At 37.5% G+C, this 285,015-nt stretch overlaps 21 protein-coding genes, 1 long non-coding RNA gene, 6 other non-coding genes and 11 pseudogenes across 39 annotated transcripts; 23 read left to right on the forward strand and 16 right to left on the reverse strand.

The window, feature by feature from the left end:
• Positions 1 to 7,710: 7,710 nt before the first annotated feature.
• Positions 7,711 to 10,398, reverse strand: LOC104732390 (leucine-rich repeat extensin-like protein 4 pseudogene; annotated as a pseudogene). Its single transcript, XR_015574575.1, has one exon. The product of XR_015574575.1 is annotated as a leucine-rich repeat extensin-like protein 4 pseudogene (transcript).
• A 10,625-nt stretch (positions 10,399 to 21,023) lies between these two features.
• LOC147930848 (small nucleolar RNA R71) lies at positions 21,024 to 21,130 on the reverse strand. Its single transcript, XR_015576827.1, has one exon. It is a non-coding gene; the product is annotated as a small nucleolar RNA R71 (small nucleolar RNA).
• Positions 21,131 to 29,970: 8,840 nt separating this feature from the next.
• LOC147930849 (uncharacterized) lies at positions 29,971 to 30,657 on the forward strand. Its single transcript, XM_087477056.1, has one exon. The coding sequence runs from the start codon at positions 29,971 to 29,973 to the stop codon at positions 30,655 to 30,657; it is 687 nt and encodes a 228-aa protein (XP_087333182.1).
• Positions 30,658 to 33,642: 2,985 nt separating this feature from the next.
• On the forward strand, positions 33,643 to 35,874 carry LOC104733763 (uncharacterized). 4 transcript variants are annotated; one of them, XM_010453314.2, is made up of 4 exons: positions 33,643 to 34,004; positions 34,133 to 34,370; positions 34,773 to 34,925; positions 35,017 to 35,874. In XM_010453314.2, the coding sequence occupies exons 1-4, from the start codon at positions 33,765 to 33,767 to the stop codon at positions 35,679 to 35,681; spliced, it is 1,296 nt and encodes a 431-aa protein (XP_010451616.2). In that variant the 5' UTR covers positions 33,643 to 33,764; the 3' UTR covers positions 35,682 to 35,874. The 4 variants fall into 4 exon arrangements, with proteins under 4 accessions (XP_010451616.2, XP_087333642.1, XP_087333643.1 ...); XM_087477516.1 differs by having other exon boundaries at positions 34,815 to 34,925; XM_087477517.1 differs by having other exon boundaries at positions 34,138 to 34,370.
• On the reverse strand, positions 35,841 to 36,465 carry LOC104733762 (uncharacterized; annotated as a pseudogene).
• A 6-nt stretch (positions 36,466 to 36,471) lies between these two features.
• LOC104732467 (cytochrome P450 71A20-like) lies at positions 36,472 to 38,968 on the reverse strand (annotated as a pseudogene). Its single transcript, XR_015573812.1, has 4 exons — positions 38,446 to 38,968; positions 37,475 to 37,974; positions 37,106 to 37,387; positions 36,472 to 36,860 (listed from the first exon to the last, which is right to left on the reverse strand). The product of XR_015573812.1 is annotated as a cytochrome P450 71A20-like (transcript).
• Positions 38,969 to 52,614: 13,646 nt separating this feature from the next.
• On the forward strand, positions 52,615 to 53,297 carry LOC147930850 (uncharacterized). Its single transcript, XM_087477057.1, has 3 exons — positions 52,615 to 52,714; positions 52,828 to 52,972; positions 53,132 to 53,297. The coding sequence occupies exons 1-3, from the start codon at positions 52,615 to 52,617 to the stop codon at positions 53,295 to 53,297; spliced, it is 411 nt and encodes a 136-aa protein (XP_087333183.1).
• A 1,814-nt stretch (positions 53,298 to 55,111) lies between these two features.
• LOC147930851 (secreted RxLR effector protein 161 pseudogene) lies at positions 55,112 to 55,726 on the forward strand (annotated as a pseudogene).
• Positions 55,727 to 55,798: 72 nt separating this feature from the next.
• On the forward strand, positions 55,799 to 68,554 carry LOC104733760 ((Z)-gamma-bisabolene synthase 1-like). Its single transcript, XM_087477058.1, has 7 exons — positions 55,799 to 55,859; positions 66,819 to 67,197; positions 67,303 to 67,536; positions 67,632 to 67,770; positions 67,931 to 67,987; positions 68,078 to 68,179; positions 68,258 to 68,554. The coding sequence occupies exons 1-7, from the start codon at positions 55,799 to 55,801 to the stop codon at positions 68,552 to 68,554; spliced, it is 1,269 nt and encodes a 422-aa protein (XP_087333184.1).
• Positions 68,555 to 69,025: 471 nt separating this feature from the next.
• LOC104732466 (uncharacterized) lies at positions 69,026 to 70,755 on the reverse strand. Its single transcript, XM_010452016.3, has 3 exons — positions 70,096 to 70,755; positions 69,564 to 69,635; positions 69,026 to 69,309 (listed from the first exon to the last, which is right to left on the reverse strand). The coding sequence occupies exons 1-3, from the start codon at positions 70,666 to 70,668 to the stop codon at positions 69,307 to 69,309; spliced, it is 648 nt and encodes a 215-aa protein (XP_010450318.1). The 5' UTR covers positions 70,669 to 70,755; the 3' UTR covers positions 69,026 to 69,306.
• A 135-nt stretch (positions 70,756 to 70,890) lies between these two features.
• TRNAL-AAG (transfer RNA leucine (anticodon AAG)) lies at positions 70,891 to 70,971 on the reverse strand. The gene has a single exon. It is a non-coding gene; the product is annotated as a tRNA-Leu (tRNA).
• A 6,283-nt stretch (positions 70,972 to 77,254) lies between these two features.
• On the forward strand, positions 77,255 to 101,259 carry LOC147930852 (uncharacterized; annotated as a pseudogene).
• On the forward strand, positions 81,787 to 81,893 carry LOC147930853 (small nucleolar RNA R71). The gene has a single exon (XR_015576922.1). It is a non-coding gene; the product is annotated as a small nucleolar RNA R71 (small nucleolar RNA).
• LOC147930854 (small nucleolar RNA R71) lies at positions 96,487 to 96,593 on the forward strand. Its single transcript, XR_015576865.1, has one exon. It is a non-coding gene; the product is annotated as a small nucleolar RNA R71 (small nucleolar RNA).
• Positions 101,260 to 101,331: 72 nt separating the features above from the next.
• Positions 101,332 to 107,503, forward strand: LOC147930855 (uncharacterized). Its single transcript, XM_087477059.1, has 3 exons — positions 101,332 to 101,648; positions 107,000 to 107,368; positions 107,464 to 107,503. The coding sequence occupies exons 1-3, from the start codon at positions 101,332 to 101,334 to the stop codon at positions 107,501 to 107,503; spliced, it is 726 nt and encodes a 241-aa protein (XP_087333185.1).
• Positions 107,504 to 109,721: 2,218 nt separating this feature from the next.
• Positions 109,722 to 111,281, reverse strand: LOC104732464 (uncharacterized). The gene is made up of 5 exons (XM_087477987.1): positions 110,663 to 111,281; positions 110,405 to 110,508; positions 110,213 to 110,313; positions 110,023 to 110,126; positions 109,722 to 109,940 (listed from the first exon to the last, which is right to left on the reverse strand). The coding sequence occupies exons 1-5, from the start codon at positions 110,713 to 110,715 to the stop codon at positions 109,841 to 109,843; spliced, it is 462 nt and encodes a 153-aa protein (XP_087334113.1). The 5' UTR covers positions 110,716 to 111,281; the 3' UTR covers positions 109,722 to 109,840.
• A 1,041-nt stretch (positions 111,282 to 112,322) lies between these two features.
• Positions 112,323 to 118,812, forward strand: LOC104733759 (uncharacterized). Of its 2 annotated transcripts, XM_087479494.1 has the most exons (10): positions 112,323 to 112,351; positions 112,450 to 114,073; positions 114,169 to 114,794; positions 114,878 to 115,165; positions 115,245 to 115,350; positions 117,333 to 117,604; positions 117,692 to 118,013; positions 118,056 to 118,061; positions 118,108 to 118,413; positions 118,509 to 118,812. In XM_087479494.1, the coding sequence occupies exons 1-10, from the start codon at positions 112,323 to 112,325 to the stop codon at positions 118,794 to 118,796; spliced, it is 3,867 nt and encodes a 1,288-aa protein (XP_087335620.1). In that variant the 3' UTR covers positions 118,797 to 118,812. The 2 variants fall into 2 exon arrangements, with proteins under 2 accessions (XP_087335620.1, XP_087335621.1); XM_087479495.1 differs by lacking the exons at positions 117,333 to 117,604; positions 117,692 to 118,013; positions 118,056 to 118,061; positions 118,108 to 118,413; positions 118,509 to 118,812 and adding an exon at positions 115,440 to 116,048.
• A 1,270-nt stretch (positions 118,813 to 120,082) lies between these two features.
• On the reverse strand, positions 120,083 to 125,328 carry LOC104733757 (uncharacterized; annotated as a pseudogene).
• A 14,348-nt stretch (positions 125,329 to 139,676) lies between these two features.
• Positions 139,677 to 142,320, forward strand: LOC104732463 (indole-3-pyruvate monooxygenase YUCCA2). The gene is made up of 4 exons (XM_010452013.3): positions 139,677 to 140,927; positions 141,207 to 141,455; positions 141,550 to 141,672; positions 141,819 to 142,320. The coding sequence occupies exons 1-4, from the start codon at positions 140,250 to 140,252 to the stop codon at positions 142,014 to 142,016; spliced, it is 1,248 nt and encodes a 415-aa protein (XP_010450315.2). The 5' UTR covers positions 139,677 to 140,249; the 3' UTR covers positions 142,017 to 142,320.
• An 11,943-nt stretch (positions 142,321 to 154,263) lies between these two features.
• Positions 154,264 to 156,333, forward strand: LOC147930856 (uncharacterized; annotated as a pseudogene).
• A 5,050-nt stretch (positions 156,334 to 161,383) lies between these two features.
• Positions 161,384 to 163,149, reverse strand: LOC104732462 (centromere protein C-like). Of its 5 annotated transcripts, none has more exons than XR_015575627.1 (5): positions 162,939 to 163,149; positions 162,505 to 162,665; positions 162,337 to 162,393; positions 162,117 to 162,213; positions 161,384 to 162,016 (listed from the first exon to the last, which is right to left on the reverse strand). XR_015575627.1 is itself a non-coding variant. In XM_010452011.3 (5 exons), exons 1-5 carry the CDS (start codon positions 162,996 to 162,998, stop codon positions 161,941 to 161,943), a joined length of 480 nt encoding a protein of 159 aa, XP_010450313.1. In that variant the 5' UTR covers positions 162,999 to 163,149; the 3' UTR covers positions 161,384 to 161,940. The 5 variants fall into 5 exon arrangements, 2 of the variants coding, with proteins under 2 accessions (XP_010450313.1, XP_010450314.1); XR_015575628.1 differs by having other exon boundaries at positions 162,505 to 162,650; positions 162,939 to 163,111; XM_010452011.3 differs by having other exon boundaries at positions 162,308 to 162,393.
• Positions 163,150 to 163,772: 623 nt separating this feature from the next.
• On the forward strand, positions 163,773 to 167,223 carry LOC147930857 (uncharacterized). Its single transcript, XM_087477060.1, has 9 exons — positions 163,773 to 164,042; positions 164,124 to 164,329; positions 164,387 to 164,630; positions 164,716 to 164,838; positions 164,889 to 165,326; positions 165,583 to 166,229; positions 166,321 to 166,420; positions 166,505 to 166,664; positions 167,084 to 167,223. The coding sequence occupies exons 1-9, from the start codon at positions 163,773 to 163,775 to the stop codon at positions 167,221 to 167,223; spliced, it is 2,328 nt and encodes a 775-aa protein (XP_087333186.1).
• Positions 167,224 to 174,219: 6,996 nt separating this feature from the next.
• On the reverse strand, positions 174,220 to 177,151 carry LOC104733756 (uncharacterized). The gene is made up of 7 exons (XM_087477061.1): positions 177,147 to 177,151; positions 175,968 to 176,085; positions 175,592 to 175,678; positions 175,355 to 175,471; positions 174,806 to 175,306; positions 174,590 to 174,687; positions 174,220 to 174,469 (listed from the first exon to the last, which is right to left on the reverse strand). Exons 1-7 carry the CDS (start codon positions 177,149 to 177,151, stop codon positions 174,220 to 174,222), a joined length of 1,176 nt encoding a protein of 391 aa, XP_087333187.1.
• A 28,852-nt stretch (positions 177,152 to 206,003) lies between these two features.
• On the reverse strand, positions 206,004 to 206,867 carry LOC147930858 (glutathione S-transferase T3 pseudogene; annotated as a pseudogene).
• Positions 206,868 to 209,784: 2,917 nt separating this feature from the next.
• On the forward strand, positions 209,785 to 212,694 carry LOC104732461 (putative chlorophyll(ide) b reductase NYC1, chloroplastic). The gene is made up of 10 exons (XM_010452010.2): positions 209,785 to 210,382; positions 210,490 to 210,568; positions 210,674 to 210,809; positions 210,905 to 210,979; positions 211,075 to 211,270; positions 211,369 to 211,437; positions 211,531 to 211,670; positions 211,766 to 211,888; positions 211,990 to 212,182; positions 212,270 to 212,694. The coding sequence occupies exons 1-10, from the start codon at positions 210,083 to 210,085 to the stop codon at positions 212,456 to 212,458; spliced, it is 1,500 nt and encodes a 499-aa protein (XP_010450312.1). The 5' UTR covers positions 209,785 to 210,082; the 3' UTR covers positions 212,459 to 212,694.
• A 1,339-nt stretch (positions 212,695 to 214,033) lies between these two features.
• On the reverse strand, positions 214,034 to 214,131 carry LOC147930859 (small nucleolar RNA snR60/Z15/Z230/Z193/J17). Its single transcript, XR_015576959.1, has one exon. It is a non-coding gene; the product is annotated as a small nucleolar RNA snR60/Z15/Z230/Z193/J17 (small nucleolar RNA).
• A 165-nt stretch (positions 214,132 to 214,296) lies between these two features.
• LOC147930860 (small nucleolar RNA Z43) lies at positions 214,297 to 214,397 on the reverse strand. The gene has a single exon (XR_015576953.1). It is a non-coding gene; the product is annotated as a small nucleolar RNA Z43 (small nucleolar RNA).
• Positions 214,398 to 217,581: 3,184 nt separating this feature from the next.
• LOC104732460 (rop guanine nucleotide exchange factor 9) lies at positions 217,582 to 220,257 on the reverse strand. The gene is made up of 7 exons (XM_010452008.3): positions 219,729 to 220,257; positions 219,510 to 219,626; positions 219,258 to 219,412; positions 219,095 to 219,169; positions 218,744 to 219,016; positions 218,273 to 218,593; positions 217,582 to 218,170 (listed from the first exon to the last, which is right to left on the reverse strand). Exons 1-7 carry the CDS (start codon positions 219,952 to 219,954, stop codon positions 217,802 to 217,804), a joined length of 1,536 nt encoding a protein of 511 aa, XP_010450310.1. The 5' UTR covers positions 219,955 to 220,257; the 3' UTR covers positions 217,582 to 217,801.
• A 699-nt stretch (positions 220,258 to 220,956) lies between these two features.
• LOC104732459 (defensin-like protein 37) lies at positions 220,957 to 221,608 on the forward strand. Its single transcript, XM_019233894.2, has 2 exons — positions 220,957 to 221,203; positions 221,312 to 221,608. The coding sequence occupies exons 1-2, from the start codon at positions 221,146 to 221,148 to the stop codon at positions 221,524 to 221,526; spliced, it is 273 nt and encodes a 90-aa protein (XP_019089439.1). The 5' UTR covers positions 220,957 to 221,145; the 3' UTR covers positions 221,527 to 221,608.
• A 4,193-nt stretch (positions 221,609 to 225,801) lies between these two features.
• Positions 225,802 to 226,782, forward strand: LOC104732458 (uncharacterized protein At4g13230-like). Its single transcript, XM_010452007.2, has 3 exons — positions 225,802 to 225,951; positions 226,055 to 226,111; positions 226,359 to 226,782. The coding sequence occupies exons 1-3, from the start codon at positions 225,880 to 225,882 to the stop codon at positions 226,578 to 226,580; spliced, it is 351 nt and encodes a 116-aa protein (XP_010450309.1). The 5' UTR covers positions 225,802 to 225,879; the 3' UTR covers positions 226,581 to 226,782.
• Positions 226,783 to 227,685: 903 nt separating this feature from the next.
• On the reverse strand, positions 227,686 to 228,603 carry LOC147930861 (uncharacterized). The gene is made up of 2 exons (XR_015575403.1): positions 228,439 to 228,603; positions 227,686 to 228,336 (listed from the first exon to the last, which is right to left on the reverse strand). It is a non-coding gene; the product is annotated as an uncharacterized LOC147930861 (long non-coding RNA).
• Positions 228,604 to 229,674: 1,071 nt separating this feature from the next.
• On the forward strand, positions 229,675 to 231,640 carry LOC104732456 (uncharacterized). Its single transcript, XM_010452004.3, has 4 exons — positions 229,675 to 230,844; positions 231,052 to 231,113; positions 231,212 to 231,316; positions 231,381 to 231,640. The coding sequence occupies exons 1-4, from the start codon at positions 230,616 to 230,618 to the stop codon at positions 231,525 to 231,527; spliced, it is 543 nt and encodes a 180-aa protein (XP_010450306.1). The 5' UTR covers positions 229,675 to 230,615; the 3' UTR covers positions 231,528 to 231,640.
• A 687-nt stretch (positions 231,641 to 232,327) lies between these two features.
• Positions 232,328 to 236,030, reverse strand: LOC104732455 (putative pectate lyase 14). Its single transcript, XM_010452003.3, has 7 exons — positions 235,795 to 236,030; positions 235,629 to 235,688; positions 235,440 to 235,508; positions 233,455 to 234,097; positions 233,031 to 233,134; positions 232,772 to 232,910; positions 232,328 to 232,646 (listed from the first exon to the last, which is right to left on the reverse strand). Exons 1-7 carry the CDS (start codon positions 235,869 to 235,871, stop codon positions 232,425 to 232,427), a joined length of 1,314 nt encoding a protein of 437 aa, XP_010450305.1. The 5' UTR covers positions 235,872 to 236,030; the 3' UTR covers positions 232,328 to 232,424.
• A 709-nt stretch (positions 236,031 to 236,739) lies between these two features.
• On the forward strand, positions 236,740 to 238,262 carry LOC109127984 (AT-hook motif nuclear-localized protein 8-like; annotated as a pseudogene).
• A 1,487-nt stretch (positions 238,263 to 239,749) lies between these two features.
• LOC104732454 (uncharacterized protein At4g13200, chloroplastic) lies at positions 239,750 to 241,147 on the forward strand. The gene is made up of 3 exons (XM_010452002.3): positions 239,750 to 240,080; positions 240,280 to 240,434; positions 240,761 to 241,147. Exons 1-3 carry the CDS (start codon positions 239,891 to 239,893, stop codon positions 240,980 to 240,982), a joined length of 567 nt encoding a protein of 188 aa, XP_010450304.1. The 5' UTR covers positions 239,750 to 239,890; the 3' UTR covers positions 240,983 to 241,147.
• A 518-nt stretch (positions 241,148 to 241,665) lies between these two features.
• Positions 241,666 to 242,435, forward strand: LOC104733753 (germin-like protein subfamily 1 member 13; annotated as a pseudogene).
• Positions 242,436 to 259,711: 17,276 nt separating this feature from the next.
• On the forward strand, positions 259,712 to 260,254 carry LOC147930862 (uncharacterized). Its single transcript, XM_087477062.1, has one exon. The coding sequence runs from the start codon at positions 259,712 to 259,714 to the stop codon at positions 260,252 to 260,254; it is 543 nt and encodes a 180-aa protein (XP_087333188.1).
• Positions 260,255 to 266,951: 6,697 nt separating this feature from the next.
• Positions 266,952 to 270,231, forward strand: LOC147930863 (uncharacterized). Its single transcript, XM_087477063.1, has 5 exons — positions 266,952 to 267,570; positions 267,767 to 267,987; positions 268,255 to 268,509; positions 268,566 to 268,655; positions 268,756 to 270,231. Exons 1-5 carry the CDS (start codon positions 266,952 to 266,954, stop codon positions 270,229 to 270,231), a joined length of 2,661 nt encoding a protein of 886 aa, XP_087333189.1.
• Positions 270,232 to 273,227: 2,996 nt separating this feature from the next.
• On the forward strand, positions 273,228 to 274,188 carry LOC104732453 (CLAVATA3/ESR (CLE)-related protein 44 pseudogene; annotated as a pseudogene). Its single transcript, XR_015575248.1, has one exon. The product of XR_015575248.1 is annotated as a CLAVATA3/ESR (CLE)-related protein 44 pseudogene (transcript).
• Positions 274,189 to 285,015: the final 10,827 nt, after the last annotated feature.

The following is a 285,015-nucleotide window of genomic DNA, read 5'->3' on the forward strand; positions in this document are numbered from 1 at the left end:
ACGCTCCCTCAAGATGGAGGCAGTTTCTTGATTCCAATCTTGTAGTTTAGATCAACAAAATGAGCAGGAGGGAGAGGTTTCGTAAGAGCATCCGCAAGTTGATCGTCACCGGAGATGTGAGCAACACGTAACGTACCGGATTGAATGTTCTCCCTTACAAAGTGATAATCAATAGCAACATGTTTCATCTTTGAGTGAAAAATAGGATTGGCGCAGAGGTACGTAGCTCCCATATTGTCACAATATATAACGGAGGAGTAGGCAATGTGATTCCCATTTCAGTCAACAACGAGCAAATCAATTGTAACTATGATGCGGTGTTTGCGACAGCCCTATACTCTGCTTCAGTAGAGGATCGTGAGACACTTTGCTGTTTCTTTGAAGACCATGAGATTGGACTGCCACCAAAATAGACGAGATACGCATTGGTGGAGACATAATTGGCCTTGTCGCGACCCCAATCAGCATCGGAGAAGGCATGAACGGTGAGAGGAGCATTATGACGTAAGAAGATGCCAAGGTCTCGTGTCCCAGCAAGATAACGGAGAACTCTCTTTGCGGCTTGCCAATGCTCATTTGTCGGCTTGTGCATGAATTGTGAGAGACAATTAACCGGAAAAGCAATGTCAGGGCGTATGAAGGCTAAATATGGAAGGCTTCCCACAACCATCCTATACTTCGTGACATCCGCAAGAGGTGTACCAGAGAGAACTGTGAGTTGCGAAGAGGCAGTCCTCGGTGTGGGAACAGGATGAGCCTCAAGCATGTTCGTCTTGATTAGGAGATCAGTGATATACTTGCATTGCATTAGGTATAGACCGGTAGGTGTTCTGGTTGCTTCAATACCAAGGAAGTAACTTAGTGGACCGAGATCTTTGAGGGAAAACCGTCGAGCTAGGGATGCATGAAACGCTTGGACTAATAAAGGTGGGCATGCAAGGATAATATCATCCACATATACTAGCACATAGAGATATTGGGTACCATACTTGTATATGAAGAGAGAGTTATCCGCCAACGAGGTCTTAAACCCCGAGTCAACAAGAAACTTTCTGAGTTCCTGGTACCACGCTAATATCATCCACATATACTAGCACATAGAGATATTGGGTACCATACTTGTATATGAAGAGATCAGTGATATACTTGCGTTGCATTAGGTATAGACCGGTAGGTGTTCTGGTTGCTTCAATACCAAGGAAGTAACTTAGTGGACCGAGATCTTTGAGGGAAAACCGTCGAGCTAGGGATGCATGAAACGCTTGGACTAATAAAGGTGGGCATGCAAGGATAATATCATCCACATATACTAGCACATAGAGATATTGGGTACCATACTTGTATATAAAGAGAGAGTTATCCGCCAACGAGGTCTTAAACCCCGAGTCAACAAGAAACTTTCTGAGTTCCTGGTACCACGCTCGTGGAGCCTGCTTCAAGCCGTATAAAGCTTTCCGCAGACAACACACATGATGGGGACGATCACTGTCAACTAAACTTGGAGGCTGAGAGACGTATACCTCGTCGTCTAAAGTATCTTGGAGGAAGGCGTTGTTGATGTCGACCTGTTGAATTGCCCAATTTTTGTGTACAGCGGTCTCGAGAACAAGGCAAATAGTCGTGGTTTTGATGACTGGACTAAACGTTTCGGAGTAATCGATACCGTATTGTTGATGGAACCCGCGAGCAACCAATCTGGCCTTGTACCTGTCAACAGAACCATCATGCTTGGACTTGATGGTGAAAATCCACTTACATGTGATGACATTCTGGGAAGGTTGAGGAGGCTCCAAGTCCCATGTGTGTTCACGTATTTGTGCATTTATTTCCTCCACCATTGCATTACGCCACCGTGGATCCTTCAAAGCTTGTGCCACCGTCGTCGGGATAAGCGGATGAGAGGTAGCAGTGAGACTGAACTTTTGTTTTGGTTTGGTGATGTTATTTTTGGATCTGGTTTTCATAGGGTGGTTGTTTTGTGGTGGTGGGGGTGGTGAAGGATCGATGTGTTGTGAAAAGGTTTCGGTGGTTGATGTAGTTTTTGACGTAGAAGAAGAAGTTGAGGTCGAAGGCGTGGAAGGAGTTTGAGGTGATAATGGGCTTGGTCTTGGGCTTGTGGATATTGGACTGGTGGGAGATGTTGGAGTTGGGCGTCATTGTTGGACATGTCATGACCATGTTTGTTGGGCTTAGTTGGGCGTCATTGTTGGACATGTCATGACCATGTTTGGTGCGTGTCTCATGATCAATATCAACCGACAAAGAAGACTGTGGTACCGATGGTGACGACGGTGGTGACAATGGTGCTGTAGGTGGTGACGGCGAAGCTGTTGTTGACGGTGCTGTTGAAGAAGATGATGATGATAATGATGATGACGGTGGTGTTGTTGACGGTGGTGTTGGAGATGGTGACAGCGGAGCTGTCGTTGGTGTCGGTGAGTGAAGAACATTGCACGGGGGTTGGGGCATAACCAGAGACGAACTAAGGAATTGTATGAGTGGTGTGGAGCTTGGTGCCGGCATGGGAATAGGAGATGACGGTGTGGCAAATGGAAAACTTGCCTCTATGAATTGGACGTGACGAGACGTATAAAGCCGGCCGTTGGTGACATCAAGACACAAGTACGCACTTTGTGTTAGAGAATACCGGAGAAACACACAAGGAGTGGAGTGAGACTCGAGTTTTTTGTGACGGTACGGACGCAGCCACGGGTAACACACACAACCAAACACCCTAAGCTTGAGATAATTTGGATTTGTGTTGAACAACTTTCGATAAGGTGTATCACCTCACAAGACATCCGTGGGCATCCTATTGACCAAGTACACCGCTGTTGCAAAAGCATAAGGCCAATAGGACGTCGGAACTGAGGCATGACTAAGAAGAGCTTGCCCTGTCTCAACAACATGACGGTGCTTTCTCTTGGAGACACCGTTATGTTCGGGTGTATGCGGCGGAGAGGTGAGGTGTGATATGCCATGATGAACTAGGAACGGCCGTAGAGCAAGGAACTCACCACCATTATCCGAATAAAGCGTCTATATCTTAGTTTGAAACCTGTTCTCCACCACGGACTTAAAAGCTGCAAAGACATCTTTGACTTGGGATTTAAGCTTTAAAGGATATAGCCAAGTGTATCTTGTAAAATGGTCAACAAGAACAAGATAATTTTTGAAATTTTCTGATGAGATAACAGGAGAAGACCACACATCTGTGTAAATGTATTCAAGGGGTTGAGATGATGTAATGGTGTTTGTAGAAAATGGAAGCTTATGACTTTTATTAATGAAACAATCTGAGCAAGAAGATTGTTTTTGTGTAGGTGGAGAAAGAGGTAGAGAAAATTGAGAAACAATGGCTTTTAAAACTGAAAAAGAAGGATGCCCAAGTCGAAGATGCCAAGAGCTAAGATCGGTTTTCGGAGATGGTGTAGCCGAGAAGGCAGCAATGGAGTTGCGGTGCATCGGCCACTCATACAATTCGTTTCAAGTTCGACCTTGGAGTAACTTGACCCCCATGCGTAGATCCTTCATCTGAAAACAAGCAGGAAAGAATGCCACCGAGACTTGATTATCATTACGTAAACGATAAACCGAAATTAAACTCTTGCAAACATCCAGAACATATAAGATATCTTTTAAAGCTAAAGAGCGAGGTGAGTAGAGAGTAAGGCGGAACCTGTATGTGTGATTGGGAGACCAGAACCATCAGCAATCTGCACCTCTTCTCCACCCTTATACGGTTGATGGAGTGATAGGTTAGACAGATCAGAAGTTAAGTGATGGGTAGCACCTGAGTCCATCACCCAGTTTGCAGGATTGTACGACAGAATGGTCGCAACGTTCGCACGAGGCTGCCACTGCATGGGCTGAGAGGACGAGGACTGATAATTTCCACCTGAGGGTTGATAGTTGCCGCCGGAGGATAACTGGGAGCATCGTCGCGCACTGTGACCAAACACCCCACAGAGTTGACAACGACCTTGATAGCCCCGACCTTGAGATCCACGTCCTTGAGAGTGATTGGAATGTCCTCGTGGAGTGAAACGGTGTTGGTTGCAAGAAGTGTTGTGGTTGCCAGAGGACTTATGAAAAGCAGCATTTGCAGTCACCGGTATTGAGGATGAAACAGAGATTTGCATTTGGAGCTTCAACTCAAAGTTAATGAGTTTCTCGTGAAGCTCTGTTAAAGAGGGTGGAGTATCGCGACCATTGATATGGTCAATAACAGGCTTATAATCCTCAGGAAGCCCGCCGAGAATGTAGTCGATCTGTTCTTCATGCTCATAAGGTTTCCCAAGCAAGGCAAGTTGATCGAATCTCGTAGTGAAGCCTTGAACGTATGCATCGACAGTTCTGGTGCCTTTCTTCCATTGCTTGATTTGTTCCCGGATTTGTTTGATGTGGCCCCAGCTTGGTTTAGCATACGTAGAGGAGAGAATCTGCCAAATCTGAGCAGAGGTGTCGGCTTTGGATAAGATCGGCTAAACATCAATGGAGATGGCACCCAAGAGACTAGAGTAGAGAAGCTGATCTTGGCGCTGCTAAAGAACATATTTTGGATTCTCTTTAGAGACGTCATTGACTTGAATGGTGGGATCCGGTGGAGCGACGGTGCTATCAAGATAGCTGGTAAGCCCATAACCAGCTAACAGGGCACGAACTTGACGATCCCACATCAAAAAGTTGGAGGCCGTGAGTTTAGTCATGTTCGACATATTGACATTGTGGAGTTGAGAAGAAGCCAAGATGTCAATGATATTATTTTGAGAAGCAGCCATGGTGAGAAACCGTGGTAAGGAAGAAATAGAGGAGAAGAAGAATAGAGGAGAAAGAAGAGAGGAGACGACGGAAAAAAAATTAGGTCTTTGGATATTGCCGCTCTGATACCATATAATAAGTGCTTATCTTATTGATATGAAACATGTACAATATATATAGTGTTAAACAGTAGGTTTAGTAATAACTAATTACACAATAGTCCCTAAGTTATATCCCTCTTCTATAATAAGCACACAAATTTATTAAAAATTTAGTCAAAGAAAACTAAAAAAGACATCATTTTCAAAGACTTTTATTCCTAAAAAAAAAGACAACATTTGTAGTAATCAAAAATCTTTAGCACCATGCCACCAATCAAGGGCTTTTATTCGCATGCTATTTATTAATTAAGTTTTTTTCTCCTTGTTTTGGTCATGTCTCACTCGTTCCCTAACTCTTTATTTTCCGCGCAAGTTCGCAATTGTGACATATACATGTTCGCCTTTATTTTGGTTATGTCATCACGAAATCAAAACGTAGCGTTCCAAGTTGCTTTCTTGTTTTAGGAGTAAATTGTATCATGAAAATTTGTTAAAAATACCCCTTTTATATACCTCTTTTCAAAAATACCCTCTTTTCTGGCAATTTTTATTTTTGCCCTCTATTAATTTTTAATGACCATTTTATCCTTAAATGAAAAATATTTTATTCAATAAAAAGAAAAACAAAATTTTTCCGCCAAAAAATTTCCGACATATTTCCCGCCAAAAAATTTTCGAAAAAATTTTCCCGCCAAAAATTTTTTTGTCCAAAAAATTTTGATAAAAATTTTCGACATAAAAAATTTCCCGCCAAAAATTTTCCCGCCAAAAAAAATTTACAAGGTTTTTAAAAGGTTTTATAAGGTAGAAGAAACCTTATAAAAACCATAAACACCTTTTAAACGCTTTTACAAGATTTTTAAAAGAGTTTTAAAAAGTTTTAATAGGTTTTTAAAAGGTTTTTTAAACATCTCGTAAACGCTTTTACAAGGTTTTTAAAAGGTTTTCAAAATATTTTTAAAAAGGTTTTTAAACACCTTGTAAATGCTTTTAAAATGTTTTTATAAGGTTTTTAAACACCTTGTAAACGCTTTTAAAAGGTTTTTAAACACCTTGTAAACTCTTTTAAAAGGTTTTTAAACACCTTTTAAACGCTTTTAAAAGGTTTTTAAACACCTTGTAAACGAAAGGTGTTTAAAAACCTTCTAAAAGCTTTTAAAAGATTTTTAAACACCTTGTAAACGCTTTTAAAAGGTTTTTAAACACTTTGTAAACGCTTTTAAAAGGTTTTTAAACACCTTGTAAACGCTTTTAAAAGGTTGTTAAACACCTTGTAAATACTTTTACAAGGTTTTACAAGGTGTTTAAAAGGATTTACAATGTTTTTATAAGGTATAAATTTCAATTTTTTTGGCGGGAAAATTTTTCGATTTTGGCGGGAAATTTTTTTTTTGTGGCGGGAAATTTTTTTTTTTGACGAGAAAAATTTTTGATTTTGGCGGAAAAAATTTTTTTGGCGGGAAAATTTTTTATTTTTGGCGGGAAATTTTTTTTTGATTTTGGTGACTATACATTCTTGTTGTCATTTAAAGAAAGTGTAATTTGGTCATTTTGTTCAAAAAGAAGGATAGTTTTAAAAATGGTCAACATGGAAGGGTATTTTTAAAAAAGGAATTGAAAAAAAGGGTATTTTTGAGAATGCCCCTTGTATCTTGCTCTTTTTCTCCAACAGGCTTCGACGAGTCATTGTCATTTGCAACTGTTTCCAACTTTACATTCAGACAAAACTTACTTTGGACAAATCTTAATTCTGTAAACATAATTGTTTGTTTACATCAATCCCATTTTTAATAAAACGGAAGTACACGACTTCAAATTGATAGACTATATAATATTAATATAGGTTATAACTAAGATTAATTATTTGATAGGTTATATGGATTAATTATTTGATAGGTTGTATAGATTTAGGATTACGATCCTCTTAAAAAGTATATTCCAAATAATAAAATAAAATCCCAAAGAATATTTAACTAACCATATATAGACAAAAAAATCTCAGAAATTAATCACTCTTCCGTAGATTATAAGTGATTTCCGATTATACTAAAAATAAAATCTTACCTAACTTTATCAGAAAATATTGATTGAGTAACCTATTAAAATTTGAATATTTAAATTCATTTTAAATATTTTTTTTGTTGAATTGTATAGTTTTATATATAATAATAAACTTTTAAAATAATTTAATTTGGAATCTTTCAAAATAGTTTAATTTGAATATTTTTAAGAATATCATAAATATATGATCAAAAAATTAAAAATTATAAACACTCTAATTTGATTTGTTATAGCACGGGTCAATAATATGTCACTATAATATGAAAAAATTTCAAGAAATATGATTTTTTGCTAGAGCAAGGGTTAAAATTTCAAAAATATGATTTCTCGGATTAAATTTAAGTTTGGAATAATGTTGTTTGGTAGGCTTTCTCGGTCACGATGATTTTGACAAACATATGTTACATATTTGGTCCTAAAATTAATATGCGCTATAATATAGGTTAAGTCATAAAATTAACAATCAAAATACAATATATAATTTTAAACACTAAACAAATCAAATAAAAACAAAAAAAAATTATTTTTTATCACACAACTTAATCCCGTTATACCGCGGGTCAAAATCTAGATATACAAGAATATCTTACAGAATAGATATTATTTACATAAGTCATATTCAGTATATGATTTCATGCCATAGTATTCCATAAAAAAAAAACTTTTACAACAAATAAAATAATCATATATACAATGTTTTAAATAAAAATTACCAAATAAACAAAAAAAAAAAAATTTAACCCGTGCTTTAGCACGGGTCATATTCTAGTTTGGATTGAAATGGAGCTTTTTGCAAGCAAAGAAAGATATTGATAACGAACAAAACAAAAATGTATAGCCTAAGCTCTTCTCATGTATAACAAAATCTACCAAATCCAAATAAAAGAGAAAAAAATAAAATTAGTAGAAAATTCAAAAGAGATCTTACTCTATACAAACAATTTCTTTTATCTTATTATTTTATTTTATTTTCACAAAATAATTTGTTCTAAAAAATCTATTGCCCGTGTGTGCTCGGTGTAAGAATTGACCAACGACGTCGTATTCTGTTTTAATCTGTTTAGGGTTCTTGTGCCACGTCATCGTTTCAGTCTCCGGTTTCTTAAAAGAATCAATAGAAAGGCGGTGGTGGAGGAGAGGCGTATGATACTCCGATGACTGGTGGGAGTGGTCCTTCATATTCAGGAGATGGTGGTGGTGGACTTTGGTGGATCACCGGTGGTGGTGGGCTGTGGTGAACAACCGGAGCTGGTGGAGGAGATTCTTCACATGGAGCTGATGGTGGCGGCGGTGGAGAGCTGTAGTGTACTGGAGGTGGCGGCGGAGAACTGTAGTGGACTTCCGGTGGTGGTGGTGAACCGTAATGAACGGCCGGTGGAGGAGGAGAGCTGTAATAGACCGGTGGTGGTGGAGGGGAGCTGTAATGAGCGACCGGTGGGGGAGGAGAGTTGTAATAGACTGGTGGTGGAGGTGGAGAGCTGTAATGAACGACCGGTGGAGGAGGTGATGAGTACTCTATGCACGGTGGAGGTGGTGGTGGTTCGATACAAGGAGGTGGAGGAGGAGGGGAATAGACTGGAGTGGGAGGTGGAGATAGATATGGATACATTGGTGGCGGAGGTGAATGCGGTGGCGGTGGCGGAGAGTAATGCGGTGGTGGTGGTGAGCTATAGTAGTAAGGTTCAGGGGGTGGAGGAGAAAACTGTGGGGGTGGTGGCGGTGAATGAGGCGGTGGTGGTGGTGGACGGGTGCAGTAAACCGGAGTTGGTGTTGGAGAAGGTGGAGGAGAGTAGACTGGCGGAGGAGGTGGGGGCGGCGGTGGTGGTGGTGGTGGAGAGTAGACTGGCGGAGGTGGGGGCGGTGGAGAATATACTGGCGGAGGAGGCGGTGAGGGCGATGGTGGTGGTAGTGGAGGAGAATAAACTGGCGGTGGAGGAGGAGGTGATGGAGGTGGCGGAGAGTTAACCGGAGGAGGAGGTGGTAACGGCGTCACAACGGGAGGACGAGGGGACACAGAACGTCCACAACCAAACGACCCACAATTCACTGGCGGACGAGACAAGAACGCTTTACATTGCCCTGGAGACCTCTGAGCAGGTCTTCCCGGCAAACAATTTCTCCGATCATCAAACTCCGGCAACGTCAAACACACAGGCGCTTCTCCAGTGAAGAAATTGTAACTGTAAGTAAAGTTCTCAAGCTTCGGAAGCTGACAAATACTCGCCGGAATCTTCCCCGACAACTTATTATGCGCCACATTAAGCTGCTCCACCGAAACCATACCACCAACACTCTCCGGTAACGGCCCAACAAGTTCGTTAAAACTAACATCAAACACCGTCACGTTCTTCAACCGTCCGATATCAGACGGTAAACAAGAATTAAGACCATTGTTCATGAAGATGATCTCGTTCAAGTTCTTCATCTCTACCAAGCTCGAAGGTACACAACCATGGAACCGGTTATTCGCCAATACAATAACCGAAACCGGGGAATCACCAAAATTCTTCGGTAACTCAAACCGGAACCGGTTATGGTTTATAAAAATCGCGTCGAGATCTTTACTAAAAAGCTCCTTCGGTACAGTTCCTTCGAACTCATTAAACCGGAGATCTAAAAACTTCAACGACGGTAACTGCAAGACAATCGTCGGAAACTTCCCAGCGAACCGGTTGTTACTTAAATCAAGCTCGAATAAAAGCTTTAACCGGTTAAACCGATGCGGTACAGTACCACAAAACCGGTTTGAATTAACATGAAACAAAGCGAGATCTGATAACAAACCAAGCTCTTCAGGTAAATAACCGGCGATATCAGCGTGGTTTAGATCGATTCCAGCGACGGTACGAATCTTCCGGTTATCAAGCGACGGAGAACAGAAAACTCCGGTGTAGTTACAGACATTGGATCCGATCCAATTCGAAGTGAAGTTGTTCGGATCAGAGAGAATCGCTTGTTTCCAAGCTTGTAGAGCTATGTAAGCATTTCGTAATCTTGGATTCTCGAAGACGAGAGAAGGATCGACGGTGATGTTGACGCTCCGTTCGGCGAACTCAAGTAATTGACGGCGTTGGATGTGACGGACTTCGTTATCGGAGAGAGCGCCGCCGTGAGAGGTGGTGAGATGGATGAGAAGGAAGAAGGAGAAGAAGAGGAGAGTTTGAATCGTCTTCTTCATTACACTGCACAAGTCATCTGAGTGGAGTGGGCAATGGGGGTGGAGAATTCGAAAGAGAAGCGAGGGTAAAATGGGAAATGTGGATTGAGTAATGATGATAATAATGTTATGGAGGAGTTTATTGAGGATACGAGTATGTGAGGAAGAGAGAAGAGAAGGAGCTTTGTGTTGTTGTGTGGAAGCAGAGAGAGGTTGGAATATAAATGAGAGAGGTACAGCTCATTCACAGCTCAAGCTTATCTTTTTTTTTTTTTTCAAAATTTTGTTCTTTCAAAATTTATTAGTTATTTATCAAATTAGTTAGCTCTCTTACCTATTCCTATAAAATCTCTATGTTACTAAAATAATTATTAGGTGTGGATAATCCGGTTTATGGTTTGATTTCGGTTTAGTTTTTTTTTTCCATTGTTTTGGTTTGGTTAATTCAGTTTTTTTTTTCGTTTGCTTTTTTCGTTAAAATAACACTTTAAATATAATTGAGAAATAAAAATCTATCTAGTATTATAATACATATTTTAATATATAATTAAACTAAATTTGAATTTGGTTTGGTTCGGTTTAAATAAAACTCAAAAACGAAACCAAACAGTTTATACATAAATTCTGTGTTGGATTGATGCGCTTTGGTTTATGCGGTTATGTTTACTTGCCTCTCTAATAACTAATAAGTATAGTTTCTATTACACTTTGCATGAAATCATCAAATGGTGTTTATTTTTTAAAAAATTACCCTAATTTTTTTGTTTGTTTTGAAACATACATAATACCTTTTTTAATAGGTATCTCATCATTTCTAACTGAATTTGATCATATTTGTTCTAAGGAATGGGGCTTTTTATATATTATTATGAAATGCATGTGATTAGTTGTATGAATATATGTATATATATATATATTTATTACAATATATCTATATATGTTACACCTAAATGAGGAATTGTTGATCAAGTTGATTCCAAGCTAAAAGATGTCTTCACCGAAAGGTCTTGTGGCCTCTCTTTTTTTTTTTTTTGTCTACTTTTTATATCTCTCAATCATCTCCAGCACATACAATATTCCATTAATATTGTCATGAAAGCTGTAAGATTAATGTAGTATGTACGATTTATAAAAGGTTGATAGATGCTTTCCTTAAACCATAATTTCTAATAATCTAACTTAACAATATCTCTCTCCGTCTCTCAAAATACGAAGCCTGATATTTTAATATAATAAAGGAATAAATAAGTAGGCATGATGTTGTAAAATATAAAATAATAACAATTTGAAAGAAAGAAAAAAACGCGCAAAGATTAGGAGGTGAAAGAAGAAAAGGATAATGCCAGCTTTTGATGAGAGCTTCTTCTTCTTCTTCTTCTTTTGTTTTCTGCTGTTGAAAATTCCTTTTCAACAGATTCTACAGAAGCAAACAAAAGCAAAAGTCTTCAAATAAAAGACATTATGAGATGACATTATTACATAACTAATCATGTTTATGTTAGCAATGATTGTTGTACTAGTGTCTTAAAGCAATACTAGTATTATAAAGAAAAATAAGAAGAAGCAGTTACGTAATAATGGAAAAATAAAAAAAAATTAAAGAGGGAGAGAGAGGTGGTTAAGTGGTCAAGTCGGTGTTTTCTTGCCGAGTTTCGGCGTATCGGTTGACCGTGATAACCAATTTTAATTTTAATTTAATGCAATTTGACCGTTGCTTATGAAACTTGGTGATATCACGAGTTTAGTTTATTTTTCATTTATTTTATTAACTCTCACGACTTTATTTGTTTATTGACTTTTTTTTTTTTTTTTTTTTGGGTTGAAACTTGAGAACCAAACACTTGAATGAAAACGCGGTTGAGTGTTAGACTTTGCAGAAACAGATGTTTTTTTTTTTTTTTTTTTTTTACAATACAGATGTTTTTCTTTTTTGTAATTGTAGTCGTCACTAAAATGGATAGAGCAATCCGGTGCAGTGGTTGATAGCGAATTTGGTTTGATATTTCCACAGGTATTATAATGTATTTTTTTGGACATGTGTAAGCGTTTGAATATGTTAATTACTAAAGAGACAATGTGGTTTAAAGTAATTTTTTAGAGAAAGTATATTTATTAGGAAAAAAGATGGCTAGCTACATGAAGTATAGGTGAATACATGGTCACACATACCAACTATACTATTGTATATTCAACTACACAAAGTATATGTATTACATGGCCACATGCATGAGCTATATGACGTCATGTGTTCAACACCATAGACATACAATCTGGTACACTGATTGATTAATTCCGGTGAAAACCAGTGTTGACTCCGGCGTTGACCAAAAAAAAATTTCTAAAATAAAAAATAAAAAATAAAAAATAATAAGTTATTTTATTAAATCATTTATGGTTTTTATTAATTAAAAAATATTCTATTCAATATCTAAATATTTTTTATATATTTCCTAAATATATCTTAAATGTAAAATAGAGAACCCAAACCTTAAAAAAATTTCTAAAAATTAATTAACATATTGTAATTGTGTAAAAGAGGGTAAAAATGAAAATGTTCATATGTTAAAAATAGATATTGTGAATTTTTTGTTGTTGTTTATATGTTAATTCAATATCTAAAGATATTTTTAATATATTTCCTAAATATATCCTAAATGTAATATAGAGAACCCAAACTTGAAAAAAAAATTCTAAAAATTAATTTAACATATTGTAATTGTGTAAAAGAGAGTAAAAATAAAAATGTTCATATGTTAAAAGTAAATATTGTTAACTTTTTGTTGTTTATATGTTATTTTGAGTATGTAAATTTTAAAGAAAAGAGTGTCTAAATTTTTTTATAACAATTACCATGCAAAATTTAGAGTAAAGAGTCATATACTCAATCTTTTGCATATTATTTTCTAATGAAAGTAGCTGAATTTGATTTTATTGATTTTGTAGTAATTAAATAATCTGATTATGAGATATATATATATATATATATCTTGAAAATAATTAGAAATTTTTATATCTTGAACATAATTATAAATGATTTTATATCTTGAAGATTATTATAAATGAATTTTTATATCTTGAAAATAATTATAAATGATTTTTATTTAACTATTTACTTTAGCTTGAAAAATAAAAAGTAATTAATTATAAGATGAATATATTAGAGATATATAAAAAATATTTGGATATTGAATAGAAAATGTCTTTTAATCATGAAAACCCATAAATAATTTGCTATAATAATTTTTTTTTAATTTAGAATTTTCTTTTTTAAGTGTTGCTCAACGCTGGAGTCAACGCCGGTCTTTGCCGGAATCAATTGACTGGTGTACTGGATTATATGTCTATGATGTTGACCGCATAACGTCATATAGTTCATGCATGTGGTCATGTAATACATATACTTTGTGTAGTTGAATATACAATAGTATACTTGACATGTGTGACCATGTATTCACCAATACTTCGTGTAGCTAGCCATCTTTTTTCCTATATATTGATCGTTGGTAATGATAATTGACAATGAGAATTTGACATAAATAGTTTTGCTATAAAGCAGATTAGAAGTCATTTTTCTAATTAAATGTAAAATTATATTCAAACTAAAAAAAATTTTGTACATAAAATGCAACAATACTTGGAAATTTTATGCAAATAGATTAATAGAAAAATATTATCCTAAATAGTCATCGTGAAACAAATGAACGCTCCATCCCTTCATCCTATTTCGTATCTCTCAAATTTTATATCTATGATAGTAGTTTTTTGTAGTTTGTCTATGGAAAAGTAGAGAATTTACAATGTATTCTATCATTCATTTCGGGTAATGGAATTTAGAGTAGATAAGTTTATGTTCAGTTGTTTCCATAATGAATTATTTGTCAATGTAACTACTGTATATACGACTATTTTATTTATAATTATAACTTAGACAAAAAAAAAAGTTAAATGTATATGAGTCAATTATATTCAAATTGTTTTAGTTTTAGGTTTCTTAAGTGTATAACAGCTTGGCCAACAAAAAATGACAGAAGACAAAAAAAAAACAAATGATGGAAGAAACTTTTAAATACCTCATAATAAATAGGAAAAAAGATACTCAGCTACACGAAGTATTGTTCAATACATGACCACATATTCCAACTTAAAAAATGTATAGCCAATTACACGAAATATATGTATCGCATGGTTACATATACCAAATATATGATGACATGTGCTCAACATCACAACTATCTTATTCCGGTACACCGCTCATCAGAATCCGGTGTTGACCAGTATTGACCGGCGTTGACCGATGTTGACCAATAAAAATATGCAATTTTTTTTGTTTTTAATATTAGAAACCAAAAAAAAAAAATTGTTTACATCTTTAATGTATTCATTCTTATAATTAGTAATTTAATTTTGAAACTAAACTAATAGTTAAATAAAAATTATTAATAATTATTTTAAATATATATATATATATATTAATTATATATGTATATATTAATATTACTACAGTCAAATATATTGTTTTGAAAACTCAATTTTTTGGATCTTCTATATATTAAAAATAAATATTTTGTGTTTTTGTTGTTTACAATCAAATATATTTCTTTTTTTAAATAAAAACATTGTATTTAAATAAAAAAATAATAAGTTGATGTTTTTAATTGCAATAGAAAAAAAATTAACTATTATAAGACTGGATGAATTAACAGATATATAATATATTTTTATATTGCAAAAATTAATAAAAGTGAAATGAAAAATCATTAATAATTTTTTTCAGATATTAAAATTTTTATTTTTACTATGAGTATATAACATTTTCCAATAATTCTAATGATTTGGATATGTATTGAGTTTGGTTCTAAGTATTTTTGTTGTAGAAATATTTTTTGTGGTTGAGAATATTAAATAATTTTAATTTTATATTTAGATAAATTAAGTAAGTGATGTTTTTAAATTAATAAAGTGAAATAAATAGTTTTCTTATTTGATTTATTATAACAAGATTATCTGGTTTGAATTTAAGTTTTAATATTTTATGAATGATTTTTATTTCAATTTTAATTAAGTTTTGAAATATGAAAAAAATAACTATCATAAGACTAAATTAATGGAATTATATACAATATATATTTATTTTGGACCCATATATGTTTTACATTATAAAACACTATAAATGATTCCTAAATAATTCAGCTAATTTTTTTTTTTGGTTTCTAATATTAAAAACAAAAAAAATTGCATATTTTTATTGGTCAACATCGGTCAAAGCCGGTCAATACTGGTCAACTCCGGATTCTGAAGAACGGTGTACCGGAATAAGATGATTGTGATGTTGAGCACATGTCATCATATAATTGGTATATGTGACCATGCAATACATATACTTTGTGTAGTTGGCAATACATTTTTAAAGTTGGGATGTGTGGGCATGTATTGAACGACACTTCGTGTAGCTGAGTATCTTTTATCCAGTGGTCTCTCCACCAAAATCTCAAAACCCGCTGGATACTTTTTCCCCCCGACCAAACTCTCCTCTCCGACGTCGGAATCCCTAGCTGCGAACTGCCCTCGAGTCACTGCTTCTGCCTTCAGATCACCCTCCGAAGGTAGTTTTTGCTTTCCTTAGCTTCAAAAGTTAATCCTATTTACTTGTGTTTGCTGCCTTATTTAAAAATCTCACTTGCTAAGTGAGTAACCCGTGTCCTTGAAACCATCCCTCCACACCCTGACCTTCCTGCTACTGAAGTGCTCGAACCATGGATAATAGGATACCATACCACCTGAAAGGGAAAAACATTGAGGGTGGTTTCTCTCCCCCTACCTGTAAAAGAATCAAAGCACCGGACCTTGATACTTCAAAGCTGATTGAGGAAAACTCTCTTACCTTAATGGATCGCCTTACAAACCCACCGGCTCAAAGACTATGGTCTCTCTTTCCATTCCTCTCAAATCGCTGGAACCTTCGAGGTAAAGCTTCAGGTTCAGATCTTGGAAAAGGATGCTTCCAATTCAGCTTCGAGTGTGAAGAAGATATGAAAAAGTGCTAGATAATAGACCATACCACTTCGACCAGTGGATGGTTATCATACAAAAATGGGAACCTGTTATATCGGAGACTTTCCCATCAATGATTCCTTTCTGGATTGAGATCCAAGGACTCCCAAAGCACTTCTGGCTTCCTGAAATGGTGAAAACAATTGGTGAGGAGCTCGGAGAACTATTGGACTCAGAGATTACAACCTCGACAGTAAAAATTAAGGTCCTCATTGATGGCTTACAACCTCTGGTAAATGAGACAATAGTCGAGTTTAAAGATGGCAGTGAAGCCCTGATCTCTTTCCGCTACAAGAACCTCAAAAACCACTGCTCCTTTTGTAATAGACTATCCCATGAAAAGAAAGTTTGCCCATGGTTTTTAGCGGCATCTGAGAGACAAGAGGAGCTGATCCCCCAAACGAATGCTCCAGGAAAGCGTGAACCCCAGTGGAACTACTACACCCCTTGGGACAATTTTAGGGCACCACAAGTTAGTCAGAACGGACAGAGGACTCTAGAGACAACTCAGGCAAACCACCATTCCAGCACATATACCTTTCGTCACCAATCAAACTCTCGAGGGTCCTTCCATGCTTTGTCACCTCATAAAAGAAGCCTGCTGGGCACCAACCCTGACAGACACCACCATAGAGCCCTTGGCTCGCGTGAGAGAAGTAGCCCTGCTCTCCCACCACGTCCAACTGGCCGCTCTCTATCCTCCTCTAGAAACGACTACTCAAGGTCACATCATAGTTATGGTGGAGGATATAAAAAGACAAATCTGGAGAGAAAAATCCTCACTCCAAGAGGTAACAGACACTCCCTGGCGGAGCACTCCTTGTCTTCAGCAGAAGTACCCCCTCCTCCACCTATGCCTATTCCTTCTACTAAGGAGGTTATGGGAACCCTCCGAGAGGTAACAGTTCAATATCTGAGCTGTGCTGACTCTACTCAGAGTGCTGCAAGAAAATGTAGAGTAATTCAAGGTGAAACTAAAGGTCTAACAGCAGAAACTGCTAACAGAATTATAGAGGCGGTAATAGCATCAAACCAAAATGATACCTTAGAGCACCTAACTCCTCCTGGAACATCCCCTCTGGAAGCTGTTACGACTGTACCACTTCGGGAGACTAAACAGCTATCCAATGCCCCTGGAAAGAAAAGACGCGGTAGACCACCTCTGCAAAAACTACAAAACAAAAGCCTTCTTAGACTAGCAGGAGCAAAATCAAGCAAGCAAAACAATTGCCTCATTCAATCCTCACCAAAGCGAAGAAGTACCTCTGAAGCTGGACCCTCCCACCGAGGAGAAAATAGTAAGAATGGTAACGGTGCGCCACAAGGAAAGCTAATCCCAGCTATGGGCTCTTCCTTAAAGTTACTAAGCTGGAATTGTTGTGGGCTGGGGAACCCTACAACAGTTCAACATCTCCGAGAGTTTCAGTCCAAAATCTCACCGGAAGTCTTGTTCCTCATGGAGACGAAGAACCCATATGAAAAAGTCTTAAACTCCTTACAATGGTTGAATTACCCTTTCCACCTCTTGATCCCACCCCATAGCCCAGGGGGAGGAGGATTGGCCCTATTTTGGAAGCAAGAAGTGGAGATATCAGTATTGGCAAGCTGCAAAAATTTTATTGACACAAAGATTGTATTTGAAGGGAAAAGTTTCTTTGCTACCTTTGTTTACGGAGAGCCAGATCGCTCAAAACGAAAAGAAATCTGGAAGGAACTAACTAACCTGGGTTTAGAGAGAGAGGAGCCCTGGTTCTTGATAGGTGATTTCAACAATATAATTAACCTAGACCAGACTGCCTTTTGGCTAAAACCCTTCTTGGCAAGTATTGCAAAGCAAACTCTTTCCTGGATTGTACCGTCTCCTCTAATGCCTCGCATGGTTGGCGTGGTATTTGTATTGGGAGAGACCTCCTGAAAACTCATCTAGGTAAAGCAATTGGGTCGGGATCGATAACTTCTGTTTGGAATGATCCCTAGTTATCGTTCTCATCAGCAGTTATCCCTTATGGACCTCCTACAGAACAAAACCAACATATGATGGTGGATGAACTTATATGCTCGACATCTAAAGAATGGGATATTGAAAAGATACAAACAGTCATACCTCAATACGAAAATGAGATCCGTATCCTTCGTCCAAGCAAGCTAGGAGCCCCTGATCAATACTCTTGGCTACTTACCAGATCGGGTGTATACTTGGCCAAAACAGGATACCACGTGACTACAGAGAGGGAAAGACCAAACCTCCTGGCTTCCAATCCAACTTTCAACTGGAATAAAAACATCTAGAACTGATGTTCATATATTTTACCCTTTTTCCCTTAGTTTATTCACATCTTTTGCATCTTTTGCTATCCATTTTGACCATTATTGCATAGGTTTGGACTGTTCTTGCATTAGAGTATAGTTGCATTGCATTTGCATCTTTTCATGCATAATCAGGTGATTTTGGAGCTTAAGGAGCATGGGAACAATGCTGAGGAGAAGTTAAGCAATCAAGAGGAGAAAGCAAGAGAGTTAAGGCTGAAAAAACAAGGCCCAGAGTCCCACTCGACCGCCCACTCGACCAAACACTCGACCGTGTGCAGAGAGGGACTCGACCGAGTGGGAGATGCACAAGAGAAGCCAACTCGACCGGTCACTCGACCGAGCACCGGGTGGAGTTGGCCGAGCCGCCTAGCTATTTTTTCTTTTAGCATTTTTAGGGCTTCCACTACTTTTTCTATATAAGGGCTTGTACCAGCAGCCACCCAAAGAGTCCAGCTTTTTAGATAGTCAGAAACCTAGTTTTTACCCTTTTGGGAATTATTCCTTTTGCACTTTTATTTTTATTAGATCTTGTACTTCTTTTAAGAGAGAAAAACTCTAGATTCTTCAATATTGTTGGTTCCATAACTTTCAGAATATTGAGAATTCGAGTTTGATTCTTTCTCCAATATTATAGATCTTTGCTTTATCTTTCATTTGATGCAAGTTTCAGTATTTTTTGGGTTTATGACTTTGATGTTCATCATGTGTTCTTGTGAGTAGTTTCTTAGGATCTTGAGGATGGGTTAGGCTGGGCTGTGTTTGAGGTTTGTTTGATTTGGTCAAGCTTGATTGTGGTAGAATCTCTTCTAGGCTAGATGTTCTTAATGCTGATCCTATAACTGAGAGGGTAGGGTTTGATTTCAAGCATCTTAGCATCACATCAATGTTTAAGGAGCATAGATAAGGCTAGATCTAGAGCTTACCATTAGGCTTGCTAAGGGATTAGAGGTCTTGTTTGGTATGAGATATATTGTTTAATGCCTGCTTGTGTAGATTCTTTACTTTGTGTAACAAGTCTAGAGATGCATGAGTTTGATTGTTTCTTGCCATGAGAGTGGATTAAAATGTCTTAGAATTATATGTCTAGAGATTAGCTCAAGTTGTTTGAGATTTGTTGACCAAGTTAGATGACCTCAATCATTAGTCCAGCCCATGAGTCCCTCCTCAAGGCCTTCCTTGTTTATTGATTTCTAAGTCTTAATCCTGCTGTTTGATCGTTGTTTGATTCGCTTGTGTATTGCTCTGTTTTTCTTGCATTGCTCTGTTTTACATATTTGTCTAGCTCGACCCTGCACTCGATCTACACTCGATCGAGTGCTTGCTCGAGTTCATCCCCAGAACTTTGGTTTATGATTTGTAGTTGTCCTGTCTTATCTCTTGTCTCATTCTAGTTGCATTTCTGTTGCATTTACTTAGTGTCATGTTCATTACTTACCTTGCATTAGTTCATTAGCATAGTTTCTATTTCTGTTCTAGCTTCATATTAGTCATAATCATTCTGTTCCATTTACATTCAGCATCTAGTTTAAGTAGCTTTTACTTTCTGCACTTTACATTTCATAATAGGATTGTTAGTGACAAACATCTTTTACATACTTGGCTTAACTTAGGCTCATATACACATCTTGATTGTTCACAAACTCTCAGATTGGATTGACACCTCTTGTACTACAATTGCATAAGGGGAATTGAAACACCCTGCCATCCATTCATCTCATCTTTCATCATTCCATACATTCATCACTTCACCCATACCAAAAACATTGTGTTTCAATTTGGCGCCGTTGCCCATTTGAGAGTGTTTTTGTGACATTTAGGATCAATAGAAGTCTAATATTAAGTTCGTTTATACACTTGTGAAGTTGCTAAAATCGAATCTTCTTTTGCTTGGCTGTCTTAAGTTTCAGGTACCAGCTCGACCACCCACTCGACCGAGTAGTGATCGAGCACTTGATCAAGTCAGACGCCAGACACATATAGACACCACTTCCCAGTCGACTCGACCACCCACTTGAGCCTGCGCTCGACCGTGCGCCTGTTTGAGTCAGTACTCCAGTTTGTTGATGCACACAAGGTCAAAGGGGAAAGACAATCTTCAAAGGCCTATTGACAACATCCACAGGCTGCAAAAGGGTTTGAGACATAAGCAAAGAAGAGTAGTTCAAGAACAGCAAGAGGATCAAGTAGTAATGGAGCAACAATATCAAGTTCCAAGATCAAGGAACATTGGTGCTGGAGATGCACCCAACACACACAACCAGAGAGCTGGTATTGTGCCTCCCACAATAGCAAACAACAATTATGAGATCAAAAGTGGACTGATCTCCATGATTCAAGCCAACAAATTCCATGGATTGCCAATGGAGGATCCTCTAGACCACCTTGATGAATTTGATAGAATATGTGGTCTCACAAAGATTAATGGAGTGAGTGAGGATGGATTCAAGTTGAGGCTCTTCCCATTTTCACTTGGAGACAAGGCTCACCTTTGGGAGAAGACTCTTCCTACTGGAGCAATAACCACATGGGATGCTTGCAAGAAGGCTTTCTTGGCAAAATTCTTCTCCAATGCAAGGACTGCTAGATTGAGGAATGAAATTTCTGGGTTTGCTCAAAGAAACAATGAGAGCTTTTGTGAAGCTTGGGAGAGGTTTAAAGGATTTCAAACTCAGTGTCCTCACCATGGCTTCAGCAATGAGTCCCTCCTAAGTACATTGTATAGAGAAGTGCTTCCCAAAATCAGAATGCTTCTTGACACAGCTTCAAATGGCAACTTCCTCAACAAGAATGTGGAAGAAGGTTGGGAATTGGTTGAAAATCTTGCTCAGTCAGATAGCAATTATAGTGAGGACTATGAGAGAACCATAAGGACCACCTCCACTGACCAAGAGGACAAATACAAGAAGGATTTGAAGATGGTCAATGAGAAGCTTGATAAAATCCTCCTTAGCCAACAAAAGTCTATTCACTTCATTGGTGAGGAAGAGGTTCAAGTTCAAGGGGGGCGAGAGGGAATTTGCTGAGCTCTGTTATATGCAAAACCAGGGTGGATTCAAAGGCTACAACCAAGGAGGGTTCAAGAACAACAACCTCTCCTATAGAAGCACCAATGTGGCCAATCCACAAGACCAAGTGTATCCACCTCAACAGCCTCAACAACAACAAAACTATGTCCCCACCAGGGTTTCAGACTAACCAAGGCCAGGAACAAGACTTAAGAGCCATGATGCAACAATTGTTGATTGGGCAAACCAATGGAAAGATTGAGGAGGCTAAACAGTTTGCTGAGTTGAATCAAAGGCTCACATCTTAGTATAATGACCTTATCATGAAGTTTGAAGGTCTCAACTCTAGAGTAAAGTTTATGGAGAGCAACCTTGCCTCTACTTCAGCTCCTAAACCCAACCAACTCCCTGGAAAAGCTGTCCAAAATCCAAGGGAGTTCACTGCAAAAGCTATTCACATCTCTGATGAAGAAGTCACTGAGGACAGTGATGTTCAAGATGGGGAGGATTGGTCAGTTATTGAAGCCCTGAGTGAAGTTTGTGCAAAGAAATCTGAATCCGACATTGCACTCGACCATGAGCTCGAGCCAGCACTCGACCGAGTGCCTGATCGAGTGGTCGATCGAGCTGTTAAGCCTGCTAAGTACATTCCTCCTGCTTACAAACCGCCTCTACCATTCCTAGGACGTTTCAAAGCACAGAAGCTTAAGGAATTAAGGGAAATCATTGAGAAAAAAGAAATGTTGGCTAAGCAACAAGAGGAAGTGAAAGCTTTGAAGGAAGAAGTTGTGGTTGAGAAACAAGAGGAAGTGATGGCCATACAAGAGATCATCATTACTTATCAAGAAGAAGAGAGATGACCTGCCTTGGAACAATATGAACCATATCCTCTCTATAGGGATTTTTTGCTTGATTTTTCAAAGAAGAAGGTTCAAGCTCAAGATGAGAAGGATCTTGAGGACCTTGGAGGAGTTATCATCCCAATTAAGCTTAAGGATCCAGGTCCATTCTATCTGCCTTGCACACTTAGCTATCTTCACTAGACCCAGTGCCTATGTGACTTGGGAGCATCAATCAGTGTGATGCCTTATTCTATAGCACAAAAGCTTGGGCACACTGACTTCAAGTCCACCAACCTTCATGTATTCCTAGCTGATGGGTCAAATAGAGATGTGGTTGGCAAGTTGGAGAACATTCTAGTGAAGATAGGGAGAGCAAGGGTTCACACTGATTTTGTGGTCCTAGAGATGGATAAGGAGCTTGAAGATCCTATCATTCTTGGGAGACCATTCTTAGCCACTGTTGGAGCAGTTATTGATGTCAAGGAAGGTCTTGTGACCTTGAACATTGCTGAGGGTATAGCTATGAAGTTTGACATCTATAACCCAACCAACCTTCCTACCATTGATGATCAACCATTTACTATCAAGGACAAAGGTGGTCAAGAAGGTTTAAATGATAAGGCAACTCCAACGGCTGAGCTATCTCTTCAAGAAGATTCTGTGGAAAAGCTTAAGAGTTCAGTTCAAGAGTTGACTGGTATGGTTAAGGATCTCCAAGTCAAGCTAAACAAGAGGTCTTTGAGGAAAGCAAGACCAATGTTCAAAATCAAGAAGAAATATGGTTTGTGTGTTAAGGGTGAGGTGATCAAGGATCAACTTCACAGTGATCAAGAGGTTCCAGGGAGGATTTCATCACCTCCTTGGTATCTAGACCAAGCCTAAGAAGGCAACCAAAGTCAAGCTTAGTGACTTTAAACAAGCTCACTAGGGAGGAAGTCCCTAAGGTATCTTTTGTAAATGTGCTTTATTTTCTTAGTAGTTTTGATGTGTTTTCTTTTATGTTTGTGTTAGGCAGGCCTTTTAATGAAAGTGTAGATGGGTATGGAGAAATTTAGATTTGGGGAAGGAGATTCGCAAGCCCACTCGACCAGCCCACGAGAGGTACTCGACCAAGTTGGCAAGAAAGTAAGGCCCATTCGATTCTCATTCCTCTAGAATGATCGAGTGGAGGGAAGAAAAGGAAGAAAATTTGAATTTTCAAACTTTGGTCAAGGGAGCTCGACCACATGCTGGTCGAGTGTGGGATCGAGTGGCAGCAAAAAGTAAGTCAAAGATTCCCATTTCAAATTTGAATGGTATGGACGCTCCACCCTTGTCTCCTTGTCCCCTTAGCTTCTTTATATAGAGCTTACACGATCCTATACCTCTCACACTCTCTCATTTGCTCAAAACAACTAAATTCAAGTTTAAAATCTCTCTCAAAGTTCATCTTTTTGCTCAAAGCTTAGCTCTTTTGTTTTTGGGTCACTAACCTATTAACCTTAAGCTTTGAGTCTATTCCCTTCAGTTCTGTTCAAAAATATCTTCAAGGATTACCAGGAAGTCTCAACAAGCGGCTGCAAACTCCATGGAACGTCGTAATGCTAGCCTTGAATCAAGAGGAGAATCTGGAAGAACCACTCGACGCCCCACTCGATCAAGCACTCGACCGAGTGGTGGTCCGAGTGGTCGGTCGAGCCAGATGCCGTGTCCAAGGAATCAGTCAGTTTGAGGAAGATCCTGAGAGAACTGAGAGTGAAGAAGAAAGGGAGCCAACCCTTATGGAGTTCATGAGGAGAAACAAGGCCAAAGAGAAGAGGCCAGCTGTTGAGATTGAACAAGAGGAGGTTGTGAGTGAGAGTGAGGAAGAAGATGAAGAAGAAGAGCTAGAGGATGATGGGGAAGCAGAATCTTGTGGCTTGACAAAGAGGCAACTTTATGAAGCCTTCATGAGAATGGAGTTCCTGGGGACTAGATATCCACACAAGGAAACCATGGACAAGCTAGCCATTGATGAAGATGTGGAGTATCTCTTTGAGAAGAGCAACTTAACCAAGTTCATGGGGCTTTGCATGGAGGGCTACAAGGAGGAAAGTTGTGAGTTTTTGGCCACAGTCAAGCTGCACACATATGCAAGGAAGGATGCTGAGGCTGGAGCTGGTCACATTGCCTTCACAATCAAGGGGAAGAATTATGAGCTTTCAATGAAGAAGATAGCCAATGTGTTTGGTTTTGAAGTTGGGAGTAATAGAAGCTTGATGATACCAAGAGAGGAGCTCTATTCCATTTGGGAGACCATTGGAGACAACATCACCTATTCATCCTCCAAAACAAAGAGCTCAAAGATAAGGAGCCCAGTCCTAAGGTACTTCCACAAGGCCTTAGCAAACACCTTCTTTGCTAGGAAGGAAACTGGAAATCTCAATGAGGGTGAGTTGAAGATGATTGATATGGCTCTCAATGGAATCATCCTAAAGGCAAGAGATGGAACTATCATTCTTGGGAGCACTGTGGAGACTGATCTTGCAATGGTGCTCATAGACCACATGATATATTTGAGAAGTTGGGTAGGCAAGTTGAAGAACAGAGGTTCAAGAGGAGCACTAACCATTGGAGGCATCATCACTCCAATTCTACAAGCTGCCAAGGTCCCACTTAGAGGAGAAAGGGTCTCACCAAGATGGATTGACTCAAGCTACCTCACCTCTACTCTCATCCTAGTCAAGGAGATGCATCAAGGAAATCACATTTTCAACTTTGAGCTACCAACACTTGGGAAGAAACAATTGATCTTGCCTAACCAAGAGCTCACCACCATTCAAAAAGGAGCCAACATTGATTTTTGGCCAGCTGATGAGCACTTGTTTGATGGGATAGTTCAACTTAGAGTTGATAGAGCTGGAGATGTGCAAATGGCTGATGGGGAGGAGCAGTTCTACTTTGAAGATTATGAGCCCAACCCAAGGGATAGTAGAGGGGTGAGGGAGAATAGCAAGAGGTTGACACTTTTGCAAAAGTGGAGCAAGTGGCATGGGAAGAGGTTTGATAAGCTTAAGAAGAAGGTGACCAACATGGCTAAGTCCATCAAGGGCCTAAAGAAGGAGATTGCTGAGCTCAAGAGTGGAAACTCATCTCCAAGCCATTCAAGCCCTTTGAGGAGGAGTAGCTCAACTAGAGCACTTTCAAGAGTTGCAAACCCTGTGGAACCAGCTAGAGCTTCAATGTATGAGCCAAATCAGAGGATGAGGAGTTCAAGTAGCCGAGAACAACAATTTTCGAGGCACTCGACCGGGTCACTCGAGCACCCACTCGACCGAGCACCCCAGACGTACTCGACCGAGTTCCAGCCCAGATCACCATATGGCTTCCCACCTCCAGCTGCTTATCAAGGATATCCAGGTTACCCTCCCATCCCACCCCAATACTTCATGGATTCAGCGCTCTTGCACCAGTTCTACCAGCAGCAAGGTCAGAATTTTGGCATCCGCAGTCCAGCTCGACCCCCCCCCCCCCACTCGAGCATGCACTCGACCGAGTCACGGTCGATCGCCATCGTCGAGCTGCCCCAATCTCCATCTCCAAGTCACCAGCGAGCCCCCACTTACACTTTTGACAGCATGCAAGAGGATGTGGACAGTTTCTTCCATAATCCTTGAGGTACCACTATCACCTTCACTTGTAAATACCATTGCATTTGACATTGTGTTTTGTTTTTGATCTTGAATCCTCAATCAAATTTCTTTCACACTGAGGACTGTGTGATTTAAGTTTGAGGGAGGGTTTGAGATAGCATTTGAAATTGTGTTTTATGTTCTTATTTCAAATTTTTAGCATAGTCATGTTAGTATTTGCATAGCATCTAAGGCATAGAAAAACCCTAAAAATTTGAAATTTTTTTGCAAAAATCTTTATAAAAAAAGAGTATTCATGTCGTTTGCATTGCATATTAGGATCTTGTTTAGCATGTTTCATGTAGGATTGTATAATATTTGCATTAGGGATCTATGATGAGTTTGCCTTGTTAGCTTGTTTAATTCACTAGACTAGGATCAATGCCCAAGTTAATAATACTTTGATGCTAGTTGAGTAGTTAGAAGCATAAGATTGAACCAAGGCTTGAATTCCTACATTGCATTTGGTCTAAATTGAAGCATGTTGTGATTTGACATCATTTCCTACTTATAAGAACCTAATATTGACTTTCAATTATCAATGTGTGCATTGCTTTAAACTCATGGATACCATATACATATTTGGATCATCTTTCTCCTTTTTACCACTCTTGTTGATCCAAGTAGCTGATTAACCATTAAAATCAGTTTCCCTACCCCTTAATCAACCCTTCTTTCAAGCCATGTTATTTCTTGTGTGTGTGAGGCCTATTTTTGGGATTGAGCTTGGTAGAAAGTGTTATGTTTGAACTGACCAGAGTAAAGCCTTGTGTAGTTCTAGTTTACATTTTTCAAACTAGATAGGACTAGGTGGTTCACTTGTTGGGTTTGAGATTTGGCTGTTTTGAAAAGAAAAGAGGAAAAAGAGAAAGAAAAAGGGTAGAGTCTTTAAGAGGAGAATGTGTTTAAGCAAAGTCTAGTGAAAGGATGGGAAGTAAAATTTTGTTGAAGATGGTTCTAGTTAAAAACAAAAGAAAAGAAAGAAAAGAAGAGTCTAGCAAAATGCTTTTATGTCTTAAGAATAAGAAGAAAAGAGAACCATAGCAAATAAGTAAGAATCTCCCATCCCACTAGAAGAATCAAATAAGAAATCTCTCCTAAGACTTGAAAACCAAAAGAGAAAAGGGTGAAAGAGAAGAGAAGAAGTTAAAGGGTAGCACTAGGATCATTTGGGTTTAGATTGATAGGATAAACACTTTGGGTGCCTTTGGGTAGATAAGGTTTTGTTCTTGTATGTGTCTAAGTGTTCTTACCTTTAGCATTCTTCTAAAGCTCAATCCATTTTTTATGAGAGAACCTTGATATTGATAAACCCTAGTCTAAAGAGAGACCACCATTGTCTCAAAACCTTTATCTCCAAGCCAAATGAGTTTAAGCATTGCATAGTAGCCCTGGGCATATTACCTGGACCCGAAACCCGAACCCGAACCCGATCCGAAGTGGATGGTTCGGTTCGGGTTCGGGTATTGTATAAAACCCGATCGGGTTCAATACCTCTAAGGTTCGGATACCCGATCGGGTTCGGGTAACCCGAATGCCCACCCGAACTAACCCGAATTAAATGTAAAAATATGTATTTTAGGGGATTTGAACCCACAACCTTGAACATTTACAGGTACATCATTAACCATTTTGCCACTTCAGTTTCTCTGTCTCAAAAAGAAATGTTAAATATTTATATATATACAAGTTTTCTAAAATTTATAAAAAAATAAAATTTAGTTTTTTTTTTTTTTTTTTTTTTTGTTCATGGTTCGATTGAGTTCGGGTATACCCGAATAACCCGAACCCGAACAGGTATTACCCGAACCCGAAAGTATAGAAAACCCGAACGGGTTCTATATGTCTAAACCCGAAAACCCGAAAACCTGAACCCGATCGGGTTCGGGAACCCGAATGCCCAGGGCTATTGCATAGAATTGATTCATGTTCTTGATTAATGAATGTTAAAGGAAATGATTGATTTGAATGCATGTGGACATCTAAGGCTCAAATCAGTAAAGGTTGTGATATGCTTGTCTAAAATCTTTAAGTACAGCTCATTCAACTTGCATCATAGTACTAGTAACTTGGACATTGATTCTAGATGGTCTATTTGCTAGCTTTAGGAGCTGAGATCCCACTTTCAAACCTCACCTACCTTTTTATGTCTTGTTTATTTGCTTGAGGGCAAGCAAAGACTAACTTTGGGGGTGTTGGTGTTCATATATTTTACCCTGTTTTCCCTTAGTTTATTCACATCTTTTGCATCTTTTGCTATCCATTTTGACCATTATTGCACAGGACTGTTCTTGCATTAGAGTATAGTTGCATTGCATTTGCATCTTTTCATGCATAATCAGATGATTTTGAAGCTTAAGGAGCATGGGAACAATTCTGAGGAAAAGTGAAGCAATCAAGAGGAGAAAGCAAGAGAGTTAAGGCTGAAGAAACAAGGCCCAGAGTCCCACTCGACCGCACACTCGACCAGACACTCGACCGTGTGCAGAGAGGGACTCGACCGAGTGGAAGATGCACGAGAGAAGCCAACTCGACCGGTCACTCGACCGAGCACCAAGTCGAGTTGGCCGAGCCGCCTAGCTATTTTGTCTTTTAGCATTTTTAGGGCTTCCACTACTTTTTCTATATAAGGGCTTGTACCAGCAGCCACCCAAAGAGTCCAGCTTTTTAGATAGTCAGAAACCTAGTTTTTACTCTTTTGGGAATTATTCCTTTTGCACTTTTATTTTTATTAGATCTTGTACTTCTTTTAAGAGAGAAAAACTCTAGATTCTTCAATATTGTTGGTTCCATAACTTTCAGAATATTGAGAATTCGAGTTTGATTTTTTCTCCAATATTATAGATCTTTGCTTTATCTTTCATTTGATGCAAGTTTCAGTATTTTCTGGGTTTATGACTTTGATGTTCATCATGTATTCTTGTGAGTAGTTGCTTAGGATCTTGAGGATGGGTTAGGCTGGGCTGTGTTTGAGGTTTGTTTGATTTGGTCAAGCTTGATTGTGGTAGAATCTCTTCTAAGCTAGATGTTCTTAATGCTCATCCTATAACTGAGAGGGTAGGGTTTGATTTCAAGCATCTTAGCATCACATCAATGTTTAAGGAGCATAGATAAGGCTAGATCTAGAGCTTACCATTAGGCTTGCTAAGGGATTAGAGGTCTTGTTTGGTATGAGATATATTGCTTAATGCCTGCTTGTGTAGATTCTTTACTTTGTGAGAACCAGTCTAGAGATGCATGAGTTTGATTGTTTCTTGCCATGAGAGTGGATTAAACATGTCTTAGAATTATATGTCTAGAGATTAGCTCAAGTTGTTTGAGATTTGTTGACCAAGTTAGATGACTTCAATCATTAGTCCAGCCCATGAATCCCTCCTCAAGGCCTTCCTTGTTTATTGATTTCTAAGTCTTAATCCTGTTGTTTGATCGGTGTTTGATTCGCTTGTGTATTGCTCTGTTTTTCTTGCATTGCTCTGTTTTACTTATTTGTCTAGCTCGACCCTGCACTTGATCTACACTCGATCGAGTGCTTGCTCGAGTTCATCCCCAGAAATTTGGTTTATGATTTGTAGTTGTCCTGTCTTATCTCTTGTCTCATTTTAGTTGCATTTCTGTTGCATTTACTTAGTGTCCTGTCCATTACTTACCTTGCATTAGTTCATTAGCATAGTTTCTATTTCTGTTCTAGCTTCATATTAGTCATAATCATTCTGTTCCATTTACATTCAGCATCTAGTTTAAGTAGCTTTTACTTTCTGCACTTTACATTTCATAATAGGATTGTTAGTGACAAACATCCTTTACATACTTGGCTTAACTTAGGCTCATATACACATCTTGATTGTTCACAAACTCTCAAATTGGATTGACACCTCTTGTACTACAAGTGCATAAGGGGAATTGAAACACCCTGCCATCCATTCATCTCATCTTTCATCGTTCCATACATTCATCACTTCACCCATACCAAAAACATTGTGTTTCAGGAAACTTCATTGCCCACCAAAAGTCCGGTTTCTAATCTGGAAAGCTATGAGGAACGCCCTTCGTACTGGCCAAAACCTGCGAATCAGAGGAATAAATCCGGATGCTACCTGTCCACACTGCAATGCTGACGAATCCGTCATTCATTTACTGTTCCACTGCCCCTATGCAGCAGAAGTCTGGAGATCAGCACCTTTCAAAACCCCACCACGCACAAAACTCTTCACGACCACTCAACAAGGAATTGAGGTAATCAACAAGTTAATCTGTTTACCTCCTTGTGGAGTAGGAACTGGGAACCTAGCCCCTTGGATCTTGTGGTTTCTTTGGTACTCGAGAAATAAGAAGATTTTTGAAAACCGCTTCTTCACCTGCTCGGAAATCATAACACTCGCCATTGTTTCAGCTCGAGAATGGTCTGCAGCCCAAGACCAAACACCATCTCTGAAACCATCAAACCAGATCCGAGCAACTCCAGCTCTCCGTTTGGATCCCATCCAATGCTTCTCTGACGCTTCATGGCGAGAGGAGACGAGGGAAGTTGGATTTGGCTGGTTCTTTTTTGACAGGTCTCAATCATCGGAAATCAAAGCCGGATCCGTGGCCTCAAACATTGCTTCTCCTTTAATAGCCGAAGCATCTGTTTTACTCCTCGCCATCCACCAAGCTCTTGAGCTGGATTTCAAACGAGTTTCTTTCGCTTCAGATTCACTACAGTTTGATCAAAGCGCTTAATTTGGAGGTTTCTTTCAAGGAGCTCCATGGGATTCACCACGACATCCTCAATCTATCTCTTCGTTTCGATTATGTTTCTTTTGTGTTTGTACCAAGAGACAGAAATAAGAAAGCTGATGTGTTAGCTAAATCAGCTTTACTTTCCTTACCTACTGCACCAAACTTGAGTTAATGTAAACCAATTCCGGTTCGTGACAAAAAAAAAGTACATTTGCTAATATAACATTATATTTGTAAGATTTACATAATAAATCCTTACCTTTTTAATAAATACCACAAATTAAAGTTATTATTTGTAATATTAAATATGTATACACCATTTCTTTATAAACGGCTGCACATCTTAACAAATTTCTAACCAAATCATTTTTATACTTAATCATCTAAACAAATCTCTTGTGCTTTCCACAGTTTAAAAAAAAAAGTAAAAAAAAGATATAGATAACAAGATAACAAAATCTGGATATATCAATTGAATTAACAAGGTAATAATCAGTTATACCAAATTGATATATATATATATATATATATATATATTTTTTTTTTTTTCAACCAAACATTAATAATTAAAAAAGAACTCCACGATTGGTTGCCCAAACCGGAGGAAAAGAGTTTACAAAAGTAGATTCAGAAATTAAACATCTTGAAGATCGAGCCAGACAATTCGCCCTAACGTTGACGTCTCGAGGGACCCTGATTAGAGTGAAGGAGGGGAAGGAAGATCGGAGTAATGCAAAATCCTCCAGCAAATTCGAGAAAGCAGGCCAATCGTCTGGCGTCTGCACCATCGCAACTAACTCAACACAGTCCGTCTCAAAAGCCTGACAAACAACTCCAGCCGCCAGTAAAGCATCCATAACCCAGATCAGTGCTTGTAATTCCGCATGTAAGGGAGTAAGTCCTCGTCGTTGACTTCGTGCTCCCAAAAGGAGCGTTGAATCTTCTCCACTGCTCAACCCAAACCCTGTAAAAGATCCGTACTTTTCCAAGAACCATCAATCTAACAACGTGGAAAGAAATTGATATATATATATATATATATATATATATATATAAACATATTATGGCGTATAATAAAAATAAAAATAAAAATTCAGAACTAATAACAATATATATGCTATATTTATTTTATTTATTTTTAAAAAATATAATAAAAATATCAATTTGTGCTCTAGGGCTGGTTCTATTCTAGTGGTATTAGAACAGGGAGGTCACTTGACCCCATAACTTAATTATTTTGAGACTTATTGATTATTTTCGTTTAACTGTTAATATTGACAGTTATATTAACGGTTAATTTTGAGACTTATTTGCCTTTGTTTTTTTTTTTTGGGTCAAAATATTTCCCTATGCTTATATTCTATCTTTTGCTAGCTTTGGCAACTTTTTTGCTTCTATTATTGTTTAATATCTTTGATCTAAAATAATATGATTTTAGATATACACAACAGTAACTATTGTGCATCACAATCTATATAATAAATAGAAAAAAATCCCCAAAACAAAACATCTATTAGTATTTGGACGTTTAATATATAAACTTTTTCTGTTGGAATAAAAATACTTCATTTATGTGTTTGAAAAATTTGTTAGCGTTGAACATATGTCATAATCGGTAGCCAGTGTTACTTTAACACCATATTTTTAATTAAACTAACTAGAAAGAAACATTGTTTGATTAATGTTTGGTTGAAAAAAAAAAGAATTATTGTCTTTTGTCATTCCAAATTTTTGTTTTCTTTGTTGGGAGAAATCGAGAGATTGGTGAAATTGGTGAGTATCTTGATTCATCGATTCTCTCGATTTCTAAGAAAATTCGACTAAGAAAATTCGACGAAGAAGAGAAGAAAATTTATATATTGGGTTTTTGATTCCATATCATTTTGGGAAGAATGACAAAGAACAACACTGACGTTTTACTTAGTATAATTAAAGATTTTGGGAGAATTGCAAATAACAACAATGACTTTTGCTTAGTATAATTAAGGATTTGGGGTGAATGGCATATAACACCAACTTATATTATATAATATTAATGGATGATTAATTTCTTGTAAGGACATAGAATCCAATCTGAGGCGTTAATTTATTGTATGAAAAAAGTATTCAATGTTTTTGTAAAAAAATGGAAAATATTTTTAGTTACTAAGTACAGTTATTTCTATTTTTTTGGTCAAATATTCAGCAATTATCAATAATATTGCCATTTTAAAAAAAAAAAAAAAACCTTAATTCAGCAATTATCCACTAAAACATTTAGCCAAGTTGCATGTGCTCCATATAAATAATTTAAAATAATGATATATTTGTATTAATATTCATCTATGTAAAAAGTATTTCAAGTAAGGATTACCAAAGTCAAAGTGTTTTCTTCCACCATAATCTCAATCCAAAATTGTTTGGTACTAAACCAATTAAAATCCAACGTGACCCATAAACCACCCAAACGATTTTGATGAAATTGATTTCAAAATGAAAAATGTGCATTAGGTAAATTCATTCTAAATTTCTAATTAACGAATAATCAAAGTACTTTCACCTTTACAAAATCATACCATATTCTCGAGAGATAAAAGACTGTTCCCCGATCGTCAAAAAAAAAAAAGACTCTTCCTCGTAAGAAGGAAAGAGGAACAAGGCTAACCGTATCACTTGATGTTATGAAATTACCGGTGAGTCTCTCGACGACTCCACCGGTGTTACGTACGACCGAGTTAGTATCCATTATTTGGCTCCGTAATGTTGTGAGTTAGTATAATTTGGTTTTCAAAAGGTTCGGTATAAGTATTTCACTGTGCAATCTTGATTTTTTTTTTTTTTTTTTTTTTTTTTACTTTGGGGTCTCGTAAAAAGCGATTTCCATTTTTTTAACTGGGTAAATAGAATAATCACAACAACTCACCTAAACCCCCTAGTAAAATAAAAAATGTTACTGTTGTAAAAAAAAAAAGGTATTATTCTCCGGCGACACTCTCTACTGTAATTGGACCGTTTAGAAAAACCTAGTTAACCAAAATTTATAAGGGTTTTGCTACAGTAACCAGAGACGCCTCCTAAAGTCCCAAACCTTTACCGACGATCTCTCGAGGCTTTGGGTCTCTTCACAAATGAATTCAATTCAACGTATCTCGTTGACAACGCGGCGTGGAAAAAGGCTTAGCACCACCATCGAGTCATGTGTACGCCATTTCTCCGGAGGACAACACGGCGTAATAAAGGACGAAGGAGACTGGTTTCACTCCCCGGAATGGTGGGATCCTCACGACGGCGGCCACACGGTTTCACGAGCTGTCTCTGTTAATGGAAACGGCGTCGTTTCAGTCGTCGCTCATCCTTCTTCTCTCCCTGTGAGTAAAAAACTCTACAATCAAATTCTTGAAACCTTTGTTTTTGTTTTCTTGATTCGTTGATTCATTGGTTTGCGAGAGTTTTTTTTTTTTTTTTTTTTTTTTTTCTAATGATTTATATTATGTAGAGTAGAGATTCATGGGGAGAAACTGAGAGATGGTTAGAGAAAAGGTATATGGAGATAATGCCTAGAGATGGTGAAGAGGAGAAGAATGGGATGTTTAAGGTACTTGGCTATCAATGGCGTTCGCTTCGGTTTAACGATGATACTCGACAAAGCACTGTGAAAGTTATGGCTGCTTGTAGAGCATTGCAACCGAGTTCTGTTTTCTATATGCAACAACCACATTGTCTTGCTGTTCCATGTGAGATTTGTTAACCCTTTTGTTATGCTGTTTTGTGTTGCTTTTAGAGCTCTAATAGTTTAAGCTGTAAGGAATTCATGGACTTGGATAAACAGAACATGCCTTGTTCTAGTGCTATGATGTAGGAATGGTTCTCTGTTTCCAATTAAAAAAGGGTCCAGACTCTGTCTTTGGTCGCTGCACACAGTTCAAATGAAAACCCAAATGGTGAAAGAGAGGACCTCATTTAAGGAATGAGTATTAAGGGATTACTTATTTTGTATACCGCTTGTTAGTAAGTATGTCTGGTAGTCCTGTGTTTCCAAGTACAAGGGTTTAGGTTGATGGTGACTCTGCTGTTGTTTTTAGTTGGCATTTGCGTTATCGTTAAGCCGAACTCTTTTTTCTTATTATTGGTGATAGATCTGAAGAGCATGGTTTCAGTTGGATTGACTTCCCTTGCAGCTTCTAAATTTGATATGAGGAGTGTAGCTATTGGGACGAAACAAATGCGCATATTATGCATCGGTCACGGTGGAGGCAGTTTGCCCTTGTTTTTAGCTAAACACATTCTTGGTAAAAAAAAAACAATATCCTTATCTACACCTTCCATCTCTCTAGTTACTATACTAACTGATGTGAATGGTGTTATTACTCTGTCTTCTAGGTGCTGTTGTTGACATAGTTGAGCTCGACCAACTAGTTATCTCAGAGTCGGTTCGAGCAATGGGGTTCCCTGCATTCTCTGTCATGACAGCAACCGGGAAACGTTCAATACCAACTCCTGAAATTATTGACCAAGTGATGTGGCGAGGCATCCATGAGAGACTCTTCCTCTACGAATCAAAAGCTGAGGAGTTCATTCTCAGGAACCAAAGTAATACTTATGACATGATCTTCATGGATGCTTATGACGGAGCAGACATCTTTCCTCATAGTCTGTGGGATTCCAGTTCCGTGTTCATGAAAGCTCTGAGCAAAGTACTTCACCATGAGCATGGAACTATGGTGGTGAATCTTCACTCTGATGCAGATATCTCTGACATAGACAGATCGAATGAAGGTGTAACAACGGGGAAGTATGTGAGAAAAGTCGGTAGAGCTTATAGAAAGGGTTTAATGGAGAATGAGAAGAACGGGATGGTGTTTGCTTGTGAAGTGCCATGGCTATGTAACGTATCTTTGGTGGTGAGCAGAGGGATGGGCTTAGAGGGAAGACATAATGGCAAAATCATGAGCAGTCTAATGAAGACTTCACTAGAAGTGGACCAAATCTTGCGTCTGCCTTTCTCTTGCTTGGATTATCTGAAAACTGGTCTTGCCATCATATAACTTGATCTCAGGATTTAAGGTATGTTTTGTGAGTAGAAAAGAGAGATATAGCAAATGAAAATCACAATAGTAGGCTGTAAAACGCAATGAAACTTGTGACTTGTGGCTCCAATATGGTTTAGGTTGTCGTGCACTTACGATTGAAATAGAATTGTGTTGTCATATAATAATACAAGAGTTGTCTCGTGCATCATGTGTTGCTCGAACACGATAAAGCCTTGGTCCTCCAAAGAGAAGTTGATCTTCCTCTTGTTTCATGTTGACCACATAGCATGTAACTTTATCCTTGTAGTACTCTCCAATTGAGACAGGGACTCTACATGTCTCCTCTGTGGCTTTATCCTTCGCCGCCCTAACCTTTACGGTAATTTTTCAGCGTCTTAGAGTTTCAATTTCTCCACCAAACCTTTTGAAACAATGTTATTTCTGCCATAGAGGACCAATCTTCAAGCTTTGTCTTTGATTATTCAATGGGTGCGGAAAGCAAAACCAGGTTTCCAATGAAAGAAGCTTGTAGTTTGTATGACTACTAGAAGTGATAGCTTGTTGGGTTTGTTGATCATGATGGTGCTCGTCTTCTTCACGCAGTAAAAAGGCGGAAACCTCAATAGGAGTTGTGTTTCTTGCATTCCAATTTGTTGAGTGTTTTATACATGACAGTTTTTTCTTATATCATGGAGTGCATTGCAAGTCTTTCATATTTCGATTACATCCCAAAAGCCGAAGAATGTACCTTTAGAACAGGCTGAGAATATCAAACATGTATATATGCAACACAAGACATCACTAATCAAACCATACAAAGTTGCAACGTTTTATTCATTAATCAGTCTAAAATAGAGAGGTTGGGAATCAAGCAGAAAATGGAATAGCCATAAGAGGGAATTTGCGGAAAATCACGAGACCGGTTGCTTCAGTTAGATCATGTTGAACCCTTTGTGGTTCGACATGCATTCTGAAGTTGAACCTTTTCACAACGTTGGCCAATGTCACCCCGATCAATGCCGATGTGAATTCTATTCCAGGACATATCCTTTTCCCCGATCCAAATGGAATGAACTTGAAATCTAGTCCCTGAAAATCCAAATCCGAGTGTAAATGCCTTCCTGGCCTAAACTCTTCTGCATCCATCCCCCATGTTGTAGTGTCTCGTTGGATTGCCCAGGCATTGACTATAACCTGCATTTCCCATAATATTTTTGTTATTATTCTTCATCCCAAATAAAAATTACCAAATAATTGATCCTATATAAATAAATATATTTACACACACACACACACACAAAATAAATATTTATGTAGTTCTCCATTGTACATGGTAAGCAAAATGTGATGAAATAGAAAGTTCATTTCTAATCGAACAACTGGTTATCAAATTTAACTATAAAATATATCAGGATAAATTATGTTATCAACAATTTCACCTGTGTGCCTGCAGGAATATTATATCCCTTTAACTTGACATCTTCACTAAATACTCGTGGAACCAACAGTGGAGCGGGTGGACGCAACCGTAAAGCCTCCTTAATAACAGCTTGCAAATAATTCATCTTCTCAGCTTCTTTCTCCGTTACAAATAAATCTTGTGGTGAACTTGAACGAACCTCTTCTTGAAGTTTATTCATGGCCTTTGGATGTCTCATAAGCTCTGTCATTGTCCATTCAAGAAATGACAAAGTTGTTGCCGTTCCTGCTAAAAACATATCCTGATAAAAAAAAGAATGTAAAATTCAACATATCAAACAAAATAGAAGACATATGTTTTATGTTTGTAAAGTCATGTCTAGTCTTACCCATATGATAAGTTTTAAGGCATCTTTTTCAAGCTTGAATTGTCCTGTCTTATCTCTTTGGATCGTTAGTAACTTATCAACCAAGTCGGATTTGGTCTCTTTATCTGCATTTCATGTTCTTTTACAACTCTTTCCAAAAATTCATCAAATCTTTTATCTACTTCCTCCATTTTATGATCAATACCGCGGAATCTGTCGATCCATGACAAACTAGGAATGTATTCCCCTATAGGAAATTCACCTGTGAGTGCGGAAAATGCCCTCACTATGTTCTCAACATCAATTCCATCTTCCTTGCTGCTGTACTTTCTTCCCAAGGCAGCTCTACATATTATGTCGTTTGTCAAAGTCATTAAGAGTTGGCTTAGATTTACCGGTGATGGAGAAGAAGAAGAACTAGCTTTTTCCAGCTTTTTAATCATCAGTTTTATCTCGTCTTCTCTTATCTTCTCGTAGGACTGGACCATTTTGTTGCTGAGTAGATTTTGGATGCAAATACTCTGCATCCAACAAATATATTTCAGATCATAAAAAATACATCTTATAAAGTACCCCATCACATATAAAGATCAAAATAATACTAAAAACACAATAAGTTTTATTTAATTAATCATTTATGATAGAGACAATAAGGGAGAACAATATTACTTTCTGAACTAAAAATTTTATACACAGTTATTTTATTTACTTACTATTACTTACTTAAAATGACACAGTTATTTTTTTTTTCTTGTATAAAACAATACAGAAGAAGTACAACTATATCTTATAGTGAACTGGAGTTGAAATGAGCAAACGTCCAATTTTGGAGGCTATGTTTGAAGATATTTTTATTTTTGTGTCAACATTTGAAGAGAAATTAGTTATGCGCATGTCTTGTAGAAGTAACAATAGTTATGGTCTTATGGATTCTTCTAGGTAAAGTTTTACGTTAAGAAAGAAGATAAAACCAGTTGTTCTTTAAAGTATACCTTCATTTGTCTCCAATATTCTCCGTATGGGGCAAAAGCCACATCTTTGCCACCTCTCAGAATTTGATCTATCACTTTAGTTTTTGGCCGACTAGCACAAATAAGATCGTGCGTCTTTAGAACGTCATGAGCAGCGTCGGCAGAGGAGACTATGAGGACTGGTGTCCGGCCGAAATGAAGAAGCATGAGTGGTCCATATCGGAGACTCAGAGAACGGAGAGAGCGGTGAGTATTGAGGCTGAGCTGGTGGAGGTTCCCGATCACCGGAAGTCGCCGTGGAGACGGTGGTAGGTTAACTTTGTTTGTGGCGTTTCGTTTGAGAATGGAATTTAGGAGAAGTACCAAGAGAGTGGCTAAGCAAAAAGTTAGTAATATCATTTCCATTTCTAGTTGATTCTCTCATGCAAGTGTACTTTTTTTTATTTAAGTATTTCAACTTCCTCTCTACTTTGTACTTTATAGAGGCTATGATCTCAGCGTTTTAGTTTTACTATCTGTATGAACGGCCCTCAAAGGTGCTCCATCCCCTAGGTCGTCCTAACGTGTGTTATTAACTATTAATGCGTTGGAGCCTTGGAGGTGCTATTTAATTATAAAATACTAAGAGAAATTTAAGATAACTTTCGTGTATACTCGTGACAATCACCAAGCCATATTAATTTGATGACTAAATTAGACCCGTGTTAGAGCACGGATTGAAATTTCTTTTATTTATATTATAATTTTAGAATAAAATATAATTTATATGATTGTTTTTAAAAGTTTTTTTGGATAAAACACTATGCAATAAAATAGCTTGAAAAATAGCCATTTTGTAAGTTTTATATTGTTAATTTTGTAATTTTATGTATGAGCTATAGTTATGTTTGTTGTTTGTTTTAATATTATTTTTTGAACAAATTTGGTGAAAGTATTTTAATATGCCCCATGCTTAAGTAAAATTTTATTTTTAACTGGATTCCGGAAATCACGATTAAGTGTGATAAATTACTAAGATTCTATTCTTTTTTATGCTTCGCAGTATATATTTTGTAACAATACATGATATACTAAAGATTTTATTTTGAAAATTATATAAATCATTGGAATATTCTCTTTCATATGATTCTTTGGGATATTCTTAAGTGTATATTAACCAATTAATCTATATCCTTTTTTGGTATAACCAACCTATATTTAATCTATAAACTATTTTGTAACCAACTAATAAAAATTATATAGTCTACAAAAAAAGTTGTGTACTTTCGTTTCATTATATAGGGGATCGCTGTTAATCTCCCTAATAAGAAGCCCTTTTAATTACTTTACTAGATTAGATCCGTGCTAGAGCACGGATTGAAATTATTTTTATTTAAATTATAATTTTAGAAGAAAATATAATCTATATGATAGTTTAAAATTTTTTTTTTTGATAAAATATTATGCAATAAAATCATATGCTAAATATAATGGTTTGAAAAAAATACCTATTTTGTAAGTTTTGTATTGTTAATTTTGTAATTTTATGTATGAGAAATGGTTATGTTTGTTGTTTGTTTTTATTTTAATTTTTGAACATGTTTGGTGAATTTTTCTTAATATGATCCGTACTTAGATAAGATTTTATTTTCAACTGCACAATAAGATCTTGAAAATCATGATAACGTGTGATAAATTGCCAATATTGTATTTCTTTTTACGCCTAACGATATATTTTTATGCCTAATAGTATATATTCTATAACAATACATGAAACACTAAAGATTTTATTTTATAAATAATTAGAATATTCTCTTTAACAGGATTATTTGAGATATTTTTAAGTGTATTTATATAGCTATAGATTGACAAATTAATCTATAATCTTTTTTTGTAACCAACCTATATTTAATGTATAACATATTTTGTAACCAACCTATATTTAATGTATAATCTTTAAAAGAGAAAGCTTTGTTTTTAGTAACATACTATATTACTATGTAAGAACTTGTCTTATGAACGGGTGGATTTTATGTTATTTAATTTTAGTATTTTTATATATTTGAATATATATTTGACTAAGTTATTATGAATTTTTAATACGCTTGCAACTTACAAAGTTGTTATGTTTGGTTTCATCATATAAAATTTCTAATTTTGAAAATTTTGATTGTTATATAAATTACAATATTGTTTCATTTTATCTTTAATTAGAAGAAGATTATTAAAATTAATTTTATCGATTTTATTTTCTATACTTTTTGCAAGAAAATTTAATTTTAGTAAAGTGTTTTATGATAGTAATATAGTATTTTACTTATTTTTGTAACCAACCTATATTTAATGTATAACCTATTTAGTAAAGTGTTTTTTGATTTTTTTTTTGACGCTCCTTTCGATACTGTACGACAAAAAAAAAAAACTCTCTCAGGCAACATTATTGAAAAAACTCCCGCTTTCAACCTGCTTGCCGCCGGTGGAGCTTCTGTTCGCCGGCGTCGAGGTAAAACCACTTTAACCTCTTTTTGGTTTGAGAATCAACTCTTGTTCTCTTTTTATTTATTTTTTTTCCAGTTTTTTATTCCTACATTCAAACTTTTTAAGCTCTTTTGAACCGTTTATATCCCGATGGCTGTTTACCAGTTAAAAGATGGAGATGGTTTCCGACGAACTCCCTCCCTCAAACTTTATTCGCAGCACCAAAACAGAAGCATCTAAAAGTCAGCAAGTTACAAACAAAAATTGGATCTAATATTGGATCTGAAACTTTCTCGATCTGGCAGGAGGTATCCCTCTTGGACGGCATATGCACCATGTTTAGGGGAGACGTCGACTGCGCATGACAATTCTCTTCTAGCGGTAGCTTTACAATCTGAAACTGTTAAGTCTTCTTGCATCCCTGCCTCACCATCGAACCAACCTCATCTTGAGCCATTGTCACATCTATTACTTCCGATAAGCCTGTTTTCACGGAAAACCTGAAACAACCTGACCCGTTTTTTTTTTAGATAATAAATAATAATAATAAAAAAATAAAATAAATAGCCAAGCTTTTGGTCCCATACCCACTAGCCACCTAACCACGAACACATCAAACAGAGGAAATAATCATACCGATAAATAACAAATAAATCAATACCAATACTAACCAATATTAAATGACAGTATCAACTCCAAATCCATAAACTAATACTCCAAACAACATGAATCATAGAACCAGCAACCTAAACAACATTCTAATGACTCAACTCTAGCAACCTAGCAAAGCCAGACAACATCCAATCGAGTCCCTAGAACATCCTCCTCTTCATTTCCTTGATTCCACGATCACACTTTGCCTTTACTTGCACCACAAATACAAATTGAGATGCATGAGTATTTTATAAACACTCAGTGAGGCAATCCTCCCATCTACTGGTCTATACACACAAGCAATTGAAATACTCTAAGCATCAAACAACAATCAACAAACAAACCAGGAATTACGTCGACCGACACCAAACTTGCATCGAACGACACCAACAGAGGATTGCGTCGACCAATGCATGATCTGCATCGACCGATGCAAGGTTCACTTGCATCGACCGATACTCACATTGCATCGACCGACGCATGCTTGACATTTCACGAAAAACCCTAGTTGCATCGACCGACGCCTCCACATGGCATCGACCAATGTTCCTAGGTCAAATCGCGCCATCGTCGCATTGCATCGACCGACGCACAAAGTGCATCGACCGATGCACATGCCGAACATCTTTTTCCCCGAAGCTTCTCGCCGGATCTTCGTTCCTACAAACGTCAAACTCGTTCCCAAGCCAACAGATAGCTTACCAAAGCCTCTAATAATGTTCTAACAAGCCAAAACAACACATAAACAAGCAGATTAGAGAATCTCAAGCTCAGATAAGCCATGGTCATGCACTCACCTTTTCCAAGAAGATTAAGAACCTTAAACAAGCAAAACAACGCTCCTAGGAAGCTCCTACAACAATCCCAGCTACAGATCTCTACAGGAACAGCCTCCAATCTCCCAAAATCCACAAGAACACCTTTTCTCTCTTATTTTTTCTCAAAAGCGGCTAAAAACACTAATGACGACAAACTGCTCAATTAAACACGACTTAAGGGTTTCCTAACCCAAAACGTAGCGTTTAACTTAAAACTCGTCCGAGAAAACCAACCTTGCATCGACCGATGCACATATTGCATCGACTGATGCAACCCCTAAACCGGGATTTTGGTTTGCGGATGTTACAAAAACCTTCAACCCTCCCCGTTCAGCCGCCATGATCTCTATCCATAGATAGTGATGTATGTGGAATTTCACTCCAAATATTTTAGTTGAAAAGACCACACGACGAATGATAGAGCACAATTAATCAATGTAGTATTTTAGGATCGATCCCACAGAGAGTAATAGCTAACACAAATTGAATTAAAAGAGAAAGAACTATGACTAAGACTAAATAAAAGATTGGGGTTTGGTTTTCCTAATATCTATTGCAAATAAAGAAAATGTAAATAAAAGTGGTTTAAAACTATAAGACTAAGGCGTTGGGCGTTTTGGGAGTCATCTCAGGGTTTTCATGGTTCTAAGCAATATTAAGTGTCAAGATCTAACAAGTAAATACTAATTTTCGGTCTATGTTCTCAACTACGAAACACTAACGAAACACTAACAAGCTATTTTCATAGAATGAAAGTCTAAAGTCTTCATACTCCGTTACTCAACTCACGCAGGCAACGACGCATGTCAACCCGCTAGTAAAACAAGTTCGATACATTCACAAAACTCCGCAACTCAACTTACGCAGGTTACGACCGAGGTTTCGGTATAACACTAGTTCGGAGAAGTAGGATAACGCGATTAACGCTCTCGTTCTCTAGATCAGCACTTGGTGATCAATCCAAGCACATGCATTAAGATTAAGATGTCCCAAAAGAACTCTAATATAGAACCGAAAATAAGATCTAACAACCTAATTGAAACTAACCATGAATTCCCCTTGAATCACCCCATAAAACCCAGCAAATAAAACTACTCGCTCATGATGCAAAGAAACGACATTGATATTATAAAGTATAGCATCAAAAACGAATCAAATAACAAAAAGCGGTTCAAAGGAAACTTCTCTAGTTGTCACAAAAGTAAATTGATCCCAAAAGCAATGAAAGTATGAAAGAACTAGAAGGAGTAGAAAGAGAGATGGTGACTTCGGCGATGGCTTCTAAGAGGAGCTGAGAGAGGACGAGCTTTGACGGCTTAAGAGGAGTCTCTGGTCTTCTTTAGGTGTAACGCCCCGACCGCCACCTCTTAGTGGGCCCCATGTCCAATCCCAGTCCAAGGGCCCACCTATATGCGACGGCTGGTTTGCTACGTCCGGAAGGCTTTAAAGACTTGTTACCATCCCTACAAATTACCAGATAATCTTTCCCTGTGTTTTGTCCTCACTCGCACAGTTTCGCAACCACTTACCGGAAGGTCACCCATCCTGAAACTGCTCCAGCTCAAGCATGCTTAACTCTGGAGTTCTCTCAGGAACTTTGACCAAAAAGATAAGTGCACTTTGGTGATATGGGTGGCCAAATCAATTTTTTTTAACCTCTCCGCATGTTCCTGAATGGGGGTGTCACACTAGGTCAGCTGCTGGTGGCGTGGATGAAGAACTAGGAGGCACAAAGGAAGCACACCTTGAAACCCTAGGTCTTTATGAGTATTTATAGGGTTTTGTCTTAGATTAGGGTTTGTAGGGGTAAAAACGTATTTTCTTCTTGAGTGCAGGACAAGGGGCGGCAAAAGGGGTTTCTGGACCGTGGAGGAGGCTTGGACTGGGCCGCCATGATGGTTGCTGGTCAGGCCTTCAATAAAAGCCCATCGGCTGGATGGTTCTCCTTACGTCGGTTTATAACACATCTCGGTAAATCGGGCATATCTTCCGGATGGTAGGATGGATTGACTTGATTCCACTTTGAGGAGAAAGATGACTCTTCCAGATTTCCATAGACACAAAGAATGATATAATTTGAGCTCTGAAAGTTCTTCAAAATTGGCCCGTACTGTAAAGTTCTTAATCTGTCCTAAAACATGTTTTGCTTGTCTTTTGGTCCAATTTGCTATAAAACCTGTAATACTTTTTTGAAACCTGAAATACTTGATAATGAACTTTTTATACCTGAAATCTCATCAAACTCTTCCTAAATGCATATTAAAACTAAAGCTAATATGAGTAAAATAATGATGTTATCAGATAGCAAAATCTTGATTAGTTAGGTGTGCCTCAAGTCCAAATCCTTTTAATTCTTGGTATGGTCCATTATTTCAATTGCCAAAGTCAAACCCTAGTCGATGGTGTGGTCTATATTACAAACTCTATGTAATCCATTTGAGAAGTAATTCACTGTTGCTACTATGGCATAGCTTTCATCTCCTGAGAATCCTGGTAAAAATATTTCTAAGGCTTTGATTTATGAACCTTATTTTTTTGAAGTTTTATGATCTGTGAATCCTGATTCCAAGTTGTCAGATCTTTGTTACGGCTATGGCTTGTCCAAGTCCAGTTCTCATTTCTTGGCAATTCTAGCAAACAACTTCAAGCATCAGAGCAACTTCACCCTTGCTCGAACCCTTGTCAAACCGCTACCTTGTGTAGATCTTCTCATGCCGGCGAGAATCACAGCTTTGGCCCTTCATCAGCGCCACTTTGTTTTGTTCTTATGACAATGGTCATCTCCTCATCCATTGAATCGTTCATGGAAGAAGTGTCAATAATCTTTATCCCCCATGTACCAAAATGCTTTCTAGCTTTTGGCTCAAAGCTCTCAAGAATTTATTGTCGATTAACCTTATCTATCTTTGTTTCTATGTTATTTTGGCATTGGGGAATGCCCTTTTCATTTGTGTTTTAACTTTTAAACAATGGATTTTCAGAATCCTCTTCTCTCTCTATTTGTTCTCTTCTTAAATGTAATGAAAACAAATGTTTGCCCAAAAAAAAGTAAAGTATTTATTGTAATTTAAATGCATTAAATTTTGGTGTATATATTATAACATTGCTCATATTTAGTGGCAAGATTAATATTTTTTTAAAATTGTGTAAATATTAATACACAATTACTTCACACGAATCGAATTCTAATTTATAATAATTATTCTATTAATATTATAGTCCACGTAGTTTGACACATTTTATCATAATAACAAAAAGCTAATTTTTATATAAATTTCTAATATACTATAAAGTTGAAAATTTTTATTTATGTTGCTGAAACAAATAAAATAATAATCTCTTTATAAATTAATAACAAATAATTTATCAATAAATTAACATAAAAATTAATCATAATGTTAATGGCAATTTCAGAAAGTAAAGTTTTATTGTATATTGTCATTTCAGGAAATACAGAATACTTTCCTCCTATGGTCATATTGTCATTTCAGGAAACAAAGTTAAACAATTATTCTTGTGTCTTTATCATTTTGTAAATAAAGTTAGACAATTTTATGCCAAACGATTTACTTTTGGAACTGTTGTCAAAAAAAAAAAAAAGATTTACTTTTGGAACTTGTAAAGTATGAATTAAAATATTTCATTCACAGCAATAATTTAAAGGTGTCTTTGATCTCCTTCCTACTCTATCATATTAATTTAAATTTAAAATATTGAAAATTTCAAACATCAGGTAGAAATGGAAGTGGAGGTAGGACAATCAATCACTTCTCCCATACATCCATTTTTACATTGAATCGTGATGCACATGTTTCTTTTAAATATTTATGATATGTTCATATTTATCTCAAAATATTCTCTCAAATTAAGAGATCACTGCAGTATTTAGAGATTGAATCCATAATAACTATAGACTCACACAATCAATTTAATAATATTTTAATTATGCTAAACAAGAAGATATACTAAAGTTGCAAGATGAAACAAAAAATAAAAGAGTTGTAAATTCAAATGATTAAATGCTAGGCTTAGAGAATTTTTCAGGAAATCATAAAAAATCAGATCAATTAATTAAGCAAGCATGATTCAACAATTAAACACCTTTCTTAAACTCTAAACACAATTGTTAAATAAATCAGTTCTCAATTGTAAAATAAATATCTTTGCAAAATCTAAGTTAAAAACCAGCTTTGAAAACAAGTTTAGTTTGTTCACAAAATTACTAAATCAAGTCTCTTTGTAAAAAGTAGTTTTGCTTGTCAAAGGTTTTGTCACGAAAATAAATTATATTCTCATATCAATTAATAATCATAATATCTAAATCGAGATGACTAATCAAAAATCTAGCTTTAAGAACAACCTATTATGAAGAACAAGAAAGATAATGAATCCAATTAATAAATCAATCTAACAATCCATGAAATCCCTAATGAGAAACCCTAATCCTAACAAGAAGATCTACTCAGACAGGATCAATGAAACACAAATCATGAATAAAATAGATAGCATTAAGAAATTAAAAAAAAAAAAGAAATTCTGAATCTCTCTCCAAGATATCTGTAAAAATCTCTCAGGGTTTTGCAAAAATAAAGCATATGTCTAAATAATGAGACCTAAAAATCCTATATATAGTGTAAAATACGTCTTGAGTCTTAATTTCTGATAAGGAGTATTTCGGGACCAAATTTGGGAATCTTCTGAACTTCAAAAAGATGGGAAATTCAATTGCCATCAGAATGACGTGTCGCTCGGTTCAGGGACTGCATCGATCGATGCATCACACCAGTTTTGCTCTATGAGTTCATTCCTCAGCGTTGTTCCTCCTGATGCTCCAATATCTACAAATAAGTCCAAGACGTACCTAAACCTGCAGATATTTAAAAAGACTCTAAAGACATGAAAAAGACTATATAATGACTTATATCATGGCTAAAAACACCTAAAGACCATGATATATCAATTCACACTAATGTTGTTTGACAAAAAAAAAGACTTATGTTATTCTTAAAGTTGTAATACTTTTAATACTCAGCCAAGTTGGGTTTATTCTTCACTGGAAACTTAAATGGTAATGTTAATATTAAAGTCCTTACCGAAAAAAATATTAGAGTTAATAACTGGATAAGGACTTTTTACAATGGCATTTGTCGGACGAGGGATTTTCAAAATCTCTTGTTAATTTCCCATTCTCAGCCCATAGAAAAAACAAAACTGCTATGCCCACAAAACTCTTAACTTGCCAAAAACAATTGTAGTTTTTCTTTTCTCCCATTCCTCGCTGATTTTTTTTGGTTTGGCTAAAATGATAAAATCTTATCTCCTCCTATGTTATTCTGTTTTCGGGATCTAATTGAACCCTAAATTAGATGGGCGCGAGCTCTAAAGATCAGCCCTAACACCTCCATCGCCACTTCCCCTCCGAATCCGTCCCAGAGCAGTCATCTCGAGATATTAAAATTGAGTTTGTCTTTAATTGATTGCTTCTACAGATTTCGCAAGACTAATCTAGTTAAAACTAAGCTTAATTTCTAAAACAAAATCGAGAATTATAGTGGGGGGTTTTGATTGATGTTAGGGTTTAGCTTGAAAAATACTTATTCCTCTGCTCTTTGTTGATTGAATTCTATCATCACTTCTTTGGTGTTGTAACACCCTGACCGCCACCTCTTAGTGGATCCCATGTCCAATCCAAGTCCATACGCTCACTTTCTTTAATGGGCCTCACATCCTCTCACTAGGCCCGTGAGCCCATCCATATCCGACGGTCGGTTTGCTATGTTCGGGAGGTTTTAAAGACTTGTTACCATCCCTACAAATCACCACATGATCTTTCCCTGTGTTTTGTCCTCACTCACACAGTTCCGACAGTCACTTTCCGGAAGGTCACCCATCCTGAGACTACTCCAGCTCAAACACGCTTAATTCTGGAGTTCTCTCAGGCCCCTTGACTGAAAAGATAAGAGCACTTTGATGACATAAGTTGGCCAGATCAATTCTTTTAAACTTCTCCGCAAGACAGGGTGTCACAATTTACCCCACTAACAGATCCCAACGTCCTCGTTGAGTACCAAAACTGTCACCCCCGATGGTGTGAGCCCACTTGACTCCACACTCGTCTGGGTTCGACTCTGATACCACTTGTAATGCCCGACCGCCACCTCTTAGTGGGCCTTATGTCCAATCCCAGTCCATGGGCCCACTTTCCTTAATGGGCCTCACGTCCTCTCACTAGGCCCATGAGCCCATCCATATCCGACGGTCGGTTTGCTACGTCCGGGAGGTTTTAAAGACTTGTTACCGTTCCTACAAATCACCACATGATCTTTTCCTGTATTTTTTCCTCACTCACACAGTTCCGACAGTCACTTCCCAGAAGGTCACCCATTCTGAGACTACTCCAGCTCAAGCACGCTTAACTCTGGAGTTCTCTCAGGCCCCATGACTAAAAAGATAAATGCATTTTGATGACATAAGTGGCCAAATCAATTTTTTTAAACCTCTCCGCAAGTCAGGGTATCACATGTGTTATTACTTTTGGAATTAAGATGTTTCTTTATTAATGCAGGGGAATTGAAGAGGTTGATCATAAGAAAGAGCTAAGCATGGACGAAAGTAATAATCCATGGTAAGTACAATTACCCATTTACAATCAATTACACCCTAGGTATGCCAAATTTGTTGCGTTATTGTTGATCTCTGATTAGGTTTTACAGTTCATGTCTCTTAGTGTTTTTATGATACATGGTTCCCGTCTCAAACTACCTTTTATACACTCAAAAAAATTTATGGTTTTTTTTTGGACTTTTTTTCTTTAAGAGTTTTAGTCAAAAAAAATTTTGGACCCTAGTTTTTTGCCTACCCTAGAGACAGACTTTTGAGTTTAGCTCGGTAGCTAGTGCTTAGGGTTTAGTATCCCTCTTTTAGACCATGTTTATCTGGTTGTTGTGTTATAGTCGGTATGTTCTTTTCATCTTTGGTTTTGGTTCCCCTCGGTAATGGTGGTTAGGGTTTAGTATACCATCTTATGTTTTGTGTTTGTTCTTGTGTATAGTGGATATGTTCTTATTAGCTTATTTTGTAACCTGATTATCAAAATTTCTAAACCACATACTTTTTTAATGAATTTAATAAACAAAGGTTGGTCTTGTGTCAAAGGAAATTTATGATTCGGTACGGTGGTCTCTATTTGTAGGATTTGAACTGTGACACACAGTAGCTCTTACTCAAGAAAGAAAGGGAGCTTGACAAAATCTGAAGAGTAGATTCGTCTTTTTTTGTTTGCCATAATGGCAAATTCAAAAACCAGGCACATAAATGACAGAAATGAAATATCAAACCAAATAAATGACATTTTGTGTAATAATCCCATTAATATTAAGACTAGTGTTAATCTTGGGGTGAAGAGGTGCATGTTAATGGCATATTCAGAAAGGATTTTGACATTAGCAAACTACCATAGTTCGAAATGAAGATGGTAAAGAAGCAGTACAATTGATTTTGATAACTTTACAATTCTACCTAACATCGATTTCTAACTGGATAAAGGAAGCATTGCTCATCTAACTCTTTTCATGAAATAAAGATAACTCTTTTTGATTAGATTATCTTTGATATATATAAGATCAATTTAATTATAATACTATAAGAACAAATTAGATAATTATGAAGAATTAATTTTAGAAATATGTAAATCATTATTTCATAACGTCGAACTACAACAAACAAGTAAGATATTTTTTTGCCAAGAAGCTCTCACTCGTTATAATTGAAGAAAACGATCAATAACCGGATAAGATTGATAGATGATATATATCATGAAAATATCTCGAAAATTCAACGATGGACCTTCGGAAGTGAATTAACATATATTTGAGATTAGGATATATAAGGTTACAGTTTTGAAATGATATGGTAATCTTTGGCACTTTTAACAATCAGTTAGGTTCTAATAAAGTCTCGGTTTCAATATTTATCACATATATCTATTCTTTAAATATGTTTACATATACGTTTTACTATGCTTTAAGATCAAATCCTAACAAAGTTACACACACCTGCTCATCCAAATCCCTTAAAATCAAGTTATAATTTTTTTGCTTGATATGATTTATATTTACATAACTTGGAGGCTATTCATATAATTTGAGCCACAACAAATATTTTCTGCTGTAATGTTTTTTTTTTAAAAATATTGAATATAATATATCTTACAACAGTTGATTGTGATGTAAATCCTACCACATACATAGCACTTGCTTTTCACAATAATTCATTTTAAAAAGGAATATTATATTAGAAGTGGAAGTCACAACTCAAAAGACTCACAACCAAACAAAATAATAAACTTAAATCTATTATTTTACTGTCTAATGATAATACATTAAAAATGTATATATTTTAGCTTGATCATGTAAATCTTAATTGATGTGACATTACTATATATGGCTATAAACATTGGCTTCAAACGCACTAATATACCATCTTTTGCTAAAATATTGCTATTAAAGTAGGAACTCTCATTTTGTTACCCATATAAGACATTTTGTCCCACACCACTAAGTCAAATATTCGGACCCATAAATCGTTTGTTCCGCACCACTAATCGTTTGTCCCGCACTAGCAAACGTACTGCTATTAAATACACATTTTGTTACCAATCAACAAAAAATAAGCAATTTGTGGTTTTAGAAAAAGAAAAAAAAATGTGAGATTCGCGGATTTTGATGCTGTATAATACATTGAACCGCAGTTTCAGATCAAACACTCTATTGTCCAGTGTATTTGCACAAAAATGCCTATGTCCCACTGTATAATATTTACTTTTTTTTTTTTTTTTTTTTTTACTTTTTTGAAATTTTTAGTTTTTGTTTAAGTTACCAGCATTTACGATATATAGATTAAACATATAGCATCTAATTATGTCCTTGTTTTACAATGGAACTTTTACAACAACTTAAAATAGGTCAAACCATATATTTTGATTATTTTATTGTGTTTTATTTTTTATGATTGAATATTTGAATTCAATTAGCAACATGTATTTTTAAATTCAATTAGAAATATTTATTTTTTTATAATAATTTAGGTATATAAGCTTCAAAATTGTATGAAAAAATTCTTCATTAAAACAAAACAAAAATGATTTACAACTATAATTATTATAAATATATTTTTAATTTTTTTTATCGATGGTAATTTACATCGGTTTTTGCTTTTTACCATTTAAATATTTATTGTGAACCGCAAAATATTTTTTTACCAATGAAAATTTAATTTTAAATATTTTTATTATTTAAAATTCATAAATAAAAATATCTATTTATTAATACAAAATAAATGAATATATGTATAATTATACAAATGAAAATTTTAAATACCAGTTATTAATAAAATAATATAAAATCCGCACCGCAAATTTTTGTCACTAATCAAACATTATTTTGTACTGCTTATTTTACAGTAACCGCAGTTGTCCCGTAAAAAAATTGGTCTTGCACGTACCGCAGTTAAACCGTATCGTATTATCAAATCGTTTGTCCCGCACCACTAAATCCGCAGTTACCATTCGACCTACTTTAATAGCAAAAAAATATGTTAAAAATATGTGAGTAATATAGATGTTTAAGATCTTGGGGTTCATGTTAAAAACAAAAAAATATGTTTAACATGTGGTATCAGAACTTGTGGTTATGAACATCTAATTAATCCATTAAAAATATTAGATTTATGGTTTAAAGAACTAAAAAATAAAGCTTTAAGTTATGATGTTTGTACACTTGAATTTTGTTTGATTTAAGTTTCAAGTTACAATCTTTGTTTAAAAAAAAAATTAAGTGATAAAAGATTGGTTTCTCTTAATGTGCATAATTAAGAAATTGATATCACCATAATGGTTTTATCTTATAATGATTTGCAAATAGAAAAAACCAAAATATTTAAATTTTGATATGTTTATGTATTAATTAGCTACCCACAGGTAGGCTATTGATATAAAACATGATCAATAATTTATTAGAATGTTTGTATGTGAGTTAATTAAGTATATCCACAGATAACTTAATTGATCTGATACATCATTCGAGAAAAGTCTCTGAAAGCTATGACCTTAGAATATATTATAATGACTACCCACAAGAGCATTATAATTTGAAGTCATATGCATTCAATTATTTTTTATTAATGTGTTGTTTAAATTTTGAACCTCAATTAAAGCTTGTTATATCTCTAAATCGCAGCGTCATTTCCTGCTAATTTGCCATCTATGGTCTCTACTTTTCCGATCCTCACTGGAACCAACTTCTCAGAATGGAAAGAGAAAGTTGAGTTTACATTAGGAGTACTAGATATGGATTTGGCACTTCGTGAAGAAGAGGCAGATCCCTTAACTATAATTAGTACTAAGGAAAAAAAGGCCCTCCATAAAGCTTGAGAGAAAGCAAAAGATTAAGCATGATGTTTTTAAAAATGATCATAGCTAGCAACATCAAAACTTCCCTTCCAGATGCAAATAAAACTATAGATTATCTAGCAGCTATAGAAAAACAGTTTAAGACTACAGACAAATTCTTTGCAGGGAAACTTATGGCAGATATTACAACTATTAAGTATGATGAGACAAGGTCTATGCAGGAACATTGCATTGAAATGACCAACCTTGCGGCTAAACTAAAGAATTTAGGAATGAGTGTGAACGATTCATTTCTTGTCCAATTTATCCTAAATTCACTACCTCCTTAGTATGGACCCTTTCAGATCAATTATAATGCAATTGATGAAAGGTGGACATCTAATGAATTGGCTAATAAACTAGTCCAAGAGGAGGCTAGACTTGGTCGTGAAAGAATTAAAGTTTCCCATCATGTTCAAGGAGCTGGACCTAAAGTTGGGTTTAGGCATAAAAAGAGCCATCAAAGAGCACAACCCACAATGAACGATTCTGTTTAAGTTAATCCGAAGAAAAAGGCAAATAAAGATTACATGTGCAAATTTAGTAAAAAGATTGGACACTTTCAGAAAGATTGCCCTAAAAGAAGAGAATGGTTCGAAAAGAAAGGTAATCCTATGGGTTCCGTAAGCTTTTTCGAATCTAATCTTACTTATGTTTCTTCCAAAACTTGGTGGATTGATAGTGGTGCTAATGTACATGTAACAAATTCCGTACAAGGATTTCTTACGATCCAGATCATAATTTTATGGTAGATATAATGAAACAGGACAACATCTTGGACTATTTGCCATATTCCTTCAAAAATTAGGAATTATTGCGCAGTACACAACGCCTGGTTCTCCATGGCAGAATGGTGTAGCTGAAAGGCGTAATCGTACTTATATGGAAATGGTTAGATCTATGATGAGTCATGCTAACCTATCTATATCCTTGTGGATGGACACATTACGTACTGCGGTCTATATTTTGAATAGGGTACCTAGAAAAGCAGTTTCAAAACCCCTTTTGAACTGTGGAAAGGCTGGAAACCTAGTCTGTCACATCTCCAAGTTTGGGGGTGTTCAGCTGAAGTAAGAATATACAATCCATAGGAAAAGATATTAGACTTCAGAAGGATCAGTGGTTTCTTTATAGGTTACCCAGAGAAGTCTAAAGGATATAGATTTTATTGTCCATCCCATAGTCAAGAATAGTAGAAACCAATAATGCCAAAATTTTTTTAGAATGGTGAGATTAGTGGGAGTGATACAGTCCGTGATATAACTATTCAGGAAACTAGGGTTGATATTCCATTACCCTTAGTTCCAAATGTTGGGGTTCCTAGCATTGTTGAACCGTTAAACAATGAGGAAACCCATTGAATGATCACACACTCAATAATGAAAATCTTGCCAATAATGATCATGAAGCACAAGAGGAACCAGCATTAAGAAGATCAAATCGTACGAGGAGATATGCTATTTCCGATGACTTTGTGATTTATCAAATAGAATCTGGAGAAGAAAACATTAAAGATCCAGTTTCTTATTCACAAGCCATGAAAGATGTTAATTTTGATAAATGGATTGATGCCAATAGAGATGAAATAGACTCGATGGTTAAGAATGAAGTTTGGGACATCGTTCCATTGACTGATGGACACAAAGCAGTCGGGTGTAAGTGGATTTTTAAGACCAAGCTCGACTGTAATGGCAATGTAGAACGATATAAAGCCAGACTTGTAGCAAAAGGGTTTAGTCAAAAGGAAGGCATCAATTATAGTGAGACTTTTTCACTTGTGTCTAGAAAAGACTCTCTCAGAATTATCATGGCGTTAGTAGCTCAATATGATCTCGAGTTACATCAAATGGATGTGAAAACTGCCTTTCTTAATGGAGACTTGCAAGAAGAAGTCTATATGCGCCAACCTGAAAGCTTCATAATCGAAGGTCAGGAAGATATGGTTTGCAAATTGAAGAAATCAATATATGGACTGAAACAACCTTCGAGGCAATGATATCTAAAGTTTGATGAAACCATCACGAAATTCGGTTTCAAAGAAAACGTTGTGGATCCATGTATATACCTCAAGATCAGTGGGATTAAGTTCATATTTTTGGTATTGTATGTTGATGATATCTTATGAGCCAATAATGATCTTGGTCTACTACATGAGACTAAGAGTTATCTCTCTAAGAACTTTGATATGAAAGATATGGGTGAGGCATCTTATGTGATAGGAATTGAAATATTATGTGATAGATCACTAGGAATTTTAGGATTGTCTTAGAAAGCATATATTGATAAAGTTCTTGAGAGGTTTGGTATGATGATGTGTTCTTCTAATAATGTTCCTATGCAAAAGGGTGACAAGCTTAACCTTAAGCAATGTCCGCAGAACGAAATGGAACATAATGAAATGCAAAAGTACCCTTACGCATCTCTTGTGGGAAGTTTGATGTACGCACAGGTTTGCACTCGACCTGATATTAGTCATGCAGTCGGAATGTTGGGTAGATTTCAGAGTAACCCAGGACTTGCTCATTGGAAAGCTGCAAAGAAAGTTTTGAGATACCTAAAAGGAACAAGAAACTACATGTTGACATATCAAAAATCAACACATCCACAAATGGTTGGATTTTCAGACTCAGATTTTGATGGTTGTGAAGATTTTAGGCACTGTACTCTCGGCTATGTGTATCTCCTTGGTGGAGGTGCCATTTCATGGAAAAGCCAGAAGTTAGAATTGATTTATACATCCACCATGGAGGCTGAGTATGTAGCATGTTATGAGGCTTCTATTCAAGGAACATGGTTACGGAATTTCGTGTCAGAGTTTGGGGTTTTGAATTTTGTTGACAAACCTCTAACTCTTTACTGTGACAATCAAGCCACAATCTTTTTCTCTAAGCATGATAGGATATCTAAAGGAGCCAAGCATATGTAACTCAAATATCTATCATTAAAGCAAGATGTTAAAAGAGAAAAGTTTGTCATTGAACACATAGGCACTGAGCTAATGGTCGCAGACATATTTACGAAAGCATTACCTCCAAAGACATTTATGAAGCAAGCAGAAAGTATGGGTCTGGAGGATAGCACTTAATTATGTTGTCTGTTAATGTTTTAGCCTATGTTTGACATTTATAAGAGCTCTCTTATGACTTTTACATCTTCTATTCTGTTTCCAATGTGCGCACACATTATTGTTTGTTAGAATTATTGATAACAGAATACGTCTTAAAAGACATCAAAACGACCATTAAAGATAACTCCTACTTATGGAATAATGTTTATGGTCTAGCTATGAAAAGTAGTCAATGTAGTAGTACATGGAAGGAATCATGTTGCAAAATGATGTGTGACTGCCATGACTCTCACTGGTTCCAAGATTAGCTAAGACACTTATTGAAACGATCCGACCCGTTTTTTTTTTTAAATCATAAATAATAAATATATTAATACAATATAATAACAAACGACTAAGCTAGTGGTCCCATACCCATAAGCCACCTAACCACAATCATACCAAACAGCGGAAATAATAAAACCAATAAATAACTAATAAACCAATAATTAATATCAAATAAACCGTAATAATTCAAAAATCAAAAACTAAATATCCAAATACCAAACAACAAGAAACATGAAACCAGCAACCTAGCAATGTGTCTATTGACTCAACTCTAGCCACCTAGCAATGCTAGACAACATCCAATCGAGTCCCTAGAACATCCTCCTCTTCATTGCCTGGATCCCACGGTCACACTTTGCCTTTACCTACACCACAAACACAAATTGAGATGCATGAGTATTTGATAAACACTCAGTGAGGCAATCCTCCCATCTACTGGGCTATACACACAACTACACAAGCAATAAGATCTCTACATGCAGTAATCAACAATCAATAAAACAAACCAGGCAATATACAAAGCATGCAACATCCGTCGTAGCTGAAGGAAGGGTGTCGACCGACACCAGATGGTGTCGATCGACACTGACAATCTAGTGTCGACTGACACCATACTGGTGTCGACCGACACCTTGCCCGACACTCCCGAAAACCCTAGTTTGTGTCGACCGACACCTCCACATGGTGTCGATCGACACTCGCCAAAGTCTCGAGCCGTCCTCGCGTTGGTGTCGACCGACAACCCAACTGGTGTCGACCGACACTGATACCGAGCAGCGATTTCCTTCGATAAAAAACTCCAAATTTTGCCTCCAATCTTCTCCAATCCGCTTCATGCCTTCCCAGAAGCCAAACCCAGCCAAAGCATCGACGAAGTACCATAGAGAACTCAAGGAAACAACCACATAAGCACCAAATCACATAAAAACTAGAGATCTTAGCTTAGATAAGTCATGGTCATGCACTCACCTCTTTGCAGGAAGATTCAACGAATCCAACACTCTCAGCAACCTTCTAACACGTTCCTAGCCCTGGATCTTCACTCCCACAGCATGATCTCACCAAAAACACCTTGAAATCTCACAAACTCACTCAAGAACCTTTAGGAACTGTTTTCTCCTTTTCTCTTTCTCTCAAGCAGCGTAAAACATCAAAAACACGACCCTAGGTCGTTTTCCCCCTTTTAAACCTCGGTTCAATGGTTTCCTTAAACCAAACCGGCCAGAAATCGATAATTAAATCGAACCGGTCAAACCCGAAACAAACAGTGTCGATCGACACCTCCTGTGGTGTCTATCGACACCCCCACCAATTTACCAAAAATTGGTTTGCGGGTGTTACAATTCTCCCCCACCAATCTAGATTCGTCCTCGAATCTCATACGACCATCAGCCAAGGACTCTCGTGCAACCGTCTCCACGGCCTGCACTCCTCCGACCGATCTACAGAAGGTTACCTCTAGGCGATAGGCTCATGCTCCAGGCGTCATTTGCTCTTGACTTTTGGATTTCCCTTGACTCATAGGCCTAAACCTTGAGTTTTTATTGGCTCCTCATCAGACCTAAGTCTGCATGCCATAATGTTGGCTCCTCATCGGGCCTAAACCCGCACGCCATAATGTATAAGGAGAAATCCAACTCGTCTCTCGGGTTGCCACCCTACAGCGCGCCCCCGGATCGTCATCCGAAGTCGATATACAACCATATTTCCAAGCCACAAAGTCTCTGAATATGGCAGTACTAGAAGAACCTAAGTCCTCCAAGAGCCGCGAGCAAACAATTTTGAACACGTCTGAGTCCTATCCCTATCCAGGTTTCCTTACCGTGGCTCACGTAAAACATCTCAATGTCCTACCAACCACATATGCCCTCACTGGAATACCTCATGACCTCACATGGATCATCTCACTGCCACAAGGCCAAACAAATGTCCTAAACATGACCGTCACAAAGACCAAACAAATGTCCTAAACAGAACCATCACAAAGACCAAACAAATGTCCTAAACAGGACCGTCACAAAGACAAAACAAATGTCCTAAACAGGACCGTCACAAAGACCATCTGTCCCGAAGGACCGTCACAAAGACCATCTGTCCCAAAGGACCGTCACAAAGACCATCTGTCTCGAAGGACCGTCACAAAGACCATTTGTCCCAATGGACCGTAACAAAGACCATCTGTCCCGAAGGACCGTTACAAAGACCATCTGTCCCGAAGGACCGTCACAAAGACCACACAATGTCTAAAAAGACCGCCACACACGGGCACACTGACGTGAAAGTCCGCCGCTAAGGCCACGCAAGCCCCTCCAAGGCTCTCCACAGCAAAAATGGACAAATTCTACCTCCCGTAAAACTTTCCATATTTAGCACTTTCCATTTTTGGAAACTTTCCACTTTTGGAAACTTCTATTTTAGGAAACTTTCCTCCAGAACCCCGCCTAATGGGAACTTTGTACCCCAAGCACCACCTCATCTTGTTACTGAATCGCACAACCAACCACCCCAAGCGACCGAGTAAACAAGAGAGATGGGCTGGAATACTCCATTCCCGCTCCAGCCACGAATTACAGATGGAACAAGGCTAAACAAGCTCAAGTCGCGGCTTGCTTCTCATACCACTTCTTGAACCTTGCCTTCATCTTTGCCTCAGGCTCCCAAGTATGCTCCTCAACACCATCACAGTCCCATAGGACTCTCATCAAAGGAATCTTCTTCTTCCGAAGTTCCTTGATCCTCCTCTCGAGAACCCTCACTGGTCTCGCCTCCAATGTCATGTTAGGCTGAAGATCCTCCGGAATCTTAGCCAACACCTGCTCACCCTCACGGAGACACTTCCGCAACATAGACACATGGAAAACCTTATGGAATGCACGCATAACCTCAGGTAACTCCAGTCTAGATGCCACTGGTCCAACCCGCTCAATCACTCTGAACGGTCCCATATACCTCGGACTCAACTTAGTCTCTAACAATGACCTGTTCGGACCCCGCAACATGGCCATCTTGAGGTACACTCTGTCTCCTACTTGAAACTCAAGATGTCTCCTCCTCCTATCAGCATAACTCCTCTACCTATCCTGAGCCTCCTTCATGTTCATCTTGAGAACCCCAATCTTTTCTGAGGTCTCCTGAATAAAACTAGCACCAAACATGCTCCTCTCCCCCACCTGAGTCCATCATAACGGTGTACGACATGGTCTCCCATACAAAGCCTCATAAGGAGCCATCTTAATACTCGCCTGATAACTGTTGTTGTAAGCAAACTCTACCAGGTTCAGGTGATCTGCCCAATGGCCACCCCAATACAACACACACATCCTCAGCAAATCCTCCAGCCTCTGGATCGTTCTCTCAGACTGTCCATCTTTCTGGGGATGATAAGCTGTACTTATATGCACCTTAGTGCCAATCTCTGCCTAAAATGCTCTCCAGAACACTGAAGTGAACTTAGAATCCCTATCAGACACAATGCTCGCTGGCACCCCATGCAATCTGACTATCTCTCTCACATACTTCTTAGCCAAGACCGCTGCTCCATCAGTTTTCTTAATGGCCAGAAAATGTGCTGACTTAGTCAACCGGTCCACAATGACCCAAATAGCATCAAAGGTCCGTGACACTGGCAATCCTACCACAAAATCCATGGTGATCATATCCCACTTCCACTCAGGAATGGGTAAACTCTTCAGTAGACCGCCAGGAACCTGATGCTCATCCTTCACTAGCTGACACACATCACACCTCGTGACCCAACTAGCTACATCCTTCTTTATCCCGACCCAGTGATAGTACCTCTTGAGATCACGGTACATCTTAGTCGCAACTGGATGAATAGAAAACCTGCTCGCATGAGCCTCTCTCAGAATCTCTTGTCTCAACTCCTCATCCTTGGGCACACAAACCCAACCGTGCACCAAGATAGTACCATTATCTGAGACCTGATACTCTGAATCCACATCTTTTGAGGCATTCACCAGCCCCAAATCCTTCTCCTGAGCCAACCGCACCCTACTCAGAAGATCTGCTCTATCAACTGCTTCCAAACCCAACGGTTCCTGTGAAACAGCACACAAGCTCAAAGCACTAATCTCTCCTACCAGAGACTCCATATCCTGCTCCTGAGCCAAAGCTACCCTCTTCCGACTCAGAGCATCTGCAACTGTGTTAGCCTTACCAGGGTGATAGGCTATCTCCAAATCATAATCCGCCACAAGCTCCATCCACCGCCTCTGTCTCAAATTCAGGCTGAGTGAATATATACTTCAGGCTCTTATGAACTGTAAACACCTGTACTTTTGCACCATAAAGATATGATCTCCAAATCTTCAGGGCAAAAATTACAGCAGCCATCTCCAAATCATGAGTAGGATAGTTGCCCTCATGCTTCCGCAACTGCCGCGAAGCATAGGCAATCACCTTCCCATGCTGCATTATCACACACCCCAAACCAACTCTAGATGCATCAGTATAAACCACATAGGTTCTTCCTGCTCAGGCAAAGCCAACACTGGCGTAGTAGTCAACATCTCTTTGAGGCTTTCAAAGCCCTCCTCACACTCCTGTAACCAAACAAAAGGAACATCCTTCCCTATCAACTTAGTCATCAGACGTGTCTTGCTTACAAAACCCTGCACAACTCTCCTGTAGAACCTGCCAACCCAAGGAAACTCCTTATCTTTGTGGCATTCTGTGGTCTAGGCCAATCTCTGATAGCCTGAATCTTCTCCGGATCTACAGAAATTCCCTCTACAGAAACAATGTGACCTATAAACCCATCTCATGCTGCCAAAAACTACACTTGCTCAACATAGAAAACAACTTCTGCTCCCACAGCTTCTCTAGTATTGCTCTCAAATGCACTGCATGCTATTCAGCACTCTTAGAAAATACCAGGATAGCGTCGATAAAAATGATGACAGACACGTCCAGAAACTCCTGAAACACGCTGTTCATCAATCTCATAAACGCTGCTGGCGCGTTAGTCAACCCGAACGACATCGCCACAAACTCATAAATCCAAACCTCGTCCTTCTTCTTGACGAACACCGACGCTCCCCACAGTGAAATGATAAGACGAAAGAGTCCCCTGCTCAACAAATCTTCTAGCTGCGTCTTCAGCTCTACTAAACAAAAATCAAGTAAGCCGACATCAACTCACCACCACTCGGATATCAACATCTCTTGTCCATCGAAGAACCTCTAGTAACTTGTTTCTTAGGGAAACTTCCACAAGATAGCTTAATACAAAGTTAGCTTTTCGCTTAGCAATTCTCCATAGCAAATCATCAATACGAACGTAGTAAAGCAAACAAGTACCATACGTTCGCACATTCCGATTCACCACATCAAATGCTTTGCAAGCCGCCAACTCAAACCTCTTGCCTTGTCTCCCTCAGCAAGCTTACCAAAACCTTGAATCTTGCAACCCTGTCCATCTCCAATGAACGTAATCCAACATCGTCGTAACGATTAGATTATACTGCCATGAAGGCTTCTCGTGAACTTATGAATCTGGCAAACATGCCTTTCCTGGCTCAGACCTGCTGTAACTCCCCTTCCCGGGACTCCAGCACTACCGCTCTGGTTCATAAAACCCTGATCCGTTTGTCAACATGTCTAAAACCCGAGATCAAACCACCGTCAATCTCTCGAGATCTATATTCAATCAGGTTGTTTATACTCACGTCCTAGGTATTGCTTGCTCCCAAATCCACCACCCTTAGGTCGCAACCTTCGAGCCCTACCGATCTCACTCTCAGACCAGCGTCTTCGAGTTATACCGTCTCACTCTTTGAACATAATCCTCAAGAGCTCGGTATTAGAGGAACTACTCATCCACTCAGGGGAACATAATCCCCTCTGCCACTCTCGGAGCCCCCAACCCCTCGAGCTATCGGTATTCAGGAGAATCACCATCCCCTCAGGAGCAACAATCCTTAACCACTATAAACATCTCCCGGCCAAAAGTACTTCCTATGCTCAGAGTATAACATTATAATATCCGACTGGATTACCCACCAAACAGAGAAAATATCTGCTCCAATTGCATACATCCACCTATCCGCCTCTCTAGGCCCGATACCTCTTGACAATAATCTCATACCGGTCATCTACAACTGCTTCATCCTATTAACATAGGATGAAAACTCCTCAACATCCGCAGCCCTCGGCTGCACCCCGCCACATGCGATACAACTGGAGACTGCACTGGTACCCCTCTTGGTAACCGCTCCACCAGCACGCCCACAGATCCGCCAAGCGATCATCTCGACCCTGGGCTACACCTGCTGCAACCCCACCTCTGGGTTCCCAGCACCCCTGACACGCTCACCGGCTAGCACCCTCTGGTCCCTCCTGATACACTTGCGACCCTCTGACGTACCTCCTCGTGGAACTCTGGACCCCACACTCGCTGGCCTCGGGACCCGCCCGAACATGACCACGACCACGTCCCATCCACGACCAACAACTCAAACACCTTTAACCACTGCACTTCCAAGAACAGAGGCTAACAAGCAATCTTAACATAACACAAAAACACAAAAACACAAACTCACCGTGGAATGACACTGTCGGCTCGAAGAGGATGTTCTAAGACTCCATGCCACACACAATTGATTAACTCACATAATCAATCAAGACATGTAATCCCAAACATCACAACAGAAACCTAGTGAACCCAAACCTAGAACCGTAAGGGCTCTGATCCCAAACTGAAATGACCCGACCCGTTTTATTTTTTAAATAATAAATAATAAATATATTAATACAATATAATAACAAACGACTAAGCTAGTGGTCCCATACCCACTAGCCACCTAACCACAATCACACCAAACAGCGGAAATAATAAAACCAATAATTAAGATCAAATAAACCGTAATAATTCCAAAATCATAAACTAAAGATCCAAATACCAAACAACAAGAAACATGAAACCAGCAACCTAGCAATGTCTCTATTGACTCAAATCTAGCCACCTAGCAACGCCAGAAAACATCCAATCGAGTCCCTAGAACATCATCCTCTTCATTGCCTAGATCCCACGGTCACACTTTGCTTTTACCTGCACCACAAACACAAATTGAGATGCATGAGTATTTGATAAACACTCAGTGCGGCAATCCTCCCATCTACTAGGCTATACACACAAGCAATAAGATCTTTACATGCCACAATCAACAATCAATAAAACAAACCAGGCAATATACAAAGCATGCAATATCCGTCGTATCTGAAGGAAGGGTGCCGACCGACACCAGATGGTGTCGATCGACACTGACAAACTGGTGTCGACCGACACCATACTGGTGTCGACCAACACCTTGCCCGACACTCCCGAAAACCCTAGTTTGTGTCGACCGACACGTCCACATGGTGTCGATCGACACTCGCCAAAGTCTCGAGCCGTCCTCGCGTTGGCGTCAACCGACACCGATGCCGAGCAGCGATTTTCGTCGATCAAAAACTCCGAATTTTGCCTCCAATCTTCTCCAATCCGATCCATGCCTTCCCAGAAGCCAAACCCAGCCAAAGCAGCGACGAAATACCATAGAGAACTCAAGGAAACAACCACATAAGCACCAAATCACATAAAAACTAGAGATCTTAGCTTAGATAAGCCATGGTCATGCACTCACCTCTTTGCAGGAAGATTCAGACCAAAAGAAACGAATCCAACACTCTCAGCAACCTTCTGGTTCAATGGTTTTCCCCCTTTTAAACCTCGGTTCAATGGTTTCCTTAAACCAAACCGGCCAGAAATAGATAATTAAATCGAACCGGTCGAACCCGAAACAAACAGTGTCGATCGACACCTCATGTGGTGTCGATCGACACCCCCACCAATTCACCAAAAATTGGTTTGCGGTTGTTACACTTATGAAAGACCAAATGAAAACTATAACATATTATGCCAGCCTTATGATTCCTGAATAAAACCATTATACTAACGACCAAGTGGGAGAATGTAAGAAAATAATTATTTCTTACCCATGTATGTGGTCTTATAGTTAGTAGGTTATTCAATTGGGTTTGTTATATGTTGTTTAATCATTTGGGAACCAAAAGGACATGTGTTAAGCTACATGTCATGCTTATGCTTATAAGGACAAGTGCTAAGTTACATGTCATGCTTATGCTTATAAGGACAAGTGCTAAGCTACATGTCATGCTAAAGCTCATAAGAGAACAAGTGTGAAGTTGCATGTTGTGTTTGAAGCAATGCTAGACACTTGTTCTCACACTTGTCACCACTGTCTTCATCTCTACTATGATGGATGGTTGAGATTAAAATAGAAGACAAAACCCTTATGAGGAGTAAGGTCCTACCATCACAAATCATCACAAGAACAAAACAACACATAAAAAAAAGAGTTTATAGGAAAGGGGAGAGAAACCTTATCTTCTACCTAAAGATCATCTAAGAGTTTATTTTCAAGCCTTCAAACTATTGAAGAAGAAGAAACCATGCAAGGAAGCATCATTTCTACAATGAGTGGAGATATTACTTTAATTCTCTGTATGATTTTATTATGTGATTAATATAGATGTTTAAGATCTTAGGGTTTATGTTTAAAATATATATATATATATATATATATATATATATATATATATGTTTAACAACGATGAGTCATATAAGAAGTTAGTAAACCGACCTGACATGGACTCCTAGTTTTTATGTGCAACACATTGACTCTTAATTAATATATGCACAGTATGACGAGTTTTATTCTTGTATAAGAAGTTAACCTGAACTGTATAGAACGTTTGATTTCGTTTAAGTAACCTTCGTCATCCAACGAGATAGAATAATGGAACAACAACAAAATAAGTTGTTTGATAAAAAGATAAAATTTCACGGGTTTAACAGTGTCTAAAATTTTCTTCTTAGGTCGTCTACTCATTTTTTCTTTTATCATTCATTGGTTTGCTTTGGTATCAACGTCCGAGAGTAATTTGGCTTCGTAACATCTTTTCCTGATTGGATCTTATCCGCATGCTACTCCTTCTTTTTGGACATGTTTCGTCGGTGAACTATTAAATACCAATGTCTTCCTTCACCTTAACCATGCTGAATTAATCTTTAAGATCAATATAGTAAACTCATTCACATAGTTTCAAATCTTCATCAGCTTAAACTCTTTTAAAGTCATTCTAGTTGTTTAATCAACACGTTCCCTGATCAATAAGTTTATACAAAGAAATTGAGTTTACACATTATGTTAGGCTTGCGGGTTCGGGTATCCGTTCGGGTTTAGATCGGGTATTTCAGATTTTTGGGTTTTCAGGTCTAGAGGTATAGGATCTTGTAGCACCCTGACCGCCACCTCTCGGTGGGTCCCATGTACACTCCCAATCCATGGGCCCACCTTTCTTAATGAGTCTCACGTCTTTTCACTACGCCCGTGAACCCTTACATATCCGACGGTCGGTTTGCTACGTTTGTGAAACTTTAAAGACTTGTTTACCGTTTCTACAAATCACCACATCATCTTTCCCTGTGTTTTGTCCTCACTCACACAGTTCCGACAATCACTTCCCGGAAGGTCACCCATCTTGAGACTACTCCAGCCAGGGGCGGACCCACATTGAAGTTAGGCAGGTCAACTGACCGGGATAAAATATCAAAACATGGTTTTTTGCATAAAAAATGTGGAAGTTCCTGGAGCAAAGTTGGTCATTTGTCAGTTAGTTGCGACTTCAGACCCAAGTTCGACCCTTCCAAACTACACCAATTTTCTCTTTTTTCCTCTTTCATATATTTAACTAGCTTAATAAAAATAATAATTGACCTGGGTAATTTTTTCCCCTGGGTCCGCCCCTGACTCCAGCTCAAGCATGCCTAATTTTGGAGTTCTCTTATGACCTTTGACCGAAAAGATAAGAGTACTCTGGTGACATAGGTGGCCAAATCAATTCTTTCAAACCTCTGTGCAAGTCTCTAAAACCGGGATGTCACAGATCCGTTCAGATATTTCTAGATTTCGGATTTGAATCAGGTCCAAATCAAGTATTTCGGGTTTGAATTCAAACAGATGTATAACATATAAACAAACAAACAATTTTTAAAAAACATTCATGCATGTGCCAAACTGCAAATAACCTAACAATGTAAAATCTATATATATGCAACTTAAAAACATAACTTACGACATATAATAGTTAAAACACCTATTCTTGTCGAACATAACTTACGACATATAGTACTTAAAACACCTATTCTTGCCGTTAGTTTTCTTTCTTTTGTAACGAACTACAAAACCATTTCAATTTTCAATAGATATTCACTAAAGAACTAATTCTTGCCGTTAGTTTTCTTTTTTTAATATATATTGAAAGGTTAGATTTTGTTTTGACATATATTAGCAAGTTCATTCAAGCAAACATTAAACACCAGTTTAATTGGACGTGATAGTAAAATTTTAGCTTTTGTTTTGGTATATAAGAGAATCTAGCTAGAAAGAGAAGAGTTTATAAATAGAAACTAGTTCTTTTATAGTGGATGCTGCTACAAATTGTATGATGTATATAAAGTTTTGTAACGAAGTCTTACCATATATATTAATAGTTGTTTGTTTTGTGGTGCATCATCTCTTCCTTGTCTGTATATATGTAGATGTATTCAAAAGATTTACAGGGGATGATGGAAAGTTTGAGCAGTCTCTTACGGGAGATGCCAAAGGTATACTGAGCTTGTATGAAGCCGCTCACTTGGGAACAACAACAGATTATATATTGGAGGAGGCATTGAGTTTCACATCGAGCCACTTAAAGTCTTTATTGGCAGGTGGGGCATGTCGGCCTCATTTCTTAAGGCTTATAAGGAACACACTTTATTTACCTCAGCGGTGGAATATGGAAGCAGTAATTGCAAGGGAATACATTTCGTTTTACGAACAAGAAGAAGATCACGACAAGATGTTACTCAAATTAGCCAAACTCAGTTTCAAGTCATTGCAACTGCATTACATTAAAGAACTAAAAACCTTTATCAAGTACGTAGGAAAAAAGTACAATGGTCATTCTTGTGAAATTTGACAACTCCAACTTCATTAATTAGTTTCTTTTTGGTTTTTTGTTTGTTTTGGTTTGATTTGAAGATGGTGGATGGAGCTAGACCTTACTTCTAAGTGGCCAAGTCAATTTAGAGAGAGGATCGTGGAAGCGTGGCTAGCAGGATTGATGATGTATTACGAACCACAATTTTCAGGTGGGAGGGTAATTGCCGCTAAGTTCAACTACCTTCTTACAATTTTAGATGATGCTTGCGATCATGCTTGCGATCATTATTTCTCTATCCCTGAGCTTACAAGACTCGTAGATTGTGTGGAAAGGTATAAGCTAACTTTTTACCTATACTACTTTTTGAATGCCATCAGTATTTTATCCACATATATATATGTACAGCGTTTGCGGGTATTATGTGTAGATGGAGTCCTGATGGCGTTGACACACTAGAAGGTATATCACGAATTGTCTTCAAACTTATGTTGGATGTTTTCGACGATATCGAAAGAGGAGTGAGGTCTAAAGGAAGTTCCTACCACTTGAGGGAAATGTTAGAAGAGGTGATCAATATAAACAAATACATCAGTGTTGATAACAACATACATTATATAAATATATATAGCTTGTAAAAATATACTTATGCATATCTTTGAGAAAAAAATAGATACTTATATATATCGTTTATCAATGAAAACTATATAATTTTTTTTTTTTTAATAGCTCAAGACACTTGTGAGAGCAAATCTTGATCTTGTCAAATGGGCACGAGAAATTCAGGTGCCTAGCTTTGAAGAACATGTAGAGGTTGGTGGAATAGCACTTACCACATATGCAACATTAATGTATTCTTTTGTTGGAATGGGAGAGACTGTTGGGAAGGAAGCTTATGAGTGGGTAAGATCGAGGCCAAGACTAATCAAATCTCTAGCAGCAAAGGGTCGTTTAATGGACGATATGACTGATTTTGAGGTGAGAAGTAATGATTTTTGCTTGTTTGCTTTGAGTTAGTTTTGTTTTTCCTATAACTTAGGTAAATGGTATTGTCAGAACGACATGAGTAACGGTTTTGCTGCGAATGCGATCAACTATTATATGAAGGAATGTTTAGTTACCAAGGAAGAGGCTATTCTAGATTGTCAAAGAATGATCTGGGACATCAATAAGACCATAAATGAGGAACTACTCAAGACATCTGACATGCCACGTCGAGTTCTCAAGCAAGCACACAATTTTGGACGCTTATTGGAACTCCTCTACACCAAGTCCGATGATATATACAATTGTAGTGACGGAAAACTCAAGGAGTATATGGTAACTCTTCTCATAGATCCAATACGTATTTGAAGACTTTAAATTACATGTCTTATGATTTAAGAAGATGGTTTTTCATGTTGGTTACTGTCGGATAACATCATCTTAAGAGATGTATTACAATAAAGAAGTTATGAAAACGTTAGACTATATAATTTTATATCAAATTTGTTCATCATTTAGAAAAAATATAGTATTCTTAACATTTACAACATCCAGTGGAGTAGCAGCCAAACGGAGCTGAAAACGTTCCATACAAGATCGAAAGAGTTTAAAATATTTGATTTTGCAATTATTGGTGAACACCAAGTTCTTTGTGAGTCTTTACCCATAACCCTCTGATTCAATACTATCTTCCAGACTGTTGGTATCTGATGCACTGATACCAAAGACAAAGCCGATCGAAGATGTTACAATCCCACCATATGAAGACAAGCAAAGCAAGGTGAATGAGCGGGCAACAAAACTACGTACATGTAAAGAAGAAGCAACCAACAAAACGACTGCATAAATTAGGTGCGTTTATTGAGTTGGTCTATTCATGTCCACAAAAGTAAACACTTGTACTCATTTGAGGAACTAATAAGAAAGTAAATAGTCTCTCTCTCTCTCTCTCTCTCTCTCTCTCTCTCTCTCTCTCTCTCTCTCTCTCTCTCTGTCAGTTTTAACATTAAGAGTATTTATCTATACAAAATCTTACAAATCAATTCTCCAGAAACCAAAAACATGTAAACATTAAAAACATCTTTGGTCTCTTCATCTTGTATCCAGCTCAGGAAACTGTATCACTGCACATTTAAAAACCAACCAATGTGGAAACTTGAGATTAGCTTTCACAACAATCTTATGAGTGACTTAATCACTTTAACAAAGCTCATCTCTGGGATTAGGAGATGAAAAAAAAAAACTATGTGAAATTCTATTACTTGATCCTGTTCACCAACCTAAGGATAGTCTTATAGAAGAATCAGACTGTAACCAAAACACATAGTTTCATACAATTCCAACAAGATTGCACGAGGAAGAAAAGAATCATGGTTACCTTACTATGACAATCTTGGTGTGAAATTTTCTGGTTGTTAACATTAACATACACCTCACACGACACTTTACCCTGTCGAAAGAAACAACTTTAATCATCAGCTTTTAAATTATAACAAGGAAACTACAACGGGCACAGAATAACCTAAGTTCATGCCATACAAATATCAAAATAAGTTATTCAAAAAAAAAAAAACTATACAAAATTAGGAACTCTTGATATTGTTTACTCTTTCAACTAAGTATAGGTTCTGGAGTCAGGAAGTTGTAAATAATAATGTCACTCTTACTCGTCCAATTTCCAAATAATAAAGTCAAACATTATAAGGGCTAATCATTCAAATATAATTAGAGACAATAAGACTAGAACCATTGATCCAAGTCGCCAAAACCCACTTGTTCGTTCACCATTAAAACCCCCAAAAACCCTTAGTAGAAACTAAACTCAAATCTAAAACCTTTCCAATCAAAATCTGAATAAAGCAAAGTATCAAGAACCCTGAATTCAGCTCTAGAAGAAATAGAGTCTATACCTGAATAGGGATTTGAAACAAGAGTACACCAAGATCACCTTTAACCTGAGCAACCGTATCAAAAGGAACAACACCTTTAGCCAAATCACCAATCAAATAAATCACATCATGAACAACCTCAAGACCATCAAGCTCAAGCGTGGCATCAATATAAGAGCTATCACGAGCACGAAGGTGTCCACCTTTAGACTTCACAACACCCAACTCTCTCCCTCTATACCCAATCGAAACGACGAGCGAATCGTAATCGAGAGAGAAGAAGTCGCGGTTCCGGACTTTGATCGTGAGCGAGAAAGAGAGATCTAAGGCGATTTTATGCGAATCGAGGACGCTTATGTGGTTTAGATTGATTCGAGAGACAGTGATGTCTGGATCTGAAGGGTAGAGGAAGTACACGGCGGCGGAGAGGAGGAGGATTGCGGCGGCGAAGAGGAGAGAGCAACGGAGGTTACGGAGGAATGATGGACGGCGGTGACGGCGATAAGGAGTTAGAAGGATCACGGTTTGAGAAGGTTGTGATGAAGGAAGAGGTGTGTAAGGGATGCCATAGTCTTGATGCTTCGACGACGCCATTATCGTTTCAAACGAACAAGATGGGTTTTGGGAGGGTATAAATGTTGATTTTAGAAAATTATGGGGTTTTTCGTGAGAAATTTTGATTTTTATAGAGCACAAGACTTTTTATAATGTTCTTTATACGTGGAGCGGTGAGAACCGTTGTCTGAGATCTACGGTGTAAGATTTACTTTGAAAGCGTTAAGAGTGGAAAAATAATTAAAAAAAAAAAAGATATGTTGTTGACAGTGGGATTTGAACCCACGCCCTTTCGGACCAGAACCTTAATCTGGCGCCTTAGACCAACTCGGCCATATCAACTTCGTTGTACAGTTTTCAATTCTATATTAGTTAGCCGTAAACTATTCTCTGAGTTGATTAAAATAGTTGTAGCCCATATGGTTAGCTCAAAGTTGAATTAAACCCATATTTTTCTCTTGAATTTTTTTTTTCGGCAAGTAGAATCATTTAGGCATATTAGCAAATATGTGGAGAACTGGCATCCCAAGATATTTTCCCAAGTCCCACGTCGACTTAATGTCACTCTCATCACTTATCAACTTCTCCAAGTCTTGGCTCACATTATTTGAAAAAGATCTTAGACTTCTCCAAACTCACCTTTTGACCCGAAGCAATGCAAAATCTCTCCAAAACCCATCAAATAACTCGTACTTGCGCCACCGAAGCTTCAACGAAAAGGATAAGGTCATCCGCAAAAAAAATGTGAGACAGTTTAGATCCTCCTCTAGAAATACTGATCGGTTTCCACTCCTTTGAATCAACCGCCAGATCAATTAGGTGACATAACCGCTCAAGGCAGAGTACAAACAGATACGGCGACAATGGGTCACCTTGACTCAAGCCTCTAGCTGGTGTAAACGGCTCCGTCTTTTCTCCATTCCAAAGCACTGTCAATGAGGGACCAGAAACACATTGCATGATCCATCTCCTCCAGTTCTCCGGTAAACCAGCCACCATAAGCGTATCCTCCAAAAGATCCCATCACACACGATCATATGCTTTTTCTAGGTCCAGCTTGAGCAACATCCACCCCTTTCTACCTTTCTTACGTCTCATGGAATGGACTGCTTCTTGAACCACTACAATGTTGTCTGTACTCAATCTATCTGGTATAAAGCTTGCTTGGGCGGGTCCGATAAGATTAGGCATTACTTTCTGCAGTCTCATCACCATTGTTTTAGTGATTGTCTTAAACAAGACGTTGCACAAGCTGATAGGATGAAACTGCGACATTCTCTCTGGCTTGAGCACTTTAGCTATCAGGACCACAAAAGCATCATTTGTTTCCTTAGGTAACACACCTGTTTCAAAAAACTCCAAAACAAAGCGGATGAGCGATGGACCAACGACCTCCCAACACTGTTGATAAAAGACTGGTTAGAAGCCATCAGGCCCCGGCGCCTTATATCTCCCCATATTCCTCACAAACCGCTTAATTTCATAATGAATTACTATGAGTCCCATAAAATGATGATATGAGTACCTTTAAGGCAATACCATTTTAAGTATGGAGTTTTTCTTTTGTTACTTGTCTTAATGTCTGAATAATGAATTACTTACCTTAAGTACTACCTTACTTAAATACACTTTTATTTATAGATCTCAACCCGACATATATAGGAATACTAAAATTCAAAGGAATATACATATTTCAAATCACCTCGGGGTCCTGCCCATTGCTTCCCTATACTCACTTATGTAAAGTCACAATAGATTTTGGTACCGTATATATATCTATATTGAGTCACTTCAACCAACACCTACCAAATATATGTAATATGCAGAAATTTGTTTATAAAGGTGTTGGATTCATCATTTTTTGGTCAGAATCTTCTTGTTGGAAAGGTGAGCGCATGACCATGGCTGATCTAAGCTTGAGATTCTCTGTTTTACATTTCTATGAATTGTGTGATTGATTTTCCTTAAATGTTTGTGTGTCTTTTTTGTCTTTGTCGCTTGGATTCGCTTATGTGGATGCCTTGATCGAGTGGGAGGCGTTTTTAGACGGAAATTCACGTTATAGATCGCAGGAAAACGATGCTCGACATCAGTGTCAATCGACACCAGGGTTCTAGTGAGTGTCAGTTGACACCATGTGGAGGTGTCGGTCGACACAACTAGGGTTTTCGGTGGATGTCAAGCATGTTTTGGTCGACACCAACCTTTGCCAGGTGTCAGTGTCAATCGACACTAGGAGGGTGTTGGTCGACACCAATCTTCAGCAGCGGCTGAACTTTGTTTGTTGCTTGGTTTAACTGCATGTGTGTATAGCCCAGTAGATGGGAGGATTGCCTTATTGAGTATTTGTGATAATACTCATGCGTCTCAATTATTGTTTGTGATGCAAGTAAAGGCAAAGTATGATCTTGGAGTCAAGAAAATGAAGAGGAGGATGATCTAGTGGTTCGATTGGTTGACGGCTGGCTTCTGCTAGGTTGCTAGAGTTGGGTCTTAGAATGTTGCTTAAGAATGTAGGTTCCTTTGTTTATGTTATTCTGTTGACATTGTTGAATGATTACTATTGGTTTATGTAAGACAGATAATCAGTTTAATTGGATATTTAATTTATTGGTTTCATTTGTTGAATAATTGCTAGTTTGATGTTGTTGGTTATCTCCGCTGTTGTATTGATTGGGGTTAGGATGATAGTGAGTTTGAGATCAGTAGTTTTAATATTGTATTTAAAATAAGAAAAAAATGGGTAGAGTCGTTTCACCTTGAAAAACTTTTTTTATTTCTAATCTTCGAGATCGACCATAAAATCCATGGTAACTGTTAAGGTTGTCCTAGATTCCCTGGTTGAGGAATCCCCTTCTAGAGATAAAATCCAAATTCGAATACACTGATTCATAAAGGAAGCCCCTTGCCAAGACCAGAGCCGGAGATAAATCCCAAATTTCACACAAACGTGAGCACTCAAAGAATGCATGATTAATTATCTCAACAGCAGAGTTACACCTCTTACACTGAGGGTCGTATTGAACATCTTTGTGAACAAGCTAGTCCAGCAGAGGGAGAGAACCAGATGTAATTTTCTAAAGAAAATGTTTAACTTTTGGTACGACTTTAAATTTCCATACTATGAGCTGGCAGAAGTAGTGAAGAATGAAACCCATGAAATTATAAATTTTAGATTAGCTTTTATAAAATAATTAATTAGCATATATTTAAGCAATGTTTGACACCCTTCTGAAATTTTGTTGACACCCCTTCAATAAATATTAACATATGGTCATTGGGCTTTTTGAAAAACTGTTGGACTTAGCCTTTAACAAAATTGTATATTGTATATTTGTATGGCTAAACATAAATGTAAGTTGAATTAAAAAAAACTTAATTTATAAACAATTTGGACTGTTCCTCTTCCTTTTTTTTTTTTTTTTTTTGTTAACTCAGAGAGTAAATCCTCAGACCTATGGAGGGGTCCAAGACTAATCTCTCTGGAGGAAGGGCATCCCACGGGTAGGATCCCCCTGATTATGCAAATGGGCTGTAAGCAATGGGCCTGTACCCATGTGGCCAAAGAGATAATGCTGAGTAATTCTTGCGCTTGAAGAGAATCGATCCCTGGCCTAGACAACCAAGGCGACTCTTCCACCAAGGCTAGAACCACTAGCCCACCACCTCGTGGTTTTTATTAGTCTTTTGCCCCTAACTCTTCCTCTTCCTTCCATCGTCGTCTTTGCATATTCTTCCTCTTCCAATTTCCACCATCTTCTTGGTTTAAGCAGATTGAAAAATATGAACCGTAAGTTAATTCATTTGTTGTTTAAAATTTTTTTTTTAAGTTTAAGTAATTAAAATACTATACACGGTTTTGGATTTGTGAAAATTGAAAGGATTGCTGAATAGTTTTTCTCTTACTTGGATATCTCCGTGGGAATGGAATCATGGATTATTATTTATTATTGTTAGTTTGTTACCTAGTTGGAACGTAAAAAAAAATATTTCATTACTTGTATGTTAGATTTTTCTACAAATAATTATGCAAACATGAATATATTATTCGTTATTTTGTGTATTTTTTTTGTAGGCAATAAAATTGATAGATTTTTGAAAAGAAAATCCACACCACCCAATATTGATTCGGATGACTTGCCATGGGATCCAGATAAAAGAAAAAGCATTCTAAGTTATCATCCTAATCAAAGAGAGGAGATACGACGCATATTTTTGATAAGAGAACCTTATCAACCTCGTTGAAACTAGGATTTTTGCATGTATGAATGTAAATCAATGACTTATGCAATGATGCAATCAATCAACATATACATAGCATGGATGATCAGAGTGTATGTAAGGTGTTTCAATTCCTTATGTTGTTGTAATATAAGAAATGTCAATCCATAAAGGGTGATATGCAAACAATCAAGATGTGAACACTTATCCAAGTTAAGCCAAATATGAATGAGGGCTTTGTTACTAACAATCCTAATGACAGAAATGTAAATGCAATGAACTAACAACTTAACAATACTAGATGCAATAAAAACTAAGATGAACAATGTAGAAACTATACTAAATAGAAGCAAGTACGTACTAAACAGGTGCAAGGAAATGAAACTAGAATGATTCAAAGCATAAACAGAGTAAACAAGATGGTGCTCGATCAAGCACTCGACTGAGCTTAGTAAGAGTGTGGTCGAGTGACAAGGTCGAGTGTCTTAAAATGAAGAACAGTGCCTATCTTAACAACTTAAACAACCCATAATGCAATGAAACAAGACAGAAAGCAGATATGAACAATAAAACATACAATCAATATATAAAACAGGTCCTAGAGATGGGATTCATGGGCTGGTATCAAGATATAACTACCTAGACTGATCAACAAAACTCAATCAATATGAGATATCTCTAGACATTGACCTATAGTACTTACTAATACACTCTCATGACAATAGTAATCAGGTTTAAACACTCTTAGACCTAGTTCTCACTAGCTATGACATGGATAAACAGGCATTAAAGATCCAGATCATTCTTTGTCAAAAATACCCTAGATAACTAATCTCTTAGGCTAGGTACAGTAATCTCCAGCATTAGTCTATTCTAGCATCCTAAACATCTTTTGAATGAAAGGAAACCTGAGATCTATTCTTAACTTCTCAGAACAAAGAGAGCATATAGATCTCCTAATCTGGAAGAGATTTATAGACAAACAAGCTTGAACATTTTATATAATCATAACTCTGTACCAGCCTAACCCATCTCTAAGATCCTAGTTCACTACTCAGATCTACATATGATGATGAAGAACACAAAACCAAAAATGATGTAATAGACATAAATAGATAGATGATGATGAGATCTACAACTTGATACAAAGAAGCAAGAGAAAATTCTCAACAGATCCAAAGTTATGAAAATTACAAAGTGCTAAAAGTACTAAAAGATGCAAAAGGAACAAGCTATGCTAACTAAGGTAAAAACTAGGTTTTCAAGTGATTTTTGGGGTCTAAATCTCTCTCTGATGGCTGCAGGGTACATTGTCCTTTTATAGGAGGAAGGGGTAGCCCTACTTAGCTAGCAGACAAAATACAAAGTCGGCTGGAAGTGCTCGACCATGTGCTCAGTCGAGTGCATGGTCGAGTGCCTTCTGCTTCTTGTTGCCTCTTGGTTGAGTCCCTCTCCCTGCTCGGTCGAGTGTCTGGTCGAGTGGGTTGGTCGAGTGACTTCGAGACTTTGGCTTTCTTCCATTCCAACCTTGATCTGCTCCACTGGATGTATTTTCTTCTTCCTCAGCTCACTTCCATGCTCCAAAGGACCTAAATCACCTATTTATGCAAGCAAACATGCAAATGCCATGCAATTTCTAGCCTAATGCACAAACAGAGGCTAAACTACACAAAAATGACAAAACTAGCTAGTAAACATGGCAAAATAGAAGGATAAACTATGCTTAAACAGGGTAAAATATATGTACATCACTCGTGATCATAATTTTAAAACAAATTATTGTAGGAGGTATATTACGACATTTTAATCCACAATAATATGATCAGTATGGATGTGATTGGTTAGAGTATAGTGTAGAAAAAGAAAAAGCTTTTTGCTTGTGTTGTTATTTATTCAGAGATCAAGCTGAGAAACAAGGTGGGAGTGATGCTTTTGTTTTGATTGGTTATTTTGGGTGGAATAAAACCTCTGGGTTTACTAAGCATAAAGGTGATCATACTAGTTTTCACATCATTGCAAAAAAAGAAAGAATGTGATGCTTTGATGAGACAAGGTCAGTCTATCAAACATGCTTTACAGAAGCAAACTGATGTTATAAAAGATGAGTATCAAGTTCGGCTGAGTGCTTCAATTGATGTTTCTAGACATTTGTTACATTAATGGTTACCTTTTCATGGCCATGATGAGTTAGAAGATTCAACAAATAAAGGTAAATTTGTGGAGCTTCTCCAATATATTGCTGGTCAGAATGAGATTGTGAGAAAAGTTGTGTTGAAGAATGCTCCTAAAAATAGTCAGATGACATCACCTCCGGTTCAAAAAGATATTGTGAACTGCTTTGCAGCAGAAGTAACTAAATCTGTTATCCAAGAAATTGGTAACAATGTCTTTGGCTTATTGGTAGATGAATCAGCTGATGTTTCAGACAAAGAGCAGATGGCCGTGGTTTTTCGCTTTGTTGATATGTATGGAATAGTAAAAGAAAGATTCATTGGCACTAGTCATGTGAAGGAGACATCTTTGATATGTTCAAATTAATCCCTAGAGCTACTCTCTCAAATTAAGAGATCAATGCAGTACTTAGGGGTCGAATTCCACAAAGACTCAAGTGTACACAATAAATTATAGAGTTTTATAATTATGCTAAAGAAATTGATTTAAATAAAGGAAAGCAATGTAAAATATTAAATAAAGCTGTTGTAAATTCAATGGATCAAAAAGCTAGGCCTAGGGAATTTCTCAGGAAATTACAAATTATTAAATCAACAAATAAATAGGATTCAAGCAATTAAGAACAAATCTAATAATTCACTAAAAACCCTATGAAAAACCCTCAACCTAACAAGCAAACTAGTCAGACATATTCAATGAAGAACAAGACATAATTCTGAATAATAAGCAATTGAAATTAAAAGAGTAAAGAAGGAGTTTAGAAATTCTTCTCTCTACAAAGGAGTTCAGATCTCTCTCTCCCAAAAACTCTCAAAATCTCACAGGATTACAGAAAAATAAAACTTGCTAGAAAATAACTTAAGGGTTTGTAAAACCTAAAAATACTATTTATATGTCCTAAAACACGACAGGGACTAGTCTTGCAATTTTGGAAAACTTTGGGCAACTTTGTTAAACTTCCAAATTTGTGATCCTTCATCGGCTAAAGAGGGTGTCGATCGATGCTAAGGCAGTGTTGATCGACACTCCCTCTCTGTTCTGACTCCAAGTTCGTTTCTTCGGGATTAATGCTTCAAAACGATCCAAATTGCTCCACTTTTCTCCTTTCATGCCAAAATCCTAGAAAATCTGTAAAGACTCAAAAACATCCTAGAAAACAAATCAAAAGACTCTAAAAGACTCCTTATATCATGGTTAAAAACCACAAAAACCATTATATATCAACTCCCCCAGACTTAGCCTTTGCTTGCCCTCAAGCAAAACATAAACTTAGACCTGTGAAAGAGGTTTGAAAACAGAGAACTCACTCAACTGCATGATGATTCATATTCACACTCTTCATTTACCTGACTCAAGAACTTACTTCTTATACTTAACCATGATAAGCATCAACATTCCTTACTCAAATTCCACAATCCTTTGGAATCTCTGAAATCTCCATTGTCATCTCATTATATAAATTTAAGCAAATATAGGCGAGTTCTTACCTTGGATGTATTGATCAGTGACATATAGACTCTCTTCAGGCCAAGACATTCTTCATACATCTCCTTTCCTCTCCCTTTTCTCACTTCCAATTTTTTTTTTCTTTTTATTTAATCAAAGGTGTAAGCGAATACCGGGGTCATTGGTAATTTACCTACCCCTCGTTTCCAAGCTTTGTGTGATCATTTGACTCAAGAGTAGAATAATGAGGTCACAAGTAATTTACCTACCTCTCTAAATTGATCAAAATCATCTCATCTTTTATTCTTTTTTTGTTTTTTAAACCACGAAAGGGAAGAGAGAGGGGAGACATACTTTGAAAAACTTTGAAAAATTGCATTGTCTTGTATGGCCCGAAAAAGAAGTCTAATCCACTGATTTCCAACCCCAAAGTAAGAGATTAAGTCCAATTAAAAATTCTGATAAAAATTGAGACAACGTTAGATCAATCAGATATCCATTGAATAAGGGCTTTCATGATTGTTGATAAGGGTCATAGTCTTTCTAAGCTTCAGTTCTGAGATCAAGAATAGTAAAATAATCATTAGAGTGTTAGCTAAATAAGAGAAATCATTAGTCAAGATCATAATTCCCAAAGACAAAAAGAAAAATTTTGAAAATTTTGACTCAAACTTTATGGTTTTAACTGACACAACTGAAACTCAAAAACAAAAACATAGTTAGTAACTAACCTCCTCCAGACTTAAACAACACTGTCCCCAGTGTTATCAAGCCTAAGATTGGCAAAAGAAAAATAAAATAAAACTGAATGAGTATTGAAAGTATGAACCAAAATCGGATTAACTCATCTGTGATGGTGGTGTCCAGCGACACCAATAGTGGTATCGATCGACACTCTCTGCGTGTGCAGAGTGTTTGCCCAGAAATCCATAGTTAGTTGCAGTTAATTTGTGTCCCTCTCAATCCTTGGATGTTAGCACTGCTAATAATCACTCAAACACAAGATTAAACGCAACATGATAGATAGAAGTTCATAATTCAACACTAATTCAAACTGACTCAAAGCAAGAATAAAAATGACTCAAGATGGAAATGAAAAACCTATGAGTGGGTTGCCTCCCACTAAGCGCTTGTTTTCAGTCATTAGCTTGACTGTGCTGAAGCTCAGACATCTGGTGGATCAGAACGTGGCATTGAATGCTTCTGAAAGAATGACCTCTTCATCCAAGGTGGTGTATAAGCTTTAGGTGCATGAGGTTTGCCAAGAATGTGAGGAACAAGACCAGGGCTAGACTTAGGTGGGAGGGTTTCTTTTCTGTCCTGCAAAATCATCAACAGAAGAAACAATCGCTCTACGATAATCTCGTGGCTTGGTTAACTGCAAAACAGTTTTTGTAACTTTGAAATTCTTATTAATGATCTGAGGAGGATTAGGTGAAGAAGAGGTGTACCTTTGCCTTACCTGAGGACTCTGGAGTGTGGAGTGGTGACTCTTCTGTTTGGGAACAGGTTTCCGACTTGGAGCATCAACTTTGGACAAGTGTTGTCTTGGTCGTGGAGGGGTGTCGACCGACACTAATGTTGTGTCGATCGACACTGAGTCTGATGCCCGTGTATTTGCTTTTCTACAGCTTATCTGAGCAATCTTCTCAACAGAAAATGTATGTCCATCAATGGTAGGAGCTCTCCTCAGATTATCCATCTCAAAGTTCATACTCAAACCATCCACATTCAGTGCTATGTGTTCCTTCTTCACATCTATGATGGCACCAGCTGTAGCCAAGAAATATCTTCTTAAGATGAGAGGATCTTTAGGCTCTGTATCATACTTTAGAACCACAAAGTCAGTGGGAATCATGAAGTTTCCAACCTTAACTGGAATATCCTCTAAAACACCTTCAAGAATTTGTCGGGAGCGATCAGCTAGGATTAGAGAAATCTGAGTTGGCTTGAATTATGTCATCCCACGTCTCACAGCAACAAAATGTGGCATCAAGTTGATGCTAGAGCCAAGATCACAAAGTGAGTGAGCAAACCTTCCTGTGGAGATAGAGCAATCTAGTACAAAGCTTCCAGAATCTGGTAATTTCTCAGCATTCCTACATTGAATTATTGCACTCACTTCCTAAGAGACAACCACCTCTTGCTTCCTCTCTTTCCTCCTTTGAACAGGCTGGTTTAACAGAATTGCACTGACATCTTTTGTAAGTAATGCTCCTTCCTCAGGGCTGAAACCATTTGATACCATTCCTTCACATACCGCTTAAGTCCAGGAGAAAACTTGATGCAAGCATCTCAATCATCACCTTGTCCATCATTGCCTTGCATCTAGCTTCCTCCATCTCATGCTTGGACTTTCTTGGCTTAGGAAAAGGAACCATAGGTTGGTACACCCTCTCTACTGCTAGAACCTGAGATTTTGCAGGTTCTGGATTCGTCTGAGATGAGTGTCGACCGACACCCTGGTGGTGTCGATCGACACCATCATCTGGGTCCGACAGATTTATCGAATTTTCTCCCTGTTCCGCAGAAGCACATTCACCATCATCTTCATCTCTCACTGATATAGCATTGCAAGCATGCTTGGGGTTTGACTCAGTTCTTCCAGGAAGAAAACCTTCTTGTCGGTTGACAGACCCAGCAGTCTGAATAACTTGATTTTCTAGCTTCTTGACATGAATGTTCAATTCATCAATATTTCCATTAAGCTCAGTATAGACATTATCGATCTTTCCATTGAATGTCACAATTAACTGCTCCTGACCCTGAAGAAGTTGCTCAAGCATGGCTTCCATTCGACTCTCAGAAGAATGCTCAGGAGGAGGAGACTGATAGGATGAGTTCTCATAGGTTCTGGTATAATCGGTATTCTGTTGTTGCTGCTGATACTCTGGCTTGGAAGTGTAGCCTGAAGCGTTCCCACTGTAAGGCATGTTTCCTTGCTGATTACCAAATCGTTGTCCCTGATGCCCAGCTCCATACACATAGTTGACATTCTCCTCTGTATTCTCTGGCTCTGGCTCAAATGTCTCAACCTCAGCAACAAATTGGACTGACTTCTTGCCCACAAGGAGATTGTGCACTGAATCCAGCTGAGCATTAACAGAAGCTAACTGGTTTGAATCAAATCCTCCATGCAATCTCCTCCTTTCAGCATCTGCTCCCTTAGTGCTATTGCTAGAGGCCAAATTCTCAATCAAAACTTCAGCATCTTCTGGAAATCTTGTTTTGAAATTCCCATGACTTGCAGTATCCAAAGCTAACTGATACTTCCAGTCACACCCTCTGAAAAAGATACTCAACAGTTGAACCCTTGAAAAACCATGGTGTGGACAGTCCCTCTGATAAGCTTTGAATCTCACCCAAGCTGCCTTGAAAGCTTCATCTTGTCCTTGCTTGAATGAAGAGATATTGACTCTCAGCTCATCAGACATTGCATCATCATAAAAGTAGTTTAGGAAAGCCACCTTAATATGATGCCAAGTTGTCAAAGATCCAGCTTGCAACTGTTTTAACCATTGAGATGCTTCTCCTGCAAGTGAGTATGGAAAGAGCTTGCAGAATATGTAATCCTCAGTCACTCCATTAGCCTTGATACTTGTCACAAGATCCTCAAAGTGCTCAATGTAGTCCAAAGGCTTCTCATGGGGCAGGTTAGAGAAAGGTCTCTGCCCAACTAGCTGGAAGTAAGTAGGCTTCCGCTCAAAGTCATTCCTTTGGAATGGAAGAGGAACAATAGCAGACCGGTTCTCATACACAAGATTAGCCTGATTGTAGTCAGCAATGGTCCTGATCAAGTCTCGGTTCTGATCCTGTCTTTGAACTGGGTTTAGGATGTGGTTGGCAGCTCCACGTACGTCTGCTGGAAGGGGGTGTCGATCTACAACAACAGCCTGCTCGTCGCCAACACCAGCTTGCTCGTTGACAACAACAGGTTCAGCAATCACATTCTCTTCTGCATCAAGTTTTTGGCCCAGCTCATTGCACAAGTGGCCCTCTTGATCCCTCAAAGCACCATCTACATCACGCATCAGAATGATTGTGTTAACCATCTTCAAATATTTGGCTGCTTTTCGGTTCTCACACTCAAGTTTTCCCAACTCTTGATTTGAAAGCTTCAGCATTGGACCAGTCTTGTTGCTCTTTATGTTAGGCTTATTAGGCATACACCTGAAACACACAAGAGAAAAGAAAACAAAAGCGTGTAAGTTTCAAATAAAAAGAAAAATTTAGACAAAATCAAAAACTCAAATCTAATGGTAGATCAAAGAGCCCCCGACAACGGCGCCAAAATTTGATATGCTCAAATTAATCCCTAGAGCTACTCTCTCAAATTTAGAGATCAATGTAGTACTTAGGGGTCGAATTCCACAAGGACTCAAGTCTACACAATAAATTATAGAGTTTTATAATTATGTTAATCAAATTTATTTAAATAAAGGAAAGCAATGCAAAATATTAAATAAAACTGTTGTAAATTCAATGGATCAAAAAGCTAGGCCTAGGAAATTTCTCAGGAAATTACTGATAAGTGGATTTTCACCCAGGGTATCAATTCCCTATGCAGTTGTAGTACAAAGGGTTATCAATCCAAATGGTTGTTTATGCTAGCAGGTAGGATGCAATCAGAATAATGCAAGTCAAGCCAAGCAATAGTGGGTTTTGTCTAACAATCCTAAAATAATAAAAGAAAATAATATAAACAAGAAACCACACGACCTAAGCACTCTGCAAGCATTTGGGTACAAGATCGGGTGGGGTGATCGAGTTAACAAATGATGTATGAACATCGAGGGGTTATTCGAAATAGGTGATCGTGTACCTGTTCGGGTAAGGGATTGAGTCATGAAATAAAAATGCAAACAATTAAAATACGAAAGCTTCTAAGGATGGGGTAATTGAATACTAAGTGTTCCTGACCAATACAGATGTCTTACATGCCTCAAGCAAATATTCCCTAGACAATGAATCTCTAAAAATCTTGTTAAAACACTCTCGTGATAGACACAATCAACCTTGATCACTCTCCTACCCAACTCTCGTTGGAGAAACATGACCAAGCAGGCAATAAGAACCGATTCATTATTGTCAGTAAACCCCTTACTCATCTAATCTCTTAGGCTAAGTGAGTAAACCTCTAACATTGGTTGATTCAAGCATTTTATCTACACCTCTCGGTGGTAAAACACCCTTGATCTAATCTCACCCTCTCGGTTTGTTGACAACATTAAGAACACCAATCTAGAAGGGAATCTATAAAACATATATAATCAAACTAAGACATCATAACCGATCAAGAACACAAAATCATCTATCCCATCCCTAGAAACTTTACTACACTACTCGAAAATCATTGCAAGAAACACAAAAGTAAAGATGGATGAAAATTGCATTATATTAAAAGATAGAGTAGTGAGTAAAGAGTACAAAGTAGAAATCTAAAGAAATGATAAAAAGATATGAAATAAATCCTAACAGAAAGTGAAAAGTGTTTTGGGTCGCTCAGTTCTCTCTCAGAAGCTCTCGCTCTGTGGTTTGAGGGTCTGTGGCGTGCTCGTTTGCGAGGAAGGAGAGGAGGGGTTTATATATGGAAACCCCTTTGACCTAGCTTCCCAGTCCTGCCTGTAACAACCGCGAACCAATTTTTTATGGTTTTGGTGTGGGTGTCGATCGACACCCTTGGTGTATCGATCGACACCATGTTTTCCGGTTTGGTCCGGTTTGTTTTAATTGATGTTTGGTTCGGTTTGGTTCAATTAAAATCCCTAATCGTGTTTATAAGTGCTAAACGACAAATTGAGGGTTTTGGGAAAGAGTTGTGTCGCCGTTGAGTGAGAAAAGAGAGAAAAAGGAGAGAAATCGTTTCTGTGAATTTATGGGCTTGTTCTTGGTGTTTTGGGAGAGATCTGAGGCTGTAGAAGGGATATCTGTTGCTGGGAACGAAGAAGAAGCTCCTTGAGGTGTTGTTCCATCGATTCCTCAACCCCAATCTTCTGTTCTTGAGGTGAGTGCTTGACCATGGTTGATCTAAGCATGAGATCTCTCTTGTTTGGGTGTTTTCTTTGTTGTTTGTGTTGTTTTGTTGCTTGGGTTCGTTGCTTTTGTGATTCCCAGTGATTTCCGAGGTAATTGGGTGAGTTTGGGACGGATTCGAGATGATTTGGAAGGAGAGTTTGACGTTCGGGTTCGCGCAGATTGTGTCTACAGAAGAGGCATCGATCGACACTCTAGGAGCATCGATCGACACCATTTGGTGGAGCATCGGTCGACACCCTTGTGGCATCGGTCGACACCTTTTGGTTGAGCATCGGTCGACACTCTCTTGTAGCATCGGTCGACACCAGTCTCAACCGAGACTTGTTTTTCCTGGTTTGATGTATTGCTTGTGTTTTGTTTGCTTGCTTAACTTGAGGGTCTCATATGCTTGTGTGTATAACCTAGTAGATGGGAGGACGGCCTCACTAAGTATTTATGATAATACTTACGCATCTCAATTGTTGTTTGTGGTGTGCAGGTAAAGGAAAAGTGTGATCGTGGAATCAAAGGCGATGAGGAGGAGGATGTTCTAGAGGCTTGATTGATTGTGGTCTAGCTATTGTTAGGTTGCTAGTTTTGAGAGGATAGAACATTGTAGGATGTTGGAACCTTGCTATTTCATTGTTGGTTGGATTATTGCATTATTGATTATTGGTTTATTTATGTTGGATTTCTTATTGGATTAATGGAATGGTTTAATTGGTTATCCGCGGTTGTTGATTGTTGTTAGGATGTTAGTGGGTATGGGACCACTAGTGAATTATATTATATATATAAATAAAAAGAAGGGTTGTTTCATTTTGGTATCAGAGCCCTTACGCTTCTAGGTCTAGGGGTTCATTATGCTTTTGCTGTTGATGTTTAGGATTCCATGCTATGATTGATTGTGTGAGTTGGTCAATTGTGTGTGGCATGAAGTCCTAGAACATCCTCTTCGAGCCGGTTTTGTGATTCCACGGTAAGTTGTGTTCTTGTGTTATTAGAACTATTTGTTGCTTAGCCTTCTGTTCCTGAGATGGTTAGAGGTGAGGATGCTGTTGGTCGTGGTCGTGGTCGTGGTCGTGGGCGTGGTTGTGGTCGTGGTCGGGGACGAGGTCAGGTTCCTGAGGCCAGTGTGAGTGTGACCCAGAGCATGGCCAGTGAGGAGGTAGCGGAGTCACAGGTTCATCCTAGTGTGTCTGGAGACCAGGCTGGTTTGGGTGACGCCAGGGCGGATGGGCTCGGTGTCGGTCACGGTGTTGCCCCGGGTGTGAGGGTTGCAGCAGAGGGTGCTCCAGGCAGGGAGGATGTCTTGATGGACTTGCTAGCTCAGGTTTTGCAGCGAGCGTTAATGATATCTACATTCAACTGTGCCCCGGAGACACGGGACTTCTAGCAGTAGTGCCGCCAGTGGTTGGTGGGCAAGATCCAGTAGTGCCGCCAGTGGGTGGTGGGCAGGTTCCAGTAGTGCCGCCAGTGGATGGTGGGCAGGTTCCAGTAGTGCCGCCAGTGGTTGGTGGGCAGGTTCCAGCTGTGCAGCCTGTGGCGAGTTTGCAGGCAGGTGTGCAGCCGGGGGCTGAGGTAGTGGATGATCAGTATGTGCAGATGATGGAGCAGCTGCGGCGAGTGGGAGCGGGGTATTTCTCAGGAGGTACTGATCCAAGTGTAGCGGATGAGTGGAGAGAGCGGATGGAGGATCTTTTCCTTTCGCTTAGGTGTCCCGACCAGTTCAGGGTGGATCTAGCAGTGTTTTACTTGTCAGGAGATGCACGTGTGTGGTGGAGGTCGGTGACAGCATGGAGGGTGCAGCGGGGTATGTCTTGGGGAGATTTTGTGAGGGAGTTTAACTCCAAGTATTTTCTCAGGAGGCTCTTGATCGTATGGAGGCACGGTTCTTGGGGTTGACTCAGGGGGACCGTACAGTGCGGGAGCTGGATGCAGAGTTCAGTAGGCTTGTGGGGTATGCAGGCCGGGCATGGGAGCCAGAGTCGGCTCAGGTGCGGAGGTTCTTATTGGCTCTGCGGGATGATCTGAGGACTCGGTGCAGAGTGAGGAGCTATGCTACGAGAGCAGAGCTGGTTGAGGTTGCAGCTGGGATAGAGGATGACTTGAGGACACAGGTGGTTGTGGTCAGTTCTTCGGTGCAGCCACAGCGGTCTCAGCCGCATTTTGTTCCTAGCAAGGGCGGCAAGCCTGCGCATGGGCAGAAGCGGAAGTTTGATGATGCAGAAATCGAGGCACGGGGTTGCGAGATGCTTTGGGTGTGGTAGCAGGGACCACAAGGTGACCAACTGTCCACAGAGAGGTGAGCAGCGGGCAATGACAGAGCAGCGGGCGGTGTCGGAGCCGCGAAGAGATACTCGTGTGTGTTATTACTGCAGAGAGACGGGGCATATCAAGCCTCGTTGTCCCAAGTTGCATTAGATGGCAGTAGTAGCGGTGCAGGCTGGTGGTCAGCCAGGAGTGCAGCCGGTGGGTTGGATCGAGCCAACGTCACAGGTGTACTCGACTAGGGAGCCCGGTGGCACTAGTGCAAGAGCGATCACAGGTATAACTTCTGAGATTCGAACTTGGTCAATTCAATAGTTCAGATTATATTTGTTTTTTTGCTTGTGGTCAAGTGTTAGGTTCTCAACACATGAGGGTTGTGTAGGGACCTTGTTGGTGGGCGGGTTTAAGTCCCATGTCATGTTTGATTCTGGAGCTTCTCATAGCTTCATTACTCCGGAGTGTGCCGAGAGTGTGGGGATCAGTTGGGATCCTGGAAAGCGTACAGGAGTTGTCAGAGTTGCGGGAGGTAAGTTCCTGAGAGTCATTGGACGAGCTGGAGGGGTTGATATCCAGATCGCAGGAGAGTCGTGGCCAGCGGATTTGCTTATCAGTCCAGTGGAGTTTTATGATGTTATTCTCGGGATGGATTGGTTGCATCGGCATAGGGTGCATTTGGATTGCTATCGGGGTAGAGTGGAGTTTGAGCGTTCAGGAGGGAAGTTGGTTTTCCAGGATATTAGACCGACTTCGGGGAGTCTCGTGATCTCAGCCGTTCAGGCTGGGAAGATGATCGAGAAGGGCCGTGAGGCTTATCTGGTTACTATATCCATGCCAGAGTCAGTGGGGAAGTCTACGGTTAGCGGTATTCCGGTTGTGGAGGACTTTGAGGATGTGTTCCAGTCATTGCAGGGATTACCACCATATCGGTCGGATCTATTGAGCTGGAACCGGGGACGATGCCGTTATCCAAGGCTCCTTACAGGATGGCTCCAGCAGAGATGGCAGAGCTGAAGAAGCAGCTGGAGGATTTGTTGAGTAAGGGTTTTATATGTCCTAGTTGTTCACCGTGGGGAGCTCCGGTGTTGTTTGTTAAGAAGAAGGATGGGAGTTTTCGGTTGTGTATTGACTATCGGGGTTTGAACCGAGTTACTGTGAAGAATAAGTACCCTCTCCCGAGGATTGATGAGTTGTTTGATCAGTTGAGGGGTGCTACTTTGTTCTCCAAGATCGACTTAGCATCAGGTTATCATCAGATTCCGATACATGAGGCAGATGTGAGGAAGACGGCTTTTAAGACGAGATATGGGCATTATGAGTTTGTAGTGATGCCTTTCGGGTTGACGAACGCACCAGCTGCGTTTATGAGATTGATGAACAGCGTGTTTCAGGATTTTCTGGACGAGTCAGTCATCATTTTCATCGACGACATTCTGGTATTTTCCAAGAGTTCTGAGGAGCATGCAGTACATCTGAGAGCAGTTCTGGAGAAGCTGCGAGAGCAGAAGTTGTTTGCTAAGCTGAGATAGTGCAGTTTCTGGGAGCGTGAGATGGGGTTCTTGGGTCATATTGTTTCAGCTGAGGGAGTTTCAGTGGATCCAGAGAAGATTCAGTCCATCAGGGAGTGGCCGAGGCCGCAGAGTGCCACTGAGATTTGGAGTTTCCTGGGGTTAGCAGGTTACTATAGGAGGTTTGTTCGGGGTTTTGCGAGTATGGCACAGCCGATGACTAAGCTTACAGGGAAGGATGTTCCATTTGTATGGTCACTGGAGTGTGAGGCGAGTTTTGCAAGCCTCAAGCAGATGTTGACTACCACACCGGTGTTAGCACTGCCTGAGCAGGACGAGCCTTATGTTGTGTATACAGATGCCTCTGGAGTGGGGTTGGGTTGTGTGCTTATGCAGCAGGGGAAGGTTATAGCCTATGCTTCGCGGCAGTTGCGGAAGCATGAAGCTAATTATCCTACTCATGATTTGGAGATGGCAGCAGTGATTTTTGCTCTGAAGATTTAGAGATCTTATCTGTATGGTGGGAAGGTACATGTATTTACAGATCACAAGAGTCTGAAGTACATTTTTACTCAGCCTAAGCTGAATTTGAGGCAGAGGCGTTGGATGGAGTTAGTAGCGGATTATGATTTGGACATAGCTTACCATCCTGGTAAAGCTAACCTAGTTGCAGATGCCTTGAGTCGGAAGCGGGCGGCTTCGGCTCAGGAACAGGAAATGGAGGCGTTGGTAGGTGAGATTAGTGCATTGCGTTTGTGTGCTATGTTATAGGAACCTTTGGGTTTGGAGGCAGCTGATCGAGCGGATTTGTTGAGCAGAGTGCAGTTAGCTCAGGGGAGCGATGAGGGGCTGGTGAATGCCTCTAAGGCTGCGGGTTCAGAGTATCAGGTTTCTGCTAATGGTACTATCCTTGTGCATGGTCGGGTTTGTGTGCCCAAGGGTGAGGATTTGAGGCAGGAAATACTGAGAGAGGCTCATTCGAGCAAGTTCTCTATTCATCCAGGGGCGACCAAGATGTACCGTGACCTCAAGCGGTATTATCACTGGGTCGGGATGAAGAAGGACGTAGCTGACTGGGTGGCGAAGTGTGATACTTGCCAGTTCGTGAAGGCGGAGCATCAAGTTCCTGGTAGTTTATTACAGAGTTTGCCTATTCCAGAGTGGAAGTGGGATTTGATCACGATGGACTTCGTGGTGGGTTTGCCTGTGTCGAGGACGTTTGATGCAATATGGGTCATTGTGGACCGTTTGACTAAGTCTGCGCATTTTCTGGCCATCAAGAAAACTGATGGAGCAGCGGTTTTGGCCAGGAAGTACGTGAGGGAGATAGTCAAATTGCATGGGGTGCCTGCTAGTATTGTGTCTGATAGAGATTCCAAGTTCACTTCGGTGTTCTGGAGGGCGTTTCAGGCAGAGATGGGCACGAAGGTGCATATGAGTACAGCCTACCATCCTCAGACGGATGGTCAGTCAGAGAGGACGATCAAGATTCTGGAGGATTTACTGAGGATGTGTGTGTTGGACTGGGGTGGTCATTTGTCAGATCATTTGAGCTTGGTGGAGTTTGCTTACAACAACAGCTACCAGGCTAGTATTGGAATGGCTCCTTATGAGGCTTTGTATGGGAGGCCGTGTCATACACCGTTATGTTGGACTCAGGTGGGGGAGAGGAGCATATATGGTGCAGATTTTGTTCAGGAGACCTCGGAGAAGATTCGAGTTCTGAGGCTGAACATGAAGGAGGCTCAGGATCGGCAGAAGAGTTATGCTGATAGGAGGAGAAAGGATCTTGAGTTTCAGGTTGGTGATAGAGTGTATCTCAAGATGGCCATGTTGTGGGATCCGAACAGGTCATTGATAGAGACTAAGTTGAGTCTGAGGTACATGGGTCCGTTCAGAATGGTTGAGCGGGTGGGACCAGTGGCATACCGGCTGGAGTTACGTGAGGTTATGCGTGCGTTCCACAAGGTATTTCATGTGTCGATGCTGAGGAAGTGTCTTCACGAGGGTGACCGGTTGTTGCCTAAGATTCCTGAGGATCTTCAGCCCAACATGACGTTGGAGGCGAGGCCGTTGAGGGTACTCGGGAGGAGAGTCAAGGAACTTTGGATGAAGAAGATTCCTTTGATGAGAGTCCTGTGGGACTGTGATGGAGTAGAGGAGCAGACTTGGGAGCCCGAGGCGAGGATGAAGGCAAGGTTTAAGAAGTGGTTTGAGAAGCAGGCCGCGACTTGAGCTTGTCTAGCCGGGTCCGAGTTGTAGTCCGTGGCTGGAGCGGGTACGGAGTATTCCAGCCTATCTCTCTTGATACTTGGTCGCTTAGGGGTGGTTGGTTGTGCGACTAAGTACCAAGATGAGGTGGTGCTCGGGATGCGGATTGATGAATTGGATTGTTGTATCTTATTTTTCTATTGTATTTTCGTTGAGGTTGTAACGATTATGACATTTTTGAGATTAATAAGATGAGTATTTTTCTTTATGTTGACTGTTGTTGTCATGGGAAGAAGAGAAATAGCTCGGGTTTCTATTTTTGGAAGTTTCCATAAATAAAAAGTTTTCACAAAAGGAAGGTTTCCAGAATTAGAAAGTTTCTAAAAAGGGAATTTTTGTGGGAAGTGTTGAGGTAGATCTAGCTGGGAGATACTCGATGGCATCAGATTTGTTTTGCTCAAGGCCGTGTGGGACCAACTCATGTGATACCGATAGCTCGATGGACTTTGTGGCCAGAGAGTGGGAGTGGTATGAGGCTTCGGATGACGATCCGAGAGCGCGCTCAAGGATGACGACCCAAGAGCGGGATATTTGAGACTCCCTGGATACCATAGCTGTGAGCCGCGGCTTGGCAGTGAGCCGGTATGTCTCGAGGGTTGCGACCCGAGAGGAGGGGGAGTGTGTGTGAGTGACTTCCTGGATGCCGTAGCTTAAGGCGGATGGCCTGATAGCGAGCCGGCATGATTCGTTGGTTACGACCACGGACGGGGGAAGCACTGAGTTGTGAGCAAATAGTGTTTTTTATGCGAGTATATTGGCCAGAGGGAGACCTCATGGTTCAGTCGGAGGTGTGCGGGCTGTTGCGACAGTGCACGGGAAACCTTGGTTGACGGTATTTAGTCCGGTCGGGGACGTGCGGGCCGTGTTGACGGTGGCACAGGGGTCCTTGATGGATGGACGGTGTTGTGGGATTCGAGGATGAATCCTTGTTGGTGGGGGAGAATTGTAACATCCGCGAACCAATTTTTTATGGTTTTGGTGTGGGTGTCGATCGACACCCTTGGTGTATCGATCAACACCATGTTTTCCGGTTTGGTCCGGTTTGTTTTAATTGCTGTTTGGTTCGGTTTGGTTCAGTTAAAATCCCTAATCGTGTTTATAAGTGCTAAACGACAAATTGAGGGTTTTGGGAAAGAGTTGTGTCGCCGTTGAGTGAGAAAAGAGAGAAAAAGGAGAGAAATCGTTTCTGTGAATTTCTACGGTTGTTCTTGGTGTTTTGGGAGAGATCTGAGGCTGTAGAAGGGATAGCTGTTGCTGGGAACAAAGAAGAAGCTCCTGGAGGTGTTGTTCCATCGATTCCTCGACCCCAATCTTCTGTTCTTGAGGTGAGTACTTGACCATGGTTGATCTAAGCATGAGATCTCTCTTGTTTGGGTGTTTTCTTTGTTGTTTGTGTTGTTTTGTTGTTTGGGTTCGTTGCTATTGTGATTCCCAGTGATTTCCTAGGTAATTGGGTGAGTTTGGGACGGATTCGAGATGATTTGGAAGGAGAGTTCGACGTTTGGGTTCGCGCAGATCGTGTATGCAGAAGAGGCATCGATCGTCACTCTAGTAGCATCGGTCGACAGGTGGAGCATCGGTCGACACCCTTGTGGCATCGGTCAACACCTTTTGGTTGAGCATCGGTCGACACTCTCTTGTAGCATCGGTCGACACCAGTCTAAACCGAGACTTGTTTTTCCTGGTTTGATGTATTGCTTGTGTTTTGTTTGCTTGCTTAACTTGAGGGTCTCATATGCTTGTGTGTATAACCTAGTAGATGGGAGGATGGCCTCACTAAGTATTTATGATAATACTTACGCATCTCAATTGTTGTTTGTGGTGTGCAGGTAAAGGAAAAGTGTGATCGTAGAATCAAAGGTGATGAGGAGGAGGATGTTCTAGAGGCTTGATTGATTGTGGTCTAGCTATTGTTAGGTTGCTAGTTTTGAGAGGATAGAGCATTGTAGGATGTTGGAACCTTGCTATTTCATTGTTGGTTGGATTATTGCATTATTGATTATTGGTTTATTTATGTTAGATTTCTTATTGGATTAATGGAATGGTTTAATTGGTTATCTGCGGTTGTTGATTGTTGTTAGGATGTTAGTGGGTATGGGACCACTAGTGAATTATATTATATATATATAAAAAAAGAAGGGTTGTTTCACTGCCCGAGGGTCTACTCGATGGGGTACACGAGGATAAGGTCGGGTTACTCCTCGGGTATATCTTTGGGTTTTTCGTCCAGCTCTTGGATCCTCCTCGATCGTGTTGGGGTTCGGACTGTTCTTGCAGCTCGATGGCTCCTTCGGGTACATGCTCGGGTTTGTCCTTGTTTTTCCTCATTTTAGGCTCTTAAGCACATGTTTTCATCCAAAGTATGCAAATGCAATAATGCAACACCCTAAATGGCCTAAAAGTGAATTCCTACAGTTAATGACCTAAAAATGCTAAGTTAAGGGTATAAACAATGGAAAATATGGACAAAAAGGGATGCTAAAAACATATAAATTAGAGAGTTATCAGACCCCCAAACTTAAAACTTGCTAGTCCTCTAGCAAGGAAGTAGGAGGGTGCAGTTTAAAAACGGGGACTCATAACCTTTATATGCTAAGCGAAGGATTCAAGCTATAGTCCTTAAAGATAGTTTAATGGTGCTAAAATCAATGAACATACTTACAAATATTTTTCTATGCTTATTACCATGCATCGATCTAGTTCAACCTCCAACTAAAAGTAAAGAACATATCTTTCACATTCAATTAAGTGTTTGGCGAATTCTTGCAAATAGAAGGTGAATCAAGCTCAATCAGTTTCAATGGTAAGGCTTTTTAGTAAGGTGGTTTTAAACAAATTCTTTGCGTGGTTTTCTCTCAAAAGAAGGAATGCTAGACAGTTGTGAAAACTATCTAAGATTGAGAACAATTTGGGCATACAAAGCTTAACTCTTGATGATCTACCATTTTCTCATTCACTTTGTTTTATATTTTATTTAAACTCCCCATAGAATTAAACTACCCACAACCTTGATTTTAACTTTTTTTTTTTGTTGTAATCTCTAAGGTTTAAACTTTAAACATCTAGCTCTCTTTTTTTTTTTTTTTTTTTCTTTTATTTCTTTGTTATACTCCTAATATATATATATATATATATTTTTTTTTTCTTTCTTTCTAGGAGACTATAGAAAGATCTTTTTTTTTTTTTTTCTTAGAGACTTAGAACTAATTGATTATAACCTTAGGGACTTCTTTTCTTTTTTTTTTCTTTATTCCTCAACCCAACCCCAAATAAGCATGCTAACCACCTATCTTTCAGAGCCGATTCTATTAGCTAGTTCAAATTCTAACTTAGCTATATCAAGATGCAGTTCTTTGTCGTTCTCAATACTCTCAAGGTTTCACAACCTATAGCACAATGAAAGAGGCCTCACTCAACAATTCACAACAAAGTTTGAAAGAAAGGTTTGGGTTAATGGGTAGGACAAACAAATCGGGTTAAACGAAAAGATTGGTAAAAATGGAGTGCTAACCCGAGTTTAGAGTTACATTGAGCAAGTATTCAAATTCCATAAGCAAGACAATTTAAGTTCAAAGTCCAATAATATAGAGATATTCCAATGTTCAAGTAAGTGGAGGAAGCATTCAAAAGACATAAGGTTCTAAGCAAAGATTTTTCATTTTTTTCCAAAGATTGATCTAGCAACAATGAACTGTGATTAAGGGCTATAGCTTCAATCCTAAGGTTTGATTTTAAACAAGGTAGTTTTAATCATTGTCCCCTAAAATGCATATGCAACAATCCTATATGAAACAAACTAGACTCAATTCTAATATGTGAATGCAACTACATGAAAACTCTTTTCTTTTTTTTTTTTTTTAATTTTTCAAATTTTTTTGGGTTTTTTATGCAAATAGATGCAGACTCAAATGAATAAAACTAGTATGCAAAAATTTGAAATAAGAAAAAAAGAAAAAAAAACACAATGTATATACATTCTCAGACCCTCTCCCAAACTTAAATTACACAGTCTCTGTGTAAATAAAAGTCTGAAAAAGAATCCAAGAATCACATAATGGAACAAACTATGCAATGTTATTTACAAAGGTTGGATGAATGTGGTACCTCATGGGTTGGTGAAGAAAGACGTCACAACAGCTTCCATGCTTCCCAATATACATTTGAGCTTGTTCTCAGCTCCAGTGGTTGATGGATTTGGCTCATCAGTGAGTTCGTTGATGTGTGCGGACCTGTTGCTCGGACCAGCATCCGAATCATGCATCGGGTAGGGCATCAAATAGGCTCTAGCTCATTCAAATATCCCTTTAACACTTAATGTCTTTTATTCCTAGAATTCAAAGACACTAAAGAAAAGAAATCAAAACAACAAAAAACTTAAGCCATATTTAGAAGGATATCTTTGGGACTTCCTCCCAAGTGAGCTTGTTTAAAGTCACTAAGCTTGACTTTTCACCCTTCTCATGCTTTGGAAGATTTATAGAGAGGAGATGAAGTCCTTTCTAATCCCTGAGATTTCATTTTTCTTCTTTTTCCAGGATCAATGCTAAAAGTGTTATTCCTCATCGTTATATGCAGCCCTTGCTTTGCTTTCTTTGAGGAAGAACCACTGACTTTCTCTTGAAGTTTCTTGATTTTCCCACTGATCTTCTTCACTGTAGTTGTCAACTCCCTCACAGAATCCTTGAGAATGTTAGTAGTTTGAAGTGCTGACAACTCATTAGATACGGGATTTCTTGACTCTAGCTGTTGGGGAAGCTTGGAGATTGAATCTGAGCATTCTGGAAGAGCTGGAGTGTGACCCGACCATGGATCCGAACATGAACCCGACCATGGGGTCGAGTTATGGGGTCGTGCTCTCCTTGGAGCTTCCTCACATGCTACAAAAATCTCTATTTTTGGCCCATTTACACCCTCAAAGATTTCAGACTCAGTTTCATTACCTTTCTCCTTAATCCGGAATGTCTGTCCATGAATAGTTGGCTTCTTCCGCTCAAGCTCTTTAACTTGTGGCTTATACTTCATTTCATCATGTTCTAACAAAGGTTCATAACTCAAGACCATCACTGTTTGCTTATTAATATAAGCCTTGTTCTTTTTCAGCATCTGCTCTTTAAACCGTCTTGGAAATGGCAAAGGTGGCTGATAGGGAGGAAGAATGAACCGAACTGGATTTTCAGGATCTTGAGCAATGACTCGATCAAGCACTCGACCATGTGCTCGACCATGTGTATGGTCGAGTGGTGGCTCAAGCTCAGTTCTCTTCTCATTCTGCACTTCTGGTTGGAGAAAATCCTCCCCATCTTGGTTGTCACTGTCCACAGTGAGCTTTGTAGGTGGTTCTTTGAGAGATACAGCTTGGGCAGTGGCAAACTCTTTGAGATTGGTAATTGCTGTCCTATTGAATAGTTCAGAAGAAAGAGATGCACTCTTTCTCTCTAGGTGAAGCATTATGCAGGTTAAAGCTTCAATCTTGATATTAAGGGCACCATATGTGCAGTCTATCTTGTTATTCATCTCTGTGAGCTTTTTACTTGTTTCCATAGCTTCTATAGCTTGACCTTGTAGGATTTGCATAAGCATACTTTTCATCTCCGGATCTTGAGTAGGAGCCTGCGTGGCTTGTTGTGGAGGATAGTTTGGGACCATAAAATGCTCATCTTCACAAACAACATTAACTTGCTTCTGTTGGGTTAGAAGGAGTTTATCCAGCTTCTCAAGCTTCTCATTTAAGGCTTTTAGTTCCTTTATATGCCCTTCCTCAGAATCAACACCTCCCCTTAAGCTTGGATCATATTCCTCACTGTAATTTCCATTGCAATGAGCAAGATTCTCTACTAATTCCCAACCTTCAGCGACATCTCTGTTCATGAAACTTCCATTGGAGGCTGTGTCTAGAAGTATTCTGATACTGGGAATAATACCTCTATACAAAGTACTCAACAAAGATGCATTGTTGAATCCATGATGTGGGCATTGTCTCTGGTAGCCTTTGAGGCGATCCCAAGCTTCAGTGAAAGACTCGCCATTCTGTTGGAGAAATCTTGAAATTTTGTTCCTCAAACGTGCAGTCCTTGAACTAGAGAAGAACTTTGCAAGGAAGACCTTCTTACAATCAATCAAAGAGGTGATTTTTTCAGAAGGTAAAGTCTTCTCCCACTGATGGGTTTTATCTCCTAGAGAAAATCGAAACAATCTCAGCTTCAAGGCATCCTCACTAACTCCATTTATATTGGTGAGACTACAGAGCCTGTCAAATTCATCAAGACGTGCAATGGGATCTTCAGTAGGCAGTCCATGAAATATGTTGCTCTGAACCATTGAGATCAGACTACTCTTGATTGTGAAGGTTGTGTTGTGGACAGCAGGAGGCACTATCCCATTCCTCTGAGTATGAGTAGTGGGAGCATCACTATCACCAATCTTCCTTCTCCTTTGAGGTTTAGTTTGATCATGTGTGTTTTCCATTCCCACTTCTTCTTGTTCTACTCAGATACCGTCCTTTGATGTCTTGGTTCTCTTGGCAAACGGTTGGTGTATACAAGTACCCAATCAAGTATCCAAATGGTCACACGAGCAGGTGCTCGAGTAGACAGGTTCGGGTAGGGGTTCAGGTGGGGGATCAGGTAGGGGTTCGGGTGATGGATCAGGTAAGGGGTCGCGTAGGTTCCCTTGAGATCCAAAACAGACAAGCAAACAGTCATTACCGAGAAAATAATAAAAAGAACTTGATCTAGCAAGTGCTGAAATCCTAAATGTAACAAGAAACAACCAAATGGCAATGACGCCAAATTGATAAGCGGTATTTTCACCCAGGGTATCAATTCCCTATGCACTTGTAGTACAAAGGGTTATCAATCCAAATGGTTGTTTATGCTAGCAGATAGGATGCAATCAGAACAATGCAAGTCAAGCCAAGCAATAGTGGGTTTTTTCTAACAATCCTAAAATAATAAAAGAAAATAATATAAACAAGAAACCACATGATCTAAGCACTTGATACAAGCATTCGAGTACAAGATCGGGTGGGGTGATCGAGTTAACAAATGATGCATGAACAACTCGAGGGGTTACTCGAAGCAGGTGATCGTGTCACTACAAGAAAACAAGGCGATTACTGACGGTACTAATCTGTCGGTAATTACAGACAGCTTACCGACGAATATCTGACAGGAGATTAATTTGTCGGTTGTTCGTCAGAAATTTACTGACGGACAAAATCCGTCGGTAATCCGTTAGTTTTTCTTACTGATTACTGACGGATATATAATTTTCTTCGCGTGTGTCAAATTTGGGTCGGTGATTTTTGATCTGTCGGTAATCTATCAGAATAACCGACGGAAAACTGACGGATATTAACTTTTCGTCGGGTGTGTCAAAATTTGGTCTGTTTTTTTTCGATCTGTCGGTAATCCGTCAGTAATAACCGACGGATAACTGACGGTTTATATGTGGATAGTGTAAAATCTTTCTAACTTAGCTCCATAATGCATTATTTTATAAGCAATGTATAAAAGATGAGTTTCAATGCCTAACTAATCTTCTTTTAAACAACATTCTTCAAAATTTCTGTTTTTATAGAAAAATAAGTTGTTTACTTAAAAGACTTATGGTGTGGTATATAATACATATTATATACATATTTTTCTTTGAAATTATTTTTTCTCTAATTTAATCATATAGATGTTTATTTTCCCAAATGATTTCATGGTTAGTATATAATACATATTATATACATATTTGTCAATAAAATTTATGAAATTAAGAGTTTTAATCTTAAATCCGTCAGTAATCCGTCAGTAATGCAACAAATATAATATTGACAAAATTTTGGTATCTGTCGGTAATCTGTCGGAAATAACTGACGGAAAACTGACGGATATCGATTTTTTTGCCCGCGAGCTAAATAAAGTCAAATTTTCGAGATGCGGGAAATGTAAAAATTAAGACATCCGTCAGTTATTCCGTCAGTACCGTCGATATTACCAAAGCACTTCATGTTCTTCTCCCCATATTGTTTTTAATTTTCCGAAAATCTTTCTCAAATCCTCTCTCCATGGCTGACCTCCATAGATTACTTCCTTCCAATATGGCTAGTCTCTCCTACCACTCTCTCCAACTTCTTATAAGATAAGTTCTCTTTTTATCTGTTTTAAATTTTTTCTTAGTTCTCTTAGATTTCTTAGGAATAAGATAGATTTGTTAGGTTTGATAGTTTGTTCTATTTGGGTGTTATTGATTTGATGAATTGGTTTGTAAGAGATGTGTGTTAGATTTGTTAGAATTGGGTTTTATTGGATTTGATGATTTGGTTTTGATTAATTGGATTTGATGAATTTGTTTAGTTTTTTTAGGGATGGGTATAAGATTTTTATACATTTTACAATTTTTGATATATTTTGTTTGTTTTTTACAATGGTTTCTAATATTGTTAGTATTTATTTTATACATTTTATTAATTTTGCTTTTATTTATTTTCAGTTAGGTATATATTGTATATTATGAATTTTTAATATTGTTAAGTATATATTGTTATTTTTGGAACAATTTTTAGTGTTTTTTTAACAATTTCTTGTTTTGGGTTTTTAGAATATATTTTCTAAAACTTTTAAACTTCTGAATTTAAATATTTAAGCATTTAGATGATAAATATTTTTAGTATTTAATTAAAATTGTATAATTATGCTAATTTTATTTTTCCAAACTTTTGATTTTTTTTTTAATATTATATTTATAATCCGTCGGTATTCCACGGATTTCCGACAGAATAATTTTTCCGACAATCTAGATCCGACGGACTTTTCTGTCGGTTTTTGGTCAGTAATGCGTGTTTCCGACGGCTATCTGACAGATATGCCTGTCAGATCTAAGCTGTTTTCTTGTAGTGTGTACCTATTCGGGTAAGGGATAGAGTGATGAAATAAAAATGCAAACAATTAAAATACGAAAGCTTCTAAGGATGGGGTAATCAAATCCAAGTGTTCCTGACCAATACATATGTCTAACATGCCTCAAGCAAATATTCCCTAGACAATGAATCTCTAAAATCTTGTTAAAAAACTCTCGTGATAGAAACAATCAACCTTGATCACTCCCCTACCCAACTCTCGTTGGAGAAACATGACCAAACATGCAATAAGAACCGATTCATTATTGTCAGTAAACCCCTTACTCATCTAATCTCTTAGGCTAAGTGACTAAACCTCTAGCATTGATTGATTCAAGTATTTCATCTACACCTCTTGGTGGTAAAACACCCTAGATCTAATCTTACCCTCTCAGTTTGTTGACAGCATTAAGAACACCAATCTAGAAGGGAATCTATAAAACATATACAATCAAACTAAGACATCCTAACCGATCAAGAACACAAAAGCATCTATCCCATCCATAGAAACTTTACCAACAAATAAATAGGATTCAAGCAATTAAGAACAGATCTAATAATTCATAAAAACCCTATGAAAAACCCTGAACCTAACAAGCAAACTACTCAGACATATTCAATGAAGAACAAGACATAATTTTGAATAATAAGCAACTGAAATTAAAAGAGTAAAGAAAGAGTTTAGAAATTCTTCTCTCTACAAAGGACTTCAGACCACTCTCTCCTAAAAGCTCTCAAAATCTCACAGGGTTCCAGAAAAATAAAACTTGCTAGAAAATAACTTAAGGGTTTGTAAAACCTAAAAATACTATTTATATGTCCTAAAACACGTCAGGGACTAGTCTTGCAATTTTGGAAAACTTTGGGCAACTTTGTAAAACTTCCAAATTTGTGATTCTTCATCGGCTAAAGAGGGTGTCGATCGATGTTAAGGCAGTGTCGATCGACACTCCCTCTCTGTTCTGACTCCAAGTTCGTTTCTTCGGGATTAATGCTCCAAAACAATCCAAATTGCTCCACTTTGCTCCTTTCATGCCAAAATCCTAGAAAACCTGTAAAGACTCAAAAACATCATAGAAAACAAATCAAAAGACTCTAAAAGACTCCTTATATCATGGTTAAAAACCACAAAAACCATGATATATCAATCTTCTTTATCTTTGAAGATTGCTATTGATTCTTTGTTTGCCAAACATGGATTGAGTTTGATAAGGGTGAAAGGACAAGGTTAAGATGGAGCTAGCAACATGAAAGGAGAATTCAATGGATTGAGATCATTGATTTTGAAAGAAAGTAGTTCAGCGTATTATGTTCATTGCTTTGCCCATCAATTGCAATTAGTTGTCATGGCAGTAGCAAAAAAAACATTTTGTAGTTGGAGACTTCTTTGATATGGTTTCTCTCTTGTTGAATGTGGTTGGGGCTTCTTGCAAAAGAAAAGATATGCTCCCGGAAAGATATTGCAAAAGAATTGAAAAAAGGATTATTAATGGTAAAATTAAGACTGGAACTGGGTTAAATCAGGAGCTTTCACTTCAACGGCCTACAAATACTCGCTGGGGTTCACATTATAGGAATTTACTACGGCTTGTTGATTTGTTTTCTTGTATTATTGAGGTTCTTGAATATATTCAGGATGAAGGCATAGACACAACCAAAAGGAGACAAGCATATGGCCTCCTTAAATACTTTCACACCTTTGATTTTGCATTCTATCTCCAGTTAACGTTGCATATTTTGGGGCTCACTGATAGCTTATCCAAGGTTTTACAGAGAAGAGATCAAGATATCATGAATGCTATTTCATTGGTGGCATCTACTAAGCGACAACTGCACAAGCTTTGAGATGATGGATGGGATGATTATCTTACTAAAGTAAGTTCTTTTAGTGAGAAAAACAATACTGAAGTGCTTAATATGGACGAAGAGTTTGTTGATTCAAGAAGGCCAACGAAAAAGACCAACATAAGCAACTTGCATCACTATAAGGTAGATAGTTTCTACACTGTCTTAGATATGAAACTTCAAGAGTTCAATGATCGATTTGACGAGGTAAGTTTTGAAATACTTGTTTGCATTGCATCCTTAAGTCCGGTGGATTCTTTTGGTCAATTTAATAAATCAATGTTGGTGAGAATGGCTAAGCTTTATCCAGATGACTTTAGTTTTGCGGAGCGTGTATCTCTTGATCATCAACTTGACATCTATCTTGTTAATGTGCAAAGAGATGAAAGGTTTTCTAATCTCAAAGGTCTTGGTGATCTAGTTCGTGTGATGGTGGAGACAAAGAAACATATTTCTCATTCTTTGGTTTATCGACTTTTGAAGGTAGCCTTGATTCTACCTGTTGCAACTGCAATTGTTGAAAGATGTTTTTCTGCAATGAACATTGTGAAGACAACATCGCGTAATCATATTTGTGATACATTTTTTAGTGATTGTCTAGTTTGCTTTATTGAAAAACAAGTATTTGACACTGTGACAAACGAAACAGTGATTAAGTGTTTCCAATGCATGAGTGAGCGTAAGACTCATCTTTAGAATGAACTTTTGTAATAACATTTTTTTAATATAATAAATATGTTTTTTGAAAAAAATATTTTGAGTGATGACACCAATGAATTACTTTTCTGCCTCCGCTATTGGCTAGGAGAGTTGTACATGTGGGCCCATACTCAACTTCATCTACCATCTTTCGTACATGCGGTGGCAGACCCAAGATAAAAATTTAGGGAGGTCAATTACAGGGAAAAAATATTAATTTTTCATATTGGTAGTTCAAACTTGGATATGGGGAGGTCAACAGTGCAGAATTTACCTTCTTTGCTAATGAACTTTTACGTAATTACATGTAAAAATACTATTTATTTAGTTTACCCAGGTCAGGTGACCCACCTTCTTACATGTGACACTTTCCCATAGATTTTGATTCAAGAATAATAATTTACAATAGAAAAATAATAATAAATATGATTTTTCTTTATGCAAAGTTGTTTTAGGCTTAACAAAATGATAAATATGAACTTAGTTTTATTTTATTAATAATTTAGTATTAGTAACTTTTTTTTTGTCAAATTTAGTATTAGTAACTAACCTTTCATATATCCTACTATATTAATTGAGAAGTACAAATATGAAACTAACCTTAAAATGTGTAAAAATTACATTCAATTACCATTAGAAAAACTTAATTAAGATTAATTGGGGACACATAAAATAAAATAAATTATAGAAACGTAAAAAAAAAATCTATTAGAATCAAAACTAATCCGTCCTTAAAAAAAATTAACAGCTAAATATTTTAAAAATCTAATCGAATAAAATCTATATAACCACAATTTTTATTAACAAAAAAACCTTTCCAGCACAGGTTAAGATTTTTATCAAATTAAAATCTAATCAAATAAAATATATAACAGTTTGCTTAGATTTTAAAAATTAATAAACAAAAAATAAAATATATACAGATATAGTATCTTATCTATTTTAAAAAGTTATATTTTTCTTTTAGTCACAGTTCTTTAGAAAAATAAAACTAAGTTGAGAGTTAAATAAATTCAATGCTTGAAAGTGCTTATTATAGACAAAAGGAGGGGGGGGGGGGGGGGGGGAAGCCACAGAAAAAAAAACAATGAATGTTGTTTTCAAAAAAGTTTTTCAGAATCTTCACTAACTATATTTAGTTGCTCTTTTTACATGTCAGTTATATCGTTTTACTTACTTCACAACTATAGCAAGAATTGCGTTTAATTGACAAAGGTTTAAACAATTTTGTTCATTACATGCAAATGTTTTATTGACAGGTTTTCAATAAACATTTTTAAAATTCAAAATTTTAATATAAATAACATAATAACAAATTAAATTGTTACAAATTTTCATCAAAAAAAAACTCAGCCCGCGATTTTCTGCGGGTTAGTACCTAGTATGTACTATTAAAGTAGAAGTACTCATGGACCAACTTTTGGACCATGACTTTGTTTTGGTAGTTTTTAAATAAAAAATTTAGTAATCAATAATTATTCATACATTAGTATATCATTGAAATAAAATTCTCTAACCTTTCAAATTAAGTCGAATACGCGCGGATCGTTTAATACCCGATTACTTGACCCGATTATCTCTTCAAATATATTTATTATGTATTAAATCCACCATATTTTTGCCTAAACCTTAATCGGTTAGAATATTTAATTAAGAAAACATATATATAAGAATTAAATAAGGAAAAAGTTTAAATACATAATAAATCAAATCAAATCTTATTCTTTAAAAATATTTTAGGAAAAAAAGAAAAAGAAAAGAAAAGGAAAATAAAGTTAATATTTGTGCATATTTTTACTCAGAGTTTTAGGCACAAATAAATAAATCCAGTTTAATTTTGAAAAAAAAATTAAATTACTTTAAAATGTATTTTAAAATAGTAAAGTATTTATTATTTCCTTAATAATATACAGTTAATTAATATATAAGATATGTGAAATTAATAAAAATCAATTCAAATATATTTTAATGGATATATAAAATATATCTATAATCAACTTACTTGTAAATACTCACTAAAACACAAGATATGCAAGAAATATCTTTAAAAAGATCTTATGTAACTCCCACCCAATTGTTGTTGACAAAACAAAAAATCTTATGTAACTAATATATTTTGTAATCATAAATAAAAGTAATATATATTTATGAAAATAAAATATTTCATGGATTACATTTGTTGTTTAAGAATAATTATAAAAAATAATTTTTAAAAAACAAAAAAAGAAACAAAGAAATTTCAATTTATATTTGTATTTCTAAATAGTAATTACCCTAAAATAAGTATTTAAAACTCTAAAATTCAATAATTACAATTGGTTGACTATATTGTATTACTATATATTTATGCAAAATTAAATATTAATAAGTAGTTATTAATATATTTACTATGAACAAATCTTCTATTGGAGAAGGTAATAGATTATTTTTAAAAAAAATGTGAGAAAAGCATAAAATTTAGTTATGTTCTTACCTAAAAATTTTGGACGATAAAAATTTTCTAATAGTTAATTATTTTAAAGATAACAGTTATGGGTTATAAAAAATTTTACGGGTAAGGACAAGATGAAACAAGACGGGACAGGACAAGACAAGATGAGACGAGATATCTTTGCCATTCTAAAATAGTTATGTGTAGGTTATATACATGCAATAGTCCAAACTAAAACCAAATTAAAATCTGATATTTGGATTTAACACCTTTAAGCATACCGCTATCACTTAAAACTGCAAAACGATCATTGTATATCTGTTGTCATGCAATGGTTCAACAATCTCTAAACAACGTACTTATCTAAATATCTTTTAACATTTACCATGTAAGTAAACAAAATATACTACTTAACACTATTTAAAATTTCGAAATTATAAAAAACACATAAGCCAAAATATTTTATGCATTCAAAATATACATAAATTAATTACAACATGTATCATCCCGTGCTGTAGCACGGGGTATTACCTAGTTCTATATTATTCTACAAAACAAAACAAACAATCAAATATTTTATATATTATCCAATAAAAAAAGACATTTAAATTATAAAGTGTAGAAATTATAAGAAGAAAAAAATATTATTCTGTTTTTGACAAAAAAAAAAATATTATTCTGTATTGTAGCATGGGTCAAAAAACAAAATGATAAATTAATTAGTAACAAAATTAAATAATCGAGAATTTTAAAACCTAATACAATAAATTGAATATTACTAAAATACAAATAAAAAAATTTGTAACCTAGTAGTATATGACAATAATACATGTTTAGTTTAAAAGATTGAGGAAATTGATTATGAAATTCTAATTTCCAAATAAGAGAAACAAAAATGGATATAAAATTCTCTTATTAAAGAAGACTATTCTTTCCTAATTTAATATTTTAACTATCTGAGGGCATCTGAAGTGTTTTTGGATCCGACACTACAAAATTCTTACCCTTGTTCCTGACAATGTTTTTTGGGACAATTTGAAAACTATACTATATTTGAAAATTAATTTAATTATATTGTATTTAGTTTAATTTAATTTGTAACCAAGGACAAAATAGTCATTTAGTTCAGCCCATAAGGGTACATTTCAAAGACTTAAAAGATTTAGTATAGAATTCAAATTACCTATTAAGATTGAGGTATGTATTCTAATTTTTTCATGTTTTTTTCAAGAGCTTGCTACTTGCTTTTAGAATAATATAGTAATGGAAAAACATCAAGAAGTTGTACTAATGTGGAAGCATGCATTTGCACAGTTCCAAATACATCCCATAGTATCATCATTTTCATCATAAGACAATCGACAAATTCTATGGATTCTTCTCTACACTTAGCATTAAAAATCGCCATGTCCGTACGTCTTTTTCTAACAAATACTTTCAAAGCTCTATAACAATGGGTTTGCAACTACACTCTCTTGAACCAGTTGAGTAACAACTTGATGCTTCCTTGTGTCATACAAGGTTTCCTGAGGAACTTGTTTTTCACAAAATATTTCACCATGGCTCCCAAATCGTAGTGTTGTCAACAAGATCAGGGGTTTCCTTTTTTCTGCCTCGTTTTGGCAAAGTCAGATGAGATATCTACCAACTACTGGTTATTGCTTGGAAAAAGAAGTATATCTAGACTTATTGTAATTATTGTGTCGGCAATGTAACCTAAAACTGAGATTACGAGCTACGCTTTCAACAAGCTAAGTTGAAAATGGTTGAAGTAACGGCTATTGGAATTACTCTTCACTAATATGGACCTCTTTGGACCATTAATAAATGTAACTGGGAAAGATGGTCCTCTGACTCTTAGGTCCCAAATGGCAATACAATTCAAGTGTGATAGTAATTTGAGTATGTGTGAGATGTGATTTTTGGTAGAGACTCGATTGGTTAATATTATGAATGATAACACGATAGTGATCAAGAGTAAATAACTCAACTGGTAAAGATTTTGAGCAAAATCTTAGAGGTCCCCGGTTCAAGTGGTTCTTGGGACGATACCTTATAACCTGCTATGGTCTCGAGTCTGAGGAGATTTACGGAACTAGCCCCATAAGCTCGTAGTTATTTTAAAAAAGAAGATAACACGATAGTGATGCAATTACATATCTTTTTGGTGTTTAACCTATTTGAAAGAATTTTTCCAAAGATACAAATATATAAACTAGCCCAAAATTGGAGAAGCTTTGCTATGTTTTCTTGTGGTCGGGTTCTAATCTGAATCCAAAAAAAGGCCAAACTGTAGTGGGAAGCGGTCTGTAAGCCATGCTGGGAGGGAGGGCTTGGTCTTCGTAGCTTGCGAGAGGCAAATGATGTGTGTTGCCTAAAGTTGGTCTGGCGGATACTCTCTCATGGTCGGTCTCTCTGGGTCCAACGTGTTGAACGTTATTTGCTGCGGGGACGGTCGTTATGGGTGGTTCAGGAGAACACGGGAACAGGCTCTTGGATTTGGAGGAAGATCTTAAAATACAGAGCTGTTGCCCAACAGTTCTGTAAGGTGGAGGTGGGGAATGGGTTGCAGACATCTTTTTGGTTCGATAACTGGTCCTCTTTGGGCAGGTTGGTGGATGTGACAGGGTCTCGAGGGGTTATTAATCTGGGGATAAGTCGATCAATGTCAGTGGCAGTGGCCTGGTCGACTAGGAGACGACGGATACCTCGTCTTCCACATCTCCTCTCGATAGTGGATATACTACGGTCGCAGTTTCAACAGAGAACAGAGCAGCCTGATCTCATGTTGTGGAAAGGGAAGAACGACATATACAATGCGGAGTTCTCTACGGCGGACACTTGGAATCATATTCGGTCCACCTATGCTGAGGTTTCATGGCACCGAGCGGTGTGGTTCACTCATGCCACTCCAAAGTATACTTTCTGCACACGGTTAGCGGCTCATGACAAATTGGCCAGATGGGATCGAATGCTAAGGTAAAACACTGGGGCTACTGGGACCTGTGTTTTCTGCCAGCAAAGTGTCGAAACTAGATCACATCTATTCTTACCCTGTGTTTTCTCTTCTGAAGTGTGGGATGCGACGGCAAAGGGGGTGACTTTTTTATCTGACACACGCCTTGATCGACTGGGCAGCTTTTTAACACATTATACTTTTCAAATTACGGTGTACACCATCTGGAGAGAACGCAACGGACGACGGCATGGCCAACCTGCTAACACTTCAGGACAATTGATCAAATGGATTGATCGTCAGGTGGGGGATCAGATTCTGTCCATCCAGTGAACAGGAGATAGGAGGTTTGACAATGGCCTTCGGGCTTGGTTCCAAACTAGACTTTGATCTTGTTTTCTCTTTGATTATGTAATCTCTTTCAGCTCAACTATTCAAACACTAGCTGCACTTGTTGTAACAAAGCTATTTTTTTTTTTGAATATAATTTAACATTAAATTCAAAAAAAAAAAAAAATAGTCAAAATCAATCCCAACTATTTGCCAAACGCTTTTTCATACATAAACTTCAACACCTTGTGAATAATAACCTGAACTGTATTATAATTCAAATTTGCTACCTGAACTATATCAAATATTGTCAATTTTAACATATGCTCGAACGGTGTTAAGTCAGAGTTTAACGGTGCTGAGTTAGACGACTTGTGGCATCCATGTGGCATTGGGACTTACCAAAACTAAGTCATTTGGTCATTTTTAGGTGTGTTGTGGCAAAAAATGGAGTATTAAAGTCCGTTTTCGAGTGTGTTGGAGACTTCATTTTTGGCCATTTCTTACAACAACACACCCAAAAATGACCAAAACGATGTAGTTTTGGTAAGTCCTATTTCTACGTGGATGTCATGTATCGTTTGATTCAACACCGTTAAACTTTCACAGAACACTGTTTGAAGAGACGTTCAAATTGCAATATTTTGTATAATTTATGTTGCAAATTTAAATTTTAATACAGTTCAGGTTGTTATTTGCAGGGTGTTGAAGTTTATGTATGAAAAAGCGTTTGGCAAATAGTTGAGGTTGATTTTGGCTGTTTCTCAGAAAGTAGATACTACAACTTCCAACAGTATTCCTCGGCCTTCAGAAGGAAATTACCTTGAAGATCGTCCGTATTCCGCGAGTCCTTAACCTTGAAGCCAATTTTAGTATTATTATTATTTTGATAGGGATGTGATGTGAATATCATATAAAATGAAAATGAGGTTTTACAATAGTGTTTAACCTATAAGCGTAAACTTGCCAAAAAAAAAAAAATGAAAAACAAGGTTTACAACCAACTTGTTGAGTGTCAATCAACAAAAATCATCGAATCCAACGAACCATAAGGTTCCGGAAAAGCTTACGAACCGGTCGGTTGGTATTGTGTTCCGTATCTCTTTGAAAATAACAGAAGGAGGTATAGTGACCTCTAGATTTGATAAACAGCAGCTTGGGCCACTATTTCCGGAGAATTTGGAGCTGAATCTGATTTCATCTTTGTCCAGGCAATAAGAGAAGACCAAGTTTAGAATATGCAAGGCGATAATGAAGCCTAATATTCAACACTCTTCTTATGTTTCGACTATACAAGACAATGGGCATGGTATACAAACATATGCAATTTTGTTATAAACCAACCTACACTGCTACACACATATACAAAGAACTGTCTAGGTCAACCAAGTTGAACTTCCACACAAAATAATTAAGTTCATGTATCAAACTACTATTAACTTCCACACAATTTAATTAAGTTCGTGTGCTTTTACGACTACATATTTCAAGTTTGTATACGTTAGAGGCAAAAATCAAATGCCTGAGAATAATTACATGCAAATAGTTAATTTATTAAACTTTTACAATTGGGCAAAATAAATTACTAATCGTAATATTGTATAATATAGAAACATGATGTAAAAACGATTAACTTATAACAAAGAATTGCTTCTACCGAGGTAAGAGTTGCACCAATAAGAAAATGCAAAAGAAATATATAACCAATGATTGCATATATATATATGTATATATATATATTTGCTAACTGATAATCATAGGATTTGGATAATATCGTAATTAATGTAATATAAACTGTGACCGTGACATGTGATCCTAGCAAAAGTTGAATTGATTACAGTAACACAAGTCTGAGATGTGGTAAGAGCATGTGCATTGGTTGGGACAAAAATTTGGTCCCTCAAATATATTAATTTTATTTTCAGAGTTTCTTAATTTTGGTATGAGCATTGGTGTCTCTCAATAGTTGGTCCCCTAAAAAAAAAAAATAATATTTTTAATTTCAAAAATTAATTATTTAAATTTATAAGTAAAAACATATTAAAGTTTTAATTAAAATAAAATATATAACATTGACATTAAAAAACATAAAAAAATTACAAAGTTATAAAAACTTGAAAAAAAAAACAAAACATACAAACCCAAACTGAGTTTTGATCGGATGCTCACACTTGAACACATATGTCGATCCAGTCATACATTATGACTCCAAGTTTGCAAATCTGAAGCAGAGATATAGGATTCAGGGACTTCCCATCCTCCGGCCTAACAAATTATATACACATTTTGGATTACAAATCGTTCGATATATAGCTAAGAGGGTCAAGAGAAGGAAGAGAAAACTCACTGTATTCCATCAATATATGTTCGAGTAGTCCCGTTTAATGCTCCTGACAATGATGTTAAACTCAACACCCAGTTCTCATTCGTGTTCTCATAACCCTCAAACATCTGAAATCAACAGAACATAAGCAAAGAAGTTCAATAACACAACCAAATCCCGCTCAATCAATTGATAAAGTCTATAAGCAATCTACCTTGTCAGCAAGCATTTGCTGCAACACACGAACAACTTGAGCACCAGCAGAGTGACCAACAAAGTGAATAGGATGATCTTCATTCCATTCTTGGTATTCCCCTAAAGTTAAAACCAACATTTCATCAGCTAAAGAGTGAATCTTTAAGTCTAGTCAAAAAATCAAACAAAGAGAACACATAGAAGTCCAAACCTTTTTCATAAAAACGACCAAATTGAGAGTGTCCACAAGCTTTACTGTGATCTTCTCCATAATCAACTAATCCACCTTTCAGATAATAAAACAATTCTCTTGCCCTACAAAAACACCAAACACATCCTTCATCAGCAAAATACACCCTAAGACTAAAATCTCATAACATAATCTGCAATGACAAATCCAATCAACAAACCAAAAAAAAACAAAACCCCTTCCAATGTGTGTAGAAGGAGAAGAATGTTTCAAACTTACTCCTTTCCCAAATCCGAAAATCCCATGAACCAAAACAATAGGAGGCAAAGCATTGACGTCTGTCGTCTTCTCTTGGTCAATTCGTTTGACTTCAATGTTGGCTTTGGGTTTGAAGATTGATTCAGTCAACGTCTGAGTAAGATCTCCGGCGACAGCGGAGCTGAATATGTAAAGCCCATATACCATATGAACAATAGAGCTAACTGATAGCTCTGCTACCTGTATAGCTGATACCATCAACGACGAAATCATCCTTTCTTAACAAAAACCCAAATCTTTCGTCTCTTTAACAATACCCAGAAGAAGCAAATCAAAATTAGGGAAAAAAAAACAGTCTTTTAAAAAACCCAGTAATCAAAATCTGATTGTTTTCACAAAGAAGATTGAACCAAATCCAAATTCTGATTCTACGGACAACCCAATAAGAAACTAATCTGAAAGAAAGAAAGAAGGAAGAAACCCTAGAAAAAACCCTAACAGAGGATGCTCTGTATCAACATTGAATCAAGATGATTCTTCTCTCTGTGAAAAAAATGGGTTTTTGTTGTTTTGGCTCACAAACACACACACATAAAGAGAGACGGATCCGTCGAGTTATTTTTCCTTTCACCCTACAAATAAAACAACATCCAATTACAGGTTCACACGTGTCTTGAGGGATGCATAAAAATTGTCCCATTTTAAGAAACGTTTCTTCGTATAATATGTAATTTCGATTTAAATTAAATGGTTTAATTATGTGGGACGCTTGAAGGACGATGCGATGCACATGGTCTAAGAGTTGGGAATCAAAGTACACCAAGTTGACTGCACAGTGATAACATATATTCTATTTTTCTCCATTATCACATTACAAGAAAATTGGGTTTTAATAGCACAGTAGTATAGCGTTTTTGGCAATAATGCTATCGTTAGTAGACCTTTAATTTTTAGATAGCGTTTATGTATATGTAAACGCTATGTTATATTATATTAAAAAATGAATAAATTTTTTGCCTATTTCGGGACTTTGTTTAATAGCAATACCAATTATTAAACGCTATGATAGTGTTAGGCGGTAAACTAAAAATTAGATCCCGCGACACTTAGAAAAATTTGGAGGCTATCTTTTCACTTCTCGACAAAAATCCCCAATTACCCACGAACCCTAAAATTTCATTTCTTCCCTCTCTCTTTTTTTGTTCGATTTTCACTGTCTATTTCCGAAATCCGACTTGTGTCCCACACAATTTTTACTCTCCCAACACAGATCTCCGACAATTTCACTCTCCGACACAGATCTTACTCAAAGTCTTTGCCAAATCGGATTGTCTCCCGAGTCTTTCCAGCTTCCCCTCGATCGATTGTGGTTTTATTTTTCTGGTAAATCTCACTCTTTTGTACGAAATCTCAGTTTTGTTCATTCTTTCGATCTAGGGTTTTATTGTTCTGATTCTTCTGATATGTTTCTAATTTGTTACTTTCGTTTTTTTGTCGGTCCATTTCAAGGAAAAGTGAAGACAATCTAGAAGGTATTTCACTCCAACTTGATTGTTCTAACATATCGGTCGATTTCGTTTTTTTGTTTTTTTTTTGTCGGTCGATTTCGTTCTTTTTTGTTGTGACTTAACGTGAGTGTATCTGATTACTTGTGTGCACATTTGGTCGGAGCTGTTGTAACATGGATAAAACTTGGGTCTGGTTACCAAGGTATTAACTTGAATGTTCTTCATCCATATCATTTCAGATTCGGGTTTCTTAGATTTTGTTTCTCTGATTACTTTTGTACGTTTCTTTATTACTTACAGGAATAGTCTTGAGTATGAGCTAGGAGCAACTAAATTTGTGTTTGATTCAGCAAGATGTTTGGGTAATCTATCAGATATGTTTTATCCTTGCGTTGACTGTCGCAATGTGGTTCATCAGTCAAATGAGACAGTGTTGGAGCATCTGGTTATTAGAGGGATGGATCTAAAGTACAAGAGAAGTAAATGTTGGAGTAAACATGGGGAGAAAAGGAATGAAAAGACAGCGGATGCTGATACATCTGAGTACGAGGCTTTTGAGTTGATTAGGACAGCTTTTAAGTCGAGTGAAGGCAAGAAATTGTCTGAGAATCACAGTGTAGAAGAGTTGGAGGGTATTGACAGTAAAGAGGAAATCGAGTTTAGAAAGAAGTTAGAGGATGCAGAAACTCCCTTATACTCGACGTGTGCTAACTACACAAAGGTTTCTGCAATCATGGCACTTTACCGGATAAAGGTCAAGAGTGGGATGTCAGAGAACTTTTTTGATCAGCTACTGACAATAGTACATGACATGCTACCTGGAGAGAATGTGCTGCCTACGTCTACGGATGAGATGAAGAGATTTTTGAAGGTTTTTGGTTTTGGTTATGATTCCATTCACGCCTGCATAAATGATTGTATCCTTTATCGAAAGCAATATGCGGAGTTAACAAGCTGTCCAAGATGTGCTGAATCAAGATGGGAAACAGATAATATAACCGGTGAGGAGAGGAAAGGGATTCCAGCAAAGGTGCTACGGTACTTTCCAATAAAAGATAGATTTAGGAGGATGTTTAGATCAAAACGGTTGGCTGAGGATTTGCGTTGGCACTTTACTAATGCTAGTGAAGATGGTACAATGCGGCATCTAGTGGACTCCTTGACTTGGATCCAGGTAAACGATAAATGGCCAGAGTTTGCTGGGGATGCTAGAAACCTTAGACTAGGAATTTCTACTGATGGGATGAATCCGTTCGCTATCCAAAACACCAAATACAGCACATGGCCGGTGTTCTTAGTCAATTACAATATGGCTCCAACGGAGTGTATGAAAGAAGAAAACATCATGTTGTCAATGTTGATACCTGGACCAACCGCACCAAGCAACAATATTGATATATATCTACAGCCGCTGATAGATGACCTAAAAGAGTTATGGAATGATGGTATGGAGGTTTATGACTCGTTTAAGCAGGAGAGTTTCACTCTAAGAGCTATATTGTTGTGGAGTATCACTGACTATCCAGCATTAGGTACATTATCTGGATGTAAAGTGAAAGGGAAGCAAGCGTGTATTGTCTGTGGGAAGGATACACCTCATAGGTGGTTAAAGTTCAGCCGCAAACATGTATATATGGGTAACAGGAAGCGTTTGAGACCTGGACATCCTTACAGACGTAAGAAAGGGTGGTTTGACAATACGGTGGAAGTTGGTACTGCAAATAGAATTCAGAGTGGAGCAGAAATACTTGAGAGCCTTAAAGATTTTAGGAATGAATTTGGTAGACCTTTAGATAAGAAAGGCAAGAGAAAAAGAGTTGAGGCAGATGTTGATGATGCAAGTTCAGCTGATGAATATGAAGAAGGCGATGATCAATGGCGGTGGAAAAAAAGATCAATCTTCTTTGACTTACCTTATTGGAAGGTTAGTAGAAATTAATAAATGAAATTTCAATTTGGTTCTTAAATTTAACTACTATAGTGTGTTTCTGATTTTCACTTGTTGAATGGATATTGCAGTATCTGCATGTGAGGCATAATATTGATGTCATGCACGTGGAAAAGAATATGTCTGATGCACTATTATCTATTCTAATGCATAGTGGAAAATCCAAGGATGGGTTGAAAGCAAGGAAAGATTTAGAAGACATTGGTATTCGAAGCAACTTACATGCGGAGATACGTGGGAAGAGAACCTACTTACCTCCAGCTGCGTATTGGCTTTCTAAGGAGGAGAAACGTAAATTGTGCAGAAGGTTATCCAAATTCAGAGGTCCTGATGGATATTGTGCCAACATCTCCAATTGTGTGTTAGTAGATCCTCCCAGCATTGGTGGTCTCAAGTCACATGACCATCATGTCATAATGCAGAACCTGTTTCCGGTGGTTTTGAGAGGTTTACTGCCTAAAGGACCTCGTATAGCAGTGAATCGAGTATGCAATTACTTCAACAGGCTGTGCCAACGTGTAATTGATCAAGAGAAGCTAATTACACTAGAATCAGAGTTCGTGGAAACAATGTGTCAGTTGGAGAGATACTTTCCACCATCTCTTTTTGACATTATGTTTCACCTGCCAATACACCTAGCAAGAGAAGCACGCTTGGGTGGCCCTGTACACTTCAGATGGATGTACCCTTTTGAGAGGTAATTTCTATGTTCTATATATTTAAGATGTTAAATAATCTTGTATGGCCATAATTATAATGAGTTTTCTTATGTACATGTAGATACATGAAGACACTAAAGGCATATGTGAAGAATTTTGCAAGGCCAGAAGCTTGTATGGCTGAAGGCTACTTGGCTGGTGAATGCCTTGCGTTTTGTTTAGAGTTTCTTCAGAAGTCTGTTCCAGTTGAAGAAACACTTGCTCGCAATGAAGATGTTGAGGTAGATGAACATGTCCTTGAAGGTCGACCACTGCAGAAAGCCACAGAAAAGATTCTCACAGATAAAGAGCGAGACATAGCTCATCGGTATATTCTCATGAATACAGCAGTCATGGAACCATATATTGAGTAAGGGTAAATTTGATTGAGTTTTATATTTACAATCTTGGACTTTTAGGAAATATGAGTCTAACTATGTGTAAAACAGGTTGCATTTGGAAGAACTGCAAGCTACAGATGCAAGATGCGCAAAGAATTCAACTCTATTATGGAAATATCATAACGAAAGGTTCCCACAGTGGATTAAAGAAAAGGTTAGAAGAATGTCAAATATCAATTTTTTAGTTATAAATTTGATTGTGGTTGTGTTCATGACAAATAATTGTTTTTTGTTAACTGTTAGATACCAAGTAACTCGAAGGACCATTCTAGTAGGCTGAGATGGCTTGCTTTTGGACCAAGACATATCGCTCAAACTTATAAGGGTTTTGTAGTAAACGGCCATCGCTTTCAAACAGATGATGTCAAGAGGAAGACTCAGAATAGTGGAGTAACTTATGAAGCATTCTCTATGTGTAGAGCTAGTTCTAAAGATACGAGACAAATGGCAGACATAGTAGCATTCTATGGAGTGATAAAGGAGATCGTATTGATGGACTACCACATGTTCCAGGTTCCATTATTTAGGTGTAGTTGGGCTAACAAAGGGAATGGAGTGAAAGAGGAAGACAGGTTCACACTTGTCAATCTCCATATGAATCAGACATCATTCTTAAATGATCCTTTCATTCTGGCATCGCAAGCTAAACAAGTTTTTTACTCCAGAGATGATGAGAACTCACCTTGGTATGTTGTTATGCGGGCACCACCAAGAGGGTACAACATGATGGACACAGTAGATGAGTTAGTTCCTGCACAATCATCAGTCCAGCCAATTGAAGATTTAGGAGATCATGAGACTGATGATGACAGTTTTTGTGTTAGGGATGATTGTGAAGGTGTTCTAGTATAAGATTTAATTAAAAACTTGATTGTGTTTCAGGTAACCAAAGACGATGAAACCTGTAGCTGATAAAGTAGTTTGTCGCAGTAAGCGCCAGGCGGGAGTTGATGTGAGTCCTGTATTATCCTTGAGGAAGAAGAAAAACAAGAAGGCTCATGTAACTGAAGGAGATAATAGTGCAGAGGAACCAGATCAGAGTGTTGAGATAATGCAAAATGTAACTGAAGGAGATAAGAACGCAGAGGAACCAGATGTTGGAGAAAGAGATGAGACTGAAGCAGAAGAAGACTCACCCCGTGTACAAGAATCTAACGCCTCTGAAACACAAACACAACAATCAGATAACATAAAGAAGAAGTCAAGAGGTCCAACGAGAATGCGCAAAGTGGCAAAGCATGATGACGATAAGGTGGATGTGGAGTTTAATGCTATGGGTGAGCATGTTGGCAGTGGATCAGTGACACTCTCCTCTTTCCTTGGTCCTCTTGTGAGAGAGCATGTGCCAGTACTGCTAGATGACTGGAGACATCTCGATGAAAGGACAAAAGACGTGATGTGGGAAGAAATTCAGGTAAGCTTGACTAAGTGTATATCTATCTATTAATAATCTGTAAATGATTTTAATGTTTTAAGTTGGCAATGTCTAACAGGTAAGGTTCAATTTGAAAGAAGATTGGCAAAAAGAAGCACTTTTAAGGCAAATGGGTGGGTTGTGGAGGGCTTCTAAATCTACGCTTTCTAGAAAAGTTCGAGCTACTAAAAGCAAGGTCAAATTACAGGAACTAAAGCCTAGCAACATCCAATGTGCATCAGCTTGGAACAGTTGGGTGAATAAATTGAATAGCAGAGCTTCTAAGGTTATTAAAAAACTTCCCATTGATTATTTAACTTTTTTTTTGTGTATATTACTTATGGCCATTTCTTTGTGTCAATAGGAGAAAAGTGAAAAATTCAGACGTATGAGGAAGGGTCAAATTCCTCACACCACCAGCCGCAAATGAATGGTTCGCTTAGCTCATGAGATGGTATGTGTGCTTCTATATTGAATTGGTTGGTTGTATGACTACTTGAGATATTATAGAATTGGTTGGTTGTACTTGTAGAAAAAAAAGAGTTCTGATCCTAGGAAAGTTACTAGAAGTAAGGTGTGGATAGCAGGACATACACATTCTGATGGAAGACCTGTGAGGGAAGAATTTGCAGAAACGATTGTAAGAATCACCAATCATAATGTTTGTTCTTTAAGTTATTTGAAAGTAGTTTATATATGTTGTGTATCAATTTTTATTTCAGGAAAAGATCAAGACAATTGATAGTGAAATGGACTCCACAACCACGGATAATGTTAGAGACGATGCCGTGAGTCAGGTACTTGGAAAAGACAAACCAGGAAGACTTAGGGGCATGGGCAGAGGCGCTACTGTTACCAAGATGGCATTCTTACAGACTAGAGACTCCCATGTCCAGAAGCTTGAAGCTACTCAAGCAGAATTACTTACCAAGATTGCAGATTTGGAGAATGTGGTCAGTAACTTAGCTGGTAAAAAGTTAACTATTTTAAACTGGTTCTGTCATGATGTGAAATTTTAGGATGTAATTTTGATTTAGATACCAACTTATATGGATGTTTTGGTTATCATGTCCTTGCAGAGTCATGATCCGGTTTCGCAGTCTGACTTAAGCGATGCTACCAAAGGAGGAATTAGGTGCCAGCTACTGGATTGGTGTTCGGCTAATGATGTGGTTGTTGGTGAAGGAGAATACTGTTCCAGTGAACCTACATATAAGATTGGTCGCATTCCATTGGGTCCTAATGCAGCAGCTGTAATTGTGAAGTATGCATCAATCCCAGAAGCATATATCTGGAGACCTACTCCAACCATTGTCTCCCTTAGTCAAGCTGTAGGAGGTAAAATCGCATGGCCCACTGACAAGATAATATTAGACGATGCCCTATCCCAACCTCCTACCACTGTTAGTGAAGAGGTAAATTATGACTGCTGTATTTCTCTCTAGAATAATGTGAATTAGATTATAATTTGACTGTATATTTTTTGCGACTCGTTAGCAAACGGATGCATCACTAGGAAGAGTTCACATCTTTGATTATTGGAATGGAAATGGGGATTTGATTGCTGAGGGTCTGTTGTTGTCAACTGATGCTAAACATTTGGTGAACGATATTGCACTAGGACCAAATGCTGCAGTTGTTAAGGTCCAGCTAGTGGTAAACCCGGATGCTTATTTATGGAGACCAATGCCTGAATTCTCAATCATGGGTGATGCACTAAATGAGACAATAGCATGGCCTATTGATAAGATAAACCTAATCCAAACACTTCCAACCGATGAATCAACCAGGAAATCAAGTCAGGTAAGTTTTTGCAACTAGTTTTTTTGCATGTCTGAATGGTTGAAACTTTGATTGCAATTGTTGATCTGATGATGTGTTATAATTTTTGGTTATAGAGTGCTAGTCCCAACACTGGTAGTAGCAGCAAATGTGCCAAACAGAAGTGTATTCTGTTGGATATTGATAACTCTGGGCAGAGAGTTGCCACCGGTCGTGTATCCTCAACTGATCCAGCAGAGAAGGTTCATTTCGTCCCTTTAGGTCCCAATGCTAGCAAGGTATGGGTAGAGGTTTCAAAGGTTGATGGTGCTAGAGTATGGAGAGCAAACTCTGAGGTTGAATTCATAGCTGATGCAGTCGGAACCACTGTGGCTTGGCCTAATGACAAGATTATATTCATTTGAGGCTGACACATTTGAATTTTATATAGTACTATGAACTTGTATCTTTAGAATGTCTGTGGCTTTGTAACATTCAATCTTATTGGATATTTTAAATTTCTATTAAACAAATCAAAATTTTTATCAATTAAAAAAAATAATATAATAAAAAAATAAATAATTAAAATAAATAATAATAAAATAAATGTAAACAATTACATTTATATAAATGCTATATTAATATTTAAAACAACAATTTGAAAACGCTGTTATAGAATATTTAATTGCAGACGCACAAACGCTATGGTAGCCGCGAATACGATAGCAGAACAAAAAAACGCTATATAAAGTGTCTGACCTATAATGACGGGCGCAGATATAGCGTTTGTTAAAACGCTATGATATTGATAGATAGCGTTATTCAGATGCTATTAAAACCCAATTTTCTTGTAGTGTCAATGATAGGTGGTAGTTCATATCATATGATGTATCCTGCAATCACTTATATTGATATACTATGTAGTAACCCGTGCTATAGCACGAGTCAAAATGTTTATTTTTTATTTTTTATTTTTTAATTTTTTTTTGTCAAACGGGTCATAATGTTTATTATGACTTGAAATTACTAATACAAAGTTATAGTCAAATTCAGATTTTTTTGCCGTTTTCACCAGGTCCTCAAATTAGTGTGTACTTCTTTTTGACATTTGATTACAGTTATCATGATATTGACATTGACATAGACCTCTTTCCATTCTTATATAATTAACTCTGGCCTCTATCCTCTCCTCAAGGGTATCTAATAACCAACTTTCTTCATTCTCCTGTAGTAGTTGTAGTATATGTAGTCTTAATATTTTGTTATTAGAAATTTGTAAATATTTTTAAAAATTATAAATTTTAAAGCTTGGAAAATTGGATTAAACCAAATTTCTAACGAATATAATGAATGTGCCTATTTATTGAACTTCTCTGATATTATATATAATTCATTCATGGTTAAATAATTAATAAAATATAGTAGTAGGGTTTGAAAGATAAAAAATATGTGAATCAAATTAAATAAACGAAACTCAACATGTCTATAAGCATGATAAAAAGTAATTTGTGGAGTACGTAAACAAAAATAAGGATTTAGAAATTTATTTGATAGGTGAAATTAAATAAGAAACCCTGCAAAACCAAAAAAAAATATATGATCAAATAATTTAATGGAAGAACAAATCTATTTAATTTAAAAGAATGGAAACAAAGTAAAAACAGAGTCTTACGAAGTTATGATCAGACTGGAAGTTATGCATTTTTGTGGATCAAATGTTTTGGAAAACCTCTTTGAAGACGACATTCCTTGTTTTCTTTTTAGGTTTTCTTTTTGGGTCAGTAATGAGAATTTTCAATCCTGATTTACTGCTTACACGGGACATGGCTACATATAGCTGGCCATGAGAGAAAACCGGTCTAGGCAAGTATAAACCAACATTTGAGAGAGACTGACCTTGACTTTTGTTGATAGTCATTGCAAAAGCAACGTTTATCGGAAATTGTCTACGTCTCATTTTGAAAGGCAAACGGGTATCTGATGGTATTAATACCATCCTTGGTAAAAGAACAATTTTACCCACTCTCGTACCTGTGATGATTCTTGCTTGTATAACATGATCAGCCATTTGTGTAATCTGTAGTCTTGTTCTATTCATTAGACCTCCATGAGCATCAATATTGCGTAACAACATGACTGGACAACCAATTTTCAAACGAAGAGCATGGTTTGGCACTCCTGCAATCCTAACTGAGTTTAGGAAATCCGGGCTATATGCAGGATTGTCTTTATTCCTTTTATCTGCAGGATCAATACTATCTGCACTTAAGTAAATCCTTTCCTCACCTGTAACAAAATCAACGATTGAAACAAAACTATGAATAATTGAATATACAAAATAAAGAAGCATCATATAGTATACAGTATATAGAGAATTTTTTGATTAAACTCTTACTAACCTTCTAAAATGGATATCATGTGGTCGTTTATAGTGTTGACATCATCATTTGTAGGACACAAAATAGCTCTGCTTTGAAAATAGCTGGAATCATTGGGAGTATGTAACGAATTACCATACACTGCATTAACGATCGATTCAATTGGAGAGTTTACTTATGTGATAAGCAATTCTTCTGGGATGTCAATATGAATAACTCCATCATCTGGCTCATTGAGTCTTCCTTCTCCAACATCAAGAATCCATTTCGAGAACTCTTCAATCTCCCTGGCTTCATTTGGAGTTATCTTTTGCAGCAACCTCATATTTCTTGTTAGCCTTAACACTTTACACTGATTCCAAAGGTAAGATGAGTTAACAATTTGTTCTCGACCAGCACCAACAATAACAGGAAGTATCTGACGGAAATCACCACCAAAAATAATGACCTTTCCTCCAAAAGGTTTATCTTCTGGATGACGCATTATATCTTTCAAACTTCTATCTAAAGTCTCAAAGCAGTATTTACTCATCATTGGAGCTTTGTCCCAAATAATCAACTTGGCTTCTTGGAATAATTCACCTAGATCAGAAGACCTTGACATTCTGCACATAGATGTATCATGAACTTCAAGAGGAATGCTAAACCTTGAATGAGCTGTTCTGCCACCTTCTAATAAAAGAGAGGCTATACCGCTAGAAGCAGTATTTAAAACGATTTCTCCATGATCCTTACAGCTGCAGATAAAACTTTCCAAAGGAATGTTTTACCAGTTCCACCAAAACCATATAAGAAAAATACTCCACCTTTATCTTTGATAACAGAGTTTATGATCTCATCATATATCTTCTTTTGCTCTTCAGTAAGCATATTTAACCACTCCAGATGATTCTTTTTTAAATCAGCTTGATTGATGAATCTACGCTCATCAGCTATTAACTGGTTTAAGACAGGAATATTGTCATTCTGTAACTGGAGCAGAGTCTTAAAAAACTCAAGTGAAGAACCATTTCTTTTCAACTGTTTGTTTATCTCTTGTAGACAAAAGATTCTTCATCACTCAATGTAAGCTCTGTAAAATAAGATTTGTTAATTTATATACTACATCTAACATACTTTTTTTTAAAAATGTATCTTAAAAAGATAGTAAATGTAATGAGCCTGGTCGTTTTAATTCTTCTCTTTTACGCCTTAATATGTCCTCAGATAACATAGTCCAAGTTTCTTCCTACACAATATGAGGAGCACTTAGCACGGCGGACAGAAGCATCCTCACAAACATTTTACGAGCGAACTTTGCAGAACACATGAAGTGTGCTTCTTTGATACCTTCAATATATTCTTTGTCATCATCTAACAAACCAAGAGCATAACATGCTTCACTATACGATTTGTGTATGACACCATTCACAGTTTTAATGTGATCAAAACTGGTAGGACCTCTGACTGAATTGAGAAGGACCCTCAAATGATATGCATCGTCTATTGTCGGAGGAACGTATTTAATTCTCCCTATAGCAAATGCTCTTGTTTTTCTTCTGAAAAAAACTTTCTCCTTCCCATCCCATATAAACTTGCTTGGTATTTCTTCGTATAATAACTTTCTAGCTTCTTCATCACGCTTATTAAGTTCAAATAAAGCGAGAAACTGAGATTCATCAAGAGAGTCACGATCCATGACATCCTGTGCAGACTCACCTTCCCGAAAATAAATAGGATGTTTGCCTTCCTCATGGAAAGTGAGTGGAACAATAGCGGTTTGCCTATAATGTATTGGGTAAGCTAAAATCGTCCACATACCCTCACACGCAGATACATATCTTCAAAAGAGGGAAAGAAGCTGATTTAGAATGAATTTTATAAACACAAATTGAACTGTTTGAATACAATTTATTTACCTGCCATCGAAGTAATCTTGTATTTCGTCTTTTGATGCTGGCGTATTCTCATTTTGAAGATTCTTCTGACCTTCTTCAGTTCCTTTTTTTTTATGAGGTTCAACAATGACACCAACTCGATCATTACCTTTATGAACATACTTAAATAAGTACTTCATTGAACCTGTTTGGTTGCACCACTCCACATTTATATGAGCATGATATTTAAGCAACAAAAACCGATTGTAAGGGACAACATATCGGTTATCACATTTTAAACCATTCTTCTCGATAAAACGCTCATCATTTCTTCTTCTAAACCGGGTAACCTTCTTTGTCAATGCTGGTGGTTTTAACATTCTGTTTTGGGTAAAATTTTGAACAGCTACCTTCTTCCATGCAAGGAGATGATGGGTAAGCAGCACCACATGGACGATGAATCATACATTCTGATATTATATTGTAGAGTTCTGGATCTGTTTCCTTATCTGGAATTTCAGCACAAATCAACTTGTCAATTTCGTCTGCAGTAGGAAACTTGCATTTGGAATCCATCCACACTATAATATGAGCATGCGGAAGACCCCTTTTTTGAAACTCTACCGTGTACATAGCTGCAAAATAGTAAGATGTCTTGTTATATATTAATATGTAATGTTATAAAAGAAAGTGTAAATGTTTAATTAAAAATGAAAAAAGGTTAAAGAATTAAAACCTGAAACTGTTTTCCCAAAAATATTTTTTCTTGTGATGTCACCCATTAGATTCTCAAGCTTGATCTTGAATATTTTGCAAATGGTGTCTGGCCTATCTTCAGCCTTTAGCTTCCTCTCATTCACAAATCTTACAATTTCAGGCCACTTAGGATTGCATGTGAATGTAATAAAGAGGTCTGGAAACCCAAACTTCTTACATGTAGCCATTGCATCAAGGTAGCTCTGCCTCATATACCTTGGTCCTCCAGTAAAAGAAGCAGGTAGCATGAAAGAGTCTCCTTGATTGTTTAAATTGTCGTCTCCAGCTTCGGCTGCTTTCCTCAAATCTTCCTTGTATGTTCTTGGAATTTTCTTTTGGTTTTTTTTAAAATATCTTAGCCTATTTGTTTCGATCATGGTATAGGCATCGACAATAAACTGTTTTAGTAAACGCTTTGATCTTAGAAGGGTGTGATTCTCAATTTTCCTTTCTTGAAGCCTATACGCAAACCACTGCCTCATACTTACATCCTTCTGAGTTTTTTTATTTGAATTCTTTTTCTTTGACTGTTTCTTTGATTTCCTTCCTCTTGTTATCTTTGTCTTCTTAATACCAAGTCTGTAGCCATCTTCTCCTCTTGGAAACAGCAAAGGATACTGTAAGGCTAGATATGCGACATGGCATTCATGAATTCTTAGTAATTTTCCACTTCTTTTTTGAAGGACGATATCTCTTTTATCCATATTCGCATCAATATCTCCTGTAATCAGTGCAGCAACTTCAGAGGCCGTAGGGATGTTGTATTCCCTACCATCAGTTTTGCGACTTGAGATAATCCTCATATGGAAGTTTGATTTTTCTTTCTCCATATCAAAGCTATCTCTAGCCATTCTAAAAGCTTTTACATGAGGATTAACATCGTCCAACAATTTAATGAAGCTTTCCACAAGGTCTGGCCTGAATTTTTTCTTCCTATCGACTTTGAGTTCACGGCCTTCTTTGCTGCATTTTTAAAAAAATATCTCATTAGCAACTTTTGGACCAGTAAATTATAAGATATATAATAGTCCATTAAAAAAGAATAATTCTCTGGTTTTATTACCTCATAATATTCACTCTATTTTGGACTTCATTTTGAGTGTCAACAATATAAAGCTGTTGAAACTTTGCATAATCACCAGCCTTTGGTTTTAAAGAACCCATCAAATGATAGTTTTCACCTTGCAAAGCAAACATGGATGGGCCACGTCCTTTTTTAACAGAACGATCTACCTTGTCACCCAAAGATGTAAAAAAGAAAACCATGTTGTAAGGTCTACTATTCTCCTGGAAGTGACGTGACAAATCATCTTTATTTGTTAGTAGATTCCATAACATTTCTGGAGACTCTTTTAGCATAGGTAGAACAATTTGTCCTTTCATACAACATCCAGTATAGATTGGATTATTAGTTCTTACTGTCCTCCGCAACCTCTCTCCATACCAAAAATTGCACCACAATGAGGACAACTATATTCAGGATCACCATCATCTGCATATCCTGCAAATATTTAATGTATCATCCCCAACTTTCAAATTTTTCTTGTTTATAAATATACTTAAAGTATAACCAATAAAACTATACCTGCCCATAAATTAATTGTCTTATTTGTAGTAATAGTTGCGGTTCCGAAAACTTTTTTAAAACTTGCCTCAAACATCGTCAGCATATCGTAACGTAGTTTAGCATCATTAGCAGATGAAAGTTGTGGTGTAATTTGATCAACAACATGTTCATCATCATCAGCATATTCAGATGATGATGAGTCATCTTCTCCTTGACTAATACAATAAAACACCTGATCATCATATTCTTCTTCAATATTTGCAAAACATGGATTGATTATTTTCATATATAAATGTCTAACAATAGATAATAGACTTTTATTATTGGATGAAGAAATTATACCGCTATCTGAGTCAACCTGCTCATATTCATTGTCTTCATCTTCGTCTAAATTTGTCATTTTAGAAACGCTTGAAACCTTTCTTCTAAAAATATTGTTTTTTTATGCTTGAGTGGACACTCGATCTGTGTATAAATGTGGAGTTAATAAAAATTGGAAAAACTTTCAGATAGTTAAAATAATGGGTTACACATATTACAAATAACCTCTAGTTATAGTGCTATCTGGACTGATCTCTTCCTGAGCTGAGTGTTTGTTATTCCTTTCCGGTATATTAGTAACATCTGAAAGTTTTGGATTGTACCGGTAATTCTTTGCATGATAACTCTGATAGTTATTTGGAACCAGTTTGTCTATAAGTTATAAGGTTTGAAATAATTAGTTTTCTATATAATAAAAAAATAAAAATAATTATAAAAATATGTTAGATTAATAGACCTGATGGAGTTGATGTTCTTCGTCCCACTTTTGCTATAGAGTCAACTATGGGAGTGGTAGATGAGTGAATCCTTGTGTTGGAAGTTTGTTTCCACGTCCATTTTTCCAAATTGGGCTTACTTCCAGAAGAAAAAAAATAATTGGCACGGGTATTCAAAATGTAATGATCATAGTAATAAGAAGTTGACTAATAATCTTAATTTAAAAAATGAATTTTAGATTTTTTAAAATTACCATTAAAAATATTACAGCGACTCTCTTTGTTACATATGCCTTCATTTGAAAAGGTGGAAGATGGTGTCCTATAATCTACACCTAAATCACAAAATTAAAAATATGCTGGGATTTAGTTTGTGAAGTTAATATAGTTTATATATTGAATAAATAAAAATGTAAATAAGAAATTGAGATGAACAATACCAGAAGGTGTGTTACTTGTACTTGGAGAAGAAAGTACGTGAGAAGATGGCCGATTAGTAATATCATTTAGAACTCTACCAGAAACAGAATTAATATTGACTATAGTCTGAGGCGTCTTTGAAACTGTAACTGGACTTTGGACTTGATTTTTCGTGGATACTTTACGATTTTTTGGGTCGCCTTCTTTTACTTGAATACGATTCAATTCATCATTTTTCCTCTTCTTCATCGTCAACAACTAAGCAAAAGAAAAAACACTGATTGATTGTTTTTTCAGAGGTATCTTCGTAGCACTAATGAGAGAACGCTTAATGAGGGATAGTAAAAATATTTCAAAGGTTAATCACAAAATTATGTGACATTATATATAGTCATAACTACTAGAGAATATTTACGAAATCTTTTAAGGTTCGTATATATATATATATATATATATATATGATAATTTATATGTTAAGACTTTCAAGGTTTGTTTTAAATGTAAGTTTACATATATAAACATATATTAAATTGTAATTCAAATCAAGAAATTATATTTGGGTTGAAAATAACGATTATAAAGCCGTAATTAATGGTTCACAATTACAACAACTTATTGAACAACTTATACTAATCAAAAGGAAACTTAAGGATTTGATAAAATTTTGTAACAAACAATCTGGCTGTTACACTGATTCATTAGAATCTTCTCCGTTATAATCTTCATCATCTGATGTATCATGAAAAGCGATACTGCAGAAAACGGAAAAATATGTTAAAAAATATCTATTGTAAAGAAATACTGCTAAAAATATAGGAATATTATGAACTTACAGAGCAGGATCTGTCGTGAATTGTCTGACTTTGTTTCCAAGTATAAGATGAGAACATCTAAATTGGGACATTAAGCATTTATTACCTAAAGAATTAACTACTAAAGATTAATACATTTAATTTTACCTTATATGCGTTATATTAAAACTGAAACTAAAATTTTTTTATACCGTCAAAGACAGAGCTTCTCCAAAACATAAGCAGACACATGACTGGTTCGCTACTATATGAAGGACATGCAGTAATTTGTTCCCATTTATAATCAAATACCAAACATGTATCACCTACCGCAACACATTGAATCTCTTCTCCACTTCACACAAAAAAGTGATTGGCTTCAATACATATGATTCTTAATAATATTTTCTTAATAATAAAATCTAAATATGTTTGTAAATCTTTGTTTAGTTTAATTTACTTAATTGATGTCAATCACTGTAAAGGGAACAACTTCTTTATAACCATTGTAACCAGTTTCACGATCTAGAAAGTACACAGTAAGACGTGGTGCGACTCGTACCACCATCCCACAAAAATCTACCATCAATTATAAAAAGCAAAAAAAATAAAATCAAAACTAAATATGATGAGTAAGATCCTAATATTAAATTTATTAAAATTATACGTAATTTTAAGTATCAGATATATTTACCAACGCAACAATTTTTCTCATCCTCTGTAGCATTGTCAAGCGTTATTGCATCTGTTAGATGAAGAAAGTTGCTTGGACATCTAGGAGGTATTGGGCTGATGCGAGTTTGATTTGTGATCAATATCTGGAAAGGATTGTTACAGTTCTTGAAAGTTTGCTGATTTTCCATAACTTCGAACTTATAAAGAAGAAACCATTGTCCTTCTTCCAACACATCTACGAAATGATCAAAGTAATCCCAAAATTGGATTTTAGCTTCAATTCTTTTTCCCTGTTGTAAAAGTTTTTCACATTAGAGAAAGATTTGACAAAAAGTATATTGAAAACATGCATAACAAAAAGTTATCAAAATGTTTTTACCGAAAATACACATATCTATTAAAATACCTTCTCATCAACCACAATCAAACACTTAAAGTTAAGTTGTCTAAATATGAGATGAGGTGTTCAGCAACGGAGTAACTTGACAGCAACACTAATCCGATTAGATGTCGGATTCAATTCCTCTATGTATGCTACTAGATTTTTTTCAGGCAATTTTTGTTTTTTTAAAGAAGGAAGAAGATGAAAGATGAGACGTTATAAGAGTAGAAATGATCTGTATAGGTGATTAGAAAATTATGAACCTCATTCTGTATTTATAATGAAGTAGTTACTAAAGGTTTAAAAACGTTTTGAAACCTAATTTTCCTTTATTTAAAATGACTACTAAAATATCTTTTGTGTACATTTATTATAATGAAATTTATGTTTAATGGGAGTGGTATCTTAAAGTGCTGTCATTTTTTTATTAGAATGTTCAATTTTTAAAGAATCAAAGCAAAGACTTTGGAAGGCTGTCTATTTTTTTTTTGGACTTGTAAACCTCCATGCATTAGTTCACTTTGTTATATAATTATCCTAAATTTTTTATCAAATTTACTACTATTTATTTTTGGTTAAAGTTATTTTTAATTTTTCGCATCCATTCCTTAGTAAAATAAATAAAAATATGATTATAGTTTAGATACAAAATTAAACCAAAAGAATATGTTTACAATGCATCGACGACATTATAGAACTTCATGCTTTCGAGCAAAGAAAAAATTTCTATAAAATTGGCATCTATTATGTATATGTGTATAAACAACTTCATAAGATATGTCATTGTTTTCTCTGAGCATATTATTATATATGATTAGCAAATTGTAACACCCGCGAACCGGAATCCCGGTATAGGGTGTGCATCGATCGATGCAGTGGTAGCATCGGTCGATGCTGGTTCAATTCTCTACGTTTTGACTTAAGTCAAACGCTGCGTTTTGGTCAGAAGAGAAAGGGAAAAACCCTTAGGGTCGTGTCTTTTGTCTCATTAAATGTGTGTGGCCGTTTTTGAGAGAAAAGAGAAGGGAGAAAGAGTTCCTGAAAGTTCTTGGTGTTTTCTTGAGATTTGAGGCGTTTCTTGGTGAGATCTGTAGCTGGGATCGTTGTAGGAGCTTCCTAGAGGCTTGTTCTTGATTGTTTGAGGCTTAGTTCTTCTGTGGCAACGGTAAGTGCATGACCATGGCTTATCTAAGCTAGAGGATTCTTTAATCTGCTTGTTGTGTGATGTTAGGCTTGTTAGATCGTTGCTAGGGACGTTAGGAAGCTTTCTTGTGGCTTGGGATCGAGTTTTGTGGTTGTAGGAACGAAGATCCGGCGAGAAGCTTCGGGGAAATCACGGTGCTCGACGTTGCGTAGATCGATGCATATCTTGCATCAGTCGATGCAAGTGCGAGGACGGTGCGTAAAACTCTAGGGTTTTCGTGTTACGTCGAGCATGCGTCGGTCGATGCAAGTTACACTTGCATCGGTCGATGCAGCTTCTGTGTCGATCGATGCTTCCCCATTTGGCATCGGTCGATGCATGTGTGGCGTCGGTCGATGCTAAGTCCTGGTTTGTTATTCGTTGTTGTTGATTGTTGTGTGATGATTATTGATACTCTATGGCTTGTGTGTATAGCCCAGTAGATGGGAGGATTGCCTTACTGAGTGTTTATAAAATACTCATGCATTGCAATATGTGTTTGTGGTGCAGGTAAAGGCAAAGTGTGATCGTGGAATCCAGGCAATGAAGAGGAGGATGTTCTAGGGACTCGGTTTGATGTTGTCTGGCATTGCTAGGTTGCTAGAGTTGGGTCATTAGAACATTGTTAGGTTTCTGGTTCTTTGATTCTTGATGTTTGGATATTGTTTATGTTGGAGTTATGGTTATATTTTATTATTGGATTATTATTGGATATTGGATGGTTATTTCCGCTGTTGAATGTGTTGTGGTTAGGAGGCTAGTGGATATAGGACCACTAGTTGTAGTTTATTTTATTATATTATATTTATTATTTATTTATAAAAAAGAAAAAAGGTCGGTCGTTTCGTTTTGGTATCGGAGCCCTTACGGTTCTAGGTTTGGGTTCACTAGGTTTCTGTTGTAGATGTTTGGGATTTGCATGCTTGATTGATTATGTGAGTTAGTCAATTGTGTGTGGCATGCTCGTTATCTCAGCATGTTGACAAAGATGGGTCGGTTTCGTACAGAGTAGTTTTCGGGAGGTGTAGATCCTACCGCTGCGGATGCGTGGAGGACGAGGGTGGAACGTAACTTCCATACTCTGAGATGTCCTGAGGAGTTCTGGGTGGACATAGGGGTCTACTTTTTGAGTGGTGATGCTGAGTTGTGGTGGAGATCTGTGGCTGCTAGGAGGGTGCAGCGGGAGATGACTTGGGCTGACTTCGTTTTGGAGTTCAACCGCAAGTATTTTCCTAGGGAGGCATTGGATCGTTTGGAGGTGCAGTTCCTTCAGTTGTCTCAGGGGACACGGTCAGTGCGGGAGCTGGACTTGGAGTTCAGTCGACTTCTTTGTTATGGAGGTCGGGCTATGGAGTCTGAGGAGGCTCAGGTCAGGAGGTTTATGAGGGTTCTACGGGATGATTTGAGAGTTCACTGTAGAGGGAGGTATTATGCTACGCGTGCAGAGCTGGTTGAGACTGCAGCAGAGATTGAGGAGGATATCCGGGCACAGTCAGTGGCGGTAGCTCCAGCAGTTTAGCCTAGTAAGGCTCAGCAGCAGGGTGGTTCTAGCAGGGGCGGTAGGCATGCTCAGGGAACCAAGAGGAAGTGGGAGGCTACGCAGAAGCCGAGTGGTGCGGGTTGCTTCGGTTGTGGGAGCAGGGATCACAGGGTTGCCAGTTGTCCCAAGAGGAGTGTTCCGACGGCAGGACCTCGGGTATGTTATCATTGTAGAGAGACAGGGCACATCAGGCCATTTTGTCCCAAGCTGCAGCCGGCAGCAGTGGCAGCGTTGCAGCAGGTGCAGCCTGGAGGTCAGCAGGTGGCACGGATTGAGCAGGCGCCACGGGTTTACACGACAGCTGAGACTGGTGGAACCAGTGCCGGGGCGATCACATGTATATTTTTCTGGTACTTTAACTTTGTGAATTTTAGTAGGTTCAGATTGTATATGTTTCCTGTGGTTAAGTGTTAGGTTCTCAACACATGAGGTTTGTGTAGGGACCTTGTTGGTGGGCGGGTTTAAGTCCCACGTTATGTTTGATTCTGGAGCTTCGCATAGCTTCATTACTCTAGAGTGTGCAGAGTGTGCGGGGATCAGCGGGGATCCTGGAGAGCGTGCAGGAGTTGTCAGGGTTGCGGGAGGTGAGTTCCTGAGAGTGATTGGACGAGCCAGAGGAATTGATATTCAGATCGCAGGAGAGTCATGGCCAGCAGATTTGCTTATCAGTCCAGTGGAGCTGTATGATGTTATTCTCGGGATGGATTGGTTGCATCGGCATAGGGTGCATTTGGATTGCCACCGGGGTAGAGTGGAGTTTGAGCGTGCAGGAGGGAAGTTGGTTTTTCAGGGTATTAGACCGACTTCGGGGAGTCTCGTGATCTCAACCATTCAGGCTGGGAAGATGATCGAGAAGGGCCGTGAGGCTTATTTGGTTACCATATCTATGCCAGAGTAAGTGGGGAAGTCTACGGTGAGCGGTATCCCGGTAGTGGAGGAGTTTGAGGATGTGTTTCAGTTTTTGCAGGGATTACCACCATCTCGGTCGGATCCTTTCACCATTGAACTGGAACCAGGGACGATGCTGTTATCCAAGGCTCCTTACAGAATGGCTCTAGCAGAGATGGCAGAGCTGAAGAAGCAGCTAGAGGATTTGTTGAGTAAGGGATTCATCCGTCCTAGTGTATCACCGTGGGGAGCGCCGGTGTTGTTTGTGAAAAAGAAGGATGGGAGTTTCAGGTTGTGTATTGATTATCGGGGTTTGAACCGGGTCACTGTGAATAACAAGTATCCTCTTCCTAGGATCGATGAGTTGTTGGATCAGTTGAGGGGTGCTACTTGGTTCTCTAAGGTAGACCTGGCGTCGGGTTATCATCAGATACCGATAGCTGAGGCAGATGTGAGGAAGACTGCTTTCAGGATGAGGTATGGGCACTATGAGTTTGTAGTGATGCCCTTCGGATTGACTAACGCGCCAGCATCGTTTATGAGATTGATGAACAGTGTGTTTCAGGAGTTTCTGGATGTATCTGTCATCATTTTCATCGACGATATCCTGGTTTATTCTAAGAGTCCTGAGGAGCATGCAATGCATTTGAGGGCAGTTATGGAGAAGCTGCGGGAGCAGAAGTTGTTTGCCAAGTTGAGCAAGTGTAGTTTTTGGCAGCGTGAGATGGGCTTTCTGGGTCACATTGTTTCTGCAGAGGGGGTTTCTGTAGATCCAGAGAAGATTCAGGCTATCAGAGATTGGCCTAGACCGCAGAATGCCACAGAGATCAGAAGTTTCCTTGGTTTGGCAGGCTACTACAGGAGATTTGTGCAGGGGTTTGCAAGCAGAGCACGTCCTATGACTAAGTTGACAGGGAAGGATGTTCCTTTTGTCTGGTCAGAAGAGTGTGAGGAAGGCTTTGCAAGCCTGAAGGAGATGTTGACTACTGCGCCAGTGTTGGCTTTGCCTGAGCAGGGAGAACCCTATGTGGTTTATACAGATGCATCTAGAGTTGGTTTGGGGTATGTTCTGATGCAGCATGGGAAGGTGATTGCCTATGCTTCGCGGCAGTTACGGGTGCATGAAGGCAACTATCCTACTCATGACTTGGAGATGGGTGCTGTAGTTTTTGCCCTGAAGATTTGGAGATCTTATCTTTATGGTGCAAAGGTACAGGTGTTTACAGATCATAAGAGCCTGAAGTATATATTCACTCAGCCTGAGTTGAATTTGAGACAGAGGCGGTGGATGGAGCTTGTGGCGGATTATGATTTGGAGATAGCCTATCATCCTTGTAAGGCTAACACGGTGGCAGATGCTCTGAGTCGGAAGAGGGTAGCTTCGGCTCAGCAGCAGGAGATGGAGTCTCTGGTAGGGGAGATCAGTGCGTTGAGCTTGTGTGCTGTTTCACAGGAACCGTTGGGTTTGGAAGCAGTAGATAGAGCAGATCTTCTGAGTAGGGTGCGGTTGGCTCAGGAGAAGGATTTGGGGCTGGTGAATGCCTCTAAGGATGTGGATTCAGAGTATCAGGTCTCAGATAATGGTACTATCTTGGTGCACGGTCGGGTTTGTGTGCCCAAGGATGAGGAGTTGAGACAGGAGATTCTGAGAGAGGCTCATGCGAGCAAGTTGTCCATTCATCCAGGAGCGACTAAGATGTACCGTGATCTCAAGAGGTACTATCATTGGGTCGGGATGAAGAAGGATGTAGCTAGTTGGGTTTCGAGGTGTGATGTGTGTCAGCTAGTGAAGGCTGAGCATCAGGTTCCTGGCGGGTTACTGAAGAGTTTACCCATTCCTGAGTGGAAGTGGGATATGATCACCATGGATTTCGTGGTAGGATTGCCAGTGTCACGGACCTTTGATGCTATTTGGGTCATTGTGGACCGGTTGACTAAGTCTGCACATTTTCTGGCCATTAAGAAGACTGATGGAGTAGCGGTCTTGGCTAAGAAGTATGTTAGAGAGATTGTCAGATTGCATGGGGTGCCAGCGAGCACTGTGTCTGACAGAGATTCTAAGTTCACTTCGGTGTTCTGGAAGGCATTTCAGGCAGAGATGGGCACTAAGGTGCATATGAGTACAGCTTATCATCCCCAGACAGATGGACAGTCTGAGAGGACGATCTAGACGCTGGAGGATTTGGTGAGGATGTGTGTGTTGGATTGGGGTGGCCATTGGGCAGATCACCTGAACCTGGTAGAGTTTGCTTACAACAACAGTTATCAGGGGAGTATTAAGATGGCCCCTTATGAGGCTTTGTATGGGAGGCCATGTCGTACACCATTATGCTGGACTCAGGTGGGGGAGAGGAGCATGTTTGGTGCTAGTTTTGTTCAGGATACCTCAGAGAAGATTCGGGTTCTCAAGCTGAACATGAAAGAGGCTCATGATAGGCAGAGGAGTTATGCTGATAGGAGGAGGAGAGATCTTGAGTTTCAGGTAGGAGACAGAGTGTACCTCAAGATGGCCATGTTGCGGGGTCCGAACAGGTCATTGTCAGAGACTAAGTTGAGTCCGAGGTATATGGGTCCATTCAGAGTGATTGAGCGGGTTGGACCAGTGGCGTATAGATTGGAGTTACCTGAGGTTATGCGTGCATTCCATAAGGTTTTCCATGTGTCTATGTTGCGGAAGTGTCTCCGTGAGGGTGAGCAGGTGTTGGCTAAGATTCCTGAGGATCTTCAGCCTAACATGACTGTGGAGGCGAGACCAGTGAGGGTTCTCGAGAGGAGGATCAAGGAACTTCGGAAGAAGAAGGTTCCTTTGATGAGAGTCCTGTGGGACTGTGATGGTGTTGAGGAGCAGACTTGGGAGCCTGAGGCAAAGATGAAGGCAAGGTTCAAGAAGTGGTATGAGAAGCAAGCCGCGACTTGAGCTTGTTTAGCCTGGTCCCATCTGTAATCCGTGGCTGGAGCGGGAATGGAGTAGTCCAGCCCATCTCTCTTGTTACCCGGTCGCTTGGGGCGGTTGGTTGTGCGACTCAGTAACAAGATGAGGTGGTGTTGGGGTACAAAGTTTCCGTGAGGCGGGGTTGTGAAGGAAAGTTCCTGGAGGAGAAGTTTCCAAGAATGGAAAGTGCTAAATATAGAAAGTTTTATGGGAGTTAGAATTTGTCCATTTTAGCGGTGGGAAGCCTTGGAGGAGCTTTTGTGGCCTTTGTGGCGGACTTTCGAGTCAGAGTGCCTGTGTGTGGCGGTCTTGTTAGACATTGTGTGGCCTTTGTGGCGGGGTTTTAGCCAATTGTGTGGCCTTTGTGGCGGGCTTTTAGCCATTTGTTGGCCTTTTTGGCGGGCTGTTTAGCCAGAGTGTCTTTGTGACGATCCTTCGGGACAGATGGTCTTTGTGACGGTCCTTCGGGACAGATGGTCTTTGTGACGGTCCTTCGGGACAGATGGTCTTTGTGACGGTCCTTCGGGACAGATGGTCTTTGTGACGGTCCTTCGGGACAGATGGTCTTTGTGACGGTCCTTCGGGACAGATGGTCTTTGTGACGGTCCTTTGGGACGAGTGGCCTTGGTGGCGGTCCTTTTTAGGACATTTGTTTGGCCTTGGTGGCGGTCCTCGTGACGACATTTTGTTGGCCTTTGTGGCGGCCCTTGTGGCGTGTATATGATCCTTGTGTGGTCATGGGGTATCCCGGTGAGGGGATATGTGGTTGGTAGGACATTGAGATGTTTTACGCGAGTCACGGGAAGGAAACCTGGATAGGGATAAGACTCAGACGTGTTCAGAATTGTTTGCTCGCGACTCTTGGGGGACTTAGGTTCTCCTAGTACTGCTATATTCAGAGACTTTGTGGCTCGGGAGTATGGTTGGTATATCGACTTCGGATGACGATCCGGGGGCGCACTGTAGGGTGGCAACCCGAGAGACGAGTTTGGACTTCTCCTTATATATTATGGCATGCGGGTCTTGGCCCGATGAGGAGCCAATAAAAAACTCAAGGTTTAGGCCTATGAGTAAAGGAAAGTCCAAAAGTCGAGAGCAAATGACGCCTGGAGCGTGAGTCTATCGCCTAGAGGTGACCTTCTGTAGATCAGTCGGAGGAGTGCGGGCCGTGGAGACGGTTGCACGGCAGTCCTTGGCTGATGGTTGTTGGGATTCGAGGATGAATCCAGTTTGGTGGGGGAGAATTGTAACACCCACGAACCGGAATCCCGGTTTAGGATGTGCATCGATCGATGCAGTGGTAGCATCGGTCGATGCTGGTTCAATTCTCTGCGTTTTGACTTAAGTCAAACGCTGCGTTTTGGTCAGAAGAGAAAGGGAAAAAACCCTTAGGGTCGTGTCTTTTGTCTCATTAGACGTGTGTGGCCGTTTTTGAGAGAAAAGAGAAGGGAGAAAGAGTTCCTGAAAGTTCTTGGTGTTTTCTTGAGACTTGAGGCGTTTCTTGGTGAGATCTGTAGCTGGGATCGTTGTAGGAGCTTCCTAGAGGCTTGTTCTTGATTGTTTGAGGCTTAGTTCTTCTGTGGCAAAGGTAAGTGCATGACCATGGCTTATCTAAGCTAGAGGATTCTTTAATCTGCTTGTTGTGTGATGTTAGGCTTGTTAGATCGTTGCTAGGGACGTTAGGAAGCTTTCTTGTGGCTTGGGATCGAGTTTTGTGGTTGTAGGAACGAAGATCCGGCGAGAAGCTTCGAGGAAATCACGGTGCTCGACGTTGCGTCGATCGATGCATATCTTGCATCTGTCGATGCAAGTGCGAGGACGGCGCGTAAAACTCTAGGGTTTTTGTGTTACGTCGAGCATGCGTCGGTCGATGCAGACTGGGTATCGGTCGATGCAAGTTACACTTGCATCGGTCGATGCAGCTTCTGTATCAATCGATGCTTCCCCATTTGGCATCGGTCGATGCATGTGTGGCGTCGGTCGATGCTAAGTCCTGGTTTGTTATTCGTTGTTGTTGATTGTTGTGTGATGATTATTGATACTCTATGGCTTGTGTGTATAGCCCAGTAGATGGGAGGATTGCCTTACTGAGTGTTTATAAAATACTCATGCATTGCAATATGTGTTTGTGGTGCAGGTAAAGGCAAAGTGTGATCGTAGAATCCAGGCAATGAAGAGGAGGATGTTCTAGGGACTCGGTTTGATGTTGTCTGGTATTGCTAGGTTGCTAGAGTTGGGTCATTAGAACATTGTTAGGTTGCTGGTTCTTTGATTCTTGATGTTTGGATATTGTTTATGTTGGAGTTATGGTTATATTTTATTATTGGATTATTATTGGATATTGGATGGTTATTTCCGCTGTTGAATGTGTTGTGGTTAGGAGGCTAGTGGGTATGGGACCACTAGTTGTAGTTTATTTTATTATATTATATTTATTATTTATTTATTAAAAAAAAAGGTCGGTCGTTTCACAAATAAATAAAGATATTATTGTAGTATATATATAAAATTTGACCATCAGAAAATCATAACATTAAAACTTAAAACACCGAAGTTTTTAAAAGAACATGACATGGAAAGATGGTAATTTATTACATAAGAAAAGCACGATGAGGCAAAATGTCTCTTATTTGATAGCGAAAATAAAGCCAAACTACAGAGCAACTTGAAAGTCGACGACTTCATCATTTACTCCCTTGAAGCTTATGGTTAATAGAGAAAGTCATCATCACTGTCGAGGTTGAAAGAGATCCTAAAACATATCATAATAATATATCATCAAAATGATATATTATAATAATCAATATATGAAAGATCAAAGTATGTATGTAAACACAAAATTTTTTATATTAAAGGTTACCTGTTTCTGAAATCAGTTACTTCAGTATATGGAGGATCAAAGCATTTAGTAGACACTCCAGGAACACTCAAAAGTTCGATGTCTTGACCTATTGTGAAGAATAAAAATTTTTAAAAATAATGATTACATATTGAGTCGTTCAATATCATAAAAATTATAGCTTGTACCTCCAGCAGTAAACTTAGTCCTTAAATCTTCGTCACTTTTTGGTCCTTTAAGAAAACGGAAAAGAAGTTTAAGGGATAAATTTCCATTAAATTTACTTGAAATAGAAGTAGTTCTTCGACTGTTGAGTGTTCTCTTCCTCCTTTGGAAGCATTTTCCTGTAGGATCTCAAATGTAAAACGCAGGTAGCTCCTCGAAAGTGAGTTGTCTTGCAACTTCACAATTAAGGTTTAGATCGAACCAAGCCTTTAGTATAGGATCTTCCAAATTTTTTCCCGTTTCCGGCGTAGTCATATTGAGAGAGAATTGGTAATTTGATATTTTGTTTTGTAAATACGACGTTTGAGCTGAATGAGCTATGTATGAAGTAAGCTAATTATATAGGTGGTGAAATTTAGGGTTTTTGAAATTGTAATCCCTACTATAATTTGTTATATTTAGTCTGATAATTTGACAGAAGAAGGATATGTATGGATACTAAAATATATTTTTCTTTATTGGTTTAGATACGTAACAAATATGGTTAGTGAGATATTTAACTTCCATATATATACAGCTTAATTAGTGGATCTGTAGTTAACATTTACAGTATATTTAAAAATGGGAAGTAATGTAGCGTATCTGTGTTTTTTAAGATCAACACAACATGATCCATTTGTTGGCTTCGTACAAAAAGAAAAAAAAAATAAACGGTTAGGATGTTTATTTATTGAATGGTGAGGATGAAAGTATAAGATCTGGAATAATGAAAATGGGTCAGAAAGATCCGCGTCTTTATCCATTTACATGGATGGAGAAATTTCCTTTGTACCCTTTTTAAAAATCGAATATTTGGTCATAACTCCAATGGCATTGTATTGTAATTTTTTACAAAACTAAGAGTTTTTTCAGGCAATGTTTTACGATTAATAGTAGAGATAATGAAAACTGAAGCCACAAATAGAGTTTTACTTACATATGTTCCTTGACCGATCATAAATCTTTTAAAAGGTAAGTTCATCGGTCATCAATATACCATTTCCTTTTTGCCTTTGTACATATATTATTTTGATTTTTTCCAGTCAGAGACCAAAGTGGCTCATATGCAGTTATGACTCCTGATTTCACTAACTTTTCTTTAAACTTTTCTTTTTTTAAATAGACATTAGAATAAAAAATATTTGTTAAGTTAGTTATAATTTTTACGGGCTTATTTTTATTAGCCAAAATATTGATATTAAGGTCTCTTCCGGTTATGCAAATGGATCGTATGGCCCATACCCGTGTGGCCAAAGGGATCAAGCTGAGCAATTCTTGCGTTTGGAGAAAATCGATCCCTGGCCTAGACCAACAGGACGACTCTTCCACTAAATCTAGAACCACTAGCCCACCACCTCTTAGTTAAAACTGGATGTTACAACTTTAAAGGCTCACCAGAGGGAATGCAACTTTGAAGGAGCTGTGGAACATCTTAATTGAAGCTTTGATTTTATAGACGACACTCAAGCAATGCAAAATCAGCAAAAGATTCTCCAAAGTTTGTGGGGGCACACGAAAACACTTCTAGTTTCATGTTTTCCCATCATGTCTGACAATACTTTGTCGTGCCTTACTGTGAGAGGGGATATTCGTTTACCGGCTTTGTTTCTTTTGATCCTTATACCTTACTCTGATCCGTCTAAAATCCTTGCTCTTATCGCAACTAGATCGGTACGATTATCATCTAACCATTTAACTGCACAATCAGCTAACTCTTGGATCAGGTCAAGATTACACTAATGCTCAACTAGTTGAATATCTTAAAAGACAGCCAGGAGCTCTCTAGCTAGCTGATAAGTTTGTCTTTATCTTATTTTTTTTTTCTTTCTTCAAGTTGGATTCTGTAGTGGGTTGATTGTTTTAAAATATTTTCTAACTTGGGCTTTTTTATCAATCGGTTGGCTAAATTTCTTCTCTTTTGATAATAATGAAAAACAAATATATCAAAAATAAAATAAAAGTTAGATACCTAAAAAGGAAAGAAAAGTATAATTGTTAGTTAAGGGTTCGCTATCAAATCCCAATAGCCCATAATAATAGATATAAAAGTATATTAATTGTTTGAAAATTGAAAAAGGTATAGTAATTAAATAAAATTAAACATATAACATGCCCATATCACTAACGTATCCACCTATACATATGAGTATACAAATAAAGATGTATACATCTCTCCCTAATTATGTCATGTGTCTATTGCCATCTCATCTCTCCTTTTTTTTTTTTTTCAACTCTTATATAGAGTTGCTTCTCTTTCCCCAAGTGTTTGTTTCAGAACCGCAAAACTCTTCTTCAAAATCCGAAATCTTTGTTTGAAATCTCAATTCTTGAGAGATTTTTTCTTTTAACAAATACTACAAAATATTCGAGTTTTTTTTTAAAATATATATATTTCATCCGTAGATTTACCCTGATCTATAGGGAATATCCGATCATCTTCTTATCTATTTGGTTTATTTTCTTCTTTATTCTTTTTGTAGATAAGATCAATGAAACTCATTCTCTCTTTTCACCAATATTCTCGGGACATGATTATCCACGAGTCACAAGAAAGAGTATGATCTTTGTTTACCGCATGGGTTTATAAACCTAAATCCAAGATCAGTCTCCTACTTCACTTCTTGCATAACTTGAGATCTCTTTCTCTCTTTTTTCTTTGCTCTTTTTTTTTTCTCTCTCTCTCTCTCTCTCTCTAACTCTCTCTGTTCTATGGAGTTTGTAACAGAAACGTTAGGCAAGAGAGTCCATGATCCATACGTGGAGGAATCAAGGTGCATATTGATCCCCGGACCAATCATTGTCGGTTCCGGACCGTCGGGACTGGCCACGGCGGCTTGTTTGAAGTCGAGAGGCGTCTCTAGTTTGATACTAGAACGTTCCACTTGCATAGCATCATTATGGCAGCTGAAAACATATGATCGTCTCCGGCTTCATCTCCCTAAACATTTCTGTGAGCTTCCATTGATGCCTTTCCCTTCAAGCTACCCTACTTACCCTACAAAGCAACAGTTTGTTCAATATCTTGAGTCCTACGCGGAACATTTTGGCCTAAAGCCAGTTTTTAACCAGACCGTGGAAGAGGCGAAGTTAGATAGGCGGTGTGGGTTATGGAGGGTGAGGACTGTTGGAGGAACAAAGGAGGAGGAAACTGAGTATGTTTCGCGGTGGCTTGTTGTGGCGACTGGGGAGAATGCTGAGGAGGTGATGCCGGAGATTGATGGAATTGTGGACTTTGTTGGGCCAATCCTCCATACAAGCTCTTATAAAAGCGGTGAAATGTTTAGAGAGAAAAAGGTTTTGGTCGTGGGATGTGGAAACTCTGGGATGGAAGTTTGTTTAGATCTTTGCAACTTCAATGCTCATCCTTCTCTAGTGGTTCGTGATACGGTGAGGATTAAATAAACGATCTTCTCTTTTAATATATTTTGAAAGTTTAAAAAGAATGATAGATGTTTAGTATAGTTCTTGCAATGCTCGATCGTAATATGTGTTACTCTTCAGTCTTTAGGGTTTAGCACTAACATTGTATTGGTATCTTTGATATCAAGTAATCAAATGTTTACATTTTATATTCTTTTACTTTCCAAGAAGGTATGCATGTGATTACATGATTTAGATCTTTTGTAGTTCTATTAAGGCTAATCGAGTTTTCGACTAATGCTATAGGTGCACGTATTACCTCAAGAAATGCTGGGTCTATCGACTTTTGGGATATCCACGAGCCTTCTCAAGTGGTTTCCAGTGCAAGTGGTGGACCGGTTTTTGTTACATATGTCACGATTGGTTCTTGGCGACACGGATCGGTTAGGGCTAGTTCGACCAAAGCTAGGCCCTCTTGAACGCAAGATCAAGTGCGGAAAGACTCCGGTTTTGGATGTTGGCACTCTTGCCAAAATCCGAAGTGGAGACATCAAGGTTCATTACTTATGTCTTTCTCAAATCATATTAATTACACACAAACGTGAGATTATGGTATACTGAATTGTTTTTTTTTTTTTTGGATTTATAGGTGTATCCGGAGTTGAAACGGGTAATGCAACATTCGGCAGAGTTTGTTGATGGGAGAGTGGATAACTTTGACGCCATTATACTTGCTACGGGTTACAAAAGCAACGTACCCATGTGGCTAAAGGTGTGTACCATGAGCGATGATGCGTCTACATCTTCATTATTCTTAATTCCTTGATATTGACACATCGCAACCCATTTTTACGTTTCAATAGTTGAATTAATTTGGTTTTGACTTTGAATTGTTTTTTTTTTTTTTTTTTATATTAGGGAATGAACATGTTTTGTGAGAAAGATGGATTTCCGCGTAAACCCTTTCCTAACGGTTGGAAAGGCGAAAGCGGATTGTATGCAGTCGGTTTCACAAAGCTTGGGTTGCTTGGTGCAGCCATTGATGCCAAGAAGATCGCTGAGGATATTGATGTTCAACAAAATTTATTAGCCTCGGGTCGTCCTCAACATTGTTAACCTGAGATTCTGGTTTCGATTTGGCAAAGTATGAATTTGATTATCTAGAAAAGTAGAGAGGTAGTAGTGGTGCATTTATGTAAGGTTCCTAACTCTTTAATTGTGACATATGAGAGTTAGAAAGCAGGGTTAGATCAACGTTAGGTCAAAGATTTTTGGATTTTTAGGAAGAAAAGATTAGATCATGGTCCACCTCTGTATCTATTTAGTTGGTTTTGTGTATGTTTTGCCTTTTTTTTTTTCCTGTAAACAAGATAAATATTTAAATATGATAATTGAAGTAATGGAAGCCTTTATTTAATTACTCATTTTTCTTAATTAGTTGAATGGAGGACATGGGGAATTTGGTTGAGTCTTTAGATTAGAAATTCAGCTTTATGTTATTGTGCATGTTTTAAAGTTTATGTGATTAATGTTAGTGGGTGGTGGTGGTGATGTTGTGGAGGGTGGGGAGCTCTCATAGACATTTAATTTATTTTGAAGTTTTTAATATAAATTATATTATACTTTATTATTGGTATATAAATTGGAGTTTTAGCAATAGCACTAAATAACCATATTGTGGCTTTTTGTTTTTATAAAATCAGCGCATGGCATATATATTTTTTTCATATAAGACAACATGAACAAACAATTTTGTTCGTTTTCTTATATATTTAAATATCATGTTGTTTCATCCACAGATTATAATAAATTTATATAGTTTTTAATTATCTTTTTATAATGTTATAGTTTTTTAAAATACGCCATAAAATGCATATTATATAGTAAATTAGGTACCATTTTTTTTTTCGCTAAGAGCAAATTATCGGTACCATGCAAATAACTATAAATTTTTCAAATCTCATTACAAAAAGTGACAGTTAAATCAATTTGCTTCGAAGCAAATGTTGTTTTGGCTATGCATGAGTACATATATCAAACTGATTTGAACCATAGCATCGTAAAGAAAAGCTGTAAAAGATGAGTACATACAGTATATGAAAGAAATGCATGCTTTCCTTTCCTTATTTGCAGAAGATTCGATTGGGCCCTTCGCTATGGACCAATACTTATTTTCTGGTTGAACATATGGACCAATAATAACGATTACTTTATTTTAAAATAAATATAATAAATCATCCTACTTACACGAATTATTGACACGTTAAAACAAAATTATACAAGTTTTGTTATTCTGCTAGTGATCGGTTACATCATTATAGAGACACTGCTATATGAACAAAATTGTGAAGTTTTTTAAATATTTAATTTAACCTTTGCACGTACGCTCTCATATTATAAAAAAAAGTTTATTTTGTTAAAAAGCTTATATATATCTATATATTAAATTATAATTGCATAACCAACACAAATATAAATTAAAAGAGTACATATATAAAATAGTTATGTTGATATGTGGCACGCATCATTTTAATTGTGACATCATTTGATACGCATCATCGGATCTACTCATATTTGTGATATAAGAAAGACTGCTGATACAATCATCTCACTTTTCTTTAAAAATGTACTCAACTATATTTAACACAAAAATAAATAAAATGAAGCTCTACTATATTGAAGAATTAAGAAGCCAAAAGTCCTCACAACATAAAAATATATAGATTAGTATCAAGACGATAGATGATTTTTGTGAAAAATCTTAATTTGAACCAAGTTGTCTTATTGGTCCAGTGGTAACTTCCAAGTAGAGGAGTTCTGAGTTTGAATCGTTTGGTCACCTGGCGCCCTTTAAATTTGGAAAATTTTCGAATGCGTACTCGGATGCAAGGTCTCGTGGAATTAGTCTTTGAGATAACAATACTTTTGTGGCAGGTCCACGATTAAGAAGAAAAAAAAATGATTCTTTAACTAGGTGATATTTTTATATTCCTTGGTTGACTAGAAAGATATTACTTGGAATATATTATCATAACATTGCATTCTTTTTTGTTCATTTACGTAGCTAATTATCAAATGATTTTCTGTAGACATAAATTCGAACGGTAATTAATTAGATCAGCACATATGATCTAGTGATATTATTGTGTCACCTTCCGTATTTAAACATGTATTCAAAACTCGTGTAATATATATATATATATATATATATATATATATATATATATTGTTGAAGAAAAGAAAGTATTAATACCATTAATCTTGTTTATATAACACATCTAAGTTTGTATAGCTAGATAATGTGATTATACGTGAAAGACATGTTAAACGGCGTATATAGCTGGATGATCTTTCTAGTATATGTAATGCATTCATTTTGTCCATTGGATTTAATTTGAGTTGGAATCAATGTGAATTGTACATAATACATCCTAATATTTAAAGTTTGTACGTGAACATCTAAATCACTCTACTGGACCACAATTTTATAGTCCATGCAATTCCCGCCACAGCTATCTTTGGATGGGGCCGTCTAATTCTTGTTGTGAATGTAAAACTCAACTTGAAGTCATTCTCACGTTAGAGATTTGTAGTGAATTTTTTCGCAGGTTTCTTCAAATTTCGAACTTGTTCTTATCTCTACTTCTCTTGACTGTCAACTTAGACTAATCGAACAGAACTCTTAAAGATCTCAATTAATATTCTTCAAAACAAGCTGTCACCTCTTAGCATTTAATATTTTTTTCTTTTGACATTAGACTTTCTGTGTATCGGATAAAAATAAATTTATAAACTGATAGTAGCATGGGCAAAAAGAAAACAAAAGATCTAGGTGTCTAGATTTTAAAGGGATTTTGTTAGAAATTAAGAATGCCGCTTATAGGTGGATTTTTATAAATGACTCCTTATAGAAGCATGTCGAAAACGTAATCTATAGTCTCATTCTCATACTCTCATGCAATATTATCACAGCCAGTACAAGAACATTTTCACAAAGTTAAATACGTTCGAATTTATTTATAGTAGTATGTATATTAGTATATATATATATATATATATATATATATATATATATATATATATATCTAAAAGACGAGTCAGTCAACTCATATCCAATTAGTTTTTTAGTTAGTCACTCAAGAACTCTAAATCTAAGTTGATATCCATATCCAACTAGGCAACTAGAATATACTCCAAGCATATTACAAAGTAAACAGTTGAAGAGTTTTAATTTTTTCTTGGGTGTTTATTCCCCTTAATGGAGAACTTCAAAATATATACAAGTGAAAAATACCAAAAAGGTCACATTATTTAGTTCCTAAACGTATAGAGGCTAAGCTGCTTGGGAAGGAGGTTTAGACTGGTGCGGTTAGTAGGGGTGCTGGTAGGGTGGAGAGAATGCTCTCATGGACTAAATCCAGTGTAGGGTGGGTGAAAGTTAACACGGATGGTGCCTATAGAGGTAACCTAGGGTTGGCTACAGCAGGAAAAGTCTTACGAGATAGTAATGGAGACTGGTGTCGAGGATTTACTTTTAATATTGGCATATGCTCAGCACCGTTGGCTGAGCTATTAGAGGTTTATTATGGGTTCTATATGGCTTGAGAGTGGAAGGCGACCTGTGTGGAGTTGGAGGTGGATTCGGAGGTCGTGGTTGGATTTCTTATGACAGAGATTAGTGATTTTCATTTGCTGTCATTCCTAGTACGCTTGTGCTATGGCTTTATTTTAAAGGACTGGATAGTCCGTATTTCTTACGTATATAGGGAAGTTAATCGTCTTGCATATAGATTAGCTAACTATACCTTCTTTTTACCGCTTTGATTTTCTTCTTTTTGATGTTTGTCATGATGATGTTCGTTTGATTTTATTGGCAGATGTAAATGGAACTGTATACCCACGAAACATTCAAGTGTAAGTCTTTTTTCTCTTTTGAACAAATTTTGTCTTCTACTTTTGACCCAAAAAAAAAAAAAAAACGTATAGAGACTAGTAATGACGTGGAAATGTTGTATATATGCGTATTTTGTTGTGTATATTTGTATGGTGACTTAGTGACAAATGAGGTTAGTGTGAACTGTGAAATAAACAGTATTAATATAAGTGTATCTTATTTAAACCATGAGGTATATGGAAGAAACAATCAAACAGTGAATAATAATAAATGCATTTGGTATAATCATATACATAGAAGTAAGGTTTCACTTTTTTCTTATTGGTCCATTTGGCAATAAAATTAAGAAAATTATTTATTTTAATCCACAAATAAAAAATATTTAATTATGACATTTAACTCACAATATAATATAAACTGAAATTATATAAATTATGCATTAACTATATTTTTCCACTCAATTGTATTAAAACACATAATAAATTAGAATTGTAACTCATATCTATATTTCTCTACTTAATTTTATTAAAACACATAATAAATTAGAATTTTACATCACTTTTATTTCTATAAATACTCATTCTTTCATTCTCTCATTATCTTCATCCTCTTCAACTATATCTCAAATATTTGTTGTTGTTGTTGCTGTTAATACATAGTTTTGATGTTTTAAAAGGTTTATCTTCATAGTTTTTGATATTTTAAAAGGTTTATCTTCATTGTCTATTTTAGATTATCATCTTGTAAGTAATCATTTTATATACTCTTTTACTATATTCACCCCACAAGGCCATGAGGTTGAAAAGATTCATGTCTAATTTTATATTCTCTTCTAACACTCAAATTTAAATGAAGTAAAAAATAGAAAAAAGAATATAATTAAAACACATAATAACTTAAAATTGTAACTCCAATTTTTCTAAATATAATTCTACATCACTTCTATTCCTATAAATACTCATTCTCTTATTCTCTAATTCATTCATTCTCTCATCCTCTTTTACTATACCTCAAATCTTTTTGTTTTGTTTCATTTTGTGTTTTTTGTTGTTATTGTTGTATGAGTTAAAAAATCAATTCAAATATCATTGTAAAAGCTTAATTCTAAATTATATTTTTGGAGTTTGTAAGGTATATACATATATATATAATATTTTAAAAGGTTTATCTCCATTGTCTATTTTAGATTATCATCTTATGAGTAATAGTTTTGTAATATTCTTCTATTATATTCACCCCACAAGGTCATGAGGTTGAAAATATCCATGTCTAATTCTTTATTCTCTTCTAGCACTCAAATTTAAATGGAGTAATATATAGAAAAAGAATATAAATTTTAAAATACACCATCCTCTAAAGATGAAACTATTAGTATAAAATCTAGCACTAGAATTTAAATTGATGAGTGAAAATTTAGAAAAAAAAAAACCAAAAAGATAGAAGTTTTCCTTGGAAATTTTTTAAAATATTTAGATTGACGTTCATATGATGTTATATGAAAACTAATTTAGCTTGTCACTTACAAAACAATATGAATTAATATGTATGAGTTTATATCAACAAAAAAACAAATCATGTGTAAGTTTAAAATTTCATTGGACCACTTGGTATTCCTTTTATAAAAAACAAAACAAACTAAAATTTTATTTCTAATTTAACTCACATTTAATGTCATGTGTAATTCTACATTTAACTCAAATGTAACTCCTACCCAATAATCTTCTATATATATTTCTTTAAACTTTGAAATGAGCAATATTTGATATTGCACCATACATGTTAATTCCTAGTTCACATCACTACATTTTTCCTCTGATCCTCTCACAATTACCAACCCACTGTATGTTCTTATATTTATAGAGATGACTTAGTTAAACTTTTTAGTATACAAATTAATAATATAGTTTGGGCGATGCGGTGTATGATTGGACACGATTTCCGGGAGGTGGTGTTTTACACGGACTGCTCCGACTTGGTGAAAATGGTATCTTTGCCTCAGAATTGGCCCGCCTTCGCAACATACCTAGACGACATCAAGACTGATAGGGAGGAGTTCTCTTCTTTTGCTTTGGTTCAGGTATCTAGAGATGCAAATGTTCGTGCGGATTTGTTGGCTCGTCGAGCGCGCTCTTCTCCGCAGCATGTTAAGTTTGTAAACGTTTTTTCCCCCAAATTAGCTCATTGAATTAATTTATTTGTTGATGACAAAAAAAAAAAAAAAAAGGTGGCCCATAAAATCACATAATATACCAAAACGCATCTAACGTTGCTCTCGTATTGATTGCTCCACTTTTGTTTCTTTTTGTTGTATATACGAATAAGAATATATCGGAATGTTTTTATTTTCCTTATTGGTCGACACTATTGTTTATTCTGTCAAGTTGCATGTATTTTTTTTTTCTTAAGGTAACATCAATTTGCATGTACTAAGTATTATATTTATTTATACACTAAATTTTATGAAGGTCGTGTTCGTTATCTTGTTACTGGTTTGAGCGAGAGCGATCATCGACCAGCGATACTGTTTTTTGTTTGTTTGGCTGTCCATGAAGATGGTTGTTAATCGTTAAAATTTGTTGCTATGTCGTTTTTTTTATTGCTAAATCAGCGACAGTTGATCAAATAAATTGTCGCTGTGTCGTTCATTTGACTGTCGCTAACTACTATAGTTTTATAAAATGATTTATGTGTTATTTTTTATGAAAAAATTCAAATTGTGTAGATTTAAATTAATTGAAACATTAAACTAAGAAAAATAATTTATAATTAATAAATTATACAACCATATAATACCATTAATTATACATATAAGTCTCATAAAAATTAAATTTTTACAACTAAAACTTTTTAGTAAGACAATTGACGTCCTCTACCAATCTCAATCTCATCGGTAATAGTATCACACAACCCTTCTACATGGCTCTGTCTCCAATAGGTTCATATGGAGTATATCCACCATGATGATGATGATCATCTTCATCATCGCCATGAATATAATATTTTTCTGTTCTTGCCAACTTAGAAAATCATAATCCTCTCGATGTGATTCACGAACGAAGTTGTGTAGTACCATGATTGCTGTCACAATCTTGATCCACTTAGTCAAAATATACTTAGGATGATTACGATCTATACATATATACCCGCAAATATCTTTTTTTAAACATATATACCCGCAAATATTTTCTGGAAGTTATCTTTTTTTGGACCTTCAAATCTATGTAAATTTAGTATAGTCCCAGTGCATATACAATTGTTATACATGCCTATCACCGGTCCTGATGCCTACAACTTCTTAGTTATTTAAGAAAAAAAAAAGTTATCTAAATAACGATACACGATACTTGAACACTAGACCACTATTAACACATGGATGTCACAACGAAAAAAATCTTATGAACATTTTTGGTTACACAGAAAGCCAAGATGGTTGCTGTCACAATCTTGATCCACTTAGTCAAACTATACTTAGGATGATTACGATCTATACATATATACCCGCAAATATCTTTTTTTAAACATATATACCCGCAAATATTTTCTGGAAGTTATCTTTTTTTGGACCTTCAAATCTATGTAAATTTAGTATAGTCCCAGTGCATATACAATTGTTATACATGCCTATCACCGGTCCTGATGCCTACAACTTCTTAGTTATTTAAGAAAAAAAAAAGTTATCTAAATAACGATACACGATACTTGAACACTAGACCACTATTAACACATGGATGTCACAACGAAAAAAATCTTATGAACATTTTTGGTTACACAGAAAGCCAAGAACGAAAATTTTATCAAAAATTATATCTAAAACTTATGAGTATAATAGTTCAAGTAGAAAGCCACGCTTTGGCCTAGGATAAAGTTCAAAATGAGGCGGTGACATCGGGAAAATGTATATATTTACCTGATTACTTTGGTTGATCTGTCGTGTTGATGACTTCTGAGATCTAGAGGTTCTGGTTTTAAGATCAATCTGGGTTTAGGAAAGCAAGTCGAAGAAAGTAATGAAGGACAAGGTAAGGAGTCACTGCTACATTCTTTCTGCCTTCCACTCGACAAGGACCAGAGGTCGATAATTTAACATGGGATATCGAGTTCACGTTCCATATTGAAAAGATAACTTCCAGAATTTTCGATTCTTAATTCTTATAGCTAGCTTAATTGGCGCTTCTTTTTAAAATTCCTTTTTTTTTTTTTTTGCTTGGTTCCCGTTATTCAAATTCAAATGCTGTCTACTATTTGGCTCGAGACAAATTTCTCTTATGCAGACAAATGGTCACCAATATGGTTCTTTAATTATCAAAAGAAAAACTTTCTAAAGAATCATCATTTATATTTCTTAAAGTTATTATCTGGTATAAAGCAAAATTTCTTTTTGGTAGCTAATTAGAAAAAGGCAGTGTACACGAGGAAATAATACAAATGGCACTTTAAGCATCATATATGCGGCTGTTTCGGTTCTTAGTTTTTATTTTATGCGTCAATCTCTTCCTTTCAGCTCGTCAAATTCATCGACATACAAGGTATAAATCACTTCTCCTCCATTTGCATTTTTAAATACAAAGACGCCCTTAATTTTTAATTTGCATCAATGAGTAAAATTTACATTCAGTTAAAAATAAACAACTCCCAATATAAAAGACTAGTTTCGTTGGCAAAAAAACATGGAAATCAAAAAGAAAAGTTGACTTAACATCGGAGTCAAAGAGAAAGTCAAGGGAGCCACTCCGTTGGATAGGATTTATTGCGAGAAAATGAAAATAACGCAAATTAAAGGAATGAAAGAGAGAGTAGAAGGCTTGAAATGGTCCAAGAGAGGAGGGAGATGCACGTTTAGGTGTTGTGCTATCGCTGCATGGCATCCCTTGTCCGTACTGCCTCACATGCATATGGACCATTCCCATTATGTTCACTCGCTTTTTTTCTTATTTTTTTTCTTGGTTTACAAATCTTTAATTATATTCTTTTTTTAACTGCTTTTATTGTTCGTGGTCCATTTCCAAATTTGTCTCGGTTATTAGGCTGTCCGATTAGTTATAAATAGTTGTTATATACATAGAGATGCACATACAAACAATCTATCGAGAAGCTGAAGTAAACAATTCATTTATTTTTCTTTTTCCAAAAAAAAAAAAAGTCATTTATTTTTGTGAGCCTAGTTTTATGTATGTGTAAGACTACTTAGACCACTTACAATGGTTCGTTGTAAACAATATTACAACAGTTGAAAAAAAAAATCCCACTACAATGGTTTGTGGTAAATGAAAAGTAAGTGATGTGGCAAATTTTGTGTTGATAAATATCAACATCCGTGAAAGTGGAAGGAAGAAGATAAAGGTGAGAGATGTTGTATTTTGATTGGTTGTTTAGATTTTTATGTTTTTTTTTATCTCAATTATATAACTTCAATTATTTCATAATATTTATAAATAAATATATCAAAATTTATATCAAAATTTATAACTTTTCATTCTCTATAAATTGATACTATTTTCATTTGATTTGGACACAGAAAAAAAAAAACCCTTCTTTAGATAAAAAAAAGGTTTAGTCTCTAATAATCTTTTGTTTTAGCTTTAAATATCTCTTTTTTTCTAAATGGATCCAAACAATAAAAAAAAAAGTTTAGTCTCTAATAATTTATGTTCACTGTATGTGTTTTATTAATGATTATTTCTATTTCTCGTTTTTATTATTTGTAAAATTTTATAAGTGATTATTTCTATTTCTCGTTTTTATTAAATTATGAGTGATTATTTATATTTTCTCGTTTTTAAGTTTGATATTAATGGTGATTAATAATATGTAATCACAAAAAACATAAACATTAATAAAATAAAAAATATGAAATAAAAATGGTGGGGTAAGGTGTTGTAATTTTATTAAACAAAACCATTGTAGAGAGTAAAAGTTATGTATGTGTTGAATAATGATGTGGAAGAGAGAGAAGATGATGTGGAGTGTTAAAAGGAAAAAAATGGGTATTGTAAATGAGTAACCATTGTAGATAGTCTTACAATGGGTATGTTGAAAAAATTGTTCAACAGTTGAAAGTGGTGCAATGGTTGTTGTAAGAAATGTTGTTAAGTATGTGGCAAATTTGGAGTTGTAATTTATCAACACCGTGAATTTTTGTTTGGTGGGGTATTCTTTGTCATCTGTTGTGTTTTTATTGGTCATCAAAATTCTTGATTCTTTTTTTTTCATCCCAATTATTTAAACTCAATTATTTAAAAATTAATTACTTTTATATATAAATAATTTATATCAAAATTTTTCATTTTTCATTTTTTATAAATAGACAATTGTTTCATTAGATTTGGATATAAAAAAATCATATTTTAAATATATTAATTATTTTATATTAAATAAAAACGAAAACAAAATTTATTTGATTCTTAATTATTTTAGTGCAAAATTTCATTTAATAATATGTAATAATTCAATACAAAATTATAAAAGAAAATATTTTAAAACCATTGTAGAATATAAAAGTAAAATGAGTGTTGAATTATGACGTGGAAAAGGGCGAAGATGATGTGGAGTGTTGAAAGGTGAAAAGTAGGGTGTTGTAATTCTAAACCAATGTAAATAGTCTTATAAGTAAACAATGTGAGTGTGAATAGTTGCAGTGGTTGGAGCAGACAAATTCGTTTGCAGACTGAACCGTTTTTTATTTACCATTCAGCAAATATAGTTCATAGTGGTGCGGTCTAAATAAAGCAGAGATAAGACCGCTGCGGACTAACTGCGGACCACTTTTGCTTACAAATAGAGTTGGTCCGCAGTAGACCACCCCAAAAATAGAGTGGTCTAAACCGCAGACGGATTTGGCCGCCATGACTACAGTTACCATTCAAACCATGTATGTTTGTATTGCAAAGGCTCAAAGCCTTCAAAACTAACATTTGGGAGATAATGTTTATCAGAACTAAGCTAGTTCGATCGGATGATACCAAATGCAAGTTATCTTTTATGTGAGGTTAAAAAGTATAAGAAAGTTTCCAATATTTTAAGATTTGTTTTTGGACAGATTTATATTTTCTTTTTCTAATCATCATATAATGGGATTTTTGGTAGTTACATTGCTATAATCATCATGTTTAAATTTTAAACATGATGATTAGATTTAAACAATATCAACATGAATGTAAACATCATTTATTTTTCAATAACGTTTCTCGACGGTTTAAATACTCACAGTCGTGAACCATGTTTAGAGTCACAATGGAAAGACTCAAATCAACCCTTATCCCTCAACTTTTAGAATGTACCATTTAACTACTGAAACAAAATAAGTTAGTTACGCACGTTATTATTCACTGTTTTTCTTTTTGGTTTTGTAATTGCCTAACAGTTGTAGACAATTAATAGACGTACATAGTTTTGAAGATTACTCCCAAAATATATAACTTAGAATTAACTAAAAATGGAAGAAACCCCTCTCTTAAGAAAGAGGCCACGTTCATCCCATAAAGTACATGTTTAATAACTTTTTACAAAACTAAACGTACTCCCATTTATAAGAGACCAACGATGGGCATATTAGATGTTTGCTAGATCTTGGACCCGATCAGTATCATGAAGAAGTTAACATGTGTAAGAAAAAGTGAGACACTTTATTTGCTTTAGGAAAATGCATGCGCTTTTAACACATACGAGTGAAAAAGGGAACACACATAAGAAGCACTCCTCATGGCACGCTTGCTTAGTATATATGTTCACTTTTTGCCAACACAGTGTCACGTCCCCTTTCTTGTAAGAAATACACGATCTTTACAAACGATTGGTCCGACTGATCTCTCGAATCTTTAGAAAATAATGTTTATGTGAAACAGAGATTACATGATCGTGTTAACAATTTTCACCACATATTTGAGCATATATATTCACGTAAGTTGGTGACACCAAAGTTTTCTGAATTTAGTCACCAACCGTCATGATATATTGTATCAGAAATGTGATCCCAATAAGAAAAGGTGAGAGATGAATATCAGAGTATAGTGAACCGGGATTAATTAACTGGTTTATATATTGTATAGTTTATGTAGGATTAAGCTTCCTTTTACTTAATTCTAATCTAGTACATATACAGCTCTAATCATTCATTTACAGATTAATGAGAATAACAAACTTTCTCTCACTAAGCTCAGCTCTCTCTCTTCACTCTCTCTAGTTCTTGCTCGATTCTGTGTTCATCTTCTTCCTCTGTTCAATCCTGATATGGTATCAGAGCTATATCGATCATGAGCGCTTCTTCAGCTGAGCTTATTCTCATTCACATCATCTCTTTCATCATCTCTTTCTTTTATGAATTTTGTTGTTTCATCGTATTAGCGATTCTTCAACTCGTGTTCGCATACGATTCTCTCTGAGTTCTTTTTTCTTTGACCTTATTGTTTTTCCGATTCTTATTTTGCTTTCGATAGGAACAATCTCTTATAATCAATTCGATTCTTCATCAATATGGGATCAAATCAATGTCCGACTACTTCGACGAATCAAAATGTGCGAAATCTGTGTGATTCAGGTACGGATCTCTACGAGAATCCTTATTTCCTTCATAGTACTGATCATGCTGGGTTGCAATTGGTTTTGGATCGACTTGTTTCGGGTTCAGATTTTCATTCTTGGCGTAGATCAGTACGGATGGGTTTGAATGTTAGGAATAAATTGGGATTTGTTGATGGTTCGATTCAAAAACCTCCCGTAGATCATCCGAGTCATGGTTCTTGGTCACGTTGCAACGATATGGTTTCCACTTGGTTGATGAGTTCAGTTTCAAAGAAAATTGGAGCTAGCTTGTTGTACATTTCAACTGCATAAGGTATCTGGAAGAATCTCTTGTCTCGTTTCAAGCAAGATGATGCGCCTCGGGTTTATGAGATAGAACAGAGGCTTACTTGTATTCAACAAGGTTCTTTGGATGTTAGTGCGTTCTACACTGAGTTAGTAACACTTTGGGAAGAGTACAAGAAATAGAACTTCCTATTTGCACTTGTGGTCATTGTGAATGTGATGCAGCTGCTCTTTGGGAACGTTTGCAGGATCGTAGTAGAGTAACTAAATTCTTGATGGGGTTAAATGAGAGTTATGAACAGACGAGAAGACACATCTTGATGCTGAAACCAATACCAAGTATGGAGGAAGCATACAACATGGTTACTCAAGATGAAAGACAACGCACTGTTTCTCTCAAGCCTCTTGTCAAGTCTGATAATGTTGCTTTTCAGACGACTGGTAGTTATGAAGGTGATCCTTCTAATGGATCGTATATGGTGGAACCGTGTGAGTATGTGGCAGCTTACAACACTTATAGACCAAGGGGTAATAGACCGATGTGTACTCATTGTGGGAAGATGGGACACACGATTCAAACATGTTTCAAGGTTCATGGTTACCCACCTGGTTACAAATATCCGACTCAGAACAACTCAGGTCAAGGACAGAATACTCAGAGACCTTCTTTTGTGCCTCGTGGTCAGGCTAATCAAAACAATCAAGGTCAACATTATCCTCAAGGTCAGTCTAATCAGAATTTTGGTCCACGATCTGGTATGTCACAACCAAGGATGGTGGCAAATGTTCAGGTTGATGGAGGCATGCCGTATTATCCTCCTGCTCCGGTTAATGCTTTTAATCTGGATGTGAGTCAGCTGACTCAGAGTCAAGCTCAGGATCTGATCAGTCAACTTTCTCGAGTTCAGATTACAGAACCAATGGTCAATCAACTATCACATGTTCAGGTTTCCGAAGCTTCAGTGCCTAAAGTTTCTTCTTCTCGTGCATCTATTACAGAATTAGGGGTTATGGCTCCTCAATCGTCTTCTGGTACAGTCTTCAATATCTCTTCTAATCTTAGATATGAGAATAGTAATCTCACATATAAACATCACGTTCTATCTTCTCTTCATAGTTTTTTGCCTAATGGTGCTTGGATTATTGATAGTGGGGCAACTAGTCATGTTTGTTGTGATCTCTCTAAGTTTAGTGAAACTTTTTTAGTCTCTGGCATCACAGTAGCTTTACCTAATGGAACTAGACTCCCTATTAACCAAACTGGCACCATTCATTTGTCTGATTCATTGATTCTTTATAATGTTTTCTATGTTCCATCCTTTCATTTTAATCTCATTGGTGTTTCGACTTTGCTGCATGATAATCAATGCTCTGCTCATTTTTATCCTACATCATGTTTCTTACAGGAGTCTTCTCAGGGATGGATGATTGGGAGTGCTAATCTTTTTCACAATCTTTACATCTTGAATGAACACTCCCTATCTACACCTGCTAAGTCTCCTGTCATCAATCAAGTCTCTGGATCCTTTGTGGATGAAGGAATTCTTTGGCATCAACGCCTTGGGCATCCTTCAAACGCCAAGTTACAGCTTATGTCGGGTAATATTTCTCTTAATAAAACAAGTGTCTCTCGTCTAGATCATTGTCCAGTTTGTCCATTAGCTAAACAAAAACGTTTGTCTTTTCCTTTTCATAATCATGTCTCTGAGAAACCATTTGATTTGATACATCTAGATATATGGGGTCCTTTCTCGGTAGAGTCTATAGAAGGATACAAGTATTTTCTTACCATAGTTGATGATTGTACAAGAGTGACTTGGATATATATGTTGAAAAATACAAGTGAAGTTACTCATGTCTTTCCTACGTTTATGAAACTTATTGCAACTCAATTCAATACAAAGATAAAAGCAATTAGAACTGATAATGCCCCAGAATTAGCTTTTAAGGATCTTATTAAAGAACATGGCATGTTTCATTTCTTCTCTTGTGCTTATACTCCGCAACAAAACTCAGTAGTGGAAAGAAAACATCAACATTTGTTAAATGTGGCTAGAGCTTTGCTTTTTCAATCAAATGTTCCTCTTGTCTATTGGAGTGATTGCATTACTACTGCTGCTTTTATCATTAATAGACTACCATCTCCTTTACTTGATAATGTTTCTCCTTTTGAAAAGTTAATGCATAAGAAACCGGATTATAAAGCTTTTAAGTCATTTGGTTGTCTTTGCTATGTTAGTACACTGCAAAAGGATAGAACAAAATTTACACCGAGAGCACAGTCTAGTGTCTTTTTGGGATATCCTTCAGGATACAAAGGTTACAAAGTTTTGGATCTAAATACGAATGTTATTTCCATTAGCCGTAATGTTGTTTTTCATGAACATATTTTTCCATATCTTGCTTCAGAACCACACACTGCTGATCTATTTTCACATACCATTCTACAATATCCAATTCCTTTTGTTCCTGATATGCCATCTACATCTATTACTTCAACTGGTTTGCCTGATGTCATTAATCCTGCACTGATACAAGGCGTTCGATTACTGGTTTTTGTGTTTACATTGGTAAGTCACTTGTCTCTTGGAAATCCAAGAAACAGCATGTTGCGAGCCATAGCAGTACAGAGTCTGAGTATAGGAGCATGGCTGAGGTTACTCGGGAGGTCCTATGGATTCAGCAACTTCTTCGGGATTTTCGAGCTCCAGTTACCTCGATTGCTAAGCTCTTCTGTGACAACAAATCTGCAGTGTACATTGCCACAAATCCAGTGTTCCATGAAAGAACGAAGCACATAGAGATTGATTGCCATATTGTGCGAGATCAGATCAAGCTTGGGAACTTGAAGACACTGCACATTGGAACAGAGAACCAACTTGCTGATATCCTGACTAAACCTTTGCAGACACGACAATTCCATTCTTTACTTCATCGAATGGGTTTGTCAAACCTTTACAATCCTTCTATGGATCCGGATTGAAAGGTTTGAGGGGGGTGTATCAGAGTATAGTGAACCGGGATTAATTAACTGGTTTATATATTGTATAGTTTATGTAGGATTAAGCTTCCTTTTACTTAATCCTAATCTAGTACATATACAGCTGTAATCATTCATTTACAGATTAATGAGAATAACAAACTTTCTCTCACTAAGCTCAGCTCTCTCTCTTCACTCTCTCTCTAGTTCTTGCTCGATTCTGTGTTCATCTTCTTCCTCTGTTCAATCCTGATAATGAATACTTCTAAATTACCTTTTGATGCAACTTATAGAAGAGCTCTGTAAAACAATCTATGAAAGCACGAGATAGAGAAATACATAATAAAAACATCTATTGTGGGAAAAAAAAAACATCTATTGTGGGAACAAAGTAATGTGTGTGATCTCTTAATAGATTTGTCTTGCTGCTAGGTTTACTCATTGACAAAGCAGGAGATGGGCCACGCCATTTGCAACTTGACTTGTTTCAATGATTAGATAACATCATTCATCACCACATGCATGTCGAAAAGGATTCCAAGATCTTAGGGGCCAGCTTTCTCTCTCCCCTCATATTTTACTAGATCAAGTGGACACTATAAAGGTTTAAATAATGTAGCATACACATGTCATCTTTTACTATTAAAAAAATGCTAATCAATTTTTTTTGCCACTATTGATGGTCGGTATAAATTTAACCTGGTTAAAGAAAAAAATATTCATGCCACACTTGTAAAATGAGTGAGAGAGAGGAACAATCATGGCCGTAAATGTGTTTTCGCAGTCACAACAAGCCATTCATGTTTTTGACAAAAAAAATTGGGACATATATAATCACAGGATATTCAACAACATGATTCTTATAGAGAAATCAAATCGGGATCAGTATATATAAATAAAGAATCTGTTTGATATATACTCTTTAGTTTTGACCAATAGGAAAAGAATCTTTTGCAACTTTAGCTAAAAATATCAACTTGGTTTATACTTTTATTAGCATTTTTAAAATGCAAACATAATCCCACTAAAGTCCCAACTAACAGAAAAATGTTGATACAAATGATAGGAAAGATAAATGATTAAACCAATTCTCCATGGATTTAAAGAACAAGAAAAATAAGTTACACTAGATCTCGCTTTGAGTACTTTGTCATTGACAGTACAATCTTGGAGCTTATGTGAAAGGATTCTAGTGTTTTGTATCTTGGTAATTTGGCTCTACAATTTGCATTTGTCCATCATCTCAAGCAACAAAACTGGAAAAGCGACAAAATCTTCATCACTTATATCATCTCCAATAGATCATCTCCAATGTATATCTCTATTTTTTTTTATTCTAATATAGAATTATAGAGTAACTCTAAAATAAAACTTTCTCCTCTCTCTCTCTCTCTGCGACGCTTAAGAAGAAGAAACCGTTTTTCGATCTCCTCAGTTTCCGGCCGGCGCTGGCTTCTCCGGCGTCGGTCGGCCCCTTCTCTCTTTTCAGTTTCTTAATTTATCTTTCTTTATAGGTTTTAGTTTGTGATTTCTGCAAATCCAGTTTCCAAATCTCCATCCTTTGCTCCTTTGGAAAGATGGTGTGGTCAGATCTGAGTCCGTCAATTCTACTGACACCATTCTCAACTTGTGTGGCGTTTAATCACACCCAAAGTTCATCGGGAGTTCTGTTTTTGAGACGGAAAAGGATTGTGTTGGTTCGTCTTTGTCGCGGTTGGCGTTCTATCCAAACACGCGTTTTCATTCTCTTCTTGTCGAATAGTATATCTCTGACTTTACTCAAGCCTCAGCCCAAGAGTAATTGCGTCAGTTTATTTCCATCTTCGATTGATGGTTCTCACTTCGTCTCCTCTGTATGTCTGTTTCAATCTTATTTGTCTCTTCCCTACATGAAAAACAGAGGTGAGATTAGGATTTGGGATCCGGGAAGGATTGTTGGTGATGCCAGTGTTTGGGTCATGGATTTAAGACTGCATCGGTTTGGCTTTTGTTGTATTGGCATAGAGAATTTGAATGAGGGCTTGATCACATTAAGGCGACAAAATGATATTGGGTCAAAAGAAATTTGGTTTGATGATTTTCATGTCAAGATGTTGATCAAGTCTGTACAAGAGTTGGAGCCGATTTGGTTTATTCTCGTGGCAAGGATCTTATATTTGCATAGTCAAAAAATTATGACTCTGACTATTCACATATATCGTTTATTGGGTACTGTTATTGATGATGGTGTCGAGCAAAGTGTGAGGTCAAACAAAGAATTGTGGTCTCCATTGAGTTTTAGAGTTTTGTTGAAGTTTATCAAGAAGATCTCTTCAAAGGAAGGTACGGTGGAGATTATTTTTATATTGAACCTATTTGTGAAGAATATTGCAAAATCTAGATATCTCAAAAAGATTTTGGTAGGGAAGCTTTGGTGCCATTATGTCTATATTCCAGAATTATGTTTGGACACATTGGGTTTACAGTTATGGTTCGCAAAAATAAAGTTCAGCCACAAGATGCTGCAAGCAAATCATAACAGAGAAAAATCAAATATGAAGTTGGACAATAACCGATCTTATGAACGGTTAGCGAGTAAGGCTACTCTTCGGAAAGCATCGTCAATCTCCCTTCTGCTGTATTTTTCTTAGTGTGTGACGCATACATTTGTGTATGTAATAATTGTGTTACAATAATTCTGTATAATGTTTTGTAATTACATTTCTTTGAATTTAATGAAAGTTTGATTTGCGGAAAAAAAAAAAGAGTAACTCTAAAATAGATTATTGTTTTTATCCAATGCGGTAATCTATTTTTGACTCTCTAGTAGAGTTAATAGAAAAAATAGATTTAAAAATAGAGTTACTCTAAATATAGACAATCTCATTATTTCCACTATTTTAGAATAAAATATAAAATATGGTTGGAGCAAAAGTTGCTATATAATAAAGTTTTGACTGTAAAATAGAGTGGAGTTGGAGAGACCCCTACTCTTAAAGAAGAGTAATGAACTTGTATTTTAGAGGATTTGGTAGGATTTAAATATTTTAGAATTTTAAAAAATTTGAGTGAGAGTTTAGAAGATTTGAATACTTTTTAGAGTTTTTTAATCTAAAAAATAAAGAAAAGAAATGTGATTCTGTGAGATTTTACTAATAAATTTTAGATGATTTTAGAATATTTTACAATACAAAAAATAAAATTTGTTTCCAACTCAAGTCATCATTGTTCCCAGCACAAAATTCGCATCGGCCTTCGGGGTCAAACCCTAGTTTTTGTTTAAAAGATGAAACGAATCACAACTACTAAAAACATATAATTAACACGAAAATCAATCGTTTAAAGATGATGAAACACAAAAAAAAAAACGAGATCGGAGTGAGATGAGAAGTATAAAATCGGCCATGTACGTCGGTATCTATATTATCGTTTGTCAAACTTACAAAAAATCATACATATATGATCATCGCATGCACTAAAAACATAGTCAAACAAAAAAACTGCATGTACGTGTTTGATGATCATCACAAGGATAAGAGTAAAAGAAGATTTGGGTGTGTATTAATTTTTTATGTTTGTTGATTATTGTGTACTGTGTTTAAGATCTTGAGCCTTAGGGCAACCTCAATGGGGGGTTATATTTTTGGCGCTCTTATAATTTTGAATTAATATAAAATGTATTTTTAGTTGAATAATAACTTCAGGAAGCATAATTACAATTTTTCTCTTCAATGGTGGATTCTTATTTTGAGTCTCTTAATTTGAAAATTTTTTAAAAAAATTAAAGAAATTAAAATAGAATATGAAATTATTGCATAGTAAAGTAGATGTTTGTAAAATTATTGCATTTCATAAAATTTTAAACATTGAAAACATTGAAACATAAAAAAATAGAAGTACAATTCATGAAAAGGGAAAATGGTTAGTTGAGAATAATCTTTGTTATCCAGAATCTGCTTCGCCTGGACGTGTACATAGATATCAGTTTAGCAGTAGCAGAGAAAGCTCAGAACTTTCAATGTTTGCGAACACTATCTTGATGGCACCACCGTCCTCAAGCTCATCCCGACTGCAGGCAAGCAACTCATGCAAAATATTGCTTAAGTCCTTGTCCGTGTCTACGGTTGAATATGCAAAACACAGTTTCTATCATTATCAGATGGTAGCATGATTTCACAAAATGGTAGCGATGGTCAAACAAGTGGTCACTCGCCATCTAGTTCCCTGTCTGCAGTCAGAACTTGTGCAGATGTGGTCCTTTTTATGCTTTGTTCAGAAGGAATGGGGATTTCCTTTTCTGAAGCTTCCAGGTTGACAGCATCAGTCATAACTTGTGCAGCTGTGGTCCTCTTTAAGCTTTGCTCAGAAGGAACGGAGAATTCCTTTTATGAACCTTCTAGGTTGACATCATCAGCGAAATAACCATCCTCAGAAGTAAGCATGAACGAAGGCCGCTTCCTCCTAGAATTTGAAATTTTCAGTATCAAGGAAAACAGATAGCAAAAGATGGAAATGGAACACCTCTGAAACATGCTCTAACAGAGTTGCTCATAGTGCATACCCTTGAAGTCCTGGTCTGCGAGGGCGCCTTGCTGGCGGGTTTTGTTGTGTATCTATCACACTGGTGCCAGTTTGTTTATGCCATTCTCGATTGGCAACTATTTCAAATCCACCGAAAAGAAAGCATAAATGCATGTCAGTTATATAATAAAACACGGTAAGGCTATGAACATGAGAAAAGAAATAATTCACGTTCATATTTATCATATTCAGCAAAGTACTCTTCAGGTCTTGGAATTTTACTACCACCAAAGCTTGGTGGAGCTGGAGGTGGTTGACTGCAACAAGAATATTTTAATATAGGTTTCAACTAACTTTGTAAAGGAATCAAGATGAAGTGGAAAAATAAAGAAAAGATCAATGGCTCAGTTGCTATGATCTTTTTTTACCTTGTCGGAAGGTCAAGAGAAAAGCTTTCCTGCTGACGGGGGTCTAATCCGGGTCTTCGTTCTCGTTTATTTGGAATAGGGTTCAGCAGCTTGGCATCTACATTGATATATTCTAAGATAGCTTTTGCCTGCTCCTGATGCTCATTCTGAATTTCAAAAGGCTGTAAGACAACCATCAAATGTACAACGATATCAATATAACAGGCTATATCTCCCGGCAGCTTGTGTACTGACTACTGAGCAAATAAAGAGATGTTTGTGCCTCCTTGTGTCTGCGATGGACAAAAGAAGAAACCAGAGACACAACACCTAAATCTCACACAATCAGACCCATCAAACAACCATCAAAGAACACTAATTTGCGAACAAAAACCCAAACAACCCTAATCCGTGTAACTAATCGCGAATTCATACTATTAAATTGATAATCTTACCTTCTGATTCCAATTGCTTTCAATCTCATCCGAATCAATCGACTCCAAAATCAAATCCATCTCAATCCTTCGTCAATTTTGGTCTTCGCTCGATAGAGAAAGAGAGAGACAGAGAGATGTAAGAAAGAAAGAAATGTTGAACCCGTAAAAAATAAAAAAAATTCATACTTCTATTATTCTCTTTGGCCAACAAAAAAAAATTGACATGTATGGTGTTTTATTCTATAAATGAGTCTACTAAATAAGAGGCTCTCTTATGTTTTTTTAATGGGAAATTACATAGAATATTACATAAAAGTAGGTTTATTACTAGAACAACACGTTATGATTTTCGACTTACTCAAACAACACAGAAAAGTTTGCTTATTACTTCTAAACCAGGGTTGTGTGTTTTATTACGGTTTATGTCATTTACTTTTAAAACGAAGATCTTAAAAGGGAAAAATAGAGAATTCTTTTAAAAGCAGGAATCGATCCCTTGAATCATTGTGTTATTTGTCTTACGAAAGTTGGGTTGAGATCGGCTATTTTTGAAACTATTTTGATAGCATGCGGCGTGGACAGAATCTGTGTGGAGGACGTTTGGCTGATGGACCACGGGCGGACGGCGAGATGGTTTGAAGCTGAGGAGGAGGGAAATATAGCGATCTACTGTGAAGTAAATTTCTATATCGTGGTTTACTTATGACGATATTCATGTTAGTTTTCAGTATTCTTTTGAACTATGTTTTTCGGAAGATATTTGTGAGACTTCATGTTGTTTCGTTGATAATCTAATCAACATATGTTTTGTGATATTGAATTAATAACAAAACTAATGCTTCTGTCGTAGTTATGGGGTCAAGCAATGATGCGAAGAGGTATCCAAGTAGGCTGTATCGGGATGGTAAATTTCCACTGCCGATGAGAAGCATGCACCATGATTGTAGTTTGTCCAATCTAGCTGGTTTGAAAGGCTTCGTTGGTGATGAGGTGTACGACAAAATAAGAAAGAATTCGCAGCTGGGAGTGTTATTGGATCTAGCGGAATCCAACTACCTGTTTTGTGGGAAGACCATTCATTATCTATTGACCAATCAACTGTCAATAGATATTCTATCGGAGGTATGGTTTTTGATTGGAGGAAAGCCGCTAAGGTTCTCTCTATATGAATATGAAGAAATTAGTGGTTTGAATTGTGAGAAGATTGATGAAACAGAGTGTAAAGTCGATCATACACCTTTATGGGCGGCTTTAAAGGTGAAAGCTTTTAATGGACCCAACTGGCAGGAGCTAGTTGACGGTTTGAGAAGCTGCCATGGGTGGTCTGATGAAATGAAGACGCAAATTGTTCGGTTGTATCTTGTGCATGTTGGAGTGCTTGGTTTATCAAGGAACAGTAGGATACCTCTGTAATACGCAAAAAGGGCGTTGAATGAAAAAGCATTTGAGAGTTTTCAATGGGGTAGGGTTGGATTCAAGAGTTTAGTTGATTCCATTAAAGTTCTTGGGTTACCTAACAATGCTTATACCCTCCATGGATGTGTCCATGTATTGCTGATATGGGCATTTGAGAGCGTGAAGGTGCTGGGGGCTAGCTATGGGAATGTAAGAGAAGGTGTAGATTTGCCTCTGTTAAGGTGGAGAGGAGGGAGGCTAAGGAAGTATATTGAAGCCTTCATATCCGGGAGCAAACTCCTAAATAATGGGGAGGTATGCCTTCAATTTACGTATATATTATTTGTTAGCATTTTATCTAATAGTAAACATATTAAAAGTTATGGTATGTGAAATGCAGCTTCAGGTGAAGCATCTAGTACCTAAACCTTTGGAGTTCATATATCCAGATTGGCCAGGACAGTATTCTTTGTATGGTGTAGGGGAAGGTTTGAAGAAGAAACTGGATAATCTGCTGTTAGACGTGATCAATGGCGAAGTGGATGAAAGAGAATGGAATTGTGTAAAAAAAAGGAAGGGGGAACATATGAAGAGAAGAGGGAGAGGAGGCAACCTGTTGCAGGGTTAAGTGACAATGATTTCGTTGAAACAGCCCCAACCAGCATCAGTAATGTCCCCAAAAATGCGAAGGAGCAGAAAGAAAGTGATGGGGACAAATGTTCAGCAGAGAAGGCTTCTGGAGATAAGCAGTCAGGTGTGCAGGGTGGAGATGGTAGTGGCAGGTTATTTACTATGGTTGAAACACTATGGGCGAGAATGGATAATATTGAGTTATCGTTTGCTAGAGCAATAGCGGAAGTTGTGTACAAACTTCAAGGTATGGAGAGTAGGATGGGTAACTTTGAGAGTGACGTTCAACTATTGAAGAAAGTTGTTATCAAGTCAATGAATGAAGGAGCGCATACGCAAGGACCTCGTACAATAAGAAATGACGAACCAAAAATAGAGGAGGTATGATCTGCGTACCGTATTGATAAAATTGTTATTATATATCTAGTGTTCAGTATGAAATCTTTGTTTTTGTCTATTCGAGGAACCAATATTAATTTCATTATTGTGAAGTTGTATAATTTTGTAATTATTTTGATATATGATTTTTTTCGTACACACAAATTTTGCAATTTGTAAACTTTGTCTCTAGTTTAACAGCGTCATATTATATTTCAAATGTCTTGTATATAACGTCAAATACATGTTTTTGTTCAAGTCATGGCTATATCAGATGAAGCATTCGGACCAGGATGGTTATAAAGTTGCTAGTTGTGTTAAGAATCTATTAGCCATTAAGGATAAGATCATGTGGTCAGGGAGTATTAAAATCGAACCAGAGGACAACGAAGGCGCGAGTGTAGAGCCGATTCCAAAGCAGATGGTAGACAGTGTGCAGCGTGGCAAAAGAGTACAGAGTTGGCAGACAGAGGAAGGTGATAAAAGAGCAAAGTATAATGACAAAGTAGATGGAGCAGGTGCTCAACCCGTTCCTATTAATGTTATCCATCCGGTAAGTGGTGGTAATCCTGTATGGTCGGATCGAAAGTGCGAATCTGTTGTGGATTTAACCGAGGGGACCAGTACTCCTACATCATCTCATATACTGAAAGATAAGGAGAAAGCCAGGTATTTTGCACATTTGTTACAAAAGGTGTTTCCTCCCTCAAGAGAGCTTGATCTTCTATTAGTAGATCCAGTGGGCACTAACATAGGGTTAAGCCCTAATGACGAATCAATACGATTTGCATTAATTACCCAACGTGAAAGCCAAACTGTAGTCCTATCTCCCGCAGTGTACGATCCTTTTATTGAGGCAAGTCCTGAGAAAATTTCAAAGCTGAAGTCCTTCCTAACTGATGATTTGTAAGTGTTCATTTAGAGTTGTTATATAATTAGTATTTATATTCGGATATCAACTACGATTTATAACTGATTTGTTAATTTTGGTATTCAGGGTTAAAGTACCTTGCACTAGAAATGCCGAATATTATTTTCGCCTCCTGACCCCTAAACAATCGTGGCCAACTACAACATTTGGCTGGTTATGGGATGAGGTAAGGTTCGTAGTTTTGTTCAATAACATCTGACGCAGCTAACTATGGTATACTAATGCCTGATAGATGTCACTCGTGCTGCAGCACATGGTTACATGTATGCATATGTTCCGTATTAGGGGGATGCAAACGCCATCCCCATATATAACAGATCATATTGCTTTCCTCGATCCGTTTTTTGTTAGTACATGGGCATTTGAATTCCCTCGAATTGAAGCCTCTAAGAAATGGGTTTTTGGAGAAGGTTGTTTTGAGATGTACGTGGGGAGGCTGCCAAAATACGGAATGACACACAAGGTGTAAGTTGACGATGTAGACACCCTGCTCTTCCCATATAACCTCGATAACAACCATTGGGTAGCCATCGAAGCTGACTTAGTCCACCGAAGGCTAAGAGTTTACGATAGCATAAACAGCGGTAGAAGCGACGCGATTCTACAAAGGAAGTGTAAGCCGTTCGCAAAAATGATTCCACGCCTTATACAAGCATATCACCTGAAGTACAAAGATGAGAATATCGGGGGGGGGGGGGGGCGGCATTTAGTTATTACCGGGTGAAAACACTCCCACAGAACTATCAAGAAGGTGACTGTGGTGTGTACACGTTGAAGTGCTTAGAGTGTATAGCTCTTGGTCTAAATTACACATGCCTCTATGATGCAGCCATGCCTTCGATTAGGATGAAAATTGCTGCAGAAGTGTTTGATGAGGTCCCAGACCGAGACTGCTTTCTGCAACTAGATGCTATGTCGGAGACATTAGAATATCCGGAAGCTGAATTCATCTCGGGATCAAACAGTTGAAGAAGTTATGTTCCATGTACATTACCGGAGCAATATAATTTTGGAACCGGTGAAGATTAGTTTTACGCGTGTTGCTAATAGAAGATGTGTGTTTGGTTATATTTTTTGGTAACATATGGGATCTAAGGATGTCGTTCTTAGATTATCCGACGTCTGGTCACTCACATAGCTCCGATCGGTTTAAACACTCTTTAGGTCTAGTGTTTTTTGTATATTGCAGGGTTTAGATATGTATCATTATGACGTCATTCTAACCCGTATTAGTATATGTAAGGCCTTTATCAGATGTGTACGTATCATCAATTAAGTAACGGCCTTATTATGGTCTATGTACGTACATATTATTTGTAAGTGTCTTCTTTTCGTATCTTCATCTGTACGTACAATCGATTCTCTAACGTTATAGACATTATTTTTATGTGCATGGTTGGTACTTAGTTTCTCTCCATTTTGAGCACATTAAGTTGTCCCTACTGGCAATCTTACATACATTGGCAACATGTAGGTAGAGGTATGATATGATGAGCGAGGCAATTAAATTGTATTCCAAGGCATCGAACTAATATCATCCTAAGAAACGGTTACGGATCAGATGGACCACCTGCGTGAAAGTAATAAGTACAACCAGGAAGAATGTTTATTCGCTACTTAATTTCTTGGGCCGATACCAGCTTTGTAGACGTCAATGAGTACTTTGTCCCACCGGATATTCTGTTTCGTCTTGGACTTGTTGAATGCTTGGAACCTTCTTGTCAACTCGTAAAAGAGAACGGAGTCCAAAATTACGCTCCTTCGTTTTATCATGTCTTCTCCGTTTTTGTGCCACAGCGTTAGGGCAATCATCTCCATGTGCTGCAGATGCAGTTAAACGCAAACCAACTCAAATATAAATCCAACAAGACACCATGAACACACCTAAAATCGTGTACGTAAAGTTTAAAATATGTACCTGACTATGGACCCATTGTTTGGGCGATATAAGAGTAGAGAAGAATAGGTTATCTGCCTTGCGGAATCCGAAAATGTTGTGTATCCTGCGCAATATTGTTACGAATATCCTATATTAATGGTTGAGCATACCAATTATGTCATCTAAGTAATATATACTACACTTAAACATTATCGCGTTTTATCAAGTCGGTGAATTTGGCGAATTTCCCATCATCAACATCTTCCATCGGGTCGTATGAAATCCATCCTGCTTTTATCACTATGGCTTCGGATGGTTTATTCTGACGTATCTCCATTATCACTTCTTATGCCCGTCCTGTTTCATCCACAATAATAACCGACTGTGGCACTAAATTATCTGAGTCACCGAGAATACATTCCTCCCCTGGAATTTTATCTAGTTGACCTCTAGTTTCTTTACAGCCCTCTTCGACACCGCTTCCCTTGTGTATTGCTTGGTCTCCGGCCTAATAAGATGTACGTACATAGATTAATTGTGACGTACACTTGACCATCTAAGTAGACACTATATATATTACAAATAGTCGAAAAAAAAAGTTTGACACTTGCTAGTGGATAAACATCAACTATAGTTTCTATTTGTACATGTCCATCAGTTTTGTTACAGCCCTCCTCAACATCGCTTTCCTTGCGTAGTGCTTGGACTTCGGCCTAATAAGATGTACGTACATAGATTCATATTTATGTACACTAATGTCACAAATAATTGAAATCAAAAAAGTTAGACACTTGCCTCTTGTTGACCGTCAACTGTAGTTTCATTTTCTACAGGTTTTTTGGTTTTGTTACAACCCTCAACTGACTCGCCTTCGTTATGTATTATGTCCCCTTCGTTACTGTTAAACCACTCGACTTTTGCCTTCCTGATGCAGTTCTTCCCCATCCACCTATTCAAAATAATGAAACTTTTGAACCGCGTGTTTGTAGGAGGAACTTGGCACAAAATACATTTTTACACGTTTAGATTGGAGGAGATAAACAAATAACCGAATATATATGAAACCTACAAATGGTGATCCCCTTTATGGTTACTTCCTGACCTACCATTTTGTTGCAATGCAGATCAGGTTCCATTTTAGTATTCAACTGCAGCAAAATCTGTTCAATTAAAGGTGGACAATGCTTTAATACGAATATAATGTTGTAATCTCCACTTTGTGTCAAATACTTACATTGGATACGGTTGTAGTTGGTGATAGCTCCACAGCAATTCCCCCCCCCCGTCATAATCTTGGCGACACTCATTATCTCCATTCTCCGGTGATGGTTCTTTCATGTCACAGTCGTAATTATCTGTTTCCCACCCAGTAATAGGACTACGGGGTGTACCCTACAGTTAATTATATATAGGGAAATGATAGGTGCATAAACAAAAAACACCCACATTAATTTGATGGACCCGCATTTTAAATCACATGTTGTCCATTACCTGGCCTCCAACTGACGAATCACCATTGACAGAGTGTTCACCATGTATGACATCCTTCGAACCATCAGTATTTTGATCATCCTGTGCACACCACGATAGCAACATAATTTAATATATGTAAGTAGTGAAAAAATTACAACCCTTACGTTATTTGTCATATCAACCTTAGAAGTGTCACCGCATCCCCTGTTTCGGACCTTCTCTCCCCTTTTTTTCCTAACCATTACAGAACTCATTCTTCAAAACATTTTAGTTTTCCCTCTTCTTTTTTTTGAATACTTCTTCTCTGAAACTGTCTTCGAACCATAAGAAGGTTCCCCATATTCATTTCTTTTAACCTCAAAAAGTGCAGCTCTTATCTCCGTGCGGATCTCTGTATGGACGAAAATCTTCATGTTTTCATGACTTTCCTTTATCAGTGCTTCTTGTTTCCTGTAGAACCGGCTTAGTTCCGCCGCATACCTTTCAAATAGGTCATCGTCCAAACGTTCATGAACAACTGGCATACCCCCCCCGTCGCACATCATGTCCCCTTGTGGTCTTCTCTTTCTTATTTTCAATTGTTGCGGTGTCTGCTCTTTTTCTCTTTCGACAGTCAACTGTAACTATATCACCAAGAAGCCATTAATAAAAAAAGAAATTTAATTTATAATGAAGCCCTTTGTAATGTATAAATGTCAACAAACCTTTCTCTTCAGGTCGTATCTATTTTGGACACCTATCATCACCTCACAACCATATTGCCTCATCCCATTTGCGGCCAGCTTTAATCAGATTTTCAATGTTATCAACTTGATGGTCTTCCTCTTCATCATGCCACGCGAATCCTCCATTATCACAATGCTCCCCACTACCAACCATCCGCCTAATAACCACCTATAAGATGATACATGTATTAGAAAAAATATATACATATTACGAAACTTATAGTTTCAAGTCGTTTACGTATTATATCAACCAAGTACATACCTCTTTAGCAGCCTCGCATGCGAAGATGTCTGCTGTCTTGATTGGGTGCAGTTTAGCCAGATTATGGATCGATCTTTGATTAAACGCATGATCTTGAACGTCAGACGGTACTAATCTTGCAAGTGCTGGGACATATTGAAAACGCCCGACCTTCATAATCTCTTCTTCCTTAAATTTTCTGTCATGGACTTCTATTCTCGCTCCTCTTGTAGAACTTATTCCAGATCTAAACACCTTAATTCAAATACTGGGGATGGAAACAACCCTATCGGACATCCAAATGCGCCGTCAAAACTGAGGCCTCAGTTTTCCGTTTCCTACCAAGAACGAAGATTTAGCTTTACTACTTAACAATTTTTAAATATTTTTGAAACAGTGCAACGGTTGTGATTTTCGTTAATATTTTTATTCAACTTACACAGTTCTTCAACGCTATTGGTTTGTATTTAATATTCACTATTCCTTGATGTTTGATAAATTTTTACATTGGATTAGTTTGTGAAAATTACCAAACTATTATTCGAGGATATATAACGTGGACTCTAGGGTCATAATTAACAAGTACATGCGATGTATCGTCTTCGCTAAACCGGCAGTTACACGTGTTAATTATCTAAATACGAGGTATCTATATGGAGTGCAGTCACGACGTTTTGAAAAGCCACAAGATGGATAATCCATTGGTCTTTGTTAGCTGCTTATATAATAAGACAAATACTCACCCGGTGAAGTATGTATTTGTCTCTTAAAACCAAATATCACCCGCAAAACATAAGTGCAACAAAGTTATGGTGCATTTTGACAGACTATCCGATCTCCAAACGTGGCGTTCTGATTGGAAGGTTTCTGTTAAGATCATCTGCAAGTGGAGAAAGAGAGAAGCGAACATCGCCTCCTTTGAAATGGTTGTTTCGGATGTTTTCGTAAGTGACTCGTCTCATCATCATTATATGCACTTAATATCAAATGATTCATACATCATAGTTGAACTTTTTCCCGCACCGTAGGAGGAGAAGATGCAGGCAACAATCAGCGAGGACCTGTTGCCCCAGTTCTGTACGGGGATTGAGGAGGGTTCGTGGAAAACCTTCTCAAATTTCGTCGTCACTAACGACACATCCGCTGTGAAGGTCGTGGCGTCCAACTTCCGGATCAATTTCACTGCTGACATGGTTATGGACAACATTCATTGCTTGTCGACCAATCACTACATCGACTACGTTGCCTTCGACAAAATTTACGAACGATGGTCTCCTTTCACCCATAACTGCTGCTTAGGTAACGTTGCATTCTGTTGTTCCCTTTTCTAATATCATAGCCAATACCATAATTCTAATGACATGACGACAAATTGTAGCTTATGTTTCCATTTGTGAATGTTGTTTACATTCCAAATTTTTAAACCACGTCGCTGAACTCTTTATGTTATCTACATTACCTACATACCAACAATCTATCTTATGTGGATAGTATTAATTTGATGTAAAATGTTGTGTGTATTACACATGGTTAATTATTTATTATTTATTTTATTTGGTAAGCATCTTCCTAATACTGTCAACCTTTAATGTTAAATGTATGTGTACATTTGTGTACAAATGTTTATGTTTAATTCATGAGTTTGGTCAGTAATAATAACACGACAACGTTTCAAACAGTCATTTTTTTAGACGATAAAAAAATGTGACTAAACCAAATATAATAAACCAACACCCACATAGATGAGCAACTTAATGTTATACAATAAAACCACAACCCAAAGTACTACTAATGAAACTTCCAATCTACTTGAAAAAATAGGTCATTATTGCTAGTATAACCAAAGTCGCAACAAACACATTCGTCAGTTTTAACTCCATAGTTAATCCATCACTCTTGTACGCAATCAACGCCTTCAGCCTTCCCAACTCCATATGATTTTCCTTGTGCATATTTAAGATGTTAGCAATCTCCTCTTTTTGTTCCTGAAGCGCTTCACGCATTTGATTCAAACTAGTCAACTTTAGAATATCTTCCTTCACTGTTTTAAGTTCCTCCATCATAGCTTCATCCCACCATTTAAAAATGTGATAGTCCCCATCCTGCAAAAACTCTACTTCCGTTTCGAGGATTTGGGTGATATATCTCGAGAGAGAATTACCCATCCCATATCATTCGGTACGCTTATCTTCAATTTTTCATTACACAAATTGTTGGAACAACATTAAAAAACGTTTGCTTTAACTAAATGATATATTTGTGCACATTACTAGTTTTTAGCCCTGATACTAAATAATTAGGTTAGTAGACAATTTCATATCAAAATACATAGGTTGTAACGTTTAAAGTATGTGTCTTCCTCGAATCAGATGTTTGTGGGTGTGTAGTTGGAGTGGAAGACAAAAGATTGCTCGAGGGGGCAAATGCGGCCAATGAAGTTGTCCTCACCCTACTGAACGGAAGGTAAAGGAGATTTGTGCTACCTTTTGAATACATTTTCATTTAAAGTTTTTTCCTATTCCCGATCTATATTAACATGAGAAAGTCGTAGGAATGAAAAGTGTCGTGCCATAGATGACTATTCTGTTCGCTTCATAAATGCTTGGGAAGCAAACAGGTGTCATCTTACTTTTACATCCAAACCCATCTTTTGTATTTTGCGGTGAAACCCATCTTCATAAGGTACGTTCGATTTGATACATCAGTTAAGGAAACTAGCCTTGTGAAACCATATACATCTAATTTTGTAAATGTTCTGTAGGTGCACCATGTCTCGTCAGCACAGCTGCCTCTTCGCAAATCTATATAAAACCAGATTTCGTAGGAATGGAACATTACAAGGCGATGTAAGCTGTTTATTTTCCTATAAAAGTATCTAATTGGATATGTTGTTACTGTCAAATACGTTAATACACTTTCTATATTTACCTCAGATCTGAATTCGCTGGACGTTACTATATAGAACATATAATGGAGCACGTAGGGGAGAATACAGGACCTTAAGAAGAAAGGAACTAGATTGGCGAAAGGGAGAGCTCAGGGAGTTTAGCATATTGAAAGAACCTTCAGAGATCTATAAAATTTGTAAACTCTTTTTTTCCGGTGTGTTTGTACTTTTGAATGAACCGAATGTTACGCTGATTCTGGATAATATATGGTTTTATTTTGTCAACAAAATATAAAATTTTGTACTCCGTAATATATGTACGTACACAACAATAGTTATCTACGATAAGTCTACATGTCAACCGTACATAAAAAAAACGGATGAAGGAACATACTTCTTTGGTCCGTTGACAGGTACAGTGAATGTGGTTAACACATTTGAAACACTATCCTTCCATCGCATTATGTCCTCTCTAATGGACCACATAAAATACACAAACAGATATATTTCGCTTTTGTAAGTATCTTATTCAAACAGTAAACCGTTTGCTTGACATTTCTAAAAAGCCCACACGAATAATAGGCCCAACTAGGGCAGCCGGGACCAATTTCGACAACAATTATAGTTAAACAAAAAGGTGGGCTTACAAATTAAAAAGGTCCATCATAAACATGTTACAAAAAGCTATGTGGTACTTAGGAAAAAAGAGTATTATCCTCACATGCCATGAAAAGATAACACGTCTATTGTCGCCCCTGCACTACGTATTAGCTGGACATGTTGTACGGTTGTGGCCAACCTGTTGACACTGAGAACAAGCATGCTGTTTGCGGGGCCGCTTCGTCTCCAACGCAACCTCGACAAAAGACTTCATCCTGGACATCTTTGGCCTTCCTGGAGGATTTCTAACGAAAGGCGGTTTACATCTGGACGGTGTAACATCAGTAGGAACGATGCAGGATGTATCTATCGGCATTATCGACTCCGCATAACCACTGCAGAGGCTGTCTCTGCGGAAGAATGGATGAAACAGGTTTATAACTGATTGGTTGGCCTTATATGCGGCTGCGATAGCATGTACGCATGTCATCCTCTCTAGATCAAAACGCCTACATGAACATATCTTATACCTCAGATTGACAACATGCGTTGAGGTACCACAACTTACTTGAAATCGATCTTCATCAATTTCTTGAACCCTTAGACGCCTTGAATGTTCAATACGTGCCTATGAGTAAATGAAAGCGTAAGTTCATATAACCTATGAAACACAACATATCCACTAACATTTTCCATTTCTTTCTTTAACATATATATATCGATGGATATGTTAATGAATCTCATACCTGTAACAGGTTCTCCACTCCTTTGGTGTGTAAAGTTGGCATTGCGGCTGCTTGTTTTCTCCTTGTAGCAAACCAACGTGTCAACATATTCTGAACCGCTTCTAATAACTCTACAATGGGATAGGCTCTCGCAGGATTCAGTACTTTGTTTAGCGATTCTGCAATGTTGCTCGTGGTGAAGTTGTACCTATCACCACGAAAGTGCGCCCTGCTCCACTTGGATACATCTGCATGCACCAAGTAAGCATGCAGTTGCGGATTCGCTTTTTGAATTTGCTGGAAGATTTCTTCGAAATCAACTACACGGTACGCTGCAGCTGCTTTTTTTACCAGCCGGAATATTTCGCTCCCACTAAATCTCAGGATAATATTCTTGTGAAGATGATAAGTGCAGATTCCACGACTTGCCAGGGGGTACACTTTACCGATAGCTTTACCAATAGATTTATGCCAGTCAGATATCAGTGCAAGCTCTTCATCATCAGGAATTACACTATTTAACTGCGTAAAGAACCATTCCCACGACACATCGGTCTATGTATCAACAACCGCATACGCTAGAGGGAAAATATTAAAATTCCCATCTTGTGTTATCGCTATCAGAAGAGTCCCTTTGAATTCACCTTTCAAAAAGGTTCCATCTACAACTACAACTTTCGCATATACCTGAAACCCTTAATGCATCCATCAATCGCAATGAAAAAAATACTTGAATCTGTCTTCTGAATCAACGACCAGTCTAGTAAGGGTCCCCAGATTAGAGGACCTCAGCCTGTATAAATATACAGGTAATTCAGCGTATCCACTTTCAGGTGTACCCCTAACATACTCATGCGCCTTTATAAGTGTACGATGTGTCTTCCAGTAGCCAAGCTATTATATGAAAATGGTCAGTAAAAGACATCAGCACTCAACAATATCAACTAGATCGAATTATATATATGTGCAGTGCAGGCCATAGAATCAACTAATTTCTGAGAAAACCAACAAACTAAAGCTACGATCTGTTTGTTATTATTTCCACTACGTCTTCACGTACACAAAGCCCCCTAGCAACATAAGAAATTTCTCCATGTATACCCTATATACCATCACATACACAAAGCCAACAAAAAAACATACATATTAAAAAGACTAGATTTAGAGTATTCCAGTAGCCCACCAATACACCATATCGTAGGTTGAGCCCTTCCCCAACAAGATTTGGCACAATAGAACCTCCCACACCACCAACATAATCTTTGTATAATTGAGCTAGGATTGGTGGTTTAGCATTACGGCTACAGCCAGATCGTTCCGTAACAGAGCAAGTATGTTCACCGACAATATTTGAATAAAAAACTAAAATATGGTATTTTTGGAAATAAAACTTATTTTAGTGGTATTTATGAGAATTGCCCAAAAAAATGTCTTTCAGAATCATTCAAACTAGCAATTCTAAAAAGTCTATGATATTTTGAATAACAATGGATTTCAAGTGAGATTTATAATTTATTGATTGAAAAACAAGAGATTGTGAATTATTTTATATGATTCTACTTAAATCTTAAGTTAAATAACATAGGATTTCAATAGATTTTTTAAAATTATCAATTGAATAACAAGTGATTTGAAGAATACTCCAAAATATATCCTCTAAAATATCAAACTCAATACCCCCCTCTAAATTATGTTTCCATGTTTTTTTTTCTTTTTTTTTTGTTTGGATCATTTGTATAGGTGTATAAATCCCTTGGATTGTAAACCTAAACTATTTTAATTTTTAATGAAATATCTATATTCTTAGCAAAAAAAATCATTTACCTACCCTTGAATCCCTTATATTCGACATTCTTAGATTTTTTTTCTCACTACATCGTATTACCTGGACGACGAATCCCATATCACACGGTATCAAAGCATTGGGCCAAGGGGACTTCCAATATTCGACATTCTTAATTATAACTTATGAGAAAAACTTGCAAAACCCTAGAAAATATTAAACATAATTAAAAATACTGATATATTAATTATTCTAACGGTGATATAATCAAATTCAAATATATGAAACAACAATTCTAAATTTCACTCTGTAAGATCGTAAGTATATTGCATCATATATTTGGTACTATTGCATTGAACTAAATTACCAATAAATAATTTGTACCTGAGTTTGTAAGGACAAGACTCGAAAGTCACAAACCCTCGTCATCCAAATTTTGGTTGTCTTCGTCACTTCCTCGAGGGCCGAGCCCGTTAACAATTTTCTGAAAGACGTAAAACCAACAGCTACTACTAACAATATACTGTATGAACACATATTTACGAAACTATTTTGATAATTAACTCATTCGATACGTACTCCATTTTTTTATAAACCATCGTATTGCTCTCGCGAGTTAAATATAATCACCCGTTCAAAACTATTCTTAAATTCAAAAGAAATAAAAAAGAAACTAAGAACATAGAGCATAAAAGACATGAGCCACACACCATTGAACATTCTGCGTTATTAGAAAAAGTCAAACGTAGTCCATGGCATCGTCATCCATGGCAATACCCTTAGATGCAATATTTTAATACTCATACGAGGTCACTAAAATTTTTACAAGTCCTAGTAGACTAGAGTTTGTAATTGACAAAAATAGATTCTTTAAGAAAGAATTACTCACGCCAAAAGTTGGTTTATTCCTTATATCTAACAATCTTTTAAAATTTATTTAAATGTTTAGTGTTCTGGATGTAATTACAATTTATCCTTTGAGTTTAGTTTTTCGATTTTGAGTAAAAAAAAAATATACACATCAGCAAATTAAAATACACATCATTTTCGATTTTCTACGTCACTAAGCAGTTTTATTTCAGAATCGACAGTTGTTTTTTCTTGTTTATGTCAATGAGGGAAAAAAAACAGTTTTCACTATTCATAACCCGAAGAAAAAAAAAACCTCTCTCTCGTCGTTTCTCGTCGCCGAACCCTAGTTCCACCGGCGATACTCTGTCTTTGTCCACTCTCTCGCCGTCATTTCTCGCCGTCTTTGCTCGCTTTCTCTCTCTTCCTTGTCGTCGCTCTCTCTCTTTGTCGTCCTCTCTCTCTCTCTTCGTCGTGTTCGTTTACGAGTTCCGGTATGTGTCGAACCTTTATTTTCGAGTTTTCCAGCTGAATGTGAGTTTTTATCGATTGTTTATGGCTGATTGTCTTCGTTTACATATGACGGCTGATTTGTTAGATCTATTCGATTCGATGGCTGATTTGTTAGGTCTATTCGATTCGATGGCTGAGTTATTGTATGCTTTACGACTGATTTAGTCAGTTTGTTTGTTGATGTGGCTGAGTTATGGTTAACAATGAATTTGGAACTGAGTTATCTTATGCTTTCCAACTGAGTTATGTATTTGTGGCTGATTTATTATATGCTTTGCGGCTGAGTTTGTCATATGTTATGGCTGATTTATTTTATGTTTTACTGCTGAATTATATTTATCAGATGGCTAAGGATATTTCTGAAGAACAAGGAAGGGATTACCCCCCAAGACTTTACCCAGAAAAGAGTCTATTCTAGATGGTAAAAAAATTAATATCAATTTCAAGATGACAGATTTCCCTGAGATTAGGGATTCAATAGGACAGGATGTGTGGGATGAAACAAAGAAAGTACCTATTGGAATAATTCCTAAGCTAGTTGATGGTGAATTCATGTGGTCTGTTAAGGTTGTACATTTTCTACTATGTAACCAGTTAAAAATACATAAGAAAGAGCTTTGGTTTATCGTCGGTGGTCAATCTATCAGGTTTGGCCTGAATGAATTTGCTCATGTCACGGGTTTAAACATAGACCCAATGCCTACAAAAAGGTTTGAACTTAACGAGGAACATAAAGAGTTCTTCAGACTTTTGAAAGTTCCTGGTGGGGAAGGTCTATCGCTAGTTGAACTCAGGGCAGCATTAAAATTGAGCAGGGGATGGGAACCTAAGCCCCGTCAATGGTTGGGGCTGTAGTGTTTTCAAGCCATGCATAAAAACTCTAGAATACCATTTGAAAGTGCGAAATGAGTTTTTGATGATGAAGCCATGAAGACTTATCCGTGGGGTCGGTCAACTTTTGAAGCTCTTGTTGATTCTGTAAAGATGATGAAGCCTAAAGGACGATCGTACACCCTTAGTGGTTTTACACCCGTGTTACAGGTTTGTGCGTATGAGTCAGTCCAATTCTTTGGAGAACAATTTGGGAATGCAAAAAAAGAAAATGGTGGCATACCGTTGCTTCAATGGGGTGGAAACCGTACACGTTCAACGCTGAATTCCGTAATTGCTGAAGAGATCAGAGCGCGTGGTGAGGTAAGGTTTATATGTGGTTGAGTGATTGTTTAGTAATGGCTGAGTTATGATTGAATTATGATTTAGTGATGGCTGAGTTATGATTTAGTGATGGCTGAGTTATGATTTAGTGATGGCTAGTTATTATTTAGTGATGGCTGAGTTATGATTTACTGATGGGTTTCATAATCTCTTAAGTTACAGCTGCGTGTGACTAAAATGGTTATGAAGGATGATGTACGTGAGTTATTTCATACGTGGCCAGATCAAGAAGACGACCCTGGACAAGATGTGTCGGTTGGAACTCTCGTTGAGTTGGTGTCTAATTTAGCCTCAAGGTTTGACACCTTTGAAAAAAACATTGTTGTGAATCTGGAGAAGAAGATTGGAGATAGAATAGAAAAAAGGATGAATGAAAGGTTGGGAACCAGGTTTGGATCTGTTGAGAGTGAACTCGAACAGTTGAGAGTGAACTCAAACAGATGAAAGAGCACATGCTTTCCATGGGTGTTGGGCAAACTGGCCAAAACACTTTTGATGTGTGTTCAAATTTCAAAATAAAGAACCTGTTACCAGAAGACCTTCGGGAAAAACTGGTGACACCAAAAGGTCCACCAGCAGTTCCAGGAAAAAGGCAACAAAACTACTCTGTCAACAGTCCTCCGGTAATGTTTGAATTATGTTAATTTTATGACTGATTTTCCAGAATATTTATGTTGAGTTATCATTATCTTTAATTGTCTTCGCTATGTTATACATGTAGATGGCAGTGGTTTGGCTAGGGTCAATAAGAATCTGAATAAAGAATTGGATGATGATGATTATCCTCTTGATTTCGTTGAGAGGTCTCCAGCTGCTACAAAACCAACTCAACGGCCTAACACGAGAAAAAATGCCAAAGATGCAAAGAAGGACAAAGACTTAGATGCAAAGAAGGCCAAAGAAATAGAGGCAAAGAAGGCCAAAGAGGTGGCGGCAAATAATGCCAAAGAGTTGGCAGCGGCAAAGAAGGCCAAAGCGAACGTGGAAAAAAGGCAAAAGCCGAGGAGGTTGGAGATAATCCGCAAAAGAAAAGAAGTAGAAAGACTCCTAAGCCTACTGCCGTGAAGGCGACTACTAAGCCTGCTTTCGTGAGGCCGTTGAATTTTGCAGCACCTGTTTTGAATGAGGGAGAAGTTGAAGCTGGTGCAAACGCTGGTGCCGATACTGCTGACAACAGTGTATGTGATATGACACTGAGTTTATGACTAAAAAAATATTTCCTTTAACCTAAATCCGATGATGATGAGGAGGAAAAGAGTAGGCTTGGTAGAATTAAAGCTTTAAGGCTGGAGAGTGTTAAGCTGTCCCCGGATGGAAGTGCGATGAATACAGAACAAGCTCCACAAGCAAGGATTTTTCCTTATATTGGAGACAACGAACTGACGTGCATGAGGAAGGGATGTGTACCTGGAGCTGGAATATATGATCCTTTAGCACCGGTTCCGGTGCAGTTGAAAAAACTTATGGAGCTCCTAAAGACAGCCGAGTATGACCCTTTAGACCCATTGTTAATCACAACTTGTTAACATTATATTAACCTGTGTTTTTTTGTTTGTTAGGCATCTACCATTAGGCAAGGCAACAGTCGAAATTGAATTCTATAGGAATCTCATCACCAAAAGAAAGAATTGGCTAGTGAAGGATGAACACTTTGGGTGGCTGTCTGATGAAGTAAGTTTAACTTTATGTCTGAGTTATTATTGTTTACGGCTTAGTTATCATACATAATGGTTGAGTTTTTGTGTTTACGGCTGAGTTATAATACATAATTGCTGAGTTGTTATTGTTTACGGCTGAGTTATTATGAATGCGGCTGACTTATCTTACATTATGGCTGAGTTGTTGTTTACTACTCAGTTTTCTGTTTTACAGCACATGGGCGCGTATATGAGACTCCTCAGGGTTAGGTACAAACGAGATCCCTTCCCATTGCACAGCAAACGCATTGCGTTTATAGACCCGTGGTTCACCAGTACGATGGTTTGTCACTATGCTCAGTTCGAGCTGAAACCCAAAATGTTTAAATTCAAAGGCAACAATTATGAAGAGCTAGTTAATGGTTTGATTCCACAAGATCAACCGACTAATTTACTCCAAAAACTGGAGGCGATCACTGGGTGGCGCTGCACGTGGATCTAATCAAGAGGCATATTGATTGCTATGATAGCATCGTGGGACAAGCGACCAAAGACAGTGATGTAAAAATGTTGAATGCTTGTAGGGCGTTTACGCGGATGATTCCAGCAATGATGAACGAGTCAGTTCCTCACAGATATCGTACACCTACTTTCAGTCATTTCAGTTTTAGGAGGAGGAGCAAATCGAAGGTCCCTCAAAACGTACAGGTTGGTGACTGTGGCGTGTACGCTCTAAAGTTTGTAGAATGTCTAGCACTTGGTTTGTCTTTCGATGGCATCTGTGATCAAAATATCCAGGCTATACGGGTTAAAATGGCAGCAGAAATCTATGATGAGGCACCTGATTTTATGGGTCAGTTTAAATAATGAATTATGTCCTTCGTTTTGTTTCTTTTGGTAGGAATTGTACTATAATATGTAAAACATATGGATTTCTTTTGGTAGGAGTTGTACTTGGATATGTAAAATATTGATTTGTCTGTTTTCAAAGTTATGGCTGATTTACGGTTAAGTTACAACTGAGTTATATACTTCACACGGCTGAGTTATGGATTACAGATGAGTTACATACTTTCTTTCTTTCCTAGGTCTTTCGTTCTGTGAGATTCCTAATAACTTATCTAATTAAAACGTCTCTCGATATCCCAAAAAGTGTTGTTGGGAATCACGAACATTCACTAATTCTATGCCTGCTCAGATCCACACATAATAAATACATAAAGTCAGCTTTTCTCACAATATATTATTCAAATTAATTAAAAAATTAGAATTAGAATTTCGAATAAAAGAAATAAAAGTATTTCTCTAACAATTGACTGATATGGCTGAGTTATCGACATAAACGGCTGACATATGAAATATTTGTAAATTAAAATTATTATAACTTAAAATTTAAATTTAGAATGGAAAAATGAATATTACAATCATTATAACCAATAAAAAGTAATAATTATAGATTACATAATCTGATCATAATGTGTAAAACATTCAAAACATGACATTTAGGGGTTAGGGTTTGAGGTGAAGGGTTTATATTTCCAACATTATGGGTTTTAATTTAACAGTTTGGTTTTGGTTATATTATGTTCGGTTTAAGGTGGTAATTTGGATAACTAATATGATAACCATTTGAAAATTTTCAAATTTTTGAATTTGCTTTCCGTTTATTTTCAGATTAATATATAACCATAAATAACCCAAAATATATTGTAATTAGGTAGATTAACCTAATATAACCGATAGCAAGCCGAATATAACCGAAATTAATCGAAAATAATGGAATAAATTAGTTTCTGGTTCGGTTCGGTTTGCTCGGTTATTTAGTCATTCTAATTTGAGGGTTGGCTGAGTTATCGTAAATTACGGCTGAGTTATAATAAAGTAATGGCTGAGTTATTAAAAGAGATTGATAAAACACCACTACATAGAAAGTTCAAACAAAATACAAAAAAAAAAACAAAAAAACGGAGCTTGACGACTAAGTTCACAGATTCTTGTTCAAGCTCTCAAACTTCTTCTCTAGCGCATCATATTTCTTTTCCATATTCAAGATCATTTCTTCTTGAGTCTCAATGCGTTTCTTGACTGCATCCAAGTCCTGCTTCATCTCATTCTTCTCCTCCTGAATATTGGCAAACTCTTTGCGCAATGCATCGGTCCACCACCTCCTGAAACCGTAGCCTTGACAGGGACCCTTACAAGTAGTACATAACTCATATTACATCCCAAAATCAAGAAACAGAGCACAAAAATTAGAGTACAGAAATCTTTACATCTGTGATTTCATACGGACAACTGAAATAAAGTTCTCCTCTCGTGCTAGGATCATTAGAAGTGGCAACGAAAACCACCGCACCACAATTACACCCGACTGGAACACCCTTGTCGCGCCTCCGGATTTTGCCGTACCTCATTTTCATATTTATTTCCATACGATTCAGCTCCTATATTACCACAAACACAATATTAAGATTCTGCTTTGAGATTTCAGATGGTACAAAGATCTACTTCAGTTAATGCATCAAAAGCAGTTTTCTCATCAGCCCTGGAGTTTCCGTCGCAGAGATCTCTCTGTGCCATCATCTTGACTCGATTACTAAAGCACTAAATCACTACAATCCAATCATTTATACTAAAAAGACAAACCGTACAACGTCGTTTAACAAAAATATACGTGACGGCTGAGTTATGTACTTAATACGGCTGAGTAATGGTGTTACGGCTGAGTTATGCAACAGCCATATTAATTTATTATATACCTTCTCAAGAATACAAAAAGTGTTGTTGGGGAGACGCAAACAATAATTATGTTTCTTGTTAAGAACCATACGCATAATAAATGAGGGAGATTTTAGCGATTTATTATTTAAAAGGAATTCAAAATTTGAATTTGAATTTTTGAATTTTTTTTTTAGAAATAAATGTATTTCTCTAACAATTGACTGATATGGCTGAGTTATCGACATAAGAGGCTGACTTATGAAATATTTATAAATTAAAATTATTATAACTCAAAATTTAAATTTTGAATGGAAAAATGAATATTACAATCATTATAACCAGTAAAAAGTAATAATTATAGATGTAGAGTGATTTTTACAAAATCTGATTATAATATGTAAAACATTCAAAACATGACATTTAAGGGTTAGGGTTAAGGTTAGGGTTTGAGGTGTAGGGTTCATATTTCCAACAGTATGAGTTTTAATTTAACAGTTTAGTTTTGGTTATATTGTGTTTGGTTTAAGGTGGTAATTTGGATATACTAATATGATAACCATTTGAAATTTTAAAATTTTTTCTTGAAATTATTTTTTTTGTTATTTCCGGTTATGGGTCGGTTAGATTAATATATATCCATAAATAATCCACAATATATTGTAATTTGGTAGATTAACCTAATATAACCGATAGCAAGCCGAATATACCCGAAATTAACCGAAAATACCAATACAAAAATACCAAAAGGGGAAAAATTATTTTTTCAGTTCGGTTCGGTTCGGTTTGCTCGGTTATTTAGTCTTATAATTGGAATTATGGCTGAGTTATAGTTTTTTTTTTGTCAACCATTGGGCCATAATTGGCTGGCCCATTAGCCAAATTCCTACATTCGTAGGAAGCGAGACTCGATCCTTGGTGTGATGGTGCCTTCTACAAATGGACTTACCTCCTGCCACTGCACTAAGGCCACTTCACGCTGAGTTATAGTTTATGACAGCTGAGTTATCGTTTAGGGTCTTCTCAATAATATGAAAACGTATTCTTCTTTTTATCCTGGATCTTTCGTTCTGTCAGATTTCTAATATTATAATGTCTCTCGATATCACAGAAAGTGTTGTTAGGGAAACGCAAAAAATCACTAATTATGTGCCTGCTCAAATCCACACGCATAATAAATTCATAAAGTGAGCTTTCACAATATATTATTCAAATAATTAAATAATTATTATTTGAATTTCAAATTTTATTTTTGTAAAAGTATTTCGATTTTTTTTTTTTACTTAAACGAGTGACTTATATTGGAAATATGAATATTACTATCATTAAAACCAATATAAAGTAATAATTATAGACTTAGAGTGATTTTTACACATTCTAATTTGAGGGTTGGCTGAGTTATCATTATTCATGACTGACTTATGTAAATACTTAAGTTAAAGTGATGGCTGAGGTATCAAATATTGTGGTTGACTTATCGAACTTTATGGTTGAGGTATCACTCCGTAATGGCTGAGATATCGAAATAACGACTGATTTATATTAATATGAAGGTACAACATAAACGAAATCAAAAAAAAAAATCATAGTTCATAGTTCATAGTTGTTCATATAGAAGACGACACGAAAGTACAATGGAAATCACTTTTTGAAACCGACGTCATCTGGGCCAAATTCTTCAAACATATCAACCAAATCATTCCAAACTTTGCTAGTCAGCATCTCGGGTTTATTGCCACCTCTCGCCCATATCCTCTTGAGCGCACGCATCTGGGATCTGAATAACGTTCTAGCCACCAAATTAAACTGCGTCAAGACCGTTAAAGTATGCTTTGGATCCCACGTGTATTTACGCTACAATTAAAGGAAAGAAACGATAAGAGTATATAATAATATCAATATGGTGGTTTGTTTTAGTGATCTTACCGCGAGGAGGAGAAACCATCGTCTCTTAAAGTGGAAGGGAATCAAGTGGTACGTCGGCCACGTATGGTGCCAGTTGTGTTGAAGTATTCCTCCAATCACGATAGATAGAATGTGAAGGAACTTGAACCACGTAACAGTGGTTGTGTCAACCCAGGAACCCACATCAGTGGCGCAAATGATCACTTCGACATCTCTAAAAAACTCTCCATCAATATGAGGAACAACCTCCATCTCGATAGGAAGATGTAACAGATAGACAGATCTGTAATTTAGGAGAATATAAAGAGAAACAATAGAAACGAAGAATGAGATGAAAGAGAGTCAGACATATGAATGAGGAGAATATAAAGGAAAAACAAAAGGAAAACGAAAGGTCCCATCTATATTATTAGGTTAACTTATGGTTTCTCGCCAAAATATTGCTTTACGGCTGAGTTATAGTTTTACCAGAATACGAAAGGTCACGTCGATTCATGTGATGGCTGAGTTATAGTGAATTATGGCTGAGTTATCACAACAAACAATCTGAAAGCAAACGACTGATTTATACGTCTTGACGGCTGAGTTATAGTATTTAAGGAAAAACAAAATGTCTCGTCGATTCATGTGACGGCTGAGTTATAGTGAGTTATGGCTGAGTTATAGTATAAATCAACAAACAATCTGAAAGTAAATGGCTGATATATATGACTTGACAGCTGAGTTCTAATATTTACGGGAAAACGAACGGTCTCGACGATTCATGTGACGGCTGAGGTATAGTGATTTGTAAATCCGTAATGGCTGAGTTATCACAAGAAACATTCTAAAAGTAAATGTCTGATTTATATGACTTCCTAGCTGAGTTATAATATTTACGGGAAAAAAAAGATCTCGTCAATTCATGTGACGGCTGAGTTATCTTGATTTATAAATCCGTAATGGCTGAGTTATCTTGATTTATAAATCCATAATGGCTGAGTTATCACAAGAAACATTCTGAAAGTAAATGTCTGATTTATATGACTTTACAGCTGAGTTATAATATTTACGAGAAAACGAAAGATCTTGTCAATTCATGTGACGGCTGAGTTATAGTGATTTATAAATCCGTAATGGCTGAGATATCGTAATACCGGCTGATTTATATTAATATGAAATATTACAAAAAGAAATAAAAAAAAAAGTTTAGAGTTCATAAAGAGGACGACACGACAGTACAATGGAATTCACTTTTTAAAACCGATTAAGAGGAGGAGGAACCATGAACTTTTAGTTTACACCAATCAAGAGGAGGGGAAACCACACACTGTTCGACATCGGCTTCCGCAATCTCTCTCATCTCCTCTAACCTCTTGTTCTCTGCCTCTAAGTCGACAAGTTCTCCACCCAATATTTATTTCAGTTGGGATAGTTGAGCGTCGATTAGTTCCACTTGATGCTCGAGGGTGGTCTTCTCTTCCTTCTTCTTCATGTGACGGCTGAGTTATCTTGATTTATAAATTCGTAATGGCTGAGTTATCACAAGAAACATTCTGAAAGTAAATGTCTGATTTATATGACTTCACAGCTGAGTTATATTATTTACGAGAAAACGAAAGATCTTGTCAATTCATGTGACGGCTGAGTTATAGTGATTTATAAATCCGTAATGGCTGAGATATCGTAATACCGGCTGATTTATATTAATATGAAATATTACAAAAAGAAAAAAAAAAAAAAAGTTTAGAGTTCATAAAGAGGACGACACGACAGTACAATGGAATTCACTTTTTAAAACCGATTAAGAGGAGGAGGAACCATGAACTTTTAGTTTACACCAATCAAGAGGAGGGGAAACCACACACTGTTCGACATCGGCTTCCGCAATCTCTCTCATCTCCTCTAACCTCTTGTTCTCTGCCTCTAAGTCGACAAGTTCTCCACCCAATATTTATTTCAGTTGGGATAGTTGAGCGTCGATTAGTTCCACTTGATGCTCGAGGGTGGTCTTCTCTTCCTTCTTCTTCATGTGACGGCTGAGTTATCTTGATTTATAAATTCGTAATGGCTGAGTTATCACAAGAAACATTCTGAAAGTAAATGTCTGATTTATATGACTTCACAGCTGAGTTATATTATTTACGAGAAAACGAAAGATCTTGTCAATTCATGTGACGGCTGAGTTATAGTGATTTATAAATCCGTAATGGCTGAGATATCGTAATACCGGCTGATTTATATTAATATGAAATATTACAAAAAGAAATAAAAAAAAAAGTTTAGAGTTCATAAAGAGGACGACACGACAGTACAATGGAATTCACTTTTTAAAACCGATTAAGAGGAGGAGGAACCATGAACTTTTAGTTTACACCAATCAAGAGGAGGGGAAACCACACACTGTTCGACATCGGCTTCCGCAATCTCTCTCATCTCCTCTAACCTCTTGTTCTCTGCCTCTAAGTCGACAAGTTCTCCACCCAATATTTATTTCAGTTGGGATAGTTGAGCGTCGATTAGTTCCACTTGATGCTCGAGGGTGGTCTTCTCTTCCTTCTTCTTCATGTGACGGCTAAGTTATCTTGATTTATAAATCCGTAATGGCTGAGTTATCACAAGAAACATTCTGAAAGTAAATGTCTGATTTATATGACTTCACAGCTGAGTTATATTATTTACGAGAAAATGAAAGATCTTGTCAATTCATGTGACGGCTGAGTTATAGAGATTTATAAATCCGTAATGGCTGAGATATCGTAATACCGGCTGATTTATATTAATATGAAACATTACAAATAGAAATAAAAAAAAAGTTCAGAGTTCATAAAGAAGACGACACGACAGTACAATGGAATTCACTTTTTAAAACCGATTAAGAAGAGGAGGAACCATGAACTTTTAGTTTACACCAATCAAGAGGAGGGGGAACCACACACTGTTTGACATCGGTTTCTGCAATCTCTCTCATCTCCTCTAACCTCTTGTTCTCTGCCTCTAAGTCGACAAGTTCTCCATCCAATATTTGATTCAGTTGGGATAGTTGAGCATCGATTAGTTCCACTTGATGCTCGAGGGTGGTCTTCTCTTCCTTCTTCTTCATATGATCATCCATGATATGCAGAATTGCTGTGTAGCGATCAGTTATCTTTGCCTTGGCCACGACTCTCGTCTGAGTAAAAGCTTCGGACACGGCCAATAGTGCTTCATCTTTCCACTCGAAATCTGCATTTCTTGCTAGACGTTTACTGGAATTTGCTCCGGCCATGTTCATGGGCGATATTGCTTCGTCTGCCTTGCGTTTTTGACGTTTACTGGAACCCTCTCCGTCCATAGCTCGACTATCAAAATAAAAACAATCGTCACCAACTGATAGGTACAAAGTCGGAAAATATGCAATAGATTGAGAGGGGATGGAGAGGAGACTTACATATGCCATGATCGAAGGAAATGCAATATATTGATATTGGATGTAGAGGAGATTTGAAGGTGAACTCGACGAAGATGCAATATATTGTGAGGGAATTCAGAGGATATTTATAGGTGCAATGGGCGAAGAAGAAGGAAACGATACAATGAATATAGAGATGAAGATGAAGAAACCGAAACGATAAAATGAATTAAGAGAATATAAAAGAAAAACAATAGGAAAACAAAAATTCGCATCTATTATTAGGTTAACTTATGGTTTCCCGCCAAAATATTGCTTTACAGCTGAGTTATAATTTTACGGGAAAACAAAAGGTCACGTCGATTCAAGTAATGGCTGAGTTATAGTGAGTTATGGCTGAGTTATCACAAGAAACAATCTGAAAACAAATGACTGATTTATACGACTTGACGGCTGAGTTATAATATTTACGGGAAAACAAAATGTCTCGTCGATTCATGTTACGGCTGAGTTATAGTGTGTTAAGGTTGAGTTATTACGAGAAACAATCTGAAAGTTAATGGCTGATTTATATGACTTCACGGCTGAGTTATAGTCGGTTATTTTCAATTATGGGTCGGTTATTTTCGGTTCGTTCTGGTTTGGTTGGTAAGTTAGCCATTCTCATTTGCAGGTTGGCTAAGTTATCGTTATTGACGGCTTAGTTATGCAAACAATTAAGATAAAGTTATGGCTGAGATATCACTCGGTAATGGCTGAGATATCGTAATAACGGTGAAGGTACAACATAAACGAAAAAAAAAACTACTTCACCAATCCAAGTATGATGCAAATACGAAGAAATACATAGTCATTAAGTCATCCAAACTCAACCAAGTATGATGACTCCAATTGCACATACAAGCAAGCCTGTCAAACCCGTGATATAGATGCGTTGACGAGACACCATTGCTTCCATATCATCAATCTTCTTCTTCTGCAGCTGATGTGTCTCTAAATCACCCTTAAGCTCCATGATTGTTGTTGATAGTTGACTGATTATCTTATTCTTCTCATTAATTTATGTTTGAGCTTCGACCAATGCTCATCCGCCCAGCCTTTCACTTCTTCTTCATCAACCCAACTAAAGTACTTACAATGACCATTACCACCTTCCTACACACATCAAACAACTAATTAATCAACATATCTACTAACCTCAACATTATTCGAAATACAAGCAATACATACCTTGTACAGCTCACACCGAGGAACCTTCAATTAGGATTTCTCACCGTTTTTGATACGGATATCTTTGCCAGCAATCCACAGTCACAAACTTGCCCCACTCTAGACTTGCTCCTCATGCTAGTAGACGATTCCGAGCTTAATTCCATCTTCTCTCCAAATTGAAGTTTCTCTCACGATGAACTAAGAACCCTAAAAATCAATTCTTTGTTGATTTGGGAAAAAAAAGGAGAAATGTAATATTCGATCATGGGCATGTTTTATTAACAGATACATGCCATTAAAAATCGATCCATAACAAAAAAACGCACCGGGTCGGATTTTTTTTTGGGTCGCGGGAGCCCGGGTCGGATTTCAGTTTTGTCTGGTTTTGGTTCTGATGAGTCATCTTTTTTCTTTATATAACTTTACGGCTGAGTTGTAGTATTTACGGGAAAATGAAAGGTTTCGTCGATTCATGTTACGGCTGAGATATAATGAGTTATGGCTGAGTTATCACAAGTCAAAATAAAACAAATCTCCTTACAACAATACTACATCTAACAAATTTTCACATTGTGCCCAACTTGTTTACTTCGCCTACATGCGTGTTGCTTCCTAGGGCGTTTATTTTCAATGGCAACTTCCAAAGATGATTTAATCCTACGCTTCTTGGGCCTTCCTGGCTGGTTTACAACAATCGGAGGCAAGCACGGTTTGATTATCCACAACTTCAGGAACAAGGACTGATACATCTGGAGGCATGATTGAACAAGCCCATCTGTTAACCAAATCGACACTCCTAAATTTCGGATCGCACATGGATATACGAGACACATTCATATGCTCTGCAGCTACGATTGCATGGGTGCATGGTATTTTCTCGTGGTCGAAACAACGGCATGTGCAACTTTTTATTTCAAAAATTACAACATGCAAAGATGATCCATATGTCACTTGCACACGTACAACATCAATCGTTTGTGCCTCCATAAGTCTTGCTGCGGTGACACGGTCCTAGTAGGGAGTAGAACAAAAAAAAACGTTTTTAGGCTGAGTTATGAAAATAATTACGGCAGAGTCATGAAAAAATTATGGCCGAGTTATGAAAACTATAATGGTTATGGCTAAGATATGGAAACAATTACGGCTGAGATATGATAACTGTTATGGCTGAGTTATCAACATTGACGACTGACTTATGTAAACTTACCTGTAACAAGTTCTCAACACCTCAAGTGAGCGTTGTTGGCTGCGATTTCGCATCCTCTCCCCGTTTCGAAAACCATCTGGTCATCATATTCCGTATCGATTATAGCAGTCAAACTATGGGAAGACTTCTAGCATTTGACAGTGCGTTGTTCATTGATTCTGCAATATTCGTTGTCATTAAATTGTACCTTTCAACCTGGAAATGAACACGCGCCCACATTCGGACACCAGATCTTTGGAGGTATCCATGTAGTTCGGGATGACGTGCTTCAATCTCATTTAAAGCCTCATTAAAATCAGATAGCCTAAAACACCTTACCGCTTTTTCACCAGAGGGAACAAATGTTTTCCTTTGAACTTCACCAAGATGTTCTTATACAAATGGTAAGTGCAAATTCCACGCGAAGCCAACGGATACACTTGACCAATCGCTTTCCCTATTGACTTATGTCTGTCGGAGATTATCGTAAGATCCTTTTCGTCATGAATGGCAACTTTGAGTTGTGTAAAAAACCAACGCCAAGACTCATCATTTTCAGTGTCAACAACAGCGAAAGCTATTGGGAAAATTTGAAAGTTACCATCCTGAGCTAGGGCTGTTAGAAGCGTCCCTTTGTAACTACCATGGAGAAACGTTCCGTCGACAACAACAACTTTACGCATGAAAGCAAACCCAGCAATACTCGCACCAAAAGCAATAACGACATATTTGAATCTTCCTTCATCATCTATTTGAAGACGCGTGACTGTACCCGAATTTTCCCTTCTTAACTTGTATATGTAAGAAGGCAACTCGCTAAAACTATCCTCAAGAGTTCCCTGATCGATCTGCCTTGCATTCGTCAGCGTTTGATATGTCTTCCAATAACCCATCTCTTGACACCAACAAATTAATAAATGAGCCATAATATATAGATAACTCAGCCGACACATTCAAATAAGTCAGCCGTAAATAATCAATAACTCAGCCGTAACATGTAAATAACTCAGCCTATACATACCTATAAGTCAGCCGTAAAGAATCAATATGTAAATAACTCAGCCAACACATTCATATAAGTCAGCCAATTTGTATTAATAATCCAACCATAACGTAATAATATGTCAGCCATTATTATCAATAAGTCAGTCGAAACATAATAATTACCTTTAGACTAAATTGCTTATTGAAAATGATTCCGACACTTTTAGGTTTAACTTCCGGACCAAGATCACCAAGATAGTCCCTGTAAAGACCTGTCAATACATCAGCTGTTGATTGGCGGGATCTAGTAGAACGTTCCGTCACAGAACATGTGTGTTCCGAATCGTATAAACGAACATGAAAATCCGGGTCATCCCCTTGTACAGATGCATGAACTCTCCAAAGACATCCTTCAACCCAGCACTTATAAACCACCATTCTCGGATTTGATACTGGTATATTAAAATCAAATCCATCTCTAACAGAAATAAGTTTCACGTGATTCCTTAACTGCTTTTTGCTCCTGTATTGTTGTCCTACAACAATTTTTAGCGTTGACACCTCTAACCTAATAGGCTTCGGATTCTTCTTCGATTCGGCAAAGTTATCATCTTTATGAGCTTTCTTCTGAGGAGGCGGAGTCGGTGAGTCTTCCTCTTTACTCTGAGGCTCACCCAATACAGAAAAGTTCTCGTCATCAGTTGACTCACCATCGAAGTCGTCAAAAATATCAAATCGGGTTGAAAATTCATCGTCTTCTTCTTCGTCAGATGCTACTTCGACAGCTTCTTCTTCTTCTTCGTTTTCTTTGTCAACGATTTTACCATAATCAAAACAAGTCCCATCAAATCCCCCACCGTCCACTTAGTATGTAGATTCTACTTTCGAGTTACTGCTTGGCCGAATCATACTTCCTCTAGCTCCACTAGTTTCTGTAGACTCTTTCGCCGAAAACTCTACACAGAGACGTAGCTGATCGGTTTTCCCTAGCCCCAAAAAACATTGCAACTGTCGATCATTGGAGACAAAAACTGGTGGAGTATCATGCACCATATGTTTTAATGACTTGTTCGAGAACATGTAGCTCAGCTTTAGCTCATGGCTAAATGCGTCCAATCCGTAGTCTTCAAGAACAAGCTCCACAAGCTTGTCGTGTGTTGTGCCTCCATCTATCTGCACAACTATACACCCTCTATCGTCGGTGTTAAATACATATCTCTGTGTCTCTACCCAATTACCGGAAACAACTAGTACTGGAACTGGATCCATGAAAGAAAATAAAGAACAAGGTGAAGAAGAAGTAGAAGAACAAGGTGAAGAAGAAGTAGAAGAAAAAGGTTTAGAAGAAACTGAAGAAGAAGTAGAAGAACAAGTAGAATAAGAAGGTAAATAGTTCACTTATTAACCAGTTGAAGAACAAGAGTCGAACGACGTTTCGTATTTCCGAAGAAAAAAGATGATGACATGGAATGCTGACATGGATGATGCGTCCGACGTGGCAAGTCAGCCATCACACAAATAATAACTCAGCCATCAAACAAATTATAACTCAGTCACAACATGAATAACATTACAGTAATTAAAAAGCAAAAAAATTGCTGCCAAATTCAGCCGCTTCATCAACTGAAAATATGTAACTTAGCCGTATCGTTTAATAAGTCAGCCGTAAATGAATATCATGCTAGTAATAAATCTTTTGCTACTAAGTCAGCCGTGAAATGGTCGAGTTATACGATAAGTCAGCCTATCACGGCTGAGTTATAGTTTTTAACCATAACTCAGCCGTAACAACATCTCATAAGTCAGCCGTTTTTCATAACTCAGTCAGTCGGAAAAAAGGTAATTCAGCCGTGTCGTAGTGATAACTCAGCCAAAATTTTGACAACTTAACCATCGGTGAAAACTCAGCCGTAAGGACGGCTGAGTTAGAGCATAACTCAGCCAGATTTTAATAAGTCAGCCGTAACGCTTGGCTGAATTATGCTCTAACTAAGCCGTCCGCTCTTAATTAAATATTTTTTCCATAAATCAGCCGCAACATACCTATAATTCAGCCGCAACATACCTCTGTAATGCGTTACGGCTGAGTTATGGTTACATGTCAGCAATTTCTGACGTGGCGTCTGACGTGGCAATGACATTTTTGTAATTACGTTTTGATATATCATGGTTTTTGTGGTTTTTAACCATTATATAAGGAGTCTTTTAGAGTCTTTTAATTTGTTTTCTAGGATGTTTTTGAGTCTTTACAGGTTTTCTAGGATTTTGGCACGGATGGAGCGAAATGGAGCAATTTGGATCGTTTTGGAGCATTTAATCAAAGAATTCAATTTGGAGTCTGATCAACTGACCAGTGTCGATCGACACTGAAGGAGCATCGATCGACACCCAGTCCAAACCGACGAGAAAGCCAAAAATTGGAAGTTTTACAATTTTGCCCAAAGTTTTCCATATTTGCAACACAAGTCCCAGACGTGTTTTAGGACATATAAATAGTATTTTTAGGTTTTCCAAACCATTAAGTTGTATTCTATCAAGTTTTATTTTTCCTGCAACCCTGTGAGATTTTGAGAGTTTTGGAGAGAGAGAGATCTGCTTTGTAGAGAAGAATTTCTTGAACTCCTTCTTACTCTTTTAATCTCTATTGCTTATTATTCAGAATTATGTTTTGTTCTTCATTGAATATGTCTGAGTAGTTTGCTTGTTAGGTTTAGGGTTTTTCACAGGGATTTTATGAATTATTAGATCTGTTTATTTAGGATTCTTTATCTATCTAGATCTTCATCTTAGGTTGTTCTTCATATTAATTCTTGATTGATCACCTAGAACTAATACTTTAGGAAAATAAATTGATATGAGAATATAATTGATTTTCCTGATAAAACCCTCTGATGAACAAAATTATTTCTTGCAAAGAGATTTGATTTAATAATTTTGTGAACAATCTAAACTTGTTTTTAAAGCTGATTTATTACCTAGAATTTTGCAAAGAGATTTGGATTTTCTGGTTTTAAATTTAGATATTATTTGCAGTGAGAACTGATTTAATTTACAAAAGTGTTTAGAGTTTTTGATCTGTTCTTAATTGCTTGAATCTTAATTTATTGATTGATTTAATATTTCATAATTTCCTGAGAAATTCCCTAGGCCTAGCTTTTTGATCTTCTGAATTTTCACAGCTTTTATTTAATATTTTGCATTGTTTATTTTAATTCAATTAAATCTGTTTAGCATAATTGAAAAACTCTATAATTTATTGTGTAGACTTGAGTCCTTGTGGAATTCAACCCCTAAGTACTACATTGATCTCTTGTTTGAGAGAGTAGCTCTAGGGTTTAATTTTAGCATATCACGTTTTTCCGGTAACATAAAATAAGGGCACGCTGGGTATTTTGAAAATCCCCGAAATATTCTAGTAATAAAATCCTTTTTTGTAGATTCTGGTAATATTACCTAAAATATATAACATTTGAGTAAATTTCCCATTCTTTAATCCAAAAATAAAAATGTATTAGGTACTATTCAAAGCATTCTTCAAGTTAGGAAGCAGATGTGGTATGAATGGAAGAATATTGTATATTGTATTGATAGCTTGATAGAAGTATTTATACAAGAAAGATCCTAAATATAAGGAATATACGATAAATCTAAATACTAAGCAGATTACAACAATATGTAGTGATCCTTATCTCTATACCCCCTTTAAGTTGGTGGTGAAAGATCTTGAATCCCCAACTTGGAAAGGAGATACTTAAACGTCGGGGCAGGAAGAGTTTTAGTGAGGATATCTGCAGGCTGTTCCGTAGTAGTAATGTGATATGTAGTGATAAGCTTTGCTTGGACGGCATCTCGAAAAAAACGACAATCAGATTCAATGTGCTTGGTATGTTCATGAAAAATAGGATTAACAGCAATGTACAATGCCAATTTACTTTTACAAAACAACCGCATTGGTTGAGGATGTAAGATACCAAAAGTAGAAAGCAACTACTTAAGACATTTCAGTTCCTTTAGAGTAAACGCCATGGCACGGTACTCGGATTCAGAAGAAGACATTGACACAATGTCTTGTTTCTTTGTGTTCCAAGAAACCGGAGAGGAACTATAACATCGGCGAACCGGAATCCCGGTTTGGGAGGTGCATCAATCGATGCACTTGCATCGATTCGTTGCAAAGCCGGTTTTTCATGAAACGTGTTAAGTTAAACATTGCATTTCTAGGTTAGGAAACCCTTAAGGGCGAGTATAAAAAGGATACTCCGACTTATTTAGCCTCTTTTTGTCGTTTTCTCAGAGAGAAAAGAAAGAGAGAAGTGTTATTGAGGTTTTGGTGAGTTTTGAGAGATTTGTGGCTGTTCTTGTGGAGATCTGTAGCGGGATTTGTTGTAGGAGCTTCCTAGGAGTGTAGATCCGCCTGTTTAGAGTCAGATTATTCTTTGGCAAAGGTGAGTGCAGGACCATTGCTTATCTAAGCTTGAGATTTCTTTGATGTTCGTGTTTATGTGTTATGTGGTTGATTCTTTGGCTTGTTAAAATATTTTTGTGTCAATTGGGGCTTTGTGAGGCTTCTTTATGGCTTTGGATTGCGTTTCGATGGTTTAGGAACAGAGATCTGGCGAGGGGCTTCGGGGAAGAACGATGCTCGGCATGTGCGTTGATCGATGCACTTTGTGCATCGGTCGATGTAATGCGAGGATGGCGCGATTTGACCTAGGAGCAACGGTCGATGCCATGCGGAGGTGTCAATCGATTCAATTAGGGATTTTGTAAAATATCGAGAAAGCATCGCTCGATGCAGTGTTGGTGTCGGTTGATGCAGGTGAGCTTTGCACTGGTCGATGCAGGCTTACGTTGGTCGATGCAGTTTTCCTGGTTTGTTTGTTGATTGTTGTTTGATGGTTAGAGTGGTCTCAATTACTTGTGTGTATAGCCCAGTAGATGGGAGGATTGCTTCACTGAGTGTTTATAAAATATGCATGCACCTCATATGTGTTGTGGTGCAGGTAAAGGCAAAGTGTGATCGTGGAATCGAGGCGATGAAGAGGAGGATGTTCTAGTGGCTCGTTGATGTGTTGTCTGGCTTCTGTTAGGTTGCTAGAGTTGAGTCAGAAGAATATTGCTAGGTTGTTGGTTTTATGTTTTATGACACTGTTGGATTGATCATTGGTTATTGGTTTATTATTTATTAATTATTGGTTTAATGGTATCATTTGGTTATTCTGCTGTTTGGTTTGATTGTGATTAGGTGACTAGTGGGTATGAGACCACTGGTTAATTATTATATTAAAAAATCAAAAACGGGTCGGGTCGTTTCATGAACCAAGGAAAACAATGTATGTGCTAAGAGAACGACACGTCAAAGCACAACCATTCTAATCAGCATCACAATAAGCTGTAAGACGAAGATCAGAGTCAGCATGAAGGAGAATGCCTTTTCCCGGAGAGCCCTTGAGATAGTGAACAGTTCATATGGAAGCCTCCCAATGAGCTTGGCTTGGCGTTTTCATAACCCGGGACAAAACTTGGACAGAATAACACAATTCGGGTCTCGTGAAAGTCAAGTAAATGAGACCACCTACCAGACGTCGATAAGCTTATGGTTTGGTAAAGAAAGGACTATTATCACGAAGGAGTTTGTGATTAACCTCAATAGGTGTTGTTGCGGGTTTGGAGCCAAGAATTCTAGTTTCAACGATGTATCCAAATCATACTTGCATTAAGAAATAAATATGCCCTATGTATTCCTTGCAACTTCAATGCCAAGAAAGTACGTGAGTTTTCCCAAATCCTTCATGTAAAAACATTGGCTGAGATAGTTCTTAAAACGTTGCATAGTAGAAAGATCATTACCGGAAACGATAAAATTGTCCACAAAAACCAAAATGTGTAGACAAATCTTCCCTTTTATGTAAGAAAAATTAGAGTAATCAGTTTTGCTCTGCTTTAAGCCATATTTCTTCAACGGAATACTTAGCTTAGCAAACCAACAATGAGGCGCATGCTTAAGCTCGTAGATAGACTTGCGCAAACGACAAACCTTAGTAGGATATGGATTCTCAAAACCAGGAGGAAACTTCATATAAACCTCCTCATGCAAGTCACCATGTAAAACTACATTCTGAACATCCATTTGGTGTACCTCTCAGCGTTTTGCAGCCGCAATCTCAAGAAAAACGCGCACAGTTGTAGTCTTAGCAACCTGAGCAAACTTATCGTTGTAGTCGAGACCTTCAAGCTGAAAATTACTAAGAGCCACCAAACGGGATTTGTAGTGAGCGATCTTGCCATTAGAATGATACTTGATCTTGTACACCCATTTACTATCAGTTGCCGTCTTCCCGAGAGGAAGAGTTGTTTCATCCCATGTTCGTTGCATCGTAGGAGAGGAATACTCATCGTTCATAGAGTTATTCCAAACATCATCCAATATAGCTTCTTTAAAACTGATAGGCTCAACAGCCGAAGTTATCCCGGCTAAGAAAGTCTTGTGTCCTGAAGAAAAATTAGCTTGTGGAATACCAAGTTAGGAGAACCAGGATTACCTGAGACCGATGTTAGGAGAACCAGGATTACGAGGCGATGAAGCGAGAGAGGGGGAAGCTAGTAGAAGTAAAGTCTTGACAACATAGTCTTTGAGTAAAACAGAGAGTTTGCTCACCCGATGACCACAGCCGAGTAACTCAGGAAGACCAGGCTATGGAGCATCTGGTTATCAGATAACAAAGGTGAGTCAGTAGTAGGAGAAGATGGAGACTCATCAGGCTGCGGATAAACTAGGGGAGAGGTAGATGGTGAAGAAGACGGAGTAATACACTGTTCATCGGTGGTAGAAATCATATTTGGAGAAATAGGAGCAGTAACAGACGTTGGAGTGGATACGACCACAACTTCAGGAGTAGACAAAGGACTTGTAAGAACAGAAGCTGGATAGACTGGAGTCAAGGGAGCAACATGCTCCAACAACGGAGCAGAAGTACAAGTAGCTGGCATAGGCGAGGCTAGGGGACCAATGGAAAATAACCATTCATCAGCAGTTTGATCCATATGAGACATATGTGGTGTCACATAAGCATCGGGAGATCACAACTTGTAAAAAATATATTTCCTTTCAATGTCGTACAGCTTCCAAGTTTTCTTACCATTAGGATAGCCAACAAAAATAAATTTGCGGCTGCGGTCACTAAACTTATCCTTATCGCAAGGACGCCGATGAGAATAACTCAGACAACCAAACATGCAAAGTAAGTCATAAGTAGGAGGAGTCCCATATAACATTTAATACGGCTTCTTCCCTTGAAGAAGAGGAGTAGGGGTGAGGTTAATCAGATGAGCAGCTTTTAAAACACTTTCTCCCCAGAACATAAGTGGAAGCTAAGTTTGGAAGAGAAGGGCACGAGCAATATTAAGGATGTGCCAGTGTTTGCATTCGACACGGCCATTCTACTATGGTGTATCAAAGCACGACATCTGATGATCAATGCCATGTTGCTGAAAGAAGGAGGAAAGAGCCATAAACTCAGTCCCGTTGTCCGTACAAATAGCTTTGACCGGTTTATCAAATTGTTTGTCACTCATGGCACAAAAATTGTGTAATAAACCTTTGACTTCAGATTTGGCTAACATGAGATAAAAATCCACACAGCTCTAGAGTAATCATCAACAATGGTTAAGAATTAATCAGCTCCACAAGAGGAAAGAGTGCGATAGGGTATCCAAACATCACAATGTATTAAGCCAAAAGGGGCCAAAGCTTTATTAAAACTTTCATTAAAAGTAGTACATGTTTGTTTAGCATGAAAAAGATATCATATGGATGTGTATCTCCAAAATCAACTTTTAAACTATTAAAAACCGGTAATGTAGATAGCACTTTGTAAGAGGAATGACCAAGACATCGATGCCATAAAACAGAAGGAGAAACGTTGCCCTTACTAGCTTGATGAGCTATTGCAAACTTGACACCCTTGAAGTAGTAGACCCTCTCTCTCTCTTCACCGGCGCCAACCAGGGTCCTCGTAAAACGGTCCTGTAAAACACATAGAGTATCAGTCAAGATGGCAATGCAGCCAGTTTGCTTAAGAAGTCGAGACACCGAAATCAAAGTACAGTTGAAGTTTGGAACATAGAGAACATTGGACAGAAAGTAAACCATATTCAATTGTAATGTGCCTATTTTGGGAGCACGTGAAGCAGTGCCATCAGGAAAAGTAACCGCATAAGGAATTATGTCAAGGACGCTTCGTAACAAAGACAAATCTCCTGTCATAGCGCAGGCTTATAGCTTACCGCTTTTAAAACAATTTTGCTACTAATTTGATTTTTTTATGTAGAGTTTATCTATTTTTTCATTGTGGAAATCTTGAAAAATATAATTTGATTTTGATATTTTTTTTATACTTCAAATAGCTTTTTTCATTTTGCAATTGAATTATTAGATACATGCATAGACAACTTTATTTTGAAAGCTTAACCATTTTACAATTCTTGTCTAAAACTTCTAAAAAAATATTCCAAATGAAAGCTTGATCTAAAGATGCATATTTTGTAACAAAGAGTTTTTTAGCTTCTCAGTTATATACTATGAACTACTAACATTTTAATTTATCAAGATTGATTAAGATAGACATCTTCCTTTCATGTTAGCTCTTCAATTTCTTAAATATAACTCTAGAATTTTTTTTTTATTTATAAGAATTTCATTTAATTTTATTTTTGACAACTTCTAAATATTAGAATATGAAAACTCCTTCCTCTTTATCTCTGTATTCTGCTAAACCAACATTCTACAATTTTATTCAATATCTTCCATTTGATAGTGAACAAAACTTCAATCTTCTTCAAAAAAAATTTTAGGGACAAACTTTCATGAATTTCTCTACAATATTAACAAATATCTCTATCACTGCTGCAACTCTTCAAACTATTGACAAAATTATGACTCCTAAACCATATATCCATAGATTCATGGTTTACTCTGAGAGGAAGAAGTGGCTCTTGATTCAATCCCGATACTTTTTTGGGAAATGTTATAAGCCTCTCTAATTTTTTTATGTAAATATTAAAACTGTTTTTGTAATATAAAAAAGAACAAAATACATGAATAGGTCTTTTTGCTTTTAATGAGGATAGACAAGTGGCACTCTCTCCACTGCTGATGTGTCACTCAGATGGAGAGAGTTGGCCATCTTTCATAATATAGATTCCTAATATGAAAACTTATTAATTTTAAGTAATTCAAAAATACCATGACGTTTGAAATAATAAGTGTGAATCGAACAAAATAATTATAGAATTAGATCAAAATCATCTCACAATCTTATGTAATTTTCCAGAAAGTAAGCTCAAAATTTTAATTTTTGTATAAACAATTTTTAATAAATTAAACTAATTTACTTAAATAATACCATCCCACCATCTTACTTAAATTTGATTCCGCTTGTCTCCGTGAAAATTATAGAAGATTAAAAAATAGAAATTAAACCCAAGAATTCAAACCTATAAATTTAATTTAATGTTGGTATAGTTCTGAAATGAAACCAACCACAGAGTGATATAAGGTGGCTCTAGATTCTTGGGGCTGCATATGTTTCTGATTAAAGAAGGGATGAAGGAAATGTTAATGGCATTTTTTTGGTTTTATGGGCCTGTAGTTAATTAGGTTCAAACTATAGTTAATTAGGTCCAAACAAAAAAATACAGGTGTCAGCAATATGGTAAGCCAAGTGTCATCTCCTTAGCAAAAGTTGAGAAAAACCTTCTCATATAATTTATATATTATGAAATTCCTAATATGAAAACTTATAAATTTTAAATAATTCAAAAATACCATAACATTTGAAATAATAAGTGTGAATAGAACAAAATAATTATAGAATTAGATCAAACCGTCTCACAATCTTACGTAATTTTCCAGAAAGTAAATACAAAAATTTAATTTTTGTATAAACAATTTTTAAAAAATTAAACTAATTTACTTAAATAATACCATCCCACCATCTTACCTAAATTTGATTCCGCTTGTCCCCGTGAAAATTATAGAAGATTAAAACACAGAAATTAAACCCAAGAATTCAAACCTATAAATTTAATTTGATGTTGGTATAGTTCTGAAATGAAACCAACCACAGAGTGATATAAGGACTCTAGATTCTTGGGGCTGCATATGTTTCTGATTAAAGAAGGGATGAAGGAAATGTTGATGGCATTTTTTTTTGTTTTATGGGCATGTAGTTAATTAGGTTCAAACTATAGTTATTTAGGTCCAAACAAAAAAAATACAGGTGTCAGCAATATGGTAAGCCAAATGTCATCTCCTTAGAAAAAGTTGAGAAACACATTCTCATATTATATAAGATTCAACTACTAAAACAGAACTCACCCCAAAGACACAGAGTACTTTAAAATCTCCAAACAACATCAAATTCAATCAATATCATGATGATTTGCAGTCAAAAAAAACAAACACAAATGCAAGAGAAATACCTGGAAAACTGCAGGAACTGAACCGTGACGTCTTTAATTTGGTCTGCAAGATAGAAACGACAGATCAATAAACATTACAATTCCAAAAGTTGGAATTTTAAAGATAACATACAGGAACAGTGGGAATTTCATTAATAGTTTGTTCTACAAGAGAGTGAACGTATATGAATAATGAATACATACACAAAACTATGAAACTCAAACAATCAAATACTCACCAAAACAGAGACACAATCAAAGAGACACAATCAAAGACGGAGACGGTGATGACTAATTGAATCAAAGACAGAGTTGGAGACGATGGTGAATGTAACTAAATCAGAGATTGAAAAAAATTACGGATGGAGTGATATATGCAATTTTGGAGATTTGATAATTGGAAATCACGATTTATGGTGGAAAGAGATTTTAAAAAACCTCCAGAAATTTCTATATCCACGGGAAGCGAAAAACTAGAGTCAGTGAGGGTATTTTTTTTTTTTGAATGTAATGTTAAATTATATTCAAAATAAAAATAGTCTTGTTATAAATTGTGCGTCGTGTGTTTGAAAAAAACTATTAAAGGGTTAATGTTACAAAGAGAATGGGAAATGCAGTGTCATGTTCTTGTTTGGAACCACACCTGAAGCCCCTCATTGAACCGCCGATCCCCCAAGCGCTGGATGGCCAGTAGTTGATCACGAACATGTCTATCTATCCATTTGATTATTGCCCCCTGTGTTAGGTCGTTGATCATGTCGCCGTCCATTCCATTCCCGCCATATTGTATAGACTGTGAATTGAAAGGTATATCGAGTGAGGAACCCTCCCATGCGGTCCAGGTGATTGTCTGCGAGATAACCAGGAGCTGGTTCCAGTCGGTGGTATACCAAGTCTTGAAAACTCCCCTGGCCGTAGCTCTCCACTCTGCAGAGTGCAGAAACTACAAGCAAAGAAAAGGTCAGACCTGGTTTCAATACCGGTATTTCTTTTTAATGATTTCATTTTATTTTATAAAAATAAATAGCAACACTTATTATACTGAATGATGCAACACGTGTAGAGTTAGCATCACATCTAATAAGTGATGACTATAGTTAGAGTATCTCCATAAAAGAATGTAATGAAAGTATCTTAAAACAAATTTTATTCTTAATTTTGAAAAAAAAGTGAAATTAAGAACTTCTTAAGAAACTTTAATATTTGAGGTTTTAAAAAATATTTGAGGTTGTTAAATTTGAGGTTTTAAAAAATATTTTTGTTTATAATTGTAAATTATTATGGTATTTTGTTTAAATTTATAACACATTTATACTTTTAAAAACTTTCAATAAAAGTTTAAACAAACATGGCATAAAAGCATATTAAAATAGATTACAAAATGATTAATTTTAATTTTAATTTGTGCCAAAAAAAAATTCATATATGCGCAACCAAATTCGCTTTCAACCGATCATGTATTTTTTTTATCACGAACTTCATTTCGAATGGTCATCACATTTCCCATCATATTGGCGAGATTTGAAGGGATATCTGTAGAATACGCACAATCAACTTGTGAAGTTCTGTTTGAGTCGTCTTTTGCAAATGAAGCCATATCATACTGAGTATACCCATCACGTTCGCCTTCTACAATCATGTTGTGCAATATGATACATGCTCTCATTATGTTTCCAATTTTTACCTTATTCAACATAAGAGCTGGGTTTTTTACTATGGCAAATCGAGCTTGCAAGACTCCAAAAGCATGCTTGACATCTTTACGCACAGCTTCTTGGTATGTAGCAAATAAGGATGCTTTCGGATCTTGTGGAATTTGACTTGATTGGATAAAAGTAGCCCAGTCAGGATAAATACCATCAGTGAGATAGTAAGCTAGATTATATTGTCGTCCGTTGACAATATATTTCACTTTGGGAGCTACACCATGTTATATTTCATCAAAAACTGGTGAGCGATCGAGAATATTGATATCGTTTAATGTACCTGGAGCTCCAAAAAATGCATGCCATATCCAGAGGTCTTGTGAAGCTACAGCCTCTAAAACAATTGTTGGCTTTCCAGATCCACGGGTATATTGACCTTTCCATGCAGTCGGGCAATTCTTCCACTCCCAGTGCATACAATCTATGCAACCTACATCCCGGGAAATCCGCAGTTCTCTCCAATATTGAGTAGTCGTTGAAGATCTTCTGGTGTGGGTCTGCGTAGGTATTGATCTCCAAATAAATGAATGATTCCTTCAGTGAACTTTTCCAAACATAACAACGTAGTGCTTTCAGCAAGCCGGAGATATTCATCAAACGCATACGCTGCAAAACCATATGCCATCATACGAATGGCCGCTGTACACTTTTGTAGTCCAAAGAGACCAAGCCTTCCGTGACCATTTCTTCTTTGTTCAAAGTATGGAACTTCACTTGAGAGTCGTTCGACGATCCGCATGAACAAGGGTTTGTTCATTCTGAAACGGCGACGAAAGATTTTAGGAGAATATGTTGCATCTTCACGGAAATAATCATCTCATAGCGTTGGTGACTCTCTTCACGTTTTCTTTCAATGTGGACTCGTTTCTTCTTCTCGGGTGCAAACTGATTCATTGCATGATCGAAACGATTCTCGAATGCTTGATCAAAATTATTGTCCATTGCATGGTCATGTCCATTGCATGGTCAAAATACTCATCCATCATTTCTTCAATGTTATTAGAAGAAGATGCCATTTAAAAAAAAAATTATTGTAAAAAGGGAAGAATATATTGTAAAAAAGGAAATATAAATTGTAAAGAGAAAAATAAATTGAAAAAGGGAAGAATATATTGTAAGAATTTGATATTGTGGGTACAAAATGGAAATAGAAATGGAAATGGAATAAGCTCTAGCTCTCATTTATGTGTTTACAAAAATGTTGTTATATAATGGAGCTTGTGGCGATACAAAAGCTTTTTACAACATGTATGTGATCTTGTACGTAGCTCCGTGAACCAAAAGCTTCTTGTGCGTGAACAAAAAGCAACATGTCCGTGACCAAAAGCTTCTTCTCCTAGTCTCATAGTCATAGCTTCTTGTCTTCTTCTTCTTGTCTGTGACCAACAGCAACAATGTCTTCTTCTTCTTCTTCTTGTCCGTGAGCAAAACAGCTTCTTGTCTTCTTCTTCTGTGTCGACAATCCTGATAGAAGGACACATAAAAACACAAATCAATCATACAACCAAACTAGTTATCTCATTTAATACCAAACTACATGAACAACACATCTCATAGTAAAACCATTACATATCATTAAAACAAGTTAAATTCATTACATAGCCGATAAACTCAAAGTCAAAAGCATCCTACAACAACTGAAAGAAACAACACAAAAGCAAACATAAACTCAAACTGAAACTAACTTGATAACATGTCATTAATTATCTTATTCTTCAAAGCTATTTCCATTTCATTCAGAGGCTCAGTTTTAGCAAGTAGACGGTCAAGCATTTTATGTTTGCTTTGCTTCTCTTTAATCATACTTTGTTTCTCTTTCAAGGCAAATTCTTTTTGCCTTATCTCCCACATGTCTTGGAACTCCACAAGAGAAGCGCCTTCTGGCTTGTTTACAAGCTTTTTACCTTTCGCCTTTGGTGCCTTAATACCAATAGGCCGAACTTCCTCCTCTACTTGAGTAACAGGAACAGAGCTTGATGACTAAATAAAGATCATCACACTTCCTTCTCTTTGATGTTCCATTACCTTTCGCAGAATTGGAACCACACCATTTCTGATCATGGCAAAGCTCCCTCCAAGCATGCTCAAGGGTGAACTTCACCTTATGATATTTGAAGTAGATTTCATAAGCCATTTTCATGACATCATCTTCATTCTGGCCACTTGATTTCAGCTTTCTTGCACCTCATAGCTTCCAACAAACTTGCAGACTGTTTCGTTGATCTTCTGCCACCTTTGCTTACAATGACTAGGCTCTCTCTTTTCTACACCAACTAGCTTAGGATTTTCAGCATAATAAGTTGCAATTCGTGACCAAAAAGTACCAAATTTTTTATCGACAGCAACAATTGGATCCTAGCTAGTGTTAAGCCAAGCACCGATGAGGACCACATCTTCTGTGTGTGACCACTTCCTTCTACGCTCCTTTGATTTCTTTTCACCTACAGGGCCCTCCTCAACATACGAATGGGTTTTAAGGGTGTGGCTTTCTTGTTGACTACTTAACAGGTCCATAAAACCTAAAGCTTCACTAAATGGGTCCATAGGCAAGTTTCTGGGTTGTGTTTATGATAACTCTCTAATTTACATGTTTTTAGCATCCTTTTTTGTCCATATTTTGCATTCTTTATACCTTTACCTTAGCATTTTTAGGTCATTAACTGTAGGAATTCACTTTTAGGCCATTTAGGGTGTTGCATTTTTGCATTTGGATACTTTGGATGAAAACAGGTGCTTAAGAGCCTAAAATGGGGAAAAACAAGGACAAACCCGAGCACGTACCCGAAGGAGCCATCGAGCTGCAAGAACAGTTCAAACCCAACACGATCGAGGAGGATCCGAGAGCAGGAAGATCTACCCGAGGAGTAACTCGATCTTATCCTCGTGTACCCCATCGAGTAGACCCTCGGGCAGGACTAGGAAGCTAGGTCAAAGGGGTTGCCATATATAAACCCCTCATCTTCTTCCTCGCAAACGAGCACGCCACAGACCCTCAAACCAGAGAGCGATAGCTTCTGTGAGAGAACTGAGCGACTCAAAACACTTTTCACTTTTTGTTAGACTTTATTTCATATCTTTTTATCATCTCTTTAGATTTCTATCTTGTACTCTTATCTCTCTACTATATCTTTTAATACAATGCAATTTTTGTTAATATATGCTTTTATGTTTCTTGCTATGATTTCCGAGTAGTGTAGTAAAGTTTCTAGGGATGGGATAGATGATTTTATGTTCTTGATCGGTTAGGATGTCTTAGTTTGATTGTATATGTTTAATAGATTCCCTTCTAGATTGGTGTTCTTAATGATGTCAACAAACCGAGAGGGTGAGATTAGATCTAAGGTGTTTTACCACCGAGAGGTGTAGATGAGATGCTTGAATCAACCAATGCTAGAGGTTTACTCACTTAGCCTAAGAGATTAGATGAGTAAGGGGTTTACAGACAATAGTGAATCGGTTCTTATTGCCTGCTTGGTCATGTTTCTCCAACGAGAGTTGGGTAGGGGAGTGATCAAGGTTGATTGTTTCTATCACGAGAGTGTTTTAACAAGATTTTACAGATTCATTTTCTAGGGAATATTTGCTTGAGGCATGTAAGACATCTGTACTGGTCAGGAATACTTAGGATTCGATTACCCCATCCTTAGAAGCTTTCGTATCTTAATTGCTTGCATTTCCATTCATCACTTGATCCCTTACCCGAACAGGTACACGATCACCTGCTTCGAGTAACCCCTCGAGTTGTTCATACTTCATTTGCTTACTCGATCACCCCACCCGATCCTGTACTCGAATGCTTAGGTCGTGTGGTTCTTTGTTTATATTCTTTTCTTTTATTATTTTAGGATTGTTAGACAAAACCCTTAATTGCTTGGCTTGACTTGTATTGTTCTGATTGCATCCTTCCTGCTAGCATAAACAACCATTTGGATTGATAACCCTTTGTACTACAACTGCATAGGGAATTGATACCCTGGGTGAAATCCTGCTTATCAATTTGGCGCCGTTGCCATTTGGTTGTATTTATTTTGCTACGTTTAGGATTTCAGCACTTGCTAGATCAAGTTCTTTTATCTGTATTGGTTCGGAATCTGACTTGTTTGCTTTCGTTTTTGTTTGTTTTGAATCTCAGGTACAACCCGAGCACCCACCCGACCCGTCACTCGATCACCTGGATCGGGTTGACCCTCGTGTACACACTCGGCCACCTACATGTGCATGCAAACACGATCCAGAGGTAGCCACAACTTGAGTCCTTTCATCGACAACATCGACAGACCAAGGCTACTCAGACAACAACAAGTTCACCAGCCGCAACCAGCAATCATTGAGGAGATAATGAACAATCAGAACGGTCCACCAGCTCCTCAAGCAAGGACCAACATAGGAGCTGGAGATGCTCCATCTACTCATATTCAAAAGAATGGTATTGTGCAATGGTAACTTCCTCAACAAGGATGTTGATGAAGGTTGGGACCTAGTGGAGAACTTGGCTCAATCTGATGGAAATTACAATGAGGAGTACGATCGCAATGTGCGATCTACTGGAGAGGAATATGCCAAGTACAAGAGGGACATGAAAGCCCTCAATGACAAACTCGATAAACTACTCAGCCAGCAGTAGCATGTTCATGCAATATCAGAGGAAGAGCAGTTTTTACAACAAGATGGGAAGAATGTTCAAATCGAGGATGTGCAATACATCTATAATCAAAGTGGTACCACCAAGATGATCGATTTGCGGCGGCTGGTCGGAGGAATTGACAAGATATGCAATGAGTTATACATCTCCGGAGGAAACAGTCGTGCTCCAATCAAGTTTTGGCAAGGAAATGGGGTTGAAACGGAGATCCAAAGAGATGCGAAAACTGTGGTCCTGAAAAGAAACTCGTCGTGCGCCGTCGACATCTAAACGGAATTTAGATTTGTGATTTGATTTGTTCAGTGGATTTCATATCTGTGGTTATGGAAACTGGGTACAGAAGAAGGATGGATGGGTTGGCCGGAAGCTAAATCCAACCTTTGATTGATGAATTTCCCAGGTTTGGGGTTTCTAAGAGAGATTGAGAGAGGTACCAAAAGATTAGAAAAAAGGGGGAAAAGATAACAAAAGGAGATCTAAAAGAAGTGAAACTGAAGCAGAGGGAAACAGCTTTAATCGTCCTTTGACACTGATAAACCGGAGCTACGCCGATACTGGAGAGTGGAAATGAATGGATTGTCTCAAAATTCGTATCTGGGAGAGTTATATTTCTCGGGTTTTTGATGTGATTCAGCTGTGTACCACTTTTTAAATTCATGTGTCGGTTTAGCAAGTGATATTAGAAAAGTGATGTAAAATAATAACTTTTTAGTAGTGCTACTCAAATAAACACAAACTGTGAAAACATATGCAATTTTATCAATAGCCAAGTAATTTTGATCCGTCCTATAGGAGAGAAAAATAAAATATCGTGAAGACATATGCAAATGGACAAAGAAAAAAAAAAAAGGGAACACCAAATGACACGTGTCACAGTTAGGCTAACGAGATGAGGTTTGCGGTAACGTGTGGCCATCACACTTCTCTTCCTTGTTTCTTTAACCCACCGCCCTCGCTTCTTCTTCCTAATCTCCGATCTCTCTATTTAACGTCTTCGACGAATCGGAAGCTAAAAAAATAATATCTAACAATCTTCTTTTGGGTCCCCAAGCTCCTTCCTTACTCTTGTTTTCTAAGTTATCTTTTGCATGAGTTTCAAAGCTCATCTTCTACAGCTATGACCTCTTTGACGAAGATTCAAGTGTACCCACGAGTCTTGGAGCACCGTCTCTTCTTCAGAGATCCGATACGGGTAGGATCAAGGTTGAATTGCAGAGAACGTAATAGTAGGGTTTGTGTGCATCGGTGTGAGAGTGATTCGGGTGAGAAAAAAGTTGAAAGAAGAAGAAAGGTTGAGAAATCGAATGGGTGGTGGAGTTCTTTGAAATCTGGGGTTTTAGATGTTAGTAAATTAGGCTTCTTATCTAAAGATGAGTTCAATCACAAAGTTGAGAAATTGGAGATGGTCTTCTCTTCGGTCAGTCTTTTAAAGTTTCCACCTTTTTGTTTGAAGTGTTTTTCATTCTTTTGTTCTCTAATAACTTGTAAAATTCTGGTTTTTTTTTTGTTGTTGTTAATTTGTAGATTGCTGTTCAAATTGCGAGATATATAGTGACGATGACAAGTACTGGAGCTATTCTATTGATTGGGTTTCAATTATCAGGTTAGTTAGTACCAAAAATATAAACTATTGTACAAGTTTTTTTTTTGTGTGAAAGTTTGTAACTTTTTTGTTTTCGACTGAGTTTTTGTGTTGTCTATGAAAAAGGTGGGGATGGTTCGATGAACTCATTGGTTTGGTATAGTTGGCTTGGTGGAATTATCATTGGAACGATGATTGGTTCCAACATGGTTTTGGAAGATCATTACCGAGCCGGTCCGCGTAATGTTGTTATTACTGGAAGGTAACATGGTTTTTGCATATTGTTTGATTCTTGTTTCTTTTGTGTCTTGTTTTGAAGCTGATGTGTGTGTTTTTTTTTATTGATCGGTGTTTTAGCACGAGAGGACTAGGGAAAGCTCTTGCTAGAGAATTTCTTCTCTCTGGAGACAGAGTCATTGTCACATCTCGCAGGTTGCTAAATTGATATGGAAAATTATGGATGAGTTCTTATCATGAAATGAAGTCTTATGCTTTGTGTTTTTTTTTTTTTTTTGGTGTGAAATCAGTTCTGAATCTGTTGATATGACTGTCAAAGAGCTTGAGCAAAATCTCAAAGAGATTATGAATAGTGCTAGTGAGTCTGCTAGAAAGAAACTGAGTGATGCTAAGGTAGTTGGTATTGCCTGTGATGTTTGCAAACCCGAGGACGTTGAGAAGCTGTCGAATTTTGCTGTGAAAGAGCTTGGTTCCATCAACATATGGGTAAAAACAAATATATTTCATTGTACCGTCTTCTAACTTTTTGTATTTTAGATCATATGTTTGTTTACTCACTCTCGTCTTTATTCAAATTTGGACAGATAAACAATGCTGGTACTAACAAAGGTTTTAGACCGCTGCTCGAGTTCACTGAAGAAGATATCAAACAGGTAAAAGTCCTTTTTGAACCTAAAGCTTTATTTCAGCTTGAGCTCTATGGTGAAGTTTCTCAGTCTACTAATTGTAATTGAAATTTTTGTTAGATTGTCTCCACAAATTTGATTGGATCGATTCTATGTACACGAGGGGCGATGGATGTGATGAGCAAACAGCACAACGGTGGGCACATCTTTAACATGGATGGTGCTGGTTCTGGGGGTTCTAGTACTCCTCTCACAGCAGTGTAAGTAAAATCAAATTCATTTGATACTTACTGACCTCTAACTAATTGGAACAAATTTTTCTGAGTCTTTTGTCATCTTGAGCTCTTTTTTGCAGATATGGGTCAACAAAATGTGGACTTAGGCAATTTCATGGGTCTATTGTGAAAGAAAGCCAAAAAGTAAAGGTTGGCCTGCACACTGCATCCCCTGGCATGGTTTTGACCGAACTTCTTCTCAGGTATATGCATGCCGCATATACAGGTTACGTATGAGTTTTGATTGAAGCGTTGTAACGAACAACCAAATACTTAGTTAGTTAATTTCCAACCTTTTTGCCAGTGGTTCGAGCATAAAAAACAAGCAGATGTTTAACATAATCTGCGAGCTTCCTGAGACAGTAGCTAGAACTTTGGTACCACGCATGCGAGTTGTGAAAGGTTCAGGAAAAGCTGTCAATTACCTGACTCCTCCTCGGATATTGTTAGCTATTGTCACTTCCTGGCTCAGGAGAGGCCGATGGTTCGATGACCAAGTAAGTAGAGTCTTCAAGCCAGGTTTCATTTCAGTGTTAGTTTTTGTCTTTTTCTCCGATTTTTTACTAAGATATTTGTGTTTGCAGGGACGGGCGTTATATGCGGCGGAAGCAGACAGACTAAGGAACTGGGCAGAGAACAGGACGAGGTTATCATTAACAGACGCGATGGAGATGTACACAGAGAATACTTGGGTGTCTGTTTTCTCTCTTTCTGTTGTTTGCGCTTTCATCATCCTACAAAGCACCACACCTAGCTCTTTTCCAGGCACATGACAACATCTATCCTGGATGTGTTTATACAAAAATTTATACATATATGTAATGTATAAAAAGGCTATATATATATATATATATATAACAGAACCGATCTGTTCATCTATCATGCTGTCTCTCTGGTTACAAATGTAAACACGTCATTATTTATAGTTGTAGAATGTTTTGTTGTTGACAGCATAAAAGAAAAGATTGTAAAGTTTGGTATATGAGAGTAATACGAATGATTACTATTACACTTGGTATATATCTGGATGGTTGGATGAATAAGAAGAGTAAAGAACTTGATGATCTTGGAGTTGACAAATCTGGTATGTGAATGAATGAGAAGTACCTGCAAGTTTTTGTTTAGTTTGTTTGGTTCTTCTAGTAGTTGTGTTGCGGATTTATGTTGGTTATGCGTTTTGTTTTGTTAACAATAATCGGATGCAATTTTGTTAATGACCTTTGAAGAGTATGATCTCGTGGCAGACCAATTTGTTAAGACTATTAACACACACTCGTAGAATCCTAAAACCTAAATCGATTTTTATTTCTAATTAGGAACCGAGAAGCTCGAGTCAGAAAGTTGATAATGGACGAATTTCAAAGTTGAATAGTATACTGTAATATAGCACCTTTTTATTCCAAATATTAATAGCACCTTTTTATCCCAAAAATTATACCAAATCGTATAAATATTCACGAAAATCTCTCAAATCAAAATTTCCTAAATTTTTACAAAATCCTATAATCCGTACCACCTCCCATTGTACTATTATAGCCGTCTTCATTCTTTTTTTTTGGTCGAAAGCCGTTTCATTCTTCATAAAGAGACAATATCAATCGAGAGTCGAGACAATCAAATCATTCATATTAATGTGTAAACTCCTATACACGCTAAAGCGAATATAGCCGAATTCAAACAAAACAAAAAAGAGTAATAAAACCCAAAAAAATTCTGTTCCGATCAGTTCAAGTTCAAGTTTTGACACATCATGTATTTATGATATACAATTCGATGATTCAATTTCTTGTGGAAAAGACTAGCGCAATGGCTTAATGCATTTCATTGGCAGTTTGGTCTTAACAACTCGAGCATTTATTGTTTTTACTATCGAGGAACGCTTCAAATAGAAGTGGTTGTGGATTCGAACCACTGACACAAAAAGAATTTACAGTCCTTTGCTCTAACCACCGATAGGGTGGAAGTACTTGTCAGCTCTCGTCTCAGCTGCAGTTTCTTTCTAGGGTTATAGATTTGTGAAATTGGAATTAATTTGGGGATTTAGTTGTTCTTAGCGTCAAAAACATGGTCGTTGCAATATAATTTTACTCTGATTTGGTCAACAAAACTTTACTATTTTATGATCAAGTCAATGAAAAATTTGTGATTAAAATAGCATCTTGAAAATTGGTGATTAAAACCTCCCAAATTTGAAAGTTAGAGATTTTTATGACACTTTTCCCAATTATAAACTCCCAATATTTATCAATTCTCTAAATAATTGTGATGCATATCATACCCTAATACCAAAAACTAAAACTTGTAAAGTTGAAAAAAAACATATATATATATATATATATATATATTAAAGGGGTCATCAGATAGGAGCGAAAGACTATGCTACTGAACTGTAATCATGGAGATTATATCATCTGAACTATGCATTATTAATCCTCACTTGACCCTCTTTTTTTGCCAGCAAAAACAAAGATTTAAAATAAGATTTTGGAGGCCTCATTGAGAAGATTTGGATTATCAACATGGATTAATTCAGACATATGCTTGTCTTAATCGATTTAATCATCGGCCAATCCTAAAGAATAATGAAAAATTAAAAACAAAAAAAAATTGGGGACTCAGAATATGGGTGGTGATATAACAGAGTGGTCGGCAAATAGGCCTTTACGGCCGTTTTTACGACGAACGAGACCTTAATATCAATCGTCACTGTCCACAAAAAAAACAAAACTGAAAGATCGAAGAAAAATAAATAAGAATCTAATTCCGAGAGAATGAATTAGCAGAGATGGATGGATGGATGTGTTAAGCTTCTCTCTCTCTGCCTAATCCTATTTATACAGGAAAAAATAAACATGAAGAAGCGCTTAGGGTTTTCTAACTCGTTGAGATTCTGCCACGTGTTCATATCGCATCTGACGGTTACTCATTACCTTTTGTTTACGTTGTTGGGCTTATCATTCATTGTTTGGGCCTTTATAATTGACTGAGTTCATTGTGGAAACTGCACTGAGATGTCAGAGCATTTGTTTGGGACAAAATATTGGTCCCTTAAATATATTAATCTTATTTTGATTTTGAAAGTTTGATATGAGCATTGGTGTCTCTCACAGTTGGTCCCTTGAAAAAAATAATAATATTTTTAATTTTAAAAAGTATTTATTTAAATTAATAAGTAAAAACATATTAAAGTTTTAATTAAAATAAAACATATAACAATGACAATAAAAACATAAGAAAATTACAAAATTACAAAAACTTGAAAAGAAAACAAAACATACAATTAAAATAAAAATAAAAAACATTAACCATACAAACATCACAATTAAAAACTAACATTTTATCAAACATCTGCTGCCTGCATAAGTAAATAAATATACACACTTATTTTTTCTTGTCAAATTGCGTATGTATATGTTAACCATCATTTTCCAGGTAAATTTATAATTTTGATGGTAATATAATAGAAGCTTTGATAATGTAAAGAAGTACATGAAAATTATGCAGCTTGTGACTTTCAAAACGAGTTTCTATATACATGTAGTAGCTCTCTAGCTACGTGAAACTTCCAATATATGATAAAAAAGCAGACTTTAATATAAAGGTATGATTAGAACTCATAAAAAGCAGACCAAAATCTGTGATGGTATAAAACCAAGGGCATTTTATCGAATACTTGATGTGCATAGTTACCGAAGAGACACAAAAAGAGTCGACAAGAGAAAAACCATGAGCAGTATGACGCGCGAAGAAAGATGAAGCATCTGAGAAACTAAAGATAATACGTAAAACATCAACGGAGGATTCAGAGACAAAGAGAGATTCACAGATTTGGACTTTTTCAGTCAAAAACTCAACAAGACGAGATAAAAGGAAGAAGAAGAAGATACAAAAACATAAGCCTGATGAAACAACAACAACCACCCACACGTTGCCACTTGTTAAGAAGGACGATGCAAATTACGTCCCTCTTGTTAGCCCTGAGATTTAATATCCGATATCCGGTATCCGCTCCGGTATCCGGTCCAATCCGCTCCGAAAACCGGATATCCGGTCCAACCAGATACGGATTCGGATAACTAAAATTCAAATCCGTCTAAACCGGATATGGATCCGGATAAGATAGTTTTGACCAACCGGATATCCGGAAATCCGGCTTATTCACTCACCCTAAAATAACTTGACCTTTGAGTATAAAACACATATATATAGGAGGGCTGGAGGAGTAAATATTAAGTGTTGGGCGATGTGAGATTCAATATTTTTTGTCTTTTCCTTTTAGCTTTATCCCACATCGCTTGGGAGACAACTTTTCACACTTAAATGCATCTATAAATAAGTCTGCCTTTACTCTTTCTTTCTACTTTCCGTGAATGGGCCTTAATATATGTTTGAACCGGATACTTTGACGGATATCCGCGGATATTATAGTTTTAGTCGGGTATCCGCCGACCGGATATCTGGAATAACGGAGCCGGATTCGGATAACATAATTGTATATCCGCCGGATTCGGATTCGGATCCGGATATGCCTAAAAAGGCCGGATATCCGGCTCCGTCTCAGGGCTACCTCTTGTAGGAACGGTTCTACGATATTAATTTGTTTTCGATTTAAATCAAACATGTTATTACTCAAGGACACTTCAAAAGTACGCTAATGCACTTGGTCTTAGACCCTTTCTGCATGTTATACGCCGCCACCATTCTCATTTCTCAGTCATTCACCAAAAATTGTAACATTACTAGATTTTACCTCGTGGTACACCGCGGAGCTATATTTTATTTTAGAAAAGAAAAATACAATTTGATTAGTAGATTAACTATATATATATATGAGTATATGACTAATGTTTTGTATATTTTAAATCTTTATCCCTTATATTTATACATTAATTAAAATTTAACCCATGTTCTAGCATTTGATTAATAATATTTAAAATTTATGCTAATGTTGCTATAACCCGTTTTGAAAGAAACCCTATTTTATGAGATTTTTAACATTTATAAATCTAAAGATTCATAATATTTTAATTTTTATTAAGTTTACCATAGAAATAATCATTTTTTTAAATGGTGTTAAATTATAAAAAGGTATATTTATTTTATTTAATAATTTAGGTAGAACTAATTAGTTTCTATAAATACATTTCGAATTTATTTATAACAATTAAACCAAAATTTATGGTATATGCTCATCTAACAATTACTATGTATAACAATTAGTTTTTATTTAAAAAAATGAATTTAATTAAATATTTAATGTCAATGGCATTCCTTGTAAATAGTACTGAATTTCAGGATTTATTTCATAATTGTCTTCAAAAATGTATATATAGATGATTTTGTCGTCAAAATTAGTAAAAATGTGATTCTGTAGTTTGGTGAATCAGATATGATTTTACCGTTTTGGTAGAAAAAACGTAATTTTCAACTTTTGTATGTTTTCGCGGTTTTTAATAGACAAAACAAAGTTTTTGCAAAATTATTATAAGAGTGTTGTTCATAATTCGTAGCCAAATCAAATGTATCAATCGGATAACTAGGATTTCATTATTTGTTATTTTTGATTGAACCATCTCTATCTAAATGCTCCAGCTTGGTTCAACCAAATAAGTTTGAAAATTTTGACTTAATTTAAAAAATTTATTTGATATTTACATATGAATGTTGCTCATTTCTATACAAAAAAAAAAAAAAAAAAAAAAAAAAAAAAAAAAAAAAAACTAAACAGAACTGATCAGATTGCTGTTTCATTCACATATTTATATGAATAAACAAACGAACATGGTCTAAATTATCAGTATTGGTATTTGTTTTTCTTTTCTTAATATGTATATTTGATAATGGCATAAAGTGTTTTATATATATATTAAACAAATTATAGTATCTGTAAATCATGTTTTCTTTAAGAGAAAGAAAAATATATATTTTGAGAATGGAGTGTGGTGTTGACAAGTTAGTATACTTCTCTGTCCAAGAAACAAAACCGGAAGGAAGACAATTCTTAATTGCTACTTGTTTCATTCTTTTGCCTAAAAATAACACACACTTACGTACGGCTGCGCAATTGTATCATGCATGTTACTTGTTCCCATGTCTTTTTGATTGGTCTTCATTCTTCAATGCCTATCTTTAGGGCTCCTAAAACCATTCAAGTTCTCGAGCTTCTCCAAATACGAGAATTTCTTTGGCGTCAATTTTGGAGACTTGGGAGGTTTCTCTGACAGCCCTTTTGAGCTATTGTCACTCCAACCAATAAAATCAAGCAATGTTGTCTTTGATGAGTATTGTGGGTCAAGCTTCTCTGTTTCCTCTCCTAACTCTGAATCCATTTCTGTTGCTATCCCACCATCTGATGTTTCTTCATCTGTACATTGCTTTCGGGCTAAAGAATCCGCGTAAAGTACATCCTCGATTCTCGACATTTCCGTGTACCCCAAGCTCTCTAATATCCTTGAGTAGCTCTCCAAAACAGCGTGTCCCACATCCTATAGTTAGAACACACAAAGTGATAAATGAACCACAATGACCTATAACTAAAATTAATAATGATTGATGTCATAATAAAAATAATAGCATTTGAGTATTACCTTGTTATACTGAATTTTCGAGATGTCGAGTGAAGATTGGGGAAGACCAGGGAACTTTTGTTTAAGCAAGACCAAGATCGTCTCGGCTCTCTCTTCGAACAACTCTCGTTTCTCCAAGCTCACAGCTGATCCCCAAGAAGATTTGTTGTCTTTTAGATGAAGTTTCCTTTTCCATATAACAATTGAGGCCTCGATCCTGTTCTTCACATCCAACACTTTGTGCTCCGTAGACAAGTCGAGTGTTGACAAGAACTGCTCTGGATCAAACCACTCTTCTGTTATGCTCTTGTATAACGTATCTCCAAGGCTTACCCTTCCATTCTGCAATAATCTAAGTCTTCTCAGTCACCATTATTGATGTTTTTTTTTTAGAATATGATGATACTATATCATGATGTCATAGAATATAAATGTAAGCAAACTATTGATACTATATTATCCGATTTTTAAGACAAAAAGAAGGATAATCACCTTTGGAAGAGACTCAATATAGCTATCAGGGATAGTCATTTCTGAAAGAACTTGGGCATTAATTGCCATGGCGGCTTTTTGGACTTGCGAGACCGAATCTTTTTGAAAATGAAGCATTCTTCGGGATGACTCGGACAAGCCATCAGAAGGGACTTTCACCGGAGGAAGCCACCACTTGTCCTTTGTCCTATCATTCCGTGCTTGCTTCCCTTCTTCAGAGTCTCTCGACACATACCAAAATTCATTGTGTCCTCTAAAATTGTCCAATGTATCCTAATATATATATTTCAATATCGTTCCATCAAAGTAGTTGCATAACATACATGATTTTAAATATATGTGCACGCTTACAATGAGCATAGCGTCGAGTTTGCGGAGGGCAGGGATGTTCATAAGAAGATCACATCTTTGTCGTGTCACCATAATCTACAAATAGTCTTTGATTCAGAATATTATCTCTGACGTTGATAATATGAAACTGACAAGTGTTAATTAGCCGGTTAGGAAACTGAACCTCGGTGCAGACTCCATCCTTACTCATCTGTTGAGATGGAACAAACTCCACGATGTGATCAGTCACAGACAATAACCAATCGATCTCTTTCTTCCACCTAGCTTTTCTATCCGGTGCCATCGGCTGTAACTTTGTCTGTTCCCCGAATATTGACGCTACACATAAAAATTAAACCAAACCATAGATTTATTTTGTGTTGCTTGTGGATGAACAAAACTAAAATTAAAAAAAAAACTAAAGAACTACATTTACCGGCTAGATTTGTGATGGCATTTGATAGTGCCAAAGCAGAAGCTACACCTTTACCACCACCTGACATATCTTCTCCTAGAAGTAATTTTGTGAATTTATCTTTCATCATCTCCGTGTCTACAATATGTAAAATCCACAAAATTGTTTAGTTTTTTATTTTTCCTTTTATATCTCTAGAGTTCGTAAACGAATAGAAATAATGAACTTTTTTGTAATCACCGGATTGTTGCTTATCCTGTCTACGGGAAATCAGACGGGAAGTCATCGGACGGCTACTCTCCACCGGACTTCCACCGAGGCTGTCTTGAGTTTGACTTTCCGACATGCTTGGTTCCACGAGATGAGGTTGTTGTTGTTGTTGTTCTTTTCCCGCTGAGGAATCGAACATCCTATCAAAATTGAATGAACTCGAAATGCTTGTTCCTCGTTCCAACGATGGAACCATGGTACCAATACCTTTCTATCGTTTTCTTGTCCAAAATCACAAAATTCTTACTCTTAAACAAAAGAGAACTTTGATAGGGAGAATCATTAGTAAATTGTTCTTCGGATTATTATAACTATTGTATGCAACTACAAAATATTCTAAATACTTATGACAAATCAAGGAGACGTGGAACGCACGAAAATGAGGAAGAATCAAGAAAGTGTCACAGATTTAAGGATTTGAAATTTGTTCTATACCAAAATAGTAAATCAATTTTTAAGAAGAAAGCTTATTTAGTTTTTTTTTCCTTCTCTCTTTGGTGTTCAAAAGTAAATTACTGGTTTATTTGTGCTTACTATAGAATTCCTTTAAGCCCGGGAGAGACAATAAAAACTTGGCAACTATTTTTACAATAAACATAGACGCTTCATCAACTAAAAAGTTATTATGTTTTTAATGGTTACAGTTAATGTTAATCCACCATTTTCTTTTGTAAGAAGAGATAACTTCTAAAGGAAATTGTTAATACCAATTTTCTTTTCTCAAATTTGTTTGAGTAATTACGTTGGGTGAAATTTCGGGATGGTTTTAGTTGAATGGATGTGACTAGTTATTATTTATTACATTAGTTAAGTGTTATGCATTCCAATTATTTAGTTGTTTTCAAACATACATACAATAATTAGACAAAAACAAATACAAAAATATTTTTTTCTTACTTTTGACTACTTTTTTTTTTTGTCTCCTTTCATACTTTTGACTTTACATGTAAAATCAAAAGGTAGAGCAAAATAGTCAAAGATAGATAGGAAAAAACTCTCTCCAACATATACACAGATCCCTCAACTAACCCATTTTTCTTCTTTAAATTATAATTATCTCACTTTATTAGTGTTCCCAATGGCACCACCACCCTATCCTTAGGGCCCATAGTCATCTTCTAAAATCTTTGTAATTGATAAATTTATATATTTGTTAGGTGATGCTATGTATTTATAAAAATAATGTATGGCTCCCGCACTACAATGGGTCGAAATTATGTAGTAGCCAAAGCAGGACGATATTTAGGTATTTAAAACTTGATAAAGTAATAAAAGGACCTACACATAACGATATATAAAAAATGCGTTTTGCTATATTTAGAAGAACATTAAGATTACAATCAAAGGAAAATTAAAGAGTGAAGAGAGCACTTGACTATAGACAAGAATGGCCGTGAAGCTCATTTACCTCTGTCTTTTCGTATACATTGCCCTTCTCATTTCAGGTAAATATAATTGTATGCTCCATGGCAAATACGACACTCTTTCCGGTTAAGATCTTTTTCTTTTCGTTTTGAAAAATACAATATCTTTTTGATATGATGGCATAAAAGGGGTGGCTACTACTCAAGGCCGGACAATGACCACATCTGGGAGAGGACGGGGTGGGAAGAGTGGTCGGACGGAATGGCTGTATGTAGCCGGAGAATGTGCGAAATTACCACGTTGCAACAAATATTGCGTCTCCAATGGGTTTCATCTTGGTGGGTTTTGTAAGAAACTATCCCCTCAAGCTTCATCTCTTTTTTGTGTCTGTAAATATACCTAGGTTACATCAAACTCACCGATCTCTTCTTTGTTGTTGTTGTAGTTGTTTTTGTTTGGAGATATAATAAAGATTTTGTTCAGAATATACAAGCCTTGACTTGTTGCTCCATTCTAGTTAATAATGGTTTGAACTTGTAAGCCTTGTCTTTCTTTGCTGTTTAAAGAAGATTGAATCATGCTATAATTAAGAAGCAATATCCTTTAAAGTTTGATCTCATATCAAAAAAACAAACTTTGAATTGGTTGTATAGATGTGATACTGACTAGTGACTCGCGCATCAAGCTCCGTTAATTTGAATGTTAACTAATTCAAATTGTGTATGGACTCCGCCACTCCGGTAGGTTGTATTACTGCATAGTGTCGGCGAGTTTTGCAAACCGGCTTCGAAAGTTGTACATATTTGTTTTTCTTTGGTTTCTTCTTTCTAGTTTTGTGAAAAGTTGGAAAAAACAGATTTTTCCTTTGCCGGGAAATGATTACGATGTGGACCCATTTGTTCCATAAAACATATTATCATGTGGTGATCATCGATGATTAGTGGCAGATTTATAAATGTTTCTTAGAGGAAACACATTATAACAGATCTTTTAAATATTTTTAGTTATACATATAATTTTGATTATTTGAATTTTTCAAACTGGTCGGATCCACAGCTATGAATTTTTGAATTAATTATTCGAATTCCTCAAAAATTTCTTATACTGAGTTCACTAACCTCACCTACTCAAGACTCAAGAATATGACAGCGACACATCTAAAAATAACTGTTATAAATGGATTATAAATGGATGATCCAAATTAAAAAGTTGAAATTGAATGAATATTCATTTAAATTCTTACTATTTGCGATATTTTTTTTTTTTTAAATGATTCAACTACAAAATTGGAAAAATGAACAAATCGCCCTAATTTCTCTCCAAGACACGACTATCGAGGAGCCGCCATCTCAATTTTTCTCCAACGCCGGTAGGGCTCCGGCTCGCCGGCGTCGGAGTCTCTCATCGTCTCCGCTCTTCTACTGCTTCTTCTTCTCCTTTAGTTTCTCTTTTCTATCGCTTTTCCCCCTTTATTTTCCCCTTTTGTTTCTCTTTTCAATCGCTTTCCCCCAAATTATTTTTCCAGATCCGACGAACCCCATCCTCACCTACTCTCGCCCAACCTTACCATCGACAGATCCACCAACGACACCTGAGTCGATGTTTGGTGAGGCGTTATCCAGAGGTGCGATTTGCCTCCGTTTTTGGACTCTCGTCTCAAAGCTAGCTAACCCTATGAGCTTGGCAGACCCATGTCTACTCCCACCGGAATCGCAGAGTCCTACAGCCTCTCCGGTCAGCCGTTGCACGAATCCTCTTCTACTCTCTCTGCGGATGAGCTCCGCAGCTGAACCCGGCTTGCTAGCACAAATGGTTTCGCCCAACCTCCAAAATTCCAGGTCTCCTCTACCTACCCTTATGTTAACTGGTAAACATTATCTAGGCTCTTTGGTTGAACTCGGTGTCCGAAGACTGCACTTGAGAATCCACTTACCTAGATTGTTTGGTAGAAACGAAGTGTATGTTAGATCCTTGGTCTTTGCTCATTCAATGACATTGCTCGCTAACTGGAAGAACCAAATCACTTGCCTTCTTATGCTAACTAGCGTTTAAAGTTCGCAACCCCATCAACAGCACCAGTTTGGTGTTACCAACAACCCAACAGCTCAAGCCTGAATCACCTCTGAAGCTCAGGTCTGTCATTCTTTTGCCCGTGTATAGCCGACTACATAACTTGTGTGGAATTCTTGATCACCATTTTCATGGCAGAGAGGATCCACCTGTTATGTTACGGCTTTACATATATCTATGCACCTGTTCTTAGCTGCTTCGGTGAATCTTTCTACCCCCATTACCCTGCATCAATCCTCTTGTCGTAAGCTCAGGTCTATCTATTATATGTCAGTGTCTCACCATTTACTAACTGTGTGTGGTATTCTTGATCACCATTTTCATGGCAGAGAGGGTTCACCTGGTATGGTATGGCCTCACACTTATCCTTTACGAATCCTGAATCTAGCAGCAATACAAACCATCTTCAGCATCTCCACCATCACCCGGGCTGTCAGCCCCCGAATCCTTGCCATGACCTTGTTTCTACTATTGACCCTCACCCCGGTGAGCTCTTTGGCTCTGATTCTCCTATCAACGGTATCGTGTCTTTTGACCAGGACCTATCTGTCATCTCTCGAGATCATCGAGGATGTCCATTCTTGCAATCATGTTCCTGCTTGTCTCCAACTGCTTGTTAGCACTTGTCTCATAGCTTTCATGGATCATTGCCTGATGTTGTCTGTATCTTTAGTTTTGCTTATGGCTTTGGGGAAAGTCTATGCTTGTAAACTTTTAAACTTAGGGGTTTTTCATCCCTCTCTCTGTAATGTTTCTATCTGATTGAATAGAATCATCCGTTTGTCAAAAAAAAAAAAAAAAAAGAACAAATCATAAAAGAAAATTGTTCAACTCATTCATCTACTACCTCACACAATGAGTTTGAATGATATCTAACCTTTTTCAAATTCAAAATTTTCCAATCATTTATCTACAAAACATATTTTATACAAATGAAAAAAAAAATATCATACAAATATATGCTCGTTTTAGTATATCAATAATTAGATGATACATAATTATATTTAAACAGAAGTGCAGAACTAGTTAGTTTGCTTTTGAAGATTTTCATTAAATATATAATAGCGATATCTTTCTTTTAAAAAAAAAGGTAATTAACTGCAAAATGACTCGACTCTCTCGGGTAAAAAAAAAAAAAAACCACCTCTTCTTTCCCGAGACGATATCCCAAGCGATCAAACAAAACTACTTTTCTTCTTGGTTTTACAGATCGCCGGCATTTGCCGGTGGTGCCTGTTTTAGTTTTTAATTATTTTTTTTCTTGTTTACTAATAACTAGTATGGGATTACATTGGATTTGCCGATTAAATTTCTTCTTTAGGATGACAGCAACGATTGTGATCGTTTTCACAACTGAAACAAACGGTTACCAATTTTTTTCAAAACCGTTGTCAGATCCAAAAACAGAAGCACCTTTCCCAGAGATGGTTACATCGGTTGATTTGATTATAGGTTTATGTGTCCTACGATGGCTAAGTGCCGTTTGTTTTCTCTTTCTCATGGTGATGGTTGTGTTGGTGACTGTGCCAGCGAATTGGGTTGATCAGATTCATAGTCAATCGAGACTGAATTTGTTTCAAATGGCATCAACATTCAATCAAGCGCAACCAACTTCGGTTAGAGTCTTTTGTTATGGTGATCTGAAACGAAATTGTTTCTGGTGTATTTCTCCAATAGTGGAGCCGATTATTGCTTGGCGAGTAAAAGCGAATTCTTCTTCTGGATTTATTCAAGTCAAGCATGTGATCTCCGTGAAGAGTTTGTCAACTCTCCATGATGACCAATATTTTCAATATCCTTGTGGAGAAGGAATGAAGCATAAAATTCAAAGAATATATTGGTGTTTTGGTAGGCGAATATGGGATCCCGGAAAGTCAAGTCTACATAGGAACAATACATCGATGAACAGGAAGGTAATGTGTGATACTAATTGGCTGCAAAGTGTATGGCATTCCAAAAAACATGATCAAGATCCATCTCAAGCAATATATCAGTGTTTATGTTTATTCAAAGTAATGCAAAAAGCATTTGGGAGTTTCATCTATAAGGTGTGAGTTCTTTATGAGTATATGAAGAGGGGACTTTACAGATTTCATCTGTTGCCTGTAAGACTTTCGTTTGGAAAACAGGATTACTTCCACTTCTTCATCGAAATTGTGTTCAATTTCCTTTATTTGGTTCAATGGTTGTATTTGTATGGATTTGTAATGTATCATGTAACATTTTTATGATATAATAAAATTGATTTACCGTTAAAAAAAAAATTGCAAAATGACTCTTTTTGTAAAATATAAAAAGGATATATTAATTGACTATTGTCTGTCAAAATCACTATCAATTTTCACCAAATTTTACAAACATTACGTTCCGCCATCATATTCAGTACATACACTTAGGTGCATGGAAATAATGCAAATACTTTTATTAAGAATCAAATAAGGAACATGAGGTGCCAAGGATTGTGTTACATTAACACATCTATAAATAGCTAACTCGAACCGGAACCATCCGATTTCCCGAGTCAAACTCCTCATGTCCCACCCAAATCGATCCATGTGTCTTCTTTACATGGCACCTCATCTCCTTATACATTTTTCAATTCCATTATATATACTTAAGTTTTAAGCTTAAACTAATTAACAAACTAATCCCATTATTTATAAAACAGAAACAAGAGCGCTAAGAAATGACAAGCTTCGCAGTTGTTGCAAGACTCATCACAAGAGCTCGTGCTTCCATCCCGACAAGACTCGTCCATGTAATCTAGCTATTTTATTTTTAATGTATCGTATGGGTGTATCAGATTTTAATACGTGTGACTAATATTAATCATCCTTAATTTTTTAAATATATAATCAAAGGGAAGTACACGGAATGAAGCCTCCGTCTGTGACAAAGCCACAGAGGCTCAGCAAAAGGTAACACACTCCTCAAGCTTTAAAACAAAAACAAAAAAATTGGTCATAGAAACGAAAAATACAATCGAAAAAAATTATACCACATGGTTTTTGTTTACTTTTTTTGAAATGGTCAAAATATACTCTATTAATAAAAATATACGAAAACATGAAACCAAATTTAAAGGCATAAAAAAAAAAAAAAAAAACCCGACTTGTTAAGTACTTTACAAATTAATGTTTCATATAACCAAATTAAACCTGATAGGTGGCCAAGAAGGCAGATGAAGGAGCACAGACGATCTCGGACGCTGCTGGTAACTTGAAGGATAAGGCGAAGAACACTGCAGAGGAGGCATGGGATAAAGTGAAGGACACTACGGAGAAGATCAAAGATACGGTCACCGGAAAAACCGAAGAAACCAAGGAGTCCATTAAAGCCACTGCCAAGACCGTCGAGAGAAGCATGAACACCAAGAACCTCAAATAATAACATACTGAAATTTTTGAAAATTTCCACTATATTAAATAAGATATTATTTACCTAATGGAGTTTGTTTTGATCTGTTTACACTTTGGTTTTGTATTAAGAACACGTATTGCTTTATTAGGTAAGAATAAATCTGGTTATGATCATATAGAAACTCATGTGTTTATTTAAATAAGATTAATTGATTTGATATATTTGTAAATCACAATTCAATTTTTTTCTATATATAATTGACCGAAAAGAATAACGGTGCGCTATGTTTTGGGTTAGTGGATACTTCAATATGGAACTCATATGTCTATGACCTACAATTGTTTTCAATGGAAATATGTGTAGTTATTTGTATATACAATTGTACAACTACTATTGGTGCGGAATTTAGCACCCTAACATACCGAACTAAACCAGAAAGATAATTCGATTATTTAATCGGGAATCCGGTTAAGAACCCAATTTCAATGTTTATTAGAGGCCTGTTCGAAAGAAGGAGGTCCAACAACGAAGATGGAGAAGCCGACTTCCCAGGTCGCCATTCTCGACTGACTTGAAGAAGAAGGAGCAACTTTCTATATTCTAGCTTTAGTTATAAGGAAAGTTAATATATTCTGTAATCAATCAAAAAGTATAAATAAGGGAGAGACTTCTCTATTGTAATCATCCAACATCTAATACAATAATTCAGTTCTTTCATTGTTTTTAGCAAAACCCTAATTTGAGTTCTAAAGATCTAAGCCCTCTTCCGATTTCAAAGCTTAGATCGAATTCTTTGAGAGATAACTTCTTTGAATTTGTTTCCCTCACTAAAAAAATTCGTTGTGGAAACCCTGAAACCTAGTTTCCATAACTACGAAGAAGGTATAATTAATAGAACTACACAATATAGAAATCATATGCTACATGTTTTGTATTCTGGCCTAAGAGTTTTCCATAGTATAGAATTCTGATTGGCTCCCGCCTCCCAGTAATTTCTCGCTTCTTACAATAATGCATCAACCCCCATGTACATGGATATACAAGATTGTATTTAACTCCATTTACTCTACATCCAAGAACCACCAAATCATGGAAATGGGATCTTGGTCATGGATCAGTAATTTAAGCTCTCTTTTTTTTGTCAAACCAATACTTTAATTTAAGAAGTGTTTAGTACAGAGTTAAAGAGACAGAAGTGTCCCTTTGGCTGCCTTATTGGTTTTTACATTTTGCTCCCGTTTCACAAAGACGAAGTCGTAATCTAGGAAACTGAGAAAAAGAAGAAGGATATCATGTTGAATCCCATAAAGCTCATTCGATTGAAACTCCAAATTGAGTGCTTTGATCAGCTGTTGCTAATTTGAAGCAAAGAGAATTTTTTCATATCCGAGATCTAGGACTTGCTATAGTGCATGCATCAGAGCCATCACCCCATAAGAGGGGATCTTACATTATTCGCTGTGGCTCTGCCTTGTTCCTTAGAGTGAGGAAGTTGTTGTTCGAAGATCCAACCAAATCCGGCTTGATTGGTCTCCTCTTTCCAAGATGCATCTAAGAAACATCAGATTGTATCTAAGTTAATCCTTTGGATCTGTCTCGGGGGAGGTAAAGGTTTATCTATCTTGGGTTGGATCTGAGTTGTGTTCCATTCTTTTGTTTGGATAATAGATTGGGATACTTCTTCTAAGCTTGTCGAATGAATCTGCTCAAATACTTTCTTATTTTTGCTACACCATATTATCCACAAGATCTTGGAGAAGAGTGGTCCTTGATTTAGTCCTACCTGTGGAAGGCAAATCAATCTGCTCGATAATCTCAATCCCCAATTGGAAGCTTGTTACTGGGGAAAGGGTTAGTGGGGTTTTTAAGGGTGCAAGATCCATACCTTTTTTACAAAGGGACAGTGGAAGAAATCAGAGTTGACTCCTCTTCTCCGCAGTGGGGGCAGCAGACTGTCGGATTAATGCCTCAGATCTGTAGGTTTTTTCCCACTGGTAAAGCATTCTTCATAGCTTTCCAAAGAAAAAAATTTACCTTTGGTGAGAACTGCAAGTTCCATATTTCTTTAAGCCAGTTGAAGTTTTGGTGGTTGGGTGGTTGAGGTGGTGGTTGGTCAACCGAATTTAATGCTTCATGATACCCCATTTTTGCATTGTATTCTCCGTCCTTGGTAGCCAGCCAAATATATTTATCTTGTGCTCCCATTTTGCTTGGTCTTAGGGCAAGTATAGCTTATTCATACTAAGGTATGGTAATGAGAATTTCCTCTCTGTTCCATTCCTTGGTTTCAAATTCTCTGTTTCTCTTTTGTTGTTCCAACTGGTACTACTTGGGTTGAAAGTGAGATCCACGGGTCTGACCAGATCCTCGTATCTTCTCTTGAGCCAATAGAAATCCTAGTTGGGTTTTCAGAAGATCTTGGCCAATACAAATTCCACGCCAACCATGTAATAAGGAGGAAGAGACTGAGTAGTCCAGGAATTATGAGTTGTTGCAGTATTTACCCCGTAGCACTCTTGCCAATAAACAGGATGGCTTTGTAAGTATTCTCCAACTTACTTTTGCGAGTAAAGCATCATTAAATCATGTGAAGTCCTTAAAACCTAATCCTCCATCTTTCTTTGTTTATGTCATTTTTGACCATGCAACCCATGACATTTTCTTCTTTTCCGGAGAGGAGTCCCACCAAAAGCGAGTTAGAGCCGACTGGATTCTCTTGCAGAGGGATCCCGGTAGTGTGAATCAAGACATTGTGTATGTAGGCATGGCAGCCAACACTAATTTGAGCATGATGGTCTTCCCAACAGTAGACATGAATCTTGAGGAGCAACTTCTGGCTCTTTGGTTTATTATATATGTCTACGATTTGATTGAACAAATCTTGTTTCTTCCTCTCAAACATTTCAGGTAGGCCTACATACTTGCCTAATCCTCCTATTTTTTGGATGCCAAGAATTTGTTGAACCTCTAGTTTGATATCTTTCTTCAGTCTTTGATAAAAAGGTTATTGCAGATTTAGCTTTATTTATCATCTGACCAAACGCTTTCTCGTATTTTTTCAGGATAGTCATGAGGGTTTGGCAGCTTTGAAGAAGACCAAGTAAGCTTTAGTGCAAATAATGAAAAGATAGGGAGACAAAAGGATTTCCTTACCATTCTATGAAGCTACTATTTTTAAGCTCTTCTAAGTTCTCAAAAACCATACTCAGTCTATGAAGCTACTTTTTTTTAATAGGCCATGACATTATTGACTCGTTAATTTGATTTGAATATACCGGATAATCAATGTGGTCGTTCTTGGTATCCTAATCCTTACAGATTTTGTGGTTAAAGCAGACATGAAGTTGAGAGTTTCCCACATTTTGTTTGGTAGCATAAGTTAGAATGTTAGTTGAAAGGTCTAGATTTTGACACAATCCTTATACCCATAGTCTTGTTAAGCTTGTGATGTGACATGCGCACCTCACAAAATGTCATGGATTTTTGCTCTTTGTTTAGTAACCTATTAGGCTTTGCATTCAACTCTCTGTTAAGCTTATTCTCCTTTATGACTCTTTTCTCTCGACGCATATTATAGTTTTTTCCATGGATTCCCTTACTTTTGGCTAATTCATCCATTAATTTTTCTCTAGTATCTATACTTTTTTTTACCATGAAAGTATCATTGCTAGCTGTATCTAGAAGATGCCTACACAGTGGAATTGCTTCTTTATAAATGAGTCATGACTCATGATGTACATCTCTCCGAAGTATTCTTGATCCTATTGACAAAAGATTCAGAATTTGGTGATTTGGTTTGACTCTTTCTCCTTGAGTTGTGTTGATTGCATAGCACATTAAACCAAATTATGTGGTTACGGCCTTCTAACTTGAGAAAACCCCCCCCCCCCCCCCCCCCCCCCCCCCCCCAAAAAAAACAAGGCAAACTTTAAGAATATAACCAAACCAAACCGATCCCGATTAGTTTCTCAGCTTCGACAATCTCATTCTCTTACAGACACACGCGCCAATTTGTGTTTCCTTTTTGTAGAGTTTCTGAGTAGCTTTAGCCATTCACATCTCATGTCTTCTTCTCTAATTCCGTTTCCTTCTTTGAATCCTTCTCCTCTCGCTCCAAGATTCTTACAAACCCTAACCCAATTCCCAAATTCTCCGTTTCTCTCTCCATGCTCTGTTTTGAGGTTAAAAAACGCATCTTTACTGAATTTGAGAACTCGAATTGCTCCAGTTCAACCCCGACGAGTTCGGTCCAAAACCCTTGTTTTGTCTGCTCAGTCCAGTTTCTTGAAAGGTTTGTTCTTTCCCCCCCCCCCTTTGTTTTGTACTTTCGTAAGTCGAATTCCATTGTTTTGATTGCTTAGTTTATGAAATTGACCAAAAGGGTCATTAAGGGTTTGTTCATTGTTGTGTGGTGGATACCCTCTAATTGATCAGTTAAATTGATTGTGTGTATTGATAATGTTTTGGGATGTTTATGTTGTGTCATTGTATTGAACAGTTCTTAGAACCGCATGGAATATTGGGAAAGATGGAATTGAAGCTGGAACCAATCTTGTACCTGTGAGCTCTCTTAGTCCTGTCTTCACCAATTACACTCTACTCTTTAGTTACAGTTTGGTTATGTTTTTATGATCCTTCCTTTTTTTGTTTGGTTGAAGGTCTCCGTACCTAGACCAGTTGCTAGAATCTCGGTGACGATTGCAGCATTAGCGGTTTCGTTGTTTGTTGTCAAGTCGTTTCTATCAACCGCTTTCTTTGTATTGGTATGTAATGCAACACCTTCCCTATTCGGTGTTTACAAAGCTAATTTACTATGAGTGTTTGCAGGGTACAATGGGATTTGCATATTTCTTATTCATAGCCTTAAACAAAGATGAAGCTCCTAAACTCAGAGGAGAAGATAAAAGCTCTGGTTCCAAACCATTGGATGATCCACTTGAAGAAGCAAAGAGAATCATGGACAAGTACAAGTAATCCGCGTCTTGTTTATTTGTAAGCTTAAGATTTTGCTCATATGAGAGAGATCTCCAATGTATACCGAATACAATCATACAATACTTAGGAATGTTATATGTTCTTTGATTTAAGATCAACTTGCAACGGTGCAATCAGTCAGGTACAAGATTGGTTGGGTTCAAACTGATTTATATTGAAAAAATTGGTGTAAATTAGGAGGATTTTAAAATTTTGTTGGTGTCAATTGCACCCATAGTCATCAATGTGCCTCCGCCACTGGTCAGGTGATTGTTAAATTTCTGGTTTAGAAACTCTGTTACCTCTAGTAGCAATACATTTCTGAAACGGTTGTAGCATTAGCAATCATTTGAATAATTTGCTGCAACTAGCAAGTAGGATTTTAAATTTTCATTGAGACTGGTTTGATGGGTGTGGAACAGTTTCAGAACAAAGACCGTAACATAGTGATAGAAAGTGTCGGTAAATATCAGAGTACCGACAATCTTGTCCTCCGGTAATTTGGGAAAACCAAAAGCTCTCTGTATCTGTTTTTGTTAATGGTCACCATTTTCAGACACAATCTTTTGAACTACATAGCTCTATTAGTTTTGATGTTTGTAATGCTTCACTTAGATTGGTTATATCATCTATTTTTTAACAAAAGCATTTTGATTTTATTTATAATTAAAAGTCCAAAGAGAATGAAAATAAGTAATTTGGGATCTGAAGCAAGTTCATTGATAGAAGATTATATATATTTAGATAGATATACATTAGTAGAGAAATGCACTATACTAAACAACTTGGGGGCAAAAACATGGGAACAAAGAAAAATGAGTTATTTTTTTCTTCTTTTTCTCACCTTTCATATATTTTCTATATATGTTCTGTTTTTGGTTATACAAATACAAATAATTAACAAAGCGTACCGATCCTGCATTTCAAAGCACCAGAGCTAGAGGTAAGCATACCTACAAGGGAAGATGATTTAGCAGCCAAACTAGACGCTCTGGCGTAATTTGCAGAAGCTCCAGCTCCAGATGAAGTGAAGTAGGCACCATTGAGCATTAAGTCTCCTTGGGATCTCCAGTTCCAATCGTTCCATTCTCCTTTCCCTGCATTAACCCGTTTCGTCACCTGCCAGAAAAATATTCAAATCAGTCATTATGTTGATTAGAGTTACCAAATTATATCTTCTAGCTTAGATGCATGATGCATCTTTAAGCAATCTTGGTTAACTAGAAACCGGTTTTATCAAATACCTCCTTCGCGAACCGGTTTCCCGGGGCTAGGAACCGGTTTCCTTGACTATTGATGGTAGGGTTAGCACTTCCACCAATTGCATACATTTCCCAATGTGTGTAATCGTTGTTTACTACGTGGAAGTATCCATGCCTGCACCTGAAACAACACCAAACATACCAAACTCTAAAACAGTTGAAACCTGGATAGAATTTGACCACAGGAAAAAAAAAAAAAAAAAAGAACCCCAAGAAAATGTAAGAAACTTAGATGAAAAACCTTGGCATCCTCTGTATAAGACCCTCTCCAAAATGGTTGTATGCAATGGTTACTTGCATCATTTTGTCTCTTGTGTAGGAATCGGTATGCCCCAACAAAATAGCCTGCATTATCATCTATATATTGTCAGCTTTTGAAGATAAGGCCAAGAAAGAAAAAAGACCCTACATGTTACTTGAATTTCACGTTCCCTTCTCTACTAATAATTTTCTAAACCCGAATTATCAGTTTCCGACTTTTACACAGTAAATGCATTCCTAAATCATCAACACTCTTAACTTCTGCATCGATACTAATAACACCTAAATCATTACCACTCATAACTTCTGGCACCTAGCGATACTAATATCTTTTGATATAAAACCTATCTAGTCCGCAAATCTTGGTAAACATAAACTACTAGAATCAATGAAAAATATCTAACCTCGTTGTGGTGAGTCATATAATTATTAGAGATGGTAATAGCAGTAGATCCCATAATTGCGTCGATCAATCCGTCCGCACAATTAGAAAGAGAATTATGATCAATCCAAATATGACTCGATCCAAAAATCGAGATCCCATCACCATCAGCCATCGTTCTCCAACCGTAGTGACTCTCCGAACTCCGAACCATAGCGTTACCAGTTCGCTTACAATCGTGAATATTAATCCCATGGATGATAATATTCGTAACGTACTGAATCGTGATACATGCACCACCAGCGATATGTACGTTCACGCCACGACCGTCGATGGTTTTGAAGCTATTCATGATTAGTTCTTGGCTTAAAGTGATGACCATGTCACGTTTAAAGACGATCCATAGTGGTTGGTCTTGAATCACAGCGTACCGTAGCGTACCAGGTTTAGGATTAACCGGATCATGATCAGATGGATCAGTAACAATGTAGTAACGTCCATCACGGCCTCCTACTGCGTTACGACCAAAACCAATAGCACAACCTGCTAGTCGTTTTCTCTGGCGATGCCATTTTTTATCGCATCGCCAACAATCATCGATGGGGTTTCCGGTTGAACAGGAGAAGAACCCTAGCTTTCTCCGATACGTACTATTACGTATGCTCCTGCATGTTTCCAAATAATAGAATGAAATTACAAAAAGAGAACAAAGTTTCAAAACTATATCAAATTAACCCGTGAGTTTTGGGATTTTTTGGATACACACACCTACGTGAGTGAAGCACACCTACGTGAAGAAGTCAAAATAGAGGAGACAGGAAAATGAAAAATATAAGGAAGCATTGAATATAATTTTGACAAGGTGAGGTGGCCCCACGTGGGTAAAATTTAATGTTGTCTTGTATAAGGGAATTTTATATTTCATGTTCATGGGATACGATCCATATTGGAACCTTTTGGGGTCATATTTTTCTTTGTAATTCCGAAATTAAATGCAAAAACTATGGGTACCAGATTCAGATTTATATAGAATAGATAATATATACCATTGAAAATTTAAATTGTAAAATAAATTAGAAAAGTTTACATTTGACCCAAAAGTTTTGTGCCAAAAGAATTTAGAAGTTCTTTTTTCTTATAGTAAAATTAGAATTTCTTTATTAACCAATAAACTTATGTGAAAGATTAGACGATTTGTCGATCCTGAAGATTTTATTTATATTGGAATTTGCAATATACTGATGATAGTAATACCGAATTACTGATACATTTTTTTTAACTAGAGAATAATTATAATAGTTGTTAATTCAGATATAAACAATAATCTAATATTAGACAGTATTCAAAATATTAAATCAAGAAAGAAAAGTAAATGTATTTTTCTTTTATATAGTTAACATTCTCATGATATCTAAATGATAAAGATAAATTAATATGTAGAAGACAATAAAAAATTTAAATGATAAAAATTTAATGACATGATTTATAAATGATTTTTTTTCTTTTTTTTTTTAAAGAAAATTACCACTCTTTGTCTTTGAGACTTGAGAGTATGTATATAGAAAACATTAATACAAAGGCGTCGGTGGATCTTAAGAAGAAAATAGTGAGGTATATAAATGGGAATCACGGTTTGTGGTTTTATTCAATAACACTACTGTTCTTCTGTCAGAAGTGTTTTCACATGTTACTTTATTTATTTTTCTTTCCTTGCAGAGTTAAGAAATAAGAGTACGCCTCAGGCAGGGTCACATAACTTTTTAACTTGGTGCTTATTTTAAAAAAAAACATTACTAAGCCAAACCAACTTTTTACAAAGTCAGAAATTATAGATGTCGAAAATGTTTTTCTTGGTCTACTGACTGACTCTACACATAGGTTTAGTAAAGTTAAAGCATCATATGATTTGACTATCTAAAAAACGTTACTAATACGAAATATATCTAATAAAGTGGTTTTCCAGTTTTATAATATATGTATGTAGTGACTAGTGAGCTAGAAACTCACATATCGACCATTGCTGCTATTTCATCTGGGTCTTTAACGGCGTGGTCATGCCATTCACCGTCTGATAAACTGAGAAAACAGAACATGCAAAACGACATCGTTTTTAATATCGTAGAGAAAGAATCTGAACGGCTGAGATCAAACAAAATCTCTACACACAAAAAAAGCTGAAATGAGGAGAGAACTCACTTATCCGCCGTTGATGTATTTCTTGAGCTGTCATGTTTCGATTCCCTTGTTTCTTGAACTCTGCATTGGAACACACAACAACATAAGAATCTCTGTCGGAACAATATATAGAAGAAAATAAAACAAAATGGGAGATCACAACGTTGAATTGAATCTTTGAACTTACGCATTTGCATGGACACAGAGTGCTAGGATTATAAGTAGAGTTGCTGAAATTGAGAATAATCTTCTAAGGACAACCATTGTTGACTGTTGTTAAACCTTTTTCTCTACACTCTGATAGAGAGAGAGAGAGAGAGATGAGGGGATATGACTAAGTGAATGTGAGTGATCTAGAGAGAGATAGATGAGATGAGAGAGGTGACGAGAGGGTTTATATATAAAAGTATAAAACTAGTTTGCAAAGGAGCTATGTAACTCCGTTAACTATATATGTCGACGCGTTTCTTTTTAATGGCGTTTTCTATCTGTACATTCGGTTAATCAGTTCGAGTTATTCTTTGTTTGAGTTTTATTTTTTATTTTTATATAAGAAAATAATTTATATGGAATAAAGTTATATCTGAGATAAGAAATCTTTAATTTATTTGGAATAAAGGTTCGAGTTTTTGGGGTTCTAATTTTTTTAGTATTGAGAAATATATCTCATTGGGGATATATATATATATATATATATTAAACTATTTTTTATTCGATTTGTTTTTTTCCCTGAAAAATAAATTATAATGAAAAGATAATAAGTAATTAATTTTAAGTCAGATTGTAGATTTTTTAAAAAATTAAATGTATATTTTTATATGTATTCATTTTTAAAAATAATTATTTTTATAATATGTATGCTATAAAAAATGCTATAAAAAACTGTGTATGATATATCAATACAATAAAAACACAATGTGTTGCTTTCCTTTTCTGACGCATCAGTCTTTTAGGTGAAGGAGAAGTTAACACATCAGTTAAAATGTGTAACCAATAATTAATACACGTCATTGTTTTTTTTGACAAGGTGTACACATTGATTTCTTCTTCTCTTTTATATGTCAATTTCTTCTTCTATCTGTCGATTGATTCCTTTTTTCTTCGTTTGTAGTGATCTATGAGAAACCACGATTGATCCGGAGCCTGGAGATTTGAAGATTTCTCAGAGTTTTTTGGAACTCAATGAATCGGGTGGAGGACAATCTGAAGAATGTCGATTGTGGTTAAATGATGCCTCCTTCTCAACCGATGAGATTTGGGATCAAGGATCAGAATCAACCACAAACCAAGAAAAAGCGAGGTAGGCCTAGGAAGTACACTCATGATGGTAGCATTGCGTTGGGTTTAGCTCCCACATCTCCTCTTCTCTCTGCCGCTTATAATTCTTATGGTGGTTGTGGTGAAGGTGGTGTTGGAGATAATGGAGGAACTGGAACTCTGTTGATCCACCTGGTAAACGAGACAGAGGAAGACCTCCTTGTTCTAGCAAGAAACAGCTTGATGCTTTAGGTATTAAACAAGAACTCTACAGTTTGAATCTTTTAACACATTTTGTTTTGGATTACATGCAATTTGATTTGATGGGTTTGTTTTTGTAGGAGGCGCTGCAGGAGTTGGTTTTACACCTCCTGCAGAAGACATGAGAGGTAAAGTGTTGTTGTTCTGTTTTAGTAATCTCAAAATGTAACTGTATCATTCTTCAAGATTGTAATTTGTTTGTTTTAGTGAATTTAGATGGAAGAATGAGTTTTGGATGTTGTTCTTTTGGTAAATTGGTATGAAATTTACTTACTATTTTCTTCACGACATAGCGGCAAAGGTGATGGCTTTTTCGGATCAAGGGCCAAGAACAATATGTATTCTCTCAGCAAGTGGTGCAGTTTGTAGAGTGACGTTTCGTCAAGCTTCTCATTCTGGTGGAATCATTTCTTATGAGGTTTAAAATTATGTTTGTTTGTTTTTTTTTCTGTCTTTTAGTATTAAGCTTTAGTCTTAGTACGTCTTTAGTGTTGAGATTTGTATGTGTTCTTTTGCTGGGACGATTTGAGATCGTTACTCTCTCAGGCTTGTTTTTGAATTTATGAGGTAAATAGTTCAATAAACAGAAGTGGTAGCTTGAGTGTCTCTTTGGCTGGACCTGATGGCTGGTTCACTGGTAGCTGCAACACAAGTCCAGGTACAGAACGTGAACTCTTGTTTTGAAAGCCTAGCCTTGTTCTGCAATTCTGTAAAATGACATGTTCGGTCATTTTTGTTTGATAGGTTTCACTTTTCATCTTGGTTTAATAGATTTAAGCGCAAATACAATATGTTTAATCGATTTACGTTCATTTGTTTCTTGATGTGATATAGGTTGTGGTTGGAAGCTTTGTTGCAGAAGCAAAGAAACCTAAACAAAGTAGCGTTAACAATGCTAGGGGACAGATTCCTGAACCGGTTTCAGCGCCTGCTAACATGTTGAACTTTGGATCAGTCTCTCAAGGACCATCTAGCGAGTCATCAGAAGAGAATGAGAGCGGTTCTCCAGCAATGCACCTCTTCATCTTTGGCCTAATCATGGTCTATGCAATGAATTTGCTGCGGAAACCTATCTCGGTTTTGGTTTTGATTATGGTTAGGATGGAATTGATCTTTCATTCTTTTGAGATAGTCTGATCTCTTCTTTGTTGCTTACACAATCATAAGAAGAGTCAAACTTCATCTAATACAATACCTAATTTCTTATACTATAATAATTTCCAAAATAAAATTTTTAAACTAAGGACCTCAATTTTATGTACTACCAATGGACCCATAAAAATAAAAAGTTTTTTAAGAAGTTGTTAATTCACGTAAATTCAAAATTAACAATTAAAAATGTTTTAAACAATTTTGTTAATACTCCACCAATGGAGGTGCTCTTAGTGTTCTTAGAGTCAATTTAGTATCAGTTTTGTTCCTAATTATTGCTTAACTTGCATAATATTGCATTAGACGACTGCTGTGGATTTAGTTGGTCATTTAAATCATGAGAATTATTTTTTATATATATATTTTTTATTAATTTCTACAGCTAAAGTTTTTTTTTTTAAATTAATTTTCTTGAAAATGATTTTGGCTTTGTCATGTTAACATGAGTTTTGAGAATGCACATTGTTCTCTTCCCATGATAAAGTTTATTTGAGGTACATTAATATCACTTCTCGGGCTATAATAAGATTTTGAATTGCTTTGTTAAAGAGCTGCATATGATTTTTTGACAAATGCAACAATCCCATGCTAACAAAAGCTGCATATTCAAATTAGAGTTAGTTAGGTTATTTATATAATTAATTTTACTCGATTTAATTGTAAACATTTATAAGCCATCCTAGACTTGACTTTGAGATTTTTCCATTTATATTTATTAGTGCATTTTTTTATCTTCTCATTGTATAAACTATAGTTTTTACAATTAATCCAATTCTAAGAAAAAAAAAATCATATTTTCAATAATTAAATATATTTAAAAATAGTTATAAAAAGTATCCTGCAGCGTAAAATGATGGATAGTGAATTAATTTTTCATCAAAGACTGAACTATGATCTTGAATGTATTATGAGTATTATCTTATAAGGGCATTAGCAAGTCTGAGGTACTTTAAATAGGGATTTGTACTCCTTAGCTTTATGAGAAGGGGATGTTAAATGTCTGCCTATACATGTTGGTCTATTTGGAAAATATTAAATTTATAATGATTGTCCATAGGTTATATGAGCTGTGATGAGAAATCTAACAGACTAAAATTACAAACAACATACAAAAATTAAATATAAAAATATATATAATAAAAAAATTAGAAAAATAACCCGCGGAGTAACACGGGTACTATCCTAGTTGATAACTAAAGAAAATGCCTATTAGAAAGCTCATTTCTCAAAGAAATGGCTATAGCTATGCCTATTCGTAAGTGGGGAACTACAGTTTTATAACACGATACACAAATTGATATTTCATCAATCAAATCAAAATGCTTTTCCTCCAACAATTTGAGTATTAGAATATAGTAATTAATGAAAAAATAGTTATGAAAAAATGATAAAATATTACCTTTTAGTTGAAATTAAAAACAAATACTAAGTTTTATTATTTTTAGATTATTTAAATTATGAGTTTAAAGGCTAACGGGAATATCATCCATTTGATTCACAGAGGTTTCGTTGGGCCTTGAAGGCCCAATACTTCGAATCCGTATCGACTGGTCAAAAACCCGAAACCCGTGTTCATCTTCCTGAGACGGTTTGAGAGAGAGAGAGAGAGAGAGATGAGTAGCTTCACGATTCCTTGTTCTTCCTCATTCTCTCTTTCAAATGTCTATAACCAACCGTCTCGTCATCGCTTCATTCTCCGCAATTCTCGTTCCAATTTTGAGGTTCGCCGGTTAAGATTAGGTGTGACGCCTCGCACAAGAACTGCTAGTTTACAGTGCAATTGCTCCAGCAAAGGCACCGGAGGTACAGATCCATGTGCTAATCTCTTTGTTTCTTGAGTATTAAAAACAAAAATTGCGCATTGATTTTATTTTTTTTAATTTTTTTTTTAGGGTTTATCATCATTTTTTTCATTTGATTGAGTAAATGGATTCTTATTTTTGGGGGTTTTGTTTTGAGAATTTTGATAAAACAAAAAATTGGTTTTTTTATTTTTGCGCAGGTGAAAATGAGAACAAAAGTGTGTTAGATGCCTTCTTTTTGGGGAAAGCATTAGCTGAGGTTATCAATGAGAGAATTGAGTCTACTGTTGGAGAAGTTTTGGGTACTATTGGAAAGTTTCAAGCTGAGCAACAGAAGAAAGTTCAAGAGATTCAGGTTTATTTTTCAGCTCTTCCTCTTGTTTTTATTTTTATCAGTGAATCTTGTAATGAATGAAAGCATTGTGTTAGGTTTGGAAACTCTGTTCACCATAGAACTAGAGAAGATACTCAAACAAGTTAGTTAATTACTTAGCTGAGAAGGTTTGTGTGAGCTTTGTAGAACTGTCATTTGAACACACAGTCATTACTTTGCGAGATGACTATTTAAGTGTGATGATATGTATTCGAAAGGGTAAACTATTGTACACGAAAAAGGTCTTGATTGATTGATCTTTTCGTTACTGTGTGATTCGGTTTGGAGTTAACTCGTTTCAATTACAGGAAGAGGTTCTTGAAAGAGCCAAGAAAGCCAAGGAAAGAGCAGCTCGAGAAACCAAGGAGGAACAAGGACTTGTTGCTTCCAGTGCAACAACCATTAACCGGAAACCGGCTGTTAGCGTTGCTACCTCTGTAACTCCTACATCAACCGTTGAGAGCAGCACTATAATGGGTGGTGTAGTGGAAAGCTCGAGTTCTAATGATGAAGACAGCGTCCTGGGTTAAGTTAAAGAATTGGTAATAGTGGCAGAGACTGTTCTCAAACGGTTGAGAACATATTTGTTGATACATATATACTTGATAAGATGTAAGCAATAAAAGTTGACATAAGTGAAAACGTTAACCGTTAAGAATTCAGATGGCATAGACGATGCTTGTCGCTTGAACAAAGCAGGACTATACGACGACATTCTGGATATTTATATGGAGCATTGAAGCTCTTCTTGTAAACGATGAATATGGGAAAGGACAAAACATCACAAGTATCTTTATATATAAGATGAGGAACCACATAAATCGCAAACGAAACTAAGTGCTATATAATAGACCCATTCCATACGAAAGTGAGATGAGTGACCACTGACCAGGTCCATACTCGTACAGATATTCTAAAAGACTTGAATCTAGAAGTTGTGGGACTGTGTAAATAATAGTCGTGCATGCAAATCTAATTTTTTTTCTTTTAAAAAGAAAGAAAGATTAAGTTATAGATAGACTTGTTAAACGTTTTTCGACTGCCACTTTGTAACATGCGACTTACAAATGTATAGAATTACGTCGGACTACGTCAAATATGACATGCGCTTTTGCCTTATAAATATTGACCTCAAATGCTTTCACAACACCACACACACACATATATATTAAAGATCGTTAGAAAACATTAGCAGAACTCGTTATTTAAAACCATGATGGTTTCCAAGTGTCTCATCGTGATTACCTTATCTGCTTTGGTCATTTCCTTTGCCAAAGCTTACGATCCAAGTCCACTCCAAGACTTCTGTGTAGCCATTGATGATCCCAAAAATGGTGGTGCGTACGTATAATAACTCTGCTGATTATTATTATCCTCCTTTATTATGATTAAATTTTTCATTTTTAATATATGCTTTCCAAATCAATATTTCTATTTGCAGTTTTTGTGAATGGTAAGTTCTGTAAGGATCCGAAGCAAGCCAAAGCAGAAACTTTCTTCTTTTCGGGCCTCAACGAGGCAGGTAATACTGATAATATATGATGTCAAATCCAACGTGACAACAGCCAATGTCGATCAGATTCCAGGGCTAAACACCATGGGAATATCCGCATAGACTATGCGCCATATGGACAGAACCCGCCTCACACACACCCTCGTGCTACTGAGATCCTTATTCTTCTCGAGGGAACATTGTATGTCGGTTTTGTCTCTTCCAATCAAGACAATAACCGTCTATTTGCCAAAATGTTGCACCCAGGCGACGTGTTCGTGTTCCCCATAGGAATGATCCATTTCCAAGTGAATATGGGGAAGACCCCTGCAGTGGCCTTTGCTGGGCTAAGTAGTCAGAACGCTGGTGTTATCACGATCGCTGATACTGTGTTTGGGTCGACGCCACCAATTAATCCAGAGATTCTGGCTCAGGCGTTTAAGTTAGATGTCAATGTTGTTAAGGACCTTGAGGCCAAGTTTACAAACTAAATCATGTCATTACGAGTGTTTATTGTTGTGAAACTTATGTAATACGAATTAAAGGTTTGTGCTTAATAAAATAAAAAGGAGTTTATTCATGACCTAATATGATATTTAATTTTAAGTTTATTTTCCTATATACGATTCATTCTTACATATATATTTTTTAAATGTTAGAGTATTAAATTTTTCTGTGATAATCAATCAAGTGCAGAAACCTGGTGAAGATATGAAATAATAATACATATAACATTATTAAAAAAACTCAAAACAAGATAAAAAGTTAATCCCCTACATAATAAAACGGAAGTACCCAACATTTTTTTGTAGACTATATAATATGGGTTATAAGATTAATTATTTGATTATTTGATAGATTATAGGTTATATCATATATGGTTGTAACAATTAGTTAAATTTTGATTAAAGATCCTCTTAAAATGTATATTCGAAAGAATAAAATAAAATCTGCAAATAATATTTAATTAACCATATATAAGTAACAAAATCTCAAAAATTAATCACTCTTCCGCATATTAAGAGTGATTTCCGATTATACTACAAAATAAAATCATACCTAGCATCATTCCAAGCTTTTACTGAGAGATAAAATACTTTCTCTTTCTTAATTTTATAATCAGATAATTGTAATACAAAAAGTACTTATACATAAGAGGCTTTTTAGGACAACATTGGCCCAATTATGGCCCATTAATTCAAATAAATATGGAATGATCCGGCATGATATACATTTTATGAGAAAACCTATTAGAAAACCTTCACCAAACATGTTAAAAAATCTCCTATATAATATTACGGAAGTACACAACATTTTTTTGTAGACTATATAATATTCATAGGTTCGTTACAAAATAGGTTATAGATTAAATATAGGTTGGTTACATAAAAAAGATTTATAGATAATTGGTCAATTCGTGGGTTATATGAATACACTTAAGAATATCCCAAAGAATCATTTGATATCATCTAACTTATCATATTAATTTTCTTTATTAAATTATTCATCAAATAATTTTTTTTGATATTTAACTTACCATATTAATTTGTTAATTATCTTATACTTCAACTCTCATCTTTATATATGAGTCTATTTTGTGAAATAAATAAATTATCATATTATTTATGATAGTTAAAAAGTAGTTTTATTTCCGGATATACAATAAGTTGAATTTAAAAAAAGAAATATAAACTGTTCAATCTATAAAATATTCAAGTTTTAGTAATATTATTCTTTAAAAATAATATCTATTGAATTAAAAAATTTACTGATTAACGGGTCAAAATTTGAATATTTTAAATTCAATTTCATATTTTTTTGGTTGAATTTTATATTTATATAATATACTAAACTTTAAATAATTTATTTTGAAATATTTTTAAAATATTGAAACTTGATATTTTGAAGAATATCATAAATATTTAATATATCAAAAAGCTAGAAACTATAAACGCTCTAATTTGATTTGTTATAGCAATGGTCAATAATATGTCACTATAATATGAAATAATTTCAAGAAACCAAGTATATTAAAACACAAAGTATAACATATATTAAATTACTCATAATATAATAACTTGCTTTTTTAAAAACCAAATTTACAAAATTATATCTTATAATGACATTCAAGTCATGATGTAGAATATACATTATTGAAATAACTTCACATACATAAACTAATACAACATATTAAAATTTTATCTTAAATTATAAAATATACAAAAATTTGTATAAAATAAAATTTTGTATAAAATAAAATTTAACCGTATTATAGCACGGTACTTATCTAGAATCATTAAGAATATATAACTTACAAAATACTTTTTTTTTTCAAGCCATCATATTTAGCATATGATTTTATTGCATAATGTTTTATCCAAAATTTTTTTTAAAAACATTCACATAAATTATATTTTATATAAAAATTACAATATAAATAAAAAGAATTTCAATCCGTGCGATTTTACAATATAAATAAAAAGAATTTCAATCCGTGGATTAAAAACTACTCAAATAAAACAACCAAATCTATATTATTATTTTCATAGCATTTTTGAGAAGAAGGCTTGGAGTTCAAAGGTATTTACAACCAATGCAATTACCATTAAAATACTTTAAAAAAAAAATAAAACAAAAAATCGAAATATGCAAAATAAGGTATGTTAATTAAATATTCTCCTATCAATCCAATATAATTTTCCTAAATTATCTCCACTCTGAACCTAATTTTCTGCAAAACTAAACAAAATTTTTGCTTTTCCAATATAAAAAACTCTATATTCATTTCAATCAATCATATTCAATTACTTCAAATCTTTTAATTTTTTAAAAAATTCCTCCAGATTATCCGTCTTTAATATATATAAAATCTAAAGAGTTCCTCTACTAAATATAAAATATTTAATCTATAACAAGATTTGTGGAAAAGTAACATTATCAAATAAAATCCCTAAAAAATACATAAAACAAAAAAATCTTAAATTCCTAAACAGTCAGATTTCTGTATAGCAATTAATTTTTATAAATGTTTTGAATATATTATTAAATAAACTTTAATAAATTTAAATTATTTTGGACGGGTTATGATCGATATCCTTATAAATTTAAAATGTCAATAATCTATCGCTACGACCATCAGTATATTATACCAAAAAGTAATAAATTTCTAAAGATATAGTTTATATAGAAAATATAGGCCTGTGGTGTACCATTAAAAGATGGTCAATACAATTAAGTCTATCAGGATTACGGATTTTAGCAAGGTATGTTGGCGGGTTGTCCAAAAAACTACAAATGTACGATTAAAATAAATATTATATATATAAATAATATTGTTACATAGTTCTGTATATATAATACGTGAAATATGTGATAATGTGAGGAAATTTAATTTATACCAATTAAGATAACTACAAAATATCAATATTATAAGTTATTTTAAAATTTCTTTTTTTTTCTTTACCACTAAATTTTTTAAAAATAATTAATATAAAATTTAGGTTGAGGACATGTTTGGACATAACTTTAACGACCACGGTCTTAGCGGGTTGATCCGCTGCTGTCCATGAAAAAAGAAATGTGGACCGACTTGTTTGACACATCTATATACATGATTATTGTAACATCCGCGAACCAGAATTTTGGTTTAGGATGTACATCGATTGATGCAGGTGGAGCATCGGTCGATGATGGTTCCATTTCGTGCATTTTGACTTAAGTCAAACGCTGCGTTTTGGGCAAAGGGGAAAGAAAAACCCTTAAGTCGTTCTTTTTGTTTCATTAGACGACTTTAGCCGTTTTTGAGAAACAAAAGGAAGAGAGAGCTGTTCTTGAACGTTTTTGGTGATTTCTGGAGATTTGTGGCGTTTCTTGGTGAGATCTGTAGCTAGGATCGTTGTAGGAGCTTCCTAGGAGCTTGTTCTTATTTGTTAGAGGTTCAGATTCTTCTGTGGCAAAGGTAAGTGCATGACCATGGCTTATCTAAGCTAGAGAACTCTTTAATCTGCTTGTTGTGTGATGTTAGGCTTGTTAGATCATTGCTATAGACGTTAGGAAGCTTTCTTGTGGCTTGGGATCGAGTCTTGTGGTTGTAGGAACGAAGATCCGGCGAGAAGCTTCGAGAAAAACACGATGCTCGACGTTGCGTCGGTCGATGCAAGTGCGAGGACGGTGCATAAAACTCTAGGGTTTTCGTGTTACGTCGAGCATGCGTCGGTCGATGCAGATAGGGTATCGGTCGATGCAAGTGTAACTTGCATCGGTCGATGCAGCTTCAGTGTCGGTCGATGCATCCCCATGTGGCGTCGGTCGATTCTTGTTGGTGTCGGTCGATGCACAGTCCTGGTTTGTTATTATTGGTTGTTGATTGTTGCTTGATGGTTAGAGATGACTCTATTGCTTGTGTGTATAGCCCAGTAGATGGGAGGATTGCCTTACTGAGTGTTTATAAAATACTCATGCATTGCAATATGTGTTTGTGGTGCAGGTAAAGGCAAAGTGTGATCGTGGAATCAAGGCAATGAAGAGGAGGATGTTCTAGGGACTCGGTTTTATGTTGTCTAGCATTGCTAGGTTGCTAGAGTTGGGTCATTAGAACATTGCTAGGTTGCTGGTTGTATGATTTATGTTATTTGATTATTGGATATTTGCTGATGTTATGAATATTGGTTATTATATTTATTGGATATTATTTATTGGATATTGGTATTGTTATTCTGCTGTTGGTTGTGGTTGTGGTTAGGTGGCTAGTGGATATGGGACAACTAGTTGTAGTTATTTATTATATTATTATTTATTATTTATTATTATTATTTTTTTAAAAAAAAGGTTGGTCGTTTCATTTTGGTATCAGAGCCCTTACGGTTCTAGGTTTGGGTTCACTAGGTTTCTGTTGTGATGTTTGGGATTGTATGTCTTGATTGGTTATGTGAGTTAGTCAATTGTGTGTGGCATGGAGTCCTAGAACATCCTCTTCGAGCCGACTGTGTGATTCCACGGTGAATTTATGTTTCTGTGTTTTATTAGAAATTGTTTGTTTAGCCTTCTGTTCATGGTAGTGCAGATGGTTAGAGGTGATGTTGTGGCTGGTCGAGGTCGTGGACGCGGACGTGGTCGTGGACGCGGACGTGGTCATGGTAGGGGCAGGGTCCCAGTGGTTAGTGAGACCAAGAACCAGAGTGTGACAGCTGAGGGTGTTGGCGAGTCGCAGGGTGTTCTTGGGGATTCCGTGAGTGTGGTAGGAGGGGGCGGTATTGATGCTCCAGTGGCCGGTGATGCTAGGGTCCCGGGTGTGGGAGTCCCAGCGGGTGGAGTCCCTAGTACTGACGTTGCGGCTATGCTAGCAGAGGTGTTAGCACGGTTACCACCAGTGGTACCGGCTCAGGCTCAGGTAGTGCCACCAGTGCTGGCGGAGGAGCGGCAGCCAGTGGTTGTGGATGTGGGAGCACATGGAAGTTATTTGTCTATGCTCAAGGAGATAAAGGGTCTGTTCACTGAGAGGTTTTCGGGTGGTACAGATCCTACTGTTGCGAATGCGTGGAGGACGAGTGTGGAACGTAACTTCCATACTCTAAGATGTCCTGAGGAGTTTTGGGTGGACATAGGGGTCTACTATTTGAGTGGTGATGCTGAGTTGTGGTGGAGATCAGTGGCTGCTAGGAGAGTGCAGCGGGAGATGACTTGGGCTGACTTCGTCTTGGAGTTCAACCGCAAGTATTTTCCTAGAGAGGCATTGGATCGGTTGGAGGTGCAGTTCCTTCAGTTGTCTCAGGGACACGGTCAGTGCGGGAGCTGGACTTGGAGTTCAGTCGACTTCTTTGTTATGGGGGCCGGGCTTTGGAGTCTGAGGAGGCTTAGATCAGGAGGTTTTTGAGGGCTCTACGTGATGATTTGAGAGTTCACTCTAGAGGGCGGAGTTATGCTACGCGTGCAGAGCTGGTTGAGACTGCAGCAGAGATTGAGGAGGATATCCGGGCACAGTCAGTGGCGGTAGCTCCAGCAGTTCAGCCTAGTAAGGCTCAGCAGCAGGGTGGTTATAGCATGGGCGGTAGGCCTGCACAGTGAACCAAGAGGAGGTGGGAGGCTACGCAGAAGCCGAGTGGTGCGAGTTGTTTCGGTTGTGGGAGCAAGGATCACAGGGTTGCTAGTTGTCCCAAGAGGATTGCTCCGACGGCGGGGCCTCGGGTATGTTATCATTGTAGGGAGACAGGGCACATCTGGCCTTTTTGTCCCAAGTTGCAGACGGCAGCAGTGGCAGCGTTGCAGCAGGTGCAGCCTGGAGGTCAGCAGGTGGCACGGATTGAGCAGGCGCCACGGGTTTACACGACAGCTGAGAATGGTGAAACTAGTGCCGGGGCGATCACATGTATAATTTCTGGTACTTAAGCTTTGTGAATTTTTAGTAGGTTCAGACTTTATGTTTTTCCTATGATAAAGTGTTAGGTTGTCAACACATGAGGTTTGTGTAGGGACCCTGTTGGTGGGCGGGTTTAAGTCCCATGTTATGTTTGATTCTGAAGCTTCTCATAGCTTCATTACTGCAGAGTGTGCAAAGTGTGCGGGGATCAGCGGGGATCCTGGAGAGCATGCAGGAGTTGTCAGAGTTGCGGGAGGCGAGTTCTTGAGAGTGATTGGACGAGCTAGAGGAATTGATATTCAGCTGGCAGGAGAGTTCTGGCCAGCGGTTTTGCTTATCAGTCCAGTGGAGTTATATGATGTTATTCTCGGGATAGATTGGCTGCATCGGCATAGGGTGCATTTGGATTGTCATCGGGGTAGGGTGGAGTTTGAGCGCCCAGGAGAGAAGTTGGTGTTTCAGGGTATTAGACCGACTTCAGGGAGTCTCGTGATCTAAACCATTCAAGCTGGGAAGATGATCGAGAAGGGCCGTGAGGCTTATCTGGTTACTATATCTATGCTAGAGTCAGTGGGGAAGTCTATGGTTAGTGGTATTCCGGTAGTGGAGGAGTATGAGGATGTGTTTCAGTCTTTGCAGGGATTACCACCATCTCGGTCGGATCCTTTTACCATTGAACTGGAACCGGGGATGATGCCGTTATCCAAGGCTCCTTACAGGATGGCTCCAGCAGAGATGGCAGAGTTGAAGAAGCAGCTAGAGGATTTGTTGAGTAAGGGATTCATCCGTCCTAGTGTATTACCGTTGGGAGCGCCGGTGTTGTTTGTGAAGAAGAAGGATGGGAGTTTCAGGTTGTGCATTGATTATCGAGGTTTGAACCGGGTCACTGTGAAGAACAAGTATCCGCTTCCTAGGATCGATGAGTTGTTGGATTAGTTGAGGGGTGCTACTTGGTTCTCTAAGGTAGATCTGGCGTCGGGTTATCATCAGATACCGATAGATGAGGCAGATGTGAGGAAGACTGCTTTCAGGACGAGGTATGGGCATTATGAGTTTGTGGTGATGCATTTCGGGTTGACTAACACGCCAGCAGCGTTTATGAGATTGATGAACAACGTATTTCAGGAGTTCCTAGACGTGTCTGTCATCATTTTCATCGACGATATCCTGGTTTATTCTAAGAGTCCTGAGGAGCATGCAGTGCTTTTGAGGGCAGTTATGGAGAAGCTGCGGGAGCAGAAGTTGTTTGCTAAGTTGAGCAAGTGCAGTTTTTGGCAGCGTGAGATGGGATTTCTGGGTCATATTGTGTCTACAGACAGGGTTTCTGTGGATCCAGAGAAGATTCAGGCTATCAAAGATTGGCCTAGACCGCAGAATGATACAGAGATCACGAGTTTTCTTGGATTGGCAGGATACTACATGAGATTTGTGCAGGGGTTTGCGAGCAGAGCACGTCCTATGACTAAGTTGACAGGGAAGGATGTTCCTTTTGTTTGGTCAGAAGAGTGTGAGGAAGGCTTTGCAAGCCTGAAGGAGATGTTGACTACTGCGCTAGTGTTGGCTTTGCCTGAGCAGGGAGAACCCTATGTGGTTTATACAGATGCATCTAGAGTTGGTTTGGGGTGTGTTTAGATGCAGCATGGGAAGGTGATTGCCTACGCTTTGCGGCAGTTGCGGGTGCATGAAGGCAACTATCCTACTCATGATTTAGAGATGGGTGCTGTAGTTTTTGCCTTGAAGATTTGGAGATCTTATCTTTATGGTGCAAAGGTACAGGTGTTTACAGATCATAAGAGCCTGAAATATATATTCACTCAGCCTGAGTTGAATTTGAGGTAGAGGCGGTGGATGGAGCTTGTGGCAGATTATGATTTGGAGATAGCCTATCATCCTGGTAAGGCTAATACGGTTGCAGATGCTATGAGTCGGAAGAGGGTAGATTCGGCTCAGGAGCAGGAGATGGAGTCTCTGGTAGGGGAGATCAGTGCTTTGAGCTTGTGTGCTATTTCACAGGAACCGTTGGGTTTGGAAGCAGTTGATAGAGCAGATCTTCTGAGTAGGGTGCGTTTGGCTCAGGAGAAGGATTTGGGGCTGGTGAATGCCTCTAAGGATGTGGATTCAGAGTATCAAGTCTCAGATAATGGTACTATCTTGGTGCACGGTCGGGTTTGTGTGCCCAAGGATGAGGAGTTGAGGTAGGAGATTCTGAGAGAGGCTCATGCGAGCAAGTTATCTATTCATCTAGGAGCGACTAAGATGTACCGTGACCTCAAGAAGTATTATCATTGGGTCAGGATGAAGAAGGATGTGGCTAGTTGGGTTTCGAGGTGCGATGTGTGTCAGCTAGTGAAGGCTGAGCATCAGGTTCCTGGCGGTTTACTGAAGAGTTTACCCAATCCTGAATAGAAATGGGATATGATCACAATGGATTTTGTGGTAGGATTACCAGTGTCACGGACTTTTGATGCTATTTGGGTCATCGTGGACCGGTTGACTAAGTCAGCACATTTTCTGGCCATTAAGAAGACTGATGGAGCAGCGGTCTTGGCTAAGAAGTATTTGAGAGAGATAGTCAGATTGCATGGGGTGCCAGCGAGCATTGTGTCTGATAGGGATTCTAAGTTTACTTCGGTGTTCTGGAAGGCATTTCAGGCAGAGATGGGCACTAAGGTGCATATGAGTACATCTTATCATCCCCATACAGATGGACAGTCTGAGATAGACAGTCTGAGAGGACGATCCAGACGCTGGAGGATTTGCTGAGGATGTGTGTGTTGGATTGGGGTGGCCATTGGGCAGATCACCTGAACCTGGTAGAGTTTGCTTACAACAACAACTATCAGGCGAGAATTAAGATGGCTCCTTATGAGGCTTTGTATGGGAGACCATGTCGTACACCATTATGCGGGACTCAGGTGGGGGAGAGGAGCATGTTTGGTGCTAGTTTTGTTCAGGAGACCTCTGAGAAGATTCGGGTTCTAAAGTTGAACATGAAGGAGGCTCAGGATAGACAGAGGAGTTATGCGGATATGAGGAGGAGAGATCTTGAGTTTCAGGTAGGAGACAGAGTGTACCTCAAGATGGCCAGGGTCCGAACAGGTCATTGTCAGAGACTAAGTTGAGTCCGAGGTATATGGGTCCATTCAGAGTGATAGAGCGGGTTGGACCAGTGGCATATAGACTGGAGTTACCCGAGGTTATGCGTGCATTCCATAAGGTTTTCCATGTGTCTATGTTGCGGAAGTGTCTCCGTGAGGGTGAGCGAGTGTTGGCTAAGATTCCTGAGGATCTTCAGCCTAACATGACTTTGGAGGCGAGACCAGTGAGGGTTCTCGAGAGGAGGATCAAGGAACTTCATAAGAAGAAGATTCCTTTGATGAGAGTCCTGTGGGACTGTGATGGTTTTAAGGAGCAGACTTGGGAGCCTGAGGCGAAGATGAAAGCAAGGATCAAGAAGTGGTATGAGAAGCAAGCCGCGACTTGAGCTTGTTTAGCCTGGTTCCATCTATAATCCGTGGCTGGAGCGAGAATGGAGTATTCGAGCCCATCTCTCTTGTTTACTCGGTTGCTTGGGATGGTTCGTTGTGCGACTCAGTAACAAGATGAGGTGGTGTTCGGGATACAAAGTTTTCGTGAGGCGGGGTTTTTGGGGGAAAGTTTTTCTAAAATAGAAGTTTCCAAAAGTGGAAAGTTTCCAAAAATAGAAAGTGCTAAATATGGAAAGTTTTACGGGAGTTAGAATTTGTCCATTTTAGCGGTGGAAAGCCTTGGAGGGGCTTGTGTGTGGCCTTAGTGGCGGACTTTTGAGTCAGTGTGCCGTGTGTGGCGGTCTTTTTAGACATTGTGTGGCCTTTGTGGCGGGCTGTTTAGCCGTGTATGGCCTTTGTGGTGGGCTGTTTAGCCGTGTGTGGCCTTTGTGGCGGGCTGTTTAGCCAATTGCATGGCCTTTGTGGCGGGCTGTTTAGCCCGAGTGTCTTTGTGATGGTCCTTCGGGACAGATGGTCTTTGTGATGGTCCTTCGAGACGAGTGGCCTTCGTGGCGGTCCTCTTTAGGACATTTGTTTGGCCTTGGTGGCGGTCCTCTTTAGGAAATTTGTTTGGCCTTGGTGGCGGTCCTCTTTAGGACATTTTTTTTGGCCTTGGTGGCGGTCCTCTTTAGGACATTTTGTTTGGCCTTGGTGGCGGTCCTCTTTAGGACATTTTTTTTGGCCTTGGTGGCGGCCCTTGTGGCGTGTATATGATCCTTGTGTGGTCATGAGGTATTCCAGTGAGGGGATATGTGGTTGGTAGGACATTGAGATGTTTTACGCGAGCCATGGGAAGGAAACCTGGATAGGGATAGGACTCAGACGTGTTCAGAATTGTTTGCTCACGGCTCGTGGGGGACATAGGTTCTCCTAGTACTGCCATATTCAGAGACTTTGTGGCTTGGGAGTATGGTTTGTATATCGACTTCGGATGACGGTCCGGAGGCGCGCTGTAGGGTGACGACCCGAGAGACGATTTTGGATTTTTCCTTATATATATATTATGGCATGCGGGTTTAGGCCTGATGAGGAGCCAACATTGGCATGCAGACTTAGGTCTGATGAGGAGCCAATGAAAACTCAAGGTTTAGGCCTATGAGTAAAGGAAATTCCAAAAAGTCAAGAGCAAATAACGCCTGGAGCGTGAGTCTATCGCCTGGAGGTGATCTTCTGTAGATCGGTCGGAGGAGTGCGGGCCGTGGAGACGGTCGCACGGGAGTCCTTGGCTGATGGTCGTTCGAGATTCGAGGACGAATCTAGTTTGGTGGGGGAGAATTGTAACATCCGCGAACCGGAATTCCGGTTTAGGATGTGCATCGATCGATGCAGGTGGAGCATCGGTCGATGCTGGTTCAATTTCGTGCGTTTTGGGTAAAGGGGAAAGGAAAACCCTTAAGTCGTTATTTTGGTCTCATTAGACGACTTTAGCCGTTTTTGAGAAACAAAAGGAAGAGAGAGCTGTTCTTGAACTTTTTGGTGATTTCTGGAGATTTGTGGCGTTTCTTGGTGAGATCTGTAGCTGGAATCGTTGTAGGAGCTTCCTAGGAGCTTGTTCTTGTTTGTTAGAGGTTCAGATTCTTCTGTGGCAAAGGTAAGTGCATGACCATGGCTTATCTAAGCTAGAGAACTCTTTAATCTGCTTGTTGTGTGATGTTAGGCTTGTTAGATCATTGCTATGGACGTTAGGAAGCTTTCTTGTGGCTTGGGATCGAGTCTTGTGGTTGTAGGAATGAAGATCCGGCGAGAAGCTTTGGGGAAAACACGATGCTCGACGTTACGTCGGTCGATGCATATCTTGCGTCGGTCGATGCATATCTTGCGCCGGTCGATGCAAGTGTGAGGACGGCACGTAAAACTCTAGGGTTTTCGTATTACGTCGAGCATGCGTCGGTCGATGCAGATAGGGTGTCGGTCGATGCAAGTTACACTTGCATCGGTCGATGCAGCTTCAGTGTCGGTCGATGCATCCCCATGTGGCGTCGGTCGATGCTTGTTGGTGTCGGTCGATGCACAGTCCTGGTTTGTTATTATTGGTTGTTGATTGTTGCTTGATGGTTAGAGATGGCTCTATTGCTTGTGTGTATAGCCCAATAGATGGGAGGATTGCCTTACTGAGTGTTTATAAAATACTCATGCATTGCAATATGTGTTTGTGGTGCAGGTAAAGGCAAAGTGTGATCGTGAAATCAAGGCAATGAAGAGGAGGATGTTCTAGGGACTCGGTTTTATGTTGTCTGGCATTGCTAGGTTGCTAGAGTTGGGTCATTAGAACATTTCTAGGTTGCTGGTTCTATGATTTATGTTATTTGATTATTGGATATTGTTGATGTTATGAATATTGGTTATTATATTTATTGGATATTATTTATTGGATATTGGTATTGTTATTCCGCTGTTGGTTGTGGTTGTGGTTGTGGTTAGGTGGCTAGTGGATATGAGACCACTAGTTGTAGTTATTTATTATATTATTATTTATTATTTATTATTTAGAAAAAAAAAGGTTGGTCGTTTCAATTATTATAAACAAACTGGTACAACTTATTAATATAAACAGATATTAATAAGTTTTGTAATGAATTCTGGCTCATCCTCCGAATATTTTTATCTTGGATTTGTGAAATTAATTTATAACAAAAATAAATTATTGTGTTGTATATAAACCGCAGATTAAATCGTAGAATTAACAATCAAAATACAATTATACAATCTTAAACTTCAAATAAAACGTAAAAATTAACTAACAATTACAATTTAAAATTTAATAGTATAAAAAAATAATTCCGCGGTGTACCGCGGATTAAAATCTAGTAAGGTTAACGAAACGAACCATAAAATATAAATAATTACTTTAATAAATGTGCATCAGTTCGCTGACAAACCACATCTAATATCATTAATATATATATACATATTTTTTTGTCATCTGATATTGTCATCTGATAATACTATAAAACTTGAAAAGATACATTGTGAATTACAACTTATACCCGCAGAAAATAAATATATCCCTAGAGTTTACAGCTCAAAAAAGAGAAACTAAGCCGACGAACAACAAAAAGTTCCTAAAAACCAAGCCGGCGGAAAATAAAATTATCTGGAAACTAAGACTTATCGAAAGGAGAGAAAAAAACTAGAAATGCAAAGCAGATAATATCAATACCAAAATCGAAAGAGGAGGAGTCCTAAACCTAAATGCAGAAGTAACTAGGCAAATTTTTAAAAAGGATAGAACCAAAGAATATAAAAACTTCTTCTTCTGAAACACCTGCGAATGCAAATTATCACGAATGCACATGGCCAACTCTTAGATAACATCTACCTCCTCGTATCACAATGAGAGACAATCTCTCGAGAAACAAGGACAACATAACCCGGCAAGTAAAGAGCACTCATAGAAAGTCATAGAGCCTCAAAAGCTAACTGATACGTCTAACATAACAAGGACGACGACTGATACGTCTCTTAACGTCTAACTGGAGTCCGCCAAAAAGCTAACTGATCTACTCAGATCACGAAAGCAGGGACAAGGAGCAGGAAAACTTCTCGAAAAGACACCAATCACAGGATCGAGACTAACGAAGGATCAAACTAGTTAACACACATTGTGAATACCAAGGAGAAGAAATCTCTTTAAACTTTGAAGACTACCACAACCAAGAACTTAATCACGAAACTTCTCTAAGAAAGAAGTCGAACCTGCAAGGACCACAAACTGGAACGAAGAAACAATGAACGGGAGGAAAGGCAAAGGGTTGACGAAACTGACGAGGATCCACAACCAAACCACAACTGCATCTTAGAAACGAAGATAAGAACAAGAGCAACTACAACATCTGAGACAGGAACAAGCAAACCACAATGGCATTTATTCTTCAAACCAACCGTTGATCTATGATCCGGCATCATCATCTTTACTTGTAATCACATATCCTCACAGATATGGCTGCTCTAACCGCTTCCTCAATACAATCACAGACTGAACATGAATCAACCATAATACTCCCCAATCAAAGGCCAACACCACTGCAACCAACACTAAACACCTAAACCAAGCTAAGAGACGGAGGAGAAGTATGGGAGAGTTAGCTTACTCAATCAGTTGACCACAAAAGCCCATGGCCACAAAAACGAGAAGCACCATAGGAGACTTCTCCTAAAACCGCTGGGGGAGGAAGAGCAACACTCCAAAGAATGCCGACCAAGCCTCACCGTGAAGACCATCTAAAAATTGAGCTTACTAACATCCCCATCAATCCACCAGATCTAAGCGATGCGAAGCAAACAAACAACAAATAAACGAAACGCAGAGAAACATAGGCCCTCTCATAGTTACGGTAAAGAGCGCCAGTCACCGGAGAAGGCAAACGGAGGTCTGAATTTTTGGGCGATGCGTAGGACAAACTTCGTTAAGGGAGGAGCTTTTTTTTTTTGTCGAATGATATAATTTACTAAACAAGGAGGTTTTTTTTAATATATATAGATATTTATCAAATGAAAACTGTAAAGAAAATTTAATGTGAACATACATAACTTTAATCTATCTAAGTAAAACTAATGAACTTTAATATCTTAAAATGAAGCCAAAAACCATGAGATTAATAATTGATATGCTCAAATTAAACCCTAGAGCTACTCTCTCAAATTAAGAGATCAATGTAGTACTTAGGGATCAAATTCCACAAGGACTCAAGTTTACACAATAATTTATAGATTTTTTTTAATTAAGCTAAACAAATTGATTTAAATTAAGAAAAGCAATGCAAAATATTAAATAAAAGCTTGTGAAAATTCAATGGATCAAAAAGCTAGGTCTAGGGAATTTCTCAAGAAATTACAAATAATTAAATCAATCAATAAATTAGGATTCAAGCAATTAAAATCAGATCTAGAACTCTAAATACTTTCGTAAAATAAATCAGTTCTCACTACAAATATTATCTAAATTTAAAACCAGAAAATCCAAATCTCTTTGTAAAATTCAAGGTTAAAAATCAGCTTTGAATACAGGTTTAGATTGTTCACAAAATTACTAAATCAAATCTCTTTGCAAGAAGTAATTTTGCTCATCAAAAAGTTTTATCAGGAAAATCAATTATATTCTCATATCAGTTTATTTTCCTAGGTTATTAATTCTAGGTGATCAATCAAGAATTAATATGAAGAACAACCTATGATGAAGATCTAGAAAGATAATGAATCCTAAATAAACAGATCTAATAAATCATAAAATCCCTGTGAAAAAACCCTGAACCTAACAAGCAAACTACTCAGACATGTTTAATAAAGAACAAATCATCATTCTGAATAATAAGCAATAGAAATTAAAAGAGTAAAGAGGGAGTTTAGGAATTCTTTTCTCTACAAAGTAGTTCAGATCTCTCTCTCCCAAAGCTCTCAAAATCTCTCAAACAATAAAAGCTGCTAGAATAAAACTTCAGTGTTTGTAAAACCTAAAAACACTATTTATATGTCTTAAAACACGTCAGGGACTTGTGTTGCAATTGTGGAAAACTTTGGGTAAATTTGTGAATCTTCCAAAACTTGGCTTCTTTCGTAGACAAAACAGGGTGTCGACCGACACCAAGGTGGTGTCGATCGACACCATCACTCTGAATCGAATCCAACTTCTCTTCTTTGATGAATTGCTCCAAAATATCTCTAATTGCTCCATTTTGCTCATTTCATGCCAAAATCCTATAAAACCTGTAAAAACTTTCAAAGAACCTAAAAACACATCTAAAGACTCTAAAGACTTCTTATATCATGGTTAAAAACCATAAAAACCATGATATATCAATAATCATGAGATGGATAAGAAATGGATGTATAGAGCATGAGTTATATAAAGAGTGTCTAGTTGGAAAAAGATACACACAAATTTAATGGTTGGTTGTTTATGAGACCTTCTCACATACATGTTGAAAATTTTGTATTTGCTTTTGTCCTTGTTGTAGTGGTTCAAAACTGGGATATTTTACCAACTAAATTCCCAGGGCTACACACTTGTGTCGATCGATGCATGCTCAACATTTCCCGAAATTCCTAATTGCATCGACCGACACCTCCATATGGCATCGATCGATGCTCATAGGTTTTATCGACATGTCCTCGCACTGTGTCGATCGACACTGATGCCGAGCATCGTCTTTCTACGAGCTCTATCGTAGATCTCCAACTCCAAACGCCTCCAAAGTGGCCGAGACTTCCCTAGAACCACACAAAAAGCCACAGAAAACCACAAAACAACCACACCCAAGCAAGAAAATCCATCAAACAACACATAAACACAAAGAATCAGAAACTCTCAAGCTTAGATAAACCATGGTCATGCGCTCATCTTTGCCAAAGAAGATTCTGACTCTAAAACTGACGAATCCACACTCCTAGCAAGCTTCTCTCACGATCCTAGCTTCAGATCTCTCAAGAACAGCTAGCAATCTTCCCATAAACTCACAAAAACTCTCAACAAACGCTTTCTCTCTTTTCTTTCTCTGGAAACAACAAAAAGGAGGCTGCTTACAAGCCTAGGTCGACTTCCCAATCTTATATATCTTGGTTTAATTTCCACTTAAACAAACCACATTGAACCGATGATTAAAACAAACCGATCAAATCCAATTTAGGCTGTGTCGATCGATGCACCTACTGTGTCGATCGACACACCTCCCTAAACTGACCAGACCGGTTTGCGGATGTTACAATATCAAAAAAATGCTATCGTATGGGTGACACCTACCATGGCTGCCGATATCATAGCATTTGTGATTTCGCTATGAAATATCTATAATAGCTGTTTTTATGGGATAATATTGTACATATCTCTTGCAGTGTATCTCCCACTATTTTTGTGATTGCTACAAAAGAATATATCCAATATGTTCAATTGCATGTTTGCTTTGGGACACATAGGATATCATCCTCTGGGAAGGAACCCTGATCTCTCATTTGGCTTTAGCTGATGATCTCATGATTTTCTTTGATTGGAGGGGGGGGGGGGGATCAATTCTCTACAAGAGATTGCTTCATTGTTGGATAACTTCAAGTGTCTTTCATGTTTAAGCATGAATAGAGACAAATCCACTCTCTTTGTTGCTGAAGTCTCTAGAGAATTAAGCGATCAGCTGTCTCAACAATGTTATCAAATTGGTCCATTTCCAGTGAGATATCTAGGTATTAATCTTCTACACCATAAGTTGAGGAAATCTGATTATTCTCCTTTGCTGGATAACATTAAGTCCCGTTTCACTTCTTGGTCCTCCAAGATTCTCTTTTTTGTTGGTAAACTCCAACTTATTTCAGCAGTGATCTGGTCATCGGTATTTGCTCTCCCAAAAGGATGTCTTTGAGCCATTAAATCAATGTGTAATGATTTCCTATGATCTGGAGATATAGAAAAAGGGCCTCAGCAAAAGTATCTTGGAAGGATATTTGTCTGCATAAGAAGGAGGGTGGACTAGGTCTCAGAAATTTCAAAGTGTGGAACAAATTTTTGAATATGAAGCTTGTATGGTTGTTATTTACGAATAATGGATCACTCTGGATCGCCTGGATGTTGGAGAATATGTTCAAAAACAGTAATTATTGGATTGCGGAAGACAGTCAGGGCGCATCTTGGATGTGGATATTTATAATTGCTCTGAAACCTATGATAAAATAGTTCTTGGAAGTTGGGATGCACAATAGGGGATGAAAAATCTGCTAGTTACTGGTATGATAATTGGAGTAGCTTGGGTCCTGAGATTAATGTACTTGGTAATAATGGTCCGAGGCTAATGGGAATTCCCATGATGCGATTGTTGCTAAAGGGATTGGTCCACAAGGTTGGAGACTTCCTTCTCACAGGACCATAAACCCTTTTCTCCTATCTAATTGAAATTCTTTAACCATGGTGGATCCTCCATTGGAATCATTAGGACCTAATTTGTATTCCTGGGGTCCGAAAGGCAATAGAAAAGGTTACTTTAACACAAAAATCACTTGGGAAGCTGTGAGACCTTCCTCTGGTGTTAAGGCATGGAGTAAGGCTATTTGGTTTAAGAGAGGAATTCCTAAACATTCGTTTACGTTCTGGGTTGTAAATCTCAATAGGCTGTATGTGAAATCGAGATTGTGCAATTGGGGTATGACTACAAATACTGAATGTGTGTTATGTTCAGATGGAATGGAGAACAGGGAGTACTTGTTCCTTCACTGTAGATACTCTCTCCAGCTGTGGAGTATGGTTCTGCCCAGATTAGGTCTCCCAAATCTCATCTTTATATCTTGGAAGATCTTGATTACCTGGCTCTTAGGAAACACTAATGATTTACCTTCCACTCTGAAGAAACTGGTCACCCAAGCCACTGTTTATCATATATGGAAAGAGCATAATTCTCGCTATCATGGAGGCACTCACTCTTCCCCTGATACTCTGTTTCGAGCTCTCTAGACTGAATAAACAGAGATATCTTGCTCGCTTGAAACAACTGATCCCATTTTTTTTTTAACATGCATGACATTCAACTAGTGATCCCATAATTACTAACATCCTAACAACAATCAACAACAACGGATAACATAAGAAATATCAATAATCCAATAAAATAACTCCAATAATGAATAACCAAATACCAAACTCTAACAATTCATAATCCAACAATGTCAAAAAACAACCCATCCTTTTTTTTTTCTTTTTAACATGACATTTAACTAGTGATCCCATACTCACTAACATCCTAACAACAATCAACAACAGCGGGTAACATAAGAAATATCAATAATCAAATAAAATAACTCCAATCATGAATAACCAAATACCAAAGTCTAACCATTCATAATCCAACAATATCAAGAAGCAAATAACCATCATCCTAACAATGTTCTATGACCCAACTCTAGCAGCCTAACAGAAGTCAAACCACAAAAAATCGAGCCTCTAGAACTTCATCCTCTTCATCGCTTTGATTCCATGATCACACTTTGCCTTTACCTGCACCACAACACAAAAGAGATGCATAAGTCTTTTCAGAAATACTTAGTGAGGCAATCCTCCCATCTACTGGGTTATACACACAAGTAATAAGATTTCAAAGCAACAAACAACAATCACAAGCAAGTCATAATCAAGCCAAACCACAAAAGAACACATGTCAGCCGTCTGTTGAGAACCGGTGTCGACCGACACACGTCTAGTGTCGACCGATGCACCTCCCCTGCATCGACTGATGCAGCGCTCCATGTCGACCGATGCACTCCTTGCATCGACTGACACTCGCATCAATTACTCGCGAACCATCGCAATTTGCGTGGACCAACACCCTCCTGGCATCGATCGATGCAATTGTGCTAGCGCCGATTCTAGATGCCATCATCGACCGCAACTCGTCTTCCAATGCCACCACTCGTCCAAGAACATCACAACAGCCAAAACAGGCCATAGGTAACACGAAAAGCACAACAAATAAGGAATCAACCATCAAATCATAGAGGAAACACAGAAACTCAGATATTTCATGCTCAGATAAGCCATGATCTTGCACTCACCTTTTAACACAAAGATTCTGACTCTATAAGCACGAAACAACACCAAAGCAAGCCTCAACACGTCCTCAACCTCAGATCTCCACTACTAAAGAAGAATCTCTCAAGAACAATCACCAAAATTCAAAGAAACTCACTGAAAAAAATTCTCTCTTCTTTCTCACTCTTTTGGAACAACAAAAGACTAAAACTCCACCATAGGCGTCGAGTTTTCCCCTTTGATACACGAGCCTAGTGTTTCCATCAACCAAACGGCGCCAAACCAGAGAATATAGAACTAACCCGAACACAAACTGCACAGTTGCATCGATCGATACACTCCCGTAGCGTCGATCGATGCACGAACCGGAAATTCGGTTTGCATGTGTTACATCGCTCATCAACACTACAGAAAAGGAAATGGACTACTATCTAAATGGCTTGTCCATCTACCAAGATGATTTGCTTCAGTTAGTTTATTCAATTATTTCTGTTTCGTATTGTGTATCACTTGTAGGCTTTTTATTTATTTTTAGGCTATAATTACTACTTACTAGTATTAACTATTAACTCTTCTAAACCTCAAGTTTAATTTTGGTAATATAATTAACAGTTTTCAAGAATATATATATATATCCTACCCCCTATTCCAAAAATCGGTCAAATCAGCCGATTACACGGCGTGTAATCGCTAGGTACCAAGGGGCCACCGTGATTACACCCTAATCGGAAAAAAAAAATTCGATTTTGATTTGATTTTCTACTTAAATATGATGTTAAGTGTGAAGATCTACTATTTCTATGTTATATTTAATTAAAAACAAGATAAAATGGGTAGAAACAGAGCAAAAAAAAAAGTCGGCGGCTATAGATTAGGGTTTTACAGTGCTGGATCGTATGGAGAAGACGACATTGAAATTATGGTTTTGCCCTTGTTCATTAAAACTAAAAAATGGACAAAATAGTTAAAGAGAGGAGTCAAACTCGCGACCATAACCATTATTAATGAGTCTTAAACCGTTTGAGCTGTCAAACATTTTTGTAAGATAGTGATAAACAATCTATATAACCCTGAATTTGATATATTTTATTATTTATTATATAAAATACTAAAAAACCCTAAAATTAGTCCTGATTAAACCTCGATTTAAATCCGATTTTCCATGTAATCGCTAGGTCTTGCCTCACCGCCCGACTAACGCCTAGCGATTTTTAAAACATGGATCCTACCTATTGATTTTGTTTCATGCTTACTTCTTTTTTTTCTTTAATCAACAAAATATTATCTCAAACGAGCCAATTGAATAAAAAATTGTTTACAAACAAAACATGCTTACTTTTCTCTTTTACTTGAAATTTAAAATATACATGTAAGCAGCTTTTATTTAAAATTTGACTCTCGAAAATTTTTATTTTCTAAATAATAATTTAATTTTCTGTAAAATTTCTTAACGGGCTATTGGGCCAGGCCGAATAAGCAGTTACAATACCGGTAAGGTGTTCAAATGGGATGGTAAAACTTAAGTCAAACATAACTGATTGTTAGATGATGATGGTGATTTAGTGTAAACTTGTTAGACACTAAGATCAAATTTGATGCTAAAGTAAGCTTTCATTGGCCATCTTCATTTAGAACTTGAAATTTTCGTTGCACTAGCTAAAAAATGTTTGTGAAATATCCGAACCAAACCTTAGTGTCTTTCATTTGTAGCTTAGCCAATATAAGTACAAGTTATAACTATAAGAAACCATGACCTTTGTGGGAAGATCCTCTCAGAAGAATCTTGACGAAGATTAATATTGTTCTTCTTCTATCATTTAAAATAAATGTATGAGTGTACTGGTATGTTTATATATATATATTCCTATCCTGTATATATGTGTGTTTGTGAATTTGTGTGTCTGGTGCATGTTTGGACTAACATATGTAGATGCTTTTTTGTTCTGCATGTTATGGACCAAACATGCTTTTTTTTTTCTTTCTTTTGGATGGGAAGCTTTACACAAAGATAAAGCAATAAAGAATGATCGGAAAGAATGGCAGTAAAGAGTAAAGAATGCTTTGATACATCTCATTGATCATTCTCGTTTCCTTTATAAATTAGTTTTCTTGTCCCTTGACTTGTGAATCAAGAATTGCAATAGAAGATGCTGAAGGCGACGGCGTTCTTGGTTTGACCTAGCGAAGATTTGGTGGCGTTTTTGGGTGTAAATTGGGGAATTTCTTCGGATCTTCTGGATCCTCTGGCGATTTGTTCAGGATCTTTGGGGTTTCGTTGGTATAATTTGGGATGGAGGTCCACGATTCCCTCGATTACGAGAACAGTGGTTCGATATGGTCAATCATTTGGGGGATATCTCTGTGGGATCCGTGGTTAACTTTGGCAAATGGGAATCTCTTTGATGCTCTCCGGGATTTGGATATCTCAGAGAGTTATAAGGAGGATCGCGGATCTGGAGATCGTATTCTCTCTCTTATGCGAACGCGGATTTACAGGGGTTGTAGTTTGCCGTTTCTGGTCTCCTGTTTGGTTGATTTTGAGTCCGAAATTAGGTCGTATGGGGCTGTATCTTTGGTTGATTGTTTCTTTAAGAGCGGATCTGGTCTGGCTCTGTTTCTCTCTTGTGATGTTATTGCTTGGGGATTTCAGAGATTGGGATCTCGTAGTCTGAGATTTAGGTCGGATATGGTTATTGATACGGATTGTCACAGCTGCGTGAGAAGGATGTATGGGAAACTATCTCGATTTGGTCGATCTTTACGTTTAAGGGTGGTGGAGCAGGGTGTGTGGAGCAGGATGCGAATCTTTCCTTTTTTTTATCTCGGGGAATCAATTCTTATCATCGCGGATCCTCCTTCAGTATTTTCGAGATTGGAGTTTAATGGTTTGCGGGATTGTTTGGTGGAGGTTTCGCTATAAAAGGAGGATGGGAACCACTTGGTTTAGACACTGCTTTCTCGCTTATCTTCTTCTCATATTGTTTTTGGTTATAACGGGTTTCAGAGCTATTTTCTCGAGAGTGTTCTTTTGGTTTGTGATGTCGCAAGTGAGTCTTGTGGGAAAGGGCTTAGCGGGTCAGAAAGAGGGGGAGGTGATGCCGAGGCAAAGAATTAAAATTTCTTATTTTGATAACTCAGCTATCATTGCGGGTTACTCAAAAACTGTGGTTGGGAGGTGCTTCAACCCACAAATGCAGGACATGAAATCTTTGTTGATCATGCTGCCTCGTATTTGGCAGGTTGAGGGGAGAGTTGCGGGTGCTGATCTAGGGTGAGGCAAGTTTCAGTTCGACTTCGACGAGGAGGCGGACATTGGTGAGGTTTTGTCAAAGGAACCGTATCACTTCGATTCATGGATGGTGTCCTTGGTGAGGTGGACACCAGTTGTGGATCCCAACTATCCTTCATCACTCAAGTTTTGGGTCAGGATCTCGGATATTCCAATCCAGTTCTGGGCAGAACCCCTCTTTAGGGACATTGGTTCTGATTTGGAGGTAGTGGAGGAGGTCGATATTGACAGAGGCAGGGTGCGAGTGACCATCGATGGTCTTAAGCCTCTCTGCTTCGAAACGGATATAGAATTTTTCAATGGGGAAGTCACGGTGGTCAAGCTGTTCTATGAGAGGTTGCATGGATGGTGTAAGAAGTGTAGCAGTCTTTTTCATGCTGAGGAAGTTTGTCCCCTTGGGAAGGGAAAGAGTTTGTCTTCAAGTCTTCCCCTCTCAGAAGAGAAGCATGATGAGGGCCAGTTTATGAGCTATAAAGGGGCGGTTCTGGCAGATGTGCGCAGGGGTTCTTCTCATGGGGGTGGTTCTTCTTATGGTGGAGTTTCTAAGGGGCATCACAATGGGTCTCACCATGGGGGAGCTAAACCTAGAGCTGAGTCTTATTCAGGATCTTCGTCTCGAAGAAAGGGTTCGTCCAAGGGAGTTTCTGGGCCGGGTATTCCACAGGAACACCGGGGAAGACAAGGGCTACCTCGGGGTCAGGCTCGGCAACAAGTTGCCCCAGTTTTGCCGCCAGTTCTGGAGGAGATAGGGGAGACAGCGGTGGGACAGCAGAAACAAAAATCTGCCAAGAAGGCTTTATTCCAGGATTCTACAGTTGAGGAAGGGTCAAACAGTAACACTGGGTTGGTGGAGAGTCCTCGTGAGGAAGGTCAGATCCTTGATGGTCCCTCTGCTGCTGTGGGAATTGAGGGCTTAAGACCACTGCCGGTTATCCCTCCTATGGCTACAGTTGGTGATACGATCGTCCAGGAAAAACCGGGTGCGGAGCAGGAGGGGTTTGTTCTTGATGGTTCTAGTGCTGCAATGGTTGTTGAGACAGTTTCGAGTGTCTCTAGTGCTGATGTCCCAGAGCAAGGGATTTTGGTTTGAGGATAATACACTTGTAGAGGGTCTCGGTAGCGGGGGTTTGGGTCTCCAAGATACTGCTGTCGTTGATAAGGAACCCATGGTGGGGGGAGAGTCTGCTGGGGAATTGTTTGATATGGAGGAAGATGATCTTTTGGCTGATGAGGGGATTGACAAGGATCAGGAGGTCTCGGATGGTGCAGGAGATGGCTTTGTGGTTCCGACTAGTGGTGACATACAGGTTGTGCAAGGTGCGATAGGGAAGAAAGGGAAAGGGCATTTGTTTCTTAGGGGGGTCAGCACAAAGAAGCGGAATGCAAATTTACTTCTGTCACCAAGGCGACGACCACCTTTATCTGTTTCGACACTTGGGGATACCGAGCAAACTCTAAAGGCACAGGAAGGGCCTAAGGGAGGTCACGGTGGGTCAAAGCCACCAAAACCAATGGTTTTTAAATGAATATTATGAGTTGGAATTGTCAAGGTCTCGGAAATAAGGCCACAATAGGAAATCTCCAGGACTTATGGAATAAACATAGGCCAGATTTTTTATTTTTAATGGAAACAAAGCAATGTTTTTCTTTTTTGGAGCAATTTGTAGGCCATTTTGGCTATAAAATTTAAAAACTGTGGAACCGATTGGTTGTAGTGGAGGTTTGGCTCTCTTTTATAATAAAGATGCTTTTGATGTGTCAATTTTATTTGAGTCAAATCGTTTAATTGATGTTGAGGCTGTCTACAACGGTCGCGTGATTCATCTCACCTTTATTTATGGGGACCCTGTCCCGAAAAATCGGGATTTAGTTTGGGAACGTTTATTGAGAATTAACTCCAATCGGTCGACTCCTTGGTTTATTGTTGGAGATTTCAATGAATTAACCGGAAATCATGAGAAGAGAGGGGGTAAACTCCGTCATGCTTCCTCGTTTCTTTCCTTTAATGGGATAATTCGGGATTGTGGTTTTTTGGAATTTCCATATCTTGGAGATAGTTTGTCGTGGAGGGGTTGGCGGGATAAAAAACCAATCCGTTGTCGATTGGATAGGGCCTTGGGGAATGAGGACTGGCATGATTTCTTTCCGGATACGGTCACAGAATATTTACCAAGGATTGCTTCGGATCATGCTCCGCTTATGGTCAATATAGGTGCCAAGAGATCGCGAGGGAGACGAGCTTTTATGTTTGACCATTGTTGGATCGGTAAGGCGGGTTTGATGGAGACTATTTCGTAGGGTTGGAATGGGGAACAACATGAGGGTCCGACATCTTTTATGGACAAAATTGTGAATTGTCGCCGCGCTATATCTCATTGGCGTAAGGAGCAAGCTCCGTTTGGACGGGACACTATTGAGGATCTCAAACGCCAGTTGGCGGTGGCTCAAGCGGATGATGCGGTTTCATCGGGGGTCATAACTGATTTAACTATGCGTCTGCGGGATGCCTATAATGATGAGGAAATCTATTGGTATCAAAAAAGTCGTAATCGATGGATGAGGGTGGGGGATAAAAACACAAAGTATTTTCAAGCTCAAACAAAGCAGCGTAGGGCTCGCAATAGGATTACTGGTCTTTATGACAGGGATAATGTTTGGTCAACTAAGGATGAAGATATCTACACGGTGGCGGTTTCGTATTTTGAGGATTTGTTCACTTCTATTAATCCGTCTAATTTTGAGGATGCTTTAAAAGAGGTGAAGAGGGTAATAACGGAGGAGGTTAATGAGCGTTTGACAGCCCCGGCAACGGAGGCGGAAGTACGTAAGGCGTTATTCCTGATGGCTCCGGATAAGGCTCCGGGACCGGATGGAATGACAGCTTTGTTTTATCAGAAGGCCTGGAAGGTGGTCAAGGAGGACCTTGTGGCCATGGTTAACTGGTTTCTGGAAGAGGGTGTTTTTGATAAGAGTTTTGAATAGGACGCATATTTCCTTAATTCCGAAGGTGGCTAAGCCAACCCGGATGGCGGAGATGCGGCCCATAAGCTTGTGTAATGTGGGGTATAAGCTTATTTCGAAAATCCTGTGTCAACGGTTAAAAGTGGTGTTGCCTGAGCTTATCTCGGAAACGTAATCTGCTTTTGTTCCAGGTCGTTTGATCTCGGATAATATCTTTATCGCCCAGGAGATGTTTCACGGTTTGCGGACAAATCCCTCGTGTAAAGGAAAGTTTATGGCTATCAAAACGGATATGAGTAAGGCTTATGATAGGGTTGAATGGGAGTTTATTGCGGCTTTGTTACGAATGATGGGCTTTGGGGAGACATGGATATCGAGGATTATGTTTTGCGTCACCTCAGTGGAATATAAGGTCCTTTTAAATGGCCAACCCAATGGTAGGATTGTTCCCGAACGGGGTTTACGGCAGGGGGAACCTTTGTCCCCCTATTTGTTCATTTTGTGCACGGAGGTTTTAGTTGCAAATATTCAGCGGGCCGAACGGGATAAACAAATTACAGGGATTAAAGTAGCAAACAAATGCCCGCCAATTATGCATTTGCTCTTTGCAGATGATAGTCTCTTCTTTTGTAAAGTAGATAAGGCTCAATGTGGTGTTATTTTGGATATTTTAAAACAGTATGAGGCGGTCTCGGGGCAGCAAATAAATTTTGCCAAATCCTCGATTCAATTTGGTCACAAGGTGGATGACGCAGCGCGGTCAGAGATGCAGGGGGTGTTGGGGATTACCAATTTGGGTGGGATGGGATCTTATCTTGGGCTACCAGAGAGTCTGGGAGGGTCCAAAACAAAGGTGTTCTCGTTCGTTCGGGATCGGCTTCAGGGTCGAACAACGGGTTGGACGGCAAAACTTCTCTCCAAAGGGGGAAAAGAGGTGATGATCAAGTCGGTCGCCACTGCGGTCCCCACTTTTGTGATGTCGTGCTTTAGGTTACCGAAAACAATAACGTCCAAACTTACAAGTGCAGTGGCGAATTTTTGGTGGAGTACCTCAGGACAGTCGGGGGGGGGGATGCACTGGTTAGCTTGGGATAAACTCTGTTGCAGTAAGCAATTGGGAGGTTTGGGTTTCAGGAATGTTGATGCTTTTAATACGGCATTGTTGGCAAAGCAACTGTAGAGGCTGATTGAGGCTCCGGATACGCTGTTTGCTCGGGTTTTCAAGGGTAGGTATTATCGCAATTCCACTCCTATGGATCCAATACGCTCTTATTCTCCATCTTATGGGTGGAGAAGTATTACTTCCGCTAGATCTTTGGTTAATAAAGGACTTATTATACAGGTTGGTTCAGGGGAGTCCATTTCGATATGGACGGATCCCTGGGTACCGGCTCAATCCCCAAGACCACCGCTCAGCAAGGGTCCTCATAAGGATCCTTCTCTTAAAATCTCTCATTTAATTGATTGTCACACAAATACTTGGCGTATGGATAGGCTTAAGAAGTATTTTGCCTCGGAAGATGTTACTCTGATAGGGGCTATTCCTTTAGGAAGTCGTCGCATGGATGATTCCATGGGTTGGCATTATACAAAATCAGGAAAATACACAGTTAAATCTGGGTATGATGCGGAATGTTCTGCTGCTTCCCAGCTTACAACGGTCCCTCGGGCGGGTCCACAGTTAACTCCTCTGTTGGCCAGTGTTTGGGATGTCGCTTGTCCACCAAAAATTAAACATTTCATGTGGCAGGTCTTGACAGGCTGTATTTCGGTTTCGGCAAATCTGCGTCGTCGGGGTATTGCGTGTGATTCAGCGTGTGTACGGTGTGGGGCTGAGGAGGAAACAATTAATCACGCTCTCTTCCAGTGCCCGTCGGCTCGGCAGGCGTGGGCTTTAGCTCAGGTCCCGGTAGGTCCGGGTGCTTTCCCGACGGAGTCGGTGTATGCTAATGTCAATCATTTTTTAGGATCTTCTAATCCGGGTTCTCTGATAGCTGCTTTCCCGTGGCTCATGTGGTATATTTGGAAAGCGCGTAATGCTCGCGTTTTTGAGAATGTTATGGAAAATCCACTGGATGTAGTTAGGTTGGCGGAGGGTGAGGCGAATGTCTGGTTACAGGCCCAGGTGGAGGTAGAGGATGAGGATCATCCCCATACCTCGCTTGACCTTGCTTCTAGACAAAGGGGGCTCACAAGTTTCCTTCCTACCTCTTTTACTAGGTATCGGTGTTTTGTTGATGGGTCTTGGAAAGAAACAGAGGCTCTTGCAGGTGCAGGCTGGTTTTGTTCTTCACCTCATGGCCCGAGGTCAGATATGGGTGCTACTAATTTCCGACGAAGCTTGTCTCCACTCCATGCTGAAGTAGAAGCTCTTATTTGGGCTATGCGTTGCATGATCGGACATGATTATCGGGATGTGGCTTTCTATACGGACTGTTCTGATTTGGTGAAGATGGTGTCTTCCCCCCAAGAATGGCCGGCTTTCTCACCCTACCTTGATGATATCAAGATAGATCAAGCGGAGTTCTCATCCTTCTCTCTATCTCTAGTTCTCCGCCGTGCGAATGTAAAAGCGGACTCCCTAGCTCGCCAAGCGCGACTGTCACCGCAGCATGTTTTGTTTGTGAATTCTTTTCCTCCAAATTGGCTCGTTTGAGCTGATTCTATTGTTGTCAAAGAAAAAAAAAAAGACTTGTGATAATTAATCTTCTAGATCATCAATGCGTACGAAGCGTTTTTGTTTCTTTAAATCTATACGTCTTTATTTCACTTTTTAAAAAAAAAATCTGAAAACATATAAGAAAACAAAATATATGAAAAATAAGAAAGAAAAAGAAAACGAACAGTTCGATGAAGCATCACTGTCAAAAACAAAGCCAAGAATCCAAAAACTTGAGAAAAAGATTGGTGAAAATTGTTATTGGATATGTTTGCTCGGGATTTAGTGAATCTATATCATTGCAAAATTATTATCGTAAAGATTTTTTTGCGTGGTTGTGTGTGTAGTGGATGCCTGGATGGGGCCCGGATTCACCTTATAATTGTTTTTTTTTTTCATTTTGGTTAATGAAAGCAACGCTGCAATTCGATTTTTAAGAAGATTTGACCAAAAAAAAAGAAGATTTATGCAATTCGTGCATGGTGATTGGTGGTACAGTGGTCTTGACTATATATTAAACCACATGTTTATTCACTAATCATTTGAATTTCGATTCTAATGTTTAAACTGTGATGAGATGGTATTCATAATTAGTATTCACAATTGAATCTAAAAATAAAATATTAAATCTGTGTACGGTGTACCTTAAATAATAAAATTTGATTTAGTCCAACTTTATCGTCCAAGATACCTTTTTCTCTCCCTGTTTGCTTTAATCTTCTCAACCTTTTAATTTGGACTAATCATAAAAAATGTCAATCCAATAGTAATAATGTATGGATCCTGTTTTTCCTTTTTTTTTTTAAAAAAATATTCGACTAATAATCTAAGGGGGTGTATTGAAACAATGATTTTGGAGGATTTGATGGGATTTAGTAAATTTGGAATTTCTGTAGATTTTAGGGAAGTTGATATGATTTATAGGAAAATTCTTTCAAATCCCACCTAAAACCATGAGATTTGGATTTCTGTATTTTTAACTAAACAAATCCTCTCAAATCCTCCAGAATCCCTAAAACTTATTAAAATCCAAATCCACAAACTGTTTTGAATAACAGTGGATTTTAAAGTAGTTTTTAAAATCCATGATTGAATAACATAGGATTTGTAACTTTTACACAAATTAATTAAAATATCAAGTTGAATACACCCCCTAAGTATCATATGTTTAAAATATAAATATAATTTGTAAATAATTGTAGTCAATACTTTAATTATATTCAATGTTAAGAACTTTAAATGTGATACATGTTGAATAACAGTATATGTTTAAAATAAAAAGGTCCATCATTTTTGACCTTTTGAAAGCAAAATTGTAGGGAAAAGTTTGAAACGTAAACGGTAAACATATTAATATATATATCAAGAGTCTAAACAACGATAATCAAAACAAAACATCAAGGAGGCAACTTTCATGTGTTTGGTTTCTTGTGTCGTTTAAATTGCTACCAAAGCACTGCCCAAATTAAACGTCATGATTTGGAGTATGTAATTATATTGGGCAGTGCTTTGGTAGTAATGACGTTTAATTTCATCCTAATCCCAGATACATATGTAATATTAATTAGGGATTCACGCTGGTAGGATAGTTTATGCCAGAAATGAGTAGATATATATATAATATATATACGTACAGGGAATATTTTCCAAATTCTAATATGAATAAAACTTAAAATCTAGAAGATTCAAATCATGGTTATTTTAAATGCAAACGAAGATAGACAAACTAATACTACGTAAAAAGATTAATAGAATTTTTTATATATCTAAATATGGTTAGATACAAAAAAAAACACAAGACGAAGAAACAATATCCACTTTGGTATTGATATGTATGTGAAGGTTTGGAAAAAGGTTGAATCGAGACAAGAGGTAGCAGGTATGAAGTTACTGTCATCAGGGTCAATCAAACATAAATCCCACAATTGTCAATTGCTATTTCTATTCTCTTTTTCTTTTTTCCCTACATTTTCTAACCTCTATATTATTAATTAAATTTGGGTTAACTATTAGAAAAGCTACATTCTAAACTCTATCTTGCATTATACTATTAACCAATAAGAAAAAGAGTAGCTTCTGCGATAATATGTATACAGTATACTAATACACGTAAACGTATGGGAGACAAATCATGCACAGTCTGATTCCAAATCGAATAATAATAAATGAAATTTCATTTATTATTTCATTTATTATTATTAAAGGAATCACTGAATCAATGTAGCTGCATGGTTTCACCACCTGATATACACACTAGGAGGTTGATAAACACACATACATGAGAATATAGATATACGTGATAACGTAACTAGAGGATATGATTCTCTTTTAGTTATTTGTTCTGTCATAGCGATTGATGTTGACGATGTTATTCAGACAAAAATTTGGGGTCTTCACTCTTCACGAAGTCAATCAAATTATGTACATATTTGTATTCTTATTCTGGCATGCAAATATGTAAGCTCACCTTTTATTTTTATTTTATTTAATCTTTATACATGGTTTCTCTCAAGTTCATGTAAAGTATCTAAATTACACTCAAATAATAAGCTTTAAGTTGTCTAATTACTATATCAAACAAAAAAAGGAACAATACTTGACAATAAAGCTTCCAAAAAAAACAAATCCTCTACGAGATAATATAATGAATAATTAACTAAGTAAAAACAATACCAATAGCATTAGATAAGTCCCTTGACTAGCGTTTATGGGACATTCTTTTATATACACGCAAGGTATATACACGCAAGGTATATATGATCGGCAACGCATCGAATTAGTCAACATAATATTTTCTTAGGGAAGCTAGTAAAGCTACACCAAAAAGTCTTGAGAAATAAATCGTAAAGGTGAAAAAGAGCATGAAACCTTCTTTCTTTCACCTCGTTTCTTTTGCTTTATTTTTTCTTCAGCTTTCAAGATTAATCTTTGCCAATTGACCATTACACGCTTTGGCCTTTTTCTCGATATTTTCCTCTTCTTATGTGGCCTACCAAAAATTAGAAACATCATAGGGGCAAAACCTGAACAGATAGTGAATCTTATTCAAACCCTAGTCTGTCCCATGCACATGTCCACACTCTTCAAAGATGCTAACAAAAAGGGCTCTCTCGTAATTTAACTCCTCGTGACATATCTGCCACACTTTTTTACAAGTAGGTGTCCCATTTTTTTCTCAAAGGCTGAACAATTCCAACAACATCTTTATTAGCTAGCTCATCAAACCTCTCCTACATTTTCTTATTCTTGCTAGATTTCTCTTTTGCTTTTTATTTGATAGAGCTCTGGTTCATGGATATTGAGCCCTGCTTGAGGTTTTCGGGGGTGGTTTTTTTTATTATTTATCTAAATTGCATGGCAACTACAATTAATCAAACCAACACCGAGTCCTTGCATCTCCATCAATTTATCCGTTTCATTATCATAATCATCTTCTTAGCTTTCCTTTTGATCATTAGCCCTACAAGTTCCATAAGTCATCACCTCCATGAATCCTCACCTAAGAACAGTATGGCTCCCTCCAAGAGGTTCCTTCTACAACCTTCCACTCCATCTTCATCCACTATGAATTTGCGTCCAACAGCTCACAGTCAACGCAGTCGCACTTCTTCTACTTCTACGAGGAAGAGGAGGAGAGAGTTCGGAGCTGAAGTTCATGAGGTTCCAAGTGGTCCAAACCCTATTTCAAACTAGGTGGGATTCCGGTTTTAATATTTCTGGGTGAATTTGAAAGATACGTTGATATGAAAGTTTGTAATGGATGGAGAGAATTTTATCATGGATTTTTAATCAACTAGATTTCTGTGTTTCCTTTCTGATTTCTCCTCTTTGTTTGTTTAGATCCTTCGATATCATTTTTTTTAAGTTTTGAAGTTAGCAATATATAGAAAAGGAGAGACAAATATTTTCACATGTGTATATATGCATCTATATAATATAATCACATTTGTGTTTTATTTCTTTCAGAGAGCTGTATCTGTAAATATAAAATAATATCTATGAATAGGGACATGTATACATATGCATGATAAATTGCTAAAAATTAATTGGCTGGTTATTATATTTAGAGCATAATCAATCATTTCAGGTTTATTATATATAGTATATATCATATATTCTTACCAAATAAAGCCCATACATAACTTCTTTTTCATCATATATTATGGACCATATTCTTTTAATTGAAATATAAATGCTACGATAAGCAACAAATTCGATAATTATTAATAGTTAAATGTTAAGATTGGTGTTAAATCTTTTTTTAATACGTGAACAAATATAATAAAAAAATATACCTAATGGTGGTAAAATACATCCATCGATGATATAAAGCTTGGTTCCAAAAGTTACTAACTCATAAAATCGTGACATATATCATTTATATAGAAGATAAGTATCAATTCAAAATTTACTATAATATTTAAAAATAAAAAATATAAAAGTTTTAAATCTATCAATAAAAGGAAACAAGACTTATGTTTTAAGATCGTGATTATAATTTTCAAAATTTTAATTTTATCATGTTAAATTAACTTTTTTTCAATTTTTCAATTTTTATTGAGTTGGTCATAAACCCATTACAATAGTGTAGATATTGTATAAAAAAGATTTTATAAAAAATTCGTGGAACGTTTTTAAAATTTAGCAATATTCGTAGGTGACGAATGTTTGGTAAATAATTTAGATTATTATAATAATTTTTATAATAAAACATAAAAATATAAATTAGTGTATTAAGATAAAAACGAATATAACTTTTTATTAAAAATATTTATTTATTGACTTCCGGAAAGAAAAGAAAAATATTTACAACAAAATATTAATTTATTAGAAAATTTTAAAACTTGCACATCGTGCGGATCCTAACCTAATTTATGATAATATGGCAGTTGAAATGAATTTCATCTTCATTCCAATTATAGTTGATATCAATACATTTAATTTCAAATCATATAATTATGTTTATAAAAAATAATATATCAGTAGATACATAAATTTGTTTATCGTTGACATCTCTTCGCAATAACATTTATAGTCAACTCACAAGATTCAGAAAAGTTAGGATTTTTAATTTTTTTGTAGATAAAAATTTTAAAAGATTTGATGTTAAAATTTTTGTTATAGTTCTATATTTTCCATTTGGAAATTCATATGATATTCGTATTTAAAATCAATAATTTATATCAAATATATTTTAGAACAGAAAATTAAGTTTTTAATGCATTTGAATGATGCATTATTTTTTACTACACATGTACAATATATAAAAATTATTGAAATTTTTGAAAAATATAAAAGTTGTAAAAAATAAACAAAATATAAGAAAACATGAACAAATTATAAGAAAAAAAACAAAAATAAATTAAAAAATGAACAAAACGAATAGAGGATAAGTCAATTATTTATTGGTTAAAGAGAAAAAATGAGTTTTTTTACTTCTATAACATCTCAGTTGAAATAATAATTTGTTGGTTAAGGAGTAAGAATGAGTCTTTTTACTACTATAACATCTCCGTTATATAATAATTACATGGTTGAACTTTATTGTAACCTTGTCAATTCCGATGAAAGTGGAACAAAGGACTTGGATATCTACTACCCCAAACTGGATTTTTAAAACAGTTTGTTAGTGCAATTGAAGTGAACTAAACTGAATTGAATTTTCCTTACCTCATCCTCATCTATCTTGATTCGGACCCCAACATCAAATGGATGGTGAAAAACACATACATCAGCGAGTCGAAGACTGACTTCCATGTGCTTCCAAACAAGAAAGCAACAAAGACGAATGTAGGCGTGAAAAGCTGGATCCTCCAGCTTTTGACAAATCCATTCAATGGAAAGAATATGATTAACTGACTGATCTAACAGGTAACCTTCACAACTTTGTGGGCTTTACTAGTTGTCGCGTCCATTGTCTTCATCAACATCACTAGCTGCTTCTCATGGTTGAAAGCATGAACCTGCAAAAAGTAAACACATGTCAGCATCATTAAGTATATATTATATTAACAAACTATCTAACAAGCATTTTACTTACCATCCATTTTCTCGTTACCTAAACGTAATTAGTTAATTAGGATTTAGGGCTATAATCTACTAAGGAAATACGTGCTTAGTATAGGTGCAGAGAGAGCCACTAACTGCAAAGATACACCACCTAGTCCTATTTACATAAAGGGACATCCAAATGATGTTTTGCATAGTCATGTAACCTTTTGTGGCGAGTTACGGTTGATGGCGAGCTATTGTGGGTGGCTCAACACTTGGTCATCACAAGGGTTAAAAAGCCTAAGTGATGGCTAAAGTGGTGGGAGTATCATCAATGGACTGGCTAGGGGCCTGAATGTGTTTTAGGTCCTCGGCCGGATCGTTGTTGATCATTCCCAAGTGGCATTACCGGGTCGTTCTTGGACGGTTTGGTCCTAGAACGGTTCAGGAGCGTTACAACGGTGGAATCAGAGCATGGTTTAGGTGCCTCGCCTACTCGTACTTTTTTTTATCGAGTCAAAATGGTCACATAAGGCACTTAGGAATCCGGTTTGTTCAACACTTTAGGTAGATGGGATTAAGTACCTTGCTATCGATGGATGCAGATGTCTGGTCGAGGTTCGGGAGGAGCTAGATCGAGAGAATCTTCACCAGAGCGAGGGGAGAGTTGGGAACAACCGTTTGGGCAAGAGGACCATTGGGGTTAACCGTTTGAGCCAGAGGAATGGGGTTCGCATGAGAGTAATGGGCCAAAGTATGATGATGAGTATGTCTACTACACACCAAGTGTTAGTGACATGTACAATTGGGGATGGGAATATCCCGGCGACACACCAGTGTACTCTCCAGTGGCGTCTGCGCGTTATGATACGCCAGAGTTTATGTATCCGCAAGCTCCACGGCATACACCCGTCGAGCAGTACGTGGCACAACCGAACATGGCTATGCCTGGTGGAGACCAAGGAGGTCCGGAAGGAAGTACCAGAGTACCAAGAACATCGGAGACTCAACAGACTCTCTCGATGATTCAAACTCTCTTAACTCACATGATTCACCAGCAGCAGCATCCGACTCAAGGAGACCAGCTAGCTGAGACGCCGATGGGCCAGTTCGTGAGATTGGTAAAAATGATGAAAGATCTAGGAGTCCGAAAGTTAAAAGGAGAGACGGATACCATGCAACCAGATCGGTGGCTATGTGATCTAGAGGTGCACTTCGACACGTCAGAATGTCCTATGGAGTACCAAAGGCGCATAGCAGTCAACTTATTAGAAGAAGACGCATGAGCATGGGGGGATAGAGTATTTTCTCGCTACCGTTACGTGCCAATAACGTGGGAGACATTCAAAAAGGAGTTTAAGAATAAATACTTTTTTTCTGAGTCACGCGATCGATTGGAGGAGAAGTTCTTGAGGATAGAACAAGGAGAGAGGAGTGTCCGCGAGTTTGGACAAGAGTTCTCCAGACTACGTAAGTACTTGTACAACGGAAATGACAATGAAGCATCAATGGTTCAAAGGTACCTCAAGGCACTTCAACCAGAGATTTTGAGCAAGTTGCAGGCAGTGACATATGCGACTGTCACCGAGCTGGAAGAAAGAGCTGTGAGTGTGGAACAAGGAATTGAGTTAGAGAAAAGAAAGAAGAGTCAAGAGAAGAAGGAAGGGACAACGCAACCAGGAAGGTTGGAGAACTCACGAAAGAATACAACCGAGTTTAATCAGAACTGGAACAGTAACCGGGGAAAAGGCAGTATGGTTGTGAACCAAGGTGGACGTACTGCGGTGAATATGGATCCAATAGGATGTTTTCTCTGCGGACAGATCAGATATTTTGCCCGATACTGCCCAACGAAGGTGAAAACTCAGTCCCCAAATCAAGCAGTTGTTACATGCTTCCTTTGTGGTGAGACCGGCCATTACACGACCTCATGTCTGATGAGGCCAAACAAGCCAAACGCCACACCTCCAAACCGAGCTTCGCTTGCGGCAACTGTGAAAGAACCCCAAAAGAAGAAGCAAGCAACTCCAGCTAGTGTTTATGCCTTAGGTTTAGAGCCGACCCAACCTTCAGGACCTTGAAAGGTCCCATAACAGGTTAGTCTGGGTTCTAACCTTCTTGTTGAGTGTTTTGTGTGTTGGATGTTGCATGCATATTTATTTTATCATGCATTTAGGAACATTACTGGTGGGTGGTAACCCCACGCATGTATTGTTCGACTCTAGGGCGACCAACAGTTTTGTGGCAACTGGAGTGGTTAACCAGATTGGGAAAGGTTTTGAGAGTGTGGAAGTGTGTGCTGAAGTTCACATTGCCTGGAATCAACCGCCGTTGATTGCCCAAAGAATGCTGAAAGAGGTTTTAGTAGATTTGTGTGATGAGAATTTGCCAGGTAATCTTCTAGTTATTTGATGTCATCCTGGGTATGGATTGGCTGTCAGAGTTTGAGGCGGTTTTGGACTGCAGTAACAGTAGAGTGGTTATGGAAAGAAGAGGTCGGACTCGGACACCTCTAGTTTTCCATGGGATCAGCCCGAGCAGAGGGGCGTCTTTTACATCAGCGTTGCGAGGTTGAAACTCGACTGATGAGGAGAGTGTGTACCTTGTCACCCTCACCGCTGTTGGGGGAGATGACATGAAGGACTTGGAGGTCAAGGATATTAACACGGTCAAGGATTATGAGGACGTATTCCGACCGTTGGAAGGGATGCCTCCACAGAGGAGTCATCCATTCACCATCAACCTAGAGCCGGGTGCAACCCCAATTGCGAAGGCACCATATCATATGGCCCCTGCTGAGTTGGCAGAACTCAAGATGCAATTGGAGGACCTGTTGGATAAGGGATTTATCCGATCAAGATCATCACCTTGGAGAGCTCTAGTGTTGTTTGTCAAGAAGAAGGATGGTAGTATGCGGTTGTGCATAGACTACCGTGGGATTAACAATATCACTATCAAGGACAAGTACCCACTTGTAACATCCGCGAACCGGATTTTGTGATTTGGAAAGGAGTGTCGATCGACACCCTAGTGGCATCGATCGACACCACTAATTTCTGGGTTCGGCCGGTTTGATTTATTGTCGAATTGGTTCGGTTTGGTTCAATTAAATGCCTAAATCGTGTTATAAGCGTCTAAGGACGAGTTTAAGGGTTTTTGGGGAGTTATTTGGTCGCCGCTTAGTGAAAGAAAGAGAAAAAAGAGTGAGAAACGTTTTTGTGACTTTCTGGGCTTGTTCTTGGAGTTTTTGGAGAGATCTGAGGCTGTAGGAGGGTTAGTTGTTGCTGGAATCAAAGGGGGAGCTTCTGGAGGTGTTGTTTCCACGTTTCTCAATCCAATCTTCCTGTTCTTGAGGTGAGTGCTTGACCATGGTTGATCTAAGCATGAGATCTCTCTTGTTTGTGTGTTTTCTTTGTTGTTTGTGTTGTTTTGTTGCTTGGGTTCGTTGCTTTTGTCATTCCCAGTGATTTCTGAGGTAATTGGGTGAGTTTGGAACGGATTCGGGATGGTTTGGAATCGGGATTCGTCGTTCGTGTTCGCGCAGTTCGCGTCTGCAGATATGGCATCGATCGACACCATTTGAGCATCGGTCGACACTTTTGGTTCAGCATCGGTCGACACTTTCTTGTGGCATCGGTCGACACCTTTGGTTCAGCATCGGTCGACACTTTCTGGTGGCATCGGTCGACACTAGTCTCAACCGAGAGTTGTTTTCCTGGTTTGATGTATTGCTTGTGTTTTGTTTGCTTGCATAACTTGAGGGTCTCATATGCTTGTGTGTATAACCCAGTAGATGGGAGGACGGCCTCACTAAGTATTTATGATAATACTTACGCATCTCAATTGTTGTTTGTGATGTGCAGGTAAAGGAAAAGTGTGATCGTGGAGTCAAAGTCGATGAAGAGGAGGATGTTCTAGAGGCTTGATTGATTGTGGTCTAGCTGTTGTTAGGTTGCTAGATTAAGTCACTGGAACATTGTAGGATGTTAGCTTTTGGTTATTTCCTTGTTTTGGATTTGGTGTTATTGGTTATCGGATTATTTATGTTGGAATTTTAATGGATTAATGGAATTGTTTTATTTGGTTATCCGCGGTTATAGATTGTTGTTAGGATGTTAGTGGGTATGGGACCACTAGTAAATTAAGGTATAAAAAAAAAAAAAAACGGGAAGGGTTGTTTCATTTTGGTATCAGAGCCCTTACGGTTATAGGTCTAGGGTTCATTGTGCTTTTGCTGTTGATGTTTAGGATTCCATGCTATGATTGATTGTGTGAGTCGGTCAATTGAGTGTGGCATGAAGTCCTAGAACATCCTCTTCGAGCCTGTTTTGTGATTCCACGGTAAGTTGTGTTTTTGTGTATTGGATCTATTGTTTGCTTAGCCTTCTGTTCTTGGATGATATAGATGGTTAGGGGTGAGGATGCTGTTGGTCGCGGTCGTGGTCGTGGGCGTGGTCGTGGTCGGGGTCGGGGACGAGGTCAGGTTCCTGAGGCCAGTGTGAGTGTGACCCAGAGCATGGCCAGTGAGGAGGTGGCGGAGTCCCAGGTTCATCCTAGTGTGTCTGGAGACCAGGCTGGTTTGGGTGACGGCAGGGCGGATGGGCCCGGTGTCGGTCACGGTGTTGCCCCGGGTGTGGGGGTTGCAGCGGGAGGTGCTCCAGGCAGGGAGGATGTCTTGATGGACTTGCTAGCTCAGGTTTTGCAGCGACTTCCAGCAGTTGTGCCGCCAGTGGTTGGTGGGCAGGATCCAGTAGTGCCGCCAGTGGTTGGTTGGCAGGATCCGGTAGTGCCGCCAGTGGTTCCAGCGGTGCAGCCTGTGGCGAGTTAGCAGGCAGGTGTGCAGCCGGGGGCCGAGGTAGTGGATGCTCAGTATGTGCGGATGATGGAGCAGCTGCGGCATGTGGGAGCAGGGTATTTCTCAGGAAGTACCGATCCGAGTGTAGCGGATGAGTGGAGAGAGCGGATGGAGGATATTTTCCTTTCGCTTAGGTGTCCCGACCGGTACAGGGTGGATCTGGCAGTGTTTTACTTGTCAGGAGATGCTCGTGTGTGGTGGAGGTCGGTGATAGCACGGAGAGTGCAGCGGGGTATGTCTTGGGGAGATTTTGTGGGGGAGTTTAACTCCAAGTATTTTCCTCAGGAGGCTCTTGATCGTATGGAGGCACGGTTCTTGGGTTTGACTCAAGGGGACCGAACAGTGCGGGAGCTGGATGCAGAGTTCAGTCGGCTTGTGGGGTATGCAAGCAGGGCATGGGAGCCAGAGGCGGCTCAGGTGCGGAGGTTTTTGTTGGCTCTGCGGGATGATTTGAGGACTCGGTGCAGAGTGAGGAGCTATGCTACGAGAGCAGAGTTGGTTGAGGTTGCAGCTGGGATAGAGGATGACTTGAGGTCACAGGTGGTTGTGGTCAGTTCTTCGGTGCAGCCACAGCAGTCTCAGCCGCTTTCTGTTCCTAGCAAGGGCGGCAAGCCTGCGCAGGGGCAGGAGAGGAAGTTTGATGTTATAGAGAGATCAAGGCACGGGGGTGCGAAATGCTTTGGGTGTGGTAGCAGGGACCACAAGGTGACTAGCTGTCCACAGAGAGGTTAGCAGCGGGCAGTGACAGAGCAGCGGGCGGTGACGGAGCCGCGGACAGATACTCGGGTGTGTTACTACTGCAGAGAGACGGGGCATATCAAGCCTCGTTGTCCCAAGTTGCAGCAGAGGGCAGTAGCAGTGTTGCAGGCTGGAGCTCAGCCAGGGGTGCAGCAGGGTGTGCAGCACGGTGTGCAGCCGGTGGGTTGGATTGAGCCGACGATTCAGGTGTACTCGACTCAGGAGCCCAGTGGCACTAGTGTAGGAGCGATCACAGGGACCTTGTTGGTGGGCGGGTTTAAGTCCCATGTTATGTTTGATTCTGGAGCTTCTCATAGCTTCATTACTCCGGAGTGTGCCGGGAGTGCGGGGATCAGAGGGGATTCTGGAGAGCGTTCAGGAGTTGTCAGAGTTGCTGGAGGCAAGTTCCTGAGGGTTATTGGACGAGCTGGAGGAGTCGATATTCAGATCGCAGGAGAGTCGTGGCCAGCGGATTTGCTTATCAGTCCAGTGGAGTTGTATGACGTTATTCTTGGTATGGATTGGTTGCATCAGCATAAGGTGCATTTGGATTGCTATCGGGGTAGAGTGGAGTTTGAGCGTCCAGGAGGGAAGTTGGTTTTTCAGGGTATTAGACCGACTTCGGGGAGTCTCGTGATCTCAGCCGCTCAGGCAGGGAAGATGATCGAGAAGGGTCGTGAGGCCTATCTGGTTACTATATCTATGCCAGAGTCAGTGGGGAAGTCTACGGTTAGCGGTATTCCGGTTGTGGAGGACTTTGAGGATGTGTTCCAGTCATTGCAGGGATTACCACCATCTTGGTCGGATCCTTTTACTATTGAGCTGGAACCGGGGACGATGCTGTTATCCAAGGCTCCTTACAGGATGGCTCCAGCAGAGATGGCAGAGCTGAAGAAGCAGCTGGAGGATTTGTTGGGCAAGGGTTTTATCCGTCCTAGTTGTTCACCGTGGGGAGCTCCGGTGCTGTTTGTTAAGAAGAAGGATGAGAGTTTTCGGTTGTGTATTGACTATCGGGGTTTGAACCGAGTCACTGGGAAGAACAAGTACCCTCTCCCGAGGATTGATGAGTTGTTGGATCAGTTGAGGGGTGCTACTTGGTTCTCCAAAATCGACTTGGCTTCAGGTTATCATCAGATTCCTATACATGAGGCAGATGTGAGGAAGACAGCCTTCAGGACGAGATATGGGCACTATGAGTTTGTGGTGATGCCGTTTGGGTTGACAAATGCGCCAGCTGCGTTTATGAGATTGATGAACAGCGTGTTCCAGGAGTTTCTAGACGTGTCAGTCATCATTTCCATCGACGACATCCTGGTATATTCTAAGAGTCCTGAGGAGCATGCAGTACATTTGAGAGCAGTGTTGGAGAAGCTGCGGGAGCAGAAGTTGTTTGCTAAGCTGAGTAAGTGCAGTTTCTGGCAGCGTGAGATGGGGTTCTTGGGTCATATTGTTTCAGCTGAGAGAGTTTCAGTGGATCCAGAGAAGATTCAGTCCATCAGGGAGTGGCCGAGGCCGCAGAGTGCCACTGAGATTCGGAGTTTCCTGGGGTTAGCAGGTTACTACAGGAGGTTTGTTCGGGGTTTCGCGAGTATGGCTCAGCCGATGACTAAGCTTACAGGGAAGGATGTCCCATTTGTGTGGTCACCAGAGTGTGAGGCAAGTTTTGCAAGTCTCAAGCAGATGTTGACTACCACGCCGGTGTTAGCACTGCCTGAGCAGGACGAGCCTTATGTTGTGTATACAGATGCTTCTAGAGTGGAGTTGGGTTGTGTACTTATGCAGCAGGGGAAGGTTATAGCTTATGCTTCGCGGCAGTTGCGGAAGCATGAAGCTAATTATCCTACTCATGATTTGGAGATGGCAGCAGTGATCTTTGCTCTTAAGATTTGGAGATCCTATCTGTATGGTGGGAAGGTACAGGTATTTACAGATCACAAGAGTGTGAAGTACATTTTTACTCAGCCTGAGCTGAATTTGAGGCAGAGGCGTTGGATGGAGTTAGTAGCGGATTATGATTTGGACATAGCTTACCATCCTGGTAAAGCTAATCTGGTTGCAGATGCCTTGAGTCGGAAGCGAGTGGCTTCGGCTCAGGAGCAGGATATGGAGACGTTGGTAGGTGAGATTAGTGCATTGAGTTTGTGTGCTATCTCACAGGAACCTTTGGGTTTGGAGGCAGCTAATAGAGCGGATTTGTTGAGTAGAGTGAGGTTAGCTCAGGAGAGCGATGAGGGGCTGGTGAATGCCTCTAAGGCTGCGGGTGCAGAGTATCAGGTTTCTGCTAATGGTACTATCCTTGTGCATGGTCGGATCTGTGTGCCCAAGGGTGAGGATTTGAGGCAGGAGATACTGAGAGAGGCTCATTCGAGCAAGTTTTCTATTCATCCAGGAGCGACCAAGATGTACCATAACCTCAAGCGGTATTATCACTGGGTCGGGATGAAGAAGGACGTAGCTGACTGGGTGGCGAAGTGTGATACTTGCCAGCTGGTGAAGGCGGAGCATCAGGTTCCTGGTGGTTTATTATAGAGTTTACCCATTCCAGAGTGGAAGTGGGATTTGATCACGATGGACTTCGTGGTAGGTTTGCCTGTGTCGAGGACGTTTGATGCTATTTGGGTCATTGTGGACCGTTTGACTAAGTCTGCGCATTTTCTGGCCATCAAGAAAACTGATGGAGCAGCGGTTTTGGCCAAGAAGTACGTGAGGGAGATAGTCAGATTGCACAGTGTGCCTGCTAGTATTGTGTCTGATAGAGATTCCAAGTTCACCTCGGTGTTCTGGAAGGCATTTCAGGCGGAGATGGGCACGAAGGTACATATGAGTACAGCCTATCATCCTCAGACTGACGGTCAGTCAGAGAGGACGATCAAGATTTTGGAGGATTTATTGAGGATGTGTGTGCTGGATTGGGGTGGTCATTGGGCAGATCACTTGAGCTTGGTGGAGTTTGCTTATAACAACAGCTACCAGGCTAGTATTGGGATAGCTCCTTATGAGGCCCTGTATGGGAGGCCGTGTCGTACACCATTATGTTGGACTCAGGTGGGGGAGAGGAGCATATTTGGTGCAGATTTTGTTCAGGAGACCTCGGAGAAGATTCGGGTTCTGAGGCTGAACATGAGGGAGGCTAAGGATCGGCAGAAGAGCTATGCTGATAAGAGGAGAAAGGATCTTGAGTTTCAGGTTGACGATAG

The sequence above is a fragment of the Camelina sativa genome, chromosome 12 (genome assembly GCF_030686135.1).
Source record: "Camelina sativa cultivar CO46 ecotype springtype chromosome 12, ASM3068613v1".
In the NCBI taxonomy this organism is placed as follows: Eukaryota; Viridiplantae; Streptophyta; class Magnoliopsida; order Brassicales; family Brassicaceae; genus Camelina; species Camelina sativa.

What these genes read in the sequence shown, in the direction of transcription:
- LOC104733763 (XM_010453314.2), top strand. Translation starts at nt 33,765, where the DNA reads ATGAATTCAATTCAACGTATCTCGTTGACAACGCGGCGTGGAAAAAGG. An exon ending in ACATTGTCTTGCTGTTCCAT is followed by an intron (nt 34,371 to 34,772) that starts GTGAGATTTGTT and finishes TATTGGTGATAG; the next exon opens with ATCTGAAGAGCATGGTTTCA. An exon ending in TTTAGCTAAACACATTCTTG is followed by an intron (nt 34,926 to 35,016) that starts GTAAAAAAAAAA and finishes TCTGTCTTCTAG; the next exon opens with GTGCTGTTGTTGACATAGTT.
- LOC104732458 (XM_010452007.2), top strand. Translation starts at nt 225,880, where the DNA reads ATGACAAGCTTCGCAGTTGTTGCAAGACTCATCACAAGAGCTCGTGCT. An exon ending in TCCCGACAAGACTCGTCCAT is followed by an intron (nt 225,952 to 226,054) that starts GTAATCTAGCTA and finishes ATATAATCAAAG; the next exon opens with GGAAGTACACGGAATGAAGC. An exon ending in CCACAGAGGCTCAGCAAAAG is followed by an intron (nt 226,112 to 226,358) that starts GTAACACACTCC and finishes TAAACCTGATAG; the next exon opens with GTGGCCAAGAAGGCAGATGA.
- LOC147930855 (XM_087477059.1), top strand. Translation starts at nt 101,332, where the DNA reads ATGGACGAAGAGTTTGTTGATTCAAGAAGGCCAACGAAAAAGACCAAC. An exon ending in AATGTGCAAAGAGATGAAAG is followed by an intron (nt 101,649 to 106,999) that starts GTTTTCTAATCT and finishes CTCTTTGGGCAG; the next exon opens with GTTGGTGGATGTGACAGGGT. An exon ending in AGATGGGATCGAATGCTAAG is followed by an intron (nt 107,369 to 107,463) that starts GTAAAACACTGG and finishes TCTCTTCTGAAG; the next exon opens with TGTGGGATGCGACGGCAAAG.
- LOC104732456 (XM_010452004.3), top strand. Translation starts at nt 230,616, where the DNA reads ATGTCTTCTTCTCTAATTCCGTTTCCTTCTTTGAATCCTTCTCCTCTC. An exon ending in TCAGTCCAGTTTCTTGAAAG is followed by an intron (nt 230,845 to 231,051) that starts GTTTGTTCTTTC and finishes TGTATTGAACAG; the next exon opens with TTCTTAGAACCGCATGGAAT. An exon ending in CAACCGCTTTCTTTGTATTG is followed by an intron (nt 231,317 to 231,380) that starts GTATGTAATGCA and finishes GAGTGTTTGCAG; the next exon opens with GGTACAATGGGATTTGCATA.
- LOC104732463 (XM_010452013.3), top strand. Translation starts at nt 140,250, where the DNA reads ATGGAGTTTGTAACAGAAACGTTAGGCAAGAGAGTCCATGATCCATAC. An exon ending in CTCTAGTGGTTCGTGATACG is followed by an intron (nt 140,928 to 141,206) that starts GTGAGGATTAAA and finishes CTAATGCTATAG; the next exon opens with GTGCACGTATTACCTCAAGA. An exon ending in ACGTACCCATGTGGCTAAAG is followed by an intron (nt 141,673 to 141,818) that starts GTGTGTACCATG and finishes TTTTTATATTAG; the next exon opens with GGAATGAACATGTTTTGTGA.
- LOC104732466 (XM_010452016.3), bottom strand. Translation starts at nt 70,668, where the DNA reads ATGGCGTCGTCGAAGCATCAAGACTATGGCATCCCTTACACACCTCTT. An exon ending in TGTTTCAAATCCCTATTCAG is followed by an intron (nt 69,636 to 70,095) that starts GTATAGACTCTA and finishes TTCTTTCGACAG; the next exon opens with GGTAAAGTGTCGTGTGAGGT.
- LOC104732464 (XM_087477987.1), bottom strand. Translation starts at nt 110,715, where the DNA reads ATGCTTTGCCTCCTATTGTTTTGGTTCATGGGATTTTCGGATTTGGGA. An exon ending in AGCAAATGCTTGCTGACAAG is followed by an intron (nt 110,127 to 110,212) that starts GTAGATTGCTTA and finishes TGTTGATTTCAG; the next exon opens with ATGTTTGAGGGTTATGAGAA. An exon ending in ACATATATTGATGGAATACA is followed by an intron (nt 109,941 to 110,022) that starts GTGAGTTTTCTC and finishes ATAATTTGTTAG; the next exon opens with GCCGGAGGATGGGAAGTCCC.
- LOC147930857 (XM_087477060.1), top strand. Translation starts at nt 163,773, where the DNA reads ATGGGGTCAAGCAATGATGCGAAGAGGTATCCAAGTAGGCTGTATCGG. An exon ending in AACTCCTAAATAATGGGGAG is followed by an intron (nt 164,631 to 164,715) that starts GTATGCCTTCAA and finishes TGTGAAATGCAG; the next exon opens with CTTCAGGTGAAGCATCTAGT. An exon ending in ACGAACCAAAAATAGAGGAG is followed by an intron (nt 165,327 to 165,582) that starts GTATGATCTGCG and finishes TTTTTGTTCAAG; the next exon opens with TCATGGCTATATCAGATGAA.
- LOC104733756 (XM_087477061.1), bottom strand. An exon ending in ACCTACGATATGGTGTATTG is followed by an intron (nt 175,679 to 175,967) that starts GTGGGCTACTGG and finishes TTCATATAATAG; the next exon opens with CTTGGCTACTGGAAGACACA. An exon ending in TTTTCCCTCTAGCGTATGCG is followed by an intron (nt 175,307 to 175,354) that starts GTTGTTGATACA and finishes TTCTTTACGCAG; the next exon opens with TTAAATAGTGTAATTCCTGA.
- LOC147930863 (XM_087477063.1), top strand. Translation starts at nt 266,952, where the DNA reads ATGGACAAAATTGTGAATTGTCGCCGCGCTATATCTCATTGGCGTAAG. An exon ending in TCACCTCAGTGGAATATAAG is followed by an intron (nt 267,988 to 268,254) that starts GTCCTTTTAAAT and finishes ATTTTAAAACAG; the next exon opens with TATGAGGCGGTCTCGGGGCA. An exon ending in TCGGGGGGGGGGATGCACTG is followed by an intron (nt 268,656 to 268,755) that starts GTTAGCTTGGGA and finishes AAGCAACTGTAG; the next exon opens with AGGCTGATTGAGGCTCCGGA.
- LOC104733760 (XM_087477058.1), top strand. Translation starts at nt 55,799, where the DNA reads ATGGTCGCAGACATATTTACGAAAGCATTACCTCCAAAGACATTTATG. An exon ending in ATTTATGAAGCAAGCAGAAA is followed by an intron (nt 55,860 to 66,818) that starts GTATGGGTCTGG and finishes GTATATATGTAG; the next exon opens with ATGTATTCAAAAGATTTACA. An exon ending in ACGATATGACTGATTTTGAG is followed by an intron (nt 68,180 to 68,257) that starts GTGAGAAGTAAT and finishes TGGTATTGTCAG; the next exon opens with AACGACATGAGTAACGGTTT.
- LOC147930862 (XM_087477062.1), top strand. Translation starts at nt 259,712, where the DNA reads ATGGTGGATCCTCCATTGGAATCATTAGGACCTAATTTGTATTCCTGG.
- LOC147930850 (XM_087477057.1), top strand. Translation starts at nt 52,615, where the DNA reads ATGGTCTCTACTTTTCCGATCCTCACTGGAACCAACTTCTCAGAATGG. An exon ending in AGATATGGATTTGGCACTTC is followed by an intron (nt 52,715 to 52,827) that starts GTGAAGAAGAGG and finishes AAATGATCATAG; the next exon opens with CTAGCAACATCAAAACTTCC. An exon ending in ATTAAGTATGATGAGACAAG is followed by an intron (nt 52,973 to 53,131) that starts GTCTATGCAGGA and finishes AATTGATGAAAG; the next exon opens with GTGGACATCTAATGAATTGG.
- LOC104732459 (XM_019233894.2), top strand. Translation starts at nt 221,146, where the DNA reads ATGGCCGTGAAGCTCATTTACCTCTGTCTTTTCGTATACATTGCCCTT. An exon ending in CATTGCCCTTCTCATTTCAG is followed by an intron (nt 221,204 to 221,311) that starts GTAAATATAATT and finishes ATGGCATAAAAG; the next exon opens with GGGTGGCTACTACTCAAGGC.
- LOC104732462 (XM_010452011.3), bottom strand. Translation starts at nt 162,998, where the DNA reads ATGGATTTGATTTTGGAGTCGATTGATTCGGATGAGATTGAAAGCAAT. An exon ending in AAAGCAATTGGAATCAGAAG is followed by an intron (nt 162,666 to 162,938) that starts GTAAGATTATCA and finishes GTTGTCTTACAG; the next exon opens with CCTTTTGAAATTCAGAATGA. An exon ending in TCTCTTGACCTTCCGACAAG is followed by an intron (nt 162,394 to 162,504) that starts GTAAAAAAAGAT and finishes TTCTTGTTGCAG; the next exon opens with TCAACCACCTCCAGCTCCAC.
- LOC104733759 (XM_087479494.1), top strand. Translation starts at nt 112,323, where the DNA reads ATGGATAAAACTTGGGTCTGGTTACCAAG. An exon ending in ACTTGGGTCTGGTTACCAAG is followed by an intron (nt 112,352 to 112,449) that starts GTATTAACTTGA and finishes TATTACTTACAG; the next exon opens with GAATAGTCTTGAGTATGAGC. An exon ending in GTCATGGAACCATATATTGA is followed by an intron (nt 115,166 to 115,244) that starts GTAAGGGTAAAT and finishes TGTGTAAAACAG; the next exon opens with GTTGCATTTGGAAGAACTGC.
- LOC104732455 (XM_010452003.3), bottom strand. Translation starts at nt 235,871, where the DNA reads ATGGTTGTCCTTAGAAGATTATTCTCAATTTCAGCAACTCTACTTATA. An exon ending in CTCTGTGTCCATGCAAATGC is followed by an intron (nt 235,689 to 235,794) that starts GTAAGTTCAAAG and finishes GTTCCAATGCAG; the next exon opens with AGTTCAAGAAACAAGGGAAT. An exon ending in CTTATACAGAGGATGCCAAG is followed by an intron (nt 232,911 to 233,030) that starts GTTTTTCATCTA and finishes GTGTTGTTTCAG; the next exon opens with GTGCAGGCATGGATACTTCC.
- LOC104732461 (XM_010452010.2), top strand. Translation starts at nt 210,083, where the DNA reads ATGACCTCTTTGACGAAGATTCAAGTGTACCCACGAGTCTTGGAGCAC. An exon ending in AGTACTCCTCTCACAGCAGT is followed by an intron (nt 211,671 to 211,765) that starts GTAAGTAAAATC and finishes TCTTTTTTGCAG; the next exon opens with ATATGGGTCAACAAAATGTG. An exon ending in GCCGATGGTTCGATGACCAA is followed by an intron (nt 212,183 to 212,269) that starts GTAAGTAGAGTC and finishes TTGTGTTTGCAG; the next exon opens with GGACGGGCGTTATATGCGGC.
- LOC104732454 (XM_010452002.3), top strand. Translation starts at nt 239,891, where the DNA reads ATGAGTAGCTTCACGATTCCTTGTTCTTCCTCATTCTCTCTTTCAAAT. An exon ending in CTCCAGCAAAGGCACCGGAG is followed by an intron (nt 240,081 to 240,279) that starts GTACAGATCCAT and finishes ATTTTTGCGCAG; the next exon opens with GTGAAAATGAGAACAAAAGT. An exon ending in AGAAAGTTCAAGAGATTCAG is followed by an intron (nt 240,435 to 240,760) that starts GTTTATTTTTCA and finishes TTTCAATTACAG; the next exon opens with GAAGAGGTTCTTGAAAGAGC.
- LOC147930849 (XM_087477056.1), top strand. Translation starts at nt 29,971, where the DNA reads ATGAGGAACGCCCTTCGTACTGGCCAAAACCTGCGAATCAGAGGAATA.
- LOC104732460 (XM_010452008.3), bottom strand. Translation starts at nt 219,954, where the DNA reads ATGGTTCCATCGTTGGAACGAGGAACAAGCATTTCGAGTTCATTCAAT. An exon ending in AGGATGGAGTCTGCACCGAG is followed by an intron (nt 219,170 to 219,257) that starts GTTCAGTTTCCT and finishes GACTATTTGTAG; the next exon opens with ATTATGGTGACACGACAAAG. An exon ending in AACTCGACGCTATGCTCATT is followed by an intron (nt 219,017 to 219,094) that starts GTAAGCGTGCAC and finishes TATATATATTAG; the next exon opens with GATACATTGGACAATTTTAG.